Raw genomic sequence first — 288358 nt, forward strand, 5'->3', positions numbered from 1 at the left:
GTTTTCTAAAGCCTTCTCAGCCAGCCCCAGTAAAATGCTCAAAACCCATAAGCTGCTACTATCAGGAAATGGCTCGAAAGCCCTTGAAGCATTAGGGACGAAGTTAATGGAGCTCCGAGAAGTTAAGCTTCATCTGAGTTGTCTTTTTTTCCCACCACGTCATGGTCTTTCTCATCTCTCCCAGCATACAACTTGGTGCCTGGGAAAGATCGTCCCACACCTGAGTTCAAGCCCCAGCTCTGCCCTCCACTAGCTCTGAACTTCATGGAAGTCATTTAACCTCATTAAACCGCAACTGCCACATCAGTAAAATTGGCCTGTACTGCCCAGTGTGGGAGGAGCGCCAGCTCCCATGTGAGAGAGCTGGGTTCATGTCTTGAGCACCAATTTGGCTTTTCTGAACTGCCAATTTCTCTTCCACCAGATGCAACAAATAACTCCAACCTTGATGAGTTGTTAAGAAAATGGCATGAATGAAAGTTTGTAAACCACCTGGCATATAGAAACCACTAAACATATCATAGCTTTCTTCATTAGTTATTCTGCTGGTTTGCTGACAGGTTTGAATGGCAAGATGTATGTGAAAGCTCATCGCACAGTTCCTGGTCCACAGTAGAAGCTGTATGTTGTGACTGCTCTGGGGTGCCACCCAGATCCCCCCAAAACCATCAGCACTGAGTGGTGATAACTGAGAGCTCACAGCTGAGTTTCCCTCTGGAAATTGTTCTAGACTGAAGACAGCAGCCTTGACCAAGGTCACATCCCTTACCAGGGTGGTCCACACCCAATGAATGGTCAGTTTGTGGGTTAAACTGGCCTTTAAAAGGTCCAAACCATTTGCCTCATTTGGGTCAACTCTGCAGGGTTATTCCAGCTTCAGAACTCCCCGTGGGATGACTGAGGCAGCTGAATCACACCCCAACTTCCCCCTCTGCCCATTTCTGCTTCCTACACTTCCCTACAGCTGTCATTCAGAAAGCACTTCCCAATGAACTTGCCTCACGCAAATCTTCTCAGAGTCTGCTTTCTGGGGAATTGCCCCATGACACTTCAATGTTAGTTCTTTCTTACAGTCCCCCAACTCCCTGCCTCTTTCTTCCCCATCTGTAAACTGGAACAAGTATACTTGTCTCTTACCAGCTTCATTGGGCAAGAATAAAGATAACTGGGACAAAAACAAACCAAAAAACCTAACACCTCAATCTCACTTTCCTCCCCTTTAAATTGACATTAATTATTACTGTGCTATATATTTTTTAGGCAAATCAATGAGATATGGAAGTGAGAACACTTTATGTAAAAATATAAATAATCTATAAAAATCAAAGGAATTAAGAAACTACAGAATTGACTGACTGTGAGTTAATAATAGCAACAGTTTGCGGAATAGTTAGTATGTGCCAGGCACTGTGATACTTTACATGGTTTATGTCATTCAATTGTCACAAAAATCATAAAGGTGAATGCTATTATTATCACCATTTTATAACTGAGGAAACTTGGGCTTAGAGTATTTAACGATTTGCCCAAGGGCATCAACCAAATGGACGGGAGTGGATGGGAGGCAGGATTTGCTACTCGGCAGCTTGATTCCAGAATCGGCACCCTTCTCCACAAGGTAACAGGGCAGGGATCTCTATTTCCTTGATGATTATGCAATCGTTCCTTTTTCTTATCTATACATTTATTTATTTATTTTTGGCTGTGTTGGGTCTTCATTGTTGCATGTGGGCTTTCTCTAGTTGCGGCGAGTGGGGAGCTTCTCTTGTTGCAGAGCACAGGCTTTAGGCACGCGGGCTTCGGTAGTTGTGGCACGTGGGCTCAGTAGTTGTGGGTCGCAGGCTCTAGAGTGCAGGCTCAGTAGTTGTGGTGCATGGGCTTAGTTGCTCCGTGGCACGTGGGATCTTCCCGGACCAAGGATCAAACCCAGGCCACCTGCGTTGGTAAGCAGATTCTTAACCACTGCGCCACCAGGGAAGTCCCTTATGCAATCATTCTGATTTTTGAAGACCATTACTTAGAATTCTGGTAGAAATCCCAGGAAATCTGAGACTTCTGGGCAATAATATGTAGATGGGTAGGTCAGAAGCCACCGCTGTATGGGGACAGCTGAGCCTTTCTGGTGATATAATAAGACTATCAGGCGAGGAGTCTTCCATTTTACCACCCTCACTGCCCCTTACGCAGTGTGACGTCATCCTGCTCCGACTCCACGGAGCCTCAGGGTCCCAGGGCAGGAGGAGAGGGTGGCCCCCACCCACCCGAAGCTTAGGAGTAGGCACCCTTCGCTCCCAGTGAAAGGAGCACTTCCACAACCATTTCTTTCTGGCCCTTCTAGAACCTTTCGATGAGAAGCTAAAAACACACGCCGATGACTTTCTAATTTTCCTAGGGCCAGGTCTGAGAAAGGAGGGCTTTCCACCTCAGGGAGCCATCGGGAATGAAGTCACACGGTGGAATGTTCTCGGGAATGAGGACACCTGGAACTTGGAAGAGACAAAGGCAGGTCATTTCCATTATTTACTGCAACAAAACAAACTGTCCCCCAAACTTAGTGGCCTAAAACAGGGCCAGGAAACCTCAGAGCGTGGACCAATTCAGCTCGCCACCTGTTTTTGAAAATAAAGTTTGTTTGGAAGACAGCCACATCTATTCGTTTCTATGTCATCTCTGGCCGCTTTCACACGATAATGGCAGAATTGAGTCATTGTGACAGAAATTGTATGACCCCAAAAACCTAAAATATTTACCATCTGGCCTTTTCCAGAGAAAGCTGGATGACCCCTGGCCTGACAACAATTTTTCATATCTCACAATAATGCAGTTTGTGCTGGTTTCTCCCATCTCCCTCGGGCAACCACATTCAGCTGAAGGGTGAGCTGGAGGAGGAGCTCAGCTGAGACGGCTGGGAACACTGAGCCTCTGTCTCCCAGGGGTCTCCATCCTCAAGGAGACCAGACCACGTTTCCCCACGTGGTGGTGGCACAAGCCCCGGCACACAAGTGCTTATCAAGCCTCTGCCTGCATCATGCTTGTTGATGTTCCACTGGGCAAAGCAAGTCACCTGAGGAAGCCCAGGGTTCAAGTGGAAGGGTATGAATACTGCGATCATGAACCCTGGAAGGGGTGGGTCATCAGGAGCCACCAAGGCAACCATGTATCACATTGGCTTTCAATATATTTTGGTTGAATAAGTAAGTGCAATAGGTCTGGCTGAAGAATAGTGTTTATTCATTCACTCATTCAGCAAAGATTTAATGAGCGCCTACCCTACACCAGGCCTGATCTGAATGATTGCATTTGTCCGACGATTTATCTGAAAGTGAGTCGGTGATATATTTTTCACAAAAGCTAAATTTGTATTGATTCTCTTGCAGTGAAGACATATTGCGCTTTGATGTTTTACCTAGTATGTAAACATTTTAATGTATTCTAAGAATATTCAGTTCAATGCAGATGACATGCCTCCCAAAAAGGAACCCAAAGTAAGTGCATCTTTATTGTGTCCAGTTTATGAAATGAAAACACATGTAAAAGAAGTGGGAACTTCTCCATTTGCGACCATGATGCTGTTTTGCCTAAAGTTTTACTTTCGTTATAGGTTCGAAGGATTTGTTAACAAAAAGACACCACTCATCACACAAGTAGACAATTTCAACTTAACTTTAATAGAAAATCATTAAAAAGAAAGAAATAGAAATGAAAAGGGAAAGAAAAGTAAAAGCATGTATACCCTCAGATTGGGCCGACACCTACAGCCAGACTTAAACAGCGCTGGGAAGTCCCGAAAACAGCAATCTGGAGTCCCAGTTGGGAAAGGTCCTGGGCAGTGCATACACTCCGCGGGTGAGACTTCAAATTGCAGTTTAGGGGGAGTCCCACTTATAATACCAGGCTGCAAACTGATATCATCCGTTTGCGTGCAAATATGCAGCTCTGGGTTTCTTCAACAATGCTGTTTATCTCATTTTGTGTATCATAAGAATTTCTAGACCCCCGGGAACTGGCCAGGTCCCTGAGGCTCAAGAAATTCCACAATCCACTCCCTTCTTCATCTTAAGTGCTGCCAGACTTGCTGGCGGCAGCTCACCAGCAGGCACTTAGTCCAGGCAAGGTCACGAATCGGTTAGAGGACTAATATTGCCTCTGAAGCCTAAACAAGACTACTTCCATTTCAATCCTCCTAGCAGATGTGTAGTGTGGGTGGTGTTGACTTCAGTCTTGCTTCAGACCTCAAGCTCTTCATAGGCATTTACTTGTCCTTATAGTAGTGCCACCTCCAGAGGGAAGGGTCCTGGACTCGAGGGCCAGAGTTCTAGATTCTCATCCTGGCTCTACCAGTACCTCACTTTGTGTCAATGTAATGAGGTCAAGATCAATTTTTCAACATTCACACGTTCTGCTAGCATCCTGTTTCCCTCTCTTTTGGGGCACAAGGAAAGTTTGTACTTCTCTGCCACCTGTAGTTAAGTGTAGCCGTATGACTTGCTCTGGCCAATGAACTTTGAGCAGAAGAGACCAGGCGGAAGTATGAAACTGCCAGTGCTCAACACTACTCCTCACCCTTCACTTTTGACAGCACACGTAGATAAAAAGTGCAACCTGAGCCATCACATGCAGGATGGCTGCCCTAAAAAGTCACCCAAACCTACAAAAAACTTGGTATGGGCAAGAAATCAACCTTTCTTGTTTTAAGCCACTGAGATTATGGAGATGTTTGTTACTGCAGCATAACAAAACCCAGCCTAACAAAACCAGATTTCTTAGAAACAGCACCGCATCTGTTTGGGTAAAGTACTCTGACATGCTCTCAGTGCAAAGAAGGAGCCTTTCTGACGCGCTCGAGCAACAAGAGATAAGCTAAACATCTATGTGTCAGATGGGGAAAGAAACTCCAGAGAGAGAAAGACAGAAAAGAAAGGGAAGGGGAAACCCACAGGATGCTGGAAATCTGCATGCTAATGTGACTCCTCCTCCTCGTGACCTCTACAAGTCTTCAGTAAAGTGGACTTCAAACGTTTATGAATGCTTAGTAAGAACAGAATTGTTTTGGTCATTTATGAATATGCTTTTGTTTCTTGTTCACTTGTTTGCTGTGGGTTTTGTGGCTTTTTAAAAATTTTGTTTGTTTCAGTTGAAGCTGGGAAGAGGCTGAATTGACACGGGTTGACACTGGGCGGAGTAGAGAGACCTCGGGCCACCGCACGCAAGGACCGGGGGCAGAGAGGGCCATAAAGGAGGACTGCAAGCCCCTGGGGATTTGTAGGTCTCGCCAGCCCCAGCCTCAGCCCCACTGCAACAATAGCCGACACTTCCAAAGTAACTACCAGGTAGCACTTTACATGATGAGTGCGTTAAATCCTCATAATATTACCTTTAAATTCTGTACTCTTGTTATTTTCATCTTACAGATGAGGAAACTGAGGCATTGAGGAGTTAAGTTGGCCATGCAAACAGCTCCCCCTTGTGGCCCCCTCTTCCAATGACTGGCTCCCTCTCATCCTTCAGGTCTTAACGCAAATATTTTGTCCTCACAGAGACTCTCCCCAGGCACTGTTATCCACCTCTGTCCTGCTAGGTCACAGCACCTATCACCATCCATGGCAAGTTGTTAATACTTTTAATTTTTGTATTGTTTTCCTCGGTTTATTTGATCATAAGCTCCAGGACCACAGGAGCAGCGCTTGCCGTGTTTACTGTTTTATCCAAGCCCCGCCCCCACCAAGTGCCTAGTGCAGCCAGGAATGAACCAACATGTTGAGGAGCATGAACTGAGAGGTAACAGTGGTTGGATCCGTCAGGCGGGAAATCAGAACGCTTTCAGCCGCCAGTCACAAACTACCTGATTAAATGACATTAAAAAAAAATAGGATGATTATTTTTTTCTTTTCACATAGCAAAAAATCCAGTGTTTTATATACACTAGGATTTGTATTTTTACCTATAAATAAGAAAAAAAAATTTTTTTTCAGCAAACATACCAAAATGTTAACAGAGTTTGTCTCTCAGGGCAGGCTAGTAGGAGAATTTTATTTCCTTCTTTGTGCTTTTCTTTGCTGTTTCCATTTTCTTCAGTGAACATCTATTACATTTGTAATAAAAAATAAACATAAAAACCGTTGGTACTTTTTTTTAACACCTCTTTGCCTTTGAGGTTGTGAATGAATTCTGGGGTCATTCTCTTCCACTGCTTCTCTTTGTCTGGACAAAATTAAGCCAATACCAACTGCATCACTTTGCACACAGTAGTCATTTCTACCTGTTTTGATTAATGAATGGGGAACATGGAGGGAATAAAGAAGCACAGAATCTGCTCATTGTCTGTGAAGGGAAAGCTAAGGGAGGGAAGACTTTTCTTCACTGCCTTCAGTTGGTTGCTGCAATGGAAGATGGTGGGAAAGATATATAAAGCTGTAGAGTCCAAGAGCTCAGGTTTTGAAGTCAGATGGATCTGGGTTCAAATCCCACTTCTGTTACCAATCAAGCTGAGCAACTCTGGGAAATTTACGTAACCTCCTGACCTCTCTGATGTGGCACAGAATTAAACCTTTTCTTCACAAGCCAGAAGGGAGAGAGGGAGATCCCACAAGGAAAAGCAGAGAGAAAGTGCTCAATATGTTAGCTACCACTTTTGTGGCTCTCATTACCATTATCATCAGCTGTGACTGCTACATCATCTCAGCTGCTCTCTCTCTCCCTCCCTCCCTCCTGGGCTCTCCACCCACGGAAACCCTAAAGGGTTGGCAATCAATCCAAGCTGGGAAGGTGGGACCAGCTTCAGCCTCCACTGCACCTTTATCGCTGTTATTCACAAACTCTTAAACGTCCTGATGATTAAGAGTGGACTGTATTTATGAAACATTTTTGCACTGTATAGAGTGCATACAAAGCTTTTTGCAGGAGGTGCCATACTTCAGATGAAACAGACTTTCTTTAGTTTAGGGGGGCATTCTCAATTATTTCTTTCAGTTTTACAAACTCCCTGGTTAGTTAAGAAATCTAGAGCAAATTTCCAGAGCTTAAGCACTTTGCACAATAAAGTGGCTCTACAAAAGTAAGGCTTTTTCAAACGCATGAAATAAGTGATGCCAGCTGTTAATAACTTAAACCTGGACCCAAATTCCTTCAAATAAAACAAGTTGATCCCCCTCAATGTACTTTTTTTAACTTATATCCTTTAAATTTTCACAATACATTAATGTAGAAATTACTCTTTTCTGCAGATAGAAAAGGAGACTGGAGGATTAAAATTCTGAGTGATTGGCAAAGAAGCTTTAATAATAATTGCTGCTATTAACCTTTCTTGGTCTTACTTAACCTGACCCTCAGCTGTTTCATCTTTAAAATGGGGATGCCCAGGGGCATGTCACAGAGAAGCACTCGAATCTTGGTAGCAATTATTATTATTATTATTATTATTACTATTAGCAAGTCACTATGTGATAGGCTCTGGGCAATGTGCTCTCATTTTAACCTCACAACAGTCCTTTGATGTGACGCTATTGTTATTCCCATTTTAAGATGGGAACACTGAGGTTTGGGGCAGTTTAGTAACTTGCTCAAAGTCACAGGGGTAAAAATTTGGTTGGTCCCCTCTGTCAGGTTTCCAATCCAGTGTTATTAACCACTAGCAGTGTCTCTCCCAACTGCTCTTCTGTAGCTGGGTCCATATTGGTCAACATCTGGGGCTACTGCATTCCACTGGGCAGCAGACAGTGGGAGGAAGTGAGCTTTTCCTCACTGGGTTGCCCACCTGGAGCTTGTTTCCAGGTAAACAATCCAACTTTCCTTATGGCTGTTTTCCCACTTAATGCTTAGGAACCCAGTCTGGGTTCTTGGGCTTTGTGACACAGTAAGTTCTCAACCAGTGTTTGCAGGATGAAATGGTTAAGCCCCATGATGGTTAATTTTGATGTGTCAACTTCACTGGGCCAGGAGGTGCCCAGATATTTGGTCAAACTTTATTCTGGGCATTTCCACAAGGGTGTTTTTTGAATTAGATTTACATTTTAATCAGTAGAATAAGGCAGATTGCCCTCTAAAATGTGGGTGGGCCTCATCCAATCAGTTGAAGGTCTGAATAGAACAGAAAACCCAATCCTCCCACGAGTAAGAAAAAAATCTCCAGCAGACTGCCTTCAAACTGAAACTGTCCCATCAGCTCTCCTGGGTCTCCACCTCCCAGCCCACACTTCAAATTTGGACTTGCCAGCCTCCTTAACTGCATGAGCCAATTCCTTATAACGTCTCTCTCCAAATGTATTTATTTTCTGTTGGTACTGTTTCTCTGGAGAACCCTGGCTAATACAAGCCCATTGCAGTCTGAGGGAAAGGGGGTCAGTTTTGGTTGTCATCTTCTCAGCATTAGGACACAAAGAAGAGGAACAACTATCCTTTGATATACAGGAAGAAAAAGCACTTTTACAGACCATCACCTTGAGAATCTCTTACCCATTGAGTAAGCAGCACAGCCAGAACCAGGGCTGTCAGGGTCCCAAGCATCTGTTCTTAACCCCTTGTAGTAGATTGAATGGTGATCCCCAAAATGATACTTTCACTTCCTAATCCCCAGAAACTGTGAATGTGACCTTATTTGGGAAAAACATCTCTTTCGTAGATGTAATTAAGTTAATGACCTCTGATGAGATCATCCTGGATTATCTGGGTGGACCCTAAATCCCAGGATACTGTGTCCTTATAGGAGACATACAGGGGAGATTTGATAGACAGCAGAAAGCCTTGTAAAGAGAGAGGCAGAGGGACTTCCCTGGTGGCTCAGTGGTTAACAATCCGCCGGCCAATGCAGGGGACATGGGTTCGATCCCTGGTACGGGAAGATCCCACCCGCCACGGAGCAACTAAGCCTGTGCGCCACAACTACTGAGCCTGTGCTCTAGAGCCCGCAAGCCACAACTACTGAGCTCACGTGCCACAACTACTGAAGCCTGCGCACCTAGAGCCTGTGCTCTGCAACAAGAGAAGCCACTGCAATGAGAAGCCTGCGCACCGCAATGAAGAGTAGCCCCTGCTCACCGCAACTAGAGAAAGCCCGTGCGCAGCAACGAAGACCCAATGCAGCCACAAATAAATAAATAAATAAATAAATTTATTTAAAAAAAAAAAAAAGAGAGAGGCAGAGATTAGAGTGAGGCAACCACAAGCCTCCAGAAACTGGAAGAGACAAGGAACAAAATCTCCCCTAGAGACTCTGGAGGGATCATGGTCCTGATTTTAGACTTCTGACCTCCAGAACTATGAAAGCAAAAATTTCTGTTGTGTTAAGCCACCAAGTTTGTGGTAATTTGTTATGACAGCCCCAGGAAACTAATACACTCCTGTTTCCAATATTTGGATACAATCAGAGGGAGAAACCTGACCTCCAGAGAGCAACTTGCAGTGACCAAGGATCATTCATTCTTGAAACATAAATGATTAAGATCTTCAAATGGTACAAGGGAAGGGAGCCAATACTAACTGAGCACTTACTGTGGGCCAGGCGCTGTCCTAGGCACTTGCCTCTATTATTTCGTTTAATTCTCATAACAACCTTATAAAGCAGGTACCATTAATAAGTATGTGAAGCTCCCCTGTCAAGACACAAATTGGATTAGGAGGTTGAATGTGCCTGATAAAGAACTGCAAGACTCCAGATGACTTAGCCCATCTAAGAAATCAACACATTAACCAAGAGGTAATTAGTTTTAGGAGTTGGTGGTATATCTATCAGAGCCAGACTACCAGGATAGACACCCCAAAACTTCTACTCATCAGCTGTGTGACCCTGGGCAGGTACTTAACATGTCTGTGCCTTCGTTTCTCCATCTCTTAATACTGGTATCTGCCTTACATAAGGTTGTTGTGAGTTAAAGCATGTAAGGCATATAGGACCAATCCTGGCAGACAGCAGCCACTCCATAAGGGTTAGCTATTACTGTAACACACATGCTATCAAGCACTTGATAAACACTCAATGGCTATTGACTATTATTATCATCATTAGTTCAATTAAGACCCAGCTGGACCTTAATCTTTCTCTGTTTCTTCTAGAGAGTCATGATCTTTTTTCTGCTAGACTTAAAAAGGCCTCCTTGGAAGAGAGAAATTAGATTAAAATAAAAGCTCTCAGAATGTAGTCTCTCAGACTGATCCAAAGTACAAGGCATATAAAGTAATGGCTGGAGAGGGGGTGGTTCTTTAAGCCTTTCAACATATATTTAGTAGAGAATTAAACTTAATTTCAAAATTACAAAACAAATAGATTCAAAGATAGTCACAGCACCTGAAATATGACAATTTACTAGGACAAAAGCCACTGATTGTTAGGTAGGTGGAGGGAGGAGAGGCAAGGAGAAAAGAGAGAATGGTTTTCCTAAAAGTAAAATAATAAAAATAAAAACAAAGTGAAAAATTCCTACTACCAAGAAATCCTCAGGATCTTTGGCCACACTACAATAAACTGGGGTCAGAAAAGTTTGATTATTTGTTTATTCCTTAGTTCTTTTATTTATTTAACACTTATTGCACATTAATAAGTAGTTCCAAGTTTCATTATCTAGGGTGATGTTTTCAAAGAACTGCAGTACAGGCAAGAAGGAATTGAGGGTTAAAGAAGAACAATAAAAGGGAAGAGATGTTCACTGCAGATTTCCAGGGAAAGTGCTAAACCAGACGACTGCCCAGATCTCTTCCTATCCCTGTAAAGTTAATTCCAGACCATGTCATCAGTCACATACTACAGTGTCAGTATATGCGACCTGTCTATTGGCTAGTTATGCTGTATATTGATGTTATCAATCTACTTTTGTAAATCAAATATATTTTACTTGTGCATTTGGGGTTTTTTTGTTTTGTATACATATATACTTTTTAACCTCTTCTTTATTTTTATTTATTTATTATTTTGCCACACTGCGCAGCTTGTGGGATCTTAGTTCCCCAACCAGGGATCAAACCCAGGCCCTCCACAATGAAAGCATGCAGTCCTAACCACTGGACCACCAGGGAATTCCCTGCATTTTGCTTATTGTTTCTCTCACTCTAGCTGCATGCCTGCTTGGTTGCATTCTAAAACAATGCCTGGCTCATAGGAGGTGCTCAATAAACACTTGCTGAATGATGAGCGGAAACACAACTTCTCTTCAAGCACTCAGATTGATAGAATGGAATCCGGACGGCCTTTAAGCATCCCCACTGATAGAGGATGCTATAACAGCACCCTTCTCACCTCTCCCTTCTTTGAGAAGAGTCCCTCTTCCTCCACCTGTACACATGGGCCCCTGGCAGCTATGTTTGCTTCCTGTGATCTCGCTTTCTTGGTCTTAACTGACTGGACCAAATCAGACATGTGACCTAAGCTGAGCCAGACCAATTCTGTCTTCTGGGACTTAATTTTGCCTTTGTAAGAATGGAGGGACTTTGACAAAATGACCTATGAACCCATTCACAGGTCCAATGGCAGGGAGAGAGAATATACATAAAACTAGAAAAATCATAGAAAAGCTAGACAATACAGAAAAGCACAAAGAAGGAAATAAAAATCACCCATTTAACAGAGTTTGTAATAATGAAAAATGGGAAACAACCTACATGTCCAAAAAATTTTTTTAAAAACCGATAAATAAACTATGGTACATCAATACTAGGCAGTGCAGGGACTTCCCTGATGGTCCAGTGGTTAAGATTCTGTGCTTCCCAGGGAGATCGGCTTGGTGCTTTGCGATGACCTAGAGGGGTGGGATAGGGAGGATGGGAAGGAGGCTCAAGAGGGAGGGGATATGGGGACATGGGTATGCATATGGCTAATTTGCTTTGTTGTGCAGCAGAAACTAACACAGTATTGTGAAGCAATTATACTCCAATAAAGATCTATTAAAAAAAAAAAGACTCTGTGCTTCCAATACAGGTTCAATCCTTGGTCAGGGAACTAAGATCCCACATGCCGCGTGGCGTGGCCAAAAAAAAGAAAAAAAGAAAAAGAAATCAGGCCTTGACAAAACTAGAGTCAATGTTTATCTCCTTTAACACTACAAGATTCCTCTGGATTCTGCCTTCAATCCTGCATGGGTTGGCAAGCCACAGTCAGCTGGAGCAAGGTAAAAACAAAACAGAGAATGAAGCAATGAGGAGAGAAGCAGAGTTTCTGCTGAAAGATCAGCTGTTATGCAATTGGTTCAAGATGGCGGAGTAGAAGGATGTGCTCTCACTCCCTCCTGTGAGAGCACTGGAATCACAACTAACTGCTGAACAATCATCGACAGGAAGACACTGGAACTCACCAAAAAAGATACCCCACATCCAAAGACAAAGGAGAAGCCATAATGAGATGGTAAGAGGGGCGCAATCACAATAAAATCAAATCCTATAACTGCTGGGTGGGTGACTCACAAACTGGAGAACACTTATACCACAGAAGTCCACCCACTGGAGTGAAGGTTCTGAACCCCACGTCAGGCTTCCCAACCTTGGGGTCCGGCAACGGAAGAAGGAATTCCTAGAGAAGCAGACTTTGAAGGCTAGCGGAATTTGATTGCAGGACTTCAACAGGACTGGGGGAAACAGAGACTCCACTCTTGGAGGGCACACACAAAGTAGTGTGCTCCTCGGGACCCAGGGGAAAGAACAGTGACCCCATAGGAGACTGAACCAGACCTACCTGCTAGTGTTGGAGGGTCTCCTGCAGAGGCGGGGGGTGGCTGTGGCTCACCATGGGGACAAGGACACTGGCAGCAGAAGTTCTGGGAAGTACTCCTTGGAGTGAGCCTTCCCAGGTCCGCCATTAGCCCCACCAAAGAGCCCGGGTAGGCTCCAGTGTTGGGTCGCCTCAGGCCAAACAACCAACAGGGAGGGAACCCAGCCCCACCCATGAGCAGACAAGCAGATTAAAGTTTTACTGAGCTCTGCCCACCAGAGCAAAAGCCAGCTCTACCCACCACCAGTCCCTCCCATCAGGAAACTTGCTCAAGCCTCTTAGATAACTCATCCACCTGAAGACAGACAGCAGAAGCAAGAAGAACTAAAATCCTGCAGCCTGTGGAACAAAAACCACATTCACAGAAAGATAGACAAGATGAAAAGGCAGAGGGCTATGAACCAGATGAAGGAACAAGATAAAACCCCAGAAAAACAACTAAATGAAGTGGAGATAGGCAACCTTCCAGAAAAATAATTCAGAATAATGATAGTGAAGATGATCCAGGACCTCGGAAAAAGAATAGAGGCAAAGATCGAGAAAATGCAAGAAATGATTAACAAAGTTCTAGAAGAATTAAAGAACAAACAAACAGAGATGAACAATACAATAACTGAAATGAAAACTACACTAGAAGGAATCAACAGCAGAATAACTGAGGCAGAACGGATAAGTGACCTGGAACACAGAATGGTGAAATTCACTGCTGTGGAACAGAATAAAGAAAAAAGAATGAAAAGAAATGAAGACAGCCTAAGAGACCTCTGGAACAACATTAAACACAACAACATTCACATTATAGGGGTCCCAGAAGGAGAAAAGAGAATGGACCCGAGAAAATATTTGAAGAGATTATAGTCAAAAACTTGCCTAACATGGGAAAGGAAATAGCCACCTAAGTCCGGGAAGCACAGAGGGTCCCATACAGGATAAACCCAAGGAGAAACACACTGAGACACATAGTACTCAAATCGGCAAAAATTAAACACAAAGAAAAATTATTGAAAGCAGCAAGGGAAAAATGACAAATAACATACAAGGGAGCTCCATAAGGTTAACAGCTGATTTCTCAGCAGAAACTCTACAAGCCAGAAGGGAGTGGCATGATATACTTAAAGTGATGAAAGGGAAGAACCTACAACTAAGATTACTCTACCCGGCAAGGATCTCATTTAGATTTGATGGAGAAATCAAAAGCTTTACAGACAAGCAAAAGCAAAGAGAATTCAGCACCACCAAACCAGCTCTACAACAAATGCTAAAGGAACTTCTCTAAGAGGGAAAAACAAGAGAAGAAAAGGATTTACAATATCAAACCCAAAACAATTAAGAAAATGGTAATAGGAACATACATATCAACAATTACCTTAAATGTGAATGGATTAAATGCTCCAACCAAAAGACACAGGTTCACTGAATGGATACAAAAACAAGACCCATATATATGCTGTCTACAAGAGACCCACTTCAGAACTAGGGACACATACAGACTGAAAGTGAGGGTATGGAAAAAGATAGTCCATGCAAATGGAAATCAAAAGAAAGCTGGAGTAGCTATACTCATATCAGATAAAATAGACTTTAAAATAAAGAATGTTACAAGAGACAAGGAAGGGCACTACCTAATGATCAAGGGATCAATCCAAGAAGAAGATATAACAATTATAAATATATATGCACCCAACATAGGAGCACCTCAATACATAAGGCAACTGCTAACAGCTGTAAAAGAGGAAATCGACAGTAACACAATAATAGTGGGGGACTTTAACACCTCACTTACACCAATGGACAGATCATCCAAACAGAAAATTAATAAGGAAACAAAAGCTTTAAATGACACAGTAGACCAGATATATTTAATTGATATTTATAGGACATTCCATCCAAAAACAGCAGATTACACTTTCTTCTCAAGTGCACATGGGACGTTCTCTAGGATAGATCACAACTTGGGTCACAAATCAAGCCTCAGTACATTTAAGAAAATTGAAATCATATCAAGCATCTTTTCTGACCACACGCTATGAGATTAGAAATGAATACAGGGGAAAAAACGTAAAAAACACAAACACATGGAGGCTAAACAATACATTACTAAATAACCAAGAGAGCATCTGAAGAAATCAAAGAGGAAATAAAAAAATACCTAGAGACAAATAACAATGAAAACACGACAATCCAAAATCTATGGGATGCAGCAAAAGCAGTTCTAAGAGGGAGGTTCATAGCAATACAAGCCTACCTCAAGAAACAAGAAAAATCTCAAATAAACAATCTAACCTTACACCTAAAGGAACTAGAGAAAGAAGAACAAACAAAACCAAAAGTTAGTAGAAGGAAAGAAATCATAAAGATCAGAGCAGAAATAAATGCAATAGAAACAAAGAAAACAATAGCAAAGATCAATAAAACTAAAAGCTGGTCCTTTGAGAAGATAAACAAAATTGATAAACCATTAGCCAGACTCAGCAAGAAAAAGAGGGAGAGGACTCAAATCAATAAAATCAGAAATGAAAAAGGAGAAGTTACAACAGACACCACAGAAATACAAAGCATCCTAAGAGACTACTAAAGCAACTCTATGCCAATAAAATGGACAACCTGGAAGAAATGGACAAATTCTTAGAAAGGTATAACCTTCCAAGACTGAACCAGGAAGAAATAGAAAATATGAACAGACCAATCACAAGTAATGAAATTGAAACTGTGATTAAAAATCTTCCAACAAACAAAAGTCCAGGACCAGATGGCTTCATAGGTGAATTCTATCAAACGTTTAGAGAAGAATTAACACCCATCCTTCTCAAACTCTTCCAAAAAATTGCAGAGGAAGGAACACTCCCAAACTTATTCTATGAGGCCACCATCACCCTGATACCAAAACCAGACAAAGATACTACAAAAAAAGAAAATTACCAACCAATATCACTGATGAATATAGATGCAAAAATCCTCAACAAAATACTAGCAAACAGAATCCAACAACACATTAAAAGATCATACACCATGATGATGTGGGATTTATCCCAAGGATGCAAGGATTCTTCAATATATGCAAATCAATCAATGTGATACACCATATTAACAAATTGAAGAACAAAAACCATATGATCATCTCAATAGATGCAGAAAAAGCTTTTGACAAATTTCAACACCCATTTATGATAAAAGCTCTCCAGAAAGTGGGCATAGAGGGAACCTACCTCAACATAATAAAGGCTATATATAACAAACCCACAGCAAACATCATTCTCAATGGTGAAAAACTGAAAGCATTTCCTCTAAGATCAGGAACAAGACAAGGATGTCCACTCTCACAACTATTATTCAACATAGTTAGGAGTCCTAGCCATGGCAGTCAGAGAAGAAAAGGGAATAAAAGGAATACAAATTGGAAAAGAAGTAAAACTGTCACTGTTTGCAGATGACATGATACTATACATAGAGAATCCTAAAGATGCCACCAGAAAACTACTAGAGCTAATCAATGAATTTGGTAAAGTTGCAGGATACAAAATTAATGCACAGAAATCTCTTGCATTCCTATACAGTAATGATGAAAAACCTGAAAGAGAAATTAAGGAAACACTCCCATTTACCATTGCAACAAAGAGAATAAAATACCTAGGAATAAACCTACTTAGAGAGACCAAAGACCTGTATGCAGAAAAGTATAAGACACTGATGAAAGAAATTAAAGATGATACCAACAGATGGAGAGATATACCATGTTCTTGGATTGGAAGAATCAATATTCTGAAAATGACTATACTATCCAAAGCAATCTACAGATACAGTGCAATCCCTATCAATGGCATTACCAATGGCATTTTTTATGGAACTAGAACAAAAAATCTTAAAATTTTTATGGAGACACAAAAGACCCCAAATAGCCAAAGCAATCTTGAGGGAAAAAAACGGAGCTGGAGGAATCAGACTCCCTAACTTCAGACTATACTACAAAGCTACAGTAATCAAGACAATATGGTACTGGCACAAAAACAGAGCTATAGATCAATGGAACAGGATAGAAAGCCCAGAGCTAAACCCATGCACCTATGGTCAACTAATCTATGACAAAGGAGGCAAGGATATACAATGGAGAAAAGACAGTCTCTTCAATAAGTAGTGCTGGGAAAACTGGACAGCTACATGTAAAAGAATGAAATGAGAGCACTCCCTAACACCAAACACAAAAATAAACTCAAAATGGATTAGAGACCTAAATGTAAGACCGGACACTATAAAACTCTTAGAGGAAAACATAAGAAGAATACTCTTTGACATAAATCACAGCAAGATCTTTTTTGATCCACCTCCTAGAGTAATGGAAATAAAAACAAAAATAAACAAATGGGACGTACTGAAACTTAAAAGCTTTTGCAAAGCAAAGGAAACGGCAAGCAAGATGAAAAGACAACCCTCAGAATGGGAGAAAATATTTGCAAACGAATCAATGGACAAAGGATTAATCTCCAAAATATATAAACAGCTCATGCAGCTCAATATTAAAAAAACAAACAACCCAATGAAAAAATGGACAGAAGACCTAAATAGATATCTCTCCAAAGAAGACATAGAGATGGCCAAGAAGCACATGAAAAGCTGCTCAACATCACTAATTATTAGAGAAATGCAAATCAAAACTACAATGAGGTATCACCTCACACTAGTTAGAATGGGCATCATCAGAAAATCTACAAACAACAAATGCTGGAGAGGGTGTGGAGAAAAGGGAACCCTCTTGCACTGTTGGTGGGAATGTAAATTGATACAGCCACTATGGAGAACAGTGTGGAGGTTCCTTAAAAAACTAAAAATAGAATTACCCTATGACCCAGCAATCCCACTACTGGGCATATACCCAGAGAAAACCGTAATTCAAAAAGACACATGCACCCGAATGTTCATTGCAGCACTATTTACAATAGCCAGGTCATGGAAGCAACCTAAATGCCCATCGACAGACGACTGGATAAAGAAGATGTGGTACATATGTACAATGGAATATTATTCAGTCATAAAAAGGATCGTAATTTGGTCATTTGTAGAGACATGGATGAATCTAGAGACTGTCGTACAGAGTGAAGTAAGTCAGCAAGAGAAAAACAGATATCGTATACTAATGCATATATGTGGAACCTAGAAAGATGGTATAGATGAACTGGTTTGCAGAGCAGAAATTGAGACACAGATGTAGAGACAGTCTTATGGACACCAACGGGGGGAAGCAGTGGGGGGGGTGGTTATGTGATGAATTGGGTGATTGGGATTGACATGTATACACCAATATGTATAAAATGGATAACTAATAAGAACCTGCTGTATAAAAACATATAGAAGATAAAATTCAGAAAAAAAAAAAGATTCCTCTGTGTACAATACTAGGCAGTGCTGTCATGGAAAGATCTATAAAACATATTGTTAAGTAACCAAAGCAAGGCACAGAACAAAATGTGCTGTGTCACTACATATACATATTTTAAACTACATATTGCATGTAAAGGTCTATAAGTATAAACTATACCAATAGCCATAGTTACCTCTGGGGAAGAGAGGTGTGAAGAGGAACTTTTGGGGTTTATGTGAAATAATTTTGTAGTATTTGAGTATATTAATATGATACCATATTATGTCAACTTGTTTAATTAAAGGAAAAAAAATCAAAATTATGAAAAGATACTAAGAGTAGAGTCGACTGAGATCAGAGACAAAGAAACCATTTAGGAAGCTGTGGGCATTGCTCAGATGTGAGGGGATGGGGCCTGAGCTGGGGCAGAGGGGACAATGAGAGAGATAAATGTGATAAATTTAGGGGCTTTCATAGTAAAGAGCATGGGCTTTGGAATTCAGCTGCTAAGACTCAAAGTCTAACTCAGCTATTACCAGCTAAGGGATATTGGGCAAGTTAGTCCTCATCTCTGCGTCTCTGCTCATTTGTCAACGGAGATGATAATATTATTTCCTAGCTCACAGAGCTTTCACGAATCAATTTGCATAAAGTGCTTAGAACTTTGCCATTGCTCAATACACGTTGGTTATCATTCTTATGACTCCTGTTATTATTACCATCATCATCATTATCATCAGCGTTGTCCTCAATATTATCATCATTAGGACCAAATCTAGTCCCTGAGCTTGGATGACCAGTTGGAAATAGAGAAAAATATATAATTTGAATTGAAGCATTTTCCAGGACTAAGAATCAGAGAAGAATAAGGAAACCAAGAAGAGTTCACAAGCCTGGTTACCGTGGTTAACTAATGGACGGCAACAGAAAGGGAAGGATGTAGTGCTGAGTGAAACTGCCTGGCAAGTTGGTTAAGGATTAGGTTTGAAGGACCTTGTATGATTAAGTCTGTTTTAAAACAGAAAAACACTGGTTGAGGGGGCTTCCCTGGTGGCGCAGTGGTTGAGAATCTGCCTGCCAATGCATGGGACACGGGTTCGAGACCTGGTCTGGGAGGATCCCACGTGCCGCGGAGCGGCTGGGCCCGTGAGCCACAATTGCTGAGCCTGCGCGTCTGGAGCCTGTGCTCGGCAACAGAGAGGCCGCAGAAGTGAGAGGCCCGTGCACTGCGATGAAGAGTGGCCCCCGCTTGCCACAACTAGAGAAAGCCCTCCCACAGAAACGAAGACCCAACACAGCCATAAATAAATAAATAAATAAATAAAATTTAAAAAAAAAAAAAAAGAAAAACACTGGTTGAGTCTTTTATCTCTTTGAAGTCTATGTTTAAAAAATCAGATATATTAAATTTTAGAGACACATATATATCATATGTATATAATAGCTTATTCTCTTTTTTAAAATTTTATTTATTTAATTTATTTATTTTCGGCTGCATTGGTCTTCCTTGCTGCGCACGGGCTTTCTCTAGTTGTGGCAGTGCACATGCTTCTCATTGTGGTGGCTCGTCTTGTTGCCAAGCACAGGCCCTAGAGTGCACGGGCTTCAGTAGTTGCGGCGCACGGGCTTAGTAGTTGTGGCTCGCGGGCTCTAGAGCACAGGCTCAGTAGTTGTGGAGCATGGGCTTAGTTGCTCCGCGGCATGTGGGATCTTCCTGGACCAGGGCTCGAACCCATGTCCCCTGCATTGGCAGGCGGATTCTTAACCACTGTGCCACCAGGGAAGTCCCTATAATAGCTTATTCTTTTGCAGTGAATTATTAAGCCAAAGCAACAATCCCCTTGAAAAAACACAGCCTCACTTCCTGCCCCAGATCACTTCCCCATTTTTACACATACACCCAACACTTCATTGAATACCTAACTTAGGGGATGTGATCCAAATACACCTTTGTTATTTGTCTTTGTCTTTGTTATTTGTCTTTCACTATCTCTTTAAAATTTATTGAGGTAGAGGAATCTCATTCGGATTCTAGAGAGAAATTTTGGCAGATCCATAACTTTTCTGCTTGCTCTCAGTTAAAAAATAATCCTCAATTCAGAAATTAAAATGTCTATTCTCACATGTGAACCCAAACTCTAAACTTGAGTTACAATCATATCTTCTCTGCTCCAGCTGGGACCTGCTTCCCATCCTGCCTTTCTGCTCTTTATTCCCCACCACATCTGGTAGGCAGTTTCTAAGCCCTCCTGGGCATATGCTTTGAGACGGGGATGTGAGAAGAGAGGATACGTTAGTACATGTGCAGTACTACATGCCTTCTCAGGTTGGTAGAGACTAGGCCTTTTCCATAGGCCACTCTGTGGGATCTTCAGAGGTCACCCCCAACTGTGACCCCCATGAAGTGCTCATGTGCTGCCCTCAATCACCATGCAGTTTCTGTTGCCACTGATTCTTTTCGTGGGGGATTTCTCATGCTCAGACAGATGCCCCCTGAAGCAGGACTCAGAATGGATCCAGAATCTCTCCCTCTCTCTCTCTTTTACATGGCCCATCTCTGGTACAAGGGAATCCCTCTGACCCCCTTGTTTCCAGGAAAAGTCTGGGATGGCAGGTAGATCCCAACATGGCCACCTCCACTCTGCTGCCACAGATAACTCAAGCTTTTTCAGGCATACGTCAGGCACCAGCCCTTCGTGTCTTCCAACTACAGGGATTACATTTCAGGCTCCTCAGTATGGTCCCAGGCTTGAGGGAAGGAGGTCGCAATTGTCCCAAGCTGCTCACAAGCACAAGATCTCTCTCCAAAAACACCCTCACCAATTCCTCTCCTTCTACTCCCTAATTTTTTTAATACCCTTAATCTAAACGAGGAGTACAAGACCCAAGGAAATGGTTTGTAAGGATTGCCTGCATATATTCTGCACTAGTGAATCTGGCTTTGAAATTTACCATCTATTACAGCTGATGTTTCAATCTTGACATTTCAGTATTAACACACATGCACATAACTTTGTTTTGTATGCTTTTGGGGTTTTTTTAAATAATAAAAATGTAATCTTTTTATACCTGTTTTGCAACTTCCATTTTTTTCATCTAAACTTGTATCTTGCAGACTCTTATCAGTAAGTATATATGGTTTCAGTTATTTATTACCCTCTTGGTTATTAGACACAATCAGGTGTCCCAAACTCTACTCTGGCAGCAAGCAAAGATAAACAAACTTTTCCAGTGGGGCAAATTTCACTCCTAGACCTGTTTAGCCTGGTGGACAGAAGTTTTTTTGTTTTTTGGGTTCTTCTGTTTTGTTTGGACGTTGAGTTTTGTTTGTTTGTTTGTTTGTTTGTTTTAATGACAACTGAGTGATTTTTGCTCAAAAAAAACACAAAATCCAAAATAAAAGATAATAAAAGCAACACTGAACCAATTGCCACCGATTTGTGTTACCTTCCTTGAGTTTACGACTTCCCATACAGCTTGCACTCTCACTCCTCACTCTGTTTTTCTCCCCATAAAATCACTTTTCTGGCCAACGTGAGGTCTTTTAAAGGCAGAAACGCAATTAGCTTTGTATTTTCCTCCAACCCGCACCAAGAGCTCCTAGCCAGGCACAGTCCTTCCAAAAAAAAAAAGCATGCGCTAATTCAATCGTCCTTGCCGCTTTTTGCACCTCCCACCGCTAGAGGGCAATAAACACCAGGTGGCGCATTGGCAGTCAATGAAGGCCGCTCCCGACGCGCACGTCTTTACGTGGACGTTGGGGGAGGAGCTGTCCCGTGCGCGGTGACTGGCGGCTGCACTGGCGGCAGCTGGAGTCGTAACAGTGCGGGTCGCAGGCTTGGAGAACTTCAGCGGCGGCGGTGGCGCCGGCGACGACGACAGCAGGAGCGGGCCCTGGGCTTGTCGTTCACCATGCCGACCGTAGAGGAGCTTTACCGCAACTATGGCATCTTAGCTGATGCCACGGAGCAAGTGGGCCAAGTGAGTTCCCTAGCGGCCTGCGGGGCCCGGCGCTCTGCGGCCTTTCGAAAGCGCTCCCCGGGCCGGCGCGGGCTACTGCTTCGCCCTCCCGCGGGCTCCCAGCCGCCCCGGCTGTTTCGTCGGGGTGGGCCCCTCGCCGGGAGTGCAGACTCGGGCTTCACCAGGGAGAGCGCGGTCCCCGGGTTCCAGGCTCCTCTGCTTCCCTTGATTAGCCTTTTCTCACCGTGGCGTTTCCTAACAGCCTCTTCAGCACCCCCCGCCTCCCCGCCCCGTTCAGTCTCTTTCCGAGCCTTGTCCTCCAAATTCCACTGAAGTTTTTCTCCTTTTCGGTGGCGCTCAGTCCCTTGGAAGATTAGATTGAGAGTCCTCGAGAGATCAAAAATGTCTTTCTTGAGGTAAAAATCTGCAATTAATTTAGGAAGAGAGTTTGAGAGACAGAAGTTTGTGAAATACAGAAAGGCCCTTTCGTCCAGACTTTAACGAGGGCTTATGATTTCATTATTAAGTACATTTTTTGAGCGCCTGTCATGGACCAGGCTCTGCGCCGGGCACTGGAGGTGCGAGACAGAAAAACACATGCTCTCCCAGAAAGCACCTTTAGTGAGGGAGACTAGTGATAAATAAGAAAGAGAGATGCTTTTTCCCCTGCCCCCAATGAAGAGTGTTGTGAAGGAAATATAACAGGGCCGTGGGGAGGTTGGGGAAGAGTGCAGCTTTAAATAGAGTTGTCTGGCAGGTGTTCAGCAGTGTTGAATTGGCTGTACAAGCCATTGCTTCTTTGTGAGTTTTCAAGTACTGGAATCCTTTGAAGTTGAGGAGTTGACAAGTGGTTGTGTGTTTTCTTGGGAAAAGAACCAGGCTCTCCCCGCGGTAATCTTGATCATTGTTGCTGGAAATCCCATGCTGTATCTTTTCAGTGCCTAGAACGTCAAGGGATTCTTCTGCTTACCCATCTCTTGGAGTAGTGAGTGGGAGATCCTAGAGTCTGATAACATTAGCAAAGCTGTGGCCTTACTTCTCCCATCCCCTCTTCCAGACATTCAGGTAGAACCTTTCTGAGCCGAACAAAAAAAAAATTTTGATGTGGGGACCTTATTTTAGCTTAATCTAGAATTGTGAATATACCATTTTCAGGTATCAGTTGGTTTTCCTTCCCTGCACGTTTCCATTTTAGTAGGAAAGTTTGACATCATCAATGAGAAATATATACTGATAGTCAGTCTGTTGTAGATGTACATAGGGTGTGTGTGTTAAGTTGGCTGTGAAGGAGACATTTTCTGCCGAATAAGGCAAGGTGGGAAAAACTTATGGTCACTCAGTTTGAGTTTGTTGTCTTTGTTCCTAGAGAGAACTAGTAGTGAAGATAGTCTCATTCATTATGACTGAGTTGGGGGAGATTGTAGTCAATTGTTCTCCCTAAAATTGACTTTGTTGCACATCAGCAGAGGGGATGGAATAAAAGGTACAACAGTGATTCTCAAGTCAGTTTTTATATGGTGCTCTCCCAAAGAGGTGATTCAGGAATCTTCTAGGGAACCTTTGAAACTGTATACAGAGTGCTGTCCCATAACCCCACCCTCATTTTTTGCTGGAGTAGGATAAAGGTTGACAGCCACCTACTTACAGTATGTTAGAGCAAATAGAAGCCAAACTAGAGTTTTTATATTCTATGAATAATGGAGAGTTGCTCGCATTTCCCTCTTATGTTGTCTTTAATTATAAATACCAGTTTAGATTGAGAGTTCTGCCTCAAGAGGTCAGTAGTGTTTTTCAAGGCAAAAATCTGCTTTTAATTTAGGAAGAGTGCTTAGGAGACAGAATTTTGTGAAAAACATGAGGGACCCTTTCATGCAGACTTTCATGAGGACCCACAATTTCATTTATTCAGTATATTTTTTTGAGTGCCTACCATGTACCAGACTCTGTGCTGGGCAGTAAAATTTTAGCACGGTTCCCTTAGGTGATGGGAGATCAGTACCTTCATAACACTGTAATGACAACTGTCAAGCAACTAAATAAGGAAAAAAGATCTTTGGGTGATGAAATGTTGTGATTTGCTCAGCCTCAAATAGTGAATTCTGGGAAAACTGAAGCTGGACTAAACCGTAATGCCAACTAATTCTGCTCTATTGTGTAATACTTCTTTCCTTTTAGAGAAAATTCCTAAAACTGCTCACCCAAAAAGGTGTATGGAGCTTCAAGATACTGCATGTGAATTTAATTAACAAAAGCAAGAGCCAACTTAACGGAAGGGACACCATTCACGTTTTTTTAAGGAGAGAAAAAAATATTTACATTCTTAGTGTAGCACAGCCAGATTTTCATGTCACCTTGTAAGATTTACAGTCAAGACTTTAAATTTCCTGGCAGGTACCTATCTGGACACTTTGAAACCATATTTGAGTTTCTTAGTGTAGAACTTCCTTCTAACTTTATTTTGATTTTCACCCTTTTTAAAAGAGGTGAGTACCGCAGTTGCTGCTCACGGAGCCACCACTGAGGGGAGTGCCCTCTCTGCTACTGTCGGTACTCCTTTTAGAGTGTGCTCTCTAAATATATCAGGAAAACACAAGTCCTCCGAGGTTTTATCAGCTGCCTTGCCTCAAACAGACCAGATCTTTCTCTTTTGGAACCTCCTTGGCACTGTGCATTCATTTATAGAACTTCAAGTTTGTATTTTATTTCATGTGAGGACTTTTCTTATTCCCTTACTAAATTGTGAAATCTTACTAAATTGTGAAGTCTTACTCCCTTACTAAATTTCTTATTCCCTTGCTTAATTGTAAAGGTTAAGGCTTAAATTCTTTTATTTTTTTTTCTTTCTCTCCTTGTATTATACCCTGCCCTTCAGTAGATATTTGAAGAAATATATTCAAAGAAGAAACAGACATGTACATAAATACACAAAACCCTTGTTTTCAAGGATTATCTCTTTTGAATGAAGAAAGGAACTTTATACATACACATGCACACACACATATATTTAAACCACAAGCATGTATTTTCTAATAAGCAAATAGCAGGTCATAAATTCTAAGTGAAGCATTGTTTAATACCTCAAAACCTTCCGGTCCCTCTGTCATCTTTCCTCTTGTAGCTCCTGTGTTCCACCTACTTATTCAGTCTCCCTTTCCCCCACTCTGCCTCTGCTACTCCTTAGTCAAGTCTCCTTCCTTTGCTGTGTGTTCTTATACCTCCCTAACCCCCTTTTCCACTGTGCTCTACGCAGGGCTCCCAACAGGCCATAATAGAGCAAGCCGTGGCCCACCATTAACTTAAATTTTGTCTCAAATTTTTATGAATGTACGTAATTTTAAAATGTAAATATTTAATTTTATCTTATGTAGTCAAAAATATTAAGGAATTTTGACAATTAGGCTGATCTAAGATTCTATCAATATAATGCCTAAACGCGGATTTCTCCTGTGTCTTTTTTTTTTAACATCTTTATTGGAGTATAATTGCTTTACAGTGGTGTATTAGTTTCTGTTTTATAACAAAGTGAATCAGTTATACATATACATATATCCCCATATCTCTTCCCTCTTGCGTCTCCCTCCCTCCCACCCTCCCTATCCCGCCCCTCTAGGTGGTCACCAAGCTGATCTCCCTGTGCTATGTGGCTACTCCCCACTAGCTATTTTACATTTGGTAGTGTTTATATGTCCATGCCACTCTCTCACTTCGTCCCAGCTTACCCTTCCCCCTCCCCATATCCTCAAGTCCATTCTCTAGTAGGTCTGTGTCTTTATTCCCGTCTTGCCCCTAGGTTCTTCATGACCTTTTTTTTTTTTTTCTCAGATTCCATATATATGTGTTAGCATACGGTATTTGTTTTTCTCTTTCTGACTTCACTCTGTATGACACACTCTGGGTCCATCCACCTCACTACAAATAACTCAATTTTGTTTCTTTTTATGGCTGAGTAATATTCCATTGTATATATGTGCCACATCTTCTTTATCCATTCATCTGTTGATGGACACTTAGGTTGCTTCCATGTCCTGGCTATTGTAAATAGAGCTGCAGTGAACATTGCGGTACATGACTCTTTTTGAATTACGGTTTTCTCAGGGTATATGCCCAGTAGTGGGATTGCTGGGTCGTATGGTAGTTCTATTTGTAGTTTTTTAAGGAACCTCCATACTGTTCTCCATAGTGGCTGTATCAATTTACATTCCCACCAACAGTGCAAGAGGGTTCTCTTTTCTCCACACCCTCTCCAGCATTACTGTTTGTAGATTTTTTGATGATGGCCATTCTGACTGGTGTGAGATGATATCTCTTTGTAGTTTTGATTTGCATTTCTCTAATGATTAGTGATGTTGAGCATTCTTTCATGTGTGTGTTGGCAATCTGTATATCTTCTTTGGAGAAATGTCTGTTTAGGTCTTCTGCCCATTTTTGGATTGGGTTGTGTGTTTTTTTGATGTTGAGCTGCATGAGCTGCTTGTAAATTTTGGAGATGAATCCTTTCTCAGTTGCTTCATTTGCAAATATTTTCTCCCATGCTGAGGGTTGTCTTTTCGTCTTGTTTATGGTTTCCTTTGCTGTGCAAAAGCTTTTAACTTTCATTAGGTCCCATTTGTTTTTATTTCCATTTCTGTAGGAGATGGGTCAAAGAGGATCTTGCTGTGATTTATGTCATAGAGTGTTCTGCATATGTTTTCCTCTAAGAGTTTGATAGTGTCTGGCCTTACATTTAGGTCTTTAATCCATTTTGAGTTTATTTTTGTGTATGGTGTTAGGGAGTGTTCTAATTTCATTGTTTTACATGTAGCTGTCCAGTTTTCCCAGCACCACTTATAGAAGAGGCTGTTTTTTCTCCACTGGATATTCTTGTCTCCTTTTCAAAGATAAGGGGACCATTTGTGTGTGGGTTTATCTCTGGGCTTTCTATCCTGTTCCATTATTCTGTATTTCTGTTCTTGTGCCAGTACCATACTGTCTTGATTACTGTAGCTTTGTAGTATAGTCTGAAGTCCAGGAGCCTGATTCCTCCAGCTCCATTTTTCTTTCTCAAGATTGCTTTGGCTATTCGGGGTCTTTGTGTTTCCTTACAAATTGTGAGATTTTTTTCTTCTAGTTCTGTGAAAAATGCCATTGGTAGTTTGATAGGGATTGCATTGAATCTGTAGATTGCTTTGGGTAGTATAGTCATTTTCACAATGTTGATTCTTCCAATCCAAGAACGTGGTATATCTCGCCATCTATTTGTATCATCTTTAATTTCTTTCATCAGTGTCTTATAGTTTTCTGCATACAGGTCTTTTGTCTCCTTACGTAGGTTTACTCCTAGGGATTTATTCTTTTTGTTGCAGTGGTAAATGGGAGTGTTTCCTTAATTTCACTTTCAGATTTTTCTTCATTAGTGTATAGGAATGCTAGAGATTTCTGTGCATTAATTTTGTATCCTGCTACTTTACCAAATTCATTGATTAGCTCTAGTAGTTTTCTGGTAGCATCTTTAGTATTCTCTATGTATAGTATCATGTCATCTGCAAACAGTGACAGTTTTACTTCTTCTTTTCCGATTTGGATTCCTTTTATTTCTTTTTCTTCTGTGATTGCTGTGGCTAAAAGTTCCAAAACTATGTTGAATAATAGTGGTGAGAGTGGGTGACCTTGTCTTGTTCCTGATCTTAGTGGAAATGGTTTCAGTTTTTCACCATTGAGGATGATGTTAGTGTGGGTTTGTCATATATGGCCTTTATTATGTTGAGGTAAGTTCCCTCTATGCCTACTTTCTGGAGGGTTTTTATCATAAATGGGTGTTGAATTTTGTTGAAAGCTTTCTCTGCATCTATTGAGATGATCATATGGTTTTTCTCCTTCAATTTGTTAATATGGTGTATCACATTGATTGATTTGCGTATATTGAAGAATGCTTGCATTCCTGGGATAAACCCCACTTGATCATGGTGTATGATCCTTTTAATGTGCTGTTGGATTCTGTTTGCCAGTATTGATGATTTTTGCATCTATGTTCATCCGTGATATTGGCCTGTAGTTTTCTTTCTTTGTGACATCTTTGTCTGGTTTTGGTATCAGGGTGATGGTGGCCTCATAGAATGAGTTTGGGAGTGTTCCTCCCTCTGCTATATTTTGGAAGAGTTTGAGAAGGATAGGTGTTAGCTCTTCTCTAAATGTTTGATAGAATTCACCTGTGAAGCCATCTGGTCCTGGGCTTTTGTTTGTTGTAAGATTTTTAATCACAGTTTCAATTTCAGTGCTTGTGATTGGTCTGTTCATATTTTCTAGTTCTTCCTGGTTCAGTCTTGGAAGGTTGTGCATTTCTAAGAATTTGTCCATTTCTTCCAGGTTGTCCATTTTATTGGCATATAGTTGCTTGTAGTAATATCTCATGATCCTTTGTATTTCTGCCGTGTCAGTTGTTACTTCTCTTTTTTCATTTCTAATTCTATTGGTTTGAGTCTTCTCCCTGTTTTTCTTGATGAGTCTGGCTAACGGTTTATCAATTTTGTTTATCTTCTCAAAGAACCAGCTTTTAGTTTTATTGATCTTTGCTGTTGTTTCCTTTATTTCTTTTCCATTTATTTCTGATCTGATCTTTATGATTTCTTTTCTTCTGCTAAGTTTGGGGCTTTTTTGTTCTTCTTTCTTTAATTGCTTTAGGTGTAAGGTTAGGTTGTTTATTTGAGATGTTTGTTGTTTCTTAAGGTAGGATTGTATTGCTATAAACTTCCCTCTTAGAATTGCTTTTGCTGCATCCCATAGGTTTTGGGTCATCGTGTTTTCAGTGTCATTTGTTTCTAGGTATTTTTTTATCTCCTCTTTGATTTCTTCAGTGATCTCTTGGTTATTAAGTAGTTTATTGTTTAGCCTCCATGTGTTTGTATTTTTTACAGATTTTTTTCCTGTAATTGACATCTAGTCTCATGGCGTTGTGGTCAGAAAAGATACTTGATACGACTTCAGTTTTCTTAAATTTACCATGGCTTGATTTGTGACCCAAGATATGATCTATCCTGGAGAATGTTCCATGAACACTTGAGAAAAAAGTGTATTCTGTTGCTTTTGGATGGAATGTCCTTTAAATATCAATTAAGTCCATCTTGTTTAATGTATCATTTAAAGCTTGTGTTTCTTTCTTTATTTTCATTTTGAATCTATCCATTGGTGAAAGTGGGGTGTTAAAGTCCCTTACACTGATTGTGTTACTGTCGATTTCCCCTTTTATGGCTGTTAGTATTTGCCTTATGTATTGAGGTGCTCCTATGTTGGGTGCATAAATATTTACAACTGTTACATATTCTTCTTGGATTGATCCCTTGATCATTATGTAGTGTCCTTCTTTCTCTCTTGTAATAGTCTTTGTTTTAAAGTCTATTTTGTCTGATATGAGAATTGCTACTCTATCTTTCTTTTGATTTCTATTTGCATGGAATATCTTTTTCCATCCCCTCACTTTCAGTCTGTATATGTCCCTAGGTCTGAAGTGGGTCTCTTGTAGACAACATATAGACAGCTCTTGTTTTTGTATCCATTCAGGCAGTCTGTGTCTTTTGGTTGGAGTATTTAATCCATTTACATTTAAGGTAATTATCAATATGTATGTTCCTATTACCATATTCTTAATTGTTTTGGGTTTGTTATTGTAAGTCTTTTCCTTCTGTTGTGTTTCCTGCCTAGAGAAATTCCTTTAGCATTTGTTGTAGAGCTGGTTTGGTGGTGCTGAATTCTCTTAGCTTTTGCTTGTCTGTAAAAGTTTTAATTTCTCCATCAAATCTGAATGAGATCCTTGCTGGGTAGAGTGACCTTGGTTGTAGGTTTTTCCCCTTCATCACTTTAAATATGTCCTGCCACTCCCTAATGGCTTGGAGAGTTTCTGCTGAAAGATCAGCTCTTAACTTTATGGGGATTCCCTTGTATGTTATTTGTTGTTTTTCCCTTGCTGCTTTTAATATTTTTTCTTTGTATTTAATTTTTGATAGTTTGATTAATATGTGTCTTGGCGTGTTTCTCCTTGGATTTATCCTGTATGGAACTCTCTGTGCTTCCTGTACTTGATTAACTATTTCCTTTCCCATATTAGGGAAGTTTTCAACTATAATGTTTTCAAATATTTTCTCAGTCCCTTTGTTTTTCTCTTCTTCTGGGACCCTTATAATTTGAATGTTGGTGTGTTTAATGGTCTCCCAGAGGTCTCTGAGACTGTCCTCAATTCTTTTCATTTTTTTTCTTTATTCTGCTCTGCAGTAGTTATTTCCACTATTTTATCTTCCAGGTCACTTATCCGTTCTTCTGCCTCAGTTATTCTGCTATTGATCCCTTCTAGAGAATTTTTAATTTCATTTATTGTGTTGTTCATCACTGTTTGTTTGCTCTTTAGTTCTTCTAGGTCCTTGTTAAACGTTTCTTGTATTTTCTCCATTCTATTTCCAAGATTTTGGATCATCTTTACTATCATTATTCTGAATTCTTTTTCAGGTAGACTGCCTATTTCCTCTTCATTTGTTTGTTCTGGTGGGTTTTTACCTTGCTCCTTCATCTGCTGTGTGTTTCTCTGTCTTCTCATTTTGCTTAACTTACTGTGTTTGGGGTCTCCTTTGCACAGACTGCAGGTTCGTAGTTCCCGTTGTTTTTGGTATCTGCCCCCAGTGGTTAAGTTTGGTTCACTGGGTTGTGTATGCTTCCTGGTGGAGGGGACTCGTGCCTGTGTTCTGGTGGATGAGGCTGGATCTTGTCTTTCTGGTGGGCAGGTGCATGTCTGCTGGTGTGTTTTGGGTTTTCTGTGGCCTTATTATGATTTTAGGCAGCCTCTCTGATAATGGATGGGCTTGTGTTCCTGTCTTGCTAGTTGTTTGGCATAGGGTGTCCAGCACTGGAGCTTGCTGGTCGTTGCGTGGAGCTGGGTCTTGGCATTGAGATGGAGATCTCTGGGAGATTTTTGCCATTTGATATTACATGGAGCTGGGAGGTCTCTTGTGGACCAATATCCTGAACTTGGCTGTCCCACCTCAGAGGCACAGCCCTGACGCCTGGGTGGAGCACCAAGAGCCTTACATCCTCATGGCTCAGAATAAAAGGGAGGAAAAAAAAAGAAAGAAGAAGATAAGATAAAATAAAATAAAGTTATTAAAATCAAAAGTAATCATTAAAAAAAATTTTTTTAAGTAATAAAGGAAGAACAGAGCAACCAAACGAAAAAACAAATTCACAAATGATAACAAGCACTAAAAACTATACTAAAAAAACCCCACAAAAAACGGACAGACAGAACCCTAGGACAAATGGTAAAAGCAAAGCTATACAGACAAAATCACACACAGAAGCATACACATACACACTCACAAAAAAAGAAAGAGGGAAAAAAATATATATATTGTTGCTCCCAAAGTCCACTTCCTCAATTTGGGATGATTCGTTGTCTATTCAGGTATTCCACAGATGCAGGGTACATCAAGTTGACTGTGGAGATTTAGTCCGCTGCTCCTGAGGCTGCTGGGAGAAACTTCCCTTTCTCTTCTTTGTTCGCACAGCTCCTGGGGTTCAGCTTTGGATTTGGCCCTGCCTCTGCATGTAGGTCGCCTGAGGGCGTCTCTTTCTGCCCAGACAGGAGCAGCTGATTCAGGGGCTCTGGCTCACTCAGGCCGGTGGGAGGGAGGGGTACGGAGTTCAGGGCAGCCTGCGGTGGCAGAGGCCAGCGTGACGTTGCACCAGCCTGAGGTTTGCCGTGTGTTCTCCCGGGGAAGTTGTCCCTGGATCACGGGCCCCTGGCAGTGGCGGGCTGCACAGGCTCTGGGGAGGGGAGGTGTGGAGAGTGACCTGTGCTCGCACACAGGCTTCTTGGTGGCGGCAGCAGCAGCCTTAGCGTCTCATGCCCATCTCTGGGGTCTGCGCTGATAGCCGCGGCTCGCGCCCGTCTCTGGAGCTCCTTTAAGCAGCACTCTTAATCCCCTCTCTTCGCGCACCAGGAAACAAAGAGGCAAGAAAAAGTCTCTAGCCTCTTCGGCAGCTCCAGACTTTTTCCTGGACTCCCTCCCGATTAGCTGTGGCGCACTAGCCCCTTCAGGCTGTGTTCACGCTGCCAACCCCAGTCCTCTCCCTGGGATCTGACCTCTGAAGCCCGAGCCTCAGCTCCCAGTCCCGCCCGTCCCGGCGGGTGAGCAGACAAGCCTCTCAGGCTGGTGAGTGCTGGTCGGCACTGATCCTCTGTGCGGGAATCTCTCTGCTTTGCCCTCCGCACCCTGTTGCTGCGCTCTCCCCCGTGGCTCCAAAGCTTACACCCTCCGCCACCCGCAGTTTCCACCCGCGAAGTGGCTTCCTAGTGTGTGGAAACCTTTCCTCCTTCACAGCTCCCTCCCACTGGTGCAGGTCCCGTCCCTATTCTTTTGTCTCTGTTTTTTCTTTTTTCTTTTGCCCTACCCAGGTACGTGGGGAGTTTCTTGCCTTTTGGGAGGTCTGAGGTCTTCTGCCATCGTTCAGTAGGTGTTCTGTAGGAGTTGTTCCACATGTAGATGTATTTCTGATGTATTTCTGGGGAGGAAGGTGACCTCCGCATCTTACTCTTCCGCCATCTTGAAGCTCCTCCTTCCTTCTATGTTCTCTTACGCAGGAGTATATTGGCTCCTAAGTGTGGAAGAGTATAAGCTTTACTGACTTATATTTCATGAAATAGCATTCTTTTGGTACTTTTTTTGGTATGCTTAAGCTAAAATCACAGACCAACCAAGTTCATAATCACTCAAAAATAATGTAGAAGTGTTAACAGTTTAACACTTGTATTAAATTCAAACTATGTTTATTAATTGAGCCTGAGGAAGGAAGTAGTATAGCTTAGCTTATCCATTTTCTTTTTATGTCATACTAGAGAAATTTGTTGAAACTACACCCTTTCTTCTCTAAAATAATGCTGTATTTCATAAAGGCTGCATCCTGGACCCAAACGTGGCTTACCCGGCACGTCAGTGACCACTTATGCATATCGGTTGTGATTTGACAATCATAATTGCAAGGTTTTACTTTTAGAATGTGTCTGCCAAATGTGGATCAAATTGTAACTGACTTTTTTACTAAAAAATATCTTAGAGATTTCTTTAGAGTTTCCTCCTTTAATTAGAAGTTAAAATCACACAAATACACAGCTTTAGAAATCCATTAAAAGCATTTACAATTAAAGCTTCTTATTAGGATCATTAATTTATCCCGCTAAAATATAAATACAACTGTTGGAAAAACAAAGATACACAGTGCTGTGTAGTATTTGAAACATTTTCTTATGGTTACATTCCTACCTGTTACTAAATCACTATGATCACTGCAAATATCACTTATATCGTGTTTCCTACCTTGAAAAGCAGAGGTAGTAATTACTTTAGGGAGATTTCTGTTAAAAAGTCCTGTCCCTGTACTACAGTTAAAAGACAAATAATTCAAAAAGCTGGCAAGGAAGAATATAATTTTATTTTGCATTTCATAAAGGATAATTAGTTGAAGTCTATTAGTAATGTCTGTGAAATTATTTGATAGAACTGATGCCTATTAATGGTAAAAACTTTGATTTCTATTATGACTATGTTAAAATGTCTTAACTTTCCAAAGGTCTTGCTGTTTAGTATACTACATTTCAATTTATATGCCTGTGTGGTGACTGTATTTAGGACTCAAATTTTACCTTTGACAATCCTCGATCTGGCAAGCTTTTCTTTCTCTCCTCCTTTGTTAATTAAGATCTCAGGACACTAATTTGAAAGATTCCAATTAAAGAAGCTTGGTATTAGGCACAGATCTTGACTTAAAAGCCCATCAGAACTATGTTCAGGTCCTGGGTCTGCTACTTAACTAACTATATGTGGTTCTGGACAAATTATTTCACTTCTCTAAGCCTTGGTTTTCTCATCTGAAAAACAAGGATAGTAACACCTAACTCAGGATTATTGTGAGGCACGTACAGAAGGCATTCCACAGTTCCATGCAGGCTTTCAGTAAGTGTTGCTAATAATCCCTTTTTATTCTATTCCACATTTTTTTTCCCTTGGTAGGGGGATGGGTTGTTTTAAGCAGGAATCCTTCATTTAATTTTAGACAGTGAATTTTAGACAATTCAAAGGGGTTTATAAGTAAAGTCTGAAGTTTGAGTTAAAGGAAATTGGATTGTGATACTCTGCAAAAACTAAGGATGTCAGACTGCTCAATACTTCAATTTTATGAAGTCTACTAGAAGCTATGAAGCAAGCCACAGGAGTGTACATTGGTAGAGAAGTCAGCTATGATTTTTTCGAACCTTTGCACTAAAAAGTGTATAATACACTTTTTTTAATATAAACTTATTTATTTTTGGCTGCACTGGGTCTTCGTTGCTGCATGTGGGCTTTCTCTAGTTGCAGCAAGTGGGGGCTGCTCTTCGTCATGGTGCGTGGGCTTCTCATTGCCGTGGCTTCTCTTGTTGCAGAGCACGGGCTCTAGGTGCGCGGGCTTCAGTAGTTGTGGCTTGTGGGCTCAGTAGTTGTGGCTTGTGGGCTCTAGAGCGCAGGCTCAGTAGTTGTGGTGCACGAGCTTAGTTGCTCTGCAGCATGTGGGATCTTCTCGGCCCAGGGCTCGAATCCATGTCTCCTGCATTGGCAGGTGGATTCTTAACCAGTGCACCACCAGGGAAGCCCAAAAGTGTATAATACACTTTTGAAGTAGTAACTCCTGAAGACTGATTTTGTGTCTGCATTTCATGAGGAAGCTAACCTTATTCACAGAAATTTCTGTTATTTAGGGGGTTGTATTAATGTTTAAGATAGTAGACGGAGTTGTCATTAATCAGTTTGATGGAATTTGTTTATTAGAACTAATTTTTAGAATTTGTGTTTTTAGATAGGTTGTCAATCTATGAACTTTTAAAGTAATCTAGTAATTATGCAGATTATATTAAAATGTGTACCTTTAGAAGATCTAATTGTGATCATAGCCCTTTGATACATGGAGCACTTTATTTCTGATTATTTTTTAATGTCCTTGGGACTTCCCTGGTGGTCCAGCGGTCAAGGCTTTGAGCTTCCACTGCAGGGGGCACGGGTTCGATCCCTGGTTGGGGAACTAAGATCTTGCATGCCTTGTAGGGCGGCCAAAAATAATGATAATAATAATAATGTCCTTAATTGAGATCCCACTGAACCTAAATAACTTTTCATCTTGCTATGTTTTTTTTCACTTAACATAGTATATTGTCCATGAGAAGAATTATCACAAAACTAAATTTGTGGTAATTCTCTAATCCATTGGCTGTTCTTTAGTTATCTGCTCTTGATGGCATAAAGTAAACTCACTTATCTAAAGCATTTAGAGAATTGCTTTATACAGAGTAAATACATATTTGGTATTTGTATTATGTTTAAGGTTTTCCAGGAATTAAAAGTATTCTGTAGCTGTGATATTTATTACTTTGTTTGCCAGCTGATCCATTTAATAAAAGGACTGGTTTGGATGCAAGTGTGTAGGGGGGATTGGGAACTTGTTGATTCTTCACATTATGAGTATCTGAGGTACAGCACTTCTGATTTTTTTTTTTAAAGGAAACAAATGAGCTTTGAATGTATTATTTTAATGAAAAGTTAAATATGTGATATTAGCATCTGTCTTCATCGAAATTGGCTGGCCATATAGAATGAATTACCATTTTTATATCCTAAAATATGAGGCAAAATAAAGCTTCCTAACCTTCCTCATATTGCTTAATTTCAGGAGTGTATTCTCTCTACCTTCTGCAAGGTGCTAATTGGAAACAGATAAATATATTTAAGTAAATGTAACACAATTCTTTGAGAATTCTATTATATTCATTACAAATTTTTAAAGCATGATACAATCACAAGGCTAGGGTCAGTAATCACTAGAATAAAGAAGTGTTGGTACATAACAAACTTGCTTTTTCCACTTAATATTAGAGTCATTCTTCTCTCTTTCCCAACTCACAGATAATAACATGGGGGACAGGGAGCAGATAGTAGGAAGGTAGCTGTCAAATTTAAGCAGTAAAACTCCAAAAATAAGCCCATTTCGTAGCCTATGTAAAATTTAGCTAATTTAAAGCAGACTCAAAGAAGTTTGTTTAGCTTCCCATCCTTCAAAATTGTGTTTCTTTTCTACTTCATTCTTTCTTTCAGCATAAAGATGCTTATCAAGTGATATTGGATGGTGTCAAAGGTGGTACCAAGGAAAAAAGATTAGCAGCTCAGTTTATTCCAAAATTCTTTAAGCATTTTCCAGAATTGGCTGATTCTGCTATCAATGCACAGTTAGACCTCTGTGAGGATGAAGACGTATCAGTAAGTTTATGTTTGACACTTTTCAGCAAGTTTTCAGATGTTGCTTTTGCCATTTTCAGACATTTTCTGTGTGTAGCTAATATAACTGAAGTACCAATCATATCAGTGCACAATAAAATACTGCAGTGTGGCCTGGTGTGACAACATACCAAGGCTTAAATCTACATGTAAGAAAATATATTAGTTCTTTCAACTGTGAAAAATCTGTAGAATCACATAATACTTTGTTTTGCTTATTTGTTATCCACTGTTGAAAATGGTTGTGGCTCACATCTTTTCCTTAGATTATTACACATTGTGCATATGAAATCAGACTAGTGTTAGTTTGTAGTCAATTTATGCTTGATTGGATATTTAAAATAATAATAGTATTGCAGCATAAAATATAGTTTCAACACCCCTAAATATTTTGCATAGCAGAAAAATAATTGACCTGTGAAAAAATTGTATGTGATTACTAGAATAAAAAGAAATAGTTTTTCCTTGGAACAGAATTAACCATTAGCATTTCTGGCTGCTGATACAGGTTCCTAAGAATTTTCAACTATTAGCCCCTGGCTTTTCAAATGAAATCATGATTTCATGCGTAATTTGTTAGATTTAACTCCTTTGCACTTTTATGTTAAACTAGATAAGCCACGATCACATATTTGGAATGAAGTTCACAGAATGTATTCACAAATGTATTAAGTAGTCAATACTGAAAATTCTAAAGTAAATAGTTATTAGATATGATATTGACACTGTAGCCATTCTTGAGGGATACTGTATTATGTACCCACAGGTAGTAAAAACCCAACAGTTGTGTATAATCAGCATATAAACTGTTGTTTATAATCTCAAATCTGCCTACTCCAGATAATTGTATTTAATGTCCCTTTCCACCACATTTTGTTTTAGTATTCTGTGAAGCTTGAATATTAAATTGGAGTAAATTATTTCTAAAACTGCTAAAAATCTCATATTTTTTGTGACTCATATGCCCCTATATGGTTTGTCTGTGGTTTTTGTTTTCTTTAAAGGTTGAGGTTGTTTTTATTTATGATAGTATTTGGTTAATTTTTTGTTTGAAATTATGTTCAGATTCGACGGCAGGCAATTAAAGAGCTGCCTCAATTTGCCACTGGAGAAAATCTTCCCCGAGTGGCAGATATACTAACCCAACTTTTGCAGACAGGTAAGGAATTTTATTAATACCCTTTTATCTAAATATAAATTCTCTCTGAAATAATGACTCTGTTTTTCTTAGCTTTTTTTTTTTTTCTGAAGGTGCTACCTCTGATAGAAATTTAAATTCTCTTTTTTATTCAGTAGTTTGAAGCTTACTGACTTGTGATTATCTAATTTCTAGTTTTGTTTTGAATTCTGTTCATAAAGGTATAATGACTGGATTCTTCGGGGAATTTTTATTCACCACCATCCCCCCACCCCCCAATTTCCTGTAGTTTCTTAATTGTACCCTCTTAACATAAGAGCTTTCCAGGTACACTAGATCAGGTTCTCTACCCTTACAAGAAAGATGTATTTTCTTGGTGCTTGAGAGAAATGCTTAGTTATATGTCTCCTCTCAATGTAATCTGTGAGAAACTATGTTGAGTCTTAAGTTTGAAAATGAAGCAGATGATATTTTTCATTTATTTTATACATTGTACCACTTTTTTTCTATCCAGATGACTCTGCAGAATTTAACTTAGTGAACAATGCCCTATTAAGTATATTTAAGATGGATGCAAAAGGTAAGGCCACTTCTTGTTCTGAATTGTGTTCAGTGTCCTAAAAAATTGGGGAGTTTGGCAGTACTCATTAAGGGTGAAGTCTGGGATTCACCCAGACATCTGTTTCATAAAAATTCTAAGTGTTCTCCAAAAAAAGCTTAGCTCAAGATGTTTGTGACTCGAAAAACCAGCAGAAATAATTGCAAAAACAGATCAAATTTTCCCTTAGAAATCTACTGGAAAAACTCCCTTTGCCACTTTAAAGAAATTCTTCCAAAATACCTGAGTTTGTTTATTATTAATAGTGATAGAAAAGGAAAGTCATGCTCAAGCTGATTCTGAATCCGTGAACAAAGCATATGATCACTCTTATGGTTGGGGCTTTAGAAATTTCAGACAGTTTAACCAGTATCAGTGATATTCAGGAAGTTTGTTAATTCACTTGAAAAGAAATACTGTAATTCAAATTAACTTGAAAATTTTCATTCCTATATAGAATTGACTTGCTACATGCAACTGTTTTGTTTTGCAGGGACTTTAGGTGGCTTGTTCAGCCAAATTCTTCAAGGAGAGGACATTGTTAGAGAACGAGCAATTAAATTCCTTTCTACAAAACTTAAGACTTTACCAGATGAAGTCTTAACAAAGGAAGTAGAGGAACTTATACTAACTGAATCCAAGAAGGTAAGCTTCGGTTATCCTTTAGTGAACTTCTCTAATGCACAAGAACATATTTGAAATTAGCAGTGTTCATCAGTGCTATATGTGGCTTGTGTATAAGGTGATATATCCCATAAGAACCACCGTAGAACTTCAATATTTTCTTACGTTGTGCTTTGCACTTTGGTCACTTGTAATGATGAATCAATGTGTTAATTTAAAGGGTTTGATCACATTTAAATCCTTTGTGGTGTTATCCTTAAAATTTATGCATTCATCAGGAAGGAATCATTTCCTTTAGGAATTTTTACCTAATTCCTGCCCTTCCTCCGTGATTTTAGGATATTCTCCCATAGTATTCTGGATCATTTCAGAATGAAAATGAAGTCACCTTGAAATGACCTATTGTTTCATCCTATCCCATGACACTATAAGCTCTAGAGACCATGCTTATTTGTGCTCCCAGCGCTGGCATAGTTATAGTTGCTAAGATTTGAAAGGTGCGTCACAATTAACTTTTCATTCATACAGTACCAATGTTTGGGAATAATTTATTTTTATGTGTGCAGGAAAATTCAAAATTTTTTCTAACAGCACCACTCACTTGCTTATTGGTAAGATTTCTTTAGTGAGAGAGAAAGGAGCAGCATATTTCACCTATGCCCCAGCTAGTTATTTGGTGGGATACGTCATGATTGCTTGCTCCTTTGGTCAGTGAACAGAAAGGCTTAGACCTACTGATATGGAGCACTTAAAATTTGCATGGTCTCCTGTTTTGTATACAATTACCATATTAATGTGAATGAGGCTGCTTTTAAATATAGGGAACTGAGTCTGATTTAACAGTTTATTGCCACATTTTCTCCATCTTTTTTTTTTTTTTTTGGCTATCACCCCCTGAAGAGCCTTTTTAGATATTTTTTCCCTTAGCCACTATCCCATGAAATTTTAATACCACAGATATACTGTATATCTGTTTATGTACTATATGTATATCTGTGCTTTATACATAAAAAAAGAGTAAAATTTTCCAAGAACCAAATTTTGTTCCATTGGAAACAATGTAGCGCACCATTGAGAATGCATGGCTTATTCTGAAGCTAACTTGACTGAAGCTTGAAGTTGTCCTCTCTTCAGTATTTCAGGAACATTAGCAGCAAACTGACTTTGCAAAACAAATTTGCTGTGCTGTTTCAGTATTGATATTTCTTTGCCATTCAAATGATAAACTAATAACTGTTCTGAATTGTCTCTTTCCAGGTCCTAGAAGACGTGACTGGTGAGGAATTTGTCCTGTTTATGAAGATACTATCTGGGTTAAAAAGCTTACAGACAGTGAGTGGAAGGCAGCAACTGGTAGAGTTGGTGGCTGAACAGGCTGACCTGGAACAAACCTTCAATCCCTCGGATCCTGACTGTGTGGATAGGCTTTTACAGTGCACTCGGCAGGCGGTACCCCTCTTCTCTGTGAGCTCTTTGTTTTATACCTGGTATTTTGATTACTTTATTAGCTTAAAATTTTATAGATATACACTTGAGTGTTCTCCTCAAACCTTTGCATAAAAGTATTAACCCAATGGAGCTATTATTTATTTTATGGAGGCCTAGGTGAAGAGCCCAAAGCAGGAAGAAATTTCTTTATAGTCTTGCTTAGGGACTTTTTAAAAGTCTTGAGATTTTGCGTCATACTTCATAGTTTCACTGAGTTTTTAAAACACTTAGTTTAGTAATTTAACTTTTTTTTTTTCCTTAAATTTTTTAGATTGTTGTTGTAGGTACATTTGCTCTTTATCTCTGGCTTTGTGCTTCCTCTGGCCATGAATCTTCTGAGATGTGCATAGCAAAGTTTGAAAAACACAATTTAAAGGAGCTGTCCTGGTACTTCCCTGGTGGTGCAGTGGTTAAGACTCGGCACTCCCAACGCAGGGGGCCTGGGTTCGATCCCTGGTCAGGGAACTAGATCCCACGTGCATACTACAACCAAGGAGCCTGTGAGCTGCAACTAAGGAGCCTGCCTGCCACAACTAAGACCCGGCACAACCAAATAGATAAATAAATGTTTTTTAAATAAATAAATAAAGGAGCTGTCCTTCTAAAGGGGGAATGTACAGTCTAAAATTCAACACTAAAGTTTCCCCCCAAATTTGACCTGAGAATCAAATAAGAGTTGAAAGATGTATAAAAGTCCCAATGCTCCAGATTACTTTGCAACAAAGTATATATTGTCTATTGAGGTTATTCCTGGGGTGCTCTGGGGTATGCACTCTGTTTGTTGTATTTTAGCCACAGTACTTGATGCTTTGGTACTGAGCATTTGTCTATTGACATTCTACTGTTTGAGAGAATATAATATATGTATATATATAATTTTTGTTTTGTTTTTGACAATTCAGTGTTCTTTGGATTTTTTACAGAAAAATGTTCATTCCACAAGGTTTGTGACTTATTTCTGTGAGCAAGTTCTCCCTAACCTCAGTTCCTTGACTACCCCAGTGGAGGGTCTTGATATACAGTTGGAGGTAAGAGAAAATTTCTGCTTTTAGCACTGAAAAGTCATTCCCGTATTTCAACATAAATATAAACCACTAACTTTGATCTGATTTCTAAGAGATTTAAGGCCTGGTGGTGGCTAGCTAGTAACCTGTCCCAGGATTAATTACATAGGAATGCTTTATGGATTCATTGAGAGTTTGCTACAGTAGGAAAGCACTGCCTATAGTTTTCATTATAGTCTAAGCCTTTGTAGCCTTAATACTTTTAAATATGTTGTTCAATTATGACAGTTCCTATCTCTATGACTGATAGAGCCAGATTTAACCAATTAACATAAAACGTCCTTTATCCGTTCTCCAATAGAATTGACTACTCTCTGTCCCCTTTATATCTCAACTGTAATGTACATATACATTTTTTTTACAGCATATAAAATACTCTATATTTTTCTCCCCAATTTAACCTTATTCCTCTCTGAATCCTCAGAATCTAATGTAGAATTCTGAAAAGCACCTAGTAATGATTGTGGAATTGAATTGAAATATGGAAATGTATGTGCCATTTCCTTCATGGGTCTTTAGGATAGAGAAGAGTCTCACTGTGCACTTACACTGTGGTTTCCTTCACATGTCCTGGGTTTGGCTTATCAGACTGGAATTGAGTAAAGCAGAGATGAACCTAAAGAATAGTGGCAATTACTGATACTTTGAGTTAGTGTCCAGAGACTAAGTTTGATGGCAAAGGAGGCCCATCCTAAATGTTAGTAAATAATTCTTTGCTGTTAAGAGTTCTTGCTCATTGTCTCTTTCTTGTACGTTGTTAACCTGTAGCAGAAAGTGTCATGTATATTCTTTTCCTTACTAATTCTCACAGATATATTGAGAGTCATGAGATCTGGGTTTTAGAGTCTGCCCTGCCACTCACATACGTTGTGACTTAGCCAAGTCACATAATCTCTCTGACCTTCAGTTTCCTCAACAGTCAAATAGGGCTGCATCTCTAAATTTTTTTTCCAGTTCAAATGTTATGATTCTGTAAAAGCCTAATTGAAAAATAAGCAGTATTAAATAGTTATGTGGAATAATTATTATTTTATAACCCTTGCTCATTCAAAAAGAATGCTAATAACAGTGAATTGTGTGTTTTAGGTATTGAAACTGTTGGCTGAAATGAGTTCATTTTGTGGTGACATGGAAAAGCTAGAAACAAATTTAAGGAAATTGTTTGATAAGTTATTGGTAAGAACTTTTTTCTTTCCTTATGGCATAGTCAGTATAGAGCCCCAAAGTCTAATAGTGTAGTATTAATTTCTAGATTATGGAGAACCAGATTTTGAAATGATTTAGATAATAATTGTAGTGTTGTTAGCTGCTCAGACCACACGTTGTTTACTTTAAAAATAAAATCTGTTTTAATCTTTGGCACTTCTTCTGTTGTTGATGCTTTAGACAAAATATAATACAGGATTTATATAGTAAGTCTTTCTGCTATTCCTTTATCAAAATATTTTAAATGTTTGCACCAGATCACCATCAAGGTTACTGCTCAAGGCCAAATGGCTTTAGCAACCTGGAAATAAAGCCATTAATCATAATTGTGGAGGAAATAGGCCATCTTTTTTTGTTTTTAGTTGGAGTATAATTGCTTTACAATGTTTTGTTAGTTTCTACTGTACAATGAAGTGAATAAGCTATATGTATACATAAAACCCCTCCCTCTTGGACCTCCCTGCCAACCCCCCTCCATCCCACCTGTCTAAGTCATCACAGAGCACTGAGCTGAGCTCCCTGTGCTATACAGCAGGTTCCCGCTAGCTGTCTCTTCTACACATGGTAGTGTATTTATGTCAAACCTAATCTCCCAATTCGTCCCACCCTCCCCTTACCCTCCATGTCCACATGTCCGTTCTCTACCTCTACGTCTCTATTCCTGCCGTACAGATAGGTTCATCTGTACCATTTTTCTGGATTCCACATATATGCATTAGTATATGATATTTGTTCTTCTCTTTCTGGCTAACTTCACTCTGTATGACAGACTCTAGGTCCATCCACCTCACTACAAGTAACTCAATTTCGTTTCTTTTTATGGCTGAGTAATATTCCATTGTATATATGTGCTACACCTTTATCCATTCATCTGTCGATGGACACTTAGGTTGCTTCCATGTCCTGGCTATTGTAAATAGTGCTGCAGTGAACATTGTGGTACATGACTCTTTTTGAATTATGGTTTTCTCAGGGTATATGCCCAGTAGTGGGATTGCTGGGTCGTATGGTAGTTCTATTTTTAGTTTTTTAAGGAACCTCCATAATGTTCTCCATAGTGGCTGTATCAATTTACATTCCCACCAACAGTGCAAGAGGGTTCCCTTTTCTCCATACCCTCTCCAGCATTTATTGTTTGTAGATTTTTTTGATGATGGCCATTCTGACCGGTGTGAGGTGATACCTCATTGCAGTTCTGATTTGCATTTCTCTAATGATTAGTGATGTTGAGCATTCTTTCATGTGTTTGTTGGCAATCTGTATATCTTTGGAGAAATGTCTGTTTAGGTCTTCTGCCCATTTTTGGATTGGGTTGTTTGTTTTTTTGATACTGAGCTGCATGAACTGCTTGTATATTTTGGAGATTAATCCTTTGTCATTTGCTTTGTTTGCAAATATTTTCTCCCATTCTGAGAGGTGTCTTTTCGTCTTGCTTATGTTTTCCTTTGCTGTGCAAAAGCTTTTAAGTTTCATTAGGTCCCATTTGTTTATTTTTGTTTTTATTTCCATTACTCTAGGAGGTGGGTCAAAAAGGATCTTGCTGTGATTTATGTCATAGAGTGTTCTGCCTGTGTTTTCCTCTAAGTTTTATAGTATCTGGCCTTACATTTAGGTCTTTAATCCATTTTGAGTTTATTTTTGTGTATAGTGTTAGGAAGTGTTCTGATTTCATTCTTTTACATGTAGCTGTCCAGTTTTCCCAGCACCACTTATTGAAGAGGCTGTCTTTTCTCCGTTGTATATTTTTGCCTCCTTTGTCAAAGATAAGGGGACCATATGTGTGTGGGTTTATCGCTGGGCTTTCTATACTGTTCCATTGATCTATATTTCTGTTTTTGTGCCAGTACCATACTTTCTTGATTACTGTAGCTTTGTAGTATAGTCTGAAGTCCGGGAGCCTGATTCCTCCAGCTCCATTTTTCTTTCTCAAGATTGCTTTGGCTATTCAGGGTCTTTCGCGTTTCCATACAAATTGTAAAATTTTTTGTTCTAGTTCTGTGAACAGTGCCATTGGTAGTTTGATAGGGATTGCATTGAATCTGTAGATTGCTTTGGGTAGTATAGTCATTTTCACAATGTTGATTCTTCCAATACAAGAACATGGTATATCTCTCCATCTGTTTGTATAATCTTTGATTTCTTTCATCAGTGTCTTATAGTTTTCTGCATACAGGTCTTTTGTCTCCTTAGGTAGATTTATTCCTAGATATTTTATTCTTTTTGTTGCAGTGGTAAATGGGAATGTTTCCTTAATTTCTCTTTCAGATTTTTTGTTGTTAATGTTTGGAATACAAGAGATTTCTGTGCATTAATTTTGTATCCTGCTACTTTACAAAATTCATTGATTAGATCTAGTAGTTTTCTGGTAGCATCTTTAGGATTCTCTATGTACAGTATCATGTCATCTGCAGACAGTCAAAGTTTTACTTTTTCTTTTCTGATTTGGATCCCTTTTATTTCTTTTCCTTCTCTGATTGCCTTAGCTAAAACTTCCAAAACTGCCCCTATCTCTTGTCTTTTTGATGATGGCCATTCTAACAGGTATGAGCCAATATCTCACTGTGGTTTTAATTTGCATTTCCCTAATGACTAGTGATGTTGAGCATCTTTTCATGTGCTTGTTGGCCTTCGTATCTTCTTTGGAGAAATGTCTGTTAAAGTTCTTTTGTCCGTTTTTTGATTGGATTATTTGGTTTTTTGCTGTTGGGCTGTATGTGTATTTATATATTTTGGATATTAACCCCTTGTCAGATACATAGTTTGCAAATACATTTTTCCATTTCACAGGTTATCTTTTCACTTTGCTGTATAGAAGCTTTTTAGTTTGATGTGGTCCCATTTGTTTTTTTATTTTGTGGATTGTGATTTAGGTGTCATACCCAAAGAATCATTACCATGACCCACATCAAGGAGCTTTATTCCTATGTTTTCTTCTAGGAATTTCATGGTTTCAGGTCTTACACTTAAGTCCTTAACCATTTCAAGTTAATTTTTGTGAGTGGTTTAAGATACGGGTGCAGTTTCATTGTTTTACATGTGCATATCTAGTTTCCCAGCACCATCTACTGAAGAGACTGTCTTTTCTCCATTGAATATTCTTGGCTCTCTTGTCAAATATTAGTTGACCATCTATGCTTGGGTGTATTTCTGGGCTCTTGATTCTGTTCCATTGGTCTGTTTCTCTTTTTTTATGCCAGTACTGTACTCTTTTGATGACTGTAACTTTATAGCCTAGCTTGAAATCAGGAAGTGTGATGCCTGTTGCTTTGTTCTTTCTCCGGATTTCTTTGGCTATTTGGGGTCTTTTCTGGTTCCATATAACTTTTAGGAGTATTTTTTCTAGGAGCATCAACTTTTTTTTTGTTTTAAGTATAGTTGATTTACAATGTTGTATTAGTTTCTAGTGTACAACAGAGTGATCCAGTTATATATATTCTTTTTCATATTCTTTTCCATTATGGTTTATTATAAGATTTTTTTTTTAATTTTTTTGTCCTTTAAGTGACTATTTTCTTTTTATTTATTTATTTATTTATTTATTTATGGCTGTGTTGGGTCTTCGTTTCTGTGCGAGGGCTTTCTCTAGTTGCAGCAAGCGGGGACCACTCTTCATTGCGGTGCGCGGGCCTCTCACTATCGCGGCCTTTCTTGTTGCGGAGCACAGGCTCCAGATGCGCAGGCTCAGTAATTGTGGCTCACGGGCCCAGTTGCTCCGTGGCATGTGGGATCTTCCCAGACCAGGGCTCGAACCCGTGTCCCCTGCATTAGCAGGCAGATTCTCAACCACTGCGCCACCAGGGAAGCCCATATTATAAGATATTGAGTGTAGTTCCCTGTGCTATATGGTAGGATCTTGTTGTTTATCTTAATTTTATATATAGTAGTTTGTATCTGCTAATCCCAAACTCCTTATTTATCCCTCCCCCTCCTTTCCCCTTTGGTAACCATAAGTTTATTTTCTATGTCTGTGAGTCTGTTTCTGTTTTGTAAATAAGTTCATTTGTATCATATTTTAGATTCCACATATAAGTGACATCGTAAGATATTTGTTTTTCTGTCTGACATACTTCATTTGGTATGATAATCTCTAGGTCCATCTATGTTGCAATGGCATCCATAATGCAAATGGCATTATTGCATCCATTTTTATGGCTGAGTCGTATTCCATTGTTTGTGTATATGTGTGTGTGTGTCTACATATATATATATACCACATCTTTATCCATTCATCTGTTGATGGACATTAAGGTTGCTTCCATATCTTGGCTATTGTAAGTAGTGCTGCTATGAACATTGGGGTGCATGTATCTTTTTGAATTAGAGTTTTCTCTGGATATATGCCCAGGAGTAGGATTGTTGGATCATATGGTAACTCTATTTTTAGTTTTTTAAGGAACCTCCATACTGTTTTAAGAACATCAGCTTTTGATGTCAAACCCAGGTTGAATCCTGCCTCTTCAGCTTATTAACTCTGGGAAACTTACCTAAGCTCTCAGAACTTCAGTTCGTTCATCTGCCTAGTACCTAATAAATGTTAGTCACTTTCACTGTCAGTAGTAGTAGTAGCAGTAGTAGCAGCTATACTATAGGTTAATATGGGATGTTGACAGGCTGGGTTATTGATCCAATATGTAAAAGGGATATCTTACTTAAATTTCTTATCTTGTTAGTTTTTAATGCTTCATGTCTTAAAAGCGTGCCGTATAATTACTTGAGTATATGCTTATAATAAGAGTGTCTAGAGCAGATTGCATACATCTCTCTATTTTCATGTCTTAGGAGTATATGCCTCTCCCTCCAGAAGAAGCAGAAAACGGGGAGAACGCTGGTAATGAAGAACCCAAGCTGCAGTTCAGTTATGTGGAATGTTTGTTGTATAGCTTTCACCAGTTGGGCCGAAAACTACCAGATTTCTTAACAGCCAAGCTGAATGCAGAAAAGCTCAAAGATTTCAAAATCAGGTGACGTATGATTGAAGTGGCCAGTCTTTGACAAAGGTGAAAGCTATCTTGAAGCTCCCTAGGTTTTGTTTTCATTTTATAAGAGCTTTTTCCCCACCCTGCCTTACTGCAGTGCAAAAGAATGGAAGATCCACAAAACAGGAATATATATAAACATACAACTATTGTGGCATAGCAAATGCATGGAAGAAGATGACCTTTTTCAAAAATGGACTCTGGCTCTCCCTACTTGCTTCATGATCTTGGGCAGGTTCCCTAACCTCTCTAACACCCCAAATTGTCCTCAGCTGTTAAATTTATTGATAATAGTACCTGCCTTATAGAGTTGTGAGAATTAAATGAGACAATGGATGAAAAGCTTTAAGCACAGTGCCTGGCACATAGTGGGTATTCAGTAAACTGTATCTGCTATTACTGTCTTATAGTGTTATTAGTACCTTACAGTGCAGCTGGAGGAGCAGCACTGGAGAAATCAATATAAGTCGTTTTCCTGAAGATATTTTGTATTAAATCATTCCATGAACAAATTCACATCTTAAGTTTTGAGATGCTTGGCCACTGTATCATCTGTTATTGTCCTCTATGCTTTGGTAAGGCAGAGGTTTAATACTTGGTGAAACGTTTGACCAGAAGCAGGCATCTTAGGAAATTACTCTGAAAGTGAAAAAAAACAGCGATGCCATGTTGTTAAGCAGAGTTCCTAGAAGTTGGCGGTGGAGTTACGTTACCACCTTTCTTCACATATTACCTGGGAACAAATTTGAAAAAGAGATTACTCAACATCCTTTGCAAAATCTGCAGTTTTGTTTTATTTTTAAACTGGACCCTAAGGTGCAAATGGGTCAAACACTGTCCCCCCTTAGCAGGTAAACATAGAGATTAAGTGACTTGTCTATGTCACTTGACCTTCATTTGGCTAGTGGAAGAGAAGAACCCAGGCCACCTGATTCTAGTCCATGGCTCCTGGTTGTTTCTAATTTAGGCACATGCCTTGCAGGTTAACATAACAAGCTTCCTTAGCACAGTGCCAGAAGTGTTTCCCTTGCCAGGTTGAGTGTGGATCTATTCCAATTTTTGACGAAGAAAAACTGCTTTTATTTTACTTATTTGTGTATCTCTTATGATCATACATTGATAATTAAAAGAAAGTCCCCCTCAAAATTTACTCTTTATTGGTAAAGGTCATTTAGCTGTAGTATTCTTTGAATTTAAAAACAAAGTTGAGGTATAAAAGCAAAGTTGAAGTGATGATTTGTTAATTAGCAAATACTTCTTCATTTAGGCTGCAGTACTTTGCACGGGGCCTGCAGGTTTATATCAGACAACTTCGCTTGGCTCTCCAGGGTAAAACAGGCGAGGCCTTAAAAACAGAAGAGGTAAGAATACTCAGTTACATCTTGTTGGGAAATTTTTATAATAGCCACCATTTATTACAAATTCAGACTGAATTCATATACTGAAAAGTAACATTGGACTTTATTTGAAGGATGATACAACTCTAAGTTGAAGATACAATGTTAGAAGACTACATATTTAGTTATATGCTAAGTTATATAGGAAACTTTATCATTGTTGAAATGTCTTGAATGTTTCCAATGTTTGTGAACAATGTTATCAAATGTTGATGCATACCAGTCTTTCACTAGGGTCTCATTAGCAGCACATTCTGTTTAAATATTTGATTAGCAATTGTGATATTTTTTTTTTTTTGTGCTAATGGGCAAGTATTCATTTATTACTATGACTTTTATTTATTTATTTATTTATGGCTGTGTTGGGTCTTCGTTTCTGTGCGAGGGCTTTCTCTAGTTGTGGCAAGTGGGGGCCACTCTTCATCGCAGTGCGCGGGCCTCTCACTATCGCGGCCTCTCTTGTTGCGGAGCACAGGCTCCAGACGCGCAGGCTCAGTAATTGTGGCTCACGGGCCCAGCTGCTCCGCGGCATGTGGGATCTTCCCAGACCAGGGCTCGAACCCGTGTCCCCTGCATTGGCAGGCAGATTCTTAACCACTGCACCACCAGGGAAGCCCAGCAATTGTGATATTTTTAATTTCACCTTTTTGAAGCCCAAATATTAGTTTACATTAGAAAAAAATATTAAACTGCCAATTCTGTACCAAACTATATGTGTTTATGTTGGGATTTTTGGTTTTCCCTGATCTCATCTATTTTGATCAATCGTCATCTTGGTCCTAATGAAATATTTTAAGTTTTCATTATGTCTTCCTGTAACATAAACTGATATTTTTTTTAAAACAACTGCTGTGTGCCCATGACCTGTCCCTTACTCATTTTTCAAGTAAATTCTAGATATAACACTTAAATGTTCTAACCTGTCAAGGGAAGATAAAGATTATTTGCTTTCTTTGCCCTTTCTACACTTGTTTAGAGTCAAGAAATAGGATTGAGCATTATCTGTAAATATAAACCAAGGAATTCTCTAACTGTAGAAATGATTCTGAAAGAGAAGTGGAATTATTCATGTTCTATACGGGAATGAAATATACATCATGAAAGTTACTGGCATTTTAATTTAATTTTGTTTTCCTTTTGCAGAACAAGATTAAAGTTGTTGCATTGAAAATAACAAATAATATCAATGTTTTAATCAAGGTAAGTCTTCCTTTCTTATCAAGTCATCCCAGCCAGCTAGAAAGTTAGTGCAAGAGGTTTTCCATATGTCTCTATGTCTGCAATGGTACTGGTTAAGGAGAGACGCCATTACATTCCAGATGTTTGGCCTTTTAAAGCTTTATGCCTTTCATAACACCGAGTGACGTTTTTGTAGCAATTATAGAATAATACATTGTTTTATTTATTTAAAAGTTATTGCAGAAGATACTGCAAACAAAGGGAGGCATGCAGAGTTCTTCTGACCCAGAGCATTGGAGCAGATACATTTAGACTCAGAAATTTCACTGACTTATAAATTCTTATAGTCTTAATGCTATCGGGTCCTTTTGAATGACCAATAAAACCCTGCTTTGCTTACACTAAGAATGAACAGTCTTATGTGGCACATGAAATGTTGTCCTGTGGTCTTTTCTGTTAACTTGTCTATGTAATAAATTGAGAGTTTTCTATACTTACCATTAAGCCATAAATATCCTTCAGTTCTGTTTACCCTCCCCAAGTATCTGTTAGCCTAAACAAAAAACTAATAACCTGAGAGAACAAAAAAGGAATCACAACAAAGTAGCCATCATTTGATACTGTAAGTTAACAGTACTGTTATAAGTTGATAGTATTGTAGCCAGATGGGAGAAAGAAATATTTGTAACACTTACAGCACAAAGCCTAACAGCAACAAAATCAGGGCTAGTGATATGCCTTAAAACTAATCTGGTAAAAATCCCATGGAATACTTACTTTTTATCAGAAGAGAAAGGGAAGCTTTTCAGAGAAAACAGTGAGACATTGAGGGATGAGTATCATTGCCAACAGGAAAAGTGAAAAGGCATTAAAAACAGAAGAGGTAAGAATACTGACTCATCGCAAAGAAAATTTTTATCATAGCCACCATTTATTTCAAATCTCAAATATAAATAATTTCAAATGGTGGATTAATACATTAAAATGTGAGATTTGACTTTATTTGAACTGATGCTATAAGTCAAAGTTGAAGATATACTATGATGTTAAGAACGTTTTAAACTTAGCAAATACTATGACCCAACACATGGAGATGAGACAGTTTCCTGTTCAGGAAACCAGAGTGATTTAAAGATGACTGCAGTAGGAAGTTGTGTGGGGAAGAGTGATGAATAGGGTCAGCAACCAATGTGTAGGGTACCTGACCAAAAAATTCTGAAATATTTTTTAAATATGACAATCAATTCTTTGTTTTAGGGAAATCACAAGAAAAACTGGTGTGCTTTGGTCCATCCATGGCATCTGCTTGCAATCTTTAGTTCCTACCTAATCAGACGCATCTAATTCCAAAATTTACCTTCACTTCTATTTCAGTGAATCCACAAACTATAACTCCAGTTTCCCATTGTCACCTGAGATTTAACATGTTTAAAATTGAAGACTTCCCCCTTCTTCTTCCTGTTGACACTTTCTTAATAAATAACATTATTATATGCTAAATCACTCCAACTAGAAACCTCAAGAATTTTTGTTTCAAAGGACTTTATATTGGCTAATTTCCTGCATTTATCTGGTACCCTGGACTTAAGTTTTATATAGTAGGAGGTGATTTTTATTCACATATTCATTTTAACTGTGAAAGAAACTTAGTTTACTTTTATCAGATTTTGCCTGTATATAAAAATTAGAGTAAAACTGGTAAGAAATGTTAGGTAAAATACCAAGAATAAATATATTTAGAAATTCATTCATAGTTTTGAGGGTATTATGAGGTTAGATTATTTCAGTTCTGGATTATGTTAACATTTAAATTCAGCAAATATTTGCATTACCATATATTAATAATTTAGTACTTAAATCTTGTGAGTTTTTTCCTTATTGGTAATATATAGATATTTGAGGGGAAGAAAAACATGATTAGCCAGACCTTTAGTTTTGTTCTAGTTTTGAACCACTTAAAAACCTGCAAAAGCAAATGCAGAGTGCACCATTGTATCTTCCTTAAAGCACGTCAGTGACTGCACCTGTGCAAAAGAGACTACTTGTGGATTTGATTAAAGTTGATAAATATTGATATTTTTGTCATATAACTTGAAATGACATTTGAAAAAAGTTAGCTGCAGTTTCTTAAGTGATGTGCACAAAATAACATTGAAGTAATAGATGTAATTTGTAAACAAATTGTCCTTGTTTACTTTTCTTTTGCAGTTTATTTTTTAGGTTATTATTTTAGTCATCAGCGCAAAAGCAAGAAGGATAAATTAGTTTCCCTTCCTAAAATTAAAGTGTGTCTCCCTGTTTTCTACCCTTACCACCACTCCCCGCACCACCAAACACATTAGAAATCTCTAATTTTGTCTCTTCAGGATCTCTTCCACATTCCTCCTTCGTATAAGAGCACAGTAACACTATCCTGGAAACCTGTACAGAAGGTTGAAATTGGGTAAGAAACATATTTAAAGGGATTAAAGTGTTCTAATGTTTGATTTACAAATACGAAAAAATCTGAATTCAGATTTTACATTTCCTGTACAAAATGGTACATTATTAGTTAAATGATTCTTAATAAGATGTTAAACTATGACTATTAGAAGCATGACTTAAAATATGAAATCTAATCTAGTATTTATAAAATAAACTGGTAGAATACAACTCTGGAATTTCAAACCTTTGTCCGTATTGCTGTAACTTAATAAGACTTTCCTGACAAGTTTTATAAAATGAGTCACTTGTGTATAATCTATGAAGCTACATATTTCAGATTGTTGTAAAGCCTTGTAAATGCCCCTCTGACAATGTCTGCATAACTGAAGCACAGTTAATTTGATGACATCAGAATGTTATTTCCTTTTTTCTGATGTGACTGTCATCTTTGGGATGTCTTTTGTAACAGATATAATAAATATATTGATAGCCTCTGCTATAAAAGAATTTTTTTTAATTGCTGTTCTTCCTACCATTATAGGCAAAAGAGAGCCAATGAAGATACAACTTCAGGCTCACCACCCAAGAAGTCTTCAGCAGGACCAAAAAGGGATGCCAGGCAGATTTATAATCCTCCTAGTGGGAAATATAGCAGCAATTTGGGCAACTTTAATTATGGTGAGCGTTTCCGTTTGGGTACAAGCAATATGAGAGATTAGGCAGAAATTGTGTTGTACTTGATTTTAATTACTAATTAAATAGAGTATCATAGTTCTTTCAGGTGACTTTTCGAGTTAGTTTGGGGAACCTGAACTGTTGGGGAAACAACTTAACCCATTCCTTTCTGACTCATCCTTGTGGGCTCACTGAATTGAGCATGTAACACTGAGAACCTGAAAAATGTGCCTCTTGTATTCAGAGGAGCCAACAGGAAAAAAAAGGAAGGAAGATGGCATGAACCATCTATTCCTGGTTTTCCCTGTTTTAGCTTCAAGGCAAGACATTTTGTTCATTCTCCCTCAAGAATGTATATAGCTTCCATTCTTGGCAGATGTGGTATTAATGATCCTTCTTGGACCTTGTCAGCCTACTGCTTGTCCTCCCATCTTCTGCACTACTTCAAAAGGAGAAGTTCTAGAAGGTAGAGTCAGATGTTAAAGCATCATCTAGCAAAGAAGATGTGTCCTGTTGCAGTCTCCCCCACTGCCCAGAGTGCAGTCTTCCTTTCAACTTTAGACATCAGTGCAAGGAGAGCTTCCCACTAGTCCAGTCTCTCCCAGGGCTGTTGAATCAGAAGTGAAGTTTGTCTCACTGGCTAATAAAGAAAAATGGACAAAAATTTCACTGACTCAGATCCTTAATCTTGCTTAAGAAGACCAAGTTTAATATTCAAAACCAAACATACTTGTGATTGGTCTTGGTTACCAAGCAGAATTGATTCTGCAGTAATTATTCCCAAAAAAGTACATTCTGAAGAATATGCTCTCTATAATGTTTCCAGGGTGAGATGATTGTGACGTTAAGTAAATTCCTCCTACGATAGCTAAATTCCTCTAATATCTGAGCAAACAGATTATAGAAAGGCAATTTTAGATTGTGAAATGAACCCTTCTACTCCAGTCAGACTCTTTGAGGCAACTTTAGTGTACAAAAGATCACTGAACTCTTTTACTTATATAATAATAAGTAAATGTGCATCTCTTAGCTTCTTTTCCTACTTGAAATATAGGGATAGCATAGAGCTTAAAAACTTCAAAAAAATATTTGCAAAAGCATTTTGTAAATGGAAAGGATTCTGTTACTTCATTGCACCAAATATTGTCCTCTGTCATTTGTATGATTCAATGTGGTGTTTATCAAAACCATTCTTAAAATCAACTATTCTCTCAGATACTATCTTCATTTGATATAGATGAAAGTAATCAAGAGGTATGGCAATACATAGAGAATTAAATTGTATTTATTTTCACTTAGGCAAGTCAGTTACTCTGAATTTCCATAAGCATTCTGCCCTGTGAAATTCATTACCTGCCTGATAGGGAGAATCAGATGATGTGATGCATGTGGAAAAGAGGTGTGAAAAATGCAAAGCCTTAGGTTGTATGTGATTTTTTTTTAATTATCAATGTGAAAAAAATAAGCAGTTTTACTCAGGACAAAAATCCAGGGAATTCCCTGGCAGTCCAGTGGTTAGGATTCCACACTTTCACTGCTGGGGGGTTTGATCCCTGGTCAGGGAACTAAGATCCCACAAGCTGCACGGTGCGGCCAAGAAAAAAAAAATCCAGGAGTCACAACTTGAGTTGTTCCGTAGTCATCAAAGTAACAGAATGGCAAAACAGACACAACTGTTGTCTTTTGTGTCTGGTATTACTGTACTTTAATATTCCTATAGGGGTGAACCTTGTAATTGGAGTGCTTGTCATAAATTAAACTAAACTCTGATTGTTCTTATTGGAAAGTAGGAACAAAATTTCTGCTAGTACTTTTATTTTGGGGAGTTGAATGTGTCAGATTGTAAGTATTCTCATAGTAACAATTCAGAGTTTCCCTGGATTTCTTTCACCCATTCGGTTGAAAACAGTTCTTGGTACTATAGATGAGAATTGGTGGACCAATCTACCTCAAATTTTTTCTACCTTTTTTATGTCCTTTCCTTAGGGAACTGACAGTGGGTCAGGAAGAAAGAGAAACTGTTGGATTTTTTTTCCTGGGATGTCAGAGTTGTCTCAAAATTGGAGGGAAAAAATGTTTTGTGTTCTTGAGTCTTTAATACATAGATTTTATTACCCACATTTGGCAAAACCATCATAATTCCACTTTTCTATATCAGCCAAGCTCAATTTTATTTTTCCAAGGAAGACTGGTTGCATGGGGGGTTTTGTTTTGTTTTGTTTTGTTTTGTTTTTAAAGAGTCATACACACTGCAGGTTTGGGAAATTTATTCCTTTTGTGTTATAGGGAACCAGGTAATACTAATATCGCTGTCTTATTACAGTGAACAAGTCTACTGCAAAGAAAATAGATTGTGCCAGTGTCATGGGCCTGAATTTGTTCACTACAGAGAAGGAGCCAGAATTTGTGATTGTTCTTTGAGTCCATGTAGGCATACTTAGACTTTTTTCCTTATCCAAGTTTATCACTTTACTAACCAATGTCTCTGTTATTTGCTTTATCAAATGGCGTTTGTTCCCGTAACTTAGTTCAGCTTCCTGGTGCATTTTCAGTTAAATTATTTGCAAACATATACCCATGTATAGTTTTCCTTCATGCAGAACAGAGTTCCCTGGTAACCCACAAGTACTAATTCTACGTTTTGTGACTTGTATCCTTCAACTTTTACCTTTTTAGAATATAAAAATAATTTTTAAAGTATAATTTTAACTGTAAGCAGTGTTAGTAAGCTTGAAACCATTGAAAAGATCATTAAAGTGCAGAATAGTCCCTCAGGATGAAGAAAAAAGAAAGTTTGGTGACTCCCTGTACTGTAGAAATGGCTGCCTCGGTTGCAGATCAAAAAGAAATAACCAATACAGAAAAGATAATCACAGCAAATAATACCTTCATACTATGTATTTAATATACTTACTAGATATAGCTGAACAATTGAGGGTAACTGAGTTCTTCATATTAAAATTGATCGAAAAACAATTGAAAGGGTAGATTTTAGTAGTTTGTTAGCTTATAGCTAATAATGATAGCTATGGGGGTGTTGATTTGTTAAGTGTGTCAATGTAAACTGAGAAATGAAGGTTTTATAATGAGTATGATGGGGGAAAATATCCAGACATCTGCATGGGTAAAGCCAAGTCTTAAACAGTCAAAAATGCAGGAGTTACAGCATCAAGAAGTTGCTGTATTAAGGTTGCTATGCTCCCAGAATGCACCACTGTCATTGCATCTATCACTGGGAGTATCTTACCCACAGACGACCTCTGATTTTCTGAACGTGTTGGCTCACGATGGTTTCATTTAAACAGTTTGCATACCAATCAACTTAGAAAAATGTGTCATGACATGAGAGGTGACTTTGAATCAGATTCTGTTCTGTTACACAGGTAAATGTTGGCTAAGCTGGGGAAAGGTCTAGTTAGTTTTCTAACTCAAGAGTTTCTGGAGGGGAAAAAAAAAAGAAGAAATCAGAACATCACCCAAATACAGTAACTATATTTCTAGCCATAATGGCAAAAAATGGATTGCAGTACTGACTTGATAGGAATTTTTCAAGCCTCCAATATTATGGATCAAAAATGGCAACACCAGGTTCTTTTTATTGCTCCTAACAAGATTGCTGCAGTGAGGAAGTCTGAAAAGTTCCAATGAGGAGATTCTATCTCCAGAATTAGAAGTTTGAGACTCTTACTTATACATGATGAAAAGTCCTGCCTTGCTGATAACTTCAATCAGTTTTCTTCACTGGAAAGACTCCTTTGAGGAATATTTCTCTGCAGCTGTAAAACAGACTGACCAATAAATCAAGGACTCATTCTACCATATGACACAACTAACTTGATTTTTTCAGCAAAAGATATCCTTAATTTACGTCAGTAACCCAAACACTGTAATATATACATATCACCTTTTCGGCAGCACTCTGAGCAGCTCATACATAGCTGAAAAAGCAGTGAGAAAAGCCGTCGGAATTTGTATCAACATTATTTTGAAATGTGGTGAGCAAAACAAATTGCCTATTCGTTGCATTTGAAAGGTACATTTTTCATTCTAGCGTGATTTTTCAGAATTGATCATTGATAGTCTAGGATATTTTACATATATGGCACTAACTTTTGAAGGCCAGTGGCTTTAATTCCATATTAAGTATAGAAATTTTTCTAGTTTCGTTACTTATCTTTGGTAGTGATAAACCCCAAAATAAAGAACTAACAATGTAGTTATAACATTGTCACCTTGAAATATCTTTATTAATGGGATGCATTTAATTGAGTACCTACTGTGAATGTAGGCACCTTGCGGTACGTGCTTTGGCATATATGATGCCCTGGTTTTATGTCAAGATTGAATTTGTAGATGGACTAGCGGAATACTGATGCTGTTTGTATAGAGCCTACTTACTGCTACGTTCAGAGCTGCGAGCTACATGACTTCTGTGTGTGCTGTCCCGTGAAGTCCTGAACAAGACCTAAACCCTTGTTCGCTTTTTCGTAGAGCAGAGAGGAGCCTTCAGGGGAAGTAGAGGTGGCCGAGGTTGGGGAGCACGAGGAAATCGTAGTCGGGGAAGACTCTACTGAATGAGAAGTCACAGTCTTCAGCATTGTCTTGAGCTTAATATACTTAAATTCTACTACTCATTGGATTGCCGGGGATGTCCCTTTAAAAAGACTGCTGCCTTCAGCTAAAAACTTAATGTCCTTTATACCTTTGTATGTATGATCTACTTTTGTAACAGACCATGGTTGTGTCCAAGGTAAAACCACAGCGATATTTTTGGATGCTTTGTCTGCAATCTTGACTTGTTTTTGCAATATCACCATTATTCAGACTTCATATTGTGAATCTTTTAAACATCTTGATAATTTGTTATTGAGAGCTATTCAAATCTAAAATGTAATAAAATTCAGTCTAGTTCTGATAACTGGTAAAGATCCTCAGTTCTGAAAGGTTACTGACTTTCCTGTCCTCTCTGTCTTTCCCCCAGCCAACATATGGAGAAGAGTAATGGTCAGTCTTAACATTTTATTTTCATTGTTATTTAATAAAGCCGCTAGGCAATGGTGCAGCATTCCTGGCTTCTGTCAGAAAAGCAAAATACTTACCAGCTTTCTTAAAATGTAGAAATGACATTACATTTTTAGGAGGAAGTAAGTTGCTTTGCACTGCTTACTTAACTCTTCTCCATATGTTGTGATATAAATTTTTGAATATGGGATCTTACTATTTGCATAGAAATGTGTATGTATAATATACATACATACATGAGCATATATCTGTGTATGTGTGTGTGTGTGTATATATATATATATATATATGCATGCTGCGAAACTTGACTACACAACATAAATCATTTTTTAAAATTCCAGGAACGGGTAGTCTTTGACACGGTGATTATCCTTTTGAGGCTGAATCCATTATTAACTTGTTATCTAGGTTTTCCTTCAAGTAGTGAGGGCTTTTGAGTCAGTTGCACTTAAATGATTATTGTTATTTGAAACTAAAAATAAAGGCTGCATTTTCAAAGATAAATTTGGAGATCCCTGTTGGAGAAATATAGCCAGAATATTGAATCTGATGTACATATAGGTTTCTACAGGATGAGACAGAATAATTTAGAATTTGGGGATTTGATAACCAGGGCAGCCCAGAAAAAGTGACTTGATGACTTGGTAACATGGTATACCAGTAAGTAAGGGATGCTCTCTCAGTTTGCTTTTGCCACTTTCAAGATTTTAACTTCTCAGGTTATTAATCAAAATTATTGTATAAGTTAGTCAATAGAGTCTTTAGGTTAAAACAACAGATGGGGGGTTTGTGGAGTGTTTAATGTCATGGGCATTTTTAGTAGCATAGGCCCTTTGCTCTGCATTTGAATGTTTCATATATTTTTGTTCCACAGTTAATCTTCCCTCCCCAAGTTTGCTATTCAAATCCAATGCCTGAGTGACATTTTCTAGTAGTTTGACATTTTTTTTGAGGCATAGTTTGTGATTCCAATGCAGGTGTCTTCATTACTGTTACCTCTATATTGGGGGGATAGGCAGAACCCCTTTGTTAGAATTACTGCACATGTGTATGGGGAAAATATTTTTTGAAGACTAGAACGATACAAGTGAGCAAAAGAAGTTGGTCAGCTTGACTATGGAGTGGTGGCAATAATCTCTAAACATTCCAAAAGACAGTGAGCTGAACCTAAGCTCCCTTGGAATCTGAGCAGACACAGGAACATGGAATTGCCATTTGAAAACTGTGACCAGGTAGCCTGGACCTCAACGGCAGATCAGCCAGTGGCCTAAAGCCATTTCAAGTATAGATGCTGTTTTGGGACTACAGTTACATAAATTTGAACATTAAGTGTAATTTTTCCTCTTTTTCTTTTTAATATTTGTAAACTCAAAGCTGAGCAGAAGCGACTTTACTTTCTAAAGTTTGATATTAAGTTGACTGTGTTCCTTCCTTTACCACCTCATTGTTCCCCTTCCCTTTCCTAAGGCAATAGTGCACAACTTAGGTTATTTCTGCTTCAAAACTTTGAACGAAAAACTTCATGCCACGAATTTTTTTTTTTTTGCAAGACACCTGTATATCCCCTTGTTCAAATGTAAATGTTCCCTTATGCTTTTGAAATAAATTTCCTTTTGTAATTTTGTTTTGTGTCTTGTTGTGTTATGATTATAACTTCAGATTCTTGGATATTCACTAAACATTTATTCATTGCTTCTCATGTGCCAAACAGTGTGTTAGACCATGAAAATATAAAGATGGACAAAATACTGCTCTGCTTTCAAGGGTTCAGTATTGCAAGTTATCTTTCATTTTCAACCTTTTGAATTTATTTTTAGAAGCTAATACCCTTCTGAAAAAAGGATTTGGTTCTTTCTGTCAAAGCAAAACATCAGATACTTGCCAAATCATTATGAAATAATTTCTTCCCTCAAGTTATTATGTAAAGCAACTTCTTATTTTGACTCCCAGCCTTTGTTTTCCTGAAGTAGCACCAAGGATGGATCAGAAAAAGTTACCTAAATTCTCTTGGTGATCACATCCAGTCCTATGTCTCTAATAGCATCTACATGCTGAGGACTGCCAAATGTCTATGTCCATCCTTTCTTGCCTGGAGTTTCATAATAGCCTCCTGATTCATCTCCCGGCTATTACACTTGACTATAGCCTGTTCTAAACACAGCAGCAAAGAAACATCCACTCTTCTACTTGAAGCTGTTCAATGGCTCCTCGTTTTAGAATAAAAATCAAAAACACTGCCATGGCTTAAATTAAAAGTTTCTGACCTCAGCTGCTGCTCTGCCCCAGTCAGTCAGCTTCATGCAGCTAGGCAAAGGCACACTCCTACCTTAGAATCTGCACTGGCTGTTCTTTCTAGCCACATACCTGCCTGTCTAACTCTACCCCTTCGATTCCTCAAAGATCACCTTCTCAGGGAATCCTGTTTAATACCGCAATGCCCCTTTCTACCCTGCCAAGACTCCAGAACCCACTTACCCTACTTAATGTTCTCTGGAGCATTTGCCAACTTCTAACATACTATCCTAATTATACTGTATATTGGGTTAGCCAAAAAGTGCCTTCAGTTTTTAAGTAAAAATAAAAGACATTTTTCATTTTCTCCAAGAACTTTATTGAACAATGTATTCACCCTTTTATTCCACTACCTTCTGCCATTTTTCAGGCAACTTCATAATTCCATCTTCCCAAAACTTTTTATCTTTTTGAACAAAGAATTGTTCCAGGTGCCTTATACAGTCTTCCAGGGAATTGAAATTTTTTCCATTAAGAGAATTTTGTAAAGACCGAAATAAATGGAAAGCCGAACGTGCAATGTCTGGTGAATACAGCAGACGAATCAGAACTTCCCAGCCAAGCTGTAACAGTTTTTGCCTGGTCATCAAAGAAACATGCAGTCTTACGTTACCCTGATGGAAGTTTATGCGTTTTCTGTTGACTAGCTCTGGATGCTTTTTGTCAAGTGCTGCTTTCAGTTGGTCTAATTGGGAGCAGTACTTGCTGGAATTAATCATTTGGTTTTCCATAAGAATCTCATAATAGAGGACTCCCAATCGCATCATATACACAACATCACCTTCTTTGGATGAAGACCGGCCTTTGGTGTGGTTGGTGGTGGTTCATTTCGCTTGCCCCACGATCTCTTCCGTTCCACATTACTGTACAGTATCGACTTTTCATCGCCCATCACAGTTTGTTTTAAAAACAGAACATTTTCATTACGTTTCAGTAGAGAATCGCATGCGGAAATACAGTCCAGAAGGTTTTTTTGCTTAACTTATGTGGAATACAAACATCAAAGTGATTCACATAACCAAGCTGGTGCAAATGATTTTCAACACTTGATTTGGATTTTTTGAGTATGTCAGCTATCTCCCGCATGGTTTAACGTTAATTGTCCTCAGTGTCTCAAAATTTGATCGCTATCAACTTCAACTGGTCTACCCGACCGTGGAGCATCGTCCAGCGAGAAATCTCCAGCACGAAACGTCGCAAACCACTTTTGACACGTTCAATCAGTCACAGCTCCTTCTCCATACACTGCACAAATCTTTTTTTGCGTTTCGGTTGCATTTTTTCCTTTATTGACATAATAAAGCATGATATGCCAAAAATGTTGCTTTTTTTCTTCCATCTTCAATATTAAAATGGCTACACAAAAATTCACCAATTTTGATGTCTTTTTTTAAATGCTGACATGACAGCTGTCACATACAGTCTAACAAAATTGTTTCTAATGAAGTTAAAGACAACTAAGTGCTACTAGAGCCATCTTATGGAAAAAAATGGACGAACCTTTTGGCCAGCCCAATAATTTACCATATTTTTAGTGTCTCCCCCTAGTAGAATGTAACGTGGCTAAAATGCCACAAAGGTAAGGATTTTTGCATTTTGTTCACTGATAATCCCATACATCTAAAACAATGCTTAGTACATAGTAAGCTTTCAATAAATAATAAGTAGAAGGCAGTGTTTTATGCTGAGGATATAGTGGTGAACAAGATAGGCAAACTCTCATGGAGTTTACATTCTATCATGCAGAGGCTGATAAATAAGTTGATTTCAGAGAGTAGTGTTATGAGGACACTGAAGCATTCTAAGGTGATAATTTGTAAGAGCTCACATAGAAAGAATGGTTAGAAAAAGTCTCCGAGGAATTCATTTGAGCTGAGTCCTGGATGATGATTTGGAGCCAGCCTAGTGAAGATCTCAAGGAAAGGCATTTGAAATGGAGGCAACAAAACGTGCAGAACACTTGGCTTTAAGAATACCAAGCTGGGGCTTCCCTGGTGGTGCAGTGGCTGAGAGTCTGCCTGCCAATGCAGGGGACACGGGTTCGAGCCCTGGTCTGGGAAGATCCCACATGCCACGGAGCAACTGGGCCCGTGAGCCACAATTACTGAGCCTGCGCGTCTGGAGCCTGTGCTCCGCAACAAGAGAGGCCACGATAGTGAGAGGCCACGATAGTCAGAGGCCCGCGCACCGCAATGAAGAGTGGCCCCCGCTTGCCACAACTAGAGAAAGCCCTCACACAGAAACGAAGACCCAACACAGCCATAAATAAATAAATAAATTAAAAAAAAAAACAAAAACAAAAAAAAAGAATACCAAGCTGTGCTAAAGAATGAGTTCTCAAAGTGCTTAGGTTCCTAATCTTGACCCCAGAACTCCTAAACTCACCTTCGGTGAACTACTTTCAATAACTCAAAGGGCACATGCTCTTTCTGATCCTGGGGCATGTTTCCTCTGTCTGGAAAATCTTTGTTCCCTGACTCTCCCCCTCCCATTCATCAGGCTAACATTCCTTCTTCAGGTCAGACTAGATTTCACGCTCCCTGGGAAGCCTTTCCGCCCATGCTGGGTACAGGACCACGTACAGGGTGCTCCTTCAGCTCACTATCCTTCCTCCCCATTTTGGAACCCATAGGAGGAACTCAGATCAGTTCTGATGGGTAGAAAACAGCAAGTGGGATTTAATTCTAGCAAGTGTGATGGAAACTAAAACAAATGAAATCTAATTTATCAAAATCCTAAGAAACTGTAGATTTAGTCCTAGAAGCTGTACATTTAAAACTAATATAGCCACAAATAAGAAAATCAAGTAAAATTCTGGTCATCATTAAAGAGTTGATAGGGCTTCCCTGGTGGCGCAGTGGTTGAAAATCCGCCTGCCAATGCAGGGGACACGGGTTCGAGCCCTGGTCTGGGAAGATCCCACATGCCGCGGAGCAACTGGGCCCGTGAGCCACAACTACTGAGCCTGCGCGTCTGGAGCCTGTGCTCCGCAACAAGAGAGGCCGCGATAGTGAGTGGCCCCCGCTTGCCACAACTAGAGAAAGCCCTCGGACAGAAACGAAGACCCAACACAGCCATAAATAAATAAATAAGTAAATAAATAATTTTTTTTTTAAAAAAAAGAGTTGATAATAGAAACAAGATCTGAGACAAAGCCTAGACAGACTACTACATACAGTTCCAGTTTGTATTCTTCAAGAAATACGTAAGAATAGGAAACAAGAAGAGCAAATAAAAGATGAGGGAATGGTATTTCTAGAAGGAAAAACTAAAACTTGGTATGCTGTGAAGTGATGGATAAGATCAAAAAGCACAAACGCACTAAAAGGTTTGAATAGAATGAACTTGGATTTAATCATAAAATCAGGATACTGAAAGTTGGGTGTATGTGAGGGAGTAAAAGCTGGGGGTGGGGCGGGTATGACCTGTAGCTACTTACAGACTGAACAGTCACAATACAATTACTCCATGGAAACTGTCGCCCCCAAATGTATTAACAGCTGCAAAGATTTGGATAAATTAATGGCTGGTAAGTCTGTATCAGGAAAAGTCTTTTGAGGCTGACCATCATGTTATCCTCAGAGCAGCCCTGGTGTCACTGTGAGTTAGAATCCTGGGCTGATTTGACACTTGGTCTCATCCAAAGTAGTCCTCATGCTTCAGACTGCCAGACAAACTACTGGCGAACTATTTCTAAATGAAATTACTACATTCATAATTTCTAATGAAATTACTATTTAGGTATCCTCTGCCTCTCCTTTGAAAACCCTCTTCACTTTGTGTATGGCTGCTGGGGAGATACACCTGGATAGCCCCTCCTGCCATAACCAGCCTCCCTATCAACCCTTTAAACCTCCACCAGTTCAAAATCACTGAAGGAATTAACTATATGTAGCAGGCTGCCAATAATTCCTTCTATTCCCAGTCAAACAGGCTGCTTCACTTATCAAGATGAGTCTATTTCCATTTCCCCTTAACTCTGGGCCAGCCTTGTTACTTTCTTTGATCAATAGAATGCAGAAGTGACACTTTTCTGGGCCTGGCCCTCAAGGAGCCTGACAGCTTCTACTTTCACTCTTTTGGAGCCCTGAGCCACCACGTAAGAAACCTCTGTAACTAACTACTGGGACTGAGAGAGAGAGGCCCAGCCACCCCTAGCCATTTCAGCTACTCCAGGTAAGCACTAGGCATGAGTGAAGCCATTTGGGAACATTCCAAACCCAGCCAAGGTCCAGCTGCATGAAGCCTTATGAGTGACCCCAGCTAACAGCAGGAGGAGGAGAACCACCAGCTGAGTCCAGCCAAAAAATATGAAATATAATAAATCATGGTTTATAGCTTAGAACTTAAGCCACAAAGATTTACGTTGGTTTACTATGAAGCAAAAGATAATCATTTAACAGAATTTAAACCAGGGTGTTAACTCTCTCAGGAATATTTATATCAAGTTTTCTCTAAGAAATAAACAGTATAGAGATCCTTCACAACATTCAGATAAAGTGGCCCAAGAGAGGAAATTAATAATCCAGAAAGATCATTTTATCATTGTCCAATTCCCAGCTTCAAAAAAAATCTATAATTTATAATGATAGTGATAAATTAAAGGACCTATGTGCTAAAATACTTTATGCTGAAGAGCAAATTAAATGCAGTTATGGGTTTTCCTATCATTTGTTCAACTAAGAATTGAATCACAATTTAGAGATTATCAGCAATTTTGGTAACTACCATCTTATATTTCTACAGGTTTTATGTAAGTATAAAGAGAAAATATGCACTTAAAATGGAAAAAATATCAGGTCTTAAAACAACAGAATAAAAGAAGGGTAACAAGTGATCTATTTGGATGTAGAAAATTGGTAGCAACAATTTTATTTGGATTAGAATTTTTCATTGTTTTATTCATATAAAATGGGAAAGCTACCTTTTGGGGGTATAAAAAACTAAACAAACCACTTAAGTATGGAAGCTTTATGGAAGATAAAAATACATTAGTATAGGAAATGCTTCCTGCCCTCAGATGCTAACAGTCTAACTAGTTAAACAAAGAGCTACTCAAGAGTTTAGCTGTTCAAAATGTACAAAGTAATATCACAAAGCAACATGGTATTGATTGTCATATTAGTGTTACAGAATTCAGAGGAGGCAAATAGAAGTTTACAGATTTTTTTACAATCTGGGATTTAAGCTATACCTTAAATAATATATTTTAAAAGAGCAAGAGAGGGATTTTAGGCAAGGAACAAGATGAGCAAGAGCACTTCTAAGTATTACTGTGTGATGCTTAAAACATAGTTCAGTAAGACTAGAGGTGTGGAACTTGGCAGGCAGGATCTATGGCAGGCAGGATTCTAAGATGACCCCCCAATGATCCTTGCCCTCATAAAATCTTCTCCTTTGAAAGTGGGGGAAATGTGTGAATATGGTATCATTCCTCTAGTTTTATGTTATATGGCAAAGGGAATTTTTGCAGATGTCACTAAGGTTACTAATCAGTTCACATGGGGCTACTCAAAAGAGAGGTTATCCAGGTAGACCTTATCTAATCACATGCGCGCTTTAAATCTGGGCCTAGAGATCAGAGATGGAAGAAGTCAGAGATATAAGTGATGGAGACATTTCCCTGCTTGCCTTGAAGAAACAACTGCCATGCTGAGAAAGCCACATGGCAAGGAATGGTGGGTGACCTAGGAGTTGAGAATGAGGACAGTCAGTAAGCAGCAAGAAAACTGGGACCTCGGTCCTATAACGGCAAAGAACTGAACTCTGTAAAAACTTGAAAGCATTTGGGAGAAGCTCCTAAGCCTCAGGTGAGATTGCAACCTCGGTATAAGCCATGTGAGACACGGAGCAGAGAACCCACACACACCATGCCAGACTCTTGACCCATGGAAACTGAGATAATAAGTGTACGTTAAGCTGCTAAATTTTGTGGTAATTTGTTACATAGCAACAGAAAACTAACACAGGATCCCAAAGGACAAGGGTTATCATTTAAGGAAAACGAAGGTGGGTGGTACGTTAAAGCTATAGAAGTTACTATTCCGCCCCTTTACAAGTTAATTTGTGCATGTCAAAGAAATTGCTGACAGCCGAAAGAGGTGATGTTGGAGCTTCTTTCAAACTCCTCACCATCCTTCATCCATGCTCAGGCTCTAAAGTTAGGTAGACCTGAATGCAAATCTGAGTTCTGCTGCTTATTAGCTGTATGATCTTGGCCAAATTACTTAACTAGCCTACGCCTGGTAAGTTAGTGAAGATTAACTGGAACTATGTGTGTACAGTGCCCAGTATGTATTAGACACTCAGCAAATGTTAGATGATGGTGACTGTCATTATTTAGTAGCTTTATACACTAGTAAGGTTTACTTCTATGCCTAAAAATAAGATGCTGAGAACATACAAGAAACCCTTACAATTTGCCACCAATTTCACCTTTTCATACTTAGTGCTTATTCTGCCTGAAACAGCACCTTTGCTCTAAGACTTTCACTTGGTTGGTCTGTCTGTTCTACACATGAGCCCTTACACACCCCCAATATCCTATATGTAAATTGTTACCTTGCCAATATCCCACCAGACTGCACACTGCTCAGTGGTCAGATTTTCATACCCAGGGTCTAGCAGAGTACCAGGCAAAAAAAGCAGGTAAGCCATACATTTTTAATGAAAGTAATGCTCATCACTTCAGTACTCTTAAGAAAAGCTGCTCTAAGAAGACATAAAAAGCCAGTACTGTGGTCACAGCTTCCATAGCATGAAGTGATGTTTAAACAATTGGCAATTATTTGTTTTCTTGCAATACACCTGAGTAGGGAAGTGGTCAGGCATAATTCTCATCTTCCTTTTCCCAAAGAAAAAAACCCAAGGCATAATGAACCTAAACATCAAATGACACATATAGCTAGAAGGCAGCCTTGACACACCTAAAACGACATAGCTAACTAGAACCTAGAAGCCAGGCTAGTCTGCTTGGCCCGCGTGTTGATTCACTAGAAGGAAGTGCTTCTCAAACTTTAATGTACATACCAGTCACCTGGGGCTCTGGTTAAAAGGTATAATCTGATGGGAAGAGACAGAAGAGCCAAGAATGTGCTTTTTTAATAAGCTCCCAGGTGATGCCAATGCTGCTGGTCGCCAGATCTAGACCTATGATGTTCAGTAAGGTAGCCACTAGCCACACGTGGCTGTTAAGCCCCTGAAATCTGTCTAGTCCGAACTTAGATGAGCTATAAGCGTAAAATGCATACGGATTTCGAAAACTTGGTACAAAAATAAATCTCAGTAATTTCTAATAATAATTAGATGTTAATAATAATCTAATAATAATCTAATAGATTTCACACTGAACTAATAATATACTGCATATAATGGGTTAAATAAGATGTTATTTCATTTTTTTTTTTTAAATTGTGGTTCACGGCTCGCGTTACGTTTCTACTGGACGGCGCTGCCCTAGACTAACAACCCTCTCAATTCTGAAGCTCCCCCTATTGTGAGGTTTTAAGAATAAAAGAGAACCTATCCCTTCCCTTAAGTGTTTCGAAAGCACACCTTTTATTTTCCAACCATTTGACACAATCAGAAATAAAAATAATTTTTATTTAAACCAGAGTTATATGTATATACTCTGAGCCCTCTCATTTTGGCTTAGGCTCCAACTGGAACACTACTTTTCTCTCCCTCTGGTTCCCACGCTCCGAGATCGTATCGCGCACAGGAAAACAATAATAAGAAAGCGGTCTCCGACCTGAAGCCAAATTGGGCCAGCGGCAGAGGCCGCGCTTCCCCGCCGCCTAAACCGAGCCCGAGGCCGAGGAAGCCGGTAGTCAGCGGGCAGCGCCCCCTCGGCTCCTCCTCCTCCAGCGTCGACCTCCCCAAGATGGCGAACGGCGGGGGTCCACTTCCGCTTCCGGTGTGAGCGCCCGGGCTGGGGGGGGCAAGATGGCGGCGGCAGTAGGGGTCCGCGGCCGGTGCGAGCTGCCGCCGTGCTCCAGTCCAGGCTGGTTCCTCAGCCTTTCCGCCTTGCTAAGTGTGGCAGCTCGAGGGGCCTTCGCCACCACGCACTGGGTCGTCACGGAGGATGGGAAGATCCAGCAGCAGGTAGCGGCCAGGGTGTCCCTCTCCGCCCGCGCCCGCCCTCGCCCGGGGGGCGATTCCCCGGCCCGGTCCGGCCCCTGGCTCTTTGGCTCCGCGCGGCCCCGCCCCCAGCCTGCCTTCCCACGGTCCCGGTGTCGCGGTGTGGGCGACCTCAGCCCTCGGACCCGTCCCCTTCCCACTTGTGTCCTGGACCTGGCCTCGGCCGCCTGCAAGTTCTCAGGCTTCCACCCCTGGGGCCGGGCGACTCTCCCCGGGAGTTCGTGTCCTGGGGACATTATCTGGCTCTCTAGCTTTAAAACCCGGATTCATTATCCCTCCTCTGGTGCCTCTCTGGCCCATGCGTCACCAGTCCTCCCCGAGGAAGTAGAAAGCAGGTGGCAGCGCCCGGGTGTGCGCGAGTCCCAGGGAGGTGACAGCTTCGGCACCCCTAGGCAGTGTGTCATCTAATGCTACTTCCCCCAGTCTCCTGTCCCACATGCTGGCGTTCGTGTCAAGCTGTGGTGGTTTCAGCTGGTACCGTTACCCAGGTCAGCAGGGGCTCATTAGACACAACACGCACACCCTCTTTGCGAAGGAATGCTTGAGGATGCCTCTGGTGGCGTTGCCTGCATCTTTTCAGCAGTCGACCGCCCTAGTTTCCCAGTGTTCTTTGCATTGTTTCTTTACCTAGTTCCTGTGGCCCAGCCCCTCAGGGAGGATATGCGGTTTCCCGGATTCTTGTCAGGTTGAATTAATTCCTCAGAGGAGAGGCTGCTTTTCTTACATAACTTTCTGATGGCCTGTATTTTGTGAATGCTGCTGATGCCTAAAGAATGCATGAGTGTGTGTTCTGCTACAGAAATTGATAAACTTAATGACTTCCAACACTTGAGAACAATCCTATAAAGTCCAGCAAACATTTAGAAAGTGATCTGTGTGCCCCGTGCAATTTAATTTAGCCCACCGATCTGAAATGTATTAACCATTGTCCTGTGAAAGTACTGGGTTGTATGTAATGAATGGTGATAGGAACACAATGCTAGGCTTACCTTTGTGTAAAGTGAGGTTCACATTTAGATTCACCATGTGATGGCAAATTTTGTCTTAAATGTAATGAATGAGTAAAGCAATTTAAAAGTCAGCGTTGGTTTTGGTGAGTGGTTTTCAGTGTATATCTGAGAAAAGACTGACTCTGTGGGGTGGCATTTCTCTATACCTAAGTTACATTAGAAAAAAATTTCCTTTTCATGGCCATACCAGCTGAGATTTAAAATATGCATGTGTGTTTCAGAAACCCTAGACAACACTTACAAAATTCACCGGTAACAAAAGATTGGAAATCTTGTGTGAATCCTGGTTGCTTCTGTCCTTCTTCTCTCTCCTGATGATGGTTTTCCCTGAGGCCCTCATGAAGGGAGATGTGGCGTTAAGTCCTGCTGCATTTTGGGGAGCCCTTCTCCTATTGGCTCTTTTGCAGTATTGTTTTGGGCCACAGCCATTTATATTCCCTGACATTGACTTCTTCTCATTTTGATGTCCTGTTAACTCAGCTGAGAAAGTAGCCCACCTGAAAAGTGGTAGAAAGCTGGTAGAAATGTATTTATATGCTGAACATTGCAAAGGGAAAGTAGAATCTGATTTGGTTTTTGTTTTTTAACACATTCGTTCTTTTTGCACATTGGGTACATATGTTTTGGTGGGGGAAAGGTAGGGGTTACTAAAAACTTGCTTGAGAAAGGGAGAAATCTACAGAATCTTCTGGATCTCTTCCAAGTCACTCCTACAGTAGGTAGTTAGGCTTAGAGTTAGGAAAGCAAGATTTCTTTACTACATGCCTTTTTACTGATCCTCTTTGGTGAATTTTCCAGCACTTTGCTACATAACATTTACAGTGTTAAGTCCAGGCAACTACAAAATTTTATACCAGAAGAAATAAAGTTGGTGACTACAGTGTGACAACAAGAGGCTAGGGAAGGGAAGTTGGATTTAATCTGAGGGGAAAAGCCCATGTAAATAAAGTAAGAGAGTTGGACCTCACAGTCAGCTTCTGAGTTCCAGTCTGATAGCTCTGCATACATTACCCATGCAGCCCTTCCTGGCAGTAATTTGACTGCAGGCAGAATCCAAACCTCAATTTACATTGTGCTTAATTATCACATTTGGATATACTTATTAAAGAATTGAAAGGTCTCTTTAGTACGTGGACTTGGGTGTACTGCACATCTATTCATACTTTCAGAGACATAACTAATTAAAATTTAGTATAGGAACTTCCCTGGCGGTCCAGTGGTTAGACCTTCGCTGTCCAATACAGGGGGAGCAGGTTCGATCCCTGGTCAGGGAGCTAAGGTCCCACATGCCTCACTGCCAAAAAACCAAAACATAAAACAGAAGCAGTATTGTAACAAATTCAATAAAGACTTTAAAAATGGTCCACATCAAAAAAAATTAAGTAAAATTTAGTATATGTACTGTGTCTTACCAGGCATACCAAATCCCTTGCTACTTGTTTTTAGTTATAACATCTGAGTGAGAACAGAAGTATAATTTCATTTTTTTGGCTGTGCCGCACGGCTTGCAGGATCTCAGTTCCCTGACCAGGGATTGAACCTGGGCCACGGCAGTGAAAGCCCGGAATCCTAACCACTAAGCCACCAGGGAGCTCCCTGATTTCATTTAAAAAAAATTTTTTTTTTATTTATACGTTTATTTATTTATTTATTTTAGGCTGCATTGGGTCTTCGTTGCTGCGCGTGGGCTTTCTCTAGTTGTGTTGAGCGGGGGCTACTCTTCGTTGGGGTGTGCGGGCTTCTCATTGTGGTGGCTTCTCTTCTTGCAGAGCACGAGCTCTAGGTACGCGGGCTTCAGCTGTTGTGGCGCACGGGCTTGGTTGCTCCGTGGCATGTGGGATCTTCCCGGACCACGGCTCGAACCCGTGTTCCCTACAATGGCAGGCAGGTTCTTAACCACTGCGCCACCAGGGAAATCCCCCTGATTTCATTTTTAAAGTTGCCTAATATTAGGGAAAGGGTTAAGGGCAAACTGAAATAGCAGGTCTTAGAAAATACCTTTTGAAACTCTTCACTCAATATTTATTTATTTATTTTAATTTAGTTTTTTAAACTTTTATTTTTATTTATTTATTTATTTTTGGCTGTGCTGGGTCTTCGTTGCTGCGTGCGGGCTTTCTCTAGTTGTGGTGAGCAGGGGCTGCTCTTTGTTGCGGTGCATGGGCTTCTCATTGTGGTGGCTTCTCCTTGTGGAGCACGGGCTCTAGGCACTTGGGCTTCGGTAGTTGTGGCACGTGGGGTCAGTAGTTGTGGCTCGTGGGCTCTAGAGCGTAGGCTCAGTAGTTACGGCACACAGGCTAGTTGTTCCGTGGAATGTGGGATCTTCCCGGACCAGGGCTCGAACCCGTGTCCCCTGCATTGGCAGGCGGATTCTCAACCACTGCGCCACCAGGGACGTCCTTCACTTGATATTTAAACCTATCCAAATTAAGTGTAATAGATCATTGTTTTCCAGAGTGAATGTGGGGAAGTACTTATGAATTAGAAATCTGAATTGCCCAAAATACAGACTTAGATAGGGACATTTTCCATCATTATAGTTAAAGTTTTAAGTACAGTAAGCAGTCCTTCCCAGAAGAAGAGAACATTCGTTTGGCTTTTCTATTTCAAGCCTTAGCAGATGATAAAGATAGGCACCCACAGGTTACAGACTGCAGACTTGTGAACATGCATATATATTGGAAGCCGTAGATCTGTAGGGGGGTTGAAATGGGCCTTTCAGTCAGAGCAAGGAAGCAGACATTCCTCCAGGCAGTCTCCTCACAGTCAAAGCTGAGGCTGCTTCTGGCAGTAGCAGATGTCCAGTACTTGGCATGGCAACTCAGGGAATTGTTCCTTTCCACAGTCCCCGCTCCATCTAGGAAGCATGCCATCCATGTTTTTAGGCTCTGTGTTTACTGAGCTGCCACTGAACTCCCAGGAGTGTTGTCCAGGGAATACTGGAGCTGGGATGTGAAGAGAATGTTCCAGTCACTAAGTTCATTTCCCACTGCAGTCAGAGGACATCTAAGAAAAGCGCCTCCTCTCTTTCTCCTCTCCAGCTCTGTGCCGTTCTCCCAGCTTTGGGCTTTGGCATACTTCTGAACCCCTAATGTCCCTGTACCTGAAAACTAGTAAGATCCTCTCACCTTATTTAAGCAAGAGTCCTTAACTTGGAGTCCATGGACTTGAGGTATGAGCTTTTATAATCTAGTTACTAGGAAGATCTACAGTAACTAGATCTTTTGTTTGACTTCAAGATAAATTTTTGTTTGTTTCATTTTGACATTGTTTTTGCTTAATTACTCTTGTGGCAACACCTGTTTTCTATTTTAATCACAAGTGCCTAGCAGTTCTCTTGCACTGAAGGTTAAATAAACTTTTGTGAATTAGCCTAAGAGCCTATCTGTCACATCATTTCTTTGGAAAAATTTATGCTTCATGTTACAGCTTACCAGCTAACAGATGAACTCTTGAAATGTTAGTTAGGTCTAAAACTTAAAGATTTAGAGTATCAACTCTCTCATAACATTATATTATTTATTTTCTTTGCTGCTGTTTCCTTCTCCAATCTTAGAACCATGGCATTTTAGATTTGGAAAAAATTCTTAAAGAATATATGGTACGACTCATAGGAGAGAAGGTCACCCAAAGACACAACTAATGAATGGCATTTAGTGGTAACAATAAGTAAAAATGTATTTATCTGCAGTAATGTGTAAGCGAGCACTTTATACTAAGTTTGAAGTGCTTTTTTATCTGCATAACACCTACAAAGGAAGGAACAGAAAGAAAAATAAAACCAAATGAAGCAGATGTCTTCTCTTTTCCAGTTTGCTTTACCTTTGCAGAATGTTTTGTGATAACTTTAAATTGGGGGTGGGTGGATTGGGGAGGGTCCCAAATAGGTGTGAATTAATTTGGGGGTCACTTAATCATTTTGCCTCCTGTCAAACAGATGTCTTCGGAGTACAGATCCTTTTAACTGCTCAGAACAAATGAGATTTCTGACAAAACTAATGCTCTGAAGCTTAGCAAACTTGGCAAAGAACTGTTTTGATAAGCAACTATTTCAGCAACTATGACCTAGGGAAGAGCTATCATATTTAGTTGGACAAACTGGCTAAATCTTTATTTATTGATTTTTAACAGCTTATAAGTGAAGCAGTGGTTTAATTTTGGTCTCATGTTAAGTGATTTGGTTAATCTGGGAGAGAGAGCATCCGTATCGTACTGTGAAGCTGACAGCTTCATTTTGGTGCTTTTCAAAACTGAACCCATCTTTTGACATAGAGCATGTTTCTATGTTTATACACTTAAGGGATTTACTTGGACCTAGAGGTCATATTGGTTATTCAGTAGCTAGGCACCTGCAATTTATACTAGACGTTGACATCAAAAGTGATTCTCATTCAATCCATTTTTAAAGATATTTCCCACTATTATTTTTCTTCTTATAACTTACCCAGGTATTAAGTTTGTTTATACGGTAGAGTAGTAATAGGAGCTTGGAAATATACAGAGATAAATTATAACTTTAAATACTTTTCCCAATTATTTATTGAACAAATATCTATTGATGGCTTCCTTTTCACCAACCCACAGTGCTTTGAAGGGTATGTTCTTTTCCACTGGCTACTGTGACACAAAATTCTCATTTTTCTTTAGGGGTGAGCAGAGCACAGCCCCTTAACCTTCTGGGGTTTTTTGTTTTTTGTTTTGGCTCTTCCACCTCTGCTTATCTTCTAGATCAGTGGTTCTCAAACTTTACTTTGCACAAAAATTATCTGGGGTGCCTGCTTAAAATTCAGATTCCCAGGTCACTGAGAGTGATTCAGTAGGTTGGTGGTGGAGCCAAGGTTTCCACATTTTTATCGAACTCCTCAGGAGGGTATGATGCAGATGGGTCACAGATCATTCTGAGAAATTCAGTTTTAGATCTTGCTCTTCCTCCAGCCTTTGTTGCAGGCTTCTATTTTTACTCTCTTTGTATACCTGGGAAATGTCATCCTTTCCCAAAACTTAAGTTACCATATGTATGCTGGGAATATCTACATTTCTTTCTACAACTCAGTTTTTTTTCTCCAGAGTTATAAATTCAAGACTTCTGTGTTAACTTTTAACTCCATGTGAATGTCCTTTAGGTACTTCAAGCTTAATATGACCAAATCTAAACTCAGTTTTACACCTACACCTATGTCATGCCCTGTTTTCCCAGACTTAATGAAAGACACCACTATGCATCATCTGCCTATTGGTCCACATCAGAAATCTGGTTGTCCTGTTTAATTTCTCCCTCTTCCTTACCAACAGCTTTCAGTTTTACTTTCTAATTATATCTTGCTTCTTTCCGTAGCCGCTACCATTACTCTTAATTCCAACCACCTAATTAATTGCCGTAGCTTCCTAACTGTACTCCCTGCTTCTAGTCTTGTCCTACTTCTAGTTCATTTTCTCCACAGTGCAGAGTAATCTTTTAAAACCGTCTTTGTTTTTTTGTTTAATTAAAAAATTTGAATTACAAAAGTGATGCGTGGCACTGTAAAAATAAATACCTAACACTAGGATAGTATTTAAAGTAATAAAATGAAGTCCTCCTACCTCTACCCGTTCTTACTCCCCAGGAAAAACTACCTTTAACAGATTGGTACATATCCCAGAATATGGTCCAAATTCATTAACATGTCTTGAGATCTGGCCCTTCCTTCTCTCTAGTCTGTCTCTGCTCATTCTTGAGTGCCCCACTCTCACCTCAATATACACACATAACATACTTAGTCATACTTAACTTTTGTCAGAGTCCCCAAATATGCTCTGTTCTCACTTACTTCTGGGCCTTTGTACATATTCTTCCCCCAAAACATCTTAATCTGGCTAACTCATACTCTTCACAACTTAAACATCACTTTCTCAGGGAAGCTTCTATGATGCACAGATTTGAATAAGCTGTTCTTTCAATGTGCCTTCAGAGCATCCTGCATTCCCTTATGAGAGCATTTGCCATACCATGTTGTGTCTGTTTACTTAGGTAAATACCCTACTAGACTACGATATGCTCTCTGAAGGGAGCAGCTGTGTCCATCTTCTCTGCAACTCCAGCATCTCTCACACCGCTTAATCACATAGGCTACGGTAATACCTGTTGAATGGATGATATAAGGAAGTATGAGAAGTGATTCCTATTGATACCTTTTAGGAATTTACCATTGTCTGAATGAAGCCTTACGATACTCACCAATGTGGTTGTCATCAGGGACTAGCCTAAAGGAACCCTCAGACCTTCCAGGAGATCTTTAAATCTCCGAGTAACCCATCAGTGAGTCAGCCCTGAGGCCTTCAGAAACCATGCTGTACACAGGTGAGAGCCATAATTTCAGAGATTACTGTTGCCTCTCTGTTGTGATCAGGTTGTGCCTGCCAGGGAAGTCATCCTGTCGCTGCTGACAGTATATATCTAAAAGGTCAGCTCTTGCTCAGACATAAAATGTATGGAGAAGAGACAGGAAAATGATAAACAAGAAAAACAGAAGAAGAATCGGAAAGGGCTGAGGCAAGGTAGATGGCAACTGGCAGCTGCACCGTTGAGGAGGGATCAGGATCAGCTGTGGGGTTGCAGTTGTTGCAGTTTAGAAGCAGCTCTGGTGGAAGGGAACAGAAGGCACTCTGACAGTCAGGAATAAGAGGGCTTGCCAGCAGTTCAGGTCAAAAATTAGAACAGCTTTGCACTCCGAAATGTAGGGAGCTGGGTGTGAGCAGTGCCTGCATCTCAGCTGTGCTCCATCATGGCAAGAGCAAAAGGAATTCCTCTATGCTATGGCTCTTTTATAGCCAGACACCTCAGCAGAGTTGTCTGTGCTCACCGACTCTCCTTCCTCTCTTCATATAGGTCTATTTTAAACCCATTGCAATCAGTCCTGCATCCCCACAACTCTTGTCAAGATACCCCAGGCCTTCCACATTGCTGAATTCGGTGCTCAGTTCTCAGTCATCTTACTTAACCTCTTAGCAACCCAGCATTTGTCTTCATACTTTATTGAACTATTTTTTTACATGACTTCCTGAACATATACTCCTGGTTTTCCTTCTAAATCCCCTGCCTCTCATTCTCTTCTGCTGAATTCCTTTTTGATTTGTGAGTCTTAAATATTGGTGTGCCCCTTTTCTTCCCTCTGTACATGTGGCTCACCAGACAATCTTATGCAGTTTCATGGCATAAAATATCATATAAATCTGCAGTCTCTCCCTGAACTCTAGATTCATATATCCAACTGCCTACTCAACCTCTCCACCTAACTGCCTAATAGACACCACGAATACATCATGTGCTAAACTGACTCTTGATTTCCCACTCCACCACACCTGTTACCCAGTTTTTCAGGCCCCAGATCTTGGTATCTTCCTTGACTCTTCCTTCTCTCACATCTCATACCCAATCTCTCAACAACCTGTCAACTTAACTTCCAAAATGTATTCTGAATCCCGCCATGTCTTTCTGCCTCTACTTTTACAACCCTGGTCCAGACTATCTTCATCTCTCTCCTGAACCTATGCAGTAGCCCCCTAACTGGTCTCTTTGCTTTCACGTTTGCTCCATAGGGTCTGTTCTCCCTGGATTAGCCAAAGCAGTCTTTTAAAAAACATAAGTTTTGGTCATGCCACTCCTTGAGGGGTCTTGGGGGAAGGGAAGCAAAGAGTATCAGAAAACCTTCAGTGGTTTCCCATCACACTTAAATAATAAAACCTAGTTTTCACCATGGCCTGTAAGGCCCTGCAAGATCTGGGACCTGGCTCCTGGCCACCTCTCTGCGCTGATACTACTTTCCTTCTTGTGTGCTGTGTTTCAGCCATACTGGCCGTCAGGTGGTTTTTAAAGCACCAAGTTCACTTGTTTTTGGTTCACCAAGACCTTTGCTTTTGCTCCTTCATCTGCCTGAAGCACTTTTTTGCAGACATCAACATGGCTCAGTCCTTCTCTTCTTTCAGGCCTCTGTTCTCATGTCACCCATTTTCTGACCAAGCTGTCTAAAACAGCATCTCTTTCCATCACTCTGTCTTCTCACTCTATTTTTCTTCATATTATTTATTACTGGCACTGTATTGTAAGGTATACTTTATTGCCTGTCTTTCTACAAGAACATAAACTCTATGAAGGCAACAACTTTGTTTTGTTCAGTGAAGTAACCCTAGTGCCTAAAACAGTGCCTGACACATGATGCCAACTCAGTAGATACTGAATAAGTGAGAGAGTATATGCATGTCTGTGTGTGCAAGCAGTAATTACTCCTGTATTAGCTCTTGCATCTCATGTCAGCATACTGAAGGGCCACCATTGTTTTTTTGTTTTTGTTTTTTAAAATTAATTTATTTTATTTATTTTTGGCTGCGTTGGGTCTTCGTTGCTGCATGGGGGCTTTCTCTAGTTGCGCTGAGCAGGGCCTACTCTTCATTGTGGTGCGCAGGCTTCTCATTGCAGTGGCTTCTCTTGTTGCAGAGCACGGGCTCTAGGGTGCACGGGCTTCAGTAGTTGTGGCACGTGAGCTCAGTAGTTGTGGCTTGCAGGCTCTAGAGCGCAGGCTCAGTAGTTGTGGCGCACGGGCTTAGTTGCTCCGCAGCATGTGGGATCTTCCCGTACCAGGGCTCAAACCCATGTCTCCTGCATTGGCAGACAGATTCTTAACCACTGCGCCACCAGGGAAGCCCCCACCATTGTTTTAATAGTCTGCAGGAGGGAGGTGCATTTACTTTAAAGGGGGCAAGCTAATTCATTCATTCTCCCTGTTACCAATAAAAGGTCTAGACAGCCTAAGACTTTTCTAAGAACATGGTATCTCTAACCCAGAGTTGTAAAATGGTGCCTAAGATAATCTACTTTCCTATTGGCTATTTTGGATATTTTACCTCTATAGCATACCTTTTATGGTATGTTCAAAGAACTCATATTTGAGATTGTGACCTTATTTAAATTAATTGAATATTGTATAAATTTAGGTTGTCACTTTATATTTTGCTTTGAAGACATACTATTAGGAATTCACACTGTTGTGCTTTCCATATTTATTTAGTCAGTAGTAAAGTCAGTTAGTCATGAGTCTTTTTTTTTAATAAATTTATTTTATTTATTTTATTTTTGGCTGCATTGGGTCTTCGTTGCTGCATGCAGGGGCTACTCTTCGTTGCGGTGTGTGTGCTTCTCACTGCGGTGGCTTCTCTTGTTGTGGAGCACGGGCTCTAGGAGCACAGACTTCAGCAGTTGTGGCTCCCGGGCTCTAGAACACAGGCTCAGTAGTTGTGGCAAACGGGCTTCGTTGCTCTGCGGCATGTGGGATCTTCCCGGACCAAGGCTCGAACCCGTGTCCCCTGCATTGGCAGGTGGATTCTTAACCACTGTGCCACCAGGGAAGTCCCATGAGTCTAACTTTTGAAAAGAACTCATTTATGTATTTTTAACTAACGTTTTCAGCCTTCATTTTCCCTCTGAGGAACTTAGTTATTTCAATTGAAATCAGGTGACTGGCAAGAGGTCCCGCCCCCAAAGGTCAGGCCTTTCCACCTTCAGTCTAATTGCTTGGTGGGGAGTTGAGATGGGTAATTAATCTTTAGTAGAACCCAAGAGAATAGTATCAACACATGACGAAAGTGGTCAAATGGAGTCAGGAACGTTTTTATTAGAGCAAGTATTTGCTGAGTGCTTTTTGTGTGCCTGTTACAGCATTGGGCAAGCTTAGCTCACTCATTCAGTACATACTTGGATGCTTACTGTGTTAGGTACTTGAAATACAGCTGTGAAGGAGATATAGTCCCTGCCTTAGTAGAGTTTGTGTTTTATACAGTCATACATGGAAGTGACTCTAATTTAGGATATCAACAGGTAACTTTTATTGTAATAAAAACAATTGAATGTCTGTAATTCACTGAACACTTTATCCAGTGTTTTCATGTTCATTATCTCATTTGGTCATCATACAGACTCAGTAAGATGTGGGTATTGATCTATTAAATAAATTTGGGCAGAATGTAGTTAAACTCCTTGCCCAAGCCATGCAAGTAGGAAGCGGCAGAGTGTGAACTCAAGCTCAGATCTGATTCTGAACCCTGTTCTCTTCTCTGCAGTGCTAAACATTGCTACTAACATAAAGAAAAATATTTCTCTAGTTTTATTTGTAAAACAAATACTCATCAAAAATTAAAATTTTTCTTTTAAAAATGTTTTTTAATTTTAAAATTGAATTAAACTATAAAATATATGATAATTGTTGAAAAAAATTTTCAGACTATTTAGTGTGTTATAAAATGAAAAGTGAAAGTTTCATAACTACCCACAATCCTTCTTCCTGGAAACAACCAGAATTATTTGTGTATTCTTCCCAAAAGTTTCTATGCATTTGCAAATACGTAGTTCTTTATTTTTAAACGCACAACTGGAAACATTTTGTCTTACCGTTATCTTCTATCCACTTCATAAAACTTAGACATCTGTCCATATCGGAAATAAGAAAGCTACCCTCTTCTCCGTTAAGATTGCATAGTATTGGGTTGTATGGGTGTTCTGTAGTTTATTTAACCAGTTCCCTAGAGGCAGACATTTAGATTGTTTCTCTGTTTTTGCTATCGCAAACATTGTTGCAGAGAGTAAACGTGCTAATATATTCATCTTTGCATGCTTCTATGCGTATATTGAGTGTATCTGTAAGATGAATTCTTTGAATTGGAATTTCCTGTTTCTAAAAATGCATATATTTAATTTTCTTAGATTTGCTAAATTGTTCTCCTAAAGGACTGCATCAGGAGTGTTTGACAATGCTCAGCATTGCTTGGGATGTGCAAAAAATTTTTCATAATCCAATTCTAGTGAAAGACCTCTATTCCATCCATTGCTCTTAGCTAAACGGTGTTGTGATCATCAGTAGAAATATGAACAGAAAGGAACCTTCAGTTAAGTTTTTTTATCTTCATAGGAAAAATTAAACCTTTGTCATTAATATTTATTTCACACTTGTTGGGACTGCAATAAAAGAGATTAGTCAAGCTGATTTCTTTTGCCCCCACAGTTGATACTACCAGTGTTTTGATGACTAATCAAGTTGAACTTTATTCAGTTGTCTCTTGTAGAGCAGCAATTTCCAGTACGAAATAGCAGAGTAATTTCCTGGCTGTTGAGTTTGCCGTCATCTGAATAATGATAAAGGTACTAAGGTTTAATTCCTGGCACTGATTTTAGTGTTCCTTTTCCAACATTTGATTGACAAATCTGTCTTAGCTTGGGCTGCCGTAACAAAACTCCGTAAACTGGTGATTTAAAGAACCGATGTTTATTTTCTCACAGTTCTGGAGGCTGGAAATCCAAGGTCAGAGTGCCAGCATGGTCGGGTTCTAGTGAGGGCTCTCTTTTTGGCTTGCAGACAACTGCATCTTGCTGTGTCCTCACATGGCAGAGAAAAAGAGAAAGCAAGCTCTCTGGTATCTTCTCTTACAGGAGCACCAATCCCATCAGGAGGGCCCCAACCTCATGACCTCATCTAAATCTATTTACTTCCCAAAGGTCCAGTCTCCAGCAACCTTAATTCCCTTTTGCCATGTAACCTAACATATTCACACGTTTTGGGGATTAGGACATAGACATCTTTGTTGGGCCATTGTTCTGTGTTCAGTATTTGCTGCTGGAATGAGAATCACTTCTGAGTTACATATAAATCCACTGTAACTGTACAGCTACATTTTTTCTGTGTATGTTTAAGAATATCATAAGTACACAGATGAGAAATATTCATGACTCTTGTGTCCTGATCCATTGTTTCATTTTCTTTCCTTGTAAAGTTGTAAATTGTTTACTTTATTCATTATGTTATTTGTATATTTCTTGGCAACATAAATCATAAAATGTAGACTGATAAGAGTTATAAAAACTTATTCATTAGTTATTCATGTTGAAAATGGTTACTTATTTGCTAATCAGTTGGGGAAATGGTGATTATTTGACATGAATATTCTAATAAAATTGGCTGCAACACTGTACATGTTCAAATCTAGATTATAGCTGTATAATATACTTCAGATACCTAGATTATTTTATGTGAGTTTAAGTATTTACAACTATGTCTTCCAAGAACTGAAAATGAGAAAGTAAAATCTAATTGAGGGTAACTTTAGAAAATATATAAGGCCATTAAAAATTCATATGATGGTCAGGATTCAACATTTTTGTTTATTTAAAGTTTAATTTTAGTTTGGTAACTTGGTATTCTATAAAATTGAGACTGGTTTTTAATTTTTCACTAAAATACTATACAAGTGCTGTAAGAGTGAAAAAGTCATCTTTAATAAAAATATTTCCAAATCTTGACAGTTCATAACAATAGTGTTTTATTGATCTGATGCAATTAAATTTTTCTAGTAAAAGGTCTGTTTATGTTGCATATTAAAATTTTGGCAATTATTACAGCCAGCAACCTCAGTTCCTCTTAAGAGCTGAGGCTGAACTGGTATTTTGTGAACTTACACTTCTCTAAACCTGGAAAAAGGTGCAAGTCCATGATAGTTGGACTTGAATCCTGAAGAGAGAATTGCATGCAAAGTCAAGGCAACAGACTTTTCTGCCCCTCTCATTCTGTCTCTCTAAAACTCATCTTGCTTGCCACTATATTAGCCAGACAACGGTCACAAAGGTGAGGGCTCCTTAGACAATCATTTGAAAATGGCAGTGAACAAGATTTGAGATAAGGGTAAAAATTTGAGGTGAGAAAGGAACAAGAAAATACAATAGATGTTGCCTTTTTGAGTGTTTGCCTGGCCCCATATCTGTGAGAGGAATTTTTTTCTCTATGAGTATATAAGGAAAAGCTACAAGATTGTTTCTCAGATCTGAGCTTATACTTGTCATTACAGTTTGTTTATTTGTTTTTAAATACAATAAAGCATGTTGCATAGCACTCTAAAGTTTCATTTTAACAAGATGACCTGTTCATAGCACTTTAAAAAAAGAAATACTTTGTAAATTTAAGTGTACGTGTTTGCTGCAGAAAAAGTCAGAAAACACAAACCAGAAGAGAATAATCATCTGGAGTCCCACCAACTAGAAACCACCATTCATAAAATATGATGTATAAACTGTCAGATGGATTTAAAAAGAGAAAGATTTTTTTATAAGTACACGAAAGAAGAAATATATATGACCAACAAAGAGATTAAAATATATTCACACTTTTCTGCATCCCTAAGAGTGTGTAGAAACTCAGTGATTGTTGTTAGGAATTTCAGTTGATTCAACTATTCTGGAGAAAAGCTAGTAAAAAATATAAATTTAAAAGCGCAATCCCTTTAACCTAACAGTTCTTGTTCTGGGAAGGAAATAATTGTGACAGCTGTCGAAAAAATTAAGTGTAAGGATATTTGTCACAATATTGTTAAAAAGAGAGCATGAATTTTAGTAGGAAACTAGGTAAATGACTTTAATATAATATTACCTACTAAATATGATCATGTAAATCTGTATTTACTGGGAAAGAAGTCTGATAAAATTTAGGGAAGAATGGAGAGGGGAAGGATACAGTACAGTAGATATATTATCTGATTTTTATAAAAATATTTATCTACATAGCTATATATGTATATATTGATAAATGCAGAGAAGTTATCCTGACATGATATATGTATATGACAACAGGTATATCTGAAAGTGAGATTTCAAGTAATTTAACTTTCTTCTTTATATTGTCTATAATGTGTTTGTTTTTATAGTAACATATATATTTAGCTTGTAAATCAGAAAAAAAAGATTATTTTTAATTTGAACTTTCTTAGAATTAAGCAGTGAAAGGACAGAGAGGGCTAACTTTGCCTATGATACAATGAACAACTTAACTCTCAGAAATAAGTAGCCACTGCTAATTGAAGCCTTGGTTTAATTTGACAGATTGTTTAAAAGAAGCTTTTAACTGTAGCTTTGGAAATAGTCCCTTGCCTAAAGTGAGTACAAGTTTATATGGGCAAATTGAAAGAATGATAACTTCATTCATTTGAATATCAGATTACTTCAGTGTCATAGGTTAGGCTGGTTAAAAGTGATACTTTTATGATAGCGTTAAATCTTTTATAGAGGTGGGATTTGAAAAGTATAAGGAATTTTTAGAAGTCATTAGGTTGGGTGCCCTCAGTTTATAGATGAGGAAAGAGAAGCCCTGACAGGGAAGGTGATTTGCTTAAGGTCACACAGCTGGTCATAGTCCTGTCAAGGACTTATTTTTTCCTGATTCCTGGTGGCTTAGCCTCTTTACCTCCTTTCCAGATAGTCATCAGTGAGCCATAATGCCTTAGGAGATAGAGAATCTAACAAATGTGATATCAGACACTTTCATCAAACAATCAACAATGTTTTATGTACCTAACGTGTACCTGAAAGCACATTAAGTACTGAGGGTAGAAAGAGGAATACAAAAAAAAAATTTTTTTTTGGAAAGACAGCCATACAATAATTAAACAATGTAATAAATGATAATACAGAAATATGTATAAAATACTATGGGAGCTCAAGAGACGGATGGTTTCAGAAAAGAAATGTCATTTGAGCCAAGTCATTTGGCTTTCATCAAAAGCATAAGAAGAGAAATGCATTCCAAGTAGAGGAATTAGCATGTGCAAAGGCACAGTGGCTCATAAAAGAGCCACAAGGATAAGAAGATACCCTAGACAGGGATTTCCCTGGTGGTCCAGTGGTTAAAAATCCATCTTGCAATGCAGGGGACGCTGGTTCGATCCCCCCTTCAGGGAAGTAAGATCCCATATGCCACGAGGGAACTAAGATCCCATATGCCACGGGGCAACTAAGCCCGCGAGCTGCAACTACAGAGTCCATGCGCTCTGGAGCCCGCGCGCCACAACTAAGACCCGACACAGCCAAAAAATAAATTATTCAATTAATTAATTTAAAAAAAGAAGATACCCTAGACAGAGGGCCTCAAGAAAATTAGGCAGAGGTTTAGCAATAGCATTAAGACTTTCAGTTTTGAAAATTTTCATTGGAATGTTTGGACAGATTCTAAGTGCTACAGATACAGATTGATCCAGGGCTCAAACAGTATAACCAGGATAGGTTTTTCTCTGTCTTCATTTGTTTACTTCTTTAACCCCATTCTCAGGCCCACTGTGGGTACAAGATGGCTATTCCCCAATAGCTCAAACAAAAGTTCTAGATTAGGGACTCTTTAGTATAAGCTAACTACTTGGTTAATGTCCCTTCTCAGAAATAATCACCAAGATACAAGGGGAAGGAATCCACTGATCAGGCTTCCCATGTGGGGAAGGATGCTTCCAGCCAAGCAAAGCAGGTATTTTGCCACAAGAAGGAGATTGCAGGTACTGGATAAGAAAAACTGTAAATACTATGTGGGGTCATTTAAGGTAGAGGTGAAATCTTGGTTGCTTTGAATATTTTTATTTATGTTTTCCGTCATATTGTCTCAATATTTAAATAATCTAAAACTCTGAATAAAAGATTTAAATATTCCATCCCATTTTTAATCTAAGGGAAATTCTTTTTTAATGATTATGGCATAATATAAGATTTCATTAATCAGTTTCAAACTGCTGGTGGGAATAGAGTGAGTTCCCTATTAACATTGCTTTCATGTACTCATTTGAATACCATTTTTTTAAAATAACAGGTAAAAATATTCATCATATGTGAAGAATAAGTTGCATATGAAGGGTAGAACTAATGTTACAATAGAAAAGTTCAGTTTCTTATCATGAAGGACCAGTGGAAAGTGATTGATTTTGTAAAACTCAAAAATGTTTATTTCGTTAGATTGATTATTTTAGATTTGGTGGGGTTTTTTTGGCCGCACCGCATGGCTTGTGGGATGTTAGTTCCCCAACCGGGGATCGAACCCACGCCCTTGGCAATGAAAGCACAGAGTCTTAACCTCTGGACTGCCGGGGAATTCCCTAGATTGGTTTTTTAAATTTAATTTGTTCACCCTTTGTTTAACTTGGCAGTGAAGTCATTACCTTTATATAGTGACATTACCATGTGATTTTACTGAATTCACAGAGGTAGAACTCCAGATTAGAAGTGCAGGAATTACCAATATCTTGGTTAGAGATGGCAGCATATGAAAATGAACTTGATATGAGTAAGATATTTACTGTTGTTATATACAATTGGGTACATGTGCTTATATAATATATTAAAAGGAAAATAAAATTGAATTGTCTTACATAATTTGTCATTTTCTTTATTAAAATAAATTGCTATGGTAACAGTGAAACTTTGTTTACCTGGAAGTCTTAAGAAAATGAATCATTTTGATTTTGAATAGTTGAATTCCATTACAGCCAATTTCCAAATACATGGTCAGTTTTTCCCTGCAGTTTAAATTTTGCTCTAAAATGTATTTCATACTTTCTTACCTTAAGTACAGCAAATTGAAAATAATTTCACTTTTTCTTTTTTATTCAGATCATTATAAGCACCATTTATTGTTCTGTGCAGCAATGGAAGTTTGTCCTTTGTGAAAAAGCCATAAAGTGCTTTGAGATCTTGTGTATGCGTTATGTCATTTTTAACCTACCTCTCTGTAATTTCTATCACTCTTTGCCCTTGGGCTTATAGCAGCCACTTCTAAATGCTAAAGGTTTTGAAGGGATATTACCATCCCTTCTCACGTTGTATATAAAATAGGAGTACATACACTCCAGTTATGGACTCCTAGTGCGCCTGGTTCATAGAGACATAATACATTTTTATTAGCTGAATGGATGTTGTAGTATTTACAGAGTTGTCAAACATCTTAGCAGACATGTCAAACATCTTTCGTAATCTTCTAAGGAGGAGAGGTATTTGAAAGGAGAGAAATTCAAACTGATTGGCATTGGCCAAAGATAATTAGCATAAAGTCTTGAAATTTAAGAACTTGAAAGTACCTCAATAAAAATATGTGTCAGGCTATAAATCTTCTGTAACCAACCCTAATCTGGCAGAGATCCATGCCATTTGCTGCCAAGTCAAAAAGAGAAACACAGCTGTCAAACTGTCAGTGGACTCCCTTCCTTCTGCTCATAATTTTATCTTTATAACATCTCTAGCTACTGTATCTTTGTTGAACTAAATGCTTCAAGGAAATGAAAAGTACTTTCTCACAATTGAATATTGGCCAGACCCATGCTGGTTATGTAGTATCTTTTTAATCTAAAGATAAGATTATACTTTAAGTATTTCTCTAATGTAAATCTTCATTTGTCTCATTCTGTCATTCCTCTTACAGTTCTCCAAATGTCAGGTAATCAGACTGGTTGGGTATTTTGGAATGGGAATGTCATACTCGCACATTCCTTCTCCCTCCCCCAATTTTTTCCTAAAAACCTCATTTAAATATAGAGAGATGTATTAAATCACTACCTCTCGATGTCTGAGATACAATGAAAAGAGAAACAAAAGTTTCCACACCTCATTGAGAAACACCTAGCGTTTTGCTTGTAGGCCTTTGCCAGGTTTGATTGTTTGATAGAGGAGATTCACAGCTCAGGTGGTCAAGTGTAGGCCTTGCTATTATATTTTTAGTGCCTTTTAAATTCAGACTCCAGTTTTAATGTTAATTCCAGTATAGTAGGAAGGCCAGGGGAAGCACTGAAGGGATTTTGTCATAAAAGAGAGACCACGGGAGATTATAATTATCCATAACTGCATAATGATGATTATGTAGTTCAGACAATTGCAATGAAAGTATGAGTGGAGGTTAGTCCAGACTAGCATCTCTTTTTCCTGTGGCATCTCTGAGGTGGTAGAATGAGGAAAGGCAGATGAGTTTTATATGCAGTCACCCAACATCGCCCAGTGTTATTGTGCATATTATTAAAGTAAATATTGAACTTATGTCATGTTGTTTTTATTCCCTCTTTTTAAATACTTATTTATTCTCTTGGCCATGCCGCACAGCTTGTGGGATCTTAGTTCCCCAACCAGGGATTGAACCCGCACCCTGGAAGTGAAAGCACCAAGTCCTAACCACTGGACCATCAGGGAATTCCCATTCCCTCTTTTAAAATTTTTTTTTTTTTAAATAAGCTTGCATTCACCAAGGTCTAAGTAAGGCTATCTTCTGCACTTAAAAAGCTAGTTCTAAAATTAATTGAGCTGATGTCAAGTTCTTAGAGATTATAGAAAGATTCTTAGAGATGTTATGGAAAAACCCGAACGAACTTTTTGGCCAGCCCAGTAGTTTCTTCTCATAGTAGAACTTCCTGAAGAGCTAGTTTATAATTTGACAATCTAACACTTAAGGGATAGCAGGAACTTCCTTTCATCTCTTAGACTCCAAGGCCACTGTCTTAGATTTTCTTGAAATTCAAAAAACCCCGTGTGTGTGTATGTGTTGTTTTTTCCTTATTATAAACATATTATGTGTGTATTATAGACAATTTAAAAATATACAAGTGTATAAAGTAAAAGATATGAATGTACCTCTCTTCTTAATTCCACTTCCCAAAAGAAATCACTGTAAACCAACTTAGTTTTGTGCATATACAGACATGTATACATCTATATCTATAAAAATGTAATTTCTTAAAAAAAGTATAGCATACTTATTATTCTTCATTACTTTTAGTTAATTATACATTGTGAACATCTTTCCATGATAGTAGATCTCATTTTTCTGTATCCCATTCCACGGGACAGTGGATTTCCCTGTTCCCTCATTGCTGGACTTAGGTTTGTTGGGTCTTTTGTTTGTTTGTTTTTTGCAGCTAAAGGTAATATAGTGAGCATCCTTGTATATATCTTTGCCCACTTGTTTAAAGAATGCCTATAGGATAGTTTCCTAGAATTTATATTCCTAGGTCAAAGGGTATGTATGTTTAAAATTTTGATATATGTTGTCAAAGAACCCTCCAAATAATAAGTTTATAAGCCTGCTACCAGCATATGAGGGTTCATTTTTCCTACATATTCAACAACATAGTTGCTTGTTTATGATTCAGAAACAAGAATTGTAAACTGTAAGTCTCAAGGTTATTTTATATTATCTCTGATTTACGGCTTCTGCAAATAGCCTGCAAAAATAGATGCTTTTCGTATTTTTCCTTTTATTGCCGCCAGACCTGTTCAGATATGGAATGTGCTATCAAGACAAAGCAATCTATTTTTATTAGTATAGGTATAAAATATATTTTAAGGAATTTATCATTCATTTCCAAATACTTCTCTTCTTGAATATTTCTTACATGACTAGTCAAGTCAGAATATTCACTTTGAAAGCTTGCTCTTTCAAGTTGGAGTTCAAGGGACAGCTATTGAACCTCTCATTCTCTTTGCCGAAATTTACATGTGATCACTTTTGAAATACCCCTTGAGTTTACTGAGCACCTAACACTGATTATAATGGTGATTGAACAGTAATTTAAGGCATATCCAAACAAACGTTAATGAAATCTGAGCTTTATTTATCTACTGTTTGCTTGCTTGCAGGTGGATTCACCTATGAACTTGAAACATCCCCATGACTTAGTCATATTAATGAGACAAGAAACAACAGTTAACTACCTCAAAGAATTGGAGGTGAGGCAACTGGACATGTGATATGCAGCTGATACTTGTTGCATTTCACAGGAGCTGTTGTGTTCAAAGAACAAGTAAAGCCTGTTATTTCTTAAATCTTCTGACTTTTACAGGAATATTCAACTTTTAGATGGTCCTTTTTTTTTTTTTTTTTTTTTAAATCAGAATGCCATTTGAGCAACAGTAAGAGAAACAGACTACCAGAGCCTGGGTTTTATGCCTTATTTTTGTTTTTGTTTTATTTTTTTATGATTACTTTTTATTTATTTTTTTAATACAGCAGGTTCCTATTAGTTATCTATTTTTTACATATTAATGTAAACATGTCAATCCCAATCGCCCAATTCATCCCACCACCAACAACCACCCCCCCCGCCCCACTTTCCCCCCTTGGTGTCCATACGTTTGTTCTCTACATAGGTCTCTATTTCTTCCTTGTAAACCAGTTCATCTGTACCATTTTTCTAGATTCCACTTGTATGTGTTAATATATGATATTTGTTTTTCTCTTTTATGCCTCGTTCTTGACTCACTATATCCTTGAACAAAGTTTCCATGGAAAGGAATTATCTCAGGATATTCTTGGAAGGAGAATTTGGGTAAAATATCAAAAGGAAGAATGGTTTGAATACCTCATAAAAATATAATTTTGTTAATTCCCAGCTAGTAAAAACTAGGGTCTTGGTATTTTGTGTTCTTATGGTTGAGGTGAAAAGCATTCATCACTTTGCATCTTGAAAACTTCTTTTTTCATTTTTATTTTATATTGGAGTCTAGTTGATTAACAATGTTGTGTTAGTTTCAGGTGTACAGCAGAGTGATTCAGTTATACATATACATATAGCTGTTCTTTTTCAAATTCTTTTCCCACACCTTGAAAACTTGATATTTATTAGTGCTAATAAAATCTGACCTTTTTGTTTCTATCATTGATTTTCATAAACTGATTTTTCATAGTAGCAAAGAGTATTAACTGTTTAAAAAAGTTTCTTTTTTCTCTCATAAAACCTGTTCTTAAAAGTTACAGTGTAAATTGAATCCAAATTTTAAGGAAACTTTAAGTTGCAGAAAAAGTAACCCAATTTGCAAAATGAGATTTAGAAAATTATTGGGAATAATAAGAGTCAGAGTCTTTGAGCGCTAGAAGGAATCATAAAGGTCATCCTCATTTTAGAATCAAGGAAACAATTAGACCTAAAGACAGTGAATTGCCTGATTTTCACAAAACAAGTTATGGCAGAACCAGAGGCAAATGCCTTATCTCTTGGCTTAAACCAAAGGTAAAACCAGGTAGCCATTCATTTTCTAGTTAATGTAAAAGTTCTGAATTTCACTTATATAAATTCAAACTAGTACATCTATCAACAGCAGTAGTTATAATTGTATATTTTAAAAATTTCTGTAAATGAAGAAGGAGGAGCTTATAGCACATACTAACCAGCTGTGTATAGGTAGTAGCACTTTAGGAATATTTATAAAACTTGAATACCTCACCATTTTTTAAATAGTATCTCACCTTGTTCCTACCAGTTTTGTCACTTATAAATTTGGAAATGTTGATTTTTATGAATACTAGGAAAAAGACAATAGATATATTTATTGGGCTTCATGCTTGGAAGCTTAAACACAGTGTTCAGAAAGATGCAGTGGTGCAGAAAGTAGTTTTTATTTTCAGATGCATAGACACCATTATATATGTTTATTGTTATCTCTCTAAGTGGCAGTATTATTTAATATAAAGAAAGGAGAATTAAATTAGAGTATGTGTAGGGGGAAAATGCCATTTACCAAGTCATTGAAAATGCAAATGAAAAATATTGACTCCAATTTTTGGTTAAGGTAGTGTAATGAGTCTATACTTAGTACTTAGTTTTCACTCCTGCTTCATATACGTAGCAATGACAGATAAAAAACAAAACAGAAATCAAAATAAAATATAGTCAGGCCTAAACACAACATAAATATCTCCATAGACCAGAAATGGAACAAAACGCTAAGTTGAGAATGTAGCTGAAACTGTAAACCTGCTGGTCTCAAAGGCCAGGAACAGGCTCTGGTGTCTGGTGGTTCATTTCTATGGAATAAAGGGGATGACAATATTTCGTGCAAGATAAAGGAAGATAACCAAATTCACTACTGCTCGAAGACTAGGATGGAGCTTGAAAAGAGTCTGGTGGAAAAAAAAAAAAAGCAGGAAGAAAAAACAAAACCTAATGACCAAAAAACAAACCAAACGATCCAGTGGTTCAGTAATTTCATCTTCAATTTACTGAACACCATTTCAGGGTAAAATATTACTTGGGAGTAGAAACTCTAAAGTAAATTATGTAATGTGATTTTGGGCTTGGGATCTGGATAGAACCTGGAAGCAACTACAAAACTGTTAGACACAGGAGTTGATCATGGAGTAGTTGGGAAGAGACAGACAGATAGGGAGAGGGGGTGAAGGATGATTCCAAGATTTTTGACCTGAGCAATTGATGTTGAATGGAGTTGGCGTTAGCTGAGATTTAGAAGACTGAAGGAGGTGTAGACTGGGGAGGAGTTTAGCTTCGGTATATTAAGTTTCAGATACCTTTTAGGCATCTAAGTGGAGACACTGAGTGAGGAGTTGGTTCTTCTAGTGTGGACTCCTGGGTAAAGGTCTGAGCTAGAGAGATAAATTTGTTATGCATTGACATAGACATAAAGCCATGAGACTAGATAATACAGTTTATCTACAAAGTAGTGACAACTGGATGACTTCTTAGGTACCAGAAGACAGTGGAGGAATACCATCAAAGTGTTAAATCTAGAATTTTGTATTCTTTATAATATTTTATATTCTCTTAAACCATCATTCAAGAGTGAGGACAAAGCAGTTTTCTGACATACACAGAGAGTTTACTAACCACAGACCCTCACTTAAAAAAAAAAAAAAATTAAAGATGTACTTCTGCAAGAAGAAAAGTAAATCCCGTGGAAGTGCATAGGATGTATAATGGTGAGTAAAAACATTGATGAAAAAGTTGCTAAATTTATTTATTTATTTTCTGTGTTTAAAAGGTAAAACTAAATAAAATTATCAGTCTGTAGGTGGGCTGGTGCATGCTCAATGATTATTTAAAGCATGTTAACTCTTTTGTTATGTTCAGGAGGCAAAAATAACTGAATAAATTAAAATCCTGTTGGAAAAGGTGTAGGTATACATATTAAAAATTTAAGAATATTGCCGCCTTTCAGAAGTCTTGCCAAAAGAAATATAAATCTAATCAAACCACAATATAATTTGCTTTTCACTATAATTGGTTTCTTTTGTCATTTTATATATTCTGTGTATTTAAAAGATTATTCTAAGAAAGGGTCTTTAGGCTTCATCAGACTGCCAAAGAAGTCCATGACATGAAAAAGTTAAGAACCCCTGGATCCTGCTGTCAGTATTCAGGAAATACAGAGGACAGAGGAACATGTTAAACCTGTGGGATGCAGTCAGTAAAATCTTGTAGAGTAATAAACTCTACAGGATAAGTGACCCAATTTCTTTTCAAATAAATTACAAGGATTAAAAAAAAGGAAAGAGAGGGTTAACCGGAAGATTAAAGGAGACTTAAGAGACAAATTAACCAATTGCAGTGTGTGTGGACCTTACTGAATTTTGACTCAAACAAATTGTATTTTATTTATTTATTTATTTTTTATTTTTATTTATTTATTTATTTATTTATTTATTTATTTATTTATTTTTGGCTGTGTTGGGTCTTCGGTTCGTGCGAGGGCTTTCTCCAGTTGCGGCAAGCGGGGGCCACTCTTCATCGCGGTGCGGGGACCGCTCTTCATCGCGGTGCGCGGGCCTTTCACTATCGCGGCCCCTCCCGTTGCGGGGCACAGGCTCCAGACGCGCAGGCTCAGTAGTTGTGGCTCACGGGCCCAGCCACTCCGTGGCATGTGGGACCTTCCCAGACCAGGGCTCGAACCCGTGTCCCCTGCATTAGCAGGCAGATTCTCAACCACTGCGCCACCAGGGAAGCCCAACAAATTGTATTTTAAAATAAAGAGGGAAGAAACAGTTGAGAATGAACACAGACTGGATATTTAATATTAAGGAATTACTATTTTTTGCGTGTGATAATGGTGTTGTGGTATTATTTTTTTAAGAAGAGAATCTTTCAGAATCATACTGAAATATTTACTGATGAAAAACTTAACCAAAAAAAGAGTAAGGACAGTAACCAAAATAATAGAAATGCACTCTATAGTTTTCAAAACTACAAACAAAGAGAAGATACAGGAGGAGGGGAGGGAATGTAGAAAGTGTATCAAAAGTGTATCAGGCAGGAAATGAGAAAAAAGCAGCAAAGAAAAAGTAAGATAAACAGAAAACCCAAAATAATATGGTTGAAATAAATCCATAAGATCAGCAATCACAATAAATATAAACAGATTAAACAAACTGATTAAAACTGAGACAATCAGATTGGATTTCTTATTTAGTTTAGCTGTATAGTACATATGAGAAATATACCTACAACAGCCTGGATATTGCCATTCTCAGTACCTGAGGGAAAAGAAAGAACATGGTGAAGCACACACTGGCTCTAAAAATGCTTCCCTCTAGAAGGCTCAGATGATGCTTCTCATGTTACATTGGCCAGAGGAAGTCATATCGGTCACATCTGAGTCCAGCAGAACGGTGATGTAGAATTCTTTTGTAAGGAGGGGCACAAATTTGTTAATAGTAATACAGTCTACCCCAATAGTTATAACGAGATAACATTTCATACCCATGAGATTGACATAAATTAAAAAGTAGGACACAGAGGGCAGACAGCAGACCAAGAAGAACTACAGTCCTGCAGCCTGTGGAACAAAAACCACATTCACAGAAAGATAGACAAGATGAAAACGCAGAGGGCTATGTACCAGATAAAGGACAAGATAAAACCCCAGAAAAACAACTAAATGAAGTGGAGATAGGCAACCTTCCAGAAAAAGAATTCAGAATAATGATAATGAAGATGACCCAGGACCTCGAAAAAGAATGGAGGCAAAAATCGAGAAGATGCAAGAAACGTTTAACAAAGACGTAGAAGAATTAAAGAACACACAAACAGAGATGAAAAATACAATAACTGAAATGAAAACTACATGAGAAGGAATCAATAGCAGAATAACTCAGGCAGAAGAACGGATAAGTGACGTGGAAGACAAAATGGTGGAATTCACTGCTGCGGAACAGAATAAAGAAAAAAGAATGAAAAGAAATGAAGACAGCCTAAGAGACCTCTGGGACAACATTTTTTTTTTTTTTATAGTGAATACAGAGAGATGTCAGAGGAGCTAGTTAGAGTAGCAAGTATTAAATTTATTTATTTATTTATTTATGGCTGTGTTGGGTCTTTGTTTCTGTGCGAGGGCTTTCTCTAGCTGTGGCAAGTGGGGGCCACTCTTCATTGCGGTGCGCGGGCCTCTCACCATCGTGGCCTCTCGTTGTAGAGCACAGGCTCCAGATGCGCAGGCTCAGTAATTGTGGCTCACGGGCCCAGTTGCTCCGTGGCATGTGGGATCTTCCCAGACCAGGGCTCGAACCCGTATCCCCTGCATTGGCAGGCAGACTCTCAACCACTGCGCCACCAGGGGAGCCCCTGGGACAACATTAAACGCAACAACATTCGCATTATAGGGGTCCCAGAAGGAGAAGAGAGAGAGAAAGGACCAGAGAAAATATTTGAAGAGATTACAGTTGAAAACTTCCCTAACATGGGAAAGGAAATAGCCACCCAAGTGCAGGAAGCACAGTGAGTCCCATACAGGATAAACCCAAGGAGAAACACACCGAGACACATAGTAATCAAATTGGGAAAAATTAAAGACAAAGAAAAATTATTGAAAGCAGCAAGGGAAAAACGACAAATAACATACAAGGGAACTCCCATAAGGTTAACAGCTGATTTCTCAGCAGAAAGCCTACAAGCCAGAAGGGAGTGCCACGATATACTTAAAGTGATGAAAGGGAAGAAACTACAACCAAGATTACTCTACCCAGCAAGGATCTCATTCAGATTCGATGGAGAAATCAAAAGCTTTACAGACAAGCAAAAACTAAGAGAATTCAGCACCACCAAACCAGATCTACAGCAAATGCTAAAGGAACTTCTCTAAGTGGGAAACACAAGAGAAGAAAAGGACCTGCAAAAACAAACCCGAAACAATTAAGAAAATGGTCAAAGGAACATACATATCAATAATTACCTTAAACGTGACTGGATTAAATGCTCCAACCAAAAGACACAGGCTCGCTGAATGGATACGAAAACAAGACCCATATATATGCTGTCTACAAGAGACCCACGTCAGACCTAGGGACACATACAGACTGAAAGTGAGAGGATAGAAAACGATATTCCATGCAAATGGAAATCAAAAGAAAGTTGGAGTAGCAATACTCATATCAGATAAAACAGACTTTAAAATAAAGAATGTTACAAGAGACAAGGAAGGACACTGCATAATGATCAATGGATCAATGCAAGAAGAAGATATAACAATTATAAATATATGTGCACCCAACATAGGAGCACCTCAATACATAAGGCAGCTGCTAACAGCTATAAAAGAGGAAATCAACAGTAACACAATAACAGTGGGGGACTTTAACACCTCACTTACACCAATGGACAGATCATCCAAAATGAGAATAAATAAGGAAACAGAAGCTTTAAATGACACAATTGACCAGATAGATTTAATTAATATTTATAGGACATTCCATTCAAAAACAGCAGATTACACTTCTCAAGTATGCACGGAACATTCTCCAGGATAGATCACATCTTGGGTCACAAATCAAGCCTCAGTAAATTTAAGAAAATTGAAATCATATCAAGCATCTTTTCTGACCACAACGCTATGAGATTAGAAATGAATTACACGAAAAAAACGTAAAATAGACAAACACATGGCGGCTAAGCAATACGTTACTAAATAACCAAGAGATCACTGAAGAAATCAAAGAGGAAATCAAAAAATACCTAGAGACAAATGACAATGAAAACACGACGATCCAAAACCTATGGGATGCAGCAAAAGCAGTTCTAAGAGGGAAGTTTATAGCTATACAAGCCTACCTCAAGAAACAAGAAAAATCTCAAGTAAACAATCTAACCTTACACCTAAAGGAACTAGAGAAAGAAGAACAAACAAAACCCAAAGTTAGCAGAAGGAAAGAAATCATAAAGATCAGAGCAGAAATAAAGGAAATAGAAACAAAAAAAACAGTAGTAAAGATCAATAAAACTAAAAGCTGGTTCTTGTAGAAGATAAACAAAATTCATAAACCATTAGCCAGACTCATCAAGAAAAAGAGAGAGAAGACTCAAATCAATAAAATTAGAAATGAAAAAGAAGTTACAACAGACACCACAGAAATACAAAGCATCCTAAGAGACTACTAAAGCAACTCTATGCCAATAAAATGGACAACCTGGAAGAAATGGACAAATTCCTAGAAAGGTATAACCTTCCAAGACTGAACCAGAAAGGAATAGAAAATATGAACAGACCAATCACAAGTAATGAAATTGAAACTGTGATTAAAAATCTTCCATCAAACAAAAATCCAGGACCAGATGGCTTCACAGGTGAATTCTATCAAAAATTTAGAGAAGAGCTAACACCCATCCTTCTAAAAGTCTTCCAAAAAATTGCAGAGGAAGGAACACTCTCAAACTCATTCTCTGAGGCCACCATCACCCTGATACCAAAACCAGACAAAGATACTACAAAAAAAGAAAATTATAGACCAATATCACTGATGAATATAGATGCAAAAATCCTCAACAAAATACTAGCAAACAGAATCCAGCAGCACATTAAAGGGATCATACACCATGATCAAGTGGGATTTATCCCAGGGATGCAAGGATTCTTCAATATATGCAAATCGATCAATGTGATATACCATATTAACAAATTGAAGAATAAAAACCATATGATCATCTCAATAGATGCAGAAAAAGCTTTGACAAAATTCAGCACCCATTTATGATAAAAAACTCTCCAGAAGCTGGGCACAGAGGGAACCTACCTCAACATAATAAAGGCCATATATGACAAACCCACAGCAAACATCATTCTCAATGGTGAAAAACTGAAAGCATTTCCTCTAAGATCAGGAACAAGACAAGGATGTCCACTCTCACCACTGTTATTCAACATAGTCTTGGAAGTCCTAGCCACGGCAATCAGAGAAGAAAAAGAAGTAAAAGGAATACAAATTGGAAAAGAAGAAGTAAAACTGTCACAGTTTGCAGATGACATGATACTATACATAGAGAATCCTAAAAGTGCCATCAGAGAACTACTAGAGCTAATCAATGAATTTGGTAAAGTTGCAGGATACATAATTAATGCACAGAAATCTCTTGCATTCCTATACACGAATGATGAAAAATCTGAAAGAGAAATTAAGGAAACACTCCCATTTACCATTGCAACAAAAAGAATAAAATACCTAGGAATAAACCTACCTAGGGAGACAAAAGACCTGTATGCAGAAAAGTATAAGACACTGATGAAAGAAATTAAAGATGATACTAACAGATGGAGAGATATACCATGTTCTTGGATTGGAAGAATCAATATTGTGAAAATGACTATACTACCCAAAGCAATCTACACATACAATGCAATCCCTATCAAATTACCAATGGCATTTTTTATGGAACTAGAACAAACAATCTTACAATTTGTATGGAGACACAAAAGACCCCGAATAGCCAAAGCAGTCTTGAGGGAAAAAAACGGAGCTGGAGGAATTAGACTCCCTGACTTCAGACTATACTACAAAGCTACAGTAATCAAGACAATATGGTACTGGCACAAAAACAGAAGCATAGATTGATGGAACAAGATAGAAAGCCCAGAGATAAACCCACGCACCTGTGGTCAACTAATCTATGACAAAGGAGGCAAAGGCATACAATGAAGAAAAGACAGTCTCTTCAATAAGTGGTTTTGGGAAAACTGGACAGCTACATGTAAAAGAATGAAATTAGAACACTCCCTAACACCATACACAAAAATAAACTCAAAATGGATTAGAGACCTAAGTGTAAGACCGGACACTATAAAACTCTTAGAGGAAAACATAGGAAGAAAACTCTTTGACATAAATCACAGCAAGATCTTTTTTGATCCACCTCCTAGAGTACTGGAAATAAAAAGAAAAATAAACAAATGGGACCTAATAAAACTTCAAAGCCTTTGCACAGGAAAGGAAACCATAAACAAGACGAAAGACAACCCTCAGAATGGGAGAAAATATTTGCAAACGAATCAACGGACAAAGGATTAATCTCCAAAATATATAAACAGCTGATGCAGCTCAATATTAAAAAAACAAACAACCCAATCCAAAAATGCGCAGAAGATCTAGAAAGACATTTCTCCAAAGAAGACATACAGATGGCCAAGAAGCACATGAAAAGCTGCTCAACATCACTAATCATTAGAGAAATGCAAGTCAAAACTACAAGGAGGTATCACCTCACACCAGTTAGAATGGGCATCATCAGAAAATCTACAAACAACAAATGCTGGAGAGGGTGTGGAGAAAAGAGAACCCTCTTGCACTGTTGGTGGGAATGTAAATTGATACAGCCACTATGGAGAACAGTATGGAGGTTCTTTAAAAAACTAAAAATAGAATTACCATATGATCCAGCAATCGCACTACTGGGCATATACCCAGAGAAAACCATAATTCAGAAAGACATATGCGGGCTTCCCTGGTGGCGCAGTGGTTGAGAATCTGCCTGCCAATGCAGGGGACACGGGTTCGAGCCCTGGTCTGGGAAGATCCCACATACCGCGGAGCAACTAGGCCCGTGAGCCACAATTACTGAGCCTGTGCGTCTGGAGCCTGTGCTCCGCAACAAGAGAGGCCGCGATAATGAGAGCCCCGCACACCGTGATGAAGAGTGGCCCCCACTTGCCACAACTGGAGAAAGCCCTAGCACAGAAACGAAGACCCAACACAGCCATAAATAAATAAATAAATAAAACTTTTAAAAAAAAAGTAAAATATTAAAAAAAAAAAAAAGACACATGCACCCCAGTGTTCCTTGCAGCACTATTTACACTAGCCAGGTCATGGAAGCAACCTAAATGCCCATCGACAGATGAATGGATAAAGAAGTTGTGGTACATATATACAGTGGAATATTACTCAGCCATAAGAAGGAACGAAATTGAGTCATTTGTTGAGACGTGGATGGGTTTAAAGACTGTCATACAGAGTGAAGTAAGTCAGAAAGAGAAAAACAAATATCGTATATTAACGCATATATGTGAAACCTAGAAAAATGGTACAGATGAACCGGTTTGCAGGGCAGAAATAGAGACACAGACGTAGAGAACAAACATATGGACACCAAGGGGGAACGTGGCGGTGGGAGTGGTGGTGTGATGAATTGGGCGATTCGGATTGACATGTATACACTGATGTGTATAAAATTGATGACTAATAACCTGCTGTATAAAAAAATTTTTTTAATTTAAAAAAGAAGTAGGACAAAACCAAATGTTGGTAAGTTTATGGGGAGATGGATATTATCCTAATCTGTTGGTAGAATTCTAGTTTTTATAACCAGTTTGAAGAGCAGATTGACGGTGACTAAATAAACTGAAAATGTATCCCATACAGCCCCCTACTGGAACTATTTTTCCCCCTACTGGAACTCTTACACAATGACAGTTTTATAAGAATACCATAGCACATTTAATAGCAAGAAATATTTAAAAAGAAGCAACCTAATGGTTTACAGGAAAATAAATACATTTTTATACATCCATTAGAATGAAGAATTTAGAGCTATACCGACCAATGTAGATAAATCTCAAAAATATAATATTAAGTTAAAAAAAAAGTTGTCGAATGATACATACAGTATGATAGTATTTATATAAAATTTTAAAATTTGCAAAGCAATGCTGTATGTTGATTTTGGAGATATAGCTATAGATATATATATATATATAAAGTAATATTTTAAGAGAATAAGGGCAATATAGTAATATTTTATAAAAATATACATGAAAATGATGCATACAACATTCAGGATAGTGGTAACTTTTGTTCTTTTAATTAATTATTTATTTATTTATTCTCTTGGCCGCGCCGTGCAGCTTGTGGGATCTTAGTTCCCCACCAGAGATTGAACCCAGGCCATGGCAATGAAAGCGCCGAGTCCTAACCACTGGACCACGAGGGCATTCCCAGGATAGTGGTAACTTTTGGAAGGGAGAGAGGGATCTCAAAGGCAGTTAAGAGGGGCTTCAACTATTTTTTTTTTCTTTTAGAAAAATCTGGAGTATGGCCAAATGTTAAGGTAGATAGGGTGGTGGAAACATGGCTGTTACGTAATTCCTCTGTATGTTTAGAAAAAAAATTTCAGTGGCAGGAATTCTCCTGGAACACTCGTCACTCCAGGTAGTACTATCAATGCACTAGATGTCTTGAAGGACTGAAATATGACATGTTTGGACAATTCAAGGTACTTCTAATTGCTGAGCTATTCTGTGCCAGTTAAGTTGATAGATGTAGCTTTATAGATAGTCAGAGATCATATCATAAGGCACTCATGTGCCAGTATTATAAATGTCATGTTCTGTTAACTCTCTGTATATGGACACCTGTTTTGAGAAGCTTATTTATGTCAACTAAGGTAACCCAGGGCATATTTTGAATTCTCTGACTTGTTCAACACATTAAATTCTCCTTTCTCTTACATGGTATCTAGGTTGAAATATTAGAAAAATCCATTTGTGTTCTTATTTTCTTCTCAACAGAAGCAATTAGTTGCTCAAAAAATTCATATAGAAGAGAATGAGGACAGAGATACAGGACTGGAACAGAGACATAATAAAGAGGATCCAGACTGCATCAAAGCCAAGGTACCCTTAGGGGACCTAGATCTGTATGATGGCACATACATAACTTTGGAGAGCAAAGATATCAGGTAAAGAAATTCTCTTTCCAAAAATAAAGTACGTCTTCCTGAACAGACCTTTCTTGAATCAATTAGAAGTTATTTCTCTAATGAGAAAAAGCTTCAATCACTGATGACTTTATTGAAATTTGAAAGTTCAAAATGGATACTATGTATAGAATTCTTACAAATCAATTAAAAATGTTTAATACCACAGTAGAAAATTGAACAATTTATGGTAAAAAAAAATGCAAATAGCCAATAAACATGTGGAAAAAATATTTCTCAGTAATGATCAAATAAGTGCATACTAAGACATATTTTTCACCTCTCAAATTGAAAAAAAATGTTTAAAAATCAATAACTGGTAAAAATGTAGAAAGACTATATAGAAGTGTAAACTGGTTTAACATTTCTAGAAAGAGTTGAGCAGTGTTATATTAGCTTTTGAAAAGTCCACAGTCTTTTTTTTTAATTAATTAATTAATTTGTTTGTTTGTTTTTGGCTGCGTTGGGTCTTCGTTGCTGCGCGTGGGCTTTCTCTAGTTGCGGCGAGCGGGGGCTACTCTTCCTGGCGGTGCGCGGGCTTCTTGTTGTGGAGCACAGGCTCTAGGCGTGCGGGCTTCAGTAGTTGTGGCTTGCGGGCTCTAGAGCACAGGCTCAGTAGTTGTGGTGCACAGGCTTAGTTGCTCTGCGGCATGTGGGATCTTCCCAGACCAGGGCTCGAACCCATGTCCCCTGCACTGGCAGGCAGATTCTTAACCACTGCACCACCGGGGAAGTCCAGAGTCCACAGTCTTAACGGTTTGTGACTTACCTATTTTCTCCCTAACCATTTTTTTTTTTTAATTTATTTGGCTGCTCTGGGTCTTAGTTGTGGCACGCGGGATCTTTGTTGCAGCGTGCAGGATCTTTTAGTTGCGGCATGCATGTGGGATCTTGTTCCCTGACCACGGGTCGAACCCCGGGCCCTCCCTAACTCTTGATATATCTCCTTTAAGTTGAACTCTCAAAATATTTTGCTCTAACAACAGCTCTATGAAAAAAGTATGCATGTTGACTAATATTGGTTGTAAAGTGAGATGCTTTGAGAATATGATTTAATTAGGGAAAAATTGGACATATCTTTGCTTTTCATTCATTCATTACTTCTTGCCTCTTGATTTTAGCCCTGAAGATTATATAGACACAGAATCTCCTGTCCCTCCAGACCCTGAGCAGCCTGATTGTACTAAAATTCTAGAACTTCCATATAGTATACATGCTTTTCAGCACTTGCGAGTAAGTAGAGAAATTTGGGGGGTTTTGTTTGTTTTCATTTTTTTCTTTAATCTCTTGCTTATACATACTCTTTTTCTTCTCTCCTTCCAAACAGCTTTATAATTTAACAAACATCTCCGATTTCTTAAAATTCCTTCAAATTAAATGCCATAAGATACCAAATTACTTGTGATTTCTAATGTCTTATAATCTCCTTTTTCTGTTTTTTTCAATTTTTTCTTCTCTTCAGGGTGTACAAGAGAGAGTTAATCTTTCTGCACCTCTACTACCTAAAGAAGATCCAATCTTCACATATCTATCTAAACGGTTAGGAAGGAGTATAGATGACATAGGTCACCTCATTCATGAAGGCCTACAGAAGGTAAGTCGTAAATGACTTAAGGAGCCCGGATGAACAGAAGATATTTTTCTCTCAGAAAATACCTACCTAGCTTGTTTTTGTCTAGAGAGTGATTTAAAATCATGATTACAGTAATATAAACTGTATAGTTCAAAGTTAGAAGCATTGATAATCCAGTCCCCTTTACCAGGACAAGATGCTGAAAAGTTTTATTTAAACTAATTCACGAAAAAACAAATTATAAACTAATATAAGCAACAGGGCTTATAAGCTAGATTATATATTTTGAGTGTGAAAGAACATTAACATTAGTGTCTTTGATATATGTCTACACACAGGAAATATATAGATTATCACTGTTCTCTGAACAGGAAAAAGAATCACCACTAACAATAAAATCTTCATGTAATTTTAAGGGAACATCTACTTTAAACTAATGAAATGGGGAATTATGTAACAGAACCCAAGAATTTAAAGGTATCATTCAGGATAACATGTGGGAATTTAGAAAATAGTTTTTGCTCTTCTCTGTGCCTAAGGAGATTCGTAAAATGCAGGCTAGTTTCTAAGCACTATTATAGTGGTACTAAGTAAAATGTGTAATTGTAACATTTATATATAGTTTACCCAAATATATATTTATATGTTTATTCAAATGCATTATATATTATAGGATTATTTTTGTAGCTAAGTTACCTGCTTCATATTGTTTTTCTGAAGGTAATGTAAAATATTGCATCCCCAGAATTGATAAGTAATAAGGAAAAACTGGCCTGGGATTTAAGATACCGTTCAGAGAATTGTTAGTTGAAAGTAGATCATCGTGGTAAATGCTCTATAGAAAATTAAAATAGAGGGTAATTGGGTGGCTTCTTTAGGTTGAGCAGTTGGCGTTATCCTCTCTGGAAAGATGAAATTTAAGCTGATACTTGAAGACAAGAAGGAACCAAAAGTCAAAGATCAAGGAAGAGCATTCTAGGCTGAAGAATGAGCAAAGGCCCTGAAGCCTTAATGAGCTTGGTAGTATATTAGCTGGCTCAGGCTGCCATCACAAAATACCACAGACTGTGTGGCTTAAACAACAGAAATCTATTTCTCACAGTTCTGGATGCTGGAAAGTCCAAGATCATGTTGCTGGCTGATTCGGTTCCTGGTGAGGACTCTCTTTCTGGCCTGTAGATGGCCACCTTCTGGCTGTGTCCTTACATGGCTTCTTCTCAGGGTGTACATGGGGAGGGAGGGAAGGAGGGAGGGAGGGAGAGAAAGAGAGATAAATCTTCCTCTTATAAGGGGACTGGCCCTATTGTATTTTTAACCTTTATCACCTCTTCAGAGGCCCTATCTTCAAATATAGTCACATTGAGGGTTAGGGCGTCCATATATGAATGGTTAGAGACACATTCAGTATATAACAAGTGTTATGTAATTAAATTCAGGTCAGTATGGCTGGAGCTTGGTGAGCAAAGGGGAGGATGATAGGGAATGAAGCCAAAGAAGTAGGCCAGGGCCAGACTATGTCGGGCTCTGAAAGCCAAAGTTAGGACTTTGAATTTTATTCCAAGTGTGCTGAGAAGCTGGAGCAGAGGAGTAACATAATTTAATTAGTACTTTTAAAAGTACATTCTCAAACTTATATGGAGAAATGACTAAAGGAGGCCAAAATTGGAAGTAGACCATTAGAAGGCTAGTGCAGTAATTCAAGAGAGAAATGAAGATGGTTTGGACTAGAATGGTTAGTAGTGGAAATGAAGGAACTTAAACTATTTCAGGAAATGTTTAGAAGTTTAGAAGCTGATTAATTAGATATGGGGAATGAGAGAAAAAGAGAAATCAAGGGTAATTCCTTAATTTTTGGCTTGAGCAACTTGGAGGAGCAGGGTTGGGGTGAGAGAAGATAAGGTAGAGTTCTATTTTGGTCAAGTTAAATCTGAAATACCTATATGAGTCTGGAATTCCAGTAGAGGTCAGAGCTGGGTATATAGATAGAGAATAATTGTTAAGTAGGGAGTATTTGTAGCCATGGGATTACATAAGGTCATCTGGAGAAGAGTGAAGTTTGAGAAGAAGTCCTGGGTCCTCCTACATTATCTATCAAGCAGAGGGGGAAGGGCCAGCAGAAAAGATCCAAAGGATGTCCAGAAGGATGTGATATCCTAAGAGCCAAGGGAAAAAATGTGTTCCAAAGAGAGAGAATAATTAATAGTGACATTTGAACATTTTTAGATTTGAGAGGAGATTTTATGAGAAATCTTTTTTTAATTTTTAATTTAATTTTATTTATTTTTTATACAGCAGGTTCTTATTAGTTATCTGTTTTATACATATTAGTGTATACATGTCAATCCCAATCTCCCAATTCATCACACCACCACCCCCAGCGCCACTTTCCCCCCTTGGTGTCCATATGTTTGTTCTCTACGTCTGTGTCTCTATTTCTGCCCTGCAAACCGGTTCATCTGTACCATTTTTCTATGTTCCACATATATGCGTTAATATACGATATTTGTTTTTCTCTTTCTGACTTACTTCACTCTAAATGACAGTCTCTAGATCCATCCACGTCTCTACAAATGACCCAATTTTGTTCATTTTGTGGCTGAGTAATATTCCATTGTATATATGTACCACATCTTCTTTATCCATTCGTCTGTCGATGGGCATTTAGGTTGCTTCCATGACCTGGCTATTGTAAATAGTGCTGCAGTGAACATCGGGGTGCATGTATCTTTTTGTTTTTTTGTTTTTTTGTTTTTTGTCTGTGAAATATATTAAAACTTTGCTGATGACAGTTGGAAATCAAAACATTAAAACTTTTAACATAATAAAATGGCTGTGTTTGTGAAGATTTTTTAAAAGTTTCCTAAACCAATAAGGGAGAAAAATTGAAAGGTAGTGAATATAATACAAATTAAACATCAATTGAAAATAGGAGTCAGTGTGTTAAAAAAAAATAAACAGGTTGGTCAGGTATAAAGGAGGTCATCTTAAATTTCTAATACTGTTACAGTATGTACAGCACAGCTGAGGTAGGGCGATGGACAGTATGACCTCTTGAAGCCCTTTACAATCTTTCTTTTTTTTTAATTTAATTTTATTTATTTTTTTATACAGCAGGTCCTTATTAGTCATCAATTTTATACTCATCAGTGTATACATGTCAATCCCAATCGCCCAGTTCATCACACCACCACCCCCACCCCCAGCCGCTTTCCCCCCTGGGTGTCCATACGTTTGTTCTCTACATCTGTGTCTCAATTTCTGCCCTGAAACCAGTCCATCTGTACCATTTTTATAGGTTTCCACATATATCCGTTAATATATGATATTTGTTTTTCTCTTTCTGACTTACTTCACTCTGTATGACAGTCTCTAGATCCATCCACGTCTCTATGAATGACCCAATAACGTTCCTTTTTATGGCTGAGTAATATTCCATTGTATATATGTACCACATCTTCTTTATCCATTCGTCTGTCAATGGGCATTTAGGTTGCTTCCATGACCTGGCTATTGTAAATAGTGCTGCAAGGAACATTGGGGTGCATGTGTCTTTTTGAATTATGGTTTTCTCTGGATATATGTCCAGTAGTGGGATTGCTGCAACATATGGTAATTCTATTTTTAGTTTTTTAAGGAACCTCCATACTGTTCTCCATAGTGGCTGTATAAATTTACATTCCCACCAACAGTGCAAGAGGGTTCCCTTTTCTCCACACCCTCTCCAGCATTTGTTGTTTGTAGATTTTCTGATGATGCCCATTCTAACTGGTGTGAGGTGATACCACATTGTAGTTTTGATATGCATTTCTCTAATAATTAGTGATGTTGAGCAGCTTTTCATGTGCTTCTTGGCCATCTGTATGTCTTCTTTGGAGAAATGTCTATTTAGATCTTCTGCCCATTTTTTGATTGGGTTATTTGTCTTTTTAATATTGAGCTGCATGAGCTGTTTATATATTTTGGAGATTAATCCTTTGTCCATTGATTCGTTTGCAAATATTTTCTCCCATTCTGAGGCTTGTCTTTTCGTCTTGTTTGTAGTTTCCTTTGCTTTGCAAAAGCTTTTAAGTTTCATTAGGTCCCATTTGTTTATTTTTGTTTTTATTTCCATTACTCTAGGGGGTGGATCAAAAAAGATCTTGCTGTGATTTATGTCAAAGAGTGTTCTTCCTATGTTTTCCTGTAAGAGTTTTATAGTGTCCGGTCTTACATTTAGGTCTCTAATCCATTTTGAGTTTATTTTTGTGTATGGTGTTACAGAGTGTTCTAATTTCATTCCTTTACATGTAGCTGTCCAGTTTTCCCAGCACCACTTACTGAAGAGGCTGTCTTTTCTCCATTGTATATCCTTGCCTCCTTTGTCATAGATTAGTTGACCATAGGTGTGTGGGTTTATCACTGGGCTTTCTATCCTGTTCCATTGATCTGTATTTCTGTTTTTGTACCAATACCATATTATCTTGATTACTGTAGCTTTGTAGTATAGTCTGAAGTCAGGGAGTCTGATTCCTCCAGCTCGGTTTTTTTTCCCTCAAGACTGCTTTGGCTATTCGGGGTCTTTTTTGCCTCCATACAAATTTTAAGATTTTTTTTTCTAGTTCTGTAAAAAATACCACTGGTAATTTGATAGGGATTGCATTGAATCTGTAGGTTGCTTTGGGTGCTATAGTCATCTTCACAATATTGAGTCTTCCAATTCAAGAACATTGTATATTTCTCCATCTGTTTGTGTCATCGTTAATTTCTTTCATCAGTGTGTTATAGTTTTCTGAGTACAGGTTTTTACCTCCTTAGGTAGGTTTATTCCTGGGTATTTTATTCTTTTTCTTGCAGTGGTGATTGGAATTGTTTCCTTAATTCCTCTTTCTGATCTTTCATTGTTAGTGTATAGGAATGCAAGAGATTTCTGTGCATTAATTATGTATCCTGCAACTTTACCAAGTTCATTGATTAGCTCTAGTAGTTTTCTGGTGGCACCTTTAGGATTCTCTACGTATAGTATCACGTCATCTGCAAACAGTGACAGTTTTACTTCTTCTTTCCCAATTTGTATTCCTTTTATTTCTTTTTCTTCTCTGATTGCCATGGCTAAGACTTCCAAAACCATGTTGAATAATAGTGGCGAGAGTGGACATCCGTGTCTCGTTCCTGATCTTAGAGGAGATGCTTTCAGTTTTTCACCATTGAGAATGATGTTTGCTGTGGGTTTGTTGTATATGGCCTTTATTATGTTGAGGTAGGTTCCCTCTGTGCCCACTTTTCTGGAGAGTTTTTATCATAAATAGGTGTTGAATTTTGTCAAAAGCTTTTTCTGCATCTATTGAGATGATCATACGGTTTTTATTCTTCAGTTTGTTAATATGGTGTATCACATTGATTGATTTGCATATATTGAAGAATCCTTGCATCCCTGAGATAAATCCCACTTGATTATGGTGTATGATCCTTTTAATGTGTTGTTGAATTCTGTTTGCTAGTATTTTGTTGTGGATTTTTGCATCTATATTCATCGGTGATATTGGTGTGTAATTTTCTTTTTTTGTGGTATCTTTATCTGGTTTTGGTATCAGGATGATGGTGACCTCATAGAATGAGTTTGGGAGTGTTCCTTCCTCTGCAATCTTTTGGAAGAGTTTGAGAAGGATGGTGTTAGTTCTTTTCTAAATGTTTGATAGAATTCACCTGTGAAGCCATCTGGTCCTGGACTTTTGTTTGTTGGAAGATTTTTAATCACAGTTTCAATTTCATTACTTGTGACTGGTCTGTTCATATTTTCTGTTTCTTCCTGGTTCAGTCTTGGAAGGTTATACCTTTCTAAGAATTTGTCCATTTCTTCCAGGTTGTCCATTTTATTGGCATAGAGTTGCTTGTAGTAGTCTCTTAGGATGCTTTGTATTTCTGTGGTGTCTGTTGTAACTTCTCTTTTTTCATTTATAATTTTATTGATTTGAGTCCTCTCCCTCTTTTTCTTGATGAGTCTGGCTAATGGCTTATCAATTTTGTTTACCTTCTCAAAGAACCAGCTTTTAGTTTTATTGATCTTTGCTATTGTGCTCTTAGTTTCTATTTCATTTATTTCTGCTCTGCTCTTTATGATTTCTTTCCTTCTACTAACTTTTGGTTTTGTTTGTTCTTCTTTCTGTAGTTCCTTTAGGTGTAAGGTTAGATTGTTTATTTGAGATGTTTCTTGTTTCTTGAGGTAGGCTTGTATTGCTATAAACTTCCCTCTTAGAACTGCTTTTGCTGCATCCCATAGATTTTGGATCATCGTGTTTTCATTGTCATTTGTCTTTAGGTATTTTTTGATTTCCTCTTTGACTTCTTCAGTGATCTCTTGGTTATTTAGTAACGTATTGTTTAGCCTCCATGTGTTTGTGTTTTTTACGTTTTTTTCCCTGTAACTGATTTCTAATTTCATAACATTGTTGTCAGAAAAGATGCTTGATATGATTTCAATTTTCTTAAATTTACTGAGGCTTGATTTGTGACCCAAGATGTGATTTATCCTAGAGAATGTTCTATGTGCACTTGAGAAGAAAGTGTAATCTGCTGTTTTTGGATGGAATGTCCTATAAATATCAATTAAATCTATCTGGTCAATTGTGTCATTTAAAGCTTCTGTTTCCTTATTAATTTTTTGTCTGGATGATCTGTCCATTGGTGTAAGTGAGGTGTTAAAATCCCCCACTATTATTGTGTTACTGTTGATTTCTTCTTTTATAGCTGTTAGCAGTTGCCTTATATATTGAGGTGCTCCCATGTTGGGTGCATATATATTTATAATTGTTATATCTTCTTCTTGGATTGATCCCTTGATCATTGTGTAGTATCCTTCCTTGTCCCTTGTGACATTCTTTTTTTTAAAGTCTATTTTACCTGATATGAGTATTGCTACTCCAGCTTTCTTTTGCTTTCCATTTGCATGGAATATCTTTTTCCATCCCCTCACTTTCAGTCTGTATGTGTCCCTAGGTCTGACATGGGTCTCTTGTAGACAGTATATATATGGGTCTTGTTTTTGTATCCATTCAGCGAGCCTGTGTCTTTTGATTGGAGCATTTAATCCATTCACGTTTAAGGTAATTATCAATATGTATGTTCCTATTACCATTTTCTTAATTGTTATGGGTTTGTTTTTGTAGGTCCTTTTCTTCTCTTGTGTTTCCCACTTAGAGAAGTTCCTTTAGCGTTTGTTGTAGAGCTGGTTTGGTGGTTCTGAATTCTCTTAGCTTCTACTTGTCTGTAGAGCTTTTGATATCTCCATCAAATCTGAATGAGATCCTTGCCGGGGAGAGTAATCTTGGTTGTAGGTTCTTCCCTTTCATCACTTTAAATAAGTCATGCCACTCCCTTCTGGCTTGTAGAGTTTCTCTTGAGAAATCAGCTGTTAACCTTACGGGAGTTCCTTTGTATGTTATTTGTCATTTTTCCCGTGTTGCTTTCAATAATTTTTCTTTGTCTTTAAATTTTGTCAGTTTGATTACTATGTGTCCTGGCGTGTTTCTCCTTGGGTTTATCTTGCCTGGGGCTCTCTGTGCTTCCTGGACTTGGTGTGGCTATTTCCTTTCCCATGTTAGGGAAGTTTTCAACTATAATCTCTTCAAATATTTTCTCAGGTCCTTTCTCTCTTCTCCCTCTGAGACCCCTATAATGTGAATGTTGTTGCATTTAATGTTGTCCGCAAGGTCTCTTAGGCTGTCTTCCTTTCTTTTCATTCTTTTTTCTTTATTCTGTTCCACAGCAGTGAATTCCACCATTCTGTCTTCCAAGTCATTTATCCGTTCTTCTGCCTCAGTTATTCTGCTATTGATTCCTTCTAGTGTATTTTTCATTTCAGTTATTGTATTGTTCATTTCTGTTTGTTTGTTCTTTAATTCTTCTAGGTGTTTGTTCTTTAATTCTTCTAGGTGTTTGTTCTTTAATTCTTCTAGGTCTTCAGTAAACATTTCTCGCATCTTCTCGATCTTTGCCTCCATTCTTTTTTGAGGTCCTGGATCATCTTCACTATCATTATTCTGAATTCTTTTTCTGGAAGGTTGCCTATCTCCACTTCATTTAGTTGTTTTTCTATGGTTTTATCTTGTTCCTTCATCTGGTACAAAGTCCTCTGTCTTTTCAGTCTGTCTGTCCTTCTGTGAATGTGGTTTTCCTTCCACAGGCTACAGAATTGTAGTTCTTCTTGCTTCTGCTGTCTGCCCTCTCTTTAAATTAATCTAGGGACTTCCCTGGTGGTGCAGTGCTTAAGAATCCGCCTGCCAAGGCAGGGGACACAGGTTTGATCCCTGGTCCGGCGGCAAGAAATCTTACAGATTTTTATGTAAAGATTTATTTTTCTCTTTGAATATACTATGATGAGTAGAGTATTCTACTTATCATGATGCTTTTAGTAGTTCATGTAGAATTTTTATTTTTTATTTGTGTATTTTTTAAAATAAATTTATTTATTTTTGGCTGTGTTGGGTCTTTGTTGCTGCGCATGGGCTTTCTGTAGTTGAGGCAAGTGGGAGCTACTCTTCAATGCGGCGCGCGGGCTTCTTATTGCAGTGGCTTCTCTTTGTTGTGTAACACAGGCTCTAGGCACGCAGGCTTCAGTCGTTGTGGCTTGCAGGCTCTAGAGTGCATGCTCAGTAGTTGTGGTGCATGGGCTTAGTTGCTCTGCAGCATGTGGGATCTTCCCAGACCACGGGTTGAACCCGTGCCCCCTGCATTGGCAGGAGGATCATGTAGAATTTTTAATTAATCTTTTTGTCCCAATTCACAATATAAGATTTAAAAATAAGAGATTAAAAATCATTTGTTGATTTAAAGGAACCTTTCTCAAAAGGCTACTAAAAAGGAGACTGAAGCCTAAGTCATAAGTCAAGTGTGAAAGAATATAGTATTCCGTAACCAGCTACACTTAGTGCTGAAATCTTTCGTTGCAACACTCAAGAATCATATTTTTTCCTTGAAGATAGAATACTTAAGGATGATTAATAAAGAATTATACTAGTTTTACTCTTTTTTTCTTAATATTTATTTATTTGGGTGTGCCACGTCTTAGTTGCGGCAGGTGGGCTCCTTAGTTGCGGCCCCAGGGCTCCTTAGTTGTGGCTCCAGGGCTCCTTAATTGTGGCATACAAACTCTTAGTTGCGGCATGCATGTGGGATCTAGTTCCCTGACCAGGGATCGAACCCAGGCCCCCTGCATTGGGAACTCAGCGTCTTATCCACTGCACCACCAGGGAAGTCCCATACTAGTTTTAGTCTTAAAGATAACTTTTTAAAATAAAATAATTGGTCCTTCTAAAAAAAGAAAAGCTATATAAAAATCAAAAAAAAGGGAAATTAAAAATTATAATTTAAAAAGTCAGAGATAATTGCTGTTTTATGATATATTTTTGGAGTTTTATTTTTACACATCTTTATAGTTAAAACTTTATTCTCATAGGATAAATTTTTATAGTGAAATTTGGGGATGAAAGGATAATCACATTTTTAAGGCTTTTCAAATGCGTATTGTCAAATTGTCCCCCAGCGATGCTGTACTAACCTAATATTTCTACACTTAATATCTGAAGTTAGCATACACTGTAGCCAATAGTGAATACTGGCATTCTTTCTAATCTTTGCCAATTTTTAAAAGGAAAATTTGTATCTCTTTAATTCTTTTGTTGTTGTTGTTAACTTTTATATCTTTTCACCTGCTAAGTAGTCATTGTTTCATATTTTTGAATTGTCCATGTTTTGGGCCCTTGTTCTTTTGGTTTTTTGTTTCTCTGTTTAGAATTTTAATGAGGTAGCTACACATTAATGATATTAAGTGTTGGCTGTCATATGTTTTTCCCATTTTATCTTAAACTTTATGACTTTTTTTCCATGCTGAATTTGATATTTCTTTCTTGGCTTTAAACTTACTTACATTGAGTTTTTGACATGATTCAGTTTAGTCTTATGACCTCTGTGTCGTTGAAATTTAGTATATGTTGGGGGACAAAAAAATCCAAGCCACAAAAGGAGAAAACCTATCTGAACTTCTGTTTAATTTGACTAAATAATGCACTTATTACTACATACTAAAGACTTACTTTTTAGCAATGTAAAGGTCTGACTTAGTTTCTGAACACACATGAGAAAATGACAAAAATTTACCTTTCACAAAAGCATAAGCCTTTCATTTGTTTACATACATACCTTCATTCAGATGTTAAATAAATAGGAAACTTTGCAATTTGTTAATTTCAGGAATTTAATGTTAGAACAACTAGCATTTCTAAGTAGGTTAGATCCTGACTTCTAAAGTCCTGAAACAAGGCCCAAGTTGTGACCACTTGGTGGGATTTTTCGGCTTTATTTCCCCATTGTTAGATAGCCTGGGGTTGGACAGTCTCTCTGTTTAGATCACACCTTAATACACCTGATCAGCTAATGATCAGCATGCTCTCTTGACAGGGATAGTTTATTTGTACTTTGTCCTCTGCTTTGTCGCTACTGTAATAAGTCTTGGTTTTCTTCATCAGTTTCAGACCAGACAGAGTGTAAAGGTGCTCATTTTGAACATTCTGAATTGAAGAAACTATCTTGAGTTACATTTGGTTGTCATTTTATTTGTTTAATTTCTAGAACTCTTCCTCGTGGGTACTATATAACATGGCTTCATTTTACTGGAGAATAAAGAATGAGCCGTATCAAGTAGTGGAATGTGCCATGCGAGCACTTCACTTCTCATCCAGGTAGGATTCCTCCCCTTCTGGACCTCCTGATTTTCCATGTAACTCAGGACTGTTAAAATACATAAAAGACAAGAAGAAGAAGCATTGTGTTGTGCTTACATTCTCCTCCATCCCTGTTGCAATTAGTCCCATCACAAAAATGATAGATGTCAAAGAGTTCAAAGCGATAATGGCATAACATACTTCTGATTTCTGTTAAGGAAAAATATATAATGTAGATGCCCTCTGATTCACTTGAGACTTGAAACTAAGGAAATTGGTTGGAGGAACTATCATAAATTAAATTATTCTCAAAGCAAATATAAGCCCTAAATACATTTTAAAAGCATAAAATCTCTGCCAGACCTTATTTTTGTGGCAAAACTTGTAGCTATCAGATTGAGTAAGCACCATCAATTATGTAAAATTAAACACTAGGATTTTCTTAAATTATTTTCTCCATCTGTAAGTAAACTCAAAGTTATTTTCCTAAGCTCAATAACTTTGAATGTAATTTGCCCTTGTCAGGTAGTTATAGGCAATTGTGGAGCACATGCTTCTTTCCTGACATCTAATTACATCTTCCCTTCTCTTTTAGGCACAATAAAGACATTGCCCTGGTCAACTTGGCGAATGTTCTGCACAGAGCACACTTCTCTGCTGATGCTGCTGTCGTGGTCCACGCAGCTCTGGACGACAGTGACTTCTTCACTAGCTATTACACTTTAGGAAATATATATGCAGTAAATACAACTTTTTTTTACATGAACCAATCCAGTTGCTGTTTTCTTTCTTTCTTTCTTTTTTTCCAATAAAAAATACCCTTTTCCCTTCTTTTGGTCCAAACAAGGGGATAGAAATGAAGAAATTAAGGGAAAAAAACTTCATAGCAATAATGAATCATAAGTGTTTTAGCCTCTTCACAAGAAAGAAAATAATTAAATTGACACGAATATTATATTCCTTTTACGTACTCTTCTTAAAATAGCAGTACTTCCAATTGAACCATCCTATATAGCATTGCTTCATGTTATGGAGATTTGACTACTGATCGAAATAATATTCACTGTATGAGATTTGGTGTGATCTCATAAATCATAAGGGGATTTGGACGGATACAACCAGGCTAACATTTTTCCCCCCTGTGTTTGTGTATGTGTGTGTGTTTGTTTTTGTCTCTTCAGATGCTTGGGGAGTATAACCACTCAGTGCTCTGTTATGACCATGCTTTGCAGGCTAAACCTGGGTTCGAGCAAGCTATAAAGAGGAAGCATGCTGTCCTGTGTCAGCAAAAACTCGAGCAGAAATTGGAAGCTCAACATAGGTAACTAGGAGAAAAAATTACTGAAGCACCAACACTGTAGAACCTTAGGTTAGACTTGTGTAGGGTGATACCAGTGTTAATTTGTTCATTAGAATTAAGAAAAACACCTTTTCACTAACGCTAGTCCTGTCCTTTTTCTCCAATCAGGAGGTTTAGCACAAGTCAGTGGTTGTATAAAGGATTCCAGGAACTAGAGCATATTTACAGTAAATGCCGTCATCTAAGTCTTAACAATATTGACAATCTATTACTTGTATGAAGTCAGATGGAGGAGGGGGTGCTGCCAGATGCTCAGTAATTCTATTGATTACATTTTTATTTCCATAGAATACACTGTCAGTAAAATCACTTGCGCATGCTACATTTGAGCTTTCTCTCCTTTGACTTCTAAGGTTGGGCTATTGTTATGTTGGTTAAGTGATGTTGAGAGAGATTATTTGGCCCACATTTTAATCAGATTTGTGTAAGTTGTACAGTAATGGAATTCTGTTGTACTTGGTCCTTGTAGTATACTTAAAAAAATCCTGTATTTAATTCTATAAATAATAGGGCCAGTAAAGGAACTTGACATAACTCAGAAGTGAATTGTTCGTCTCTTATAGAATTAGCCTTAATGTTTTGAGTGTACTTTGATTATTATAGAATTAAGTGGAGATTTGGATTTCATTAAACTTTTGCCTATTTTCCAATCTGTTTAAAAGCCTAATGTAGTAAAAAGGAAAGAATAACAGCTTGTTTATGCCTGGCTTTGTTATACCTGATCAGAACTTGCCCTGGCTGAGTTTCTTCCAATATTATGCTCTTCTTATACAATCTGTGCAGCTATTAAATCTCCATATGTTAACAGTGTAATAGGCAATAAGATTTTCGTGACTAAATATAATCAAGCAGCTGATTTATTGATACCAAGTGGTAGGGAATATTCCTTTATAATCAGTTTCTGTGGTTTTTTCCTCAAATCTGTAAACCAAGAAGCTAGAGTGCAAGAGCAAGGCATTGTGGCCTCTTCTCTTAACCTTGTCTTTAGGTAGAATCAAAGGAAAAGGTGAAAAGGAAGATTCTAGAGAGGCTTTGAATGTCCGTGGAACTGACACAGTCTTTGTGGAGGGAAATAGACTTGTTAAATGTATAAAGCTTTATAGTATTATTTATTGCTATGTATCTTATCTGGCACCTGAAGAGTCTAACACACCATTTAATGTCATTAATTGTTGTGTTTATGGGAAGAATTTCACATCCATCTTTTTTCCCCAAAATTTTAATAAAGCAATAGTATTTATTTAGCCCCATTGTTCTTGAACTTGTGATACAATGATTGTATGTTAAAAGTCAAAATCTAGCAATTTTTGCTGAGAACCAGAAAATCTATGTATTTAAGTGGGTTTAAAAATCCATAATTTTAAAGCTCTGTAACTTTTTCCTGTTATTAAAAAATGTTAAGATCCCTCCAGCGAACACTGAATGAGTTGAAAGAATATCAAAAGCAACATGACCACTACCTGAGACAGCAGGAGATCCTAGAAAAACATAAGCTGATTCAGGAAGAGCAAATCTTAAGAAATATCATCCATGAGACACAGATGGCAAAAGAGGCACAATTAGGTAAGTACTGATTCCAAGTAATTGAAGACAGGTTAGGAAATTCACTTCTAGTGTGCTTTACTTTCATAACTTTCATGTACCATAAAGCAGTATAAAATTGTGCTTATGACTTCTCTCAGTCTTAAAATGAAATCATTACTACAGGTATAGCAGCAGGCCTGAGGAGCTGGTTTGATCCTTCTAACTTTTTTTTAGTAAAAAGTAAAAACCAAATTTTTAAACTAAAAACCAAATTTTAAAGTAAAAACCAAATCTTTTGTATCCTAAGAGTCTTAACAGTTTGTTTGCCCTCTATGGCCTACATTGATGCTTCTCTAACTTTGGTATGCATATCAATCTCTTGGAGATCTTGTTAAAATGCAGATTCTGATTCAGTAGGTCTGGGCTGGGGCCTGAGATTCTGTTATTCTAACAAAATCCTATTTGATGCCTGTTGTTGCTAGTCTGAAAACACACTGTAACATGGCCCTACACCAATTTAACGCAAGCTAGACACACCCTAGAATCAAAACATCCACACTTTTCAGCCAACAGTGGCAATAAGGCTAAATGTTCTCCTTTTTTTTTTGCCCCATTAAAAACAAATGTTTTATTTTACAAGTAAGATTTTAGACTAGACTTTGTCTCAAATAGGAAAATAATCAGTGGAATACTTTCAGGGGGTTCTGAAATCCTCCCCAAAATTATACATAGTATTGTGTATATGCACAATTTTTTTTCTGGTAAGACGGTATGTAGCTCTTATTAAAATCTCGTACAGTCTGTGACCCCAAAGTAGAACCACTGGTCTAAAGGAACTTGCGTTGACAGGATATCAGTGATTTGATTGTATCCAGAATGTTTCATTTCTGATTAAACCCTATGGGAGCGGATATGACAACTTGACACCAGAGAATAAATGAATAGAATCCCTTATATTACATCCTTCTCCCTTGGTAAATATATTGGTCTGTACAGCCTCTTGATCTTTGACTCTTAGCTGTGAACGTTTACAATCCACCTGACAAGTTTTCTTTGCTATTTTGAGTGTAAAGAGTATGTTCAGTCCTTGGGATTATTTACTTGCTCAATCAGTACTGAAATGCAACCAGAGCGCTTATATATATATATATATATATATATATATATATATATACATACATACACACACATATACATATATTTTCTCCAGAGAGATGGGCAAAGTCTTAAAACAATTTAATCAATAGATTTTACAGTCATGGAATGCAATTGCCAGAAGGAACCTCACTGATTATTTAGTGGAGCCCATTTGTTTTATAGGTGGAGAAACAGGCTTCTTTAGAATATTTAATTTAATTAACCATTAATGAGATTTCCCCTGGATAAGTTTCCCCTCTGTAAGTACTCTGCTAGGCTCTGAAGAGTACAGGGTTGATACTACACGACTTAGACTAAGAAAATCATGTTGGCATTGCTGATCTTTTTCATCAATTTAAATTTCCTTTCTTATTCCAGGAAATCATCAGATATGCCGTCTGGTCAACCAGCAGCATAGTTTACATTGCCAGTGGGACCAACCTGTGCGCTACCATCGTGGTGATATCTTTGAAAATGTGGACTATGTTCAGGTCTTTTTCTTAGTCTCTTCTAGTTCTTATAAACTTTTACATATCTAAGAGTAATATCACTTCCCCCCCTTAATTCCTTATATAATTGATCTCTAAAATGTGTGACCATCATATAAGGTTTTGAGTATCTGTTATGTTTATGAAGTCAGATTTTATAGAGAGTACTCAGTTACTCCATGAATGACATTTTTGTTTCCCAAAGTACTGACTATATTTTCTTTTCATATGTGTTTAATTCTTTTCTTCTTTTCCAAGAGAGCTAGAATTGGTCTGTGACTCAAAGCCTTTACCTCCCCTTTTAACTTACTTTAGTAAGACCTATAATTTAAAATTTGGGAAAGAGTAGCCGTGCTCTTTCCTGAAGTCATCAGTCCAGTTATGTTGCTTCAACCAAAAACGTCATCAAAATGATCATCTACAAAAAACGTCTATTAAGTGCATTGCTGTGTGCATGTTTTCTCTTTCTTTCTGTCTCTGTATATGTCCACACAGGTAGATACACATATACACACAGTCATACACATACATAAAATCCTAGCCTATCTAGTTGGGAAGAAATAATACATAAATATAATGATACCAGATAGCATGTAACTGATGCTGATATAGACAGTAAACACAACCAGAGTCCAATTTTCATCCAAAAGGATACTGGAAATAAAATAACATTTATCCTATCCTATAGAAAACCCATCATGTTCCTTAATCATAGATACAGAAATTTCTAGCAATAAGCAGTTAAAATAAGAGATCAGGACAGCTTCTATAGGAAGACAAACCATGGAAAATTAGAACTCTTTAATTTGGAAAAACCCAGACTACATTGGGAAAGAGTAAGAAATAAAAATTTAGAGGCTGTTTAGGAGGAGAAGTAGTAATAGAGACCAAAAGCTCCCTATGATTTTTGTGAGCCAGCTCCTAGCAATATCCCATGTTTGGTTTTCAAGAGTAGTAGAGGAAGAACAGACTTACACCCTCTGGGACTCTAGCTCCCTGTCTTAAATCCAAGCATTTTAAGGGGAAAAAGGGAATATTTAGAAATGAAATATACGGAAACCCAGTGTAACTTTTAGATATCATAGTGGTCTCAAGACAGACCATTTGGAAGACTGCCATGTGCCAGTGTAGATTCCAACATTATGTATCCATAAATTTCATCACCACTATATAGTGAAAGGATCTGTTCCTGTTCATAAAGGCATAGAGCTACAAATTCATCATATTCATTCCTTTTTCTCATCTCTTTCCTACTCCATCCCATCCTAGTCCCATTCTCTTATCTAACAAGGTTTCAGAAATACACAGGAACTGTGGTATCTCGTGAGAATATCAAATATTGTTGTACCTTGGTTTGGAGGTAGGCTATACATATATATTTTTTAACATCTTTATTGGAGTATAATTGCTTTACAATGTTGTGTTAGTTTCTGCTGTATAACAAAGTGAATCAGCTATATGTATAGATATATCCCCATATCCCCTCCCTCTTACATCTCCCTCCCACACTCCCTATCCCCCCCCTCTAGGTGGTCCCAAAGCACTGAGCTGATCTCCCTGTGCAATGCAGCTGCTTCCCACTAGCTATCTATTTTACATTTGGTAGTGTACATATGTCCATGCCACTCTCTCACTTCGTTCCAGCTTACCCTTCCCCCAACCCCGTGTCCTCAAGTCCATTCTCTATGTTTGCATCTTTATTCCTGTCCTGCCCCTAGGTTCATTAGAACCCTTTTTTTTTTTTTTTTTTAGATTCCATATATATGTGTTAGCATACGGTATTTGTTTTTCTCTTTCTGACTTACTTCACTCTGTATGACAGACTCTAAATCCATCTACCTCACTACAAATAACTCAATTTCATTTCTTTTTTTTTTTTTTTTTTAATTTATTTATTTTATTATTTTTATTTTTGGCTGTGTTGGGTCTTCGTTTCTGTGTGAGGGCTTTCTCTAGTTGCGGCGAGCGGGGGCCACTCTTCATTGCGGTGCGTGGGCCTCTCACTGTCGTGGCCTCTCTTGTTGCGGAGCACAGGCTCCAGACGTGCAGGCTCAGTAGCTGTGGCTCACGGGCCCAGTTGCTCCGCGGCATGTGGGATCTTCCCAGACCAGGGCTCGAACCCGTGTCCCCTGCATTGGCAGGCAGATTCTCAACCACTGCACCACCAGGGAAGCCCCAATTTCATTTCTTTTTATGGCTCAGTAATATTCCATTGAATATATGAGCCACATCTTCTTTATCCATTCATCTGTCGATAGACACTTAGGTTGCTTCCATGTCCTGGCTACTGTAAATAGTGCTGCAGTGAACATTGTGGTACATGACCCTTTTTGAATTATGGATTTCTCAGGGTATATGCCCAGTAGTGGGATTGCTGGGTCATATGGTAGTTCTATTTTTAGTTTTCTAATGAACCTCCATACTGTTCTCCATAGTGGCTGTACCAATTTACATTCCCACCAACAGTGCAAGAGGGTTCCCTTTTCTCCACACCTTCTCCAGCATTTATTGTTTGTAGATTTTTGATGATGGCCATTCTGACTGGTGTGAGGTGATAACCTCATTGTGGTTTTGACTTGCATTGCTCTAATGATTAGTGATGTTCAGCATCCTTTCACGTGTTTATTGGCAATCTGTATGTCTTCTTTGGAGAAATGTCTATTTAGGTCTTCTGCCCATTTTTGGATTGGGTTGTTTGTTTTTTTGATATTGAGTTGCATGTGCTGCTTATATATTTTGGAGATTAATCCTTTGTCATTTGCTTCGTTTGCAAATATTTTCTCCCATTCTGAGGGTTGCCTTTTCATTTTGTTTATGGTTTCCTTTGCTGTGCAAAAACTTTTTAAGTTCCATTAGGTCCCATTTGTTTATTTTCATTTTTATTTCCATTACTCTAGGAGGTGGGTCAAAAAGGATCTTGCTGGGATTTATGTCACAGAGTGTTCCGCCTATGTTTTCCTCTAAGAGTTTTATAGTGTCTGGCCTTACATTTAGGTCTTTAATCCATTTTGAGTTTATTTTTGTGTATGGTGTTAGGAAGTGTTCTAATTTCATTCTTTTACATGTAGCTGTCTGGTTTTTCCAGCACAATTTACTGAAGAGGCTGTCTTTTCTCCATTGTATATTCTTGCCTCCTTTATCAAAGATAAGGTGACAGTATGTGTGCGGTTTATCTCTGGGCTTTCTATCCTGTTCCATGACCTATAGTTCTGTTTTTGGGCCAGCACCATACTGTCTTGATTACTGTAGCTTTGTAGTATAGTCTGTAGTCAGGGAGCCTGATTCCTCCAGCTCCATTTTTCTTTCTCAAGATTGCTTTGGCTATTCCGGGTCTTTTGTGTTTCCATACAAAGTGTAAAATTTTCTGTTCTAATTCTGTGAAAAATGCCATTGGTAGTTTGATAGGTATTGCATTGAATCTGTAGATTGCTTTGGGTAGTATAGTCATTTTCACAGTGTTGATTCTTCCAATCCAAGAACATGGTATATCTCTTCATCTGTTTGTATCGTCTTTAATTTCTTTCATCAGTCTTGTAGTTTTCTGCATACAGGTCTTTTGTCTCCTTAGGTAGATTTATTCCTAGGTATCTTATTCTTTTTGTTGCAACGGTAAATGGGAGTGTTTCCTTAATTTCTCTTTCACATTTTTTCATCATTAGTGTATAGGAATGCAGGAGGTTTCTGTGCATTAATTTTGTATCCTGCTACTTTACCAAATTCATTGATTAGCTCTAGTAGTTTTCTGGTAGCATCTTTAGGATTCTCTATGTATAGTATCATGTCATCTGCAAACAGTGACAGTTTTACTTCTTTTCCAATTTGTATTCCTTTTATTTCTTTTTCTTCTCTGATTGCTGTGGCTAAAGCTTCCAAAACTATGTTGAATAATAGTGGTGAGGTGGGCAACCTTGTCTTGTTCCTGATCTTAGAGGAAATCGTTTTAGTTTTTCACCATTGAAGGCTATACATATTTGAAATTGACTGTCCAATGGTTTTTAATGCCTAAATGATAGCTATATTAAACTCTTAGGAACCCTTAAGCACACTAATTTTATAGAGTAGTAATCATTTTAGTCTAGGCAGGGGAGAGGAATAATGAATCAAACATCTAAATTAGCTAATCATTAAACCTAGAAGAGACTAAATCATAGAAAGGAAGTAGTGGGACAGGAAAACAACCCACACTAGTTTTCTCACACATCAGTATCATAGTTGATTGAAAGTTGCTAGCTATGCATTATCTGTGAGAGAATACTGTTGGGGCATAGTTCTGAAAATTAAAGATCTGATTGCCTTTTAACTGACCTACTTTGTGATTTCCTTCTAATTTTGAGTATTCATTAACATTTTGGGGTTGAGTTAAATCTTATTCACAACTCCTTTTCTGCTTTCAATTTGATTGAACTTTTCTTTTCATTTTCTAGTTTGGTGAGGATTCATCAACCTCCAGTATGATGTCTGTGAACTTTGATGTTCAAGCAAATCAGAGTGATATCAGTGATTTGGTCAAGTCTTCTCCCGTAGCCCATTCTGTTCTCTGGATCTGGGGCAGGGACTCCGATGCATATAGGGTAAGTTAGTAGAGGATGATGAAGGAGTTTTCTCTAACAGACAAGATTTCTTAAAGCAGTGGCCCTCAACCCCACTGATTAATATGGCCCCAGTCACTGTTCAGCTTAGTTCAGCAAGCATTTGTTAAGCTTATATTAAATGGAAGGCATTCTGCTAGGTGGTAAGACACAGGGTCTGTCTTAAGTTCTTGCCAGTCAAGTGGGGCAGATGGACACCCTGATTTCAGTTCAAAGCTCTGAGCTCTGAGTATAATCACCAACCCTCACAAGTTTCTAAACTTGACCTAAGTGTGTGCTTGTATGTACTTCACTTATTTAATCAGCATTCTTTTATTGAGCTTCCAACTGTATACCAGGCTGATACTATGAATATAGTGCACAAGTTCCTTGCTCTGCTGGAGCTCACATTCTAGCAGAAGATACAGATAATAAACAAGTAAATAAATATGTATTTCTAACCTAGCTAAGAAATAATTGTATGTTAGCCAATGGGGATACCAACATATGAAGACAGAAACCATGTACTTTTTATTCAATATTAAATTTTCAGAATTTAATTGTGTTTTTATTCTAACAGAATTAATACAGCCACTTATTATTTAACTATGTCTAATATAAATTCCCAAGTTTGAAAGCTTCAGGCTATAAGTTTAGTAAACCTCTGGTATGTGTTATTTATATTTAGAAAGATGAAATTTTACAAATAAAATAATAATTGTTAAACTTCGGCATTGGCAAAGAAAAGGTCTTAGTTAAGGGAAAAATAGTTTTCTGTGCCAGTTTTTTAAGTGTATGTATGCTTCCAGGTACAAGTCAAACTCCACCTCAAATTGACTTAAACGAAAGAAAATTCACCTCGTATTATAGGAAATCCAAAGATAGAGCAAACTTTGGCTTTGGTTGATTCAGTGGCCCAGTGACCCATTTCTTTCCTTTTCTTTAATTTGCCATCCACTGTATTGGTTCCATCCTAAAGCCTGTCTTCCTCATGGTACTGAGGCGACAGCCAGCAGTAGCTGGAGCAACACGGTTTTTGATCCTATGTGGCATAAGAGACTAAGACTGGCTTTTCTTTCTTGGAAGCCCCAGGCAGACCTCTCCTTGTGTCCTACTGGCTCAACTGAGTTAGGCCTGCCCAACCCTGAACCAGTCTGTGGTAAAGCAGGTAGAATTACTGACTTAGACTAATAATCTGCAGTAGAAAGGATATTATAGAGTCTACCACAGTGTCTATATCTTAAAATACTGAATTGTTTCTCGGTTATCCTAGTATATTTATGTTCTTTTAAAAGTTCATTTAGCATATTGAAGTATTGAATCTGAAGAAATTTATGAGAAACTTTCTTTTTTATTAGGACAAACAGCATATTCTGTGGCCTAAAAGAGCAGATTGTGCAGAAAGCTATCCTAGAGTCCCTGTTGGCGGGGAATTGCCAACGTATTTTCTGCCTCCGGAAAACAAAGGACTCAGGCAAGTGCTGATGGATTTGGCAAAGCACTTGATTCTGCATGATTATCATCTGGCGGTTCTTTGAGAGCACCAGCCTTGGACTTGAAAGGTTAAGTCTTTATTTTGAAGTCACCCAAACTTTGAAAATATGAATTTTGTTCCTTTTTCTTGTGCCAGGATCCACGAACTCAACAGTGATGATTATTCTTCAGAAGAAGAGGCCCAAACCCCTGACTGTTCCATAACTGACATCAGAAAAAGCCAGACTCTGTCCTACTTAGTCAAAGAATTAGAGGTCCGCATGGATCTGAAAGCCAAAATGCCAGATGACCATGCACGAAAAGTAAGGCTCACTTAGGCTGGTGTTATTGCCGTCCATTCTGGTTGACTTCACAAGCCTCATAGGTGGAGCAAAAATTTGATAGAAGGCAGTTGTTGAGCTTTAAGTTTATAAAACTGAAAGATAGAGTTAAAGATTTGGTGAAATAATTAAGAAGTCAGTCATGCTATTGAAGAAATGCCAGTAAAGTGTTCCCCAGGGTTGCTATGTACATAGACCACCTAAGCAGTGTTCCTCTAAGAGGGCTGCAAAGATGAGTAACACAGAACTCTGTTTACCTAGTGGAGGCCATTCTGACCACTGCAGTTTAGCTTTACATTCTCCAAGCTTCCAGAAGTTTGTATAAATTGAAAGCTTGAAGATTCTCTTTCCTTGGCCTTATCAACCCTACTTTGCGCTCATACGAGGTCCTTGGGAATTTGTATGAATTTGATAACTACTTTGCAGACAGTATAAATATGTTCTGTTATGCTGTTTTCTTTAGTTCCTATTAGCTATGTATAACTAGGAATGTTTTATTACTGAATATAAATCCTATATTAGATACCATTCCATAGGTACAAATGAAAAAATTTACTTTTTACAGAGAAAACAGACCATCACCATGACCTTTTTTTAATTTAATTTTAAAACTGTGAGCAGTTACTACTTATATTCAGCATTTACTGAGGCAAAAAACATTATGTTCCAGGCACTGTTTGGAGTTCTAGGAATACAAAGATAAATAGACCATGATCCCTACCGTAGAGTTGCTCACAGTTATATAAATGCTGCAAGAATATAAAGTAGATTAATTGAGGATCTGGTGCTTTTCCAGCTAGGAAGGATAGCAGATTTTAATTGCATCAGGTGTTGCATGCTTTGCTTTCTGAATAATTTCTCATTTGGTTCTGGACACTTAGGTTGACTTTAACGGGGAAATGATAGATCACCTTAATATGTATGTGGTGTATATGTCTTTTAACTTTTTTTAATTAAAGGAAACTAAGGCATACGTGAGCAGGCTAACACCTGTTGTAATGTCAATGACTGCATGTTATGTATATAATTATAAATATCTGTTCAAATTAGCTGTTCCTGAGGAGCTCAAGACTGTTGTCTATAGAAATTCTTTTCAAGTGTCTTCCCTGTTATTTTCAATTGATTCAGTCTTCCTTTTGATGTTTTCAGATTTTACTTTCCCGTATTAATAACTATACTATCCCAGAAGAAGAAATTGGGTCTTTCTTATTTCATGCTATTAACAAGGTGAGTTGCCTACTTCAGATATCTGAAATTTAAATGCTTAGTAATTGTAATTAAAAGTTAAAATGCATGTATTAAAAAATCCTTTTTAGAATGAGTACTGTATTCTTGTATTAACTGAAGTATTTGGGGTTTTTCAGCCAAATGCTCCTGTCTGGCTGATACTCAATGAAGCTGGACTCTACTGGAGAGCAGTAGGAAATAGCACCTTTGCTATTGCTTGTCTTCAGAGGGCTTTGAATTTGGCTCCCCTTCAATACCAGGATGTTCCTCTTGTGAACTTGGCCAACCTTTTGATTCACTATGGCCTTCATCTTGATGCCACTAAACTGCTGCTTCAAGCTTTGGCCATCAATAGCTCTGAGGTGAGGTTTTATGTTTCTTTGTCGCAATATATACTAAGTAGTGATCACTCAAATTCAGAGTATAATATGTATTTTTATAGAGAGGGCATAAAAAGAACTCATGTTTTATTTTTGAGTAGAATTTGCATATTGTAAGAGGGCTTTGTTTTATTTTTGATGTGTTCATCTCTTTATTTTAAATGAATGAAGTTTATAAATTATAGTTATTTTTTTTAGAAACTTACATTTACATAAGAATGACATGGCTGCTAAAAATATACTGCCACATTTTTATGTCTGAAACATCTGCTTCTCACTTTATCCAACTCATTACAGCATGTACATTGCATAATATTATACTGTTTTACAGCTTTAATTTATAGATACCTTTATACCAACCAAGCCAGAGCACAGTTTAAAGGTTGTTTTGATACGGATAGATAGGTAGGTTGATATTCATGCCCTGAACCTCCCACATGCAGTCCATGGAGTTGTGTCACTGCTTTGTAGTTAAATATTTTATTTCATTGTTTCTAAAATACCACTTACTTTTTTTTTCATATTTTAACATCTCTGAAATAAGGATGCATGTTATAATTGATGACATCTTAGGTTTGATGAATACAGTTACAATAAATATATAGTTAAATTGCTTTTATACTTAGTGTCTAAATGTTTCTGAGTTTTATACGCAAAGAAACTTTTAGAAGAAGTGTGCATGAATGGCTTAGGTTTATTTGAAGTGTCCTAAAACTGATTTTTTCAGTATTAGAAGAGAACGTTGCCTGTTAAGAGTTTCCTTTGAAATACACAAATTCACAACTGGATTTTAAGTAAAAGTTTATAATCACTGTTATACAACAGGCCAAGTTGCCAGAGAAGTACATCAAATATTAATCAAATGTTTACTATGTGCCAGATGTGGCTATAGTAGAACAGATGGTCTATATGAGATGTGATAAAGTGAACACCCACAGCTGTATTCCCTTGATACTTTTCATGGTTCACTTTTTTCTGCCACCAGCCGAGGCAATTAGGCAGTATTCTTCTGAAAAACAAAAACAAAAAACGAGCTCCTTTAGAGATTAGTTGCCTTTTCATATTTGAAAATTATACTAAAATTTCAGTTAAATACTGTGGCACTGCAACAAGAATAAAAATATAAATCAATGAATCAGGGTAGATACCCCAAATACACCTTAATCAGACCCTACCCCCAGCTGTTGACATTTGGAAATATTTCCTTATAAGCTTTCCTTCTATGTAAATATTTCATAGTGTTGTAACTTTACTGTACTGGTGATCTTTAAAGCCTATTATATAAAAAAATTTATTACTACCTAGTTTTAATAGCCATCAATTTAAATGGTTGTATAAAAGTTTGATGAATTGATATGTCAGAACTTACTCCTCTGTTGCTGGATGTTTAGGTTGCTAATATCAGTAATGATTTTCTGGATAAGACCTTTTCTGTTTTCCAGATAATTTTCTTAGGAAAGACTGCTAGTAGCAGTGGAATTACTAAGTCAATAAGAGAATGAATATTTTGATGGCTTTGATACAAAATACCAAACAATCCACAAAAAGATTTGGGCCAATATATATTGCCATAATCAAGATCTATAAATATTCATTTTGCTTGTATTGTCACCAGAATCAGTTGAAGTAACTGCTAACTTTTATTGATTGTTTACTAGAGCCAGACATCATACTAAGCACTTTACATGTAAGAACTCATTTAATCCTCAAAACAACCCTATGAGATAAGATTTACCCATTTGATAGAAAAAGAAAGCCAAAGGGATTTACAGAAAGTCATAGAGCTTGGATTTGAACTCAGGGAGAGTGGCCTTTAGAGTTCACACTTTTATAGTCAAGTCACACTGCTTCTGTATTAACGTTTGTAAAACAGATTTACTTTAAAAAATTTCATTTCTCTGTTGTAACATAAATTTCTTTATCTTATTTTAAGGATATTGTATTTTTTTAAATGTTTATTTATTTAGTTATTTGGCTACGCCGGGCCGGGTCTTAGTTGCGGCACACAGGATCTTCGCAGCATGTGGGATCTTTTTTTTTTTTAGTTGCAGTGTGCAGGATCTTTTTATTTTTTATTTTTTAGTTGGGGCATGCGGGATCTTTAGTTGCGGCATGCAGGCTCTTAGTTGCGGCATGTGGGATCTAGTACCCTGACCAGGGATTGAACCTGGGCTTCCTGCATTGGGAGCTCAGAGCCTTAACCACTGGACCACCAGGGAAGTCCCTGTTTTATTGTTTATTGTTTGTTTGTTTGTGTTTCTGGCTGCATCGGGTCTTCATTGCTGCGCGCGGGCTTTCTCTAGTTGTGGGGAGTGGGGGCTACTCTTCGTTGCTGTGCGCGGGCTTCTCATTGCAGTGGCTTCTCTTGTTGCGGAGCACAGGCTCTAGGCTCACGGGCTTCAGTAGTTGCAGCGCGTGGGCTCACTAGTTGTGGCTCTCAGGCTCTGGAGCGCAGGCTCAGTAGTTGTGGCACACGGGCTTAGTTGCTCCATGGCATGTGGGATCTTCCCAGACCAGGGCTCGAACCCATGTCCCCTACATTGGCAGGTGGATTCTTAACCACTGTGCCACCAGGGAAGTCCCCTATTTTATTGTATTTTTAAAGTAAAAGTTTATGTAGGCATTTTGCTCATTTTGTTAGAATTTGTTTTTTTTTTTAATTTTACATGAACTCTTTATACAATAAAGTCTTTAACTCCATCTGTCATATGTTAAAAAAATTTTCTCTCTTTGCCTTTTTATCTTAGCTTTTAAAACTTACCTTAATTTTCCAACTTTTTCCTTTTGATTTCTATTGTTAGATTTAAGGTATCCTCATAAGAAGTCTGAAAAAAAAATAGTTCTATTTTGTTTTCTCTGGTTTGTCTTTAAATAATTGACTCTCAGATATACAAAGGTCTTTTCCTATGTTGTCTTGTAGATGTTTTACAGTTTCAGGTTTCACATTGAGGCCTATGATCCATTTCAAGTTAAATTTTCTTTGCAATGTGAGGTAGGGATCAAAGTTCATTCGTCAAAGTTCATATCCAAACGGATATCTGGTTGTTCCAGGACCATATCTCAAGAACAGTACACTTTCCTTATTGAGTCACTTATCACCTTTGCTCTGAACTCCAGACTCCTTTATCCAACAGCTTTCATGACACCTCCACTTGAATGTCTAAAACACAGTCTAAAACTACAGGCCAAAACTAAGCTCCTTAACATTGTTCTAATTTGTTCTCAGTCTTCCCCATTTCAGGAAACAGTAAAGCCAGTATCTCAGGACAAAACCTTTGAGCCATCCTTCGTACCTTTCTCCTTCTCTCAGGGCAGATTCAGTCTATTAACTAATCTTGCTGATTCTGTTTTTAAAATATACCCAGAATTTCACGATTTACCATCATCTCCACTGCTATCTTATCTACACCATCATTGTCTTTTATCTAGATTATTTCAGTAGCCTCCTAACTAGCTTCCTGGCTTTCTGCTTTTGTCACCCTACACTCTATTCACAATGCAACAGTCAATGAAATTCTTACTAAAAGTCTGATGTTGTCAGGGACTTCCCTGTTGGTCCAGTGGTTAAGACTCCACACTTCCACTGCAGGGGGCACGGATTCGATCCCTGGTTAGGGAACTAAGATCCCACGTGCCGCGCAGCGCAGCCAAAAAAAAAAAAAAAAAAAAGAAAGAAATTGCATTATGAATAAATACAGCACCAGTAGTGCTCAACATATGCTAAACTTATATGTGAGTATTGCTTAAAGGGAGCCGCTTCCCCTCTCCTTTCACCTAAATTCTCTCCATCCCATAGCCAGAATTGAAAAATTACCTTCTACATTGAAAAAACACAAGAAACAAAGTTAGTAATTTTTTAATTTAATGTCAGATGTTGTTATTTGTCTGTTCAAATCTCTGTGGTGACTCTCCATGTAACTCACAGTAAGAGACAAGAATTTATAATGATGTAGAAGGTCCTACATGACCTTGTTAACTTTTCTGACCTTGTCTCCATGAGATCGTTCCTTTGGTCATTCTATTCTAGCCTCACTTGCCGCCTTGCAGTTCCTTGAACATGCTAGCTGTGCTCCCTCCTCAGGACCTTTGCATTTTCTATTCTCTCTGCTTGGAATGCTTCATCCCACTAAGATTCTTCATAGCTTGCTCCTCATCTCCTTAAAAGCTTTTCCAAATACTAACTTCTCAGTGAGTCTTTCCCTTACTACTCTATTTGTAATGGCACTCTCTTCCCTATGCTTAGTACTATTTATGTCTCTTCCCTGCTGTCCTTCATCACATTTTACTCACAATTGTGTGACACGAGATTATAAGATCCACTAAGGCAGGGATTTATCTTTCTTATTTTCTGCTGTATCCCCAGTGTCAAAACCAGTATTTGAAACATGGTAAACACTCAGTAATTATTTTCGGAAAGAATTCATGAAAATTATTCTTTTTTTCCAAAATGCTAACCAGTTCGTCTCAATACAAGATATTTGCACAACTATCATTCTAGTTATAGGGATAATCATGATACTTCGTTTCCTTCATTCTAGTTGTAAGGATAATCATGATACTTCATTTTCTTATGGAAAATATAAAGACATTTTTGAAATCTATGTATGGAATTTAATTGTATATCTAAGTGTGAACCACTAAGTAATACTTTAAATGTAACCTGAGTGCTATCTAGATTAGGCCTATTTAATCTGGAATATTTTGTACACCTTGGTTTGGTTATAGTGAGATATTTCTGATGACCTAACAGCCTGAATCAAAAGCAAGTAGCTGATAAATTATAGGGGATAATTGCTTTTCACGGGATATACTGTGCAATTTGAGAATAAAACATTCTTAGATCTTTTAAAATATTTTTAATGATAAAGTAAATAGATGGTTTGTAGAATAAATGGTTTGTGTGCAGCAAATACTAAGCATAGGTATATTTCTGCTAAAATGACCTAAACTGAATACTTCGGGCTGCATATAAAAACAAAGTCTCAACAAACAATTGGAAAATAGAATTTTAAGACTATTTACAATAGCATCAAAAAAATCAGATATCTAGAAGTAAATCTAAAGGAAGATGCACAAGATTTCTATCATGATTACAAAACATTGCTAAGAGAAAGAAAACCTAAATAAATGGTGATATACATCATGTTCATGGATTGAAAGATTCAATATTGTTAAGATGTAAGTTCTCTTCAAATTGATTTATAGATTCAATTCGATCCCAAACTCCCAGCAGTTGCATGTATATGTGTGTGTAAATTGATAAGGAGAGTCAAAAATCTACATAAAAATGGATCTAGAATAGCTCAAAAATTGGGGTGTGTGGGGAAGAAAAAAACAGAGTTGGAAGGTTTATATTACCAGATTTCAAGACTTTCTGTAATTAAATCAGTATGGTACTGGCACAAAGATACTCAAACATATCAATGGAACACAATAGAGAAATTAGAAATAGGCCCCTGCATATATGGTCACCTGATTTATGACAAAGGCACGCTAGTACAGTGTGTGTGGGGAGCTTTTGGTTTTTCAATAAGTAGTAATGGAGTACTTGGATATCCCCTATGGAAAAAGAAATGAACCTTGACTCCTACTCCATATCATACACAAGATTAATTTGAGGTGGATCATGTACCAAAATGTGAAAGATAAAACAATAAAGCTTCTTGATGAAAACATAGGAGAAAGTCTTTGTTACCTTATAGCTGGCAAAGATTTCAAAAAGCACTAACTATAAAAGAAAAAAATATATAACTGAACTTCATTAAAATTAAGAATTTCTGTTTATCAGAAGATACCATTAAGAGAATAAAAAGGCAAACAACAGACTTGGAGAAGATATTTGCAATAAATATTTCCAGCGAAGGTCTCATGTCTAGTATATATATAAAGAACTCCTTCAAATCAATAAGAAAAAGGCAACCCAATTTTTTTTAAATGGGGAAAATAACAGCACTTCAGCAATAAGGGTACCCGAAGGGCCAGTAAGCACATGAAAAAATATTCAACATTATTACTAATCAAGGAAATGCACATTAAAATCACAGTGAGATGCCACTTAAGCATCTCACTAAAACAGCTAAATTTAAAAAACTGACAATAACAAGTCAGTGAATTCTCACAGTTGTTGGTAGGAGTGTAAGTCTGTATGTCCACTGGGAAATGATTTCGTTGTATCTCCTAAAACTAAATGTATGCCTACCTTAAGAACCACTACTAAGTGTATACCCAAGGAAAATGAGTACATATGTCTATCAAAAGACATTTACATAACTGTTCATAGTAAATATGAACCATAGTATAAATAAACCAAAGTTTATTTATAGTAGCCCAAAACTGCAAACAATCCAAAAACTCCCTATCAGTAGGAGAACGGATGAACAAATTGTGGTGTATTCACATGATGAAACATTACACATCAATTTTTTTTAAGAAGAATGAACAAACAGTACACAAAAAAATCTAGTTTCTTGAATATTAGATGTGTTGAGTGAAAGCAGGTACAAAAGGGTACATATTATACACGTAAGAGAACATGCTGTTTGATTCCATTTATATGAAGTTCAAGAACAGGCAAGGCAGAGCTGAGCTATGGTGATAGTCACAACATCACATCAAGTGGTTACCTCTGGGGTTGGGGTTGCGTTGCCCAGGGGAACCTCTTGGGGCACCAGAAATGTTCTAAACGTTTTGTATCTTTAGATGAGTGGTGCTTACAGGGGTATATACATATATAAAAATTCATTGAGCTGTACGCTTAAGATTAGTGCATGTTACACACTTTATTGTATTTTTTATCTTGGTAAAAAATAAACTTATGTTAAACAGTTTAGAATTAGCTGATGTAAATAAAATGGACAGTTGGGGTAACTTTTATGAGGTAACCTAAAAAAAACCAAAAGACATATACTGTAAAGGTTTTGTAACTCTCAGAAAATATTAATTCATTAACATTTTCTGATTTTTTTTTTTTTTCTTTTTAGCCCCTGACCTTTTTGAGCCTGGGAAATGCTTACCTTGCTCTGAAGAATATCAGTGGGGCACTTGAGGCCTTTAGACAGGCTTTGAAATTAACTACCAAATGCCCAGAGTGTGAAAACAGCCTGAAGTTGATTCGCTGTATGCAGTTTTATCCTTTTCTGTACAACATCACCTCTTCTGTTTGCAGTGGTAAGCAGCTGTTAAATGCTGGCAAAATAATGAGTTCAATCAGGATTCCTGTTTTGATCAACAGAACACAGAAAATGATTTTCTTAATTTTTCCAAGGTTTTTACATAACCAGTGTAATTCTAGATACATAGGAAAGAAATTAATTAATAACTTGCCATGTACATGCCTTGGAGCATTAGGCTTAATTCTCTCCCAGAACCCTAGTTTGAGAAAGGCTGATTAAAGTATATTCGACTGGGATTGATAAGCTGCGAGATTTTTTTCTCTCCCCCAAATCTCTGATGTTTTACAACAACTCATATTTATGGTAAAAGATATTTTTTTCTGCCACAAATTCAAACTGTGTAATGAGATGTGAAGCAGTGTTTCTATCCTCATTCACCGAAGTACAGCCCCTTGTCTTTGAGTGGAGGTGGTGTGGACCTTCACCACACCTTTCAGGCAGTCGTCCGACGTGAAGCGGCTATCTACTTTGCATTCTTCCACTTCCTCCCACAGGCACCACGCTTGTGTACATATGTGTATACATACACACGTGTGCAGCAGTGTGTCCACCTGGGTCAGAGCTACTTGAGTTAATGTCTGTCTCAACTATTGTAAATTTCTAAGAGTTCCATGATATTTTTTTCTTCAATATTTTTTTATTGACGTATAGTTGATTTACAATGTTGTATTAATTTCTGCTGTACAGCAAAGTGATTCAGTTATACATATGTATACATTCTTTTTTTTGAATTTTATTTATTTTTTAATACAGCAGGTTCTTGTTAGTCATCATTTTATACACATCAGTGTACACATGTCAATCCCAATCGCCCAATTCATCACACCACCACCCCCACCCCCACCCCCACTTTCCCCCCTTGGTGTCCATACGTTTGTTCTCTACATCTGTGTCTCAATTTCTGCCCTGCAAACCGGTTCATCTGTACCATTTTTCTAGGTGCCACATATATGAGTTAATATACGATATTTGTTTTTCTCTTTCTGACTTACTTCATTCTGTATGACAGTCTCTAGATCCATCCATGTCTCTACAAATGACCCAATTTCGTTCCTTTTTATGGCTGAGTAATATTCCATTGTATATATGTTCCACATCTTCTTTATCCATTCGTCTGTTGGTGGGCATTTAGGTTGCTTCCATGTCCTGGCTATTGTAAACAGTGCTGCAGTGAACATTGGGGTGCATGTGTCTTTTTGAATTACGGTTTTCTCTGGGTATATGCCCAGTAGTGGGATTGCTGGGTCATATGGTAATTTTATTTTTAGCTTTTTAAGGAACATATTATATGAACACATTGAATATAAGGAATACATTCTTTTTTTATATTTTTTTATTTATGGTTTATCATAGGATATTGAATATAGTAGTTCCACGACATTTGATTATTTACTTATTTAACCTTCACTGGAAGAAAAAAAATGAGTTTAACTTGAATTATGAGTGGTGCAGTTTATATACATGTGAATCCTCAGTACCTTGCTTTTGTAGAGCACACAGTAGGTGCTGTGTTTAATGTTCAAATTAGATTATTATATTCAACCAGGGGACTAGCTCACCTCCTTCACTTCAGGTATTTAGAAGAAGAAAAAAAGTGGCACACACTTCATTAAGTGACTTGTCTAAAAGACATCAGTAATTACTAGATTTGGCACCCAAACTGATTGAGTATACCAGACTGCCTTAGGATTTTAATGGAAGGCAGGAAGTCATTTTAAATATCAGAGCCCTTTTTTTAGTGAAGAAACAAAAAATCTCTCAGACTCTAGCTCAGTTGTAGATCATTGTTGAGCACCATCTAAACTAGAATTCGTACGTGAATGCTGAAGGCCTAACAGTGTTTTTAGCAAGGCAGTATAGTGGGGTGGCTAGTTCTAGAGTCATACAGATTCATGTTTGAGCCCTGGCTCTGCCATTACTGTCTTTCTGTTCCCATTAAAGTAATTTGTGTCCTAATCTATAAAATGAAAGACAGTAAAATCTCATATACTTTTTGGGAGGATTAAATGAGATTATTGTCACAGAGTAGGTGTTATGTAAAAGTAAGCCATTAGAAATTCATAATGAATACAACATATGACTCTAAAGGTTAAGGATCTTTATCTTCTTACATAATACTAGAAAATATGTTGTGGTCTTTAAAGTTTTGTACGTTATATCTAAGGATAGCCTTATAAACAGGATTTCATTTTTTTCAGTGAGCTGTTTATATTAATAGAATTTCTTATTTTCTTTACTGACTATCATCTCCCTCACCTCTCTTCTTTTCTGATATTGGGAAGAAGGGTTTTGTATGTATATAGTGATCCTTTTCTAAAAGCCTTTTCTTTAGTATTTGTTTTACATGCTTTTGCTTAGTATTTTAGTTTCTTGAAATTTATTGTTACTTTATGTCACTGATGTCAAGAGAGGAAATTCAGTTGTCTTAAGCTCTTTTTCCCCCAGAACATAATCTCAACTAGCCCAGGGAACTATTAACTTGAAACAGATCTTTCTCAAAATTGTAGTATCTGATAGTCCAGGTTATTCCAAGAATATTTTTTTAATTGCTGTTTTTTTTCTTTTCTGCTCACTTCTTTTTTTTTTTTTTAAATAATTTTAAAATTTTTGGCTGCATTGGGTCTTCATTGCTGTGCACAGGCTTTCTCTAGTTGCGGCTAGCGGGGGCTACCCTTCGTTGCAGAGCGTGGGCTTCTCATTACGGTGGCTTCTCTTGTTGCGGAGCACGGGCTCTAGGCACGTGGGCTTCAGTAGTTGTGGCTCGCATGCTTAGTTGCTCCATGGCATGTGGGATCTTCCCGGACCAGGGCTAGAACCCGTGTCCCCTGCATTGGCAGGCAGACTCTTAACCACTGCACCACCAGGGAAGTCCCCAAGAATATTATTGAATCTGATACAATAACAATAAAAGAAAATAATTTGACTTGGGAAGAGGGAATACCATTTTTGGTTCTTTCAGAGAGCTCATTTTTAAAATTTTTTTTAAATTAAAAAACATTAGCCCTTTTTACATTGTAATTAATTAGTTTAGAAAAGAATCCAACGTCTGCTAACTCCTAAATAAATAGTTACCCCTAGTGGAAATATATGCTATAGCATTTTCTAGGTTTAAAAACTCATTGATTATACTGAACTAATTTCAATATTAAATTTTTCTTTAACAGTGTTTTTGCATTACTTGTTTCCACAATAATCCTACTTATTGACGGTTGTTTTGCTGAGTTCCAGCTTTGAAAAGCTGAAACTTGAAAGAAGCAGACACCTCTGTCGAAACCATGAACTTCTTACATTTTAAAACCTAACAGTTGCATCTACTCCAGTTATCTCTGAGCTTTATTTACTAAACGGTTGATGAAAAAGGAGACAAAACCTCTGAGTAATGATTAGCATTTCTGTGCCTTCAGATGATTCTGTCTGCCCTTTACTTTTTCATTTTTGCAATATTGAAAGAAGCTTCATAAGTTATCTTGTTTGACATATCTGTCTAAAGTTTTTATTATGACTATACAAAGGTTTCAAGAAGCAAGGCTTGTGATTCTATTTCCAATAATCAAGGAATTCATTTTTTTTTTTTGTAATACTCATAGTTACAGTTTATTACAGGGAAAAGATACTAGTTAAAATCAGCCAAGGCAGAGTCCTTGAGGGGTACAAATGCAGAACTTCCGGTTGTCCTCTTCCCATGGAGTCATGGACAACATTACCTCCTCCCAGCTATGATGTGTGACAATACACGTGGCGTATTGCCAACCAAGGGAGCACACCCCCGCCTTTGGTGTCCAGAGGGTCTTTTTTTTTTTTTTTTTTAATTTTTATTGGAGTATAGAGCTTTACAGTGTTGTGTTAGTTTCTGCTGTACAGCAAAGTGAATGAGCTATACGTATACATATGTCCCCGCTTTTTTGCATTTCCTTCCCATTTAGGTCACCACAGAGCACTGAGTAGAGTTCCCTATGCTATACAGTAGGTTCTCATTAGTTATCTATTTTATACACCGTATCAATAGTGTATATATGTCAGTCCCAATTTCCCAGTTCATCCCAGTGCCCCCTTTCCCCCTTGGTATCCATACATTTGTTCTCTAGGTCTGTGTCTCTATTTCTGCTTTGTAAATAAGATTGTCTATACCAATTTTTTCAGATTCCAACATATATGCATTAATATACGATATTTGTTTTTCTCTTTCTGACTTACTTCACTCTGTATGACAGTCTCTAGGTCCATCCACATCTCTATAAATGACCCAATTTTGTTCCTTTTTATGGCTGAGTGATATTTCAAGGAATTCATATTGTAATTGGGTTTTTTTGGACAAGATTTAAGCTGCCCTTATACACCCTTTTTCCAACCTAAAAAATTCTCTTATGAAAGCCTGTTTGAAAAGCTACCAATTTAAAAGCTTTTCAGATAAGCTTTTCAAGATCAAAAATAGTTAAATACTCTTGGAAAACATTTTAAAAACAACTTTTCTGACCACTATTGTTAATCTTCCCTAAATTATTTTCTTTAAAGATCCACATTAGACACTGTTTTTATAGCAACTGTAATATAGTGTAATGTCTTGGGTAGTCTGAACTAAATGGTAAAATTATCAGTAGTCTTTTAACATCAGTAAGTATTGCTTTTCATATATAATCTTGGAAATTTTTCACACAGATTTTTAGTTTATGTTTCTTGGAGTATATGCACAGGTAATGTATTTAGCTTTGAATACTGATTCATTCAGCTTAGAAGTACATAATCATTATGCTCACAAAATTTTCTTACTTGTAAAGACTTTATAGCTAAAAATGTGTCAATTAGTGCAGAATCATTTATCTGACAGTTTTCCCAAACTTTGATTAATCTAGATAATCCTCTTATTTACCACCATTTATTAGTTGCATGTGTTCTTACAGAAACTGCTTATTATCACCATCATCTCTCTCTCTCCTTTGAATAGTACTTAATAAATTCTTTTCTTTTATAGGTATTTTTATATCAGCATTACAGTTTCAAGGATGCTGGGAAGGAAAACATAATAGATTGATTTTTTAATTGCCAACTCTCAAGTTGACTGTGAAAGAGAAGCTACTGCTTCCAGTTTTGATTAAACATTTTATTTTGGCAGTTTTTAAATACATACTTTTTGTCCACATTTATTGACTTGTTATTTTACAATTCAACTTAAATAGAACTGAATTGGCCACTTTAACAAACTCATTTTTCAGTAACAACATACTTGGCCTTTTTTAAAGTAAAATGGAACCTGTTAAATAAACTTACAATGCTTTTGAGTATAAGTAAGGTCTCTTGAGTGCTCAACACTAAAAAAGGACTTTTTTAAAATTGAAAATAACAAGGTGTCACAGAAAATGGAATTTCATGAAACAATAATGATTATCTTCTCTAATGATGAAAAATGGAAAATAATTTATAATAAGCAAAACGTGGATATTAAATCTGTAATATTCATGATAGTGGATTTTCCAAGCGTTTATTACTTAAGAGTATTTTCTACATACTTTCATTCTTCAGTTTCACTGATTTGAAAATTAAAAAGTTACATCTAAAAAAGATGCTTTCTACTACTTAAGCAATATACATTGTTCTATTATTATGTCTCTGATATGCATAATTTTACTTTTAGTATTCTTCATTCAGTATTACTTTTCTTACATTAGAAAACATAAGATCAATGGAAGGTTATATTTGTTAGACTTCATTACATGCGTATAGGTATGCCGCTAACAGTGGCATTGTTATTAACTGAGTATAATTAAGCATCAGCCCCACAATCTCTGAACATTGGTCTTTTCTTAATCCACTGAGACACCTACCCACTTAAAATTATTGGCCCAGATCTTTAGAAATTATGAATAAATGTTATACAGAACTCAGACTTTAATGTCTAGGTATGGTTAGAATTTTATATACATTTCTCTATAACATGTATTTCAAAGCTTTCACCACCATAGAAAAAAATAGAATTTCCAAATCACGTACATGAGCTTTAATATCTGTTCCAATGTGCAGAAGAATTATCCTGTGTTGTCTTTATAATGTTTCTGTATTTATAGCATCTACTTACTATTTGCCTAAATCTTACCTCCTTTTATAACTTGTTTCTCGCCTGTGGTTTTAGTCTGTGTTCTTCCACCCAAATTTCTGTAGATTTATAACTTGTAGCTTAAAGCAATTTTACATGGAGTTCAGATTTTGAAGGAAAAGAAATCCTGCATTTTGCTGCCCTCCTGTGGACTATCCAACACATGCTACGTGCAGTTAAGGACCTTTGCTTTATCACATTCTTGATGAGAATTAGTGAAGATATCTGCTTTAAAAAAAAGAAAGAAAATACAGTCTGAAAGACACAGTTTTTATAGCATTTTTAATATGCTACTAGTTAGCTTCCCTCCATTTATTTTTGTTGGAAGAATGAAAACTGGTTAACTTTTTACAGGCTCAGAATCCTGTAGGTGCAGGTGCATCCTGCAACAAAGCTAGATGTACCTCTCTATATGTAATATGTATAAATTTTTATACTTCTTTACTTAAAGGGCTTTAATTATTTGGCTAACAAACAATCCTTTGATAAGTATCTATGTGACGGTGAGAGAAGGGATAAGAAAAGTGCCTTTTTTATGAATCTAGAAGCAAAGGTTATGATTTACTCAAGTCACAGAGTCAGTCATTGGTAGCACAGAGACTGAAATCTGAGTCCTCTGTCTTCCAAGACCAGTGTGGCTCTCATGCGTAATTCTTTTATTCTCAAGCCATAAACTATTCCACTGCCAAGACTGAAAGAATTCATATTTGTAGATTCTTGAGTCATTGTATGAAAGTAGTATAATCACTGCACTTCTTATATCATCCCTCAAAAGAGATACATACATCCCTATATAAAACATGCCTCTGAACTATATTATGGGGGACAGTCATAATGAACCCTAAAAGCACACCTAAAATGGTCCCTTTCAGTTTAGCGTGTCACTTTGATCTCTTCTGAATTTTGCATCATTAGATTGCTGTAAAGCCTTGGATTTTACACAGAAGATCTGGTAGCCGTAATTGTAATATTCGCTCAGTAGGTAATACTTGTCTTTTGGGATTCCCAGCATTTAGGTTTCATGAGCAAAATGGTTACCTTTTGTTTTCATAAGAGGTTAAGACATTTAGCCAGGTTTTGTTAACCAGTGGTTTTACACTTCAGCCTCCGAAAGACATTAAGTATATATATAAATACTTCTTGGTTTTTAACATGAAATTTTGTTCAGCATGCAAAAAAAATTGTTTTCTTTTGAGGAATGAGCCTGTTGGCCCCTGCTTAAGATCTTTCTACAGTTGTCCTCCACTCATTATAGATTGTTAACCTGGCCAAATAATATTTAAGAAAAATGAAATTTGATAGTGGATATAACCTTCTAAAGCAATAGATATTTGTTTTCTTTCAACCAAAGGGACCTGAGTATGGCTTATTTATTCATTCATTTATTCAACTAATGTCTACTATTCTAGGAACTAGAAACCAAACAAACAAACAAAAAACTCCAAGTCTTACGGAGCTCCATTCTAGTAAAGAGAAACAGAGCAGATGATAAACATACTAAAGAAGTTATTTAGTATGTTAGAAAATAAGTGCTCTGGGGAAAAATAAATAGAGCAGGAGGGTTGGTGTGATATTTAAATTGGATTGTTAAGGGAGGCCCCATTGAGAAAGTGACACTTGAGCAAAGATTTGAAGGAGGTAAAGGGTTGGACCATGCAGACATACAGCATAAGAGCATTTCAGGCAGAGAAAATAGTTGTTGCAAAAGCTTATGCAAGGAGAGCTTTTCTGTGGTTTGGTGGTGTTGGAGGAAATGAAAGCAGAGACGAACAGGAGGAGGGTAGAACCGCATCTTCACTGCCTTGCAGACCATTCTAAGAAGAGAAAGAATGGTAGGTGCAGGTATTATTCTAAGAGAAAGATGTATGATTTGGAAGGTTTTGAGCATTAGAGGAAAATGATCTGATGTACATTTTAAGAGGATTCTTCTGGCTGCTCTGTTGAAGATAGATTGTAGTCAGGTAAGGGCACGAGCAGGAAGACCAGTTAGGATGCTGTTGCAAAGATGTAGGTGAAGGATGATGTTGCCTTGGACCAGTGGGGTGAGAGGGGAGAAGGGGAGAAGTGATCATCCTATTTGGGGTATATTTTTGAAGGTGGAACCAATAAGACACTACCAGAGGAAGTATGGGAAATGAAAGAAACAGAGGTCAGGGTGACTCCTAAATATGGGACCTAAGGAACTAGGTGCTATTTAATGAGATTTTTAATAACCAGTGGTGCTATTTAATGAGATAAAGTCTGAGGAAGGAACAGATTTAGGGAGAAAAACAAGTTTGGTTTTAAACAAGTTTCAGTTGCCTTCTAAATGTTTAAGTGATGTTATTGGGTAGGCAGTTGGACATATATGAATGTCATTATGGTCAAGGAAGAGCCCCAGGCTAGAGATGAAAATTTGTGAACCATGGACATATGAATGTCTTTTAAAATCACAAAATTGGATGAAGTTACCTCAGTGATTAGTATAAAAAGAAAAGAGGTCAACGATTAATTACTAGGGCATTCCAGCCAACATTTAGTGGTCGGGAAGAGGAAGAACATTACAGGAGCAGCCAGTAAGACAGTAGGGAAACCAGGCAAGTATTCTGTTCCAGAAGCCAAGTGAAGAAAGTGTTCCAAGGAGTGGTCCGTTATATCATTATTCTTATGCTACATGGATATATTCTAAGAGCTTGAGTTGGATGAGGACAGAGAATAAAGCATCGATTTCTGAACATGGAGGTTGTTGGCAGTCTTCTAAAAGTTTGTATTAAATGGCTTGTGAAGTAGGTGAGGAAGTGGAGATGGCCAGCAGCTCTTTCAAGGAGTTTTGCTGTAGCGAGGAGCAGAAAAATGGGATGGTAGTTGGGGGGGGGGATGTGGGATCGAAGATATTTGGTTTCGGTTTTATTGTTCTAAAAATAAGAGGTATTGCAGTGTGTTCCTGTAGGAAATATCCAGTAAAGAGGAAGAAATTGAAGATGCAGAAAAAACTGTAGAAGCAAAACTCTTGAATAAACAGAAGGGGATGGGCTCCAAGGCACAAGTGTAGCCTAGAGGTTGTCCTTAGATAGGAGAAGGTACAATATATAGGTATAGATGTAGGTATGATGGTGAGACTTTTGATTACTTCTCAGTGAAGTAAGAGGCCAGTTGTCAGATGAGTGTGAAGAGGGGCAGAGGAGGTTAGAAATATAATGAGAGAGGAAGGGCTGAAAACAATGGACTCAGAATGTGAACTGACTAGAGAGGTTTCTAATTTTGGTAACTGGATAAATGTCAATGTCATTAATTTAGAGAAGGAATATGGAAAAGAAATGATCTATGCCTTGATGTGGGGCTGGAAACTAAGTTCAGTGATAGACATGTTCATACAGAGATGCCACTGGTTCCCTCAGATTGTTCAGGGTGAGAAGAAAAGTCCTAGAATGGAATCTTAGAAAATACTAGCATTTAAGGAGCAGAGCCAGTGAAAGAGTGAGTAAAGAGAGGTATTGGGAGAACCAAGAGGGAGCTGGGTCTTGCAGGTCAGAAGAACAGAGGGTTTGAGAAGGAAAAAGAAATCAACAGTAGCATGTCCTATATTGGTTCCTAAAGTAGGGTACAAATATCACCAGAGGCACGCAAGCTTTTAGGTGGTACTTAGAGTAACATTTTTTGATTTTAGTATTTGTGGCTTATTCTAATGGGCATTAGAAGAAATAAATAACCAACACATCAAGCCTGTAATTCATGAAAAGTGGTACTGATTTTCCCTTTTAACATAAATTAATGTAAGATTAAACAGTGACTCCATTTAAAGAAGAACATTGCATAAATTATGGTACTGGTACCTATGGAAAAATCACGACATTAGTGGACGAATGAATAGTGTGGGAACCTCTGAGTTTAACAGTTTAGAAAATCATTTGGTGACCTCATTTTATCAAAAGTATTTTCTGTAAAATGGGGAAATATCTATACTAAAACAAGAATAAATTTTAGGAAAATAGAAATATTAAAGTGAGCTCTCTATGTATAGTTGAATTACTTTTAGAGTTACTGGCATAGATTCTAAACTATATAACTTTTGTTTCATCCTGTCACTGTGTAACTAAAATAACTTTAAAGCAAATAGTTAATGATACCAGGAATCATTCTTTAGGTAATATATAATAGGACACAAATAAGGAAGACTTTTTAAAAATTCACTTGTTAGAAACATGAAAAAGTAATTCTGTGTTTGGAATAAAATAGTAGAAAAATTTGGCAGCTGAGTGAAGAAGTAAGGCATTTATAAGGAGGGTATTCTAAGGCCCAGCATGTAATACACACAGAGCAAGTGGTTTTATTCTCTGTCTCTGGGACTCTTGGAACTGAGTCACTGCAGCTTGGTTGTGATGCTCCAAGAGGACTGTGTCCAAGGGCAGCAACTAAGCAGTCACTCTAGACATTTGAGTAGCACTTCTTGAAGTCAGCTAGGAGGTTAGCACTGCAGCTTGCTACTCAGTTATGGAATGCTTTTGTTCATTACCTTAAAAATAAGAAGTTGCAAATTTATAATCTGAGTTACAGAGCTTAACACTTCAGGTGTGCGAATGGTCTTGGCCAGTGTTAGGGTTACTATCTTGAGTCTCCAATAGGAAGTGAGTTATACTTTTGAGTTTGTAAATTAAGTTAAGATCATGGTTCTGCTTCCTTTATGCTCTGTATGTAGTGCGGGGACACCCACTGGAAGGCATCGTTAATCATATTTTGTGAACACTTACCTACAGATAGGGTTGGAAAGTTATACTGAGACATCTTTCTTTGTGTATAGGCTCCATTCTGCATCAGGAACTTACTGTGGTTTCCTGCATTCACATCACTGAGGTCACAGTGATTGTACACACCAGCAAGAAAAATGAAGGATGAGCAAGATGGGGTCTGTTTTATCTAGCCCCCACTAATTATTGAACAAGATAGTTTTACTATGGTTTGTCACTGCAGTAGTACATGTCTCCTGATAGGAACTGAAGGGGACAAACTTCTAGTTATAAATACTTTGTGTGTAGTAAGTTAGGCAAGTTCATTGGATGCTATCTTTTTACATCTTCAGTTTCCATTCATTGTTGCAGATGTTTTTGGAGATATTTCAGTTTGTGATGTTAAGCTTTGCTATCTCATATAGCAAGCATTTGCATGACTCCTCCCCATTCAAAAAGATTATTCTAATTGGCAGAACTAACTCACTGTCTTTCTCTCTCTCTCTCTCTCTCTCTCTCTCTCTCTCTCTCTCTCTCACACACACACACACACACACACACACACACACAATCCATGCTACATTAGAGTGGGCTCTTTTATAAGTGACCTATACCTCAGAAAATTCTTTACATGCACTGCAAACCAACTAGTTGAAATGAATTCCCAGTTTTGGAGTTCTTGTTTGAAACAGTGAGCACCGGCAGTTCCCTGGCAGTCCAGTGGTTAGGACTCGGTGCTTTCACTGCCATGGGCCCAGCTTTAATCCCTGGTCAGGGAACTAAAATCCCACAAGCTGCAAGGTGCGGCCAAAAAGAACAACAAAATAATAGGGGCTTCCCTGGTGGTGCAGTGGTTAAGAATCTGCCTACCAATGCAGGGGACACGGGTTCGATCCCACATGCCCCAGAGCAACTAAGCCCATGCACCACAACTACTGAGCCTGTGCTCTAGAGCCAGTGAGCCACAACTACTGAGCTTGCACTCTAGAGCTCACGAGCCACAACTACTGAAGCCCACACCCCTAGAGCCTGTGCTCTGCAACAAGAGAAGCCACCGTGATGAGAAGCCCGCGCACTGCAATGAAAGAGTAGCCCCTGCTCGCCGCAACTAGAGAAAGCCTGCACGCAGCAATGAAGACCCAACGCAGCCAAAAATAAATAAGTAAAATAAATAAATTTATTAAGAAAAAACAAAAAACAGCACCAAATATTTCAACCCCTTTACAAATTTAATCATTGAATAATTTTTTTTTTAACTCAGTTCCATGGGCTGATGGAAATAAAGCAGTTGAGCCTGATAATCAGTAGAAAAGAGCATTCGTGAGATTTAAAATACATATGACTGAGGATACCTGGCATATATATATGTGTCCGTGTATATGCTGGTTTGGGTTTTTTCCCCTCTTTTTTCTTTCAGTGTTAGTTATTACAAGTAGTCGAATTTATTTCATACTAAACTGTTGTGATCTTTGACGAAGAAAATCTCAGTAGTCTGTTACTTTTTCTTAAGCACCAAAGTTTATTTAGTTATGATCTTGAAAATACAGGAGAAATTTAAATCATATTTCATAGCTGTTGAAAAGAACACAGCTTTGGATTCTCTTGTCTTCTCATTTAGTTTATTTTTATTGATATAACAACAAATCTAAATTTGCCATTCAATACTTGCCAGTCTGAAAGCAGTTTAAACTGCTTTAGCTGTCAGGCATTACTTAATAACCCAGTCAGATCACAAATACCCAAAATGATAATTAGTTTAAAAAATAATAAAATAAAACAAGCATATCAAATTTCAGGAGAAGGAACTAGAGGTCAGTAGCAGCTGATAGGGTATGTGGTGTTGATCTAAACTTCTGAGTCCTGGTATACCTGTAGTAATATAGCCAATTTCCCTTGATGATGTGAAATACAGCTAGAGGAAAACCTAACATGAACAAAACAAATAATTCACCACCTCCCTCACAGTACACTGCCTAAATACCATAAATGTTAAAAACTGGGAGAGAGCAAGGTCCTAGAAACTGTGTTATTTATTATGTGCTAAGTGGCCACTGAGGTGAATGCCTCCAGGCAACTTTCATTTGGTGATATAAAGCAAAAGGAAACAGTATGATACTATCATTTATTTTTCTATGCTTTTCACTTGATTTAGTGCACTGACCATATGTACTTAGATTTAGGTAGATACACTCAAAGTTCCTGTCTTAATCCCAAACCCCTAAAGTGAGTCTGATATCAGGCAGCTAGGGAACTTTCTTACTGAAAGCCACAAGGCCTTGCTCAAAATGTTCTGTGGTAGCGGGACTTCAGTGGCCTTTCTGTTAACCTTGGTTTAAATATTCATACTTATTACCCAAACCAGTGTAAAGGACAATTCCTAACCCTCTTTGTCCTCATATCTAAGTCCTATGAGATATTACTAGGCTCAAGTCCTTAACAATCATGGAATAACTAGGCTCTTGTGTTCTCATTTAAAGATACTGTTCTTATAATCCACTTAGTCTGAGGAGTAAAAAAGACCAAGTAGCCTTTGACATTTTATTAGCCTTGGCCTTGCATTATATCCTTGCTTTAGGAAAAAGCGCAAGCCTAATGGCAGTAAATGCTTCTGATGGTAGGTCCCTTTCCCATTATGCATATCTCTGGGCCTCCATTTATAGTTTGAGGAGGGGGAGCAGAGTTAAATCTATTGATTTTTCTACTAGACTTTTTTCCTTGACATCAGCAGGTGACCAATCACTTGCAGCAAGAGAAAGAAGAGGTAAATATAAACTGCAAAGGTTGTGAGTAGCTAGGAAATCTAAGCCCTCCCCTGTTCCTTCATCCCAACCCTCTGTTTATAGGCTTATTCTAGGTATTAAGAATTGCATGAAGCCAACTCACTGCAAAAATATGTGGTTGACGCAAATAGACATGCTTAATTTAAGCTCACTGACCACATAAGGACTTTAATATCATTCTGTCTTTTGCAAAGTCAGTGGAAGTTGTACCAGACCATGACGTATGATGATGCTATTGTGGAATACTTGTTTTCTTTACCACAGACACCCCGCTCTCCTGGCTCCTTGTGTTGGCTTATATTGTTTTCAGTAGCTCTTCCCCATAACCCTCCCTCCTGCCCTCCCCCCGCACGAAAATTCTAATCTTGCCCATCCTTCAAGGCCCACTTCTGCTATATGCCTTACTGATCCCTTAATTATTAGGTAATGCATAACCGGTCGTTCCACCTGCGCCTCTCCTTCAGCTCCTGTGACTTGCCATTACAGTTACTTGTGTACAAGACGCTACTCTCCGACAGGACTTCTCTAGCTCATTTAGAGCAGGGACCAATCCTGTTTTTCATCTTCATACCCTGGCCCACCATGCATTCCACACCGTCCTCCCAATGTTTAGCCCATAGAATGTGCTTAAATTGCAAATTAGCTAATGGCATTTCAGGTTTGAACTACTGAAAATACCTAGTAATAGAGGGTAATTAACTCATACCCACCCACTGTTTATCTGGAATGCTTTATCCCAGACCCCCACTCAACATACATATATAGATATAGATCTTCTTTTGAGGTCTGCAGCTCCCACACAATAGGAGGGGGAATAGAAAAGGAATTATCTCATTTGAAGGCACATGTGTCCGCTAGAAGATGACACATCTAATAGATAGCCTGTATTTTCTCCTGTCTGCACTGTTTTGTTTTTTTTTTTAAACATCTTTATTGAAGTATAATTGCCTTACAATGGTGTGTTAGCTTCTGCTTTATAACAAAGTTAATCAGTTATACATATACAATATGTTCCCATATCTCTTCCCTCTTGCACTGTTTTTAATGAAAGTTACAAATGTCCTTGTTGACCCTCATTGAAAAACTGACATTTACGGGTAAATCAGTAAGTGTGAGAATCTATTGGATTTGTTTCCCCAGCATTCTTGCTTGAAACAAATTTCCCTAGGCTGAAGTAAGACAGAGATTTAAATTTAATAATAACAATAATAACAAAAACAATAATAACAATAAAATATTCAACAGCAGCTATGGCAGTTAATTTTCTTTCTTTTTCAATATAGTTTCTACACGGGAAAATCTTTCCTAGTAAATTTCCAGTAAATGTTTAAATTCCCTTGTTTAGACATCTAACCTGATCTTTCACATTTGTGGAGGAAGTTACAGCTGTGGAGAGCTTGAATTGCATCACTGGAGTCATGTCTTCCACAGTCTCCATGTCATGGTGTCTGTGTCTCAACTGGTGCTGACTTTGCTCCCTGTGCTTTAGTCACTTAAGTGATGGCCATGTGGCAAGACAAAGAGGCCAGATTTATTGCTAGTTCTCTTTTTTCTTCTCTAAAAGAAGGCAGGGAGTATAGGTCTATAGAAACCAATGCACCTCTGAACTCTTGGGCAAATCAGATTCCCCCACCATGTGTGAAGAGAGTGTTACCCAGGATAGAATTTAACTCTAGAATATGTAGTAAAAGGGAATCCCTCTCTCTCTCTCTCTCTCTCTCTCTCTCACTCTCTCTTTTCTTTTGAGGTCACACACTTTTCTTTCTTAGTTTTTCCTTTTTAAGCTCACTTGTGACTCATTCACCTCACCACGAGGGAATACCTGTATAATCCTGAGGTTGCTGATTTCAAGTCTTTAATATGGTGTTTTCTGTCATTGCCGTACTTTTAAGGTCAGCCAGTACATAACTATTACTTTTAAACCTCCTGCAAAGAATTCCATTCAGCAGTAATTGCTGAATGGGAACAAGTCTGAGCCATTACTTCCGTCAAAATGATTTCTCTCATCTTTCTAAGTGGAGGACAGCACAGGACAGAGGAAGTGAGGCAGTTTCCCTTGTCTCAGGTGCAGCCATCAGCATCCTAGGTTCACCTAAATTCAAGGAGTTCTGTATGCTTATGTTCACAGTGGTTTCAGCAATAGTGTTTCCTACAGCTCCTCTTATTGTAGCACAGTAGCTTCTCTCTCCATTTCAGATAAAGAACCTAGACACAGAGAAGGGAATTGATTTGCCAAGGTTCATATGGTAAGGCTGCAGCTGAGGCAGGATTTGAATTCATACCATGGAATGCTCCTCTTAGAACAATGTCTGCAAGACTTTGTCACAACCTCTGGAGGTGGAAATCATAAAGGAATCTGTTCCCAGTGAGGTTTCTTACTGCTTCACGTATACCTATTTCTCTGTGTAGTACCAAGCCCCACATGCCACCCACAGTTAAATTTTCCTCATAATATTTTAAAGTAATCTTGCATAGTAATGGTGCACAACTGAAAGATACACTTTCGTTCACTTCACAATTTATATTACTATTTTTTCCTAAAAGATACATATCCTACTAGAGAAATAAATATGAAATTAGTTACTTGGCTCTTACAAAGTTCTGAGGCCTCTCAATTTTGTGGCATTTCTTTCTTACAACTAACCCTAAAGGATTCCTAACCCAACCAGGAATCTCTTACCAACTTATGAGATTCAGAAGAGAAGAATTCTTAAAAAAGAAGAGAAGAGAAGAATTCTTTTTAACAAGTAAGTGGTTACCCAACTCCAGTTAGAAAATAAATATTCTTCTAGGACCTTTGTAAACAGAATTTATATGAGAAGATAGGAGATTTCTTTAACCTTAGTCATGGTAGGAGTTCCTGAGAACTTAGTTTACTCTGAAAATCTGTTTAGCCACAGAATAAATTGTGCCTTTCTCCCTTAGGAGACTTATGCTTTGACAAGGTATATTAAATATTTAGTTGTTTTCCAGAACACCCTTGTAGGGGGGGTTAATATTAATAACCCAACTTATGCAGTCAATACTCTAACCACAGAAAAGGATGTTGCTGTGTCTAAGATCTCATAGCAGTTCCAGAATCAGAAATATCCTCTTTGGAGTTTCATGCTTAGTTGGTGTTGCCTTGTACTCTCTTACTTCTAAGAAAAACCAGACTGCCAGGATTTGAATTGCTAAATGCTTTGCAAGCAAGTATAGAGCATTAAGCAGAGAAAAGTGTTTCCATTTTCACCTGGAACCTTGTTATCTAAAGCATTTCATTTAAATCATGTAGTTCCAAAAACAACAACAACAACAAAAACATACCTCTCAAGGTTAGTCCAAGTCACAGAATCTCCTCATTTTTGCATTAGCAAAAAATAATAGCCTTATGCACGGAAGATGACTTTTTACTTTTTAGGTGTCTTTCCATTTTTCCTTCTCCAACATTTTCTTGTGTTTCTTTAATAAGAACATCATCTCTGCCTTTGCTGGGAAGACAAGCAATATTTTTCTACATAGGCAACTTTTTTTTAGTTCCCCTTTGAGCTAGAGTAGACCTATACTATAGTCCAAAGAATAGAAACTTATTTTTTCTGAAATTCTTCAGTTCTCCCTCAGGCAACTGGAAGGAGTAATTCAAAATTTAGGCAATATGACTTTCTATGATTACCCTAGATAATCATGGAAATCACACCAGAATGCTAAACCAGTCTGTTTTTAACTGTCAACCTAAGAAAATTCATATTAATAGTTCTAATTTTAAAGCATGTAGTTTTTACATGATCATTTTGACTGTGCCTATTTCCAAGAAATATCCTAACATAAACTTCTTATGCCTCCTTTAATTCCCCCAGATCTCCCTGATCCCCTTTCCTGCCCTCTCCCTCAGAGGTATTGGCCCCAATTTCCTGAGTTGGAGGGCAAGACATTCTTAGAATGCAGAAGGCTTGCTTCAAGAGGATGTCTGGGCTAGAGGTCTTGCAAGAGGACTAATTTTAGCTTCACATCGTATCTTATAAATTACCTAGAGAGCATTTTTAAATATTGCAGACATTTTAAAAGATGAAACCAATTAAATTTTTATAGTAGAAAGAGGGTGGGAGAGAAAAATAAGATGGCAAAGGTTGGAGGAGGAAATCAACTGCAGGAAACACAGCTAGAATTTCACTGGGTTCCAGTGTTAAAGGTTTATCTTTTTGCTTTACTTGACCTGTGTCAAGATGAAAAATGCTTTAGAGGCAAATTCACCAAAGCTGAAGGCAGAGAGAATATTCACTAGGAAAACATGTTTAAAATTATCAGTATCACTGTCATCATTTTTTCCTCTCTGCTTTTAATAGTCATGCTTATTTATTTCCCAATTAAGAATTGCCTCTGAAAAGCATGCTGTTCTTCATAGTGAATTTTAGTCAGTTGGGTGTGTAGAGTTGTTGTTGTCATTGCTCTGTTTTATTTTAATGCTCTTATGCTTGGTTTCCCCGTACTTAATTGCACGTACTAGGTGGTGAAGACAGAAGTAGAGGCAAATCTGCAACCTCTGTCTGGCTTCTCAGGAGAATCTGGAGAAAGAAAGCAGCTACCATTGCTCATGGCTTCTTTTCTTAGCCCTCCAGGGCCCGCACACTCCACACTTTCCATCTCTATCAAATCGTATTTCTCATTGTCTCCCAAACACAAATGAGAATTCCTGTTCCTATTGCTTTGCTCAACACATTATTCCTCCCTGCCTAGAATGCCACCTTCTCTACTTTTTCTGCTAAAGAGGTAGTATTGACTAGGGGAAAGCCAAGAAGCTTTGTGGTAAAATAGAATTAATTCAAATCCCAGATCTACCACTTACTTACTGTTTGACCAACAGTTACTTACTTACTGTTAGTTAAGTTAGTTACTTACTGTTAAGTTACTGTTAAGTTAGTTAGTTACTTACAGTTAGTTACTTACTTACTGTTTGACCAACAGTTACAACAATAGGCAAGTTACTTAGTTTCACTGATAATCAGTTTCCTTATCTGTGAAATTAATAATATTTCACAAGGTGTTTTTGAGGAGTAAGTGGAAGAAAAAATACAGAAGTACTCAATAAATATTGATTCCCTTCCTTATAATTCCCCCTTTTGAAGTTCTGTGTTTTTAAATCCTATGTATTCTTCAAAATTCAAGTTCTAGCTACTCAAAGCTTATTCTCTGAAGCACTTACTTGGCACAGTAGACTACCTCATTATTGTTTGTTGTCTTGCATTTACTGTCTTGTAAGCTTCTTGAGAGCTAAAGCTTCTGATGTAGCCTTGTTGAAAACGGTAGCCTCAGATGTGTGGTAGTGTAGAACTGGAAAATGGGAAGTGAATCCCTAAGTATGCAGTCCCCTTTCTCTCACCTAGGAAGTTGGGAAAGGTTTTGAGTCCATTATGTTTTCTTGGCACAATAAGGAAAATGGCCTGAGAAATGCTATCCAGAATTATGGAATCTGAAAGGGAGTCATCAGATCCAGAAAGAGACTTCTTGTATTTCCATTGCTGCAGAGACAGCCTGATTGGGTACATACATCTCTTTGGGGCAACATTCTCTTAAAAAATAAAAAAACTTTTAGAGAATGTTTGGACGTTCTGATAAAGGAGGAAAGTTACTTTTACACTCTTACCCAGAGAATTGTCCTATAATATGAATGTAGGCTTCCACTGAACATGCACCTTCAGTAGCAATGCACATGGAACATGAGGAGACCTGTTCAGCCAGCCAGATCCCCACTACAGCAGACACAACAACCCCGGAGAATGTCCATCGGGTGGAGCTGGGTAGTGGCTCTTTATCCCTATTAACACACAATCCCTAATAAGGTCAAAGCTCTTCGACTCCTGGGCAAAATTGTAGCAAAAGGTCATGCTCACTATATATATCAGAAGGTATCACAGAGTGCTATGATTACATTCAAGATGTGACATTTTATGCTTAGGTAAATCTTTATTACATGATCAGAACTTGTTTTTCAAAAGAAAAATAGGCACCTGTGTGATCTGACAGTCTTAAATGTGGATTCTCTGCCACCACTATCCCCCTCTAAGTCCTTGGTTTTTAATTTATAATCCTTTACCTTTTGGTATATCTTTCATTTTAAGCTATGATGCAAGAATGGTGTATTTTTCGGCTATAATTCATCTATCTCCAGACTTATTGAGGTACTAATCTGTCACTTATCACCTTCAAAAGGCAAATAGAAGGAAAACCACTTTTTTATGATGTTTCTGACTTTCGGAGAAGTGTTTCACAATCATTCATTATGAATGGAAGGAGATCTTGGGACTTGATCTTTGTTGTTACAGTTTTTTCCCCCAAATACTTACAATAGCCTAACAGGTGAAACTTGAACTTCAGTGCAAAATCTTGAATCACAGTTACGGTCTGCCTTTGGGCACTCCACCTCACTGATTTGTGCATGTTCTGCTGGAGAAAAACCGACAGTCGCCTTTTTGCTCTTCTTGATAGTTGGGGACCTTGAGCTATGGGACTACACAAGAGAGGTTTCTAACGTGCTCTATCTGTGTCTCTTGTCATTGAGGTAATTGTCATGCGAAAACCCTGGACAACAGCCATGACAAACAGAAATATTTTGACAACTCACAGTCACTGGATGCCGCTGAAGAAGAGCCCTCTGAGACAGGAACAGAGGAAGACCCTGTGCTCTCTGTTGAGAATTCAGGGAGGGACTCAGATGTCCTTAGACTTGAAAGTAAGTTGATTTGACCTGAGCTGTGCTTCTGGAGTAAAATCAACTCTCACACTTGAAGCTTAGGCTTTTCTCTACTCTCAAGTGTTTGTTCTTTCTTTTAACAATCACTAACTATATTGTAGATCGTGAGGGTGACCCTCAAGATTGGGAGGCAGAAGGCAAGCTATAAAGTGGAAGTGCTCTGCACACTTCTTTCTGTTTTCTCCACCTCAGCATCTTCATTTGCTAGAACAAATTTGATTTATGTACTAGTCTTTCTTCTTAATGTCATTAGTCTATTGAGTAAGTCATTGAAAAAAAAAAAAGCAAGTTGTATTTATACTAACCCAATAAAATTTAAAGATTTGAAATAACGGGCATGCCTACCAGGCCCTTTCCTAAAATTCCATTTTATGACCACATTTTGAGCTATGCTGTGCTAAAAAGTTTTAAGATTATCAATTTATAATTGCCAAAATGAGTGACTTCTTTTAAGTACTCATCCTGCTTAACCTCTTTTCTGCCTTTGGAACTGTGCACAACTCCTCGCTTGAAACTTTCTCCTTCTTCTCCTCTTGGCTTCTGGGATATCACTTGTTCTTGGTTCTTTTCCTTTGTCCTCAGAATATCTTTTTTCAATTTCATTCACTTATTCTTTACTTTGCCCTTTATTTTTTTTACCCAGGATCTTAACCTTGGTCTTCTTTTCTTAGTCCTCCATGTGTTATCTCTTGGTGTTTCAGATACTTTGGAGTATACCAATGACTCTAAATCTGTATTTTCAGCTAAGACATTCTTTATGACTCCAGATCTTATTTCTACCTTTTTAGTGGTCTCTTTATCTGGATGTGCCACAGCCATTTCAAACTTAACGTACCTAAAATTGAACTTGTCCTCATTTTGCCCTACTTCCTGAACTGTTTCTAGTTCCTATATTCCTGCTCCCTGTTAATGGCACAACTCATCCAGTCATCACTATGTCCAGTCAATCCCTAAAACCTGTTAAATATATCATCTCTTCATCTGTTCTTTGTGGCACTGTCTGAATTTAGACTTTCTTCATTTCTGCCAGGGCTGTTGTAGTAGGTTCACGATTGGCTTCCCTATATCTAGTCCTTTACTTCAGTCTATGTATGGAGAGTGCGAGAGAGGCAGAGGGCGTGTGTGTGTGTAGGGGAGAAAGAGGGAGATAATACATAGAAATTGGTATACAATTTAAAAAGCAGAAACAACCCCTGTTACCAATTTCTTGTGTGTCCAAAGAGTTGTTTCTGAAATCAGACCTTATCTGGTAAGTTGCCTACATTTAAAGTTTTCAGTAGCTATTACCTATCGGAAGAGTCCAAATGTCTTAATGTGGGATATGAGGCAGTTTAGCCCTTGATTCTGTCTCCAACTGAACTGTACCGTCTACTAGTACTCTGCATAGCAGGAAGTACAGACCTTTCACTATTTCCCTCACGTGCCATGCTGCTTTGAGCCTCCGTGTCTTTGCATAGGTTGGGAAGGACCCCTGCATATTCTGTGCTTTTTATAGACAATTCCCATGCATCTCCAAGATCCAGCTCAAATGTCCTCTCCTCTGTGCAGCATTTACAAAGGTCTCCAAGCATTTAGTTGCTCCATTTGCTGTCTTGTTCCTACTTTTTGTCAAGGTATATTTTATACAGTATTAATTGCTTGTATGTCTTATGTTCCATCAGACTGTGAGCTTCTTATATATTGTGTCCTTTATAACTTTATATTCCTGTGTATAGTAAATATTTGTTAGAGTAATGAAATGTGTCTTTTGCCCTCCTGTGTAGATTGGATTAACATATTTAGCAATTACGAAATCTTGTGTTTCCTTCTAAGTGCTATTGTGTATAAAAAAACAATGTCTAAGAGAAGCAAGCTAGACCTCAAAGGGGGAAGTTGTGACCTTCACTTTTGCAGGTTTAGGGAATTAGTTTCATCAGTTCTACCAGAAATCATTGGGCTTTAAGGAAATTAATTTCCCATTTACCAACTCAAAAGAAATTGACTTTTAAACCAGATGGCCACTTTGTTCATTCCCATTGGGTCTACTCCTCTCTAGTGCCTGGCAGCCTCACGTCTCTTACTGACATCAGGTACCCATACAACCAAATGAACATCACGAGGGAGGCTGATACTGAGTGATGTTAAGGGGTTTTGGGGTTTTTTGGTTTTTTTTTTTTTTTTTTTTTTTTCTTGGCCATGCCACAGGGCATGCAGGATCTTAGTTCCTCGACCAGGGATCAAACCCACGCCCCCTGCAGTGGAAGCACGGAGTCTTAACCACTGGACCACCAGGGAAGTCCTGGGGTATTTTTTTCAGTTTACAGAAACTGTTCCTATTCCAATACAACTCCTTAATGAGTGGAATACTCATGGCAACCAAATTAGAGTCTTTTCCTACGACAATTCAAAATAAAACCCAACCAAAATCTTATTCTTTGTCTCTTCGTTTTCCAAATACATCATTGCTTGAGGCAGATAACCTAGTGTTTAAGTTTCTTTAGTTCCATGTTTCCCATGTAGTTCCATTCCATCCCCATACTGGGAACACTGAATGGTTGCCCTGGCTGGGGCTAGGTGTTTGCCAGGTCCCTTCAACATTATGCAAACTGTCTCTTAGGGTGCATTCCTTTTCACATTGCTAATTTAATTATAGTATGATGATGACTCTTACTAGTTTTACTCTTAGGTACTAACTTTTTTTTTTTACCGTTTCTAAATTCTGGGATACTGACAAGTCCACAGGGACCACAGTCATGGTATAAGTTAGCATGTTTATACCAGCAGGCTTCCTATAGTGTGGTTAGGAGTCAGAAAGACTCTATTTTTTAATATAAATAGTATGGTATAATAAAAGTCAAGCATAGACATTAAAGAATTTTTTAAAACTCTATTTTTGGAGGAAATTTTAAAGAAATACAAATAGTTAAGCCCGCTCCAGTAACCATAAATTATTATGATAATCACTACCTTTTTGTGGTACTTGATACCTTACAAAGTTATGAACTGTGTATTAACCTTGTGAAATAGATATTAACCCCATCTTGTAGCTGAGAAAATTGAGACTCAGAGTAGTTAGGTACCTTGCCTAACATCTTCAGTAGGTGACGTATAACTAAAGCTCATCCTCAGGCCTTCAGCTTCCGTACACTGTATATCATTTGCCTGTGGTTCTCAGAAATAGGGGTTTGAACTATGGGATGCAGCAAAACCAGTTCTAAGAGGGAAGTTTATAGCAATACAAGCCTAGCTCAAGAAACAAGAAAAATCTCAAACAATCTAACCTTACACCTAAAGGAACTAGGGAAAGAAGAACAAATAAAACCCAAAGTTAGCAGAAAGAAAGAAATCATAAAGATCAGAGCAGAAATAAATGAAATAGAAACAAAGAAAACAATAGCAAAGATCAATAAAACTAAAAGCTTGTTCTTTGAGAAGATAAGCAAAATTGATAAACCATTAGCCAGACTCATCAAGAAAAAGAGGGAGAGGACTCAAATCAATAAAATGAGAAATGAAAAAGGAGGCGTTACAAGAGAAACCACAGAAATACAAAGCTTCCTAAGAGACTACTAAAGCAACTCTATGCCAATAAAATGGACAACCTGGAAGAAATGGACAAGTTCTTAGAAAGGTATAACCTTCCAAGACTGAACCAGGAAAAATAGAAAATATGAACAGAACAATCACAAGTAATGAAATTGAAACTGTGATTAAAAATCTTCCAACAAACAAAAGTCCAGGACCAGATGGCTTCACAGGTGAATTCTATCAAACAATTAGAGAAGAGCTAACACCCATCCTTCTCAAACTCTTCCAAAAAATTGCAGAGGAAGGAACACTCCCAAATTCATTCTATGAGGCCATCATCACCCTGATACCAAAACCAAAGATACTACAAAAAAAGAAAATTACCAACCAATATCACTGATGAATATAGATGCAAAAATCCTCAACAAGATACTAGCAAACAAAGTCCAACAACACATTAAAAGGATCATACACCATGATCAGGTGGGATTTATCTCAGGGATGCAAGGATTCTTCAATATATGCAAATCAATCAATGTGATATACCATATTAACAAATTGAAGAATAAAAAACATATGATCATCTCAATAGACACAGAAAAAGCTTTAGACAAAATTCAACACCCATTTATGATAAAAACTCTCCAGAAAGTGGGCATAGAGGGAACCTACCTCAACATAATAAAGGCCATATACGACAAACCCACAGCAAACATCATTCTCAGTGGTGGAAAACTGAAAGCATTTCCTCTAAGATCAGGAACAAGACAAGGATGTCCACTCTCGCCACTATTATTCAGCATAGTTTTGGAAGTCCTAGCCACGGCAATCAGAGAAGAAAAAGAAATAAAAGGAATACAAATCGTCACTGATTGCAGATGACATAATACTATACATAGAGAATCTGAAAGATGCCACCAGAAAACTACTAGAGCTAATCAATGAATTTGGTAAGGTTGCAGGATACAAAATTAATGCACAGAAATCTCTTGCATTCCTATACACTAATGATGAAAAATCTGAAAGATAAATTAAGGAAACAATCCCATTTACCATTGCAACAGAAAGTATAAAATACCTAGGAATAAACCTACTTAGGCAGACAAAAGACCTGTATGCAAAAAACTATAAGACACTGATGAAAGAAGTTAAAGATGATACCAACAGATGGAGAGATATACCATGTTCTTGGATTGGAAGAATCAATATTGTGAAAATGACTATACTACCCAAAGCAATCTACAGATTCAGTGCAATCCCTATCAAATTACCAATGGCATTTTTTACAGAACTAGAACAAAAAATCTTAAAATTTGTATGGGGACACAAAAGACCCCGAGTAGCCAAAGCAGTCTTGAGGGAAAACACTGGAGCTGGAGGAATCAGACTCCCTGACTTCAGACTATATACTACAAAGCTACAGTAATCAAGACAATATGGTACTGGCACAAAAACAGAAATGTAGATCAATGGAACAGGATAGAAAGCCCAGAGATAAGCCCACACACCTATGGTCAACTAATCTGTGACAAAGGAGGCAAGGATATACAGTGGAAAAAAGACAGTCTCAATAAGTGGTGCTGGGAAAACTGGACAGCTACATGTAAAAGAATGAAATTAGAACACTCCCTAACACCATACACAAAAATAAACTCAAAATGGGGGCTTCCCTGGTGGCACAGTGGTTGAGAATCTGCCTGCCAATGCAGGGGACACGGGTTCGAGCCCTGGTCTGGGAAGATCCCACATGCTGCAGAGCAACTGGGCCCGTGAGCCACAACTACTGAGCCTGCGCGTCTGGAGCCTGTGCTTCGCAACAAGAGAGGCCGCGATAGTGAGAGGCCCGCACACCGCAATGAAGAGTGACCCCCACTTGCCGCAACTAGAGAAAGCCCTCGCACAGAAACGAAGACCCAACACAGCCAAAAATAAATAAATTAATTAATTAATTTAAAAAAAAAACAAAAAAAACTCAAAATGGATTAGAGACCTAAATGTAAGACTGGACACTATATAACTCTTAGAGGAAAACATAGGAAGAATACTCTTTGACATAAATCACAGCAAGATCTTTTTTGATCCACCTCCTAGAGTAATGGAAATAAAAACAAAAATAAACAAATGGGACCTAATGATACTTAAAAGCTTTTGCAAAGCAAAGGAAACTACAAACAAGACGAAAAGACAGCCCTCAGAATGGGAGAAAGTATTTGCAAATGAAGCAACAGACAAAGGATTAATCTCCAAAATATATAAACAGCTCATGCAGCTCAATATTAAAAAAACAAACAACCCAATCCAAAAATGGGCAGAAGACCTAAATAGACATTTCTCCAAAGAAGACATACAGGTTGCCAACAAACACGTGAAAGGATGCTCAACATCACTAATTATTAGAGAAATGCAAATCAAAACTACAATGAGGTATCACCTCACACCAGTTAGAATGGGCATCAGAAAATCTACAAACAACAAATGCTGGAGAGGGTGTGGAGAAAAGGGAACCTGCTTGCACTGTTGGTGGGAATGTAAATTGATACAGCCACTATGGAGAACAGTATGGAGATTCCTTAAAAAACTAAAAATAGAATTACCATATGACCCAGCAGTCCTACTACTGGGCATATACCCAGAGAAAACCATAATTCAAAAAGACACATGCATCCCATTGTTCACTGCAGCACTATTCTCAATAGCCAGGTCATGGAAGCAACCTAAATGCCCATCGATAGACGAATGGATAAAGAAGATGTGGAACATATATACAATGGAATATTACTCAGCCATTAAAAAGGAACAAAATTGGGTCATTTGTAGAGACATGGATGGATCTAGAGACTGTCATACAGAGTGAAGTAAGTCAGAAAGAGAAAAACAAATATCGTATCTAATGCATATATGTGGAACCTAGAAAAATGGTACAGATGAACCAGTTTGCAGGGCAGAAATAGAGACTCAGATGTAGAGAACAAATGTATGGACACTAAGGGGGGAAAGTAGCAGGGGGGTGGGGGTGGTGGTGTGATGAATTGGGAGATTGGGATTGACATAAATACACTAATATGTGTAAAATGGATAACTAATAAGAACCTGCTGTATAAAAAAATAAATAAAATTTAAAAAAAAGAAATAGGGTTTTGATAGATTAGAACTTTATTTTTTAATTTGTAAGGTCATTTTTAAAGAAAACTAGCATCTGCTATTACCATTATTTTATAAAACAACATTTTAATGTCAAAAAAGTACAAAGGCAATCTTAGAATAAAGGTCAGTCTTTCTGAAAAATGGACAGTTGGCAACTTTACACCAACAAATGTGTATCTGGATGGACATAAGTTGTGTGTGTGTATTATAACTTTAGATACATGTTCTTTTTTTGTTTCTCACTTTGCTAAGGATTGGTGAAAATCGTGTAGCTGATTAACATTTTTAAAACCGCGGCTTTAATACCTCATCATCTACTCCAGAATTCCTGCCCCAGAAACCTGATCTGTGGAGCGTAGGTTTTGTAGTCAGAGATACTGTTATCATGTCCTGGCTCTGCCACCTACTTAGTTGTTAAATATTGGGCAAACTGAGCCTTCCTTACCTCAAAAAAAAAAAAAAGCCTCAGAGTGCTCTTGAATATTTAAATGAGATAACTTAGGGAAACATTTGTACCAGTACAGAGATGGACTATGACACAGATGGAACTCAGGAAGTGTTCATTTCTATCAATACAAACACAGGCGTGACTCTGCTGCTTCCCGACTTAGAGGCTGCTTGTGAGCTAAAGTCCTCACAAATACATACACACAGTATCTGCTCAATGAACGTCAGTAAAGGGGGCCCTGACATTTTTGCACAAGAGTTATTACAGGAACAATTCCCTGTTTGCTTTTCTAGGTTATTTTCTCCAAATTCTCAGTCTTCTCTTAACTATCCTAACCCAGATAAAAGAAGGAAGAGCACCAGTGGTGCAAATGAAAACTCATGATTGTTGTTTTCTTCTCAGAAGTGAATCATTTCCCTGCCTACCTTAGTCTGAGTAATTTAATCTAAGCCTTTTGTGCTGATTACTGGCTTGAAATTTTATGCCATTGTTTATGCATTAAGTCTTCAGTCCACAGGTTTATACTCTGACTTCAAAAAAGAGATCACTGCCTTTTTTTTAATTGAAGTATAGTTGCTGCACAATGTTATATGTTACAGATGTACGATATAGTGATTCTTAAAGGTTATCCTCCATTTATAGTTGTTATAAAATATTGGCCATTCTCCGTGTTGTACAATATATCCTTGTAGCTTATTTTATACCTAATAGTTTGTACCTCTTAATCCCCTACTCCTATATTGCCCTTCCCTCCTTCCCTCTCCCCACTGGTAACCTCTAGTTTGTTCTCTATATCTGTGAATCTGCTTCTTTTTTGTTATATTCACTAGTTTGTTATATTTTTTAGATTCCACATATAACTGATATCATACAATATTTGCCTCTTCTGTCTGACTTATTTCACTTAGCATAATGCCCTCCAAGTCTATCCATGTTGCTGCAGAGAAGGCACTAGAACTCCAGGCAGAATTGCCCAAGGTCCTATGGTGGTGAAGTCCTAATTTGAAACCAACTTTGTCTAATTCCAGAGTATACTTTCTATTTTGTGAGACAAAGGAACATATCCTTAAGGGTAGAATGGGCCTGCTTGCCTTCAGAAACCACAGTCTAATAGTAAATGGATATTAATCATGTAAGAAGACTTTCTGGAGGAGATGTTTTGAGTCCAAACTTTGAAGGAAGGATTTTGTCTTGCTGGTCATTTCTTTGAATGTGTGACCTTTACCTCTGTTTATTCTCGATCTATTTCATTTTGAATGTAGCACTTATCTTTTCAGACTCTGCTCCCTAAAACTCTTCTTGAAACCTCTCTTCCAAGATTATTAATACTGCTTCTTGTCAAACACAGTCACCTTTTTTAATCACCCTCTGATGGTCCCCTCCCTCTCAGTAGTGCTCCCAGCGTTGTCTGGCTTGTGCTTCTGCTCCGGGCATGGGCAGCTCAGTCTCGCCCTGGGTAGCCCATTCCAATTCTGACCATTCATAAGCCGTTCCTAATATTGAGCTAAAGTATGACTTCTCGTTTCTAGTCCTGCCCTCTGAGGCTAACAAAGTCTTGCCTCTCACTAATGTCACATTTCCTTAGATATTTGAAGATGAGTATTGTTCCTGTCTACCCACCCCCCATGTTTTTGCTTCTTTTAGCTAAATGTCCTCATTTTCTTCAATAACTTCTCTTTATTATAGTTTTTATACCCTTCAGCATCCTTGAAGTACTCACTCTGGAATTTTTTTTAATCTTTCTAGCAAAATATTTTTCAGGTCTGATTGTGTGTGTGTGTGTGTGCGTGTGTGTGTGCGCACAGTATATCAGCTACTCTTCCTACTATGGGATCACTCTTGATTTCTTCAGACCTTCTTCATTTAACATGGTTTTGAGTACTTTCACCAAGTCACTTTTCTGTGAATATGGTCCACTTTGAAAATCTCTTAAACTGTGGTGCCCAGACCATGAATTTCCAGGTGTGTCTGGAATGTTGCAGAGTTACAGTGGACTTCTTTTTTTCTTCCTTTTTTTTCTTTCTTTATTCTCTCTGTTTTTTGTTTGTTTTTTTCTTTTTCTAATCAGAACTACATACACTTCTCTCCATCTCTCAGCACTTCTCCTTGTCCCTGTGATTCTTGCCATGTTACCTCACAGACTCAGCTGTGAGTTTTCCCAGTACCCTGAGAGGATTCATCAAAGTGAAAAAACGTGAACTCATACAAGCCTCACTGCGGGTGCTCAGTCTCTTCACTTCACAATATTTATTCTCCTTTTTCCAGTTTGAAAATGGTACATGTTGAAGAAGATAAAGAAAAAATAAAGATATGGGTCTCAGTCTCTCTGTTTCCAGTTTTCATCATAGCATCTGCCCCGCAAGCAGCAGTCTAATATTTACTTTTTCTTCCTACTTCAAGTATAACTTAAAACCTTCTGAGATCCCTCTGCAGTCCGGACCTCTCTCCAGACCTGAATTCTGTATTTCCAGCTGCCTGTTGGACAATGTCTGGGGATACGTTCCTCCATCCATTCTAGCCTAGACCATAGCTCCATGGGTTGTTATATCCTGAGCCCTCAGCATATTCTTAAGCACATAACAACAGGTGTTTAAATGAATTAATGAATAAGCGTCTGAAATTCCAACACTATCCTATTGTCCTCTGCCAAGTCCATCATCTTTGTAAATAGCATTATGTTTTCATATTCACAGATTCTAAAATTTCACATAGTAAAAAAATCTTGACATCATCTTCGGATTTATTCTGTTTGCCATTATATCCATATAATTACCAAATTCTATTAATTTTTCTTCATTGAAATTTCTTCATACCTCTTTCCCTCCCTTTCTAAAATCTCCCCTTTACCCCCAGCCTGTCACCTTCTCTTTATATAACTCTTACAGAGATTGTTGAAGCACCTTTCTAATTGTCCTCTGTTCTGTCTTCCTTCTGTCCTCCACCCCCTAACTCCTAAATCACCAGCTGATTTACTAATCTAACCTTTATAAATATTGCAGCTCTCATCTTGTTATTCTTTGCTTAACAAACTAGAAGCTCCCTTTACAATGAATCTTCTTCCTGACTTTCCCAGACACTCTCAGTGTCACCCACCTTCCCTAAATATCTTATTTGCTGATATACTCTGTATACGTTTTTTGTTCTAGTTAATTTAAAATTAGTAGTGCCTTCACATATACCTTCCTTATGCCTGTATCTGTATGTGTGTATATGGGTATGTGAGTATATACATACCTGCTTTTTTAGTTTCATCACTCGGGGAGTGCCCTCCCTGAACCTCTATTCTGTCTGAATCCTGCCTCAGGTAGTCTACTCTCCTGTAAGAAGCATTTTGTGACTACATTCAATTATGTTTTTCCTTTAGAAAAAAAAATTTTAATGTAATTGTTCTCTTATTGTTTAATGTATTGATATATAGTTTTGTGTCTCCAGCTTGATTATCTTTAATTCCTTGGGACCAGATTCCTTTTGCTCCCACCTGTATAGCATATAGCATGGAGATGGGCATGTAATAGGGTCTAAATAAATAAAGATTGGTTTATGTTTTCTCACTCGTAGCACATTTATGATCTCCCCATTGCTCACCTTTATTTGGTGGTGTTCTCTAAGAATTGCTGTCACCCCGACCCCGGCAGCCTTGGAAAAGGCCGAATGGCTGCCAGCAGCAGCAGACCGCAGCAAGTTCCATAGTCTCTCAGTTGAATACTGATTTTCATCAATGAAAGGCCCTTTCTCTAAGAACTTTTTGATAATGATATCTATTACCATATGGTAAGGGCACAGGGAAGTATCAACCTTTGGGACCTGGGCTTGCAGAACTCTTTGCAACTAAAAAACATGAATGCTTTCTAGATAGTAGTAGTTACTGAATGGAAATAAGGCTTCCACACACAGTATCCCTATGCAGCTCTAACTACACACTAGGGAATTAGTTACCTGCTGTCTATCTTTGACCAAAAGCCACTTTTCTTTAAACCCGTATTCTTGGCTATGGCCAAATCTATCAAAAATCCTCTTCTGTCTCAGGACCAGGTGCAAGGAACCCCATGGCCATAGGAGAAAGAAGGAGAAGAAGCTAAAATAACATGAGGAGTGCTTAGAGACAGCTCTGTTGCTACAAGTCAGTTGCCAGGCAATTCTAATTAAGTTCCTGTTTGGGATCCCTATAGCAATCCTTTTCAGCTGCTTTCCTGGATTAGCTACTGAGAAGTTTGTAAATGACGTAGTGTGCCAGACACTATGCTGAAAACATGGTGCCTACCTTTCTGTTGGCTTACCTTTCATCTGGGTTGACAGTACTTTAACAGATGACACTTTTTAGAGTTTAAAAAGTCTTGAATTTCCAGCAGGACAGGGCAAAAGGAGGAACAGCAGATCCTCAAGGATCTCACAAAGCAAAGTATTCCTGCGTTCCCATTAATTGATTCTACAGCTATTTGTGCCTGCTGTGTGCCAGGTGCAATGGTGGACATTTGTAATATAGTAGCCAGCAAGATAGAAACTAAAAATAAAAACTCTTTGTCCACCCTACATTTATACTACTGGCCACATAATTTTGGCAAGTAACCAACCATTTTTATCTAAATACCCTAAAGAAAAAGACTTTACAAACCCCTATTTTACTTTATGCTTGTTTCAGAACATTAATGACAATATTAAGCAATAGAATCTAGCAGATTGGTTCAGAAAACCTAAAAGAAACTTACTTGAAAGGGCAGCAGTACATTTTGTATTCACCTGTTAACAAACGGAAGAGCCCTATAGCTTTTTCAAGAATGACAGGAGATTTCTTGCAGTACTCTCAGCCTGGCAACGACCTTCCCACATTCTGGAATAGAAAGTGGGATAGGAGATAGAGATGCCACCAGAGAGCTAAGGGTGACGCTGCAGACCTTCTGTGAGAGGGGCTCAAAGCTTTAAGTTGTCTTTAGCCATGGTAATCAGCCATCTTTCTTACCCGAAGCCTCCTCAGACTCTAAAACTATGCATTTCTAAAATGGGTTGCTCACTATGGCTATAGGTCTGGTGATATGGTTATGAGATTCCTGACGTTGACCTTATTAATGCCACATTCTAAATCACTGAACGAGCCAGAATTACCAATTGAAGATTATTGGGATAATGTAGACTGGCATTTTGTGAACAATCAACCCCAAGCTCTCAGGTTGTCCAGTGGGTACATATTACAAGAGGAGGCATTCCATTTTGTTGTTTGTTTTTGTACCCTGTACACTTCCAAAAAGGATTGAAGATAACTTTCACAGAACACACAATATAAGATGCAGCCATTAATTCAAAATAGCAAAAGTTAAATAGTGAAGAATTTTTTTAAGAAAGGAGGGCATTCTATTAAGAAACTTAGACTAATTTTGCCTTAAGCTTTCTAGGTAAGCATAGAGAGGAACTTGTAAGGTTGTGTAACCTGCAGTGTGTAATAATGGAAACATATTGACTTCTCAGGAGAGAGAATTTTTACTAGACCATTGCACTGAGAAACATCCATGAGAGTCTTTATATAAGAAACATGAGCAACGTAATAAATATCTTGATAACCATTTTAGAAAAAAATTACACTAGTATATTGCTATTTCTTATATTAGCCATTAGTGAAAATGGGAGCCTTCATGTGGAATTAGGATAATTTTCCACTAAACAAGTCATTGTTCAGTTAAGGCAGCTATGATATTTCATATGCTATTTGAATAAAGCTTGAAGAATCCTATATATATATTAAATAAATAATATTTCATAATAAACTTCATCTTTGCCATCTCTGTCTCATGCCTAGAGCAAGTTGGGTTTTTTCCCCCAAAAATACGCATATAAAATAGCCATCTTCAGGACTTCCCTGGTGGCGCATTGGTTAAGAATCTGCCTGCCAATGCAGGGGACACGGGTGCGAGCCCTGGTCCGGGAAGATCCCACATGCTGCGGAGCAACTAAGCCCGTGCGCCACAACTACTGAGCCTGCGCTCTAGAGCCCACGAGCCACAACTACTGAGCCTGCTCACCACAACTACTGAAGCCTGCACGCCTACAGCCCGTGCTCCGCAACAAGTGAAGCCACCTCAACGAGAAGCCCGCACACCACAACGAAGAGTAGCCCTCACTCGCTGCAACTAGAGAAAGCCCACACACAGCAACGAAGACCCAACACAGCCCAAATAAATAAATAAATAAATTTATTTTAAAAATAATTTAAAAAAAAATGGCCATCTTCATGCTCACTAGTGACATAATCTATGACATCCTGCCATCTAGCTGCTGCCATTGTGCTCAGCCAGGTTTTTTACAAAAGCTAGATGACAAGGATGATATTATATTATGAATTTTGAAGATGTTGAATGGTATTTTTATGAAGATGGACTATAGAAGTGCCTCTAAGCAGAGCCAAAACTTTTCTCAGAAAGCAAGGTTGGAGTCCCTCAAGTACTTGAATGATTGTAATTTTTAATAACATGCTGGAACTTGAATTGCAGGTACAGTGGTTGAGGAAAGCAATGGTTCTGATGAGATGGAGAATTCAGATGAAACAAAAATGTCAGAAGAGATATTAGCTTTGGTGGATGAATTTCAACAGGCATGGCCTCTGGAAGGCTTTGGGGGAGCACTAGAGATGAAAGGACGGCGTCTGGACTTACAGGGGATACGAGTACTGAAGAAAGGTCCCCAGGATGGAGTGGCCAGAAGCTCTTGCTATGGAGACTGCAGAAGTGAAGATGATGAAGCAACAGAGTGGGTAAGTGTTTGCTAACTCAATTCTTATCAAATTGTAGCCCAGGTCTTTGGGGGTGTGGGAGGTGCTCCTAGTTTGCAAAGTGTAAGGGTTCTATTGGGTGTGTGGCTCTGCTTTACTCCACGCTCCAGTCAGCCTTCACATGGGAATTGTACTGCCAGAAGCATTTCATGTTACTTAGGTATTGCTGGCTCTTCCAGGAGGCAAAGGAGGTGGGATGGGTGTGAAACCACACTCAAAGCCTGCAGACTTGGGAACAGCCCAGTTCAGACATCTTACTTTTCAGTTTCCTCTATACCCTTCAAGGCTAGGTTATTTTGTTTATTTCACTAAACATTTTTCATCTAGACCTTTAAGAATTAAACTGAAGGAAAGAACTTAACCCTAGCACAAGTCTGATTATTCTTAAAGCCACCAATACCCACAGCCATGGACAGAAGTGATAATTGGTCTCATTTGTCCCTAACATGTTTTCGTTTCCCAGATCACATTCCAAGTCAAACGTGTAAAGAAACCCAAAGGAGATCATAAGAAAACTCCTGGGAAAAAGGTAGAATCGAATCAGGCAGAAAATGTACATCGTAACCAAGCAAACCTGGAGATCACTGGCCCAAAGGTGGCATCTCCTGGGCCACAAGGTAAATTTGAATATTTAATATGCCAGTTTCTTCTTTCAGATTTCACTGTCTCAGTTCTCACAAAGGGTGTGTTTGCAACTTGAAGTAGATCAGATGAGAACGTAATTGAACCAAGTGAGCAAGAAATCAGTCATTGATATAAAAAATTTTGTTTGACATATACTTGATTTTTTTTTTTTACCATTGGCCATTTGACTTACAATCTTACCATCTTGAACTTAAATATCCTATTAATTCTTAACAGTCTAGTTTAATATGTAAAACTGTGAGTTTGAGACAGACTCCCTGGCTTCACACACCAGTTTTGCCATTTAGTTCTCTGTGCCTCATTTTCCTTATCTATAAAATGGCGATAATTGCATCTGTCTTATAGGGTGGTTGTGAGTATTACATGAGTTTATACATGCAAAGTGCTTTAAATGAACTGGGCACATAGGACTCAATAAGTATTGACTATTTAGTAACATTTTTGTATGTCAGATGTCTCTTTAAGTATTGGATAAATGCTCCCCAGAAAAAAAAAATGCATTTACATCAAAATTTGGCATGTACTTTCAGGGTTCATAGTTGTCCCGAAGTCTATCTTTGGACTCCAGGTTCAGGGCCATTGCCATGAGTCCAGTTGACCTTCTTTTCCAACAATGAAATAGTGGTGATAGAATTTCTTTTTTTAAAAAAAGTCTTTTTTTTTTTTTTTTTTTTTTAAACATGGTGGCCCTGCAAGAGCTACATTTTTTTTTTTAATTAATTAATTAATTTATTTTTGGCTGTGTTGGGTCTTCGTTTCTGTGCGAGGGCTTTCTCCAGTTGCGGTGAGCGGGGGCCACTCTTCATCGCGGTGCGCAGGCCTCTTACTGTCGCGGCCTCTCCCCGTTCCGGAGCACAGGCTCCAGACGCGCAGGCTCAGTAGTTGTGGTTCACGGGCTTAGTTGCTCTGCGGCATGTGGGATCTTCCCAGACCAGGGCTGGAACCCGTGTTCCCTGCATTGGCAGGCAGATTCTTAACCACTGCACCACCAGGGAAGCCCCAAAAGTCTCCTTTTTTAAAAGGATATTTTCACTGTCTTATACTTCAAAAATTCAAGGTAAGTTCATGAAAATGTGTCTTATTTAAGTTGTATTTACCAAAGCTGAAAGCAAAGGACACATAATAAAAGGTAAAGAATGAGGTCAACTTGGCTAAATCCCAGAATGATCTGTGATTTGAGAAAAATACTAAGGACACCAAAAAGGATACTTTGTCATGACTAGAGCTGAAAGTATGAAGTAGCTTTACTGTTTAAGAAAGATAGCGTGTGCTAACATGTTATGGAAAGAAAGCAACACTTCCTCTAGTAGGTCCGTCTGCAGTAGCAAGGAAAAAGATATTCAAAATATAAAACATGATTATAGCAATGAAACTTCCAATGGATTAAGTAGTAAATGTAACAAAAACATAAAAGAGGAAAATTCAAATGGATATTTATATACTTTTAAGGTGAAAAAGGACTTTCTAAAGCAGAGAGAAAAAGAAAAAAAATAATTCTGGCATCAGAAAACACTACAAAATAGAAAGACAAAGGATTGAAACAAAGTATTTTTGCAGAATGTTTATATATATTTACAGAATATATGATAAGCAAAGGATATCAACATCATTTAAAGAGCACCTACAAATTGATAGAAAAAATACAGCATTTCAATAAAATATGTACAAAGTACATAGGCAGTTCACCAAATACACATACACACTCACACATATACACACACCCACACATACAGCCACTAAACGTGATAAAATGTTCAGCCTCACTAGCAATCAAGGACGTGCAAACATAAAATGTGATATGCCATTTTTGCTTGTCAAATTATCTTTGTGTGATACACAGTGAGAGTTAATAAAATGAATTTTGGGATAGTTTGACTAGATGTATCAGAAAATTTTAAAATATGCCAACAGTTCTACTTCTAGTAATTTACCCTAAATAAATTATCTTACAAGTGTGAAAGATAGAAGTACAGAGATTGATCATCGTGCTGCTTATCATAATAAAAATTTGAAAAATACCTAAATGATGATAGTTGCCTAAATAAATTACAGCATGTTCTTGCCATGTACTGTGCAGCCAAGATGTTTATAATTTAGTAAGTGAACAAACGCAGTTTATAGAATAGCATATATAGAGAATACTTCAGTTTTTGTAAAATAGTAAATATACTATATTTTGACTACATTTTTTTTCACATTTCAGTATCTCTGAAATTGAGATCATCTTACAATTGATAGTATCTTAAATAATAATTGGCAACATTTTTCTTTCTTAAATCATGTAAAATAATGTGCACCTTACAGTTTATGACATCTTAGATTTGATGAAATATGCTAAAATAAACAAGCACATAGAAACAAGTGTAGGAGAGAATACACTAAAATGTCATAAATGATCATCTCTGGGTGCTGATAGGGCTGCAGGTGATTTTCTGTTTTCTTCTACATTCTTTTCCATTTTTTAAATATTTTATAATAAGCCTATATTACTTTAACAAACAAAAACCAAAAATTTCTTGTAAAGGTGAAAATTAAAGCTCTGGGTGGTTGAGATGATAGGAGAGCACTCAGACAATTTTAAATGGATTCAGGAAGGTGGGCCTGGATAGGGCACTGAATATACTTGCAAACGAGATCATGGAACTAAAGTGTCACTGTCACTAAAGTGAAAAATTCTAAAGCAAGAGAAGACTGGAGAGGTTCAGTATCCCAAATAAGTATGGATTCTGTCCACTACCAAGTGATAAGGAGTTTGTGATAAATTCTGACAAAGTTCTAAAGCAAATTATTAAACCAGTACTTTGTGAGCCCATGGGGGAAGAGTAGGGATCATTAAGGACCATTGTAGATTTTCTAAGAATTAATAAAATTAATAATGCATAACTAATTTCATTTCCTACTTTGGTGAGGGCTAGTAGGCTGGAAGGCCAGGAAAGTGTCATAGACATAATGTAACTAGATTAAAGCAAAGCATTTAACAGAGTGTCTTATGATATCCTTGTGAACAAGGTGGAGAGTGGTGCGCTCAAAGGCTCCCTAGTGCCTGCAGCATAAAGACCAAACTTTCCAGTGTGGTACACAAGACTGTTTACAACACAGCCTTTCTCTCTTCTTCAGTACCATTCTCTGAACCAACCCTGCTCTTGTTTTACCTCCTTGTCTTTGCACATGCTGTTCCCTCTGCCTGGAATGCCCTTCTGCCACCTCAGCGGTGCTAAAATGTCACTCATCTTTACACTTCAAACTCCAATGCCATCTCTTCCTTGGTACCTTCAGGCAGCGTTAGTTGCTCTCTCCTCTATGCAGCTGTTCTCTACCTTCACTCTAGCACTTAACCCTATTGTGTTCTAATAATTTGTTTGTTTACCTTCCTCAGTAGACTGTGAGCTCAAGGGCAGGCCCTTTTATTATTCCTCTCTGTATCCCTAGTGTCTTAACACAGTTCCCAGTCTCTTATAACAGATGCTCAATAAACATTTTTCAAGTGAATTTCTTAAACATAAAAGAAAAATAAGCTTTATTGTGAAACCTGTGGTTCAATTCTTTAACTTATTAACTTAAACAGGGTTCATTTGAAACTCTTCCAAACTGTTTTTTTCTGTTCTATTAAAACCTAAATCTAAAGGCCTGCCTGTGTCTTAAACAGTTTTCTATCGTTGGTAAATTCCTATAGTATAAAAAAGAGCTATACAGAACCAAAGTTCTCCTTCCTGTCCATTCCAGTCGAATTTCTTCAGAAGAATCCTTCCCAGATAGGACTTAATTCTGCTCTTTTCTTGGGGACTTGATTTAAGTAAAGGGCCTACACCCAAAAGGTAGTAACTTTGAAGGGTACCATAAACAGAGCTTTAAAAGCCCAGTAAAGCTTTAAATAGCATGATTGGGAATGTGCACGTTAGAGTCAAACAGACCTGGATCTGAATCCCATTTCTGCCACCTAGTAGCCAGGTGACCCTGGGCAAGTCACTTGATTTCTCTGAGCCTCTTGTTTTCTCATCTGAGAAATGAGGATTAAAATCTGCCTCATGAGGTTACAGATATAAAGCCCTTAGCACAGGACCTGAACACATGGTAAGTGCTCTGGAAATAAATGATAACCTTTCATTGTCATCATTATTCTCTATCCTACTGCTTTTCTTTACAGCAGGGGTTCTCTACCAGGAGTGACTTTGCCCTCCCAGGGAACATTTGACAGTATCTGGAGACATTTTTGGTTGTCGTATATCAGGGAGGGTGCTGCTGACATCTATTGGGTAGAGGCCGGGGATGCTGCCAGACATCCTCCAGCGGGCAGGACAGCTCTCACAATGTCAATAGTACCAGCTTAAGAAACCCTGCTTTAGAGATACATGTTTCTCCTGACTTAGAGTTGTCTTTATAAAATCAAAATGTATTGATTTTGAATAGAAAGCAATAGAAAGGTAAAAATTAAGTTTGGTAAAATGTTAACATTGAAGAGTATTTTGACCCTTATCTCAGTCTTAAATCCAGTGAAGGGCACATTTATTTTTACTTCATCATCTGTCTTTGAAAACAAGGCTTTACTCATAGATGATTGTTATTCCCATAGCTGTGAATGACAAGATTTTAGTTAGTTCTCTAGGTGGTAGAAATTCTAGACTAGAAGAATGATTGGCACCTCCAATACACCAATCTGGATGAAGTAATCACCAGGGCCTAAGACACTATACCTTCTGTTCCTTTGCAATCGTGTCGGTTGATGACATACTTTCCTTCCAGGAAAAAAGCGTGACTACCAGAGTCTGGGATGGCCCAGCCCGGACGAGTGCCTCAAACTCCGCTGGGTAGAGCTGACGGCCATCGTGAGTACCTGGCTTGCAGTTTCTTCAAAAAACATTGAGTGAGTATCTTAAACCTCTCCCTCCTTCAGGGCATTTGTGACCAGTGATCCCACTGGGCCCCAGCTGACCTCATGGCTGCCCTTCTTTGTAAACAGCTACTAGAAGAGTCGTCCTCTCTAGGGTTGGTGGTTCAGAGGATACCACAGTTGGACTCAGCCCACTGTACTGAAACCGTCGATGTGCCCCCTTCTCAGTGCCTTCACCCATACTTTCTAAGCTATCTAGAAGTCACAGCTAGCTTACTTAGTTTGAATTAAAGACTGGATCTCTCTCAATCAAAGCACAAAATCTCCCTGACATCGTGTGCTTACAAAGGGAGCCAGAGCAAATCCAGATTTACAAGCACCTACCGGGACACAAGCGAGCAAGGTTGCCTCTCTTATAGCTGCTTTTTCCTCCCTGGATGCTCAGTCTCTTTTCTTGGCCCCTTGTCTACCTTTTAAGCATTGGAGTTCCCCAAGATTTACCACTAAGCCTTCTTATTTTACAATCACTCCTAGTCAGACTGCTCTACTCCCACAACTTTTGAGTATTTTTCAAAACCACCTGCTTTTCTTCATCCCCGTTGAGGCCTCCTTAAACCAGAGCACCGTCATCTCCACTTAGATTCACTCAGTAGCCTCCTAGCTGGTCCTCTTGGTTTATTCATTCTTGCATCTCTTCAGTCCATTCTGTCCATAGTACTCAGCATTATTCCTCAAATATAAGTCAAATAATTCTTAAAATACTCTAATAACTTACAAATATCGCTATTTACAGTGGCCCACAGAGCCCTTCATGATTTGCTCCCTGCGTGTCTTTCCATCTTCAGCTCTGCCCTCCCCCCTCCCTCCCTCCCTTCACATGTGGTATCTCCTTTGCCTGTGCTGGTGTTCTCAGCACCTTCTCCCTTCCTGGTTAATTCATACTCCTCCTTCTGGTCTCCACTTAAATCTCTCTTCCGCAGGAAGTCCTTCATTACCACCTCCTTCCTCCATCAGCATGGAGGAAATATATACCCTCCTGTAGTAAACTGACATTGCACTGTGTTTTCATCTTTTACAATTTATCACATCTGTAATAACTGACTATCACAAGACTCTGAGCATCATAACTGTGGGAACTGGGTATGTTTTGTTAATTATTATAACCCTGATATCTGACATGTAATAGGCTCTGAATAAATAATGAATGTTTGCATAATATGTGTTAAACTTTTTAAGTAGCTATAACAAAATTTGGCAGTGCCAATTTGCCACATCAGTATATATGATAGGGTATAACATTTAGCCTGTCTATAGCAGGAAAATGACCCCTTTGGAACCATGAAGGGGAGTACTTACATCTTATACATAGATACAGTGAATAGCTGGATCTGTATAAGATTTACTGTCTAAACTTTAGGTAACTTTTTCTGTGGGGACAAGTGTGCTTCTGTGCATAGAGGGAAAGTAAAAGATAGGAACCAGCTGAGGGTATTTATCACTATCTGTACCCTGGAAAAAGAAATCCTAGAAGAAAACCCACCTGGTTTAAAACCTCCCCAGTGAGAAAAAGTGGCCAAGCAGCAGTAAGGAAATCAGACATCACGGTGCATAGAAAGGAGGCAGCTTGAGGAGACCGAGAAAATACTGAGTTCAAGACTCAGATCCCAACACTGCTGCTTTGACCCGGGGTACGATCTCTATTCATACATTCAGCAGATGGTCATTACCAGGCACTGGAGTCCTTGTACCTGTAAAATGAGAGATCAGACTAAATAACTTCTGAAGTCTCTTCCATTGTGAGATTCTGTGGTTCCAGACAATTCTAATAATATGTTGAAGTTATGGTCAGCTGATTATTAATACTCTTTCTCCCCACCCACTCAATTTTTGCATGGCTAAGGTGGTCCTCTCCATTTTTCAGCATCACAGAACACATAGACTTTGCCACTCCAATACAGCAGCCAGCGATGGAACCTGTTTGCAATGGCAATCTCCCCACGAGCATGCACACCCTGGACCACTTGCAGGGGGTTTCCAACCGAGCCAGCCTACATTACACGGGCGAGAGCCAGTTAACAGAGGTGAGTGCTCGGCTTTATTCAGCCTCTCTGTAGTTTTCAGCCCCACAGTCATGGTGCAACTGATAGCAGAAAGCACAAGCAGCCAGGCCATATTTTTTTGCCTATTTTCAGATGGCTGTCATCTAGGTGGCTTTAGGCCAAGCCTAATTTCTTTCAGGCCCTGTGACTGAGCTTATGCTTTTTTGTATGACCAGGAAATTTTAATTCTGATTTATTCCTCGAGGTGGGTAGCATTCTGCTTGCCATCAGACAGAGGCTCTTTGTGAGAAATATTTGGGACAGTTAATCCTCCTATTGACATTCTTAAGAAGGAAGGGAGAGAGGACAGACCCAGCATATACCTAGACGAATAATTGGAAAACATGCCACAGTAGAGGCATGTTAAATAAGTAGAGGATTTGTTAAATAAGTTTTGGTATAGATGTGAGATAGTATACAATAAGAGCCATTAAGAAAGATGTAGTAGAAATATATGTATTGGCATGAAGAAATTTTTAGAATATATTATGTGAAAATGTAGGTGATAGTTTACAGTGTGATCCCATAGTATACAGTCTGTGAGAGAAATAATATATGTGTACATAGAAAAATATCTGAAAGATACATGAGATATCAACAGTGGTTGTGTCTGGGTGACAGGATTACAAGTGCTTTTTATTTTCTTTATTTACTCTATATTCTATAATACTATAATGAATGTGTTTTACATGTCCATAATTTTTGTTAAGTGAGAGAAGGCTGAGGGGATGGTAAAATGGCCTTCAGTGTATCTTCCACAAAATGCTTTACCAACAGGACCACAGCAGGTACCCCAGAGAAGCAGTCTGCACCTGTGGTACAGTGCCCAACTCAGCATCAGCAGTGTCACCAGACCTCACCTCATTTTCACTCCTCTAACCTACCATCTTCCTCCCTATACCAGGTATTGCAAAATCTTGGCAAAGACCAATATCCACAACAGTCACTTGAACAAATTGGCACCCGAATTGCCAAAGTTTTGGAAAAGGTAAGTCACTCTGTAGGAGAGCTCTAAACTATTGCCCACTTTCTAACTTTTCCAGATTATTTGCCACTATGTGGCTCTAACCTCTTCTGTTAGTTAGTTAATACTTGGTACCGAAGGGATGACATGAAATGTTTCAATCACTTTTCCATTACTTTTTCCATCAGTTGGTTAGTATTCTTTTTTGCTGCTTTGTTTACCTTCTGTGCTTAAACTTTACATGGTCAGTTTTCTCTTTTTTAGTCCAACTTGGATATATTCAGGTGGTGCTATATTCAGGTATGGGAAATAAGTCAGGTGTTCCTTTTTTGGTGATAAGGAATATTTGGTATTTTGGATGGTGGGTGGGAATCACATCTTGAAATATCTTTTTTCTTTGAAGTCATGAAAAATAAGTCAGGTGTTCCTTTTTTGGTGATAAAGAATATTTGGTATTTTGGATGGTGGGTGGGAATCACATCTTGAAATATCTTTTTTCTTTGAAGTCATGAAAAATATTTGCACAACTATATTTTCATACAGCCTACAGAAAATATAATTAAGAGTCTCTAAGACTGTTCATCTGCCTCTGTGTGATATTTGTATAAAGAGGAAGTTTTTAAATTTTAATTTAATTATTTCATGGTTGAGAATCTCTCCACTTTATTATTATAATGATATTGAAGAGGTAACATAAAATAGTGATTAAAAGGGTCAACTCAACTTCTAGTAGGTAGGGAGAGGATAATTGCATCAGTTTAAAAGAGAGGAAGTGGAAAGCACTCAGCAATCACTATTCCATGGGAATTCTGAAATTCATCTGGCCATATGTCACTGGTTCCCCCAATTCCAGGGTAGGATATATTCCTTTTTAATTAATTAATTAATTAATTTATTTATTTATTTATTTTTTGCTGCATTGGGTCTTCGTTGCTGTGAGAGGTTTTCTCTAGTTGCGGCGAGTGGGGGCTACTCTTTGTTGCAGTGCGCGGGCGTCTCATTGCGGTGGCTTCTCTTGTTGCGGAGCATGGGCTCTAGACACGCGGGCTTCAGTAGTTGTGACTCGCGGGCTCTAGAGCGCAGGCTCAGTAGTTGTGGCACACAGGCTTAGTTGCTCTGCAGCATGTGGGATCTTCCCAGACCAGAGCTCGAACCTGTGTCCCCTGCATTTGCAGGCAGATTCTTAACCACTGTGCCACCAGGGAAGCCCAGGGATATATTCCTTGAATAGGACCTGTTTTGGTTCCCTGGGGTTGGTTTCCTAATCTGTTGCTCAGCTTTCAACTCTTCTCTCTGAGCTGTCTTTCCTTTTCCTTAGGAGTGTCCTGTATTTGTAGCTGAAGAGCTTACTCAGCCTGCTGCCTGTCTCTATCCCTGGCACAATTTCTTAGAAAAACTTTGTGGACTTTCAAATTTTAAGCCATTCCATCAGACAAAAGCCACACCCACAGATCTCTTCCAGAAGGCCCCTGTCTCCTTTGAACATGAGTCCAGGACAATATCCTTAAGATTCTTAGATACCTTTGGTCTAACGGAGAGTCTGTGAGGCTTAAATCTAGACTCAGATCTTTCTGAGGTGGTAGTAACAAAGTGTCTTACTGCCGTACTTTTGATTTGATCTTAATCCTGAGGCCATAGTTTTACTGGTAGCACGTGGATTTGACTTTTTGTCAAAACCTTGTGCTGACTAGAGAAGCTGGCAATTGAGAAAGTTTCATTTTCTAACCCTGCAAGTCCCAGGTTGGAAGCATTTTCTCTAAATTCTGCTTGAAAACTGCACAGTTCCTTGTTTAGGTCTCCTCTCTCTTTTAATACCTAAAAAAATTATAGGTGATTTTTAAAAAACCATTTGTCACTTTCAGCGCTCTTCCTAGAGGTCTTCCTAGCCAGATCCACAGCTTTGTTAGGTATTTTCCTATATTCCGAGATACAGCCTCACTATTTGTTTTGCCAGTAGATAATAATGCCGCTTCTCCAGGCTCCAGTAGCGGTATCCCCAGTGCTCTTCCAACCTTCATTAATGGTCTCGTTGCTGCTCCTTCGGCAAGTGTCCTCAACCCGTTCCCCAGACTTATGTCACAGGCTTTAAGTTTCTGTTGGGGCCACACTCCATTCTTGATGCCAAATACTATTTTCAGTTATCTTTTTGCCTAATAAATCATGCCAGGATTTACTGGCTTAAAACAAAACTATTATTTGCTCAAGATTCTACAACCTGAGCTGGACCTTCTTCTGATCTGACTTGGAATCATTCATGCAACTATAGACATGTGGAGACCCAACTTGGGCTGGCCGCCAAAGAAGGCTGAAGTGATTGGAATAGCTGGGACACAGTTGGATACCGTCTCTCTCCAAGTAGTCTCTCTAGCAGAGAAACTGGACCTTTTTACCTGGTGGCTCGGGGCTCCAAGAGGGTGAAAGCAGAAGCTTAGAGTCCATGCACAGAGGTGGAACAGCACCACTTTCACCCCTTCTGTCTGTCAAAGCAAAGTCCCAGGGCAGGGGAAATATCCTCCACCTGCTGGCAGTGCAAAGACTATGGCCGATCTTTTATCCACCTCAGTGCCTTTAAAAGGAGCAACAATAAAGCTGACAGCTTCTCAATGGAAATGATGGAAACTGGAAGCCAATGTAATGACATCTTTAAAGTACTAAAGAAGAAAACTGCAAGCCTAAAATTCTATACCAGCAAAAATACTGTTCAAAAATTAAGGTGAAATAAAGATGTGTTTAAACCAATAAAAATTCAGAGACTTCGGCATCAATAGACCTGCACTGAAATAAAAATTAAAGGGAGTTCTTCAGAAAAATGATCCCAGATAGAAATATGGACATGCCAGAGGGAAAGAAGAACACTGGAAAGAAAATATAAATGAAGAGTAATTGTACAAAATGATAACTGTACTGCCCTGAGGAGCTTCACCTTTATATATAACTAAAATTCATGGCAACAGTAACATAAATGATGGGAGGGAAATAAATGGAGTTTAAAAGTTCTAAGGTTTAATTGGTATCAGCCAAGTAGTAAAAGAAATAATTTGCATTGGACTGTAATAAGTAAGAATGTATGTTTTAAGCTCTAGGCTAACTACTAAAAACGGTTTTAAAATATAATTCAGTGGAAGGAAAATGGAGTAATGTGAAACATTTGATTAATCCAAAGAAAATCGAGAAAGGTAAAGTCACATAAAAATAGAACAGAAATAGTAAAATAGTAAATAAAGTATATCAGTAGTTAACTACAAAAAAGATTTATAATTTAAGTATTTTGTATAGAATGGATTTTTTTAAATCCAACTATATGCTGCTTATAAGAGAAACTCTTCAAATATTAGGATACAGAAGGGTTGAAAGTACAAAGATGGAAAATAATATACCATGCAAACAATAAAAAAAGCAGATATAGCTACACTTTTATTAAAAAAAAAAAAAAACTTTGAAGCAAGAAACATTATGAGAGTTAGAAGGGCTAAAATGAAAAAGATTGATGATACAAATGTTCAAGATGATATGGAGCAACCAGAACTCTGATACATTGCTGGTGAGAGTATAAAATGGTACAGTCATTTTGGAAGACAGTCTGGTAGTCTATTAAAGGGTTAAGCATATATGACCCAGTAATTTTACTGCTAAGTATTTATCAAAGAGACATGAAAACTATGTCCACAAAATACTTGTTAAAAATTATTCACAGCAGATTTATTCGTAACAGCCAAAAATCTGGAAACAGTAAGATGCCCATCAGTAGAAGAAGGGATAAACAGTGTTATATTTATACAGTGGATACTATTCTGCAAGAAAGACCCTATATCCATATTGATTAATCTCAAAAATATTATGCTAATAAAAGTTGCTGGACACAAAAAAAGTGTATAGTGTATGATCCCAACTATGTGAAATTCTAGAACAGGCAAAACTAACCTATGATGATAGAAATCAGAAGAGTGATTGCTTTGTGGGGGGAAGCGGTTGACTGGGAAGCAACTTGAAAGGACTTTCTGGAGTGTTGGAAGTTTTCTGTGTCTTTAAGCAATAGTCAAAATGGAATGTTATACCTAAGGTCTGAGCATTTCTCTGTATTTAAATTATACCTTGATTTTTTTTTAATGAAGTTTAGATAAAGGTTTTAGACCACAAGAAACTGAAAGATATATGTTACCAACAGACTTGCATTAAAAATCACTAAAGGGATTTTTTCAGGCAGAAGGAAAACTATTCCAGGTAGAAACTCAGAAGTACAGGAAAGAGCGAAGAGCAACAGAAAGAGAAAATATTAGAGTATGTGTAAATGAGTATGACGATACAAAATAATAAGTAGTGTGTCTTCTGAGGTTACAGTTCATGACAACAGCAATACAAAAGGCAGGAAGGAATTGCACTGATCACCGTAGATGTTCTCAGGTCCAGTTAGACATTTCACACTCATTTAATTGGCCTCATTTAGCGTGGGCTTCACCCAGAAGGATAAGGGGCTAGGACACCACAGCAGCATCAGGCATATACCTCCAGAATGAGCACTCACTTAGGCCAGGGACCATTCTCTGCCCACCCTTCTTTCCTGCCAAGTGACTGTTCACGTGCTAGGGAACAAATCAAATGATTAAATGTGGGAAGTACCCTGGCTTAGATGCTCCAAGTTCCATATGAGAACCAGTATCTTTTGTAATAGCCACATGGGCATAGAGTGCTAGAAAGAGACACGGCTAGCTACAAGAACCGTGGCACTTAGAGGCTCCAAGCTTTCTACCTGGTGTTCATAGTTTTTTCCCAGTCTTACCAGTCCAGATACAGTTTACCAACCAAGGCCACTTTTACTGTAAGCTGTCTTGCCTGGTGACAGCTAACATTCCCCCTTTATTAGGTCTTCAGGGAAATAGGGCTAGAAGGTAATCCAACATCAGTTTCCATTGTAGGCTCACAGACTGACCTCCATGACCTTGAGTTATTAACTTTAGTACAGTAGTTCTCAGACTTTAGGATACACCACAATCACCTGGAGGACTGGTTAAAACAGATTGCTAGGCTTCTATGACAGGACTTGCTGATTTAATAGGTCTAGGGCCGGGCTTGAGAATTTACATTTCTAATAAGTTCACAGCTGATACTGAGTGATGCTGCTGATCTGAGGACCGCACTTAGAAAAGGGCAGTGATAACAAAGCAAAAGCACCCCTTGCCCATTTACCTTTCAGAAAAGAACAAGGATCTCCATATCCTCTCTGCTTCAACTTTTAAAATACTCAGTCATTATCCTTTATTATTTCTTGAAAAGCCCATCTGTAGTTGTCTCTTTAGGGAGTTTTTAGTTTGCATTACCATAATTATCACTAAGCGTCGGCAGATGACATTGGTCAGACTCCATTTTAGTGTTAAATCATTATGCACTATCAGAACCCTCAGAAAGCTGCCCAGGTTGCAGCCGAGGTTACTCTCCACACGTGGTAGCCTCTGCAGAGGTCTCACCTCTGGCCCCAGATGCACACCATGCTGCCACCATTGTACCCGCAGACAGTTTGTATGCCAGGTTGCCATGTTGTCCTGTTTGACCTTGTGGGCTAGTGCAGAAATAGTTCTCCCGTTTTTGTCTCCCCAGGTCTTCAGGTGGTGGCTTGTGGACACTACTTTGTGCTGGTTAGATCTACAGCCACCCCAACTTGGGTCAGAGCCAAGCTGCTCCACCTCCTTTTCTGATCCAGACCTAGTTACAAACATGGAGTCTTAAGCTCATGCGCTTGTCTCCTCCCCGCCCCCTGTCAGGCATCAATGCCTACTTTGGCTCAAATGCATCAACTACACCAAGGCAATATCATTCTTGCCAGTCAGCCCATTTGCAACTAGGTTTCTGGTCAGCTCCATTTCATGGACGGTGGGGCATTTTCTCTCGGCATAAGTTTGTCTCCAGCTTTCATCCATTCCTACAAGGGGAAGATTTATCCCCTGTCACACAATGTCAAGCTTCTGCCATCAGACTCTGGGAAAGTTGGCCCCCACTGAGGCTTCAGTCTTATCAGCATCTTCCTCTCCATTCCCTTTGTGTCCTGGTGCCTTGGCCATATTGAACCAAGGATATGAAAGTCTGTTTCATTGCTGCTGCTGCTCTGCAGTGCCCACTGTTTGTGGTTTTAAGACCAGCTCGATAGATATTTCATACTTGCACACCTCAGTAGGGCACCTGTCTTGCCTTCACTCAGGAGGATATAGAACAGGACATACAGCAGGCCAGCAGGGCAGCTTTTCATGTATTTCTCCAGGAGTACCCATACCTCTCTGGCACCAGTCTTGGGGACTGTTCTCTGCTCCAACCCCCGAATTGACAGCTCAGGGATAAGGGATCAAGACCACATGGATGAGTGTGGGAACCACCCTGGCCTGGAAGTCTCAAGTTCCATGTAAGAACCAGTGCCTCTTTAACAGTCCTATGGGCCTAGAGCCCAAGAGTTCCAACAAGGGACAAGAAACGTCACACTGGGGAAAGCTCAAAGTTGTGGCTTTCTACCAGATCATCACAGTCCACTGGCAGTTTACGGTCAGGTCATCTTTACCATAAACAATGTTGCCTAGTAACGTGGGCGACATTCTACCTTTATTATGTTTCCAGGGCAACATAGCTGAAAAGTTAACATGAGATTAATTTCCCAGGAATACACATAGACAAAGTGTTAGGCTTTAACATTTCAGGAAAGTAATAAAATTAATTTATATTTTTTGTCTGTAATAATTCAAAGATGCATGTTATACTTTTAGGCTAATCACTAAAAGAACAGTTAAAGAAAGTATAATTAAGGGAAAATGGAATAATAAAAAACATTTGATTAATTCATAAAGGAGGCAAGGAAGACAAAGGATTATAAAACAGGTGGGTGAAATAGAATACAGATAGTAAGATGATAGTGATAAACCCAATATATCAGTAATCACAATAAATATAAAAGGACTAGATACCCCAATTAGAGTGCTAACATTATCAGGCTAGGTTAAAATCTTGAACCCAATTATGTGCTGTTTAAAGTAACACATCTTAATGTAAGATACAAAACAGTCGAAATTAAACAGATGGAAAAAAGATACATCATACAAACATTAATAAAAAGAAGCTGGTGTAACTATACTAGTATCAGACAATGTGGAATTTAAGGCAGGAAGCATTACTACAGATAAAAACAATTCATAATGATAAAGTGGTCAGTCCACCAGGATATTGAAAATTGTAAATCTATATGGAACCAATACCATAGTTTCACATTATATAGACAAGCATTAAACACTGACATGTAAAAGGAGAAATAGATGAATCCACAACCAAGATAGACTTTAACATACCTCTTAATAGGTGATAGAACTAAGCAGACAAAAAATTAAGATATAGAAGATCTTACTAATAAACTTGACATAATTGATATTTATATAATGCTACATTCAACTGTGAGGATATTCTTATTTTTAAAAAGCATATGGAACATTTACCATATTGATCATAAGCTGAATCATAAATTAAACCTCAATTAAATATTAAACCACTGAAGCAATTTAGAGTTTACTTTCTGACCATGGTGGAATTAACCTAGAAAAAAAATCAGAAAAAAAAAGGATAGAAAATTCCCAATGATTTTGGTCAGATTATACTACACCTCTGAATGACTCAGGGTTCAGTGAAGAAAGCAAAATTAGAAAATATTTTGAAATGAATGACAATAAAGATTTGGCATATCAAAACTTATGGGATGCAACTAAAGCAATGCTTGAGGGAAGTTTATAGCCCTCAATGGATATGTTAGTTTAAAAAAAAATGACTGAAACTTAGTGATCTGTGCTTCTACCTCAGAAAGCTAAGAAAAGAACAAAATTACACTGAGATATTTCCTGCCCATATCATTGGCAAAAATTCAGAAGTTTGATAGGATACCCTTGGTGAGACCATGGGAAAACTGGCAGTGTCATACACTGCTGGTAGAAATGCAAAATGGAATAACCTCTATGGAGAGAAAATTGACAGTATCTAGCAAAATTATACATTCATTTACTCATCCAGCCAGCAATCCTGCTTTTAGGAATCTTTCCTAAAAATACAATGGCAAAAAAAATTACCTGACAAAAATACCTGTGAATAAGGCTGTTGATTATAGCCTGATTTGTAGTAGTAAACTAAAACAATCCAAATGCCCAGTAGTAGGGGGTTGATTGAATAAAAAGTCCCATGTGGCTGCTCATTGTGTGTGAACATCCACACAATGGAGACTTCTGAAGCTGTCAAAATGAATGAGGACCATCTCTATAAACTTATATGGAGTAATCTCCAGGATATAGCAAGTGAAAAAAAGAACAGAAAAAAATTATGTCTTAGGTTACTATTTATCTCTTTTTAAAATAGCAACTTGTGGGGAGGGGAAATATATGTAGAGAGGAATAGAAAGACATTTTAAAATGAAAGACTAAATTTGAAAAAAAAATTTAAATGGTGTCCCATGGAAGGAAGACAGAAATAGGATAGAAAAGACATGGAATGAAGCTAGATTTCCTTGAATCTACATTGGTTTTTTGTTGTTGTTATTGTTGTTTGACTTTGGAACCAAATAAATATTTTGTATAATTACAAAGAATTTTTAAATAAGAGAATTTCTAATTAAAAGTAAAATTAAATGAGCCTAACTTTGCATTCCATTGGTAGTATAACCACATCAAGAGGAAGAATTCCAAGTGACTTTAAAACACAGTTATTTGGCTGTACATCCCTAATGGAATTTACCCTAAGAACAAAAGAAAACCTTATACTGTTTTCAGTAATACTGTTGTATTAATAATATTGATGTTATTCTTTTGAGATTGTAGGTGTATGTATTGCAAAATAAATGAGTAATTTTGTTGGTGATGTTGAAAACTGGAATTTTGAGTATGGGTGAAAGGACATAGAGATGTGAGAATGATGCTAAGTAAACATCTCTAGTCTTGAATTGGAAGTATTAGTAAGAATTCTTGAAATATTTTATTGATATATTTACACATCTCCTAGCTTTATTTTACTGAAAAGACTAGAATCTATGACTAGCCCAGTATTAGTAGGCACCCTTAGTACCCAGATTGTGATCTTTAGATACTGTTTTCCACTTTAAAACAAAGTCTATAATAAAAGACAAAGAAGGGCATTATATAATGATAAAAGGATCAACACAAGAAGAGGATATAGCATTAATAAACATATGCACCTAATACAGGAGCACTTAAATATATAAAGCAAATATTAAAAGACCTAAAGGTTGACAATAATACAGTAATAGTAGGGGACTTTAATACCCCACTTACATCAGTGGACAAATCATCCAGACAGAAAATCAATTAGGAAACAGTGGCCTTAAATGACATGTTAGACCACTTGGCCTTAATAGATATCTACAGGACGTTCCATCCAAAAACAGCAGAATACACATTCTTTTCAGGTAGATCACATGCTAGGCCACAAAACAACTCCCAGTAAATTTAAGAGGATAGAAATTACATCAAGCATCTTTTCCGACCACAGCAGTATGAAACTAGAGATCAGTTACAAAAGAAAAATGGGAAAAACACAAACACGTGGAGACTAAACAACATGATACTTAAAAACCAATGCGTCAATGAAAAAGTCAAAGAGGAAATCAGAAAATACCTTGAGACAAATGAAAACAAAAAAACAACTTTCCAAAATCTATGGGGCACAGCAAAAACAGTTCTAAGAGAGAAGTTGGTAGCAATTCAGGCATACCTCAAGAAACAAGAAAAATCTCAAATAACCTAACCTACCCCCTGAAGGAATTAGAAAAAGAAAAACAAAGCTTAAAGTTAGAAGAAGTTAGGAAATAGTAAAGATATGAAAGGAAGTAAAATAGAGACCAAACAAGACAAAACAAAATAGTAGAAAAGATCAGTGAAACCAAGAGCTGGTTTTTTGAAAAGATAAACAGAATTGATAAGACTTTAGTCAGGCTCATTAAGAATGAAAGAGAGAGGACCCAAATAAAATAAGAAATGAAAGAGGAAAGGGACCTCCCTGGTGGTCCAGTGGCTAAGACTCTGCACTCCCAGTGTAGGGGGCCTGGGTGCGATCCCTGGTTGGGGAACTAGATCCCACATGCCGTGACTAAGAGTTTGCATGCCGCAACTAAAGATTCTGCATGCTGCAACTAAAGATCCTGCATGCCACAACTAAAGACCTGGCGTGGCCAAATAAATAAATAAATATTTTTTAAAAAAAGAAATGAAAGAGGAGAAATTAAAACATATCACAGAAATACAGTCATAAGAGAATACTATGAACAGTTATATGCCAACAAATTGGACAACCTACAAGAAATGGATAAATTTCCAGAAACATACAATCTTCCAAGACTGAATCAGGAAGAAATAGATAATCTGAACAAACCAGATACTTTTATTAAAATTAAATCAATAATCAAAAAACGCCCAACAAACAGAAGTCCAGGACTGGGTGGCTTCACAGGGGAATTCTACCAAACATACAAAGAAAAGTTAATACTTACCCCTCTCAAACTATGGCAGAAAATTGAAGAGAAGGCAGTACTCCCAAATTCATTCTGTGGGACCACCATTATCCCGATACCAAAATCAGACAAAGATACTACAAAGAAAAAGAAAATTACAGGCTAATATCTGTGATGAATATAAATGCAAAGAACCTCAATGAAATATTAGCAAGTCCAGAAACTAACACACCATTGTAAAGCAATTATACTCCAATAAAGATGTTAATTAAAAAAAAAAGATGCGGCGCAGCCTAAGTAAATATTTTAAAATATATATATATATATTAGCAAGTCAGATTCAACAATATATAAAAAGGATCATACACTGTGATCAAGTGGGATTTATTCCAGAGATGTAAGAATGGTTCAGTATCTGCAAATCAATCAATATGATACACCACATTAACAAAACAAAGGATAAAAATCACACAATCATCTCAATAGATGCAGAAAAAGCATTTAACAAAATTCAACACCCATTCATGATAAATATTCTCAACACAGTTGGTATAGAGGGAACAAATCTCAACATAATAAAGGCCATTTATGACAAACCCAGCTAACATCATACTCAGTGGTGAAAAACTGAAAGCTTTTCATTCAAAATTGGAATAAGACAAGGATGTCCACTCTCACCATTTCTATTTAACATAGTATTAGGAGACCTGGCCATAGCAATCAGACAAGAAAAAGAAAAGGCATCCAAATTGGAAAGGATGAAGTAAAACGGTCACTATTTGCAGATGACATGATACTACATATAGAGAACCCTAAAGTCTCCACCAAAAAACTATTAGAACTAACAAATGAATTCAGTAAAGTTGCAGGATACAAGATTAATATACAGAAATCTGTTGCTTTTCTATACACTAGTAACCATCAGAAAGAGGAAGCAAGAAAACAGTTGCATCAAAAATAATAAAATACTTAATAATTTTAACCAAGGAAATGAAAGACCTATACTCTGAAAACTATAAGATGCTGATGTACAAAATTGAAGATGATACAAATAAATGGAAAGCTATCCCATGTTCATGGTTTGGAAGAATTAATATTGTTAAAATGTCTATACTACTTAAAGCAATCTAGAGATTTAGTGTAACCCTTATCAAAATATCCATGACATTTTTCACAGAACTAGAACAAATAGTTCTAAATTTTGTATGGAACCACAAAAGACCCCAAATTGCCAAAGCAATCTTGAGAAAAAAGAGCAAAGCTGGAGGTATCATGCTCCCTGACTTCAGACTATACTACAAAGCTATAGTCATCAAAACAGTACGGTACTGGCACAAAAACAGACACATAGATCAATGGAATAGAATAGAGAGCCCAGAAATAAACCCACACACATATTGTCAATTTATGACAAAGGAGGCAGATATATACAATGGGAAAAGACAGTCTCTTCAGTAAGTGGTGTTGGGAAAACTGGACAGCTACATGAAAAGAATGAAATTAGAACATATTATCACATCATATATAAAAACGACTCAATAGATTAAAGATCTAAATGTAAAATTGGAAACCATAAAACTCCTAGAAGAAAACACAGGCAGTATATTCTTTGACATAATTCTTAGCAATATATTTTTGGATCTGTCTTCTCAGGCAAGGAAAACAAAAGCAAAAATAAACAAATGAGACCTAAATAAACTTAAAAACTTTTGCACAACAAAGGAAACCATCAGCAAAACAAAAAGGCAACCTACTGAATGGGAAAATGTATTTGCAAATGATATGTCTGATAAGGGGTTAATATCCAAAATTTATTAAAAGCTCATTCAACTCAATATTAGAAAAACAACCTTATTTAAAAATGGGCAGAAGATCTGAATAGACATTTTTACAAAGATACAAATGGCTAACAGGCACATGTAAAGATGCTCAACATCACTAATCATCAGGAAAATGCAAATCAGAACCACAGTGAGCTATCACCTCACTCCTGTCGGAATGGCTATTGACAAAAAGTCAACAAATAAGTGTTGGCAAGGATGTGGAGAAAGGGGAAACCCTAGTTCACTGTTGGTGGGAATGTAAATTGGCACAGCTATTATGGAAAACATTATAGAGGTTCCTCAAAAAATTAGAAATAGAACTACCATATGATCCAGCAATTCTACTCCTGGGTATATATCCAAAGAAAATGAAAACACTAATTCAAGATATGGAAGCAACCTAAGTGTCTATCAACAGATGAATGGATAAAGAAGACACACACACACACACACACACACACACACACACACACACAATGGAATATTACTCGGTCATAAAAAAGAATGAAATTTTGCCATTTGCAACAACATGGGTGGACCTGGAGGGTATTATACTTAGTGTCATAAGTCAGAGAAAGACAAATACTGCATGTTTTCATTTATATGTGGAATCTAAAAAAATAAAACAAGTGAATGAATATAACAAAACAGAAGCAGTTGCATAGATACAAAGAACAAACTAGTGGTTACCAGTGAGGCGAGAGGTGGGCAGAGGGTCAGCACGAGGAAGGGGACTAAGAGGTACAGACTACTAGGTATAAAATAAATAAGATACGACGTTTTAATGTACAGCACAAGGAATATAGCCAATATTTTATAATATTGGATTGGCCAAAAAGTTCCTTCGGTTTTTAAGTAAAAATAAAGACACATTTTTCACTTTCACCAAGAACTTTATTGAACAACGTATTCACCCTTTTGTTCCACTACCTTCTGCCATTTTTCAGGCAACTTCATAATTCCATCTTCCCAAAACTTTTTATCTTTTTGAGCAGAGAACTGTTCCAGGTGCCTTTTACAGTCTTCCAGGGAATTGAAATTTTTTCCGTTAAGAGAATTTTGTAAAGACCAAAATAAATGGGAATCCGAATGTACAATGTCTGATGAATACAGCAGATGAATCAGAACTTCCCAGCCAAGCTGTAACAGTTTTTGCCTGGTCATCAAGGAAACATACAGTCTTGCGGTATCCTGATGGGAGATTATGCATTTTCTGTTGACTAATTTTGGTCGCTTTTCATCAAGGACTGCTTTCAGTTGGTCTAATTGGGAGCAGTACTTGTTGGAATTAATCCTTTGGTTTTTCGGAAGGAGCTCATAATAAAGGACTCCCTTCCAATCCCACCATATACACAACATCACCTTCTTTGGATGAAGACCAGCCTTTGGTGTGGTTGGTGGTGGTACATTTCACTTGCCCCACGATCTCTTCCATTCCACATTATTGTACAGTATCCACTTTTCATCTCCCGTCACAATTTGTTTTAAAAACAGAATGTTTTCGTTACATTTAAGTAGAGAATTGCATGGTCAAGAAGGTTTTTTGCGCTTAACTTACGTAGAACCCAAACATCAAAGCGATTAAATAACCAAGCTGGTGCAAATGATTTTCAACACTTGATTTGGATATTTTGAGTATGTCAGCTATCTCCTGTATGATAACTTTGATTGTTCTCAATTAATGTCTCAATTTGATTGCTATAACTTCAACTGGTCTACACAACAGTGGAGCAGTGTCCAGCGAAAAATCTCCAGCACAAAACTTCGCAAACCACTTTTGACACGTTCAATCAGTCACAGCACCTTCTCCATACACTGCACAAATCTTTTTGCATTTCAGTTGCATTTTTACCTTTCTGGGAACAATAAAGCATAATTGGGACTTTCCTGGTGGTGCAGTGGTTGAGATTCCGCCTGCCAGTTCAGGGGACACAGGTTCGAACCCTGGTCTGGGAAGATCCCACATGCCGTGGAGCAACTAAGCCTGTGCGCCACAACTACTGAGCCTGCTCTCTAGAGCCCAAGAGCCACCGCTACTGAGCCCACGTGCCACAACTACTGAAGCCCATGCACTCTAGGGCCCATGCCCCACAGCAAGAGAAGCCACCGCAATGAGAAGCCCATGCATCGCAAGGAAGAGTAGCCCTCACTTGCCACAACTAGAGAAAAGCCCGCATGCAGCAATGAAGACCCAATGCAGCCAAAAATAAATAAGTAAATAAATAAATTTATTTATTTTTCAGAAAGCATAATAGGCCAAAACGTTGCTTTTTCTTCCATTTTCAGTATTGAAATGGCCACACAAAAATTCACCAATTTTGATAAGTTTTTTTAAAAATGCACGCTGATATGACAGCTGTCACAATACAGTCTAACAAAATTGTTTCGAATGAGGTTAAAGGCAACTAAGTGCTGCTAAAGCCATCTTACGGAAAAAACTGAACAAACGTTTTGGCCAACTGAATTACTTTATATTTCTTTTTATGTTTGTTTGTTTATTTATTTATTTATTTTTGGCTGTGTTGGGTCTTCGTTGCTGTGCGGGCTTTCTCTAGTTGCAGCGGGTGGGAGCTACTCTTCGTTGTGGTGCGCAGGCTTCTCACTGTGGTGGCTTCTCGTTGCGGAGCACAGGCTCTAGGCACGCAGGCTTCAGTAGTTGTGGCACGCGAGCTCACTAGTTGTGGCTCGTGGGCTCTGGAGCACAGCCTCAGTAGTTGTGGCGCACGGGCTTAGTTGCTCCGTGGCATGTGGGATCTTCCTGGACCAGGGCTCAAACCCATGTCCCCTGCATTGACAGGCGAATTCTTAACCACTGCGCCACGAGGGAAGTCCCCCAATAACTTTAAATAGAGTGTGATCTGTAAAAATATCTAATCACTATGTTGTATACCTGAAACTAATATAACATTGTAAATCAACTGTACTTCAATTGTTTTTTCTTTTTCTGGAAAATAAAGCTTTAATTTTATGTCTTAACTGATTTTTACTACGTTGCAGCAAGTTGAACCATGAGGAAACCCATGGAATATGACCATAACAGCTCTATTAAAAGCTGTCAGCTTTTTTCTGTAGTGTTTTTTTTTTTCACATCTTTACTGGAGTATAAATGCTTTACAAAGCTGTGTTAGTTTCTACTGTACAACAAAGTGAATCAGCTATACGTATACATATATCCCCATATTGCCTCCCTCCCACCCTCCCTATCCCATCCCTCTAGCTCATCACAAAGCACCGAACTGATCTCCCTGTGCTCTGCAGCAGCTTCCCACTAGCCCTCCATTTTACATTTGGTAGTGTATATATGTCAGTGCTACTCTCTCACTTCATCCCAGCTTCCCCTTCCCCTCCTTGCCCTCAAGTCCATTCTCTACGTCTGCGTCTTTATTCCTGCCCTACCACTAGGTTCATCAGTACCACTTTTTTAAATCTATATGTATGCGTTAGCATATGGTGTTTGTTTTTCTCTTTCTGACTTACTTCACTCTGTATGACAGATTCTAGGTCTATCCACCTCACTACACATAACTCAATTTCGTTCCTTTTTAAGGCTGAGTAATATTCCATTGTATATATGTGCCACATCTTCTTTATCCATTCATCTGTCGATGGACATTTAGGTTGCTTCCATGTCCTGGCTGTTGTAAATAGAGCTGCAGTGAACACTGTGGTACATGACTCTTTGAATTATGGTTTTCTCAGGGTATATGCCCAGTAGTGGGATTGCTGGGTCGTGTGATAGTTCTATTTTTAGTTTTTTAAGGAACCTCCATACTGTTCTCCATAGTGGCTGTATCAATTTACATTCCCACCAACAGTGCAAGAGGGTTCTCTTTTCTCCACACTCTCTCCAGCATTATTGTTTGTGGATTTTTTGATGATGGCCATTCTGACTGGTGTGAGATGATATCTCATTGTAGTTTTGATTTGCATTTGTCTAATGATTAGTGATGTTGAGCATCCTTTCATGTGTTTGTTGGCCATCTGTATATCTTCTTTGGAGAAATGTCTATTTAGGTCTTCTGCCCATTTTTGGATTGGGTTGTTTGTTTTTGTGGTATTGAGCTGCATGAGCTGCTTGTATATTTTGGAGATTAATCCTTTGTCATTTACTTTGTTTGCAAATATTTTCTCCCATTCTGAGGGTTGTCTTTTCATCTTATTTATGGTTTCCTTTGCTGTGCAAAAGCTTTTAAGTTTCATTAGGTCCCATTTGTTTATTTTTGTTTTTATTTCCCTTACTCTAGGAGGTGGGTCAGAAAGGGTCTTGCTGTGATGTATGTCATAGAGTGTTCTACCTATGTTTTCCTCTAAGAGTTTTATAGTGTCTGGCCTTACATTTAGGTCTTTAATCCATTTTGAGTTTATCTTTGTGTATGGTGTTAAGGAGTGTTCTAATTTCATTCTTTAACATGTAGCTGTCCAGTTTTCCCAGCACCACTTATTGAAGAGACTGTCTTTTCTCCGTTGTATATTTTTTCCTCCTTTGTCAAAGATAAGGTGACCATATGTGCGTGGGTTTATCTCTGGGCTTTCTATCCTGTTCCATCGATCTGTATTTCTGTTTTTGTGCCAGTACCATACTGCCTTCATTACTGTAGCTTTGTAGTATAGTCTGAAGTCAGGGAGCATGATTCCTCCAGCTCCGTTTTCGTTTCCTAAGATTGCTTTGGCTATTTGGGGTCTTTTCTGTCTCCATACAAATCGTAAAATTTCTTGTTCTAGTTCTGTGAAAAATGCCATTGGTAATTAGATAGGGATTGCATTGAACCTGTAGATTGCTTTGGGTAGTATAGTCATTTTCACAATATTGATTCTTCTAATCCAGGAGCATGGTATATCTCTCCATCTGTTTATGTTATCTTTGATTTATTTCATCAGTGTTTTATAGTTTTCTGAGTACAGTTCTTTTGCCTCTTTAGGTAGGTTTATTCCTAGGTATTTTATTCTTTTTGTTGCGATGGTAAATGGGATTGTTTCCTTAATTTCTCTTTCTGATCTTTCATTGTTAGTGTATAGGAATGCAAGAGATTTCTGTGCATTAATTTTGTATCCTGCAACCTTACCAAATTCATTGATTAGTTGCAGTAGTTTTCTGGTGGCATCTTTAGGATTCTCTATGTATACTGTCATGTCATCTGCAAAGAGTGACAGTTTTACTTCTTCTTTCCCAATTTGTATTCCTTTTATTTCTTTTTCTTCTCTGATTGATGTGGCTAGGACTTCCAATACTGTGTTGAATAATAGTGACGAGAGTGGACATCCTTGTCTTGTTCCTGATCTTAGAGGAAATGCTTTCAGTTTTTCACCATTGAGAGTGGTGTTTGCTGTGGATTTGTCATATATGGCTTTTATTATGTTGAGGTAGTTTCCTTCTGTGCCCACTTTCTGGAGAGTTTTTATCATAAATGGGTGTTGAATTTTGTCAAAAGCTTTTTCTGCATCTATTGAGATGATCATATGTTTTTTATTCTTCAATTTGTTAATATGGTGTATATTTTATGTATATTGAAGAATCCTTGCATCATTGGGATAAATCCCACTTGATCATGGTGTATGGTCCTTTTAATGTGTTGTTGGATTCTGTTTGCTAGTATTTTGCTGAGGATTTTTGCATCTATATTCATCAGTGATATTGGTCTGTAATTTTCTTTTTTTGTGATATCTTTGTCTGGTTTAGTGTCAGGGTGATGGTGCCCTCGTAGAACAAGTTTGGGAGTGTTCCTCCCTCTCCAACTTTTTGGAAGAGTTTAAGAAGGATAGATGTTAACTCTACTCTAAATGTTTGATAGAATTCGCCTGTGAAGCCATCTGGTCCTGGACTTTTGTTTTTTGGAAGATTTTTTTTTTAACATCTTTCTTTGTTTCTATTTCATTTATTTCTGCTCTGATCTTTATGATTTCTTTCCTTCTACTAACTTGGGGTTTTCTTTGTTCTTCTTTTTCTAGTTTCTTTAAGTGTAAGGTTAGATTGTTTATTTGAGATTTGTCTTGTTTCTTGAGGTAGGATTGTATTGCTATAAACTTCCCTCTTAGAACTGATGTGCTACATCCCACAGGGTTTGGATCCTGGTGTTTTCGTTGTCATTTGTTTCTAGGTATTTTTTTATTTCCTCTTTGATTTCTTCAGTGATCTCTTGGTTATTTAGCAGTGCACTGTTTAGCCTCCATGTGTTTGTGTTTTTTACTGTTTTTTTCCTGTAATTGATTTCTAATCTCATAGCATTGTGGTCGGAAGATGGTTGATACGATTTCAGTTTTCTTGAATTTTCCAAGGCTTGATTTGTTTTTTTATTTTTTTTATATATGTTTATTATTTTATTTATATTTATTTTTGGCTGCATTGGGTCTTCATTGCTGCACGCGGGCTTTCTCTAGTTGCAGCGAGCGGGGGCTACTCTTTGTTGCGGTGCACTGGCTTCTTTCCTCAGTGGCTTCTGTTGTTGCAGACCACAGGTCTCTAGGCACGTGGGCTTCAGTAATTGTGGCACGCAGGCTCAGTAGTTGTGGATCTTGGGCTCTAGAGCACAGGCTCAGTAGTTGTGGCGCACGGGCTTAGTTGCTCCACAGCATGTGGGATCTTCCCGGACCAGGGCTGGAACCCGTGTCCCCTGCATTGGCAGGCAGATTCTTAACCACTGTGCCACCAGGGAAGTCCTCCAAGCCTTGATTTGTGACCCAAGATGTGATCTGTTCTGGAGAACGTTCCGTGTGCACTTGAGAAGAAAGTGTATTCTTCCGCTTTGGGGTGGAATGTCCTAAAATTATCAATTAAGTCGATTTGGTCTGTTGTGTCATTTAAAGCTTGTGTTTCCTTATTTATTTTCTGTCTGGATTATCTATTGGTGTAAGTGGGGTGTTAAAGTCCCCCACTATTATTGTGGTACTGTCGATTTCTCCTTTTATAGCTGTTAGCATTTGCCTTATGTATTGAGGTGCTCCTATGTTGGGTGCATAAATATTTATGATTGTTATGTTTTCTTCTTGGATTGATCCCTTGATCATTATGTAGTGTCCTTCCTTTTCTCTTGTAACTGTCTTTATTTTAAAGTCTGTTTTATCTAATATGAGAATTGCTCCTCCAGCTTTCTTGTGATTTCCATTTGCATGGAATATCTATTTCCATCCCCTCACTTTCAGTCTGTATGTGTTCCTAGGTCTGAAGTGGGTTTCTTATAGACAGCATATATAAGGGTCTTGTTTTTGTATCCATTCAGCCAGTCTTTGTCTTTTGGTTGGAGCATTTAATCCATTTACCTTCAAGGTGATTATTGATATGTATGTTCCTATTACCATTTTCTTAATTGATTTCGGTTGGTTTTTATGGGTCTTTTTCTTCTCTTGTGTTTCCCACTTAGAGAAGTTCCTTTAGCATTTGTTGTAAAGCTGGTCTGGTGGTGGTGAATTCTCATAGCGTTTGCTTGTCTGTAAAGCTTTTGATTTCTTCATCGAATCTGAATGATATCCTTGCAGGGTAGAGTAATTTTTTTTTTAAACATCTTTATTGAAGTATAATTGCCTTACAATGGTGTGTTAGCTTCTGCTTTATAACAAAGTTAATCAGTTATACATATACAATATGTCCCCATACCTCTTCCCTCTTGCATCTCCCTCCCTCCCACCCTCCCCATCCCACCCCTCTAGGTGGTCACAAAGCACCGAGCTGATCTCCCTGTGCTATGCGGCTGCTTCCCACTAGCTATCTATTTTACATTTGGTAGTGTATATATGTCCATGACACTCTCTTACCCTGTCACATCTCACCCCACCCCCTCCCCATATCCTCAAGTCCATTCTCTAGTAGGTCTGTGTCTTTATTCCCATCTTGCCACTAGGTTCTTCATGGCCTTTTTTTTTTTCCCTTAGATTCCGTATATATGTGTTAGCATACTGTATTTGTTTTTCTCTTTCTGACTTACTTCACTCTGTATGACAGACTCTAACTCCATCCACCTCATTACAAATACCTCCATTTCATTTCTTTTTATGGCTGAGTAATATTCCATTGTATATATGTGCCACATCTTCTTTATCCATTCATCTGTCGATGGACATTTAGGTTGCTTCCATGTCCTGGCTATTGTAAATAGAGCTGCAATGAACATTGTGGTACATGACACTTTTTGACCTATGGTTTTCTCAGGGTATATGCCCAGTAGTGGGATTGCTGGGTCGTATGGTAGTTCTATTTGTAGTTTTTTAAGGAACCTCCATACTGTTCTCCATAGTGGCTGTATCAATTTACATTCCCACCGAGTAATCTTGATAGTAGCTTTTTCCCTTTCATCATTTTAAATTTGTCCTGCCACTCCCTTCTGGCTTGCAGAGTTTCTGCTGAAAGATCAGCTGTTTGCTTTATGGGAATTCCCTTTTATGTTATTTGTTGCTTTTCCCTTGCTGCTTTTAATATTTTTTCTTTGTATTTAATTTTTGATAGTTTGATTAATATGTGTCTCGGCATATTTCTCTTTGGGTTTATCCTGTATGGGACTCTCTGCGCTTCCTGGACTTGATAGACTATTTCCTTTCACATTTTAGGGAGGTTTTTGACTATAATCTCTTCAAATATTTTCTCAGACCCTTTCTTTTTATTTTCTTCTTCTGGGACCCCTATAATTCGAATGTTGGTGCATTTAATATTGTCCCAGAGGTCTCTGAGACTATCCTCAATTCTTTTCATTCTTTTTTCTTTATTCTGCTCCCTTGCAGTTATTTCCACCATTTTATCTTCCAGGTCACTTATCCGTTCTTCTGCCTCAGTTATTCTATTGATTCCTTCTAGACTATTTTTAATTTCAGTTGTGTTGTTCATCACTGTTTGTTTGCTCTTTAGTTCTTCTAGGTCCTTGTTAAATGTTTCTTGTAATTTCTCCATTCTGTTTTCAAAATTTTGGATCATCTTTACTGTCATTACTCTGAATTCTTTTTCAGGTAGATTGACTATTTCATCTTCATTTATTTGGTCTTATAGGTTTTTACCTTACTCATTCGTCTGTAACATATTATTTTGTTGTTTCTTTTTTTTTTTTTTTTGATCAGTGGTGCTGTATTCCTGTCTTACTGGTTGTTTGGCCTGAGGTGTCCAGCACTGGAGTTTGCAGGCAGTTGGATTGAGCCTGGTCCTGGTGCCGAGGACCTCCGGGAGGCCTCACTCCAGTTAATATTCCCTGGGGTCTGAGGTTCTCTGTTAGTCCAGCGGTTTTGACTTGGAGCTCCCACTACGGGAGCTCGGGCCCGACCTCCAGCCTGGGAACCAAGATCCCACAAGCCGGGTAGTGAGGCAAAAAAAGAAAAAAAGGAGCAGTACAATAACAAAGAGTAAAAAACAAAATAAAATTAGAAAGATAGAAAATATATAAGGAAAAATAAAAATATAAATGAATCAACAACAAGGTAAAACAGAACCCCAAGAGGAAAAAAGAAAAGCCTTGTCTATGGTGGCCAGAGTTCAGGCGGAGGTGGAACTTAGGCAGGGGCTGGGTTTAGGGTGGGGCGGGACCTATGCGGGAGAGGGGTGCAGGTGATGTTTGAGCGTGGGGCAGGGCCTGGTTCAGGACCAGCACCTGGTTCAGGACCCTCGCAGGCAGAAAAGGCCTTGGGGGCAGGCCCTAAGTGTGTGTGTGGGGAGGATGACATTCAAGTGTGGGGCGGAGCCTCTGCTTAGGACCTGCCCAGAAGCAGAGAGGCAGCACGTCCAAAGCGGGGCTCTGGAGTATGGAGTTCCAGAGTTTGCAGGTAAGTCCCTGGGTGAGAGTGTATGGGTGGGGTTTAGGCCCAGCGCAGTTGGAGGGGGTCTCCCAGTATAGAGGTAGGGCCCTGGGTGTAGGGGTGGGGCTTGGGCTCTGCGTGGCAGGAGGGAGGCTCCAGGGGCAGAGGTTCAGACCCCAGAGCCCAACAGGCTCTCCGGTGCCTAAGTGGACAGGGAAAGTGCTGGCCGCATTCCCTTCCATTCCTCTATGCCCCGCCCCCCACCGTCTCCCCCACGGTCTCCCCCGTCCCCGCTGGACTCCTAACCGTGGGTGGGTCCCACTGGGTGTAGGAACTCCTCCCCTCCCCCAGCCGCCCCCCAGGGGTGCCAGTCCTGTAGATCCAGCCTTTACTTTTGCTCCCGCTTCCCTCCCTCCCACTCCCTCAGGACCTGCATGGCTGGAGGGGGCCTAGGTGGGCAGAAGATCAGGCCCAGATCTCAGCAGGCTCCCGGGGGCCCAAGTGGGCAGGGGAAACCTGTCCACTCTCGCTTCTGATTCTCTGTCCTCCCAGTGGTCCCCCAATTTCCCCTTTCAGGTGTAGGATCCCTTCCCCTCCCCCAGCCGTCCCTCAGGGGCGCCAGTCCTGTCCCACCTCCAGTTCTTCTCCCCCCTCCCTCCCCCACACCCCACTTTCTACTGGGTCGCTGGGGGTTCCTCCCGTCCCTTTAGGTGTCCGTGGTCCCCCACCGGTGCCTGGTAGGTGCCCTAGTTGTGCGGAGATGCAAGTCCCTCATCCTCCTCATCCGCCATCTTGACTCTGCCTCCTTTCCAGACTTTAGGCTTGATTTATTTATTTAATTCGAGTGTCCTTCCTTGACTGTTCCCATATGGAATGGATCTTGATCTTATATATCCTTGCCAAAACCTTTGTGCAGTTTACCACGGAGTAAAGGGTTGAAGGGTTGACCTCTATACTACAATTTTTAAAAATGACCTTCTAAATCCTTCTAGGAAACAAGAAGATGGTAATAAACATGTATCCTTCCTTTCTAAATGAACAGTACTTTAGGATAAATAAATAATTGATGAGAAAAGTCTCTTTATAGGAGTATTCCAACTAGTAAACTAGGAATGATCATTGCAGCCCCTAATTAATTTATGGCAGTGATTACCACTGGCTGCTAACATCACAAATAGAGAGACAGTATGTGTGTACTCTTGGAAGTTCACACTACCACCTATGAAATAGTTAGAGAGACAGTATGTGTGTACTCTTGGAAGTTCACACTACCACCTATGAAATAGTTTTGCTCCCACTCCTCCCCAAAAAAGTCAATCCTGAATCCAGTCAAGCCTCTAACTACCAACTTACGGGAAATACAGGGGACAAAGGAACATGTCAAATGGTTCCATGAGGATGCAATAAGCAGAGTCCAGTCAGTGTGAAACTACAGGATAAATGCCCTATATTTCTTGTACAGAAATAAATTTTAAAAATTAGGTGGTGGACTCTAGAGATCAAAAGAGACTTAAGGAATACATTAGCCATTTGCAATGTATGAACTTTATTTAGATTATGATTAAAACTGTAAAAGCAAAGCAAAGTTTTATAAGACAGTTGGGGGAAATAGGCACACCAGATGAATACTTGATGGTATTAAAGAATAATTTTCAATATTTTAGGCCAAATTTTTTCAAGTTTATCTTTTAAACATGAGGTTGTATCTTTTAGAGGTAACGCTGAAAAACTTACTGGTGAAATTTTATAAAGTCTGGGATTTGCTTCAGATTAGCATGGATGAGGGTTTAGATGAAATAGGATTGGCCATGAGTTGTTGATAAATGTTGAATCTAGGTGATGAACACATGGAGTTCATTATACTGTTCCCTTTATTTGTGTATGTATTTGAAATTTTTCATTATAAAATACCTAAGAGATGTAATCACAAAAGTGAGCAAAGAAATGACATAGAAAATGAATAGGTAAATTTTTTTAATTGATACATCTTAAACTAAAAATATATTTGTTTAAGTAATTAAGTCAAATACCCCATGGATGAGTTAGATAGATTCAGACACAGTTAAATAATAAGTGAATTGCAAGCTTTGTGTAAAAAATTACCTGGAGTATTATAGAGACAAGGAGGTAAAGGAATCAACAGATTCAGGAAGTACCATGTATCCCAAGCTGGGTAAATAAAAAGAAATCCATGCCAAGATACATTATAACAAAGACAAAGATATCGTAAAAGCATCTGTTTCAGTCAGGGTACTGTCAGGAAAACAAAAACAACATTAGGTATTTCAGAAGAGCACACTGAATTTAGAGAATCGATTACAGGCATACCTTGTTTTATCATGCTTCACTTTATTGCACTTGGCAGATGCTGCATTTTTTGCAAATTGAAGGTTTGCAGCAACCCTGTCTTGAGCAAGTCTATTGGCGCCATTTTTCCAGCAGCATTTGCTCACTTCGTCTCTTTGTGTCACATTTTGGTAATTCTCATAATATTTCGAACTTTTTCATTATTATTATTTGTGTTATGGTGATTCTGTAGCCAGTGATCTTTGACGTTACTACTGCCACTCAAGACTCAGGTGATTGTTAGCATTTTTTAGCAAGAAAGTATTTTTAATTAAGATATGTACATTGCTTTTTAGACATAATGCTATTGCACACTTGACAGACTACAGTATAGTGTAAACATAACTTTTATATGCACTGGGAAACCAAAAAGTTCATGTGACTCGCTTTATTGCAATATTCCCTTTATTGTGGTAGTCTGTAACTGAACCTGCAGTATCTCTGAGGCATGACAGTACATTGTGGTGGAGGGCTGAAAAAGAAAAAAAGGAAACACTTAGGTAAACCAGAGATAGTAATTGTAGGGAACGAGAAGGTAAGCATTTGAGATTTTCAAAATCTAGAGTCCACGGGAGAGAGCTCTGAACGAGCTAGACTTCCTGCTTCTGAGGAGGGAGCATGGGCTGGCTGCTGGGTCTGGGAGTGCTGGAAGAAGCTGGAGACCAGAGTGCCGACCACAAAGTGCTGTTGCCAGAATGACAGTGACAGGAGCTGCATGCAAACTGGCAGAAAAAGTCCCTTTCCCTCTTACCTTCCAATCCCCTAGCACATATGTTTGCAGAACCTAACAAGAAGCCAGCTAGCAAAGGAGAAATGTGGTTTGCAGAGCTCCAGCCACAGTATCACAAAGCAGATTATAGAATTTTGGATTTGCATCTGAGAGAAAATAGCTTAAGAAATATGACAGCAGCCATTCATTCATTTATTGATTCATTCAACAAATACGTAGCAAAGTATTGTGCCAGATACTTTTCAGGTGCTTGGCATAAATCAGTGAAGAAAAATTTAGACCTAGATCTCTGCCCTCATGGGGACAGAAAGGACAGATTACCTATAGAGAAGAGATGACTCAAATGACAGCCTGTTTCTCATAGCAGCTATCTAAGCCAGATGACAGTTTTGGAAGGATACTGGGCCCGCTAGAATTGTGCACCCTACAAGGAGGGAAGAATAAAGGCACTTAAAGATAAAGAACTGGAAAAAGTTTACCAAGAGCCCCACCCTAAAGGAACTTTTCTATATGATAGCTAGAGAAGGATTGTCTGAGACAAAGGAAGATTCACTAAGCAAAATTATACAGGTATACAAACCCAAACAAACACTGTCTGTAGAAAACAATTTGTGGGGTTTTTAAATTTTTTATTTATTTATTGTTAATTTTTTATTTTTTTTAACATCTTTATTGGAGTGTAATTGCTTTACAATGGTGTGTCTGCTTTATAACAAAGTGAATCAGCTATACATATATTCCCATATCTCTTCCCTCTTGCGTCTCCCTCCCACCCTCCCTATCCCCCCCCCAGGTGGTCGCAAAGCACCGAGCTGATCTCCCTGTGCTATGTGGCTGCTTCCCACTAGCTATCTGTTTTACATTTGGTAGTGTATATATGTCCATGCCACTCTCTCACTTCGTCCCAGCTTACCCTTCCCCCTCCCTGTGTCCTCCAGTCCATTCTATATGTCTGTGTCTTTATTCCTGTCCTGCCCCTAGGTTCTTCAGGCCCTTTTTTTTTTAGATTCCATATATATGTGTTAGCATACGGTGTTTGTTTTTCTCTTTCTGACTTACTTCACTCTGTATGACAGACTCTAGGTCCATCCACCTCACTACAAATAACTCAATTTCATTTCCTTTTATGCCTGAGTAATATTCCATTGTATGTATGTGCCACATCTTCTTTATCCATTCATCTGTCGATGGACACTTATGTTGCTTCCATGTCCTGGCTGTTGTAAATAGAGCTGCAATGAACATTGTGGTATATGACTCTTTTTGAATTATGGTTTTCTCAGGGTATATGCCCAGTAGTGGGATTGCTGGGTCGTATGGTAGTTCTATTGTTAGTTTTTTAAGGAACCTCCATACTGTTCTCCATAGTGGCTGTATCAATTTACATTCCCACCAACAGTGCAAGAGGGTTCTCTTTTCTCCACACCCTCTCCAGCATTATTGTTTGTAGATTTTTTGATGATGGCCATTCTGACTGGTGTGAGATGATACCTCATTGTAGTTTTGATTTGCATTTCTCTAATGATTAGTGATGTTAAGCATCCTTTCATGTGTTTCTTGTCAATCTTTATATCTTCTTTGGAGAAATGTCTATTTAGATCTTCTGCCCATTTTTGGATTGGGTTGTTTGTCTTTTTGATATTCAGCTGCATGAGCTGCTTGTAAATTTTGGAGATTAATCCTTTGTCAGTTACTTCATTTGCAAATATTTTCTCCCATTCTGAGGGTTGTCTTTTTGTCTTGTTTATGGTTTCCCTTGCTGTGCAAAAGCTTTTAAGCTTCATTAGGTTCCATTTGTTTATTTTTGTTTTTATTTCCATTCCTCTAGGAGGTGGGTCAAAAAAGATCTTGCTGTGATGTATGTCATAGAGTGTTCTGCCTATGTTTTACTCTAGTGTCTGGCCTTACATTTAGGTCTTTAATCCATTTTGAGTTTATTTTTGTGTATGGTGTTAAGAAGTGTTCTAATTTCACTTTTTTACATGTAGCTGTCTGGTTTTCCCAGAACCACTTATTGAAGAGGCTGTCTTTTCTCCATTGTATATTCTTGCCTCCTTTATCAAATATAAGGTGACCATATGTGTGTGGGTTTATCTCTGGGCTTTCTATCCTGTTCCATTGATCTATATTTCTGTTTTTGTGCCAGTACCATACTCTCTTGATTACTGTAGCTTTGCAGTATAGTCTGAAGTCCGGGAGCCTGATTCCTCCAGCTCTGTTTTTCTTTCTCAAGATTGCTTTGGCTATTCGGGGTCGTTTGTGTTTCCTTACAAATGGTGAAATTTTTTGTTCTAGTTCTGGGAAAAATGCCATTGATAGTTTGATAGGGATTGCATTGAATCTGTAGATTGCTTTGGGTAGTACAGTCATTTTCACAATGTTGATTCTTCCAATCCAAGACCATGGTATATCTCTCCATCTGTTTATATCATCTTTAATTTCTTTCATCAGTGTCTTATAGTTTTCTGCATACAGGTCTTTTGTCCCCTTAGGTAGGTTTCTTCCTAGGTATTTTATTCTTTTTGTTGCAATGGTAAATGGGAGTGTTTCCTTAATTTCTCTTTCAGATTTTTCATCATTAGTGTATAGGAATGCAAGAGATTTCTCTGCATTAATTTTGTATCCTGCTACTTTACCAAATTCATTGATTAGCTCTAGTAGTTTTCTGGTAGCATCTATAGGATTCTCTATGTATAGTATCATGTCATCTGCAAACAGTGACACTTTTACTTCTTTTCCGATTTGGATTCCTTTTATTTCTTTTTGTTCTCTCATTGCTGTGGCTAACACTTCCAAAATTGTGTTGAATAATAGTGGTGAGAGTGGACAACCTTGTCTTGTTCCTGATATTAGAGGAAATGGTTTCTGTTTTTCACCATTGGGAACGATGTTGGTGTGGGTTTGTCATATATGGCCTTTATTATGTTGAGGTAAGTTCCCTCTATGCCTACTTTCTGCAGGGCTTTTATCATAAATGGGTGTTGAATTTTGTCAAAAGCTTTTTCTGCATCTATTGAGATGATCATATGGTTTCTATTCTTCAATTTGTTAATATGGTGTATCACATTGATTGATTTGCGTACATTGAAGAATCCTTGCATTCCTGGGATAAACCCCACTTGATCATGGTGTATGATCCTTTTAATGTGCTGCTGGATTCTGTTTGCTAGTATTTTGTTGAGGATTTTTGCATCTATGTTCATCAGTGATATTGGCCTGTAGTTTTCTTTCTTTGTGACATCTTTGTCTGCTTTTGGTATCAGGGTGATGGTGGCCTCATAGAATGAGTTGGGGAGTGTTCCTCCCTCTGCTATATTTTGGAAGAGTTTGAGAAGGATAGTTGTTAGCTCTTCTCTAAGTGTTTGATAGAATTTGCCTGTGAAGCCATCTGGTCCTAGGCTTTTGTTTGTTGGAAGAGTTTTAATCACAGTCTTAATTTCAGTGCTTGTGATTGGTCTGTTTATATTTTCTATTTCTTTCTGGTTCAGTCTCGGAAGTGGCTAAACTGAAATACTGGAGAAATGTACATTTGAGAGTGGGATGATCAGAGTTAAGGTATTCAAAGGCCCTTTTAGTGTTCAGGAGGAGTGAGTTAATATATTACTTGGACTTTGTTAAGTTAAATATTAAGTAGAAGTTTAAGGGTAACCTTTAAAAGAAATGTGCAACTCCCAAACCTCTGAGGGTAAAATAATGAAGTAAGAACAGGAGGACCAAAAAAAAAAAATCAATCCAAGAAATGGCAAAAAAAAAAAAAAAAGGAAAAAAAGCATTCAAGAATCAGGATAAAAAGAAACCAAGAAATATGATAAACAGTCTTTAAAAAACTCTGTAATATAACAGTCACAATAATGTCAAATTGGAAATTTTTTAAAGGAGCTACATGTTTTTAAGAGTCATACCTAAAGCATAATAGAAATGTTAATGGGAAAATACTAATCAAAAAGGAATATACTATCAAAAGGAAGTAGCTATAGTTATATTAATTACCTGGAAATATATATTTCAAAGCAGAAAAAATTATTAGGGTCAGAGAGAATGACCACATAATGATAAAAGCTTTAATTCACCAGAAAAACAATATATACTGCTTCTAACCTTATACATAAGCAATAAAAATAACCTCAAAATATATAAAGCAGAAAATGATTGATTTAATGAGAGAAATTGACAAACCAACACACACACCTTTCTCTACTGTTGATAAGCCATTCAGTCTGTCTGAATTTATATTCATAAGTATATTAGTCTGTGTTTTTCTTGTAATATTTTGTCTAGTTTTGGTATCAGGATGATAATGACTGTGTGTAATGAGTTGGGAAGTGTTCCCTACCCTTATTTTTCTGGAAAAGATTGTAGAGGATTGGTATTATATCTTCCTTAAATGTTTGATAGAAAATTCACCATTGAAGCCATCTGAACGGGGAGTTTTCTTTGTGAGAGATTTTTAACTATAAACTCAATTTCTTTAATGAGAGTATTCAAATTGTCTTTCTTCTTGAGTGAGCTTTGCTAGTTGTGTCTTTAATTTGTCTAGTTTATCTAAGTCATTGAATTTATTGACATAAAGTTGTTCATAATAGTCCCTTATCATTCCATTAATATCTGTAGGATTTGTAGTAATGTACCTTTCTCAATTCTTATCTTGGGACTTTGTATCTTTTTTTTTCCCAGTCACATTGACTAATAAAAGTTTATCAGTTTTTATTGAGCTTCCCAAAGAATGAGTTTTTGGATCCATTGATTTTTCTTTATTGTTTTTCTGTTTTCTCTTTCATTGATGTCTGCTCTTATCTTTGTTATCTCCTGTATTCTGCTTGCGTAGGATTTAATTTGACAAGTTTTTTGTTTGTTTTTTTTTAGTTTCTCAGTATGGAAGTTTAGGTTACTAATTTGATCCCTTGCTTTTCTAATGTAGGGGTTTAGTGCTAAAAGTTCCCTCTAAATTCTGTGCCAGCTGCATATCACAAGTTTTATTTGTCATATTTTTATTTTCATTCAGTTTAAAATGGTTTATAATTTTCCTTCTAATCTCCTCTTTGACCCATAAATTATTTAGAAGTGTGTTATGTGGTTTCTAACTATTGGGTATTTTCCAGATGTCTTGCTTTAATTGATTTCTAATTTAATCACACTGTGGTAAATCAGTATACTTTGTATGATTTGAATTATTTTAAACTTATTCAGACTTCTTTTATGCCCCAGAATATGATCTGTCTTGATAAATGTTCTGTAAGCACCAGAAAAGAATGCATCTTCTGCTGTTGTTAGACTGTTCTAGAAATGTCATTTAAGTCAAGTTGGTTGAGAATACTCTCTATATATTCTTTATATTTACTGATTTTTTTTGTCTACTTCTATCAATTATTGAGAGGTATGTTGAAATCTACAGCTGTAATTTTGAATTTTTTTATATCTTATTTTAGTTCTATCAGTTTTTAATTTGTGTATTTTTGGGTTCTGTTATTAGGTGCAGAAATCAGTGAAGTAGAAAACAAAGACAGAATGGAGATCAACACTCCAAAAATTGTTTCTTTGAAATGACTAGTAAAATTAACCTCTGGCAAAATTAAGAAAAAAGAAAGCACAAATAACCAATATTGGGGTAAAACTGGAAACAAAACTACAGCTATATCAGACTAAAGAGATAAGGATACAGTTAACAATTTTATGCCAATAAATTTGAAAATAGGTAAAGAACACAAATTTCTAGAAAAAAATTATTTTATCCAAACTGATGTGGGTCTTATAACTCTCAAATAGGTTGAAGCAGTAGGTTTAAAAAAAACTCACCAAGAATAAAACAGACTGTTAAGTTTGCAGGTGAATTCTACCAAACTTTTGAAAAATACACCGTCAGGTTCTTCTGGACTACAGAAAAAGGAACAACTTCCCAATTAATTCCTAGAGACTAGTGTAACTCTGAAAACAAAACTAGACAAAGACATTATGAGAAAGAAAAATTATAGGTTAATCTCACTCACAAACATAGGTATCAAAACCATAACAAAATATTAACAGACTGAACATACATGCATGCCTTTGGATTCAGTCTGTTAACATTTTATATATATATATATATATAAAAGATGCACCTTGACCAGTTGGGTTTATCCCAGAAATACCAATCTAAACAGTCTAACTTTAGGAAAATCTTAAATTTCATCAACCAAATTAAAGGAGAAAAATTATGAAATCATTTTAGTAGATTGCATCTGATAAAATTCAGTACATTCATGATATAAAGCTAATGCAAATTAAGAATAGACAAGGATTTCCTTAATCTGATGAGAAGAATCAACAAAACATCTTCATCAAAGATAATTGTTAATGGGGGAAATATTTAAAATAATTCTTTGAAATCAGGAAAAAGAATGCCCACCACTACCACTTCTTTTCAGCATTGTACTAAAAGTCCTAACAAGTATAGTAAATCAAGAAAAAGAAAGTAATGGCATAAGTATTAGGAAGAAAAAAAATGTTATTCAGAAATGATGTGATTATCTACATAGCAAACCTAAAAGGTTCTACAGACAACTATTTAGAAATAACAATGTTTTTATCAAGGTGGCTGCCTGTAAAGTCAATAAATAAAAATAAGTTGCATTTCTGTACAGCAGCAATAAATATTAGAAAACAAAATTTTTAACATGTATTTATTTACTTTGTTACAAAAATATAAAGTTCCCAGTACTAAATCTAACAAAAAAGTCATGAGACTTAGGTGCAGAAAGTGATAAAACTTTACTGAAAGACATTTTAAAAGACCTAAATAAACAGAAAGATATGTAATGTTCATGGATAAGAAGACACACACCATAAACATGTCAGTTTTCCCCAATTTGATTTATAGAGTCAATCCTATTGTAATCAAAATAACAACAGAGTTTTTTATGGCACTTAAAAAGTAGATCTTTACATTAATATGCAAGGGTAAAACAGACAACACTCTTGAAAAGAAGAATAGGTTGTGAGAATTGCCTTTTATGAAAAATTACAAAACAAGACATGATGCCATTTGTTCAAGAAATAAACAAAAATAATGAGGGGGACTAAATAGGAAGCCCAGAAAGTCTGTAGTGTACACAGAGCTGTGGAAGATCAACGGGGGGAGACGGGGGACTATTCAGAAAGCTTGCTGGGGCAATTAGTTAATGTCAATCCTCACCTCACATCATACACAAAAAATGAACTCCATGTGAATTAAGGACTCAAGTATCAAAAATACTTTAAAAATTAAAATAAACTGTGGGAGATGATCTCTCTGGCCTTGAAGTACAAAAAGATTTCTTAAAGAAGATATATAAGCACAAGCTAGAGAAGAGAATGTTATTAAGTTCAACTACATTAAAGGTTAAAATTTTTTAATTAAAGACATTTTTTAAATGAAAGAAGCCAGAGTGAGAGAAAATTCATTTAACACATTTAACCTACAAGGATTAATATGCAGAGCATGTAAATAAAGTGATGAGAAACATAAATAATAAAATAGAAAACTGTATAAAAGATATTAACAGACATTTCACAGAAAAAAGATATGTATGACCAATAAACACAAGAAACAATTCTCAATCTCACTAATAATCAGGAAATGCAAATAAAGGCTACAGTAAGATACTGTTTTATCCCCACTGATAATACCAAGAGTTAGAAAGGATATAAAGCAAGAGGCACTTTTAAACATTGCTGATAGCACTGAAACTTGTCATAACACCTCTAGGAAGCAATTTGGCTTTCTCTTGTTACGTCGGACATTTGTGCATCCTCTGACCCAGCAGTTCCACTCCTAGGTATCTAGACTAGAGAACCTCTTTGTACATCTATTGGCAACGGGAAGCTAACTTAAAAACAGGAAATAACTCAAACCCTCCCATTTACAGAAAATGTATAAATACGTTATAGTATATTCACTTCATGGATATTTAATTGTGCAGCAAGGAAATTGAATGAACTGAAACTACATACAGCAAAATGGATGAATCTTAGAGGGCTAAATAAAAACACCAAGTCCCAGAAGGCTCCGTCACCATGTTTATAATGCACAGGAAGAAGTAAACTAAGTAGTGTATTGTTGGAGCAAATATGTGTGTGTAAGTGATAGAACGGTGTTTAAAAAGAGCAATGGAATAATAAACACAACACTTGGGATAGCGTGTGCCTCTGTAGAAAAGACAAGAGGATGGCATAGTGTAAGAACATACAGGAGAAGCAGGTTCATTCTTTAGTAGGGTAGCGGTTTCTGGAATATTCATTATTTTATGCTTTACTGCGTACATGTATATTTTATATAATTACATATTTGTTGTGTGTGTATATATATAAATATGTTCTTCAGTATGTGTCAGATATTGGCATTAAAGAAAGGTAATTTTATTTTCTTAAAAAAAGGATCCTTTTGGGAAGCCAGTCAGAAGAATCAAGTCATAAAGAAGGAGGAACACATCAGGCTAGCTTCAGATTTCTGTGCAGCACCCATTCAAACCAAGAGGCAATGGAGCAGTACCAGCAAATTATTCAAGGAAAGAAAGAATGAGCCATGGTTTTATATCCAGCCAGCTGTGCTTCAGGCATAAAACCTGTAGACAGAAAGTTTTGAACTTATATGATTGTATTTGTTTGCTAGGGGTGCCATAACAAAATACTATAGATGGGGTGGCTTAAACAATAGAAATTCATTTTCTCACAGTTCTGGAGGCTACAAGTCGGGATCCAGGTGCTGGCAGGGTTGTTTTCCTCTGAGGCCTTGCTCCTTGGTTTGCAGTTGGCCACCCTGTTGGCACCTCTCGCCGTCATCCCTCCACACACAAGACCCTGATTTATCTCTTCCTCTTCTATAAATCCTTCACATAAATCCAGTTATATTAGATTAGGGCCCCACAATAATGGCCTCATTTTAACTTAATCAGCTCTTTAAAGACTTTATTTCTAAATAGTTACATTCTGAGGAACTAGAGATTGGAGACTTCAACATATGAATTTGGGGGGACACAGTTAAGCCCATAACAACCATCTCAGAGAATAATTTTCCCATCAGCCCTTCTTAAGAAAACTACTAGAAGATAAACTTCAGCCAACCAGGAGATGACTAGGGAAGCCGCACAAAAGTAATGTCAGTGATCAAGGACTATATTTAACTGTAGAACCAATACAAAAACAAAGGCAGGAAATTGGGTGACAGAACAGAATATAAATGCTATGTGCCCTGACAATGAAAAATGATAAAATTACCAAAAAAATAGATTGGAAGACAGAAAGAAGATAGGAAGCAGGGTAAGTTTTCTGATGCCTCATCTGTAATGGCTGGGAGTTAGAGACCGCCCATCAGAATGAAATAGACAGGAAAATGCAAAATTAAACCTAAATTAACCCAACATTAGACCTAAATTAAGAACTAACGTTTTGTATATGATAAAGGTAGCATCACAGTGGGAGAGAGAGGAATTACTCATTAACTATTATTGAGACAACTTAGTAGCCATCTGGAAAAAAAATTAAATTGGAGCCATATCTTTTACAGCAAGTTAAATTTTAAGTGGATCAAAGGTTTAAATGTGAAAAATGAAACTACAAATGTTCTGGGGAAAAAAACATGGTAAAAATTCTTGATAACCTTGGAGTAAACAAGACCTTCCTAACTGAAAATCCAGAAGCCATCAGAAATAGATTAATGAACTGAACTATGTAGAAATTAAAACCCTTATATCACACAAAGCACCGTAAGTCCAAAGGCAGACTTGAGAAGCCTGGGGGAATGTATCTGTAATTCATATACAGGCAAGGGACTAATCTCCCTTATACCTAAAGAGCTTTCTCATATAGATAAGCTAAAGACCTCACAGAAAAATTAACAATATAAGAACAGGTCGTTCACAGAAAAGAAATACAAAAGGCTGTCAAACATGAAAGGATGGTCAGCTCCATTCATAAGAAGGGAAATGCAGATTTAAACCGCATTTTCACCTATCAAAGATCCCAGAGTTTAATAACAGACTCCTTGGTGAGGCCATAAAGAAACAGGGACATGTGTATATTTCTGGTGGGATATTAAATTGCTACAGTCCTATGGAAGGCAGTGTGGTGATATCTATCAAACTAACATGTGTATCCCCTTGATATAGCATGTCCACACTGGAAATGTATCCTACAGATACGCTGCACAGACGCAAAATTACACCTATACAAAGTCATGTTTGCAGCATTGTTTTTAATAGTGAAGAATTGGGGGAGAGAGGAATATTCATTAATAAGGACCTAGTTAAATAAATAATGGTACTTCCAAACAATGAAATACTATGCAGCTGATAACAAAGGAATGAAGAGGCTTTCTACACACTGATGCAGAAAGATCTCTAAGGTGTACTGTTTAGTGAAAAAAGCAAAGTGCAGATGAATGTTATCTCTTATATAAGTAATTGGCTTATAAAAGCAGGAGTGAGAGATAAGTCTGTATTCATATTTGCTTATATAAAGCATAAAGAAATCCTAGAAGGTTACATAAGAAACTAAAAATAGTGTTTACTTGTATATAATAGTGACAAGGATGGCAGGGAGGTTTTTCTTTGTATAACTTTATATAATTTCTGGGTTTTGAAATGTGAATGAATTACCTGTTCAAAAAGATAAGTAAATTTAAATATAAAAGAACATGGGCATGAAATATAGTTCTGCTACTTAGTAATTGAGTGGATTTGGACAAGATATTTAACCTCTCTGGATCATAGTTTTCTTATCTATAAAAAGGCTGTAATATTAGAATCAAGCTTATAGGGTTGTTATTAGGATTAATAAGAGGATGAACATCAGTGTATAGCAGACCACCAGGACCAGGTAAGTACTCAGTTAAATGGTCATTAACTTGTGTTACTTGTGTTACTGTTCTTAATCTTGGTGGTAAATTAGGGTGTTATTTAAGAAACATCAGCCTTAGCTGACCATTCCTTTGTAGAACCAGACGTCCTGGGTCCTTTCCAGCATGGCAGCCCTCTATTGGAGAGTGAAAGGCCAAGGAAAGAAGGCGATTGACTGCCTACGCCAGGCCCTGCACTATGCTCCACACCAAATGAAGGTGAGTGGGACTCAGAGGTGTGAATTTCCATCCCTCAGTCCTTTCCTTTGCCCAGTGGTTTATTCTTAGGTTTCAACAACCTTCCTCATGCTCAGCCTATAAGAAAATGGCAAAAGGCTAAGATAGGGCGGAAAAACTTATGACCCCACTTGTGCCACCACAAGCCTGTGAATTACACCCACTATTGTGCGTTCCCTACCTCAGCAAGATGGAACATCAGGGAAGGGCTTCAAGATCACTGTAAAACATTATATCAGGAGCAGGCATTGCCGAGTTCTGAATGCAGCTCTGCCTCTCACTAGGTTTGTGATCTTAGGCAAATTCTTAAACCTCTGTGACCTTATTAATGACATGCACTCTGTGGGTGTCCAGCAAGGACAAAGATGGGTCATTTTTTCTGTTTCTTCTGTATCTCCTATGGAAGAACCCAGTGATATAGAACAATGCAATATAGATAGCAGTTGCTCAGGTAACACATTTAAAGGGAATAAATATTTGTGATATTAATAAATATTTGTGATAATAATACTGCTACTTATTCAACCCATCATTCTGTGCTCTGTACTGCTAGGCGATAGGGAAGGGCGAAGACTCTGGATCAGGGGTCAGGGAACTTTTTCTGTAAAGGGCCAGGTGGTACAAATTTAGGGTCTGAGGCCAGACAGGCTCTGTTGCAGCCACTCAGTTCTGCCATGATAGCGTGAAAACAGCCACAGACATACCTAAGGGAATGGGAATGGTGTGGTCCAATAAAAAGTTACAAAAGCAGGCAGCAGGCTGGACTGGCCTGTGGGCCACAGCTTGCCAGCCCCTGCCTCAGGCAGTGCGGCGGTCCTTGCAGAAAACCCCTTGGCTCTGTGACGGCATGCCCCAGACTGTGGGCTGTGCAGAGCGTCGGGCCACCAACTTCCCTTACCAAGCTGCAGCGCGACCAGGAGCTTGCACCAGGATGGAAGCCAACAACCGCACTCAGCAGGTTTTTACGCAGCTGACATGTTTGTTTGTTTGTTGAGGCAAGTCCCACTCAGCGAAAGAAGCACTGCCTGGATAGGCTGGTGCGCGCCCCTCCCGTCACAGACCCGTAGCAGACGGCAGCCTCCCGCGCCGAGTTGCACGACTCTGCCATTCACCAGGAAACGCTGACCACGTTACTTACGATCACCAGAGCCGAGAATGAAAGCTCTTCCCTTCTCGCGTTCTCCTTCCTCCCCCAGGACGTGCCCCTCATTAGCCTGGCCAACATCCTGCACAACGCCAAGCTCTGGAACGATGCCGTCATCGTGGCCACCATGGCAGTGGAGATCGCGCCACACTTTGCTGTGAACCACTTCACGCTGGGCAACGTCTACGTGGCGATGGTGAGGTTGGCCTGTGAGCGGAGCAAACCAGCTCTGCCGCCTTCTCTCGGGCACATCTTCTTTGATTTCAAACCCTCTTTGACTGTGTCAGTGTCCTCCAGTTTCCTGTAAGTTTTGCGTCTAAAATTGTTAGCTCTCCACCAAAGGTATATTTTATAGGTAAGGGGTTTGTGAGTTTTTTAAATAATACAGGAAATTCATCCACGTATTTGCAACTATGTAGTTCCTCACCTTGAGTTTTTAACAGTAATAGAGTCAGATTTACCTGCAGTTTTTTAGAGACGTCACCTGTTCCAGGAAACCTTACCTAACCCTCCACGTGGACGGACACACTCTCGTGCTTTCTTACTGCAAGGTTGGGCTAGGTCCCTACGGTTGCACTCATGATGCCCTGTGCAGATTTCTCTTGTACTTTCACCTTGTTTTATAATTTTTGTTTCAAGTGTTAGTCTCTCCCCCTAGACCAGGAGCTCCTTAGGAAAGAGACTCCTCTTCATCTCCCTGTTCCTAGCACTTCACAGGGTTTGGCACATAGTAGGTGCTCACCAAAGCTTTGATGAATGATGGAATGCCACTAGTTTCATAGGATACCATTTACAGATAAAATGGCAAAGCCATCTTGTTCAGAACAAGGGCCAATTTCAGAACTTAAAGTCCCAGGGGTCCCCCAGAAGCTGTCATAGCCGAACTTAACGAGAATTGTGCCATCCACTTTCATCCAAAGCTTGGGGTCCCACATGGGGCTCTTCCCACAGTACTCTCAGTAAAGGTTAATAGAATGAGCAGCTTCGGGCTCTAAGTTATATGTGTTATCCATGACTTCAAAGGCAGGAAATATAATTTTGGCCAGGTAGGTCTTGCTGAATGTGCAGATTTCCCTCTCTGCTTCTTAAAATTGAAGAATCTATTTTCATCCCCAGTAAATGCAAAATTTGCTTCTGTGAATGAGAAATTCTGCCTCTCATTTGGCCAGAAGGAGCCATTTAAGCAGTAGATTTGGGCTCTTCTTTGAGAGTATTAGTCTAAGTAAAAGATTAACGCCTTCACTATGGCAGTGATCATTTCCAAACCATGTTCGTATTTTCAAGTGTTGGGGAGAATAAGAAACTCTTTCAGAATTTACAAGTCTAATTGAGATACCTGACATGACTTCCATCTTTCCAGTTAACAGTAGAAAATTCAGGCAGATGCAAAATAAGCTTTTGCCAGACATAGTTCTAGAGGTTTCTGCAAGGACTAAAGGAAGGGATTCCATAAAGCGCCTAGCACTGTGCCTGGCACACAGCAGGTACTCAGTAATGTTGGTTCTTACTGTCGCTACCACAATTACTCCTATTGTTGGGCCAAACCTCTGTAAACTTGATCTCCCCTTTCCCTCCAGTTCTTGGGCTCTGCCATAATTTTCTTTGTTATCTCATACCTTGGGGATGGAGGTAGTTGTTTCCTCCAGACCTCAGAGTTTTCCTCAGAGATTTAGATCCACTAAGAAAACACTGCAGGATTGTCACTACCACAGATGTGCTTTTCAAAGAAAAAGAAGTCACCATATATATTTAGTCTGGTGGTAGTACCCCTCTCACTTTTGTCCCTCTGCCCCTCACAGGAAGAGTTTGAAAAAGCACTGGTGTGGTACGAATCTACACTGAAGCTGCAGCCTGAGTTTGTCCCGGCCAAGAACCGAATCCAGACCATCCAGTGTCACTTAATTCTGAAGAAAGGCCGGCGCTCTCCTTAGCTCACCCCTCCCTTCTCTCCTGTCTCTCTTTTCTCATGCTCTTCAAAAAAGGAATAAGAAACCAATCATTGTCAGTATCTACTTTTAATGATGTGTGTGACAGTAACTGAGTAAGACATATAACAGGACTTTTACATATGTGGGAATTGGTTTGTTTTGGTTTTTAAGTTCCTTCTTTCCCCCAGCCAACCTCAGAAACATAAATTTCTTAAAAGGAAAATGCAGCCTAAAGATATCATGTAAATACTGAGCCAAGACATTTCTGGAGCTGTGCTCTGTCTCCAAAACCTCGATGCCTTTAGGGCTTTTCTCAGTGGTCCAGCCAGCCTCCTCCACTTCGGCGGAGGGCGAAACCGCATCGCACATTCTCTGCTTCCCGTCGTAGCCTCTGTTGTCAGTGGAAATGCAGAAGCCCATCTGGTGCCAGTCAGTGAGAAGCAATGTTCCGCGCTCTCCCCACTAGATCTCCATGCTGCCCCCAGCCTTGTCCGTTCCATGCTGCTCCGATCCCAACTCTCACAGGTAGTTTGCGGGGGAGGAAGGGGAAATGATTGATTTTAAAAACAAAATATTTACAACAAAAACTCTTAGGATCACCTGACCTTTGTGATGTTATTTATGTTGGGGAGGGAGGGGGGCTGAGAAGGGGAAATCAGCAGTGTACAACATCGATATCATTTGTACTTTAATTACAAATCACAAGGAAACCAATAAGTTGAAATCCTATATAACAGGTTTATATATATAGAATATGTATATTTGAAGCCCTCTACAGACTGAGTCTGTGTTTTACTAATTCTTTGTTCACTGTGTTACCCCTCTTGGAACGAGGCATGAGTGTCAGCTCCCTCTCTCTGAGGCCTTCAGACTTAGCCCCTCAGGAGAGCGATGAGCCAAGGTTGAGTGTTCGTACAATGCTTATACCTCTGGTCCAAGGAGAGTCAGAAACTCCGGGCATTTGGGAGTCTTCAAGGGCACATACTGAGGACAAAAATAAAAGTTGTTTATGAGAATAGGTCTGTGGTGTGGTTCTTCTTTATAGAACCAGGCTCATTTGGACAGCTCTGAAGCCTAACTATAACTCTGGGTCAGATCTTCTCAAGTCCTAGGCTGTCTTTATCTTTCTTTCTTTCCACCACAGCAAGGTGAGGGGAGAAACAAGCCATCACTAGGTTTTATGGTTGATGAACTTTATTAACATGATACATTTGACCAGGAAAGATGCACAGTCAGCAGATGTTCAGAGTTGATAATTGACCTTCCTGGGAAAGGAAGAATAATCTAAACCACAAAGTCAGCCCTCTGGTGAGCACTGATCCTAAAGTTCGTCGAAGTAAGCTTCGTGGAGCTTTGGTGAGAGTTGTACCAGTGTGAAACTGAGCATTCCCTTTGGAACAGGGCTCCACTGAACACAGGGTTTCCTAGAACATTATCAGACACCAGTCATCTCAAATACTGGGTCACTAAACCTGGAGCATTTGGTTCTAGCAGAGACTGTAATTTCTTAGAAGCAGGTGAGCAATCAGACATGCCTGTCAACTCTCCTTCTGTCTTTCATGCAGCTAGAGTCCAGCTAACTTCAAACAGTTTTATATCAGATGTATTTTGAGAAGCAGCTCATTCACTGCTGGATAAAGTGAACCTCTTTTCACTCAGGATCCTTGTGTGTGTCTGAGTGTATTCCCTGCTTCCCCACCTCTCCACAATGTTGCATTTAGTTTTTCCTGAAACTTGCAACCGTTGTTTGTGATTTTGTTTTGCTTTTTTTAAAATTTACATACAATGAAATTCATTCTTCAGTGTACAGTTCTGTGAATGTTGACAAATGCATAGAGTCATACAGCCACCACAACAATCAAGGTACAAAACTTTCATCACCCCCAAAAGACTCCCTCACTCTGCCCCTTTGTAGTCAAACAAACACCACCCTTAACCCTTGGCCACCTCTGATCTGTTCTCTCTATAGTTTTTCCCTTTCCCCCATATGGTAAATGAAAGAAGTCAGACTCCAAAGGCTATGTACTATATGATTCTATTTACATGGCATTATGGAACAGCAAAGGTAGATGCCCTAAGGCAGAAGCATACTGAATGTTTCAAAACACAGGAGGCCACTTTGGCTGAAGAGGTGTAAGCAAGAGGAAGAATATCAGGAGATGAAGCCAGAGAAGTGAACCAGATTGTGTAGCTTTTTGGGTGTTTGTTTTGTTTATTTTTGTTGTGGCGCTTTATGTGTCATTGCAAGTCACTGGTTTTAAGCAGAGGAATAACATGATCTGACCTGTTTTAACAGGAGTCAAGATTACTCTAGGATTTTTTGACCTGAGTAATTAGAAGGAGGGAGTTGCTATTAACCCAGATGGGAAGACCAAAGTTAGACAAGAGTTTTGTGGGGAAGATTAAGGAATTCAGTTTTGTACAGACCATGTGAAGATATTGGGTAGACAGTTGGATAAATTAGGGTTAATAGAGGATATCTATGCTGGAGATATAAATTTGGATGTCACAGGTATGGGGATAGTATTTGAACCCAGGAGACTGGATGAGATCACTAAGAACATGAGAGAATATAGACAAGAGCACAGATTTAAAGACAGAACTGGGGAATTCCAGTGTTATCGGGTCAAAGAGTTCACATGCCCAACAACAGAATTCATTCCTAATGTACAAGAAATAATAGAGCAATTTGAAAAGTAAGAATGCTGAAAATGTTCAAGTAGTTAAAAGAAAGACCAGCATCCACATAACAGAGATTATGAAACATGAGCAGGTTAGGGACTTCCCTGATGCCACAGTGGTTAGGAATCCACCTGCCAATGCAGGGGACACAGGTTCGATCCCTGGTCCAGGAAGATCCCACATGCCGCTGAGCAACTAAGCCCGTGTGCCCCAACTATTGAGCCTGTGCTCTAGAGCCCGCGAGACACAACTACTGAAGCCCGCATGCCTAGAGCCCATGCTCCACAACAAGAGAAGCCACCGCAATGAGAAGCCCGCACACCACAACAAAGAGTAGCCCCCACTCGCCGCAACTAGAGAAAGCCCGTGCGCAGCAACAAAGACCCAAGGCAGCCAAAAAAAAAGAAAGAAACATGAGCAGGTAGATATGGTAAAAAAGAATCACATAGGACTTCTACAAGTGAAAAATATTATTGAAATAAAAATCTCAATGGATAGATTAAACAGACTAGACACAGCTGAAGAGAGAGTTAGTGACTTGTAAGATAGAATGAAAGAAATCCACCAAAGCAAAAAACAGAAGGACAAAATTTTCCTCAAATATTTGTATTAAATGCTCTCATAGGGCAAACTCCTCACTTTCCAGGCTAGGACTCACTTTCTTAAGCAGTCAAGCTTTTGAATCAGGGTCCAGAAACAGAATACAACTCTTAATTTATTTCTAAAACTGGGAAAAGAGTTGGTGGCAGGATTGAAGACCTCTGCTAATAAGAAGATAACATCTATCAGTTGCATAGTGTGTGCCTGTCCCTGTTCAAAGTGTTTTACATGGATCAGGAGCAATGGGTGACTCGGGCAGAGCTGAGAGACCAGACAGTACCTCTGTAGATTAAGTGAGAACAGCTTCACATGTCCTCTGGAGCTGTCCCTGATTTAGTCTTCCCTCTCCCTTTCAATTTCCAGTCTCTTCTCCCTGATGCTTCTATAGCTTCTTTAGGGTATTGCTGGGTCTGTCCACCATTATTAATTCAATAGTTCAGTAACTTTTTTTTTTAATCAAGCAACTGTTTTGCACCAGGCCCATATGTTGTAAGAGCAGGGGATATAGACATTTATTAGACATGGATCTAAGCATCTGATTGGAGACAAGATACATGGTCAGCAGACCCAGAATTGCCATAGCAATCCTAAGGAAAAAGAACAAGGCTGGAGACATAACCCTTCCAAACTTCAGACAATACTACAAAGCTACAGCAATCAAAACACTATGGTATTGGCACAAAAACAGACATATGGATCAATGGAACAGAGTAGAGAGCCCAGAAATAAACCCACACACCTATGGTCAGTCTTCAACAAAGGAGGCAAGAATACACAATGGAGAAAGGAGAAAGGGTAGTCTCTTCAGCAAATGGTGTTGGGAAAGCTGGACAGCTAGCTGCACGTAAATCAACGAAGATAGAACACACCCTCACCATACGCACAATAAAACCTCAAAATGGCTTAAATACTTAAATATAAGACATGACACCATGAAACTAGAAGAGAACATAGGCAAAACATTCTCTGAGATAAATTGTAGCAATGTTTTCTTACGTCAGTCTCCCAAGGCAATAGACATAAAAGCAAAAATAGATGGGACTTAATCAAACTTATAAGCTTTTGCACAGCAAAGGAAACCATAAACAAAACAAAAAGACAACCTGGGGACTGGGAGAAAGTATTTGCAAATGATGCGATCAACAAGGGCTTAATTTCCAAGATATACAATCAGCTCATAGAACTCAAAAAAAAAAAAAAATCAAAAAATGGGCAGAAGACCTAAATAGACATTTCTCCAAAGAAGGCATACAGATGGCCAATAGGCACATGAAAAGATGCTCAAAATCACTGATTATCAGAGAAATGCAAATCAAAACTACAATGGGGTATCACCTCACACTGGTCAGAATGGCCATCATTAAGAAGTTTACAAATGATAAAGGAGAGGGTGTGGAGAAAAGGGAACCCTCCTACACTGTTGGTGGGAATGTAAATTGGTGCAGCCACTATGGAAAATAGTATGGAGGTTCCTTAAAAAACTAAAAATAGAATTACCATATGATCCAGCAATCCCACTCCTGGGTATATATCTGGAGAAAACCATAATTCAAAAAGATACATGCACCCCAGTGTTCACTGCAGCACTATTTACAGTAGCCAAGACATGGAGCAGCCTAAATGTCCACTGACAGATGAATGGATAAAGAAGATGTGGTATATATACACAATGGAATATTACTCAGCCATAAAAAAGAATGAAATAATGCCATTTGCAGCAACATGGATGGACCTAGAGATTACCATACTAAGTGAAGTCGGACAAATATCATATATCTCTTATATGTGGAATCTAAAAAGTGACACAAATGAACTTATTTACAAAACAGAAACAGACTCACAGACATAGAAAACAAACTTACGGTAACCAAAGGGGAAAGAGGCGGGGAAGGATAAATTAGGAGCTTGGGATTAGCAGATACGAACCACTATTTTTTAAATAGATAAACAACAACGTCCTACTGTATAGCACAGAGAACTATATTCAATATCTTGTAATAACCTATAATGGAAAAGAATCTGAAAAAGAATACATATATGTATATATAACTGAATATATATATCACTCTGCTGTACGCCAGAAATAATACATTGTAAATCAACTCTACTTCAGTTTTTTTAAAAAAGAAACATGGTCAGCTCATTTCCCTACAGGTGATGAGTGTCACCAAAGGGGTTATCACAGGTGCTGTAGGTACGTGGCATCCTGTGACACATGGACAGTGCCTCTGAAAACCAGTGGAATTAAGTAAGTGAAAAAAGGGGGAGAAGTGGGAGGAGTTGGCATCCAGGTAGTGGCAGCAGCATAATCCCAGACATGGAAATGGGGAAGTTTGGTGCATGTGGAAAACACTAAATTGTAGCTTCAAGTGCAAGCTGGGGAGTGGCTCTTCATTTCCACCAGGACAAAGCCCAGAGTTCTTGGCTCTGCTTATGACTTTCACGATCTGGACCCTGCCTCATCTCTCACCACCTTCCGCACCCACACTCTATCCTCCCACCATATGGGATCACCTGCAGTGGCCAGCACGGTGCCTGGCACATAGTAAGTATTCAATACATGTTTGTGGAACGTAAAATGAGTTGCAGAAGAAAAGTATGGAAAGGCAGGCAGGGGGGCTCTGCTTGGAGTGTCCAGACCAAGGTTTGTACACCTGGAAGAGGCTACACCACCCTAGGGGACTCGGACAGTGAATCCATCAGAGACCTCTGTTTCTGGGTCTTCAACATTCAGGAGTAGACTTTGTGTCCTCTAATTCTCTCAGTCTTATCTCTAACTAGACTGTGACTCCTTGAGGGAAGAAGCCATGTCTAATGTCTCATTTACAGTGTTGAACATCAATAGGTGCTGAATTAAATGTTCGTCAGTAAAGCTGGACTTGCCTGTTTGCATCTCCACAGAAAAGGAAAACATGGGATTAGATCTGACCGTTAAGAGAACCGCAAAAGCTGAAGTTAGAAGCCAGTCTCCCCTGCTGCTGACTCATCCACTGCTTGAAAGATAACAACAGGCATAGACTTGAGTAGAGTCACTGGATCCAGGAAAGGGGAATTATCCACACAAAGCTGGCCCCATCAGACTGGTCCCATTCTCCTTAACTCTTGGGCAGTGAAATAGACTGGGTTTCCTCTATCAGCCTAGTAGCCAGATTGAGAGTAGGGAGTCTGAGGCGTGTGTGTGTGTGTGTGTGTGTGCGCGCACGCGTGTGTGTTGCAAGTTCCATTGCAGAGAAGCAAGATATTTTGTTTCCCTTAGATTGGTTTCCTAAAAAACCGTGAGATATGGGTGGAAAGCCCTCCAAACTCCAACAGCCGGAAGGAGAGGAACACATCAGTTGCACTGTTTGTCATTCATTCAGCATTTACTAAGTATTTACTACATACTGGGTGCTGCATTCAGCGCTAGGAGACACAGACATGTGACACACAAAGGAGAACACATATGGAAGAGACAAGATCAACACACCTGAAAGCAACTAGAGAACAGTTAAGAATGAAGTACTTACTAGAAATAATTTATATGTGGAAGAAGTGTAGGAGAGCAGCTAAGAGCACTAACTTGGTGCATTAATTTAGGTAAATCTGAGCTTGGTTTCAATCTGAACTCCACCACATACATGTGATTATGAACCAGTTACTTCACCTGTGAGTCTTGGTTCTCTCATCTGTAAAATGGGGATAACATTATCTATCTCATTTTGTAACTGGGAGGATTAAATGGGATAATGGATGTACATAGCATGGTGTTTGAGAGTGCTGGCTCTAGAACGAGGCTACTTGGGCTCAGATCTCAACTCCATCACTTCCCTGCTGTCGTCTTGGGCAAGTTACTTAATCTCAATCATGGTTTTCCCATTCTTAAAATCAGAATAACAGCTCCTACACTATGGGGTTGGTGTGAGGCTTCAATGAGTTTTATCCAGTGGGAAACTTTTAGAATAATCTTGGAACATAGCAAGAACTCAACACCTTTACAACAGGAAAACGACTGCTGAATTATTTTCACAAGAGAAATGAAAACCTATCTGCACACAAAAATCAATATGTGAATGTCTATTGCAGCTTTACTCATAATCTCCAAAAGCTAGAAACATCCCAATGTCCTCCAACAGGTGAATAAATGATGAAATACTACTCAGCAATAAAGAGTAATGGATTATGGGAATGTAAATTGGTACAGCCACTATGGAGAACAGTATGGAGGTTCCTTAAAAAACTGGAGTTTCCATATGATCCAGCAATCCCACTCCTGGGCATATATCCAGAGAAAACCACAATTCCAAAAGATACATGAACCCCAATGTTCACTGCAGCACTATTTACAATAGCCAAGAAATGGAAGCAACCTAAATGTCCATCGACACATGAATGAACAATGAAGATGTGGTATATTTATACAACAGAATATTACTCAGCCATAAAAAAGAACGAAATAATGCCCTCTGCAGCAACATGGATGGACCTAGAGATTACCATACTAAGTGAAGTAAGTCGGATAGAGAAAGACAAATACCATGATATCACTTATATGTGGAATCTAAAAAAAAAAAATGATATAAATGAACGTATTTACAAAACAGAAACAGACTCACGGACAAAACAAACTTATGGTTACCAAAGAGGAAAGGTGGAGGGAGGATAAATTAGGAGGTTGGGATTAGCAGATTCAAACTACTATATATAAAATAGATAGTCAACAAGGACATACTGTATTGCACAGGGAACTCTACTCAATATTCTGTAATAACCTTTATGGGAAAAGAATCTGAAAAAGAATTGATACATGTATACATATGACTGAATCACTTTGCTGTACACCTGAAACTAACACAACATTGTAATTCAACTATACTCCAATATAAAATAAAAACTTTAAAAAAAAAGAGTAACGGACTACAGATTCATGCAACAACATGAATGAATTTCAAGTGCACTATGTTAAATGAAAGCAGTCAGATTCAAAAAGCTATAGACTGTATAATTCCATTTACATGACATTATGGAAAAGGAAAAACCATAGGGAGAACAGATTAACAGTTGCCCAGGGTTAAGGGTGGTGTTTGACTACGAAGGGGCAGAGTGAGGGAGTCTTTTGGGGTGATGGAAATTTCATACCTTGATTCCCTCTAATATCCACTTGGCTCACCTCCTCACCACCTTCCCTGGGAGGCTCCTCTAATCGTGATATTTTAAATTGTGACGTCTACCTCCACGATTTCCTAATCCCCTTTCCCAGTAACTCTTAACCATTATTGAGTCTACTGTGTAAGTTATTTGTTGTCTGTCACTCCCACACATATGTTCTAACGATGCAAGATTTGTCTCTCTTTTGTACCCTGATGTGTCTCTAGCCCCTGGTACAGAGTAGGTGTCCAGAGGAAACTGCTGAATGAATGGATGGATGGATGAATGAACGAGTGAGTGATGCTAGACTTCCTCATATATTTTATATTTTTTGTCCTTATTTAGCAGGAGTTAACATTCGAGGTAATCCCACAAGTACCTGGGATTGAAGACATCTCCCTCCGCAGAAGTTTTTGAAGTGGCCTCTACTGGAAACCCCATAAGGTCAACACGTTTGTTAGCTTCTGAAGTTGGGGTTTCCACACTGTATGGAGAGTGTGAATTAGGACCCTACCTTCCCACAGGTAGGAGGCTCAAGGTCCTAATAGTTTTACCTGGTGGACAGGGGCTGTCTGGTCTGGGTCTTGTCCCTGCTCCTGGCCTTAGACAGAGTCCAGTTCCATCAAACATGTCCATGAGGGCTTATCCCTGTCCCTGCGGGGGACCCAAGACCACAGTTCTTCAGGCCCATAGGAATTCTCAGTGCCACTTCCCACTCCATCATTGGCACCTGGTAATTTCTTGATTTTGAGTTTGCTCAATATTCTAAAATATCATATCCTGCCTTTGTATGTGCTGGAGTTGGAGGTGCAGGATTCCAGTGTGGCTGGACGTTTGGAGAGGCCAGCTCTACACTACATATGACCTTACCTCCAAGAAACCTGGAACCTTCCCCTGGGGGACACGAACCCCTGTGTGAGAAGCATTGCTACAGAAAGACATGAATTTTATCCTTCATACAGGATGAAATAGAAAAGGGCATCCAGACACACTGGCTTCAGAGCAGACTCGCATTTTGTCTAGAGTTTACTTCCTCCATGCCCTCCAACCCCAAAATCTCTGCAAGGGCCTATCACAGAAAGCCCAGCCTCTCTGAAAATTATTTGAAAATAAGCCCAGACCAGTAGTGAAAGTAAGGCCCAGCCAGACCCTCACCACATGCTAACGTCATAAAGATGGCAGACAGGAACCTGGAGCTCCTCCACTAAGGCCTCTCCAAGAGTTTTGAGAATGTGTCCAGAGTCATTCTCACCAGGCCGGCTCTCTATAGTCACATGCCTTGGGGTGAGGCTAGAGAAAATCAGGGGACCCAGGGATAAGGGACCAGGCCAGCTTCTGCCCATTGCTCTCCAAATCCTGCAGGTGGCAGCCGGACACAAGGCTGAGGATCTGAGGACCAAACGAAGGGGGAGACCACGTGGCACTCCAGGCGCAGGGACGCTCATGATCAGGGCAGCTCGGAGTCCTAGCTGCAGAGGATGGAGAGGCAACAGGGAGGTGGAGGAGCCCACAGACCTGCCCTGTCCACGACGGTAGCCAGTAACCAATCTGCCCACTGACACTACTGACATTTAAATTCATCAAAATGGGATAAAATTAAAGATTCAATTCCTCGGTTGCACCAGCCACATTTCAAATGCTCAGCAGCCACATGGGGCTTCTGTATTGGACAGCACGGATATGAAACATCTCCATCAGCAGAGTCCCAGGGGGGAGCGCCGCCCCAGACAATGAGCTCCAACCCACCCCAAGTGCGTAACACCAGACACCAGACAAGTCTGCATCACCCCCAGAGAGCGTCCATTCAGAAGGCCCCAGCATGGGTCCCTTAATGCAGACCCCTCCTCACCTCCTTCTTTTATTCCTTTCCAGTTTTATCAAGATATAATTGGCATACAGCACTATATAAGTCTAAAGTGTACAGCTTAACAACTTGACTTACATATATTGTGAATTCATTACCACAATAAGTTTAATGAATATCCATCACCTCATAAAGATACAAAAAGAAAAAACGTGTTTTGAGACCTCTTAGGACCTCTCTTAACAAGTTTCAGATGCACCATGCAGCAGTGTTAACTATAGCCATTGTATGGTACATTACATCCTCAGTACACCTTTATCTTAAAACTGGAAGTTTGTACCTTTTGACCATCTTCATCCAGCTCCCCCCTCCTTTCTTCTTGGGAAATAATTATTTCTCCTTAAGCTGGGATGGTTTAGGCTCCTTCAGGCCTCAGTGCCTTTGAACATGCTGTCACCTCTCCCTGGGATGCTGGGATGCTCTCTTCTTCACGTCTACATACCAAACAGTGAGCACTGTGCCGGGGCTGTCGGTATCCGCCCATACGCCCTCAGCACTGCTTCAACGTGCCCACAGCTACTGCCTGGGGACTGTCCTGGCTATGGGAGCCATTTGGCCCTTGCACGGGCAGGCAGTGCTGGAGAGTTAATGCCCCAACAGATGGGGTGTTGGTGGATAGATACCCCTTGAGTAAGATGACTCTGAGGTCTTTTCTACACTTGCTCCCAGAATCCCCAGAAGATTGAGCTTCAGTGGTCCCCAGGGGCAACTGGCCTGAAGAGACACCTTTTACTGGCTTTCTGCCACCCCATCCTACTCCTCACTCCCTACTGGTGTTTCCTCAGATCACTTCCCAAATAAACGACTTGCACTAAAATTCTCAGAGTTTTCTTCCCGCAAGCCAAGCCGAGACAAGGGCCTACCATGTGCCAGACTCAGTGGTAAGCACAGAAGAAAAGGGATTTAATAAAACAAATTCAGTTCCTTCCTCGTAAGCTTGCAGTGACATGGGTGAGGCCGGTGGGTAGAGAGGCAATTGGGAGATGGTGGGGTGAGCAGCACGGTGATGGGGCAGGAGAGGGGGCAGGGGTTCCCTGAGGAGAGACAGCTTCCCGGCCTGGATGGGGGACGGGGGAGTTAAGGTGAGTGCTGAAGGCCGAGGGAGGGAGGACTCCAGACAGAAGCGCTCCTGAAGACGATCAATGGGGAGCCATTGACACCTTTCACGCTGGGAATCGTGTGATGGGATTGACATCTCATCACGCTGAAGGTGATGTGGAGAAAGGACAGAGCAGGTGAGGATGGAAGCAGGGTGCCCACCCAGGAGGCTGGTGCGGGAACAGACAAGGAGAGACGGGGCGTGAATCAGAAGGTGAAGTATCAGAGGAGAGCTGATGAAGGAGAGCTGCCACGACCTGGTGATCACAGAGCCCCGGAAGCCGAGGGAGATGATCCCAGATTCCCGGCTGAGGAAACTCGGTGGATAGCGCTGCCATTCCCTACAGACAACCCAGGAGGCGTGGGTTTGAGGGAAAGGTGATGACTCTTGTTTTGGACATGACTCTGAGGGGCCTGTAGGCCTCTGATTCTCTGAGACCAGTAGCCTCAGCATCCCTGGAACTTTTAGAAATGCAGTTTCTCAGGCCCCACCCCAGACCTACAAAATCAGGGACTCGGTGGGTGGGCCCAGCAATCTGGGCTTTAATAAACCCTCTAGCCCTCCGAGTAGTGATGTGCTGGGAAATGTTTAACAACTCACTCCTGGGGAGAAGGAAGAAGTCCTGATTTTAGTACTCGCCAATTCTAATGGTGGAAATAATCCCACCACGGCCGATTTCAAGCCACCTGTCTGACATCACTCCACACAGAGCTGGGAAGAGATGCAGCAGTTCTCACCCCCAGGCAGTATGAACTGGCTCCAGGGGGTTCTGAGGTGCACCTGTGGGCCCAGAGCCACTGCTCGAGGCCAATTGCATGAACTTATCTAATAGGCAGGTAGACGTACGGGTGTAAAGCCCAAGAGAGAGGACCAGGATGCAGAAAACGTTTGGGAGACATCAGCGTAGATACAGGTGCCTACCAGGTAAACCCAGGGAACACAAACATGAATAATTAGACTGGGTTCCTGCCCCCAAGGATCACGCAGTCACTTAGACAGAAAGGCACACAAACAATCATCACAGAACAGTGGAGGCGCAAAGGACGGGGTGATCCCCTCAACTGGGGAAGGTTGTTGGAGGAGGTGGCAGGAGCTGGGTGTTTAAACACAGGAAGGGAATTAGACGGGTAGAGAAGAGGGAGGCCGGTGTCCCAGGCAGAAGGAAAGGCCGAGTGGAGAAAAGAACGCGGCTGATGGGAGGTGGACGCACTATAGTGACGGAAGGGGAGGCCAGAGAAGCCAGATCTACGAGGCGCCTGGGCTCAGGGCTACAGAATTTAAACTTGACCTTGGAACATATGAGGCATCGTTAAAGAATTTGAAGGAGTGGGGGGTTATGATCAAGAATGAAAGGTCACACCCTCTCCTTAATCATTACGCTGTATTCGCTCTGGAATTTCTTTTGTCTCTCAAACGTATAGAGCCATTTCCTACCTCCAGGCCTCCATGCACTTCCTCCTGACTGGAACCCTCTCACAATGGCTCTCCTCTGGGTGGACCTGTCCATCAAGGTTCAGCCCAAGTGTCACCTCCTCCGAGGAGCCCTCCCTGTGGTCATGATGTGATTTAAAACAGGCCCCTCCATCCTCTCCATCCCAGCACCTTGTCCAGCTCCTTGGTATCGATGGCACTAACCACCGGCTACGATGATCTTCATTGTGTCTGTAGCCGAGTTTAAAATTTGTACATTTCAACCCTGATGTCAAAAGGAAAAACCAACTTGATTTCCCACAGCTGAACTTTTAATTGAATTCAACTTTGCTCTCAAGGCCCTGTTCTAATGTGCTCCCAGTTGGTCCAATTTAGTAGGTGTTTTTCAGATAAATTTAAATATTATCTCAATCACTGTGCAGTTCAGAGTTTGACTGCAGTTTTTACAAAATACTCAGTTATTCAGGGTGTCATCATACTCCCCTCCTCTTGTCTTTCTTTTTAAAGGGCATCTGGGCACAGGGAAAGCTCGTGCCCCATAACGGACGGGAGTGGGACTAGCAATGGGAAAGTGCTGACGGGATGCTTCTCAATGCCAGCCTTTAACCTTTGATGGCCTCATCTGCAATGAGGTGGGTCGGAGCTTCAAAAATTAAACAGAGAATTACCATTCGATCCAGCAATTCCACTTCTAGAACTAAATTTCCAAAAGAATTAAAAGCAGCAGCTGTACACCCATGTTCATAGCAGCATTATTCACAATAGCCAAGAGGTGCAAACAACCCAAATGTCCATTGACAAATGAATGGATGATAAGATATGGTACACGCAAAGAATGGAATATTATTCAACCTTAAAAAAGGAATGAAAATAGAAAATAAACTTATGGTCAACAAAGGGGGAGGGGGAGGGATAAATTAGGAGTTTGGGACTAAAATATACACACTACTATATATGAAATAGATAACCAACAAGGACCTACTGTATAGCAGAGGGAACCACACTCAATATTTTGTAATAACCTATACGGGAAAAGAATTTGAAAAATAATAAATATGTATATTTATATATAACTGAATCACTGTGCTGTACACCTGAAACTAAAATGACATTGTAAACCAACTATACTTCAGTTAAAAATATATATATTATTATCCAAAAAAAAAAGGAATGGAACTCTGATACCTGCTACAACATGGATGAATCTTGAAGATGTTCTGCTAAGCGAAATAAGCCAGACACAAAAGGAAAAATATTGTATTAGTCCGCTTATATGAGATACCTAGAATAGTCTGATTCGTAGAGGCAGAAAGGAAAATAGAGGCTGCCAGGGGGCTGGGGGAAGAGGGTTATGGGGAGTCATTTTTAAAAGGTAGAGAGTTTTATTTTGGGGGATAATGAAAAAGTTCTGGAACTGGATAGTGGTGATGGCTGCAAAACAATGTGAATACATAGTTAATGCCACTGAACTGTATACTTATAAATGGTTAAGATAGTAAATTTTATGTTATGTATATTTAACCACAATAAAATCAGAGGAAGGAAGGGAGGGAGGAGGGGAGGGGAGGAAGGAAAATTGAGAGGACTTTGCACCATGGGCTGTGGAAGTGAAGGAGAGGGAAGAGACTAGAATGAGCCCCATGTTTTTGACTTGAGTGACTGGGCAGGAGATGGAACCATCCTCTGAGAAAAGAATTTCAAAGGAAAATTCAGGTTTGGGGCTAAAGGTGAGGAGTTCTGCGTTGGGGAGTGAAAGAGTTAGAAATCAACCATATCCCGTATCCCACATCTCCATATTCAGGAGATAGTGGGATGACAGTAAATAAAGTGAAAAGTAACGATGGGCGAAGACAGAACCCTTGGGAACACCAGTAACTTCTCACTCCAGCCCTCACCCTGGCTCTGCTGGAAAATGTCTCCCAGTCCATCAAGACTTACAGCCTCTGCTTCTAAGTCACCTCTAGGAAGCCTCTCACCAAGCACAGGAGAGCAGAGCCCTCTCTCCTTGGGTTCCCTCCATGCCTTGTCTTCACCTTGGTGCAGCACTGGTCACACTGCAATAATAACGTGTTCATGTGTAGGTCTACCCTCTCCCCTTGCCACAGTGTCCCAAGGTCAGGGCTGGGTTCAATCATATTTGAGTCCTTGGCGCTTGGTACAGTGTTCAGTAAAGGTTTACGGGTGAATGAATGACTGAAGGAGCACTTTCTCTGAGATCTGTGACATAATCTGCATCTCTTGTCCTTCTGGAAGGAGACTTTCCTGCCTGGGAGGATACTGCTTCTGGGAGGAGCCCTTCCGCCAGCCAAGTGCAAATGACCTGCCTGAGGAAAGTGGCCCAACCCCCATGGCCTGGCTTTCAAAGCCCTCCATGGGAAACGTCCACCCTTTTCTCCATTGCCTGTCAAAATCCTAGACTTTCTTCGAGATTCGTATTTTTCCTGATCACCTCCTCCCAATTATTCGGAACTAACCCTCTTAGCCTCTTATTTGATCTCTTTTGTGACACTCTACTCACATTCTACCTTTTCTGTATTTATTATATATACTCTGTTTTTATATTCTTAAGAATATTTTACTTGTTGTAGCACTTTGAACATGATAGGTGGCAGATGCTCAGGAATATTTATTGAATTCCAAATGAATTTCCTTTATGAGCAGTGCCTGGCCATTCAGATATCTAGGCAAAGGGAAATCTACAGAAATCTCTGATAAAGGGGCCTTTGTATCAGTCAGCTATCACTGCATAACAAACCACCCCAAACTCAGTGGCCTGAAACAACAGTCACTTATTATCATACCTTATCTGTCTTTGGGTTGACTAAGAGTAGGCTGATCAAGGCTGGGCTCAAACGGGGCTCAGGGTTCTGCTGACTTCACTGGAGTCACTTCTGTATCTAGAGGTTGGTTTGCAGGCGGTTTAGGCTGGGCTTGGCTGGGCACCTTCATTGGGGCAACTCTGCTCCACATGTCTCTCATCCTCTTCCTGGGACCAGCGAGCTAGCCCAGAATATTCTCATGGCAATGGCAGAAGCACCAGAGAACAAACCCAGTCATGCAAGCACATTTAAATACCCTGCTTGTGTCACATCTGCTAATATCCATTGTCCAGGGGCAGGGAATTACAACTTGCCCTCAAAGTCACACAGATACAAGGAGTGAAGAATTGAGGCCATAACACAATCTACCACAGTCTTCTTCCAAGTTTTGCCTTCAGGGGGCCAGATAAACAGAATATTTGCTTTGTGCTCTGTTTGATACACAGCCCTGGAAGGATGTGTCACTTTGGGGTGAACTTAGTGCCACTTTGGGTGAGCTTTTGGGATGTCACTTCCACAGTTATCCCTCTGTTATAACACACCCCACATGGTTCTCTGGTGGGTTCTTTGTGTGTCTGTCTCCTCTATTACACTGGGTGCTCCTGTCTTATTCACCTAGGTTCCAGAGTGGATGTCCATAAACATCCCTTGAACGCTGAGTGAATGACGGGACATTCCTGGCCACCACGACCCCTCCCTTCTCTGTCTTCCTCTACACATTATTTTCACCCTTTATCTCATTTTCTGGTTATTGCTGGTTAATCTGTTATGCTTACAATTCATCATTACAGAGTCACACGGCTGACTTTTTACTGGAAGAGCATTCAAATCAGTCACCTCAGAGGACTATACTTTTCTATACTCTTTCCCCACCCTGAGTTCTGAAGGAAGTTTCAGGAACTCCCGCAGTAATGCTGTCATGCTCGCTTGAATACTCCTGAGGGTGACAAATCTTTGCCTTGTTAAGGTGGATGGAATTTTTGGAAACAGCTGACAGTCATTTAGATCCAAAGCTGGTGACAAAGGTGGGTGATCAAGCTGGATCATTCTGGGGGAAAAAAAGAAGTGGTCAAGAAGAAATGAGCCTGAGATTTTTCCATGCTTTCAAAGCTATCCCTGAGGACAGCCCACAGGAGCCCCAGGTGGAAAAGAAAAGAGAGTCACCTGAGCAGTCAGCCTCCTCCCAAGGTGCCTATATTGAAGGGGCCCATACACCATTGGACGAGAAGTTTTCATCTCATTTACTTTAACTGTGGTTCTGATGCTTTTAAATCCTTTGAGAATCTGATGAAAGCTCCAGACCTTCTCTCCAGAAAAATGTCCATTTCATACATATAATTTCAGGGGGCCCACGGACCCCCTGAAGCCAACCCAAGGATCCCAGGTAAGAACTTCTGTTTGGAATGAACACACTAACTAGTGTGAAGGCACCAGAGAGCAACAAGTATGGTCTCCTTCGTTTCTTAGTTTCTACCCACACACCTCACAGTGAGCCCAGGCCAGGCCCATGACATAACAGATTCTCCAGAAATAGTATGTGAACTACTGGTACGCTCTTCTTCACTCTGAGATCATCTTTGCGGGCGAGGTCCCTGTGGCCAGCTTGTGCCCTCAGCTCCTGTCAGGTCGGCAGTGCAGTCTGAGCGTGGTGAGCCTTCTCAGAATGGCTGTTTTGGCCTCCACAAGGTTCTTGCTTGGGAAGAAGCAGGAAAGGGCCTTGCTGCTCCAATTAGACTCAGGGGTTCAGGGGGTCCAGGCTGGGAATGAGCTTTACTTTGGGAGCTCAAGGGCCAGGCCAGGCCAGCTTCAGTGTCCTTGGTGCCCCTCCCTTCAGGCACCTGTCAGGGTGCTCTGAGCAGCCAAGGGCACGGGGGTGGGAAACAGCTGCCATGAGGGCCAGTGGCCACAAGAGGGAGCCATTTGTCCTGAAAGGACAGGCGTCTGGCTGGGATCGTGACTCCCACATTCATCCCCCGACACCCACGCAGGCTCCGGGTAGCATTAGGTGCTGACTGCAGGCGAGGACAGAGCATGGGGTGCAGGTGGCCACCATCTGAGATAGATTCTCGCCCAGTGACCTGCTTCTACCCAGGTGGGTGCAATGGACACAGCCACTTCCAATGCCTCTGAGCTCTCAGAATTTTTATAATGTTCCTCCTCTCTTAACTTTTTCTTTTCTTTATGGCAAAAGCAACCCAAGCTCAAAGGGGAAAATGAGAACATTCAGACAAGCAAAGGACACCCGACACCAGCCCATCTCAAAGACAAGCCTGGTTACCATGATAGGGGTACATCCTGCCTGGGACCCTCAGGAGGGTGACAAGAATAGGGGAGCCTTTCAGGGAGAATAGGGTGCATTTGTGTCGACGGGGTACTCAGCGGTCTGTGGAGAGCCGGTGATACCCCCAGGGTTCCGAGCCACAGGTGCCTGGAGGGAGAAGCTCGTGGCCGGGGAGGGAAGGAAGCTAATCCCCGCTGAGGCAGCCTGTGCCAACCCCATACGTCCGTCACAGGAGCCGTCTCCTCTATTCTGTATGCACATGGTAACCAGTGCTGCGTTACAGCTAGGGAATCTGAGACTCAGACGAAATCACGCAGCCAGCGAAGTGCTGGAGCCCAGGTCTGGAGCTGGGATGTCTCGCTCCAGAAGCTGGTGCCTTTACAAAGCCCTGGGGCCTTTCAGGGCAAGGGTCTGCCCTCAGGCTCGGAGAACGTGGCCCAGCTCCGCACGCCCCACCTGCACCCACAGCATCACACACATCCCAGAGTTTGCAGTACAGCCCCAAGGTGAGAGGGCCTCTCAGGCCATCAGCGTCTGGTCCTGATTGCACAGCCCCTGCCCTAAACCAGCCCTCAGGAGGCCTCAGAGGAGGAGAGGTGGGCATTAGGGAAAGGTGCTCAGGAGATACTGCCGTGACGCGTCCGGGGCCTGCTCAGCCCGGTCTCCCGCTTGGTGTGGTGGAAACTGCTCTCACCTGTCTCCCTCTGAGGCTCTGCAGAATGGGTCCACAGAGACTCTGATCATCTTCTCTGGAAAGAAGCCCCTGCCGCCCTTCCTTGGGGGACAGGCAGCTCTGAGAACAGGCACACCCACCCTCTTCCCAACCTCCCTTTCTTAGGACACCTCCTCCCAGACTCAGCCTGGAGGCCCAGGGAGAGGCCTCCCCTGGTTGCCAGGGCAACGGCTCCATTGTTCCTGCCTCCGGAGTGCAGCAGGCAGGCCCCCCCAAGCTCCTGGACCTGGCTCTCCCTACCGTTCTTGAGCCAGTGGAGCCCGCAGGGCCCCATTCTACCCCTCAGGGCCTCTTTGTCACAGCAGGATGCAGGGGAGGGGGAGACAGGCTGACTGGTCACCATGCCAACAACACATTGCCCACATCCCTGGGGGGAGGGGAGGGGCTGGGGCCTTCGGACATTCAGCAGTCTAGGGAGCGGTTTGTCTGTCCTTGGGTCACCTGCCAAGGGCCCCTGCTGCTGGCCCAGCGTAGGCCTCAGGGTCCACTGCGGGAGAGACTTCGCTAGCTCTCTGCTTTTCACCCAGTGTGCTGTGTTTTTGCTCAGTTAAGCACAGCTTGGAGCTTAGGCTTTCTCACCCGTTCTGAAGTTTCACCAGCAGGCAGGGCCTGGGCTGTGGGAGAGGAGCTAGGCTGTGCCCTGGCACTCAGGCTGAGCTGGGGGCTGTGGTCCCACATCCATTCATTCATTCACTCGCTCCATCTCATTCATTCAACAACATTCCCTGGGGCTGACTCAGGACCACTTCAATATTATTAAAACCACTTTACAGAAGGAGAACTCTTACTCCAAGAGGTAAATGGCCCAAAGTGCCCGAAATATTAAGTGTCAGAGACAGGATTTAGTCTCAGCTCTGGCTGGCTCTAATATCGCTGCTTTTAAGTGAAGAAGAGATTACATTCTCCCCACCACCGACAGTATCTTGACTACCCTGGGCACAATACCTAGATTGATTATTGACTAAAAATGAAGCCGTTAGAAGGAAGTTAAGGGCAGGGTATCTTGCACATAGTGTCTTGCTTAATAAGTATGCAATGGATGTGTGCATGGATGGGTGAACAGATTCTCAGTAACTACACTCTTCAGAGTACTAAGGGCAACTGTTCATTCACTCATTTATTCATTCATTTACATTCATTCAGTAAATAAGTACTGAGGACTTCTGTGTACCAGGCACTGTGCTGGGCACTGCTGACATAAGGGAAACAACACATATCGGGTTCCAAGTCTGGTGAGAGGGGCGGACAAGTAAACTCCAGATTACAGTGCAGAGGAGTGAGAGCTACGATGGGGGAAGCCAGGCTGACCTCAACGGCATCTCTCATCTTCTGAATCACCGAGTCACAGACCCTCTAGGCAGAGAAACAGATCATAAAATTCTTCTAGTTCAGTTCTTATGCTTTGGTCATTTCATGTACCACCATCACCGTTTTTGCCATATCTACATATCACTTGCCATTATTTCACTAATATCTTTCTTTAAACTGACTCTCTTATTAAGCTCTAAAAAGATTATGTAAGATGGAAACTTTATATCACTACCAGACATGGAAGACCATGGGAAAATCAATTCATTGTAAACAAAACAATGTTATTAAATTCTACGGAGACATTGTTGCTGCCAGTGGACCCTGATTCTAGGACCCACTCTCTTAAAAGGGACATTACCAAGTGTCAGTGAGGGTGTAGGAAACATGGGCACCAAGTTGATGCCTTCTCTTTGACTTAAAAGGTTGAAAGAGAATTAAAAGGGGAGGAACCTTCTTAGTGGGTGATTTAATGTTATTTAGGGGCTGGCGGGCCGTGAAACACCTAACGTCATCTAAGGCACTATGGATTTATGCCTGCACTTGACACACACTGGTGGGTCCTGCCCCTCCCTGCGTGAGTTACTATGTCCCCGTGGAGGGGCTGCATGGACTAAAGGAAAGTAGGGGCTTCTGGATGACCTCCCCGTGCAGCCCTCTGGGCAATGCTATGGGATCCACCATGGCATCCCCTCTCTCCACCCCCCACCTGCCACCTCCAGCTCAGCACCAACTGGTCTGTTCCCTCTGGTGCCTCCGCAGAGTCAGCCGGTCTCCCCAAGAGGGGAGCCCCAAGGGAGTAGATTCTCCCAGCCCTTCCTTTGTGCAATTCTCAGCAGGGCCCCAGCCACTGAAGTGATTCGCCAGCCTCCTCCTGGATTCTGTAGCTGGTTGGCTTTTGACATTTTCCTTTCCAAGCATGTTAGAAGAGGAAAAACAAACGGGCTAGACTTATGCACAGAGGAAGGAGGATCTGAGTCTCCAAATCCTGTCCCGCTCCCCACACACACACCTGTTGCTAGTACCTGAGAGTCCACTGTTAGTGCTTCATTCCTTTGAACTTATAATTAAAAGGAATTTAAGAAGAGAATTTGCTTATTGTGCATTCTGATCCATTTATATGAAATGTCCAGAATAGGCAAATCACAGAGACAGAAAGTAGATGAGTGGTTTTCCCAGGGCCAGAAATGATGGGGGATTGGGGGTGATAGCAAAAGGATATGGGTTTTGAGGTGATTAAAATGTTCTACAATTGATTGTAGTGCTGGTTGCACAACTATGTGAATATAGTAAAAATCAAGTGTGCAATTTAAATGGGTGAATTGTATAACATGGGTTATATCTTGATAAAACTGTTATGGGTGGGGGAAGAGAGAGAAAGAATAAGGAGGAGGAGAAAGCGGAGGGGGGTCGTCACGAACCCGGTGATGGAGAACACCACTGTCAGCGCGATTCCCTCCTGCCCCCTTATTACTGTCAGATCTAACCCCTCTCTCTGTCACCCCCATCAGTCCATCTTCTATTTCTTCTACTGGTCCCTGACTTTAATAATAATCAGAGCCAACATTTACTGAGTGCTGGCAACGTGCTTGGCACTGTCCTAAGCGATCTTCATTTAATCCCTTGCTGAGATCATTTGCTCACAAAGCGTACTAATCGAGGTCACCTTTTGCCCCAGGGCAGAAGGTTAGAAGGATTGGGGTATTTCTTGCTTTCCTATAGCTACTTCCAGGCCCCTCTGCCAGCATGTCCTCCTCACAAAACCAGATCACCTGCTTGCGTCGTCATCACCACCCCGCTTCCTCCATGTTATCTACCAGCCTGCAGGATCCCTTCCAACCCCAACCTTCCCCGAGAATGGGCACACCTGGCTCATTCATGGGTTCCATCCCCACACTTTTCCCTGTTCTCACCTCCACCGATTTCCACAACCAGGCTGAAGACTTCTCAGCTTGCACCGCCTCAGCTCGAATTGATGCCTCATCCATGCTGCACTTGAGCCAGCTGGAGGCAAGGCTGCATCTGGACCGTGTCATCCTTCATAACTGCTCAGCCCCTGAGTCTCAGGCTCTAGACATCCCTCTCCTATATAATGACCTGGCCTTTCATTGCCATCATCCACCCACTCCATCTGAACTTGCTCTTTGGTTTCATATTTTCCTTCCATCCCCAGACCGTCCATCAGTATCAGTCCTTCACTTGAGCTCTTCTATTCAAACTTAGTCCACCTCTGAGAACTTTCTCCTTCCATTACTTGCCATATTCTTTGCATCTTCCATCGCTTCCTTTCCATTAGGCTGTTTTCTTAGTCTACAAATCTCTCTATTCTAAAAGTCCTTCATGGGACTTCCCTGGCAGTCCGGTGGTTAGGACTCTGCACTTCCACTGCAGGGGGAAAGGGTTTGATCCCTGGTCGGGGAACTAAGATCCCACATGCCGTGCAGTGTGGCCAAAAAAAAAAAGTCCTTCTTGAGTCATGCCATCTCCTAACTCTCTTATTTCCTTTACTACCAAATGTCATGCTGGAGTTCTGTCCTCACTCTCTCTTCATAGAGCAGTTTCTGTTCTAATTTGTCATCTATGATCATAAAGTGGATTTTTAAAGATATGGCTTTGACAGAACAAATGGCAAAGGCCATAGCACAGTTTGGCGGTCAGGAGGAATATAAGGACTATGAGGTAGGCTGGTTGCTTCTCACCATCCAAGAGAATTTAAATAGAATAACAAGCCCAGGGCTTTAAATTCATGGCTCAGTAGTCAGAGAACCAAGGACTTCCTATAATTGTCCTGAGAGAACGGTCTTATGAATACCCTAAAATCATATCTTATCTCTCATAGCTAGTGAGTAGCTAAAAGTTAAGTGTAGATTCTTATCCTATTGGTTGCTGATTTACAAAATAGACTGGATTCACAGCCTACCATATTTCTTACGTGAAATTTTAGGGCAATGATTAGGAAAGGCCAAAGTCCCAAAGTATTAGAATGGTGATATTTAGGAGAACCCAGTTAAATCTGAAGACCCTGGACAACATAACTCCACCGGGCTTCTCTCACCGGTAGAAACAACTCCTCTGACCCTGCCTAAGGAGGTTGGTCTTGCCTTGCTTGATGATCCTATGACCATCTCCCACCCCATAGCCTCACATGTGCCCCAGATCCGTGGCTAAACACAATCAGCGTGTGCCCAGGGAGCCAATTAGAAAGGTGTGCCTAGTAGACGCCTAGATGCCAAAATGTGCAAATTTATATATCAGTGAAAACCTGGGGAATATTCATAGGAATAGGTTCAAACTATGCTAGAGTAGAGAGGAGAGAGTAGTTTTAAATCTGGCTGTATTTTTCAGTATGGATGTCCTGCTTACCAGAGATTCTGAAGCTGGTGCACCAGCTCAAGAATCTGATCAAAGTTGTATTGTTACTTCAGTTGGTAAACTGAAGTCTGGACTCACTGATAGTCAAATGAAACTGACATGCCAAAAAGTCTCTGGGTATAATGTAAGAGAAATCCAAAGACTTAGGGAACTAGGTATGTTGAAGTGGATTTATCACATGTGACTGGTCTATCTAAGCTTTAACTACAGGTCTTCCTTGACTTACCCATGGTAAGTTGACAATATCATATGTTGAAAATGCTTCTAACACATCTGACCTACCAAACGTCATAGCTTACCCTAGCCTATCTTAAACATGCTCAGGGACTAGGAACCAAGATGGTGGAGTAGAAGGACGTGCTCTCATTCCCTCTTGTGAGAACACCAGAATCACAACTAGCTGCTGGACAATCATCGACAGGAAGACACTGGAACTCACCAAAAAAGATACCCCACATCAAAAGACAAAGGAGAAGCCACAATGAGATGGTAGGAGGGGTGCAATCACAGTAAAATCAAATCCCATAACTGGTGGGTGGGTGACTCACAGACTGGAGAACACTTATACCACAGAAGACCACCCACTGGAGTGAAGGTTCTGAGCCCCACGTCAGGCTTCCCAACCTGGGGGTCCGGCAACGGGAGGAGGAATTCCTAGAGAATCAGACTTTGAAGCCTAGTGGGATTTGATTGCAGGACTTTGATAGGACTGGGGGAAACAGAGACTACACTCTTGGAGGGCACACAAAAAGTAGTGTGCGCATCGGGACCCAGGGGAAGGAGAAGTGACCCCAGGGGAGACTGAACCAGACCTACCTGCTAGTGTTGGAGGGTCTCCTGCAGAGGTGGGGGGTGGCTGTGGCTCACCATGGGGACAAGGACACTGGCAGCAGAAGTTCTGGGAAGCACTCCTGGCGTGAGCCCTCCCAGAGTCTGTCATTAGCCCCACCAAAGAGCTCAGGTAGGCTCCAGTGTTGGGTTGCCTCAGGCCAAACAACCAACAGGGAGGGAACCCAGCCCCACCCATCAGCAGTCAAGAGGATTAAAGTTTTACTGAGCTCTGCCCACCAGAGCAACAGTCAGCTCTACCCACCACCAGTCCTTCCCATCAGGAAACGTACACAAGCCTCTTAGATAGCCTCATCCACCAGAGGGCAGACAGCAGAAGCAAGAAGAACTACAATCCTGCAGCCTGTGGAACAAAAACCACGTTCACAGAAAGATAGACAAGAAGAAAAGGCAGAGGGCTATGTACCAGATGAAGGAACAAGATAAAACCCCAGAAAAGCAACTAAATGAAGTAGAGATAGGCAACCTTCCAGAAAAAGAATTCAGAATAATGATAGTGAAGATAATTCAGGACCTCAGAAAAAGAATGGAGGCAAAGATTGAGAAGATTCAAGAAACGTTTAACAAAGACCTAGAAGAATTAAAGAACAAACAAACAGAGATGAACAATACAATAACTGAAATGAAAACTACACTAGAAGGAATCAATAGCAGAATAACTGAGGCAGAAGAACGGATAAGTGACCTGGAAGACAGAATGGTAGAATTCACTGCTGTGGAACAGAATAAAGAAAAAAGAATGAAAAGAAATGAAGACAGCTTAAGAGACCTCTGGGACAACATTAAACCCAACAACATTCGCATTATAGGGGTCCCAGAAGGAGAAGAGAGAGAGAAAGGACCAGAGAAGATATCTGAAGAGATTAGAGTCAAAAACTTCCCTAGCAGGGGAAAGGAAATAGCCACCCAAGTCCAGGAAGTGCAGCAAGTCCCATACAGGACAAACCCAAGGAGAAACACATTGAGACACATAGTAATCAAATTGGCAAAACTTAAAGACAAAGAAAAATTATTGAAAGCGGCAAGGGAAAACAACAAATAACATACAAGGGAATTCCCATAAGGTTAACAGCTGATTTCTCAGCAGAAACTCTACAAGCCAGAAGGGAGTGGCATGATATACTTAAAGTGATGAAAGGGAAGAACCTACAACCAAGACTACTCTACGTGGCAAAGATCTCATTCAGATTCGATGGAGAAATCAAAATCTTTACAGACAAGCAAAAGTTAAGAGAATTCAACACCACCAAACCAGCTCTACAACAAATGCTAAAGGAACTTCTCTAAGTGGGAAACACAAGAGAAGAAAAGGACCTACAAAAACAAACCCAAAACAATTAAGAAAATGGTCATAGGAACATACATATCGATAATTACCTTAAACGTGATTGGATTAGATGGTCCAACCAAAAGACACAGGCTTCCTGAATGGATACAAAAACAAGACCCATATATATGCTGTCTACAAGAGACCCACTTCAGACCTAGGGACACATACAGACTGAAAGTGAGGGGATGGAAAGAGATATTCCATGCAAATGGAAATCAAAAGAAAGCTGGAGTAGCAATACTCAGATAAAATACACTTTAAAATAAAGAATGTTGCAAGAGACAAGGAAGGACACTACATAATGATCAAGGGATCAATCCAAGAAGAAGATATAACAATTATAAATATATATGCACCCAACATAGGAGCACCTCAATACATAAGGCAACTGCTAACAGCTATAAAAGAGGAAATCAACAGTAACACAATAATAGTGGGGGACTTTAACACCTCACTTACACCAATGGACAGATCATCCAAAATGAAAATAAATAAGGAAACAGAAGCTTTAAATAACACAACAGACCAGATAAATTTAATTGATATTTATAGGACATTCCATCCAAAAACATCAGATTACACTTTCTTCCCAAGTGCGCATGGAACATTCTCCAGGATAGATCACATCTTGGGTCACAAATCAAGCCTCAGTAAATTTAAGAAAATTGAAATCATATCAAGCATCTTTTCTGACAACAATGCCATGAGATTAGAAATGAATTACATGGGAAAAAACGTAAAAAACACAAACACATGGAGGCTAAACAATACGTTACTAAATAGCCAAGAGATCACTGAAGAAATCAAAGAGGAAATCAAAAAATACCTACAGACAAATGACAATGAAAACACGATGATCCAAAACCTATGGGATGCAGCAAAAGCAGTTCTAAGAGGGAAGTTTATAGCTATACAATCCTACCTCAAGAAACAAGAAAAATCTCAAATAAACAATCTAACCTTACACCTAAAGGAACTAGAGAAAGAAGAACAAACAAAACCCAAAGTTAGCAGAAGGAAAGAAATCATAAAGATCAGAGCAGAAATAAAGGAAATAGAAGCAAAGAAAACAATAGCAAAGATCAATAAAACTAAAAGCTGGTTCTTTGAGAAGATAAGCAAAATTGATAAACCATTAGCCAGACTCATCAAGAAAAAGAGGGAGAGGACTCAAATCAATAAAATGAGAAATGAAAAAGGAGAAGTTACAAGAGACACCACAGAAATACAAAGCTTCCTAAGAGACTACTAAAGCAACTCTATGCCAATAAAATGGACAACCTGGAAGAAATGGACAAGTTCTTAGAAAGGTATAACCTTCCAAGACTGAACCAGGAAAAATAGAAAATATGAACAGAACAATCACAAGTAATGAAATTGAAACTGTGATTAAAAATCTTCCAACAGGGGCTTCCCTGGTGGCGCAGTGGTTGAGAATCTGCCTGCCAATGAAAGGCACACGGGTTCGAGCCCTGGTCTGGAAAGATCCCACATGCCGCAGAGTGACTAGGCCCGTGAGCCACAATTGCTGAGCCTGCGCGTCTGGAGCCTGTGCTCCGCAACAAGAGAGGCCGCGATAGTGAGAGGCCCACGCACCACGATGAAGAGCGGCCCCCACTTGCCACAACTAGAGAAAGCCCTCGCACAGAAACGAAGACCCAACACAGCCATAAATAAATAAGTAAATAAATAAATTTAAAAAAAAAAAATCTTCCAACAAACAAAAGCCCAGGACCAGATGGCTACACAGGTGAATTCTATCAAACATTTAGAGAAGAGCTAACACCCATCCTTCTCAAACTCTTCCAAAAAATTGCAGAGGAAGGAACACTCCCAAACTCATTCTATGAGGCCACCATCACCCTGATACCAAAAGCAGACAAAGATACTATAAAAAAGAAAATTACAGACCAATACCACTGATGAATATAGATGCAAAAATCCTCAACAAAATACTAGCAAACAGAATCCAACAACACATTAAAAGGAGCATACACCATGATCAAGTGGGATTTATCCCAGGGATGCAAGGATTCTTCAATATACACAAATCAATCAATGTGATACACCATATTAACAAATTGAAAAATAGAAACCATATGATCATCTCAATAGATGCAGAAAAAGATTTTGACATAATTCAACACCCACTTATGATAAAAACTTTCCAGAAAGTGGGCATAGAGGGAATCTACCTCAACATAATAAAGGCCATATACGACAAACCCACAGCAAACATCATTCTCAATGGTGAAAAACTGAAAGCATTTCCTCTAAGATCAGGAACAAGACAAGGATGTCCACTCTCACCACTATTATTCAACATAGTTTTTGAAGTCCTAGCCACAGCAATAAGAAAAGAAAAAGAAATAAAAGGAATACAAATTGGAAAAGAAGAAGTAAAACTGTCACTGTTTGCAGATGACACGATACTGTAGAGAATCCTAAAACACCACGAGAAAACTAATATAGCTAATCAATGAACTTGGTAAAGTTGAAGGATACAAAATTAAGGCACAGAAATCTCTTGCAATCCTATACACTAATGATGAAAAATCTGAAAGACAAATTAAGGAAACACTCCCATTTACCATTGCAACAAAAAGAATAAAATACCTAGGAATAAACCTACCTAGGGAGACAAAAGGCCTGTATGCAGAAAACTATATGACACTGATGAAAGAAATTAAAGATGATACCAACAGATGGAGAGATATACCATGTTCTTGGATTGGAAGAATCAATATTGTGAAAATGACTACACTACCCAAAGCAATCTACAGATTCAGTGCAATCCCTATCAAATTACCAATGGCATTTTTTACAGAACTAGAACAAAAAATCTTAAAATTTGTATGGAGACACAAAAGACCCTGAAAAGCCAAAGCAGTCTTGAGGGAAAAAAAAAAGGAGCTGGAGGAATCAGACTCTCTGACTTTAGACTATACTACAAAGCTACAGTAATCAAGGCAATATGGTACTGGCACAAAAACAGAAACATAGATCAATGGAACAAGATAGAAAGCCCAGAGATAAACCCACACACCTATGGTCAACTAACCTATGACAAAGGAGGCAAGGCTATACAATGGAGAAAAGACAGTGTCTTCAATATGTGGTGCTGGTAAAATTGGACAGCTACATGTAAAAGAATGAAATTAGAACACTCCCTAACACCATACACAAAAATAAACTCAAAATGGATTAGAGACCTAAATGTAAGACCGGACACTATAAAACTCTTAGAGGAAAACATAGGAAGAACACTCTTTGACATAAATCACAGCAAGGTCTTTTTTGATCCACGTCTTAGAGTAATGGAAATAAAAACAAAAATAAACAAATGGGACCTAATGAAACTTAAAAGCTTTTGCACAGCAAAGGAAAACATAAACAAGACGAAAAGACAACCCTCAGAATGGGAGAAAATATTTGCAAACAAATCAACAGACAAAGGATTAATCTCCAAAATTTATAAACAGCTCATGCAGCTCAATATTAAAGAAACAAACAACCCAATCTAAAAATAGGCAGAAGACCTAAATAGACATTTCTCCAAAGAAGACATACAGATGGCCAAGAGGCACATGAAAAGATGCTCAACATCACTAATTATTAGAGAAATGCAAATCAAAACTACAATGAGGTATCACCTCACACCAGTTAGAATGGGCATCATCAGAAAATCTACAAACAACAAATGCTGGAGAGGGTGTGGAGAAAAGAGAACCCTATTGCACTGTTGGTGGGAATGTAAATTCCCACCAACAGTGTGGAGGTTCCTTAAAATACTAAAAGTAGAATTACCATATGATCCAGTAATCCCACTACTGGGCATATACCCAGAGAAAACCATAATTCAAAAAGATACATGCACCCCAATGTTCATTGCAGCACTATTGTTCACATGCACTCCAATGTTCATTGCAGCACTATTTGCAATAGCCAGGTCATGGAAGCAACCTAAATGCCCATCGACAGACAAATGGATAAAGAAGATGTGGTACATATATACAATGGAATATTACTCAGCCATAAAAAGGAACGAAATTGGGTCATTTGTTGAGACGTGGATGGATCTAGGGACTGTCATACAGAGTGAAATAAGTCAGAAAGAGAAAAACAAGTATCGTATATTAACGCATGTATGTGGAACCTAGAAAAATGGTACAGATGAACCAGTTTGCAGGGCAGAAGTTGAGACACAGATGTAGAGAACAAACATATGGACACCAAGGGGGGAAAGTCACGGAGGGGTGGGGATGGTGGTGTGATGAATTGGGCGATTGGGATTGACATGTATACACTGATGTGTATAAAATTGATGACTAATAAGAACCTGCTGTATAAAAAAATAAATAAAATAAAATTAGAAAATTAAAAAAAAATGCTCAGAACACTTATGTTAGCCTACAGTTGGGCAAAATTATCTAACACAAAGCCTATTTTATAATAAAGTGTTTAATATCTCACATAATTTATTGAATAGTGCACTGAAAGTAAAAACTGGAATGGCTGTTAAGTGTATCAATTGTTTATGCTCTTGATTACAATTATGTGGGTGACTGGGGGCTCTAGCTTACGACACGTGCCTAGGATCACAAGAGAGTATCATAAGCATATCGTTAGCACAGGAAAAGACCCAAACTCAAAATTGGAGGTATAGTTTCTACTGAACACGTATTGCTTTTGCACCATCATAAAAATAAAAAATTGTTAAGTTCGGAGCATCATAAGTCAGGTACTATCTGTACATCCCCTGAGAGGGACCAGAGGACTCCCCCCTTCAGCAAGGCATCAAGAAATTCATTGATGAGGAGAACACTAGCTTCCTCCAAAGGTGCTAGAGCTGCAGTCCTCTCTATGCTCTGGATGATAATGGAAGAGGTGCCATTGAAATACGTTCCTGGGTTTTAATGGTGATAATGAGATCCCAGCTCTGTAGTGACACTTAGTGACCATAAGTAAAGTGGACAAAGAATGCAGCAGGGCCAGAGTGACAGAATAGACTGACACACAGGGAACTTTAGTCGTGGCTAAGTGATCATGGATAGCAGGGGCTAAAATATATAGAGCACTGCATTAACATCCTACTAGATCTGTAGAATTTTTTTAAAACTAGAGCTCTAAAGATCTGACAGACAAGGTCGCAGGACATCAGAGGGTCATAGGTTTTCACTAAATTCCCAGACCTAAGTCAGGTGAGTAGAAAAACTGTGTACTCTGTACCATATGACATTACAAATTTATATTGTACATCTTCCTCCAGATTTTTCTCCAAGGGAATTGTGGTCATTTAGTAGAGTGAGTGTGCACCGGGAAAAGAGAAATAGCAGACTTTTCAGGGCTTATTACTGGCGCTGAGCTAATGGGTTGAATGGGTTGAAATGAAATTAATGGAGGTCAAGAAATAAATGGAGTTTGGGCCCAAACCATTTCACATTGGGCCCAAACCATTTCATAGTGGTCCCAATAGATTCATATCCACCCTGTGGTTGTTTCTTCAGGTCCTGAATGTATAGTTGGAATATATATACTCAGTGACAGGCAGAATCTCCAGTGGATTCTGCCTGACCTATGGATTAAGGGCCATCATGACAGGAAGGACCAAGTGAAAACTCCTGGTGAGCCTCTCCTTAACAAAATAGTAAATCAAAACCAATGCCACATTTCTAGGGAATCACGGAGATTAGTATCACCAGAGAAGACTTGAAGAATGCAAGGTTGGTGACCCATTGGTGAGAATTGTTATCATTTATTCATAAGAATTGTATAAGATTGTTAACATTACCTCAAAACCTCATCTTTGGTAGCTTTAACTTGGCCATGATGAGACTATTTAAACCATGAAATTGGCACACACTACAAATCAGGGCTTTTTCGTCCTTTCTGAGAGCCAGTTTACCAGCAAACTAGAGGTGATCCCCATCACATCCTTATTTAACCTACTTATTTGACTTGACCAGATGTACCTTGGAATTGGAGAATGATGGCAGATTATGTAAGATCAGACTGTGATTTCAATTGCAGCTGCTGTTCTACACCTGGTCTACTCACTGTACCATATCAACACAGCTTCTGATGCCTACTGTGGTTGGATGGATGGATGGATGGATGGATGGATTGATGGATGATGGAAGATGAAGGCATGTTATTCACAATAGCTAAGGTACAACCTAAATATCTGATGATGAATGAATGAAGAGAATGTGGTACACACAATAGAATATTATTATTCAGCCATAAAAAGAAGGAAATTCTGCCATTTGTGACAACATGGATGAACCTGGAGGGCATTATGGTGTAATAAGCCAGACACAAAAAGACAAATACTGTATAATCTCACTTATATGTGGAATCTAAAGTAGTCAAACTCATATAAGCAGAGAGTAGAATGGCGGTTGGTGGGGGTAGGTGTGGGGTGGAAATGGGGAGATGTTGGTCAAAGGGTACAAAGTTTCAGTTATGCAAGATGAATAAGTTCTAGAGATCTAATGTACAGCATGGTGACTACTGTTAACAATACATTATTTACTTGAGATTTGGAAAGAAGGGATGGAGGGAAAGGAGGGAGGGAAAGGAGGGAGGGAGGAAGAAAGAGGCAACTATATACAGTGATGGATATGTTAATTAGCTTGATTGTGGTGAGCATCTCACAATGCATACTTATATCAAAACATCAAGCTGTACACCTTAAATATATATACCATTCGCATTTGTTACTTGTACCTCAATAAAGCTGAAAAGAAAAAAGAAAATTATGAACAAGGTTAAGGTAATTGCTTCCAGTCTCATATAGACAGATTAGCACACTGTCTAATGAAACTGAATTGACCTATAACCTGTATGGTTCATCATGTATTATTATTGAATGTAATATACAACTTTATTCTCTTTGATGAACTGTAAATACATTTGGATACTAAAGTCCTTTGCAGTTAATATAAATATAACTAAAATTTATATGCTACTATGCCAATAGACTTTTATGTCAGCTGTAAAATGAAAACAGTAACCCCTATGAATGTCCAGTTCACAAAATGTGATAATCAAATGAAATCATATATGTGAAAGAGCACTGCAAACTTCAGTGCCCTGCCTTAAAAGATGGAAGAGGATAACACTAGGTGGTTTTTATACTCAAGACTGAAATGGAGAATCTTGGCAATTATATTATTCAAGGATGAAATTCTACTGTTATTAATTAGCTTTATCAAATCCTTTAATTGTATGTTAGGCATACATCTGATTTCAACTGAAATTGAACATGGATGGATGGATGGTGTTTTGTATGAAGGGATAGTTGTATTAGGTGGAAGCATGTTGCTGTTGCTGTTGTTTATTAGAATTTAAGTGTGGGGATAAAGGTATACGTTCCCATACTGCAGAGAATGAAAAACCAAAAACTTCCCAGACTCCTTTGCAGCTAGATTTTAGATTGTGACTTAGGTTCTGCCAATAAGTAACACTTGATGAGACCTGAATTTGGAAACTTGGCCCTGTATTCAAAGTTGCTGTCCCAACTTCCTGATCCCTGCATGACAGCTAAGTGTTCCAAAGCTCCACAGCAGTGGCTTCCAAACTCCCCAGTTTCTTTTTTTTCTTTTTTCTTTTTTTTTTTTTTTGGCCATGCTGTGCAGCATATGGGATCTTACTTCAAACCTGTGCCCCCTGCAGTGGAAGCATGGAGCCTTAACCACTGGACCACCAGGGAAGTCCCTCCCCCATTTCTTGACTGTGGTAGAGATGGTAGGTCCCCTGGAAAATTAGTGACGAGATGCCCTGGATTCATTCCTGAAATCTCAGTTTAGAGTTTGGCCTTCCAGACTTTCCAGTGATTTTTGTAAGTACCCAATTCACTGCATTAAGTCCTTTTCTTCTTAAAATAGCTACAAAGGATTGTTAACTGCAACTGAACTCTGACTAATACACCCTTTTCAAGTTTTTCTTCCCCGCATCATCTCTACTATCCAACAACCTCCCATCTCACTCCCCAGAGATGACTCATCTCTTACATTTTAGGGAAAAAAAAAGACAACATCATTGAGGAATTTCTCAAATTCCTGCCAATCCATCTAAGGTTTCTAGACCCACTACTACCTCCACTACATCTTTCCTACAAGGATAACCCAACCACCTTTGCTCTGGATCCCGTCCTTTTCATCTCCGGAAGTCTTCTCTTTCCTCACTATATATTTGACCTCTTCCTCCTGCTCTTCTGCTCATTCATTATAGAAACACCATAAAATCTCTCTCATGGGGAAAAAAACCCAACTCCAAATCCTCTGTCCCCCTCTAGCTACACTCTATTTTTCTTCTTCTCTTCACTGCCAGGCTTTCTAAGAGAATCACCCACACTATTCATCTCCACTTCCTCCCCTTTTGTTCATTCCTCTGTCCATGCAACTTAAACTTTGCTGCACTCACTCCACTAAAACTGACCCACTGATGTAGTCAGTGACCACCAAATAGCCAATCCAAAGATTCCATTTCATCCTTTTTCTTTTCTGATTTCTGAGGGGCATCTGATGGTGTTAACCCTCTCCTCCGTGATGTTCATCAGACCTTTCTCCAGCACCATCTAGTTGACCTTTATCATTCTCCTTTTCCTCAAGGTTTTGTCCCTGAGTCCTACATTTTTTTCACTCTAAAGGTTCATCCTAGGGACTTCCCTGCCCTGGTGGTCCAGTGTTTAAGACTCTGTGCTTCCACTGCAGTGGGTGTAGGTTTGATCCCTTGTTGGGGAACTAAGATCCCACATGCCACATGGTGCAGCCAGAAAAAAAAAAAGTTCATTCTAGGTAACTTCATCTAAGTCCATGACTTCATCTACTGGCAGCTCCCAGATGTACATCTCAAACCCAGACCTCTTCCCTGACTTCCCACAAACATCTCAATCTCAACATGTCCAAAACAGAACTAACCTTCCCCCAACGTCCACTCTTCCTCCTGAAGTCCCTGTCTTGTGAATGCCACCACTGTCCAGTCAGACACTCAAACCAGATATCTAGGGAGCATCCTAAGTTCCCCACTCCCTTGTCCCTCACGACTAAGTTGTCACTAACAGATTTCAATTCTACCCCTAGGACTCTGCATAATGGTTTCTCCCCTCTCCATCCCTACTGCCTTGGTCCAGCCCTCTGTTCTCTTTCCCTCTCACTCTCTTATTTCTGCTTCTGCCCACTCACTAGTCTCCCTGGCTCCCCTCACAACCCCCTCAATCCATCCTCCACACAAAAGCCAAATCTAATCATACCACTCTGTCCTTAAATCCCCCAGATGATGTTTCTCACACATCCTGAAAACTATGTCAAGTGTTTGTGTAAGTTCACTTTTCTTATCCTGGACCCAAGGCCCTTCATGATCTGGCATCTCTAACCTCATCTCCCTTCACTGACCTGAAGCCATACTCTCACCCACACAAACCTGCTGCACTTACTCACTCTATGGATTTCCCTCCACATGGAACTCCCTTCCACTTCTTCTCCCCTTGGGCCACTCCTTTGTCATCCTTAGAGACTCAGGTCATGTCACCTCTTCCAAGAAGCCTTCCCTGACCCCCCTGAGTAGCGCTGACCACTCTGCTCTTTTTTTTTTTTTAATTTATTTAATTTATTTATTTTTGGCTGCGTTGGGTCTTCGTTGCTGTGTGCGGGCTTTCTCTAGTTGCGGCCAGCGGGGGCTACTCTTCGTTGCGGTGCGGGGGCTTCTCACTGCAGTGGCTTCTCTTGTTGCAGAGCACAGGCTCTAGGCACGCAGGCTTCAGTACTTGTGGCACGTGGGCTCAGTAGTTGTGGCTCGTGGGCTCTAGAGCGCAGGCTCAGTAGTTGTGGCACACAGGCTTAGTCGCTCCGCGGTATGTGGGATCTTCCCAGACAAGGGCTTGAACCCGTGTCCCCTGCATTGGCAGGCGGATTCTTAACCACTGAGCCACCAGGGAAGTACCCACTCTGCTCTTTGTGCCACCACTATGCTTTGTATACCTTGTGCTTCCCTGTAATGTTACATTAAACTGTGTCATATATCAAGTGTGTCCTAGAAATAAATATATTTATCACAGCTCTTGTTAACCTGCATTACATATTTTGAATATCTTGTGGTCCGTATTCTACCACAAGACCAAGTGTACTTTTGGGGCCAAGCCCACACTTAGCAGGTACCTGGTATAGAGTAAGCATCTGGTGCATGTTTGACAGATGAATTAGTAAGTTCTGCTTGAATTTCATTTGGTAGTTGTGATGGGTCCCTTGGGTCTACTAAAAAGAATATGTTGGAGTCCTAACCCCCAGTACTTCAGAATGTGACCTTATTTGGAGATAGAATCTTTACAGACGTAATCAAGGAAAAGTGAGGTCATGAGGGTGGGCCCTAATCCAACAGGACTAATGTCCTTATAAAAAGGGGAAATTTGGACACAGAGACAGACACAAGTAGAGAGAAGACAATGTGAAGACAGACAGGCAGATGACGGCCATCTACAAGCCAAGGAGAGAGGCCTAGAACAGGTCCTTCCCTCACATCCTCAGAAGGAACCAACTCCGCTGACACCTTAATTTTGGACGTCTATCCTCCAGAACTGTGAGATGATGATAAATTTCTGTCATTTAAGATACCCAGTCTGTGGAACTTTGTTATGGCAGTCCAAGCAAATAAATACAGTACGATTTCTTGTGCCTGTTAATCTAGTTTCTTTGTCTGAATCTCTAGCCATAAGCTAGTAACTCCTGTTTTCTTTCTGGAGTCCAAGAGATTTGCTTTTCTAGCACATCTCTCTACCTCTGTTTCTCTGTGTCTGTCACACACACACACACACACACACACGTCATATGATCACCCATCCCTTTCTCCCAAGAACTTCTCCTTTTCCTCCAGACACTTCTACCTTACCAACAAGTTCTTCCTCGCTAGTCAGAATTAGATCCCAGGTACTAGCTCCCCTCATCACTGCAATGCTTATGACAGAACAGGGCACCCAACGGTTGTGCCCATCAGCCCAGTTCACTGCCTCCAAGTTAGGCTTTCCTGGACAAGGAGAGCATCACAACGCTGTTAGCCAGGTCACCGGTTAGGACCTCCCATAGCAGGGCCACTTGTTTCTCTTTTTATCCCCACCAGTGCTCCCCGTGGCGTACCATCACCAGCTTTTATGACATCAAGTCATGCTATTCTCCTGCCCAAAACTCTGTGATGCCTCCCCATTGCATGTGAAGCCAACTCTCAACTTGCTGTAGAGGCCTCTCCCAGGTTCACTGAACACCTGTAAGGCCCTTCCAGCCTCGGGATCTTTGATAGTTTATTTTTTGGCCACACCACATGTGACATGCGGGATCTTAGCTCCCCAGCCAGGGATCAAACACATGCCCCCTGCAGTGGAAGCGCAGAGGCTCAACCTCTGGACGGCCAGGGAAGTCCCAGCCTCAGAATCTTCGAACGTGCTCTTCCCTCTGCTTACTACGCTCCTCTCCCCATCCCTTGCCCTTTGCCTGGCTAAGCTTAGTGTCACTTCCGCAAAGGAACTTTCTCTGATGCTCCAGCCCTTATTAACCTCCTATTAGATGCTCTCAGAGAAACATGTAGTTATCTTGCCAAGGATTTATCACAGTTTCTACCTATATATTTATATCTGTGGCTATGTGATTAATGTCTTTCTCCCCCACTAGATTGCAAACACCTTGAGACCTGGATGTTTGTTTTGCCCATCACTGACTCCCCAGTCCCTACTGTAGTACATGCCATGCAGTAGATACTCAATAAATATTTATTTAAGTAATTAAATGAACTGAGTTCTTGCCCCACTGCCAGGAGACTAATTTATTTGGGTGAATAGGATCCTTACCAACATAGAATTCACATCATAAGCCTCATCCAACCAAGTGCTGGTGATGACATTGAGCTTATACTAACCTCATGTTACAGTTTCAACTTTATGTCATTTATTAGATTATTGTATTAGGTAGGGTCCCAGTGGGAAGTGGTTGGCAATCTCAGATGGGGTAATTGGGAGTTTAATAAAGGGGCTGGTTAAACAGTGTCAGCAGGGTTAAGGGAAACCAGCAAGGAATAGAGCTAGCAATGGTGGGGATCTGTTACCATTCCAGGCCCTGGAGGGGCAAAGGGAAAAGGTAGGTACCTGAATCTGAACAGAGTTGCTGTAGCACGTCACTGACAAGAGCTGAGGTTTTTAGAGGAGGGATGCAGCGAGCACATGGAGACCCAGCTGGGAGGGAGCCAGAAAATAAATATCCCGACTTCACTCTCCTCCCATCTTCCAGTCTCCCGCTGGTTGATTCTTAATGGCTGAACCCAGCAGAAGCCAAAAGGCCTGAGAGCCCACTGATGCATCCATAAAGACAGGCTTCCAGGACTCAGGGCAGAATGTTGAAGAGAGGGTGGAGAGGAGAAAGTAAAGATCTCCAGCCCAAATCTGAGACCACACGAACATTGTTACTTAACCGAGAACTTCTTTGCTTCTGTTTTTCACTGATGCCAGGCTCATTCTCCACAATATCCAGTTTTCATTGCAGATGGATATTTATCCCTCCCTCTTTCTCTCAAAATTTCAGTTTAAGTTACTTGGATCAGGTGGGAGATTTTCCTGCCAACCCCCATTGTCATGATCCCCTTCAGATGTACTCTGTCCTTGGTAGAAAGTCCATTTTTAAAATGTTAAGTCTTAGTTCAGAAGACCCAGTTCTGATCTTTAACACTAGGTGACCATTTCCCACAGCTTGCTTTCTCTGTCAGAGTGACTATAAGCAAGAGTAAGAGACAAATGTTATTTGGTCTTGCCCTTTGAGTCCCCACCTCTCCCCCTGCAATTCCTGCAGCTTCCCAGGGCTACCAAGTGACATTGGGAAGTAGCTATACCCATTCCCGGGTCATCTCCCTAGGACCCAAAGTATGCAAGCCAACCGGAGGCTTCCATATCAGGGATGTGGGCCAACACCACTCTTCCTCTGGGGAGCAGGTCCCCCAGATATGCTCAGGCATCCTTTCCATCCCTAGGATCCTGGGGCTCAATGGTTCTGTCTCCACATCTCTGTCTCAGTTTCTGGCTTCATGGTGCCACACTCAGGCCACCTTACCTTTCTCTCACCTGACCTTTGCTCAGTACCTTCTGCCTCAGACCAACAACTCTGTCGTGAAGCCTGCAGACTATGAAAAATTCTGACCCCTATGGCCATCAGCTGAATATGGCCTCCTTGAGTTTTCATATTTACTTCCTTTTAGAAGTATCTTATAAACATCTAAGCAGCTCTAAATTGTCTTGAGTAATGCATGCCACTCCCTCCCTCCTTTCTGGAACCTGATCTCCTCTATTCTCCCCCCCCCCTCACTTTCAGAGAGATTGTGACCTTCTCCATGCCCTTCCCCACTGGGTCAGCAGAGGAGAAAGTCTCCTGCAGAGACATCTCCTGACCTCGCAGCCCAACACAGGCTCCGACTGCTGGGCGGGAGGACGGCTGTGTCCAGGAGGAGGGCACATGGGGCAGTGGTCCCTGTTAATAACAGCGGGCCTCATAGCTGACTTGTGGATGAATGGCTCCAAAGCAGGAAGCCCCTTTGCCCAGGTTGAGGTTTTGGGGGTTCAGGGGAATGTAGGGATGGGAGGGGGCCACCTCAGGGTGGCTGCCCTGCTCTTGATCTGAACCACGGACTCCCAACGGCCCCATCCTCCAGCCTGCTGTCTTCCTATCCTTTCACCAGGATGGATTTTTTTTTTCTCCCCTTCCAAATATTTTCAACATTAAAAAAAAAAAAAAGCCAAATCCCGAAATCCTAACACAATAAAAAGCAAAGACAGGAGGAAGAATAACAAGGGATAAAAGCTCTCAATCCCAGCTGCAGACAAGAACCCGCTCTGACGTCCTTGGGCGCCCGGAGGGGTTAACCCTCTGCTGCCCGCGAAGCCGCTCCCTCCCCTGCTCCCCTCGGCCCCGCCCACTTTCAGCGGAGACGGGTGGTTGTTTGCCTTTAGTCGGGCTATAGATAGATGGATTTAGTTCTCTATTTTTGCCAAACCTTCACGAGCTGATCTCCACCCCACCCTCACCACGAAACCTTTTGTCTCAGCGCCTCCTTCCTCCACCAGACAGAGAATTTTCCCTGGTGAAACTGAACCTTTAGCCATACTGCTTTGTGGGCGTGAAATGGATGCCTTGCGTGTGCTTCTCACCATCACTTGCCTTCTTTCTTATACACACTCTCCCCAATAGCGAGAGACAGGCACACGCCTTCTGCATCCCATCTTTGTGCCATTAGTGACAGCTTTTGTTGTTGTGTGGGCAGAAAGCAAGTGGACAAAGGACCCCAGATGATTTAAGCCACACCCCTTACCTCCTCTGAGAGCCTGAAGCCAGGCTCCTCCAAGGAGAAGAGAGCAGGGAATCCTTTTAGAGCCCGCATTTTCTAAAGCAAATGCCAAGTCGACAGTACAGTTTACCAAGAGGAGCATTTTCACCACTTCATTAAAATTACATTTGTCTCAATTTTTAAACAAAAGGGAATTTGGGTTGAGATTCCCAAAACCCCAGGACAGCTTGGCGAGATAAGAGGACCTGCAACCATGCAGCAGGCTAGAGATTCTCTGACAAAACTTGACTAGAATGCATCCAAATCCACCCCTACCTTATGCCAGAGGGCCCCCCAGTGGGTCTCACACAGCAGCCAGGAACCAGTTGCTCGGGAATTGCAATGAACTCGGGATGAAGCTCAAGTGAAGCCCCACACAGGATGGATGGAAAGACATACACCTGGGACTGTGGACAGAACACTTTGGAAAGCAACCTCTCTCAGGCCTGAATGAGACTGAAGTTGTTATGACTTAAGATATGGACCAGGACCAGCTGGTTTGTCCAAGTCCCTTGGTGGGTGGGAGGCGGGGGGAGAGTGTCTAATAATTGGAGAGGGAGATTTGGGAAAGGGGAGGAAGAAGTGTTACAGACACCAGGAGCTTATTCGAGAGGCTCTTCAAAGTGTCAGCACAAAATACATTCATCCATTCTTTCACCATGTGGACTGCCTCCTGGCCACTTGTCCTGGGGATGCATCGGTGATGCACAACCCTTGTCTTTGGGGATGTTAGTGCCAAAGACTCCACCCTAAGGATCTAGTTTCCAGTTCCAGTTTGCAGCCTTAATCTCCTGCTCAGTTTCTGCATCTGGAAAATGGAAGTACCAGGTTCTTTATAGCCTTACAGACCACCAAGAAGAAGAAAGAGCTGGAAGTTCATCGTTCAATTTGAATTAAAATATAACAGGATCATATATACCCAAAAGAATTGGAAGCAGAAACTCCAACAGATATTGTACCCCACTGTTCACAGCAGCATTATTTACAATAGCCAAGGAGTGGAAGTAACCCAAGTGTCCATGAACAGATGAATGGATAAATGAAATGTATATATGTACAATGAAAGCCATAAAAAGGAAGGAAATTCTGATATATACATGGCTTAACATGGATAACCCTTGAAAACGTTATGCTAAATTAAATAAATCAGACACAGAAAACCAGATTTTGTATGATTCCTCTTGTATGAAGTTTCTAGAATAAGCAAATTCTTAGAAAGTAGAATGGAGGTTACCAGGGGCTGAGGGGGAGGAGGAAATAGGGAGTTATTTTTTAATGGGTACAGAGTCTGTTTGGGGCAAAAAAGTTCTGGAAATGGATAGTGGTGATGGTTGTACAACATTGTTAATGTTCTTAATGCCAATACATTGTACACTTAAACATAGTTAAAATAATAAATTTATGTTATGTACATTTTACCACAAAAATTCAAATATGTATATGTGCCATTGTGATTTATAATATATATTTGGTCTTCAGGCACATAGCTCCTAAAGCATTTGGAATTCCCTAAAAGAGGAATAAAGGTGAAAGGAGCATCTTTTGTTATTCATCACAAGCCCCTATAAACCTCACCTGAGTTTGTTAATGAGGTGACTTTTGGAAAAGCCCTTAGGATGGCAGCTAGTTGCCAGGGGAACCAACCATTTAGAGGGTTGGAACTTTCAGCCCCTGACCTGACCTCCAGGGAAGGGAGAAGGGCTGGAGGTTGAATTAATCACCAGTGGCCAATGATTTGATCAACCATGCCTAAGTAATGAAGTCTCCATAAAAAAGCAATAGTATGGGGTCCTGGGAGCTTCCAGGTTGCAGAATACGTAGAAGTGCTGGGAGGGTGCTGAGCCTGGGTAAGTGCTGGGCTGCACCCCACAGGCCTACAAGGCCTGTACTTGCCCAGCTTGAAGACCAAACAAAAAGTCTAGAGTTAGTGACAGAGATATCAATGGTTTAATGGATGAGGGATCTTACATGTCTGAAGCAAGGTCCAGGTGCAACACTGCACCATGCAGGGCGGCAGTTTTCAGTCCTGGCCGGGTGGGGGTTGGGTAGGTTACAGGGGGAATTGACATCAGGTTGGCTCATCGGTTACCAGGGAAACCAGCTGAGGGGCATGCCCCTCACTGCCCCTTTGATAAGCTATCCTGGTGGAGATGTTCTGATCTAAAGGTTAGAACAATCACTAGCTGGGGGGCAGAGGCAAGTATGTAGGAAGGCGAGTCATGTGAGTAGGGTATAGGTGAAGCAGGCACTGGTCGAGCAGGGGATATAGAGAGCAAGAGAACAGCCATCCTGGGTGGCCTGACCTTACACTCCACCCCTACAGACCCTGCACGACCCTTACAGTCTTGGTCCACCCCTCTTCCATGATATCCCTGGGTATATAGAGGTATGTAGAGGGGCACGGCCACCAGATACCACAAATACACTACGGACACCAGCAGCTAAAGAGTATCAACAGTAAGATACCTAGTATGCTAAGAACAGTCGTTTGCCAGGATGTGGGCAAATTTTGGAGCCAAGCGCTTACCAGGTCAATGGAGATGGAGTCAATGGCAGCAATGCCCTGTCCAGTTATAAGGAAGGTAAGGCCACCCTTGGTTTTTACATTTACCGAAGGGGTCCTTCTGATGTACTGGCACGTGGGAAAGGAAGATGGTGAAAGTCTTCCCCTGCCCCATTGTCAGTCATCCCCACATGGTCACATTAGCTGGGTCAATTTTTCATGGAAGTCTAGAGGAGGATGACAATGGCATCTCGCTGCTGACCCAGCAATTAGACTCATTTTGCAGTGAGGTCAGTGTTGCTGTTCAGTCCTCACATAGATTCCCTTCGCTCAAGCTAGGGACGAAATGTAAGGCATCTAACAGGTACAGTACAGGGGTGACCATGACCATGAAACAAAATACAAGCAGCACCTGCATTCTGAGATAATACCACACCTGCCTGTGGTTTTTGTGCTGGTCTGCAATACAGTTCTGAACAATGGCCACCTAGTTTTACCTTGGATGTCTGAACCACAGCTACTCCATTTTCACTTTCAAATGCATTCCCCTCCACGTGGCCAAAGCAGATGCATAATTCATGTTCGACAGGCCACCAAACAGGCCACTCTGGTCCATAAAGTTTAAATTAAACCATGTATAAGCCAGAATGACTTCCCCATACCTCCATATATGAAGATTTTTCCATCATTTTCCGCTTTTGATTGCAAATCTTTAGATAGACCAAAGTATATGTTCCTGGGAGCCAGGGTGAATGCTGCTTACCCTGGGTCCAGACCATGTGCCTCAGTGCTGGGCCTCCTTTCTATTTGCTTATAGAGTTGTCCACTTTGAGGGAAGACTAATGAGATATTGTGAACAAGCTCAGAGGTATGGGGAAACATTTTATAGGCTATACATTTTATTACTTATACCGAATTGTTACACAAACATCGTACATGTGCTTTTAGTGGCAGACTTAAAGCAAGCAGTGATACACTATGAGTAATTATACTCTGGGACAACTTCACTAGATAATTTTCTTTCCAGCCTGAACATCAGGGCAAAAGTATGGCTAACACAGTAACTTTCGTAAATACAGACCTCAATTAGCAGAACTAGAATTTAATATCTATTGAAACAATCTTTTTTCTCTCTGGAATTACCCTCATCTCCACCAAACACAGCCAAATCAGAACTAATTTGTTTGCAAAACAAGTCTGGTCAGTTGACCACATAGGCTCCTCCAAAACTGGCTGTGGTAGAATTCCTCAGGAGTCTCAGACTGAATTCCCAGAAAGCCTCTCAAGGCCAGGAGAGCCATGCCAAAGGCCTGCCATCAGACTCCACTTCAGTGGCTTTCTCTCTTCTAGAGGTCCCCAAAATATCGAGATACCCGCACATGCCAGGAGACAGTCTTTCCCATTCACTTGATAAGGCTGCTCAGAACCCAAAAGTCTCCAGTTTCTGGAGCGACCAGGCAGAGAGAAGAAAATGTTTCAATTCTACCCACAGGTGTAGCTTACCAAATTGCTGTAAGTCGTAACTAACTTGAGGGGAAGGGCTTCCCTAGACCTAGGAAACTCAGATCAAAACCAGTAATATTCCAGACAAAAACCATAAAAAGTATAACCGTATCTACCAATTCACTCAGTAACCAATCCTTTTGTTAACTTTTTATGAAGCCATCAGGTTTTCCCTTAGGATTCTTTAATTTCTTACCCAGTTCAGTGGTATGATCTGAAATTTATCAGAGACCTGTACTTGTCAAAAGATCCTTCCTATGAATCTTCTTGAAGATGAAGCACTTTTGCAAAAGCATCAGAATACAACAATAAGTCTATAAATCACAAAAGACCTAAAAAGGCACTGTTAAACACCTGATTGCAACATAATCAATAAAGAAACTTGGTCACAGTAACTAGAATTATGACTGATTATAATCTTAACCCTTAACAACCTTAATCTCTGGCAAAAACCAAGAAGAAAGTAATTGTGAACTTTTTGCCCTACCAGCATTTCCTGTTTGGAAAACTTATGCTTTAGTCTTCCTCTCTTAAAAAGGCAAAGGTAGGTAAACTTACACCTCCCCAGCAATTAATGTTCCAGTATTTTATCCTATTTGAAATGACCCAGATTGTCAATGAATTCTCTTCATTTAACTTAGTTTAGTTGCAAGTTACCAAAATCTGGAGAAACTATTTTAAACAGACATCCCCCAAACATAATTATTCCTATAGAGTTTTAAAAGGCCTCTCTCTTTTTTTTTTTTCTTCTTCACTCTCAGGGACCAGGTGATTAACGTCCCTGAGAGCCCAGGTAGGTCATTTACATCTCAAAGGCACAAGAAGAGAAATACCAATCCTTCTAGGAAGCTAACTTCCTTTACACAGTTTTAGAATGTCAAAAGAGGACATCTTTAGGAATTTTTTTTTTCAGTTTCTAAATAGCCAATTCAGTTTAAACAATTAATAGTAGTAGACAATAATACATATCGTTCCCTCACATTCACTTGCCTCACCTTCAGAAAAACATGAATCAGCATTCAAGTTACCAGGACCTTTTAACGAAGGTCAAGACCAAAGAGACAGAACAGGATTTGGACTCACAAATCCTGTTCTAGTACGTGGTTCCTCACATACCAGGCACCCATGCACACATCCAAGGTAAAAGCCAACCCAATGACAAAAGGCTCACTTTGACACAATAGCAGAGCCATTAGGGGCCACTGTTTTCCATACTCTCTTGGTGGCCCCCCTTCCTCAAGGACAGCCACCACAGGACCCCGCATGCTAGTGGACAGACACCCCGGGATTTTCTGGGCCCACATATTAGTGGATGGCCGCCGCAACTTTCCATTCCCCTTCCTTATCTCCCGACATCTCGGCACTTACGGGAATTTCCTTGGTCTCCTGGCAGGCGCTGCCAATTGTTGGGCTGCACTCCCCAGGCCTACCATCCCTGTACTTGCCCAGCTTCAGGACCGAAGAAAGAGCCTGGCGTCAGCAACAGAGACGCCAATGGTTTAATGAACGGGGGAGCTTACACATCTGAAGCGTCTGAAGCAGGATCCTGGAGCAACACCCTACGGTGCGTGGCAGACAGGCGGGCTGGACCAGGCAGTAGTCTTCACTCCCAGGAGGGAGGGGGAGGTTACCAGTTATAGAGGGAATTGATGTCAGGTGGGCTCAATCAGTGACGTCAGGTTAGAACAATCTCTAGCTGGGGTGGGAGGCGAGTATGTAGTACGGGCAGTCATGTGAGTAGGGTATAGGTGAAGCAGGCACTGGTCGAGCAGGGGATGTACAGAGAGCAAGAGAACAGCCATCTTGGATGGCCTGACCTTACAGGAAGGCTTGGAAGCTCCACATCCCTCCCCACATGCCTTGCCCTATGCACCTCTTTGATGTGGCTGTTCTGAGTTGTATCTTTTTATAATAAACCAATTATCTAGCAAGTAAACTGTTTTCCTGAGCTCTGTGAGATGTTCTAGCAAACTATCAAACCCAAGGAGGGGGTCACGGGAGCCTCTGATTTATAGCCAGAAGGTAAGAAACACAGGTGACAACCTGGACTTGGCATTTAAGGGAGGGGGGAGGGTGGGCAGTCATGGAACTGAGCCCTTAACCCGTGGGGCCTGAGCTAACTACAGGCATTATTGTCAGAATTGAGTTTGAATTGTAGGACACCCAGCTGATGCCTGAAGAGTTGAAGAACTGCTTGATGGGGAAAAACCCACACACATTTGGTGTAAGAAGTAGTCAGTGAATAGTGAATAAAGAAAACAAGTGTTCTCCTTTCAATATTTAAAATAGGACCCATTGAAGGCCAGTTTAGTATTCTAGTATGAATCATAGGGCTTAGCAAGAAGTAGGTGTGCAGGGCACGCTTAATGAATGGTGCTGTGCCAGAGGTCAGATTTGCATCCAGAACAGAGGCTCTCAGAATTAGGAGGGAGTTCATCTGGGATCAGGTCATCCTAAAGGTGATCTCTCATCTGATCTAGCCTCCCACCCACTATGCAGACCTTCTGCAACAGGTGTTGTCAATTTAAAAATACACAGGAGTCAGTTGCCTCCCATAAATGAGAGATGCGGCCCTAAAAGAGGGTATAAGACATACCTATATGTACAATAGGCTTTATCTTAAGGGAGTAGCCACAGCTCAGCTGCATTACTGATATGCAGGACTGTTGATTCAGTGTTGCCAGATCTTCCAACTCTGCAAAAAACAAACAAGCTGAAAATCTAGACTTTTTAACAAAAATCTCCTAATCCATTGTTTTTTGTTTGTTTTTATTTTTAATTTAAAAAAATTTTTATTTGGCCATACCACGCAGCTTGTGGGATCTTAGTTCCCCGACCAGGATCAAACCCGTGCCCCCTGCAGTGGAAACGCGGGGTCCTAACCACTGGACTGCCAGGGAATTCCCTCCTAATCCACTGTTGACTCATTGAAACTTTTAAAAAATACATGACAGCCCAAATAATACACCTTTGCAGGTGAGATCCATCCAGTCCATGGACTACCTACCCATTTGCAAAGTCATACACCATCTACCTGGATGTCTATTCAGGATTTGCCTGAATGCCTCTGATGACAGGGGAGCTCATTACTTACCAATTCTATTGTTAGGAAGATCTTATCTTACAAAATCTGCCTCCTTGTACCTTTCTCTCACTTTGTTCCTACAACCACCTATGTCCCCTTGCCATCTTAAACAAGAGGACAGCTACCCCCCCAGTGTCATCAGTGCCGTTTTCCTCCCTGGAGTTTTAGTTCTTTGAGGACAGCAACTAAGTCTTTTTTTTTGTTTTAAAGTAAATTTATGTATTTATGTATTTATTTATTTTTGGCTGCGTTGGGTCTCCGTTGCTGCGTGCGGGCTTTCTCTAGTTGCAGTGAGCAGGGGCTACTCTTCGTTGTGGTGCACGGGCTTCTCTTGTTGCGGAGCACGGGCTCTAGGTGCGCGGGCTTCAGTAGTTGTGGCTCGTGGGCTCTAGAGGGCAGGCTCAGTAGTTGTGGTGCACGGGCTTAGTTGCTCCGTGGCATGTGGGATCTTCCTGGACCAGGGATCGAACCTGTGTCCCCTGCATTGGCAGGTGGATTCTTAACCACTGCGCCACCAGGGAAGTCCCCAGCAACTAAGTCTTACATCTCAAAGTAAGGATAATAACAGCCAAAGTTTACTGAGCACATATATGCCAGGCACTATTCTAAGTACTCTACATGTGTTAACTCTCTTGTCCCTCATGAGAACCCTGTGAGAGGTACTATCATAAAGACATTTTACAGACAAGGAGACTGTGGACAAGTGATGCTTAATAACTTGTCCAAGGTCACACAGCTAGTAAGTGGCAGAGCCAGAACTGGAACACGGACAGTCTGACTCCAAAGGTGATGCTGCAGTGTTTATGGGGACAGTCACACTCGTTCAACAATTGTCTGTTGATATGAAATAAAAGAAAACAGTACTAGTTCTTTCTTCTGGAACCAGGTCTCTATAACACCAACGTTAGAGATGGATTCCACCATACGCAAAGATGTGAGAGATGAGAAGGGAGAAATGATGGCCAACCATGGAGAATCAAGTTAGACACTATGCAGAACTTCCTGATGTGGAGGCCTTTGCACCACTGGCATACAGAATGAAAAGCTGTGCTTCGTTTCTTGGAGATCCATTTTTTAAAGAAAGGAAGAAAGGAAGGGAGGGAGAGAGGGAGAGACTAATGTTTCTGGATGGCTCTTCCATCTGAAGCCATCCAGAGGCAAAGAAAAGCTTTATAAAGAAATGTGGCTGCTGAGAAACTTGTCTTCTTCCAATTTCTCTTCCTCATGGGGTCCCCTAGGGGAGGCAGAATAATGGTCTTCTGGGTATTTGAGCTTATTGTCTCAGGCCCTGATGGATCCCAGATTGAGGACGCTGGAGGCAAAGAGATCTAAGATTCACAGGTCAAACCGTGTATCCTAAAATACAACTACACAGGTCAGAAACTGACACAGTGTACGGTTACGCTATTCAGGATGGCTATTCTCTTGCTCTCTGTACATCCCCTGCTCAACCAATCCCTGCTTCGCTCACATGACTATGTAATCCTCTTAATTATAGGGCTTAATTAGTCCCTGGTAACTGATGAGCCCACCTGACTGTCAACTCCCCCTATAAATGGTAGCCTCCTTCTCCCCTGAGTAGTGAAGAGTGATGCCATGTCCTGCCCACCATCTGCCGTGAACGGTGGGGTGTCACTCCAGGACCCTTTGTGTAAGAGCCTCTGTCCAATAAATCACTGATGTCTCTGTCACTGTCTCTGGGCTCTTTCTTCAGTCTTCAGGCTGGGCAACTACAAGACTTACAGGCCTGTGGGGTACAACCCACACATAGGATACCCAGAATCAGAGTATCTTAGTGTGGGGAAGGGCTCAAGAAGTAATCTCTTCTTATCCAATCTCCCACTCACAGCAAGAATTCTTTCCACAATGTTCCAGACAGGTGGGCACTCACCTGTTGTTGACACTCACCCACCATAGCTCTTGGATCAGCCCTCACAGCCTCAAAAAGAGGTGAAGTGAATCACAGATAGTTGGTGCAGGAAAATCTAGAGGCAGACTGAAGGCTGAGGCCTGGGGAAAGGGAAGTTAAGGAGACAAAAGAACTTGATACATGATTTTCTCAGCAGAAACTTTTCACACATGTCCGTGTGAACATGGGACAACTGTGAATAAAGCCAGAGGGATGGAGTTTGGGAAATCTGGAGCAGCCCATTCTAATCCTATTGCTGAGCTCACTTTTTCCAACACTGTGATGAACTGGATTATTTTTCAGTATATTTCTCTGCCCCACTGATGTTGGACTTGGCCTTCTGACTTGTTTTGGCCAAAGGAATATGGGCAGAGCCAATAGGCGTGCCAGTTCTGAGCCAAGGTCTTAAAAGGCGCTGCGTGTTTCTGCTCCGTCCCGTGAGCTCCTGCCATTCACCACAAGAAGAACATACCCGAGGTGGCTCCTGTTCCCAGGAAGGTGAGAGAAAATAGACTAAACCTGAATCCAGTCCACATCCTGGGGCCAAGCTTAGTCAATCTGCAGCCCAAAGCAGAAATGAGCCAACCAGCCCACAAACCCATGAATGAGAAAAAAAGTTAATGCTAAATATGGTAAACCACTGAGTTTTGGGGTGGTTTGTTATACAGCGTTACTGTAGCAATAGCTGGCAGATACAGACTACTGTTAATGAATTGAACATCTGCTGTTTTTGTCACCCACCTGCCATTCACCTTTCCTCTCGTCACCACCTTTGGATGCCTCCTGAGAACCATTCCTCTCCATCTCTCAGTCCTGTGCTTTGAGTGGGGTGAAACTCACCCAAAATGTATGCGCCTTTGGCCTTTATCAGTGGAGCATCACAATCCCAAAAGCACGACTGGTTCAGGAGAGACCTGTGCCAGGAATGCTGGGAGAGGCACAGACATTCTTTCCCAATGGACTTGAATCCAGGTAGGTGCAAGATTGGAAGTTCTGGAGCCATCTTACAACCAGGCTGAAGGAGCCTATCTGAGAAAGGAGCCCGCCAAGGAGAAAGCAGAGCCTAGACAGGGAGAGAGAATGAAACCAGATGTCTGCTTTAAGCCCCTATGTGAAGCCACGCCTGAGGGTGACACTGCCCTATGTACTTTCCAGTCATGTGAACTAAAAAAATTAAAAAATAAAAAATCCGCTTTAAATTAAGCCGGTTAGGCTGAATTTTCAGTTACTTGCAACTGAAATATTCCTGACTCTCTTTAGAAGGGTTGCCTTCCAACTAATCAACCCAGATACAAATCTCCCTTGGGTGGCTCTGGTACTCAGGGAAATATTGCTCTAGGGGTTACAGAGGGGAAAAGAATCAAGCCATGAGCACTGCCCTCCAGGCATTTAGAGTACCATAAAGGAAAAGCCAAACCACTACAAAAGGTTTACCTAATCGTTCTGGAAATCAATAACATGCATTTGTTCTTGCTTAGCAGCATCTGACGGTGTGTTTGCCACCTAGGCATCTTGGTCAACAGGTCCCTCTTTTTTTTTTTTAATTTTATTTATTTTTGGCTGCCTTGGGCCTTCGTTGCTGTGCGCGGGCTTTCTCTAGTTGTGGCGAGCGGGGGCTACTCTTCGTTGTGGTGCACGGGCTTCTCATTGTGGTGGCTTCTCTTGCTGTGGAGCACGGGCTCTAGGCACGCAGGCTTCAGTAGTTGTGGCTCATGGGCTCCAGGGCACAGGTTCAGTAGCTGTGGCCCACGGGCTTAGTTGCTCCCCGGCATGTGGGATCTTCCCGGACCAGGGATTTAACCCATGTCCCCTGCATTGGCAGGCAAATTCTTATCCACTGCGCCACTGGAGAAGTCCAACAGGTCCCTCTTTTAACACTTAAATCAGGATAGAAAATGAAAGAAGCCGGTGGGAATGAGACTTTTATTGATCAGGCTCACCAGGAGACAGAGGCAGGGTTGCAGAGACCCAAGTGACTATAAGAACCATCTAGAGACATCCCCTGAAACTCCTCCATGAACAAAGGCTGAAATCTTAGAAGATTTGACACCTGCAGGGGCGCTCTGGGAGCCCCCAGCTCCCCCGGCGTTGCCGTCCAGACCCATCACTATCAAGCCTCCAAGATGACAAGAATCTCATGGCAATTTGCTGATTTGTTGTTGTCGCTGTTCTGTTTTCCAGTATTTATGGAGGACAAGAGGCTTTTGGGGTAACTTGGGTCCATTTCCTCTGGGAAGACATACAGCAACCAATCAGCATCTTTCCCCCACTGACAACCCTTTGAAACAGGGCGGGAGACAAGCCCCTAAAAAGAGATTCATACATGGAAAGGGACAGTGGATAAAGAATGCTACCCCACACTATGCAGACTTAGGGGGAAAGGTTGTTGAACCAGGCAGTTTCATGCCTCTACGACTGTGGCCAATGAGGTTCTCTCTACAGGAATATCCTCCCCTGCCTTGTCTGCTTGCCTGCCCAAGTTCTAATTTACTTTTGCAATCGGTCCGAGCATCACCACCTCTGGAAAGCTGTGGTAGATTGTATTATTGGTCCAGATATTCACCACCCCTCCTGACCCTGTAGGAATATTATACTTTCTGCTCTATTTATGGCCAACTTAATCACATGACTTGCTTTGGCCAATGTGGCATGAGTGAGAGTGACATATACTACTCTGGAGCAGAAGCCATTACATGGCTCTGCCATCTCTATTTTCTCTTTGCCATTAAGACCAGCCAGACCCACGTAGGGACAGCACCTTTACCTTTGGTTCCAGAATGAAGGGAGCATGCAGCAAAACCACAGGAGACCTCTGGTGGACATGCATGTGAGAAAATAAAAACTTTGATTGTTTTTAGCTACTTGAGCCTTTGGAGTCATTTGTTACTGCAACATAATGTAGCCCAAGCTGACAGATACACTCCCCAGTGCAGATTTCAGCAGCTTCCCCCTTATGTTACCATTGTATCTCATGAGCAATCCAGTTATATCATTTCACTGTGATAAAATCATTTACTGTCTTCTCAGTGGACCCAATACTCCTCATCAACAAAGGCCATGTCATTTTAACTAGGTTTCCCCAGTGCCTTGCATAAGGCACAGAACACAGTAAGCCCTCAAGAAACATGAATGAGTAAATAAATGGTCAAAGAATCCTAAAGCTCTGCAGTGCCCTTGCCTCCTCCAGGAGTGCAGCCTTCTCTTGAGGCCTTTTGCATGTTTGCACATAAATCTGTTTTCAAGGTGATACTAGATGACAAAATTAACTCAAAGAACAAGCTGCTGCTAAACTGTATGAAATTGCTATCCTGAATAACAGGAATTCTGAGGAGCTTGACCTGGAGCGTAGAGGGCTTTCTGAAGGACGTCCTCAAGTTTCTAATGTCCAAGGCAACCAGATTCAACAACCCCAGTAGGCTGGAGCAGAAGAGGGCCCAGGGGACACTGAACCGTCCACTCAGACTTCTCTTTTGGGGCTCATAGAGATTGTTTACAAGGCAGTTTTCAAGAGCCTATCCAGGGCAAGCTCTTAGCAGGTAACGCTGGAACCTGGAATTGCAACCCCCAGCCCTGCTGCCTCTCTCCTGGTGAAACTTCAGCCCAGGCAACCGCCACCTGGAAGCGAGGGCCCCAGGTCTGTCTCTTAGGGCAACATCCAGAATCATCCTCCAGCTAGGGGACGGGCCTCAGAGGAGTGAGCCCACACCTTCCAGGGCAGGGTGTTCACAACTGGGAGAGCGCGGGACCTGATTTCTGAGTACCTCTCGCTTTTCATAATATTTATTTCTCACCCTACCTCTGTGTCCAACACACACCACCTTATGTCAGGCGCACTGCAACCCAGAGGAGAGAAACCCGGGCTAGGCCTTGCTGCCCAGTTAGCAGAGGCAGCGAACGCGTCTTCTTGGGTGCTGAATGGAACCAAACCACAATATTTACCCCCGGGCGGGGGTGGGGGGTGGGGGGAGGACACGTGCTTTGGTGATCAACAAAGAGTGGAAATGAGCTGGTGTTTAGGCTCCATCTCCTCCTGCGGAGTTCCTGTTTGTTTTCCCACTGCCCTGTTCCAAGAGGGTGTACACCAAAGGGGCCGTGTGTACAGTCTGTGTGCCGCCCTACTCCCCCTCTGCTGCCCGCACCCATGTGGACTCCGGAGGCGGGGTTGTGGGGGCCAGAGGAAAAGATGGGAGATTTCAGTGCCATCGAGGGCAACCGGGTGCAGGATGGAGACACAAGACCGTCCCATAGGGTGGACGGGGACACAGGGGCTGGGCCTGGCAATGACCTGGTGTGGGAAGCCACAGTCATTGGGGGGGTGGGGGGGTGAGGGCAGGTAAGTGGGGTGCCTGGCAGTTGGGCAGGCCCGAGGGTAGCAAGCTCAAGGGGCCAGGCTGGGAGCCAACCTCCCCGCCCCCGGCCCCAAGTGCACGCTGCGGAATTTTGCCAGCACGAAGCAGAGTCACGAGCCGAGCCAGAGCAGCGGAGCGGGCAGGACATCATCAGCGCCGGGAGAGCACGCGCGCGTGGGTGGATGGGGGGGCGGGGTGTTAAGGGGGTATCCTCGCATTTGACCGCACCCCTCGCCTCCACCAGCCGGCAGCTCTATTCCGCATCCCTACTTCTCCTCGCCCCCAATGTAGGAAAATCCCGGAGGGTCCGGGAGAGCCTTCGGAGGGACTGGGGGAGGGGGCTTGCCCCGTCGGAGGGCCTCAAGCAGCGCCGGACGCCAGCCCCTCCCCCCGGGCCTCCCTCTCCTCCCCCCCCCGCCCCCCTCCTTCCCCTAGCTCCTGGTCGCACAGCTCCAGCTCCCCCGGCTCCGGCTCCGGGGCTCGCCCACGCGCGGGAGCTCTCGGGACGGAGGCGGCGCGCTCAGCGGCGCGAGGGCGGTGGCGCCGGGCGGGGCGGGGAGGGGCGGAGCGGGCGCGGGCGCGGGCGCGGGCCCGGGCGCGGGCGGGGGCGGGCGCCGCGCTCCTACGCAAGCAGCCGCGAGAGGGGATCCTGGGCGCAGGCCCCACCCCCTCACGTGCCCGGGGCGCAGGGCCGCGTGCCGCCCGCGTGACCGGCAGGCTCCGCCCGGCCGCAGCCGCCGCTCAGCTCCCACGCGTGGGAGGGAGGCCGCGGCGGCGGAGGCGGGGCGGGCCGGTCTAGGCAGGCGGAGGGAAATTCTGCCTCGTGCAGCCGCGTCCTCCCCCCCACCCCCCGCACCAACCCCCCGAGGCCCCGGGACCGCCGCCCCTTTCTGTCCCGGACTTGGAGGCCAGGGTTGCTGAGCTCCATGCTAGCCCGGATGTGGGGGAACGGGATGGAACTCGGTGAAAGGAGGTCTCCCTTCCTTAACCCCCAACCCCCTGAGTTTCAGGGATGCAAGAAGGAGGCAGAGTAGGGGGACTCTTCTGTAAGTGAAGAGACGGTTCCAGCTTTAAACCTAACCTTGGCTTGGGAGGGAGGCGGGGAGAAGAGGTTTTGAAATGAGGGGGGAGCCCGCAGCGGTCTTTAGCCTCCGTTACTGCGCCGACGCTGTGGCGTAGACGCCTTGGTTGGTCTCGACCGCCAGACTCTGAGCTGGGTTGGGTCAGGTGCCCTGGCTTACTGGATCCTGTGCCAAGCACCAAGCTCAGCCCACAGGCGAGAATCTAATATCTTCATCCTTCCCGGGTCGGGAAGGATGACCTCGCTGACTCCCCCGGCCCCAAAACCCCTCCCGGAAATGGCAGACGAAGCACCTGGAAAGAACCAGTGAGCACTGGAGGCCAAGGACAGGCCAAGCACCGAATTGAGTGTCCACAGCAACAGAGAAGGAAGCCCATCATCTGTGCCTTTGCATGGTGTCCTTAGGTGACCCATGTTCCTGTAGAGTGTCAGGTGTTGAGAGAGTCCATGCAGGCTTGTTGCTGTCTTGAAACTTGTGTCTCACTGCTTGCTAGTTCCCGTGGCCGGTGAAACGGGGTGGGAGGGTGGCTCTAGAGTGGAAATCCCTAAAGTAAGTAAACCATCTCAGGGAAAAGTGACAGATGATGTGGCACAGAGAGTGGGAGCAGGACGCCCGGAAACCACCAAGAGCTGGAGGAGGGGCACAGGTGTGAGGGGGAGAGGAGAGGACCTGCAGCTGACCCAGGCCCACTTCCCTGTTTCCCTGTGGGAAATCATGGGCTTGGTGTGTTCTCTTGAATGTGGATTATATTCTCTAGAGCAGAGGTAATTCCCCAGGACGGTTCTTTTATGCAAGGCAAAACCTAAGTGTGTCCAGTTCTTAGTGTGTTCGTTTCTGGGATGACCAGGGAATGGAAGACATTTGGAGACAAGGAGATAGGTCCTCTTGGGCTGTGTGTCCAGATGTCAGAGTATCTGGACAATTGCCTTTCTACTCCTGGCTCTTGAGGAGGCCACTTGGCTCTCAACACTCACTTTATTAGGTATGAGGGTGGTCAATATAATTGAATAGCTACTGAGTGTCAGGCACTGTGGAGAAACCAAAGGGAATGCCAGGGAATGTCCTTGACCGAAAGGAGTTACATCTCATGGGGAAAGTCCTACCTATGTTCTTGAAATACATACTGATGGAAATGTGACTACATGAGGTTAAGAGCCAGCATGAGTGGTGTAGACAAGTGCTTTGATAGAAGGGGGAGAGCAATAGAGGCCAAGAAGCCAGAGAAGAATGGGGAGGTTTTGAATAAATGGACGGGAGCTGGGGAAGGTGTCCTAGGTGCTGAGAACTACATGAGTAAAGGCAAGGAGGAAGGGATGGTTGTGGGCAGCCCACTGGTCAGGGAGAAGGCTGGTCTAGCTGGAACAAAAGATTTAAGATTAAAGTCAAAGATTGCCTTAATGAATGAATCTGCAGAGGCCCAAAGCAGAAACTATCAGTTTCCCCTGCAGCCTCTAGTTAACCCAATACACTCTAAAGCTCAGCTCTGATCACATAAAACCCTCATTAGGAACATGCTATGGCTCTCCATTGCCCAAAGTCTATCATGGCACTCCGGGCCCTTTGTGATTTATCCCAAACATACCTGTTCAATCTTACCTCCCATTCTGCCCTTTCAGGCCCACCATAATCCACAGAACTACCCCGGGACCCCAAACATGCCTTCTGCTTTCCCTCTTTTGTGCCTTTACTCATATGCTTTTCCCTTTCTTTGGAATGTCTTCTCCTCCCTTGCCATTTCTACCCACTCATCCTTGAAGACACAGCTCAAGTGCCAGCTCATCCCACAGCCAGATGTAATTTTCATCTGAGTTCCCACAACACAGTGTACTCTATCTTGGCACCTCACGTTCTACGTTGTATTATGTATATGGAGAGGCAGCAACTTTCAAATTAGGTGCTGCTGCTCCAATCACTTCTTGCCACCTCCATCAATGTCAGTCTTATCCAAGCTACCATCATCTCTTGTTTGACTGCCATGATAGACTCCTGACCTGTTCAACTGCTTTCCTCTTGCCCTCTTCAGTCGGTTTTCCACACAGCAGCAAGCGTGATCCTTTTAAAACATAAACCAGATCATGTTACTCTCCTGCCCCCAAGTCTACAATGGTCCCCCATCACATTCAGATGTAATTTAGGATTAACATGACCTTCATGACCCTATGTCATCTGGCCCCATCTACCTTTCATAGGCTCCCTGATCTCTAGCCACCTTGTTTTTCCTGTTTCTGGAGTATTCCATTTCTGCCTCAGAGCCTTTGTTCTTGTTGGCCCCTCTTAATGGAGTGCCTTTCTTTCAGAATTTACAGGGTTCACTCCCTCACTTCGTGTTGTGGTCAAATACCTTTTCCTTAGAGGTGTTCCCTGACTACCTTATCTAGAATAGGCCTTCCTATCAGTCACTCTACATTTCCTTACCTTTTCTTTTTTTCTTTTTTTTTTTTTCTTACCTTTTCTTAAGAGCCATTACCACTGTCTGCACCATATTATGCTTCTTTGGTTATTTATTTATTTATTGTCTGGCACTATCATGAGAAGATAAGCTTGGTGAGGCAGGAACTTGTCTTGTTCACTGATGCAGAACAGTGCTTCCTCGCACATAGTAGGTGCTCAGTTTGTTAAGTGAATGGATCTTAACTGGTACTCAACTATAAGCTCCTTGAGGGCAAGCACCATGTTTTATACTTGGGTCCCCTTCCCCAACTCCTGGCTTCTGTACATGTAAGTCCACTCAAATGCTCATTGAGTGAATTTCAGATTCTGTAGAGAGTATCGCCAACTGATTTTTTTTCCCCCATTAATGTGACTACACCTGTTTAGAAGACATGAGGATATGGTCTTTACCTATTCTGTCACCTTTAAGGACAGAACATTGACCCCCGGAAGATCCACCAGATCACTGTTTCTCCGTTGATGAGTTGGGACCCACATTTTGTGTGTGTGTGTAATGAAATAGAGCAAATGAAGGAATATCAGAGTGCGTCGCAAGTTGTAAGGCTAAGTATTACAATCTTTCAGCTTTGTGTGTGTTATCTTCAGGTCATGATATAAAATGAAAATCTTACTGTTGGCCATGGGCTAAAACTTTGAAAGTTCTAGATGCCCCATAGATGGTCATCTGTAGAATGCATGCTTATAGTCTTAATAGTTAAATAGCTAACATTTATTGTGGGTTAACTCTATGCCAGGCAGTGTGTTACGCACTTTCACATACATTATCTTATACAGTTCTTATAACAATTCTAAGGGCAGAATGGTGTTATCATTATTATTCCCATTTTACAGGGGAGGAAACTGAGGCTTCGAGAAATTAAGCAACTTGCCCACGATCACAAAGGCAGTAAACAGTTGAGCTGATGGTCCACTTTCAACGCTCTCCTTAACTGCTATGCTACAATATCTCCAGCAGCATATGTCATTTAATTTAGTGAACTTAACTGAAAAAGCTCACCTTTTTTTTGTCCATAAAACAAGCACTACTTACCCAGCATTCCGACTGGAGATTTTTTCTGGTAGCCCGTAGGAACCAATGAGGAATGTGGATTCGGAGACTTTTGCCCTGCCAAAAAGGAACACAGCCACAGAAAACCCATAGCCTGGCAGGGAGGAAGATGGTGCTGTCCTTCTGTCTTCAGATTTCCCTGGCAGGGTCCCCCACTGGTTGAACCAGAGATCCAGAGTCCATGGGGGCCCTGCAGGTCAACCTCCAGGGGCACAGAACAGAAGGGAGAAATTGCCAAGTGCCTCTGGAGGGCCAAATGGAGAATCCCCAGCTCCCCAACCTCAGTGTCCAGACCAACACGGAGTCCCAGGGCCTGGGGATGCCAAATCTTGGCTCCTGCAGGACTTGACAGCCCTCCACAACTCTCACCTCTCCCCAGAGGACAAGATCTGAACGGGCCAAGTGGGGCACTGTGCAGTCTTGGGCCACACTGCAAGCCCCTCCCTTGGCCCTCTCTTTGTTCACCAGGCTGCCAAGGGAGGGAAACCAGGCCAGGAAAAGAACTGGCCCCCTCATCCACCTAGGCAATTGCAGCTTTGCCAGCACTTGGGCATCTCCTCCGAGGTCAATAGGTCTTTATACAGGCTGGAGATTCAACTGTCTGAATAGCAGAAATGTGTTTGTTTCAGGGAAGGAAGTGGGGCCAGCAGTGATGGTGTGTATATGTGTGTGTGTGAGCGCGCATGTGTGCGCGTGCGTGCACGCAAGGGAGGGGTAGAATGCAGCCTTCTAAAGGCACGTTCCTGCTGTGCACACTTGCTCAGCCTTTGCAGGCAAATGTGTGACTACAGTTGCGGCTAAAATATGAATGAATGTCGTTGTGTGCAGGTGCACGAATGACTGTAAGTTTCTGTGAATGAGTGCATTTGTGATGAAGGGCGTCTGGGAGCCTTTGCAAGCTGGGGTAGTGGTTTGCAGGTGCCTGGTTGGCTGGAAGCGTCCACATGATCAGTGTCTTTACCAAAGTCTGTAAATGCTGGGTTAGGGGGAGAGAGGAACACTGGGTTTTCTCACAGCATCTCCCTTTTGCTGCTGCTGCTGCTGCTGCTGTGGCAGCACAAACCATTGGCAATTGTCTTGTCCTCCCTGACCCCTCAGAGAGGAAAGAGGGGAAGAGACAAGGAAAATCACATGGTCAGTCTGTCCTCAGTTGAAGTTTCCTCCAAAAACCAGAAACTGTCCTTAGATAAACTCTAGCCCTACTAGCCCTCAATGCTTCTCCTTGGGGCTGACAAGGGGCAGAGGGGGTTTGTTTTTTTCTGCCCTGCATTCCCCTGACCTACTAGCCTGGCATAATAGAATTATGCATTTTCTGTCCTTGTTTGAAAATGTTGAGGATGACAAGATCTTACCCCTGTCTCTCTCTCAACTAGATATCAGGGAATGAAAGGAACGGCCTCATTCTTTTAGGACACAGTGATAAGCACAAATGATCGGGTGATGATGAATGGGAAACCTGACCTTGTGGGTGTATCAAAAAAAATTGAGGGCCCTCTTAATTTTGTCACGTTATTTAAATACATCATGGAAGCTTCATCTTCTCCACCCAAGGCCCCCCACATCCCTTGTCATCCAAATGCTTCCCAAGAGGGCCCCTGTACACAATGGCCCTAATTAGTCCCCTCATTAACAGTCTCAGCAGAGGCCAAAGACTGAATGGGTCAGAGAAACCGAATTCTTTTTTCACTCAGAGGCACAAGTGCAGCACATTGGAGGAGAGTGGGTCAGGGCGAGACGGTTGGGAAGCAAGAAATGTGGGCAATGAAGACTCCACAAAACTACTGTAAATTGCCTCCTCTGAAAATAGATAAATCCAATATCCCCCTCCCCAAAGTTTTGAGAGTGGCATCTATCACCCACCTTGCTTCTACGGGGGAGGCCCTCTCTATACTCCTGTATATAATTCATAGGTATGTCGAAAACTGTATAGTTGTAAAATAGACCAGTTAGAACTGTATCGTGAGCTATGTGAGGGGGGCGATTGCTCCCCCATAAAAAGCAGATTTTTAATACATGCAGATTTTAATAATATAATCTAATTATCAGATTGAATATTTAAATCCCCCCAATTAAACTTCAACCTGTTTCTGCGGGTGGCTGCTATGCCTTTTCTGCCAAGCAACCTTGAGAGGAAGGAAGATCCCAGAGCCTTTGCTTATGAATGTGCTGTCTCTGCTAAGTGTGAATGCCCTGGTGCTCTGTGTTTGTATGAATGGGGGTTACATGTGCCGGTCAGAGGCCACGTGAGACACGTGGGATGGGAATTATATCTTAAAAAGATGAACTGGAGAAAAATGAAACGGTACAATGCGAATGGCATAAATCTCCCCCTGGGCACCCCCTCTTCTTTATTACCCACCACCACTGAGGCGCACCTGTTTTATTGAAATTAATTCCTGGCTTTGCAAATATCAATAGATCGATATCTGCACTGTGTTCCACCCTTCACCAGGACCACACTGCTAAAAGCAGAGAGCTGCAACACAAAAGATATCGCAGTCAGCTCAAGCAAGGGGTTATTTTTAGATCAGAAAAAAGAGAGGAAAGAAAAAAAAAGAGAAGCAGTTCTGGGTTTTTGCAATCTAATTTAGTCTCTTTTCTTAAGGAAAAAAAAAAATCCCATCAATGGCATTTTCCATACAATCTGATTTCTATTTGGCTCCTAGAAAAAGAAGAAGAGATCTAGGGCTGAAAATTCTGGAGTTTTATGGCTGATTCCAGCTAGTAGCCTTTCTTCACCAGGCTCCAACTGAATTAATTTGATACTATTTTTGAAAGTCAGTGTTTCTAAGGGAGACCTAATGACGCACTGACGTCAATGCAGGTCAATAGCACACACTGCTGGAACTGGGCGTGCTACACCGAGCCAGAGCTGGAGCCTTTTCAAACAGCCCCAACTCTGCAAATATCCCAGCTTTGCAGGGGGAAAAAAAGCCAGGGTTTGGTAGGCATTGAGACCCCCACCATTTTTACCGAACACCCTCAAAATTGATGGATGTTTTCCTGATGGAAAAAAAAAAAAAAAAGAGGAAAAAAACCCAAACAGATATAATCAGACGCACTGCAGTGCAAAAAAATAAATAAATAAATAAAATTAAGGAAAAAAAAATCATACCTGTCAAAGGAACCGTATGTAATCCGTACACACACATTTACGCTCAGAATGCAATGCATATCATTAGGGTCTGTCTATATATAGCCCCCGAGAGTGTGTGCATTGGGACTTGGTCCCCAAACGGGGTTTTCGAACGTGGGTGATGAGTTCTTGCTCTGATCAGTTACTCAGGAGGTGCCTGAATGTACGGGGGTGGGAGCGTGGGAAGGGGGCTGCCTGCTCTCTCTCCTCCTTTCCTCCGGCTCTCCCCCTCCTTTCTTCTCTTTCTCTCTCTCCCCCTCCCTCTCCGCTTACCTCCCCTCTCTTCTCCCTCTATCTCTCCCTCACTTCCTTTCTTTCTCTTCTTCTCCCTCTCTCCTCCAGTCTCCCCCACCCTCTTTCTTACTCTCCCCCTCCCTCTCTCCTCTCCTTCTCTCCCCCTCCCTCTCTCTTCTCCCTCTCCCTCCAAGTCTGGCACTGAACGCGAACTGTTTTGCTTTGCTTCGGGAAGAGTGCAGACACAGAACGTGAAATCCCGAGCTTTTTTGCGTGGTGCATTTAAAACGCTTCCTTATTTATATTACCCTCATTCCCTCACCTCTCCCACCCCCTCACCAGTCCTTCCAAAATTCCCTAGAAATCTCTGTGAAGCGTGCGGAGGGGAAAACATTTGCACAAAAAGTGAAGGAGCTCGCCAAGGTAGGTTATGCCGTGCACTGTCTTGTGTTTGGCTTTTGCAAAGTTTATGATGTCAGTTGATGGATGTTTGGAGGACTAGAGCTGTATGACTGGCCATGATTACTGTCTATTTCATTGAACAATTATATTTGTACAAATCGCCTTGACTTCTTGAGCAGGCTTTGCTGGGGTTGGGTGTGTGTGTGGTTTTTGCAGGAGTCATGCCAGCTGGAAGACAATCCTGTGGTGTCAAACTAGGGAGGGGATGCTGTCTCTCTCCCCCCACCCTGATGTTTTGTGGTGGAGGGATGGAGGGGGATTCTGTCGTGGGCAATTTGTCCACTTTGTCATATTTTGGATGGATTCTCATTCACTAAGTGTTTTCATTCTTGTAATTATTTTGCATATGAAATTTTAGTTCCGAAAAGGCTTCGTGAAGTCAGAGCAAAGTGGGGGAGCGAGGAGAGATGAAGAGAGTCAGGGCATGGTGGTGGTGATGGTAGTGGTAACATTTCTTGCATAGAGAATTTAATCTCTCTTCCCATTATTTGGAGAAATGCTAAGTCTTTAGTGGGTGCAAGCAAAATAATTTTTTAAACCCTTAATAGCGGGTAAAATGAAATTAAAGAGAAAAAAAGAACACACCACGTTTCTACTGCAAGAGCAAAAACTGCTACAGCTCACAACCACCTGTAGAGGGAAATCTCTGTGCATGATTTCTTAGGGCCGGTTGTGTGGAGAAAAACCGCCGGAAAAGGCGCCTGGCAAACTTTGCAGCTTGAAGACAAGAGAGGCTGAACTCCGCAGGGTGGAGGGTTAAACCGTGGCGGCGGCGGAGGGAGAGGCTGGCGCGCAGCCAGGGCCTTTCAGGGTCTGGGAAGCCACGGAGCTGGCCTCCTTGCTTTGGGGGGCTGGTGCTGGGATGGGCCCAGCTTGAAGTGGAGAAGGTCAATAAGTGGGGGCGCGGGCTTGCAGGGCGTGTGTAGTAGTGCTGGGGGCGGGACGGGACGTTCTGCGAGGTCAGGGGTTGGGTGGTGCCCGGTGCCATGTGGCGATGGCGGGGTCAGAGGCCGCTTTCTCCAGCAGAGCCCCAGTTTCCCTACTGCTGCACAAAGCAGGGTGGTTACCAACAAGTGTTTCTCCTGAGAAGATTAGTTTTGACAGAGACTTCAACGGGTTCTCTAATCTGGGTAAATCCACCAGGGCTTTATTGTGTGTAGCAAAGAGAGTCATTCTTTGTTAGGAGGGAGCTTGGGGAAGAGAGGTGGAGGGACAGGGAGAGGGGACTTTTGAACATCAGCCATTTGACCTTGGGGGCCAGAGTTCAAATCCTCCAGAGGGTTGAAAATGCTGAAACGGTACCCCTTCTCCCACCCCCATATCTTTCATCCTGAGCTTTAGGTTTAATGGGAAAAATTCTGCGCCTGGTGTTGGTCAAACGTCCTCGATGGGAATTCCATGTGTCTGAGAGCAGGGGTTTTTTTTGTTTTTTGTTTTTAATCTAGGGAAGCAGGCAGCACCCTCAGCAGTAGTACTGTGTCTTCCCCTGCAAATGATCTTCTAGGAAAGCGGAATCACCTCCACTCTGATGAGCAGCCACTTCTGGGTGGTGGAACAAGTCTCTTTAGAGGGGGGAATCCCCCCCATGGCCTTTAAATATAGACATTGGGGTGCCATTTGAATGTCTGATTAAAATGCACTTGGAAATATGGGAAAGATAAAAGGCAAAGATTTTTTGGTGGGCTGTTGGTGATGAAGACCACCCAGATGGGGGTGTGATTCTGAAGCTGTGAGTTAGTGGCTTTTTCCTCGTGGGGAGCTGGCTGGGTTACCAAATTAACATGAGAAGTGAATCTTGTTCAGCAGAGGTGATGGGAGATTTGGGGAGGGTACTTGGAAGTTAGAATCAGCAATGCCCTTGTCACCGCATGGCTCCAGAGCTAGAATAACCCAAAGGCAAAGAAATGGGGTTGGAGGTGAGATGGGGGCACAGACTGGCACTGAGCCTGCTGTTGGTATGAAGCACTGTCCAGCTAAAGAAAGCAGAGTGGATGGCGACTCCATCCTTATGGACCTGCTGGTGTGGAGTAAAAGCAGGCCAGCAGGCCTGACATCCACTGTCCACATCACTTAAGTGCCTCGTTCATGAGACTCTCCCCTCATTTTTTGTCCAGTGGTGGAAGGGAATAGTCTTTCACAGCCTAGGAGGCAGTGGGGTCACCTGTGTCACTCCTTTCAGAAGGAAGTCAAAATTGTTTCTGTTCTTTACCTGAGTCAACAAGTGTTTGTCTTCTTGTGATATAAAGGGAGAGGAGAGTGGTTATAAGAAAAACTGTCCTGGAAATAGAGCCATGTGTCCCCCATGGTCCCCCAAACCCATCAGGATAGCTCTCCACTCTTAGCTGTGGTCTCTTGAGGACCAGGTTCCAGAAGGACACCATCGTCACCCTAGTCTTAAAGGTGTTTCGTGTCGGTCAGCCAGCCCTCCTCATCCCCACCCCCAACCCCGAGATCCATGTAAAGACCGCCTCTCTCAGGTTCTACCAGGCGCCCAAGCGCACATCACATGCAAACACTTATGTGCCGTGTACATGCACATGTGTGTGCCAAGACCACAACAGCACCCACATGTGCACGTGTTTGTGTGTGTGTGTTTGTGTGTGTGTGTGTGTGTGTGCAGAGTTCTCTCCACACATGAGCTCACAAACAGCACACAAAAGATTGGACTCTCTTCATCTCTGTCAAGTGTGAAGATGCCAATGGAGAAATGCCACTTCCGATTTAGGGGTGGATCTGACGTCCCTGAGTGTATGTGGTGAACCTGAATTTGCCTGGGGTTTCCTCATATTCATTCAGGAGTGTCAGTTCCCCCTTCGCTCGACGTTGGAGGCCATTACTGCAAGCAGATGCTCACCCGCTTAGGAGAAGAATCAAGTCCAAGTTTTCCCTTCATTGCCTTGGATGAGCTCTAGTGCTTCGCCTCTGTTTCTCAAAAGAAAAATAAGGGTAGGAGCAGGGCCAGCTACATAATTCATGGGGCCCAGTATAAAATAAAAATGTAGGGCCCCGTGTTCAAAACGCAGGAAAAAAGTGATGTTAAATGTACTAAAATATAAAGCTTTTTTCCTTGAGTCTCTCTCTCTCATCTTGTCATGATGTTTTTTATTTGCTGTTTAATGTCATGCTAAATAAAAATTAAAAATTTCAATTATTAGCATGAATTTTACCATCCATTTTTATATTGTGCAACGCTAGTTTTAAATGCAAATGTAAGAGCATTTAATTCATTTGCAGAGTCACCAAAATCACACAATTTGTATTTCATAGGTTATACATGCATATGTATTTAGTCCTTACCAGAACAATGGACACGTTGAACAAAATGAACTCAACTGCTTTTATCTGACTTCTAATATGTGAACGTTCTACCAGCATCTCTGACTTCAGCTTGCTGATGAGTAAGGAAGGACTGGAAGGAGAGCTATGGGCTGCTCTTTCCTTCCCTTTCCTTCCATGTCATCCTTTTCAGCATAAGTGGTTGGCAAATAGAGGCAAGGAACATGAGTAAGAAATGATAGGGTAGGGTTCCTTGGTCATTAGTGTTTCATAGAACCCCGCTGCCTTCTTTCTACATTTAAGCAAGTTCTGGTTTCAACAGCATGACCTCTTGGTGCTGTCTGTGGCCCCACTTTCTCATAGACTCACCTTTGACTTGCTTTGCATCTTACTGGGCTCCCACTGGAATTCTGTGCTCTTGGGGTACTGCCAACCCAATGGGGCAGCAAGAAACATTGAACACGTATATGGCTTGTGTCTTCTCTACTCGTGCATTCTCCATTGTCCCAGAGACTCTACTTACAAAACACAAGTGCAAAGATAAAATTATTAAGAATTTCAAGACAATGACAGCAGAGGATTAAACCAAGCACTCGGCCCTTCTGAGCACAGGGCCATATGTGAGTACACATGTCGCACACCCATGAAGCCAGCCTAGGCAGGAAGAGGTGAAAAGTAACCCAGATCCCAGACTGAGAAAACTGTTGCTCATTTTCCCTCATCAAGCAAATAACCCGTCTGCACTAAAAAACTTCAGCAGGCTCCATTTTTCATCCATTGGGGTTTTCTTCTCCTCTAACCAAGTCTCACTCTGTGAAAAGTCCACCGTTTGCGGGTGAGGGTGTCACAGCTTTGAAGAGAGAATTCGTCTGCTGATCTCTCCCTGGTCTGCTGAAGCCTTGGATTAGAGTCTGGGTCTTGGAAATGAAGCATCTATCCGATCCCCACCCACCACTTTTGAGCTTGGCTCCATCAAGCAGATCTTCTGCCTGATGTGTACTTAAGTTTCACCATCTACAAACAAATACAAAAAATACTTAGCTTGCTTTGTGAACAATTTTACTAATTACTTAGTACTTATTAATTGTTATTTATGTCACCACTGCTCCAAAGTCTGCCCAGGGATCTCTTGGTCTAGGATGATAGGTTCTCAGCAATGACTTTGGCACTACATTCAATTGATGTTGACATGGAAGAATTAGGGTTTGAGGCTCAAAGGGTCAAGAGGAAGACAGTCCTATATTCCTGATGGACCCCAGAAGAAAGGGAATGTTTTCTTCCATCATCAACTGCCTCCCTACTTCTTACCCTCGAAGGAGCAAAGCTAGAGGGCACCTCAGAAATGTGAGGTGGACTAGAATGGAAATAAGATGGCATTAAAAATGCATCCAACATGGAGAACAAAGACACAATGGACCCTCCATCACTGAATCGGGGACTTTAAGACTCGAGTTTTTCAACCTTAATCTAGTTTTTCTTTCTTCCTGGTCCTTCAGGTGACAGCAACACCCTTTTGTGAAATATTTAGCTTGGACTTAGCTACTGAGAATACCTAGAGAAAAGAGGAAAAGGAGTTACTCTTATTTATTCTTTTATATAACCTTGACTAGACTTGGAGGCTGCTGCAGTGACAGCCCAAGTTAGTGGATTGAAAGACCAATCAATGACTGATTACTTACTGTTTATGAATGAGCCTAGCACAGTGCTTAACCCATGGTGGGTGCTTAATAAATGCTAGCTGACTCTGAGTATGTCTCATTATTGTGGCAGTATGTTATAGTGAAAGAGCCATGGATTTGGTATCAAACCACACAGATTCAAGAAACCAAGTGGATGTATGATCTCGGGCAAATTATGTAGCTTCTTTGTGACCTGCTAACCTCACTTAAAAAGTGGGAGTATTCACATTATAATGCCTATTGAGAATGAAATGGGAAGTGAGGTGGCTTATCCAAAAGTACTCTTCTACATACGTGATACATGTGTCTGCACATATGCGTGTGCACAGAGGAAGATGTTAAATTTTTTAAAACCCTGCCTTCCTGTCTGTCTCACCTCACTCAGCTGTAGAGGTAGACATAGGTCTCCGATAGGCTAGACTCTCACAGCGTCCTGAGTATGGCGACGAATAGTTCAGGCTTTGCAGCCAAACGTAGCTGGGCTCAAATCTTGACTCCTGTATTTGGTTGGTTATGTAACTTTTCACCAGTTATTTAAACTCTCTAAGTCTTGGTTTCTTGACACTTAAAACGAGAGTAATAATAGTACCCACCTCAAAGAGTTCTTATAATGATTTATTGAGTTATTTGCAGAGGGCTTGGCACAGTGCCTGGCATATACCAAGTATCTGATGTATTACTAATATTTTTTATTGTTGTCTTAATTATTATACCTCTGGCCACTGACAGGCCCTAGGAAGCAACAGAAAAGTGACTTGGGAACATCTTCTCATGGCATGTTGTGGGATGGCATTTCCACCATATGCCTTTCTTTCCTGGGTAGATTCTTCCTTTTCTGAAGCTAGCAGAGTTGTTCTTAGACCTTTTCACATACTCAGGTACTCCTCTTGGGAGATGCTGGGTAAAATCTACCTCTCCTCTCCTTACCCTACTGAAAGTCAAGGGAACTATTCTCATTGACCCTGCCAAGCAAGGGATGGGCCTGGGAAGCTTCCCTGGACCTTTCCCTTCAGCTCAGAGCCCATAACCCTTTTCTCCCAGCAGCTCGCAGTCATGAAATTGGAGGCACCCAGGTAAGGAGAAAGGGGCCCAGTCAATACTTAGCACAAGTCTGGACCTCAAGAGTATGGGTGTAAGAAGATCATCTGCGTCTGACTCACTGGAGCTGAGGGACAAGACTCAAGTCTCCTCCTCTCCACTGGGGCAGATGTTCCAAGTTCTCCTTGGACATTGTGAGAGTCCCTCAGTGATTCCTTGGGGGCAAGTATGACTATCTACTCCTCATCCAGGTCTTGATTTTCAATGACCTCATTCTCTAATAGAGAACAGAGGAAAGTAGTAACTTACCCAGTCCCCATGGCCTCATCAACATCATGGAGGGTCCACTAGATAGCAGGCCACATACTAGTCTCTGCAGATTCAGAGATAACTAAGACATGGATCCTGCTTGCCACCATGGTACTCATAGTCCAAAAGGTGAAAGAGGCCTTTAGCGGCCCACATTCTTCTTTCAGTAAGCCCTACACCCACCCTGATTTCTTATGAACTTATAAAGCCCTTGCCTGACCAATAAGCCACCATAGGCTTCCTTTCCCTGTTGCAAACTTGTATGTCCTGTGTCCCACTATATCAGGAATCCTTTCATCCATGAGTTTATATGAGCGTGTTAATGGGTGTGGATGTACCAGCTGGAAAGAAAAAAGTTCATCCGTTAAGATCCAGGTTCTAGTTCCAGAGACTTGGTAGTATTTGGGGATGATGCCAGGTTTTTATGGCAGTTCATCCTATTGCAAGCCCATAGGCTGATTATGTTAGGGTTCTTGGGTCCCAGAATTATATGACTTACCCATACCACCACATCTTGGCTATTAAGAATGACCAAGTCTGAGAAGGGAGTGGCTTCACCTACCCTCACTCTAGGGCAGCAGTTAGTATCCCAATTCACTCTGAGGGTGATTTGCTTCTACTTATTTTTCTATATTGAATTCGCTTAGATTTGGAAAACAAAATCGTTCAGGGAGGTGATGTAAGGGAAAAGAGCAAAACAGCCACTATCCCTCCCTAAAAACGTTTCTTTAGCCACTTCCTCCAAGAGGATTTCTCCTGCTCTCCATTAACCTACTGATGTATAAGCTCTCAGACTTTTAAAGGCTAACCACCCACCACCTATGTAGCTGGTGAGCTGGATATTTGGGAGCAGAAATCAATGAGCTCATTCCCTAACTTGGCCTGTGAGCTGGTGCAAGCTGACTCTCCCTCCCGGCTTTAGCTCCCGACACAGATTAGAGAAACACCTCCCTTTCTTTTCTAGAAGGTGGGGTCTTGAGTACTAGTAGCCTCCTTCATCAGCAACCACTGTATTCTCTTATCTGACCCCCAACCTTCAGACACCCTGTGATCAGAAAGCCTGACTGAACCAGGAGTCTGTTCAGTTCTGGTCCAGGCTCTGCTGCCCTAACCTAGTGGACTCCGGTAATTCACTTGGCCTCTTTTGACCTCATCTCTAAAACAAGGGGTCAGATTCCACCCGCTCTATAATTTATGCAATCTCATGACTGTTGCTCAGAGCAAGTTGAATCATTCTTTTCCTTAAGGAGCTCCTCGGGTGTTTGGAGGAGTGGGCATGTATGTGTTAAAGGTACTGTTATCACAGTCTTCTTCTATGGCCCTGGGATGGAGGGATCAGGGGTTCCTCAGGCTTCAGGCAACAGGTTTCTCTGGGCCCATTAGTCCCTGTGATGTCTGGCCTTCCGCAGACTATCCACAGCAAATATAACACCAGACTGAATGTGGATCCCTTTTCATTTGGGATATATACATGCCCAGTCCCCTGCCAGCACCTTGGAGATCCTTCCATTAAGAGGAGAGAATCTAGCACAGGGCTCAGAGCATGAGCCAGATAGCCTGGATGAAAATCCTGCCTATTTAATAGACTCTGAGACCTTGGGCAAGTTCAGTCAGCTCCCTGTTTCCTCATCTATAAGATGGGAATAATACTAGTACCCCCTCCTAGGGTTACTACGAGGAGTAAATGAAGGTGTGTGAAGTGCTTTAGGACACTGCCTGGTGTATAACAAGTGCTCAATGAATGCTTTCTATTATTATTAGTGTTTCCCCCTTTCTTAAGGCATCTCTGTCCCTAATACCCCACCCCTTTGGGTCCCTTGGGAGACTGTCATGCATTTGAAGAGGATTTCAAGGAAAACATAAATACCCTGTAACCCGTTTGGCACTGGAGGGCTCTAACCAGGATGCAGATGAAGCAAGCTTCAGCATGATGAAGGCTGGTCCCTGCTGAGGGCTTGGTGCCTACTTGTTGAAGTAAACTGGGCCACAAATCCCTAATCAGAATGAACTCTTCATATGCGTGACCTCCAGATATAATCAAAACATTAGTAATTCTCCTGTTACAATCCAGACCAAAGTTTTGTTTTCATTTGTACCTGAACATTTTTCAAACCAATTGGAACCAATTTGCTAATACTGTTGGCCCAGAGCAGCAAGTTATTCCATGAGTCAAAACATTTGGTGTCAGCCCTAGAGATGAGGGGATGAGAAGACAGGGTAGGAGGGACCTGGGACAGGCTTGGGCCTTCTTCCTGTAGCCAGTGGTTCTCAGGCTCTTCAAGGCAGCATCAGTTTTTTTCCTTCTTGTCATCAGAAACCTACCTTCTCACTGGACAGCTTCCCTCTGTTGACTTCAGGAGTGGAGGGTAGTAGAAGAGTCAAGCTCATGGAGTGATTGAAGGCAGGGCCTTCGTCATCTATGATTAAGGAGAAGTGCCTCCTCTGATGTTAGCTGTACAGCCTCTGCTTTTCCTACCTGGTCCAAGCCCCTATGTCAAAGGAGCCAACACCGACCCTTAGCCAGAGTTGGGTGAACAGAGCCAAGCAAAGTTACAAATCAGGGTAGATGGAGTCATAGCTTGAGAGCTGCTGATAATATCCATTACCTACCCCTGGCCCCTAGATTATTCTTAATGGCAGTTCCCAAAGAGTCTTTTCTTTTCTAGCATAGGGCCTAAAGAATTCTACTCTTGAACTAGGTCCCCAGCTGTTAGTCTTCCAGCTCATCCCCAAATTCTAAATCCAGTGAAATTTCCAAAGATGTAATGAGTCCCTTTTGTTCTCTGTGGCTTGGCCAGGTGTTAGAGGGATTATCTTAGAGATGGAAAAGGAGGTAAAGAGCTTCATCATGGTGGTAAAATTTTCCTCCCAAGACAGGTTGCACTTACCCTATGGAAATGAGACAATGGAATGAGAAGGAACATCAGATGCTTCCATTGGGACTGGGTGGGACTTAACAGGGTGTATGCCACTGCCCAGGCTCCCCTTACCCTTGGAAACATCCCCTGATGCTGAAGGGAACTCCACTATTGTCTGTTCTGGAGAACCCGGCTAGGGCTCAAAGAGGGGTTGCTCTGTATTTCAGAATACAGCTAATACACTGGCTTAGGGCAGGTTATTAGCCTCTCCAAGGCCCAGTTTTTCAACTTGAAATGGAAATTGTAAAGGAACTATTTCACTGAGTTACTGTAAGGACCACCCGGGATAATGTATACATACCTCTTAGCACAGCACCTGAGGCTTGTCAATACTCAGTAAATCTCAGCTGTTGTTACTCTTGATACCGTACCAGCAGGAGGAGGGAGAATAGCACTCATATGTTCTTAAGCTTCCTGAACGGCAAGTCTTCATCTTATTCTGGGTTCCTCCTGAGCTATGCATCATCCTGTAAGTAGGTGAGGCACAGAGCCCCTTGGGTACCCTAAAAGACAGGAGGCCACTGCTAATCAAAACCAGACTGTGAGCAAATGTTAATTGTAAGACAGGCTGGAAAGATCTCCCACCATCTCTTGGGGCTCCTACTATGACACTGATTAACTATGAGCCAGAAATTAAGTGTGGGGAAAAAAAGTTTGTCCCCTGATAGTGGGCCTGGTTGACCTGAGGAATCTGAGCAGAGAAGGAACTGTGGAAAAACATGGCTCAGAGCCTCAGTAGAGTCTGTCTTGCCACCTCTTGGCAGCCATTTTAGGTCTTTTATCTGAGAAGGATTTCATGTCCATCACTGAGTTTTGCAGATGCTTGCATTTAAAGGTTCTTCAGAGCAGACAAGGACTATTCCCTTCACTCTGCTGCTTCACAGAATCCAGGTTCCACGACTGCCTTATAACAAATTTGTAATAAGTTCTTTTAGGGACTGTGAGTCTAGAGTTTTGCAGGGAGAGGATGGTTATTAAAGCTAGAGCATATTCAAAATTCCATGGGCCAGAAAAGTGTTAGCTTCAAAAGTCTTAGCCCCACATCTTCTGGATTCAGCCCCAATAGGAACGTTCTATTCCAACTTCCCACCGTAGCCCAAGAGCTGAACCTTGGCATGGGACTCAAGCTGTCTCTAAAGTACAAGAACCCCTGGGTTCTCTGAAAGTAGGGCTGGGTCCAGGTCTTTTGATGAGGGCTCCAGTTTTCTCTAAGTAAAAGAGTTCTGGTAGAGAAAAAGTCCCGGGCTTCTGGGCAGAGATTTATCTTATACAGAAATGAAGGAAATGTAGACCAGAGTAGTTTAACTGGGGAGCTCCCTCTACTGGCTCTTTGATAGAAATTCCATAGCAGTCATTCTGCCCTGGCCTGTGGGTAGCAAATTGAGGCATCTGAGCTTCTTGGTGCCTTGAACCAAGGAGAAAATAAGATGTCCTGAGTCATCAAGGGAGATGAAACTCCAAAGACTGGTTTCTTCTGCCTCCTTCATAATTTCATTTAACATTTACTGGGTGCCAACACAGTGCTAAGCATCTTACTTGCATGATCTGATTAAATACTACCACTGCATGAAGCAGCCAAGACCTGGGGAGATTAAATAAGTTCCTGGCATCACCAGAGGCTAGCGGACGCCCCTCAGTGACCTTCATGGTTCTTAGAATTTTCCTGAGAGAGAGAGAGAGAGAACTCAAGAGAAGCAAGGACCAAGGGACAACATGAAATTGGAAGTGAAATGTGTTCTTATCACCTAATTTAAATAGGTCGTATCTGGCTCTAAGATTTCTCCATAAACTTCCTGGATCCTAGAGCATTTCAATCCTGTTTTTTTAAAAATTCAGTACATAAGGCAATTACTTACATAGCAATGCATGTCCAATCTGTGCTCTCTGAAGCCCAGACTGAAGAAAACAGAGTAACTGCCACAGTGGCTAAGAAGAATTTCCATTATGGAGATGAGGCCATTTTAATTTGTGGAACATGTTCACACCTATGTTCTTAAAAATAAAATCCTATGAGGTAGGTAGGGCAGGTAGCAGTACGCCCATTTTGTAAGTTGAGGATTTAAAATACTGAGTGCCGTGTGCCAGATTTCGGTTAGGAGCAAATGGCAGAGTCAAGACCAGAATCTTCACTCTCAGCTTAAGTTTTGACTTTCTGGTTGGTGTTGGTTGAAATTGAGGTCTCAGTTGGGCTTTTTAACCACAGATAATAAAGATTGTGAAAACACCTCCTTGATTTACACACAGATCTTGTCCTGAGTCACTCCTTTCCCTCTTTCAGGTTGGTTCATAATTGAGCTCCCTGGATACAGAGTCATTTGAGAATTGGGAATTACACAAGCCACTTATCTTTTTAAAGTTGGTCTCTCACCAGCCCACATTTTAAAGGTATCTAGGTCCCTGGGAGAATCCCACAAATTATTTCAACTCTCCTGTACCATGCAAAGGTGTAATCCTTTTCACTTCATGCAGGAGAACCTTAAAAGCATTTTTTCACATTGGTTCTTCCTGGGGATTTGAGATACGGGTAAGTTATAGGATTCCCATTCCTCTTTGGGCTGGGTGATGGTTTCCAGTTTCACTTCTGT

The 288358-nt window shown here is 40.0% G+C and overlaps 2 protein-coding genes across 4 annotated transcripts; both read left to right on the forward strand.

Moving 5' to 3' along the window:
• Nucleotides 1–21803: 21803 nt before the first annotated feature.
• API5 (apoptosis inhibitor 5) lies at nucleotides 21804–59730 on the forward strand. Of its 2 annotated transcripts, none has more exons than XM_036859293.1 (14): nucleotides 21804–22022; nucleotides 36137–36298; nucleotides 37382–37475; nucleotides 37969–38034; nucleotides 38546–38697; nucleotides 39934–40140; nucleotides 41088–41192; nucleotides 42315–42404; nucleotides 47214–47395; nucleotides 48678–48771; nucleotides 49951–50007; nucleotides 52353–52429; nucleotides 52952–53088; nucleotides 57577–59730. In XM_036859293.1, exons 1-14 carry the CDS (start codon nucleotides 21954–21956, stop codon nucleotides 57657–57659), a joined length of 1575 nt encoding a protein of 524 aa, XP_036715188.1. In that variant the 5' UTR covers nucleotides 21804–21953; the 3' UTR covers nucleotides 57660–59730. The 2 variants fall into 2 exon arrangements, with proteins under 2 accessions (XP_036715188.1, XP_036715189.1); XM_036859294.1 differs by having other exon boundaries at nucleotides 21813–22022; nucleotides 57582–59730.
• An 8578-nt stretch (nucleotides 59731–68308) lies between these two features.
• On the forward strand, nucleotides 68309–215976 carry TTC17 (tetratricopeptide repeat domain 17). 2 transcript variants are annotated; one of them, XM_036859291.1, is made up of 25 exons: nucleotides 68309–68502; nucleotides 88987–89076; nucleotides 100903–101072; nucleotides 102212–102323; nucleotides 102553–102684; nucleotides 113266–113375; nucleotides 113953–114097; nucleotides 114539–114678; nucleotides 116120–116280; nucleotides 117757–117869; nucleotides 122291–122437; nucleotides 123793–123908; nucleotides 124065–124230; nucleotides 125398–125475; nucleotides 125613–125837; nucleotides 132836–133022; nucleotides 153134–153304; nucleotides 166904–167163; nucleotides 167645–167798; nucleotides 172567–172687; nucleotides 174576–174735; nucleotides 175658–175741; nucleotides 211738–211857; nucleotides 213072–213215; nucleotides 214819–215976. In XM_036859291.1, the coding sequence occupies exons 1-25, from the start codon at nucleotides 68344–68346 to the stop codon at nucleotides 214948–214950; spliced, it is 3597 nt and encodes a 1198-aa protein (XP_036715186.1). In that variant the 5' UTR covers nucleotides 68309–68343; the 3' UTR covers nucleotides 214951–215976. The 2 variants fall into 2 exon arrangements, with proteins under 2 accessions (XP_036715186.1, XP_036715187.1); XM_036859292.1 differs by lacking the exons at nucleotides 174576–174735; nucleotides 175658–175741; nucleotides 211738–211857; nucleotides 213072–213215; nucleotides 214819–215976 and adding an exon at nucleotides 172784–174569.
• The last annotated feature ends 72382 nt before the right edge of the window (nucleotides 215977–288358 follow it).

This window comes from Balaenoptera musculus, chromosome 8 (assembly GCF_009873245.2).
Source record: "Balaenoptera musculus isolate JJ_BM4_2016_0621 chromosome 8, mBalMus1.pri.v3, whole genome shotgun sequence".
NCBI classification, from domain to species: Eukaryota; Metazoa; Chordata; class Mammalia; order Artiodactyla; family Balaenopteridae; genus Balaenoptera; species Balaenoptera musculus.

What these genes read in the sequence shown, in the direction of transcription:
- API5 (XM_036859293.1), top strand. Translation starts at nt 21,954, where the DNA reads ATGCCGACCGTAGAGGAGCTTTACCGCAACTATGGCATCTTAGCTGAT. An exon ending in ATTTAAGATGGATGCAAAAG is followed by an intron (nt 38,035 to 38,545) that starts GTAAGGCCACTT and finishes TTTGTTTTGCAG; the next exon opens with GGACTTTAGGTGGCTTGTTC. An exon ending in TTTGGGCAACTTTAATTATG is followed by an intron (nt 53,089 to 57,576) that starts GTGAGCGTTTCC and finishes GCTTTTTCGTAG; the next exon opens with AGCAGAGAGGAGCCTTCAGG.
- TTC17 (XM_036859291.1), top strand. Translation starts at nt 68,344, where the DNA reads ATGGCGGCGGCAGTAGGGGTCCGCGGCCGGTGCGAGCTGCCGCCGTGC. An exon ending in AAAATGTGGACTATGTTCAG is followed by an intron (nt 117,870 to 122,290) that starts GTCTTTTTCTTA and finishes TTCATTTTCTAG; the next exon opens with TTTGGTGAGGATTCATCAAC. An exon ending in TTGCCAAAGTTTTGGAAAAG is followed by an intron (nt 175,742 to 211,737) that starts GTAAGTCACTCT and finishes ATTCCTTTGTAG; the next exon opens with AACCAGACGTCCTGGGTCCT.